The sequence below is a fragment of the Rattus rattus genome, chromosome 15 (genome assembly GCF_011064425.1).
Source record: "Rattus rattus isolate New Zealand chromosome 15, Rrattus_CSIRO_v1, whole genome shotgun sequence".
NCBI classification, from domain to species: Eukaryota; Metazoa; Chordata; class Mammalia; order Rodentia; family Muridae; genus Rattus; species Rattus rattus.
The window spans coordinates 36,680,021-36,919,049 of NC_046168.1; the positions used below are offsets into that span (position 1 = coordinate 36,680,021).

At 37.6% G+C, this 239,029-nt stretch overlaps 1 protein-coding gene, 1 non-coding gene and 1 pseudogene across 6 annotated transcripts; 2 read left to right on the forward strand and 1 right to left on the reverse strand.

Annotated features, from left to right (window-relative positions):
• Positions 1–5,138: 5,138 nt before the first annotated feature.
• Dmxl1 (Dmx like 1) lies at positions 5,139–158,146 on the reverse strand. 5 transcript variants are annotated; one of them, XM_032885660.1, is made up of 45 exons: positions 157,615–158,146; positions 148,852–148,977; positions 145,544–145,615; positions 143,163–143,241; positions 141,108–141,240; positions 137,891–137,957; positions 134,394–134,572; positions 123,976–124,165; positions 122,148–122,316; positions 117,435–117,647; positions 116,343–116,596; positions 115,549–116,233; positions 115,339–115,460; positions 113,169–113,258; positions 112,988–113,090; positions 108,909–109,028; positions 108,137–108,358; positions 100,939–102,621; positions 99,610–99,717; positions 86,664–86,833; positions 85,989–86,086; positions 84,811–84,976; positions 83,951–84,212; positions 81,193–82,274; positions 80,309–80,500; positions 75,534–75,610; positions 70,182–70,309; positions 69,385–69,633; positions 68,883–68,996; positions 58,599–58,756; positions 51,003–51,181; positions 48,944–49,029; positions 47,704–47,905; positions 46,308–46,425; positions 42,765–42,827; positions 34,774–34,860; positions 32,203–32,324; positions 31,342–31,483; positions 22,975–23,035; positions 17,781–17,908; positions 13,974–14,066; positions 12,663–12,754; positions 11,729–11,781; positions 9,332–9,549; positions 5,139–7,222 (listed from the first exon to the last, which is right to left on the reverse strand). In XM_032885660.1, the coding sequence occupies exons 1-45, from the start codon at positions 157,699–157,701 to the stop codon at positions 6,998–7,000; spliced, it is 9,267 nt and encodes a 3,088-aa protein (XP_032741551.1). In that variant the 5' UTR covers positions 157,702–158,146; the 3' UTR covers positions 5,139–6,997. The 5 variants fall into 5 exon arrangements, with proteins under 5 accessions (XP_032741551.1, XP_032741553.1, XP_032741552.1 ...); XM_032885662.1 differs by lacking the exon at positions 68,883–68,996; XM_032885661.1 differs by lacking the exon at positions 42,765–42,827.
• Positions 158,147–194,886: 36,740 nt separating this feature from the next.
• LOC116884352 lies at positions 194,887–197,166 on the forward strand (annotated as a pseudogene).
• A 21,740-nt stretch (positions 197,167–218,906) lies between these two features.
• LOC116885034 lies at positions 218,907–219,051 on the forward strand. Its single transcript, XR_004385921.1, has one exon. It is a non-coding gene; the product is annotated as a small nucleolar RNA SNORA48 (small nucleolar RNA).
• Positions 219,052–239,029: the final 19,978 nt, after the last annotated feature.

Genomic DNA, 239,029 nt, shown 5'->3' on the forward strand with positions numbered 1-239,029 from the left:
GCAACCTGTAAATAATTTCAATTGTTATCATTCGAGAACTTGAGACTTGTAGTGATAAGATAAACTACAAGAAGACACAATTACACAGCTCATTCATTACACCTTTCAAAGGGATGTGTGGGCCAAAACCTTACTCTTGGCTTGCGAAGCTGTCTTGTGGCACTGCATCATCAGAAGAGGTGACTACCTGGTTTAACTCTGTTCATGAAATATCACCAATGTGACAACTACATGGGACTTTTCTCCCTATTAACATTATCACAGGACCCTATGATGTCTAAAATACTTCAGAAGAATTACAATTTGCTGACTTATTTTCTATTCTGAATGGCCATGGTAATTTGTTGTTCTAAAAAAAAAAAAAAGAAGCAAAAAACAAAACCACACACATTAGATGCTATTTTAAGAATTATCTTCCCAGGGTTGGGGATTTAGCTCAGTGGTAGAGCGCTTGCCTAGGAAGCGCAAGGCCCTGGGTTCAGTCCCCAGCTCCGAAAAAAAGAACAACAACAACAAAAAAGAATTATCTTCCCTTATGTACAGAATGAACTAAAAACAGATGTATGTGTTTCAGCATAAATATGCTACACTTCTAGGATGACAGCAAGCCGATTTCCAGGAGTCTAAAGATGCACTGCCAATGCAATGTATCTGCTGAGTTCCACTAAGCAAGCTACAGCTGTATACGGAGACCAATGCAAAGTACTTTTCTGCTTTTTATAAAAATGTGCTGTTTTATCGATGGCTACTTCAGGAAAATTTTTAAGATTCCAGTGAAACAACGTGGTGCTCAACTCAGCACTGGCTCCCTGTGCATGGGAGAAAACCCAGCAGAAGAGCAAAGACAAGTTCAGAAAAAGATTACACACTGGAAATAATGGTCATAAAGTCTACAGACATCTTCAAGTGACTATCACACACTTATACAATCTATGTTCAGCTTTTTATATTTACTCACAAGAGCACTATTTCATCCTGCCAGCTTTAAGTCAAGCAGCAACAATGTCATCAACTCAGAAGTGTTCCTGACCCAAGACCTCCATTCAACGCATCTCACTAGCTCATTACACCTTCTCTGGAATACAAAAACAGCTTTTGTTTCACTAACACACTCCCAAAACATCTTTGATATTACTTTGTGTGAGAAGGACTCAAAGGAATTAGAAATGTGAATTTCTTTATTCCTCCATGTTATATGTTTTCTATTCCTCCAACAGTTATCTGTCCACACACACATACAGCATTAACCATCCAATATGGCATCCTGTACTATTCACACTCTGCTGCCCTCTGTTTCTTTCACCTGCTTTTCAGGTCAACTGAGACAAGTCAAGCATTCTTTTTATTCTTAGACCATATTCCAGAACAGGAATAGAATACAACTTATTCAAATGAAGTTTCAACATACATTTGCATATATTTCATGCGTGAGTATTTTTATTTTTGTAGTGTAATTTCCCAAAAGATTATTCACTTAAAGCTCTGGGTATTCTATTTTAATCAACACAGAGTAGTTTTGACAGAAACGTTTGAGTGCACCCACTTTCGTGCATTGTCTTTAAACTATTAGTATACTAATACTATTGGCAATGGTCTATAATGTTGGTGGCATCTATAGGACCCTTTGGCTAACAACTCAACAAGATATGTCCTCTTCCTGGCACTGGAGGCTTCACCTGAAAGCATGATGCCTGGTTAAGGCACTATCTTCCTAATTATATAGTGACTTATATCAATTCCTTTCATACATCTTCATATTTTAGAAAACTTCTACAATAATTTCTATAAGATTCTTCAAAGACCTAAAGTATTAGTTATCCCCTAGTCAAAAAACTATTTGTATATCTGCTGAGAGAAAAATTAGTTTTAGCCAAAGGAGTGACACTTGGTCTATCAACCACAAACTAGGCCAGGCCACATGCTCAGTAGCTACCAACACAAAATAGACTCCATGTTTTTTGTTATTGTTATGGTTGGTCCTTTTTGTCTTGTTTTGTTTTTTTTTCATTTTTGTTTGGCTTTTGTTTTTTGGTGAGAGAAATGTGAATTCAGTGGGTAAGATTTGGTAGGCCAAAGGGGTCAGGAGAACATATGATCAAACTTTATGAAAAACTAAAAATATAGTAAAACAGTAACCTCCTCAAAGGAGGAAACCATGAAATTAACCCCATTCAACCAAACACCTACCCTACTCTTTAAAATGTTATGTTTAAAAATGCTAGGGTCTGGGGTTGGAGATTTAGCTCAGTGGGAGAGCACTTGACAAGCAAGCGCAAGGCCCTGGGTTCGGTCCCCAGCTCTGAAGAAAAAAAAAAATAATAATACTAGGGTCTTGCTGATGCTGGTGGCTAAAGGTGGGACAGCTGTGGGAAAGTCAGACAGGAACATATGACATATAAGTTAATTCTTCCTCTCACAAAACATTTATATGAAGTATGAATTGTGTTTGACAGGATCTTATCCTTGATAGTCTATTTTCTGAAATCTTGCTGCTGCTTTATCAACTAGTTTATGTAATAATCTAAATTCTTGTCATTTCAACAATACTCAGTGTCTTCACTAGATTCTGTCTCTAGAAGTCACTGCTCACCTATTCAAGCAACTCCAGTGTTAAGTGACACACACTAGCCACTTTAATTTTAGGGGACAGTCTCAATCTGTAGACCAGACTGGCCTTGAATTTGTGAAATTTTCTTTCCTTGACCTCCCATGTGCTTGGATTACAAAAGCATGTCACAATGACTGATGTTTAGGCTCCAATTCTAATTTTAGTCCTTTAGCTATTTCACTAAATATACAGTCACCTCATCCACTCAAGTCCTGAACCACCTGAAATCAGTTACCATAGGACTGGGAATCAACTTCTCCCAAACTTTATTTTGACTTCCTCATATAAAACGGAAATATTTTTCATGGCATCTAGAAAGTCAAATCCTTTCCTTTTAGCTAACTTTTCCCAATTCCACCAGAAGATTCACCACTGATGGCATAGAATGTGTTAGAAAATGTATCCCTTAAGGTAAAGTCAAAATTGCTCCCTGAGATTCTCATTACAGTCATAATCCCAGTGTAAACTCTGTCAGAATTCCAAGGTAACAAAGGATATTGCCAGTGAGCAATGTTTGGAAAGAAATCTATCTCATTATGGCCATAAAATTTCAACAGAGGACCTAAAATATTCAAAAAACTATGTTGTAAATAGATATAAAGTTGCCAGATTTTGTTGTTTCATTTATACAGCAACATAGAAGTCAGTATAATTTGAAGAGCCCAAGTACTTCCACCCTTTCAGCCTGGCATTCACCGACTTATCCTTTTTGGTTCTAGCAGTTCCCAGATTTTATCTTTTTCTCCAAGACAAAGTTGCTTCATCTACAGAGTCTTCATGCACCTTCACAGCACCTTTCTGAAGACTTGCTGCAGCTTCTGTGACAGCACTATCTGTCACCTTGTACTTTCATGTTGTAGAGATGGGCGCTCTCCTTAAGCCTCATAAATCAATCTCTGCTAGCTTCAAACCCTACTGTAGCTGCCACTCCTCTCTGAGCCTTGATAAATCAAGTGTTTAATCTGGATTAATCACTTTGGATTAAGGGAATGTTCTATCTGCTTTGATCTTCTAACTAGACCACTAAAACTGTCCCGTATCAGCAATAAGGCTGTTTAGCAAGTTGTTTCTGTTTGGCTTAGTTCTTTTCTCTACCCCCTTAAAAAGACACAAAATGTGTGTGTGTGTGCGTGCATCTGTGTATTCACAGGTCAGAAGACAACTTGAGGAAGTTGGTTCATTTTTATTTATGGATTCTGGGGATCAAATTCAGGTAGGTTATCAGTTTTGGGTATTTTGTTCTTTTGATGTAATTTCTTGCTTTTGATTTAAAGGGTGAGCCAAAAGACTCTTTGTTTCACTTTAGCACTTAAGAACCACTGTATGGTTATTATCTGGTCTAATTTCAATATTGCATCTCAGTGGATAGAAAGGTCTAAAGAGAGGAAGAGAGACTGGGGAAAAGACAGTCAATGTGATTTAAGTTTGCAGTGTTCTATGTGTATAGATTAGGATATTCCGAAACAATAATAATGTGATCAAAATGATACAGTGATAATTATAGTTTGAAATATAGTTAAATATTACTATACTGTGACAGCTACTAAGTAAACATGCACCATTTGAAAATGGTGTTGATAGTCATGCCGAACCACAGGTGAGACAAACTTTAAAATGTAAAACACCAACAATTATTTTCAGAGCACAATAAAATGTCTATTCACAATTTTTTTCTTGTGAGACTACACTATTTTATTTAGACATTTTATATTTTGTTCACTTTTAATGTGCTGCTCTATTATTCAGTTTGACATTTCTCTAATAACTTAAAAGTTATACCATATACAGGAACACTAACACACCAGTTCACAAATATTTCTTGCAGTCTACTTGGTTTTTAACTGGCCATGGTTCTGTCTCTTAAGATATTTGAATTCTTGTTTAGTAACATAGTCTGCCTAGGTTTCTAGCCTGGTAATAATAACATTTCCACTTTCAAACTGTACAAAGCATTTCCAGAAATGTATAATTATATTGTTTTTAGTCAAGGAGATCCATTTGAACATTTTTGCTGCTTTAAAAAACAAACAAACCTTATTTTTAACAAAAGAATATAGGTAAGGGTTAAATGCCTAATTAGTTTACACCCAGTCCCTTTAAAGTTCTCGTGAGCACAACAGCAAATGTTTTATCTCATCTAAAAGCAAACAGTGGGACCAAAGGTTAAGAGAAGTGTTTCATAATGGTAAAAGAAATCCTGTATTTTAGAACATGAGACCTGCCATTTCACAAATTTCTGTAACAGAGCCACTCTATAAAAACTGAGCATTTAAGTATATTTTGATGTAATCATTTCATTTGTGTGAATAATGAAATTTAAGTGTATGTGTATTATCTTATATACACACTCCAATTATTTAATGCTTACCCATTAAGTAAAAAATATTGCAGAAAAGAACAAGAAGGTATTTGAGGAAATTAAATTATCTCTTCAATGATCACATATAGAAATTCTGAATTTAAAAGTCCCATACTTAAAATCAACTAAACTGGCAGAAGTATTTCTTAAAACAAAAGCATGCGAAAAAAAATCACTGCATGATTGTTTATTTAAAATATGACTCTGGATGTAAATACATACGGGCTTACATAATATGTGGTTATTCATATAAACTCTCAATTAAAATGCTCAATAGTTCATCCCCAAAGCTTTTTGATTTTAATAAACACAATAGTAAATTTCCTTTCTTATTGAAAGTGTTTAAAGCCTTCTGAATCTTGATTTGTGAAGAGATTACTAAAAAATAACTTAGCTACATCAAAGAAAAATATTGTTTGCAATGTTGTCACAGATTTCTCCATGGCAAAATCGTCATATATTGCTATTGCACAATTTACAGGTACAGGTTACTCTGTGCATATAAACTCTCTATAATGACAGTGTTTTCACTGTAACTTGCTCACTATATTTAAAATATGAAATACAATTACAAAACCTTTGACAATACACTTTTATAATAAAAGTATCCTGAGGACATTACAAAATTCATTTACCAGCCCTTCATTTCTTTGCTTTGACTTTTCAATTCCTAATAGTTTTCCATATTTCATTACATAAAATTGGTAATTTCTGGTTCTAACTAAAAATAAATTTGAGCTGAATAGTATGTAACTGTCCCTTAAACACTTATTCTACTGCCAGTCTCATTGGCTAAAAAAATCAAGTATTTTTTCAAGTTTTTTTTTGTAATTATGAATCAGAAAAGTTATACCACGAAACAGACAGAAATAGGTTTAGCATATTTAAGATAGAAGCATTGTAAATTTTAAATATTTTGGTCAAATTTTATAATAAAATAATATTTTGGCAAAAATAATAAAATATAACATTTATTTCCTATCAATGTAGATCTGTAGGGCACTGTACATTTGTAAATACTATACTTAATTTGACTGTTTTCACATTTGTTTCTAAAAACACTGCTATAACATTTTTAGGATTTTTAGACTAAATGCATCTTAAAAGAAATAAAATTAAAAAAAAATTTAACTAAACTGTCTGATCATCAAAACTGGTGACAAATTTATAATATAAATGCCTTGTGTGCCACACATCTTTATTGCCTACTGAGACTTATTTGATTCAATATCTTTAAAATAATAATAATCTTAAAACTCTTCTTAAAAGTGACTTTAAGATTAAAATAATTTAAAAAAACTTAAAAAAACTGAGTTGTAAGAGAAGTTTTATACTTGTGGCAGTAGATGTTATGGCACAAAATATAGGAAAGGAGTGTAGTTTTTGTATATACAAGTAAGATGTGTAAGATATACATATATATACATATGCACACATATATACATACACATAAATACATTTACATACAGACATCTGGGTTATAGAAGGGAAAGAGGAAAACTTAATAAACTCTTGGATTCTCTTATCGCTGAAGTTCCAACAGCAGTTTTAGTGGCGATGTCTTAACCTTATTTGTATCTATATAAAGTTTTCATTATTAACTGGAAAAGAATTAGAGCTGTCTGTGTGACAGAAGTGAGAGGGTGGTGAATTAAGTGGTGAGTGTTATCGCGGCACCTGTCTTAAGGGTTTTCACTGTCTGTGGACTTCATGCAGTGGTATTTGCACAGAGTTTATAACAATGAGAAAACAAAGTTCCTTTAATACGATGACGTATTTACTAAAATATACTATAAATAAGTATGAATACAGCATTACTTATACATTATAACATTCTATGTTAGGCAACAGGATCTAACGCTGAACGACTTGCTATCTTTTAAGGCATCAGTGCATCAAGGGCAAAGCTCCATAAAATAAGTATGACAACAAGAAAGCATTAGTTTATCCATGGTGCAGGTGAGTATTGTGCATTGCATCTGCTCGCCACTTCTACAGAACAGGTACCATCATAAACCTTTGTGAAAATGTTACAGCATAAATTTCACATCATTTTTCAACACCTCGTTTAAAGGGCTAAACTGATCCGGCAGTATCCTCATTTTCATTGTTCCATCTGCTCCACAAGAGAAAATGTGATTTGCTGGTCCTGTCTCAATCTGCATGACTCCAGTTCCAATATTTCTAAAAATAGACTGTCGAGCATGTTCATTGATAAAAGTATGGAGAAGACTAAAGGTAGAAAGACTCCAAATCTGAAAGATATAAGTACAAAATGAAAATTGAGGTTGGTGATTGAAAATCAAAATCAAATATAACTGCCTTCTTGTGCAGGTAGGACATTTCTAAAACAAAGATGGTCAGAATCTGTTTGAGCTGTGGTCAATCTCCTGATTCTCTGCAGGCTACAACCATTCATCAACTGCTTTTTATTTGTTACTTAAAGTCCATCCACTGAGAGTAGGAATTATTGTTAATAATGCACTGAAGATGAGATAACCTAGGTACACAAATCCAATGACCACAGTGAAGGTTTTGCTGTGTAGCTACGGTGGGGCAATCATTTCTTATGACACTTATGATACTTGGAGATCAGAAGAGAGACAAGGATGAAAGTTAACTGACATCTAGAGGCTCTCTATCCTGGTAAAGTTTAGTCAAAGCCAACTACTAAACTTCCAGGATAGTTAATTTCTTTTCTTTTTTCTTTTTTTTTGATAGTTAATTTCTAAAAGTACCTATTGTAAGCCTTTATTAAAATGTCTATTTTAAATCAAATCTTGAATGTCTTCTCTAATGAAAGACCTGTGTGAAAAGGACTTCAGGACATGTTTTCTTGTTTGTAGAAATCAACTTATTTTCTGATTTTTGAGATCACATAGGTGAAACATCTTTCTCTCTCTCACACACACAAAATCAATTCACACTACTTTTACATGAATTTGTTAAATTAAGACTTAAATACATTATACTTTTTTTTTTTTTAAAGTCATATGTGGCAAATGTCTCCACATTCTTCTTTTTTTTTTTTTTTTTTTAAAGATTTATTTTATATATAAGTACACTTTATCTGTCTTCAAACACACCAGAAAAGGGCATCGGATCTCCTTACAGATGGTTGTGAGTCACCATGTGGTTACTGGGAATTGAACTCATGACCTCTGGAAGAGCAGTCGGGTGCTCTTAGCCGCTGAGCCATCTCTCCAGCCCATATTATACCTTTTAAATTTTATTTTTATGTGCATGGATGGCTTACTGTACATATGTCTGTGAATCACATGTGTGCCTAATGCCTGAGGAGGACAGAAGTTATAAATGTTTGAGAGTTGTATGTGGATGCTGAGAGTCAAACCTGGATCCTGAGAGCAGCTGGTGCTTTTAACCATAGAGCAAGCTCTCTAACACTAGACTGTATTTTCAAACATTTCAAAATCTAAACTTCAGAACCAGTGTAGAAACTAAAAATAGCTGATCTAAATCAAAGTTTGTTCTATTTTAAACTGAAGTCAGTTTGAGGTAAATTACAAAGGCACAGGGAAAAAAGAAGATAGCGTGATCACACAATTGTGTTACAGCAAAACCACTACATCAGGGAGCACCAATACGGCCAACGCAGAGATAGGTAACTGTCCTCTGCTTTGCTACAGTGAGATTTCCAGATTAACAGTGGGCAAAATGGCCTGCTTCCATTATGTGTCTGATGCTATGACACATGCAAAAAACCTCATTAAGTACAGAAAAAGGGGAGAAAACCCTATTCTGGGAAAATCCCAAACCTATTCCTGGATTTTACTGTAGCAGTTCATCTTGTGAATAATTCTCTCCTCTATTTAGGTTTGCTCATAAAGTGAATTATCCAGAATTCTAGCCATGTGATGCTTAAGTGTGTAATTCTACTTTGTTATGAAGTTTCCTCTCAGTTCTCTGCTTGGTCTTGTTTCTTTCTCTGAGAGTGGTGAGAATGGGAACCTGGCAGCCTTTACCAGCAGCAAGAAGTTGAAATAAAAAAGTGGTTTCAAATCAAAGAAAAATATTCTGCTAGAACATATTCAGCTAACCTAGAAATTTAGTAAACATATAACCAAGAATAGAGTCAAGATTGATTATAATATCTGAAATATATTTAGATCCATAGAAAATTTAATTCTTAAGCATTAAGCATCTTTTAAAACTTAGTAAAAAACTGAAATTTAAAGTTAAAAGTGATTCCATTCACTAAAGGATTCATTAAATAGCAATTATTATTGTTAGCCATAAGAGAACTAATTCAACTATTTAGAGTATGCTGGTATCATAAATATAAATAAAGGCCTAAGTTTCTAATTTTTTTCACATTATAGATACCATGAATCAACTGTGCTTACCTTTATATTGCCTTCTGCAGATCCTGTAACAAAGTACTCTTCAGTTGGATCAATAGCAATGGCTTTAACAGGGGAATCATGACTCTGAAAAAGCTGCCTCTGTTGTCGTTGTCGAAGGTCAAATACACATGTGAAACCTTTTCTGCCCCCTGATATTAGTAGTTGATGTTTGGGAGCATACGCTAAAACTGTGGCTCCACTGTCATGGCAGGTAAAAGCTGAAGGTCAAAAAGAACAAACAAAAAGGTTAAAACCACTTAGTAATAAAAGAAACAGACTTCTATCAGGTGGTTCAGATGGAGTAAACAGACTTGTTTTCCTGCCTAGACAGTTTAAAGATCAATGAGTATAAGAAATGATTTGATATATCAAGCAAGAGATGTGGAGAGAAGAAAACAGGGTCAGACATGGGGTTGTTCCCACAGACTACCTGTAGTTTTATGTGATAACATAAAAAAAGGAAACTGAAGCCAAACTGGACTCAATAGCAGCCAATGGTTGAATAGTATCTATTATATAAGATAATTATATAAGTGTGATAATTTATAAATATATATTTATACATATTATAAAGCTGCTAAGAACATTCCTATATGAGCCTTTTTGTAGCTTTCATATACAAAACAGTACATACAGGTGGATCATGCTAGGCACATGCTTAACTTTATTATAAAGGTTTTCAAAGTGGTTGTCAGCTTGAAGCACACTGAATGTGCTTTTCCATTACTTTATCTTGACCATCTTTTTGCATGGTCAAAGAACTTGCCATTCAAAGAACGAGAAAAAGACTTTAAAAATCCTTGGATACATCACCACTTTGTTCATAAAACTATTTAAGTGTTAAACGTAAAAGTTCATCTCCAAACCAAAGCTACCTAGTTTTTTCTGTTTTTTTTTTCCCCCTAGAAGTTTGACCTTTACATGTAGCTATAAACCCATTTGTAGTTTATTTTGTGAAAAGTGAGGTCTGTGTTAAAGATATTTTTGGTTGTTTTATGTCACCATTAAATTCTTTTAACACTATATTGAAAACCGGTTTTTTTCTTTTTTTTCTTTCTCTACCGAATCCTTTTGTGCTTCTGTTAAAGTTTAGGATACATAAGAGAGCCTATGAGATTCTTTCCAATGTACTGTTTACCTTTTTACAAAACCACTGTCACAATGCCTGGTTTACCACAGCTTTACACTAACTTTGGCTTAGGCAGTAGGAGTCCTCTGAATTTGTTTTTCTTCAGTATTTTGTTGGTTATTTGCTATTTTCATACAAACTTCAGAATCCGATTATTGTTATATACAAAACAGTTTCCTTGTATTTCATTAGAACTCTGTTGAATCTATAAAGTTGGGACGAAGTGCCATTTTAATCAAAATTAAAATTTCAAAGCTCTACACTTGGGTCATCTTCTGTATTAATTTAGATCTTCTTTGACTTTTTTATTTTTGTCCCTTTCTATGTACACATCCTGTATGTATTTTGTTTGACCAATGCCTCAGTAATTATTTTGGGCATTAATATGATAAGACCTTTTAAATTTCAAATTACATATATTCATTGTTGGCACAGAGGAAAGAAACTGGTTTAGTATATTGCCCTGAGACCTTGATGATACTGGCTCTAGGAATTCTCTTTTAGAGTCTTTATACAATTATATAATCTAAAAGATGGCTTTATTTTTTTTCCTTTTATTTTGCATAGCTTTTCTTTTTCACATATTGCTGCTAGAACATCCAATACAATACTATATAGGTGTGGCCATAGGGGACATAGTATGAAGTTCTTGCTCTTCAGGTCTCTGCACTTGCTCAATGAGCTAGCACATACATGGCTGCAAATATGCATGTGCACATATATGGAGGTACTTTTATTTTCTTAAGATTTGCTTTACCTGAATGTATGTATATATACCATGTGCATGCATCAGAAGAGGACATCAGATTCTTGGACCTAGTTACCTATGGTTGTGAACCAATATGTGGATACTAGGAACAGAACACAGGTCCTCTGCAAGAGCAACAAGTGCTCTAAACCACTTGTTCAGTTAGTGTCCCAGCCCCCACATATAGCTTTAATATTATCTTTGTCCCAGTGTCTCCAGCTAATCATGAGTATCTGTTTGTCTTCAAACCCTGATATCATGGGTGGAATTAACCTTGCAATCTGATATGTGATATTAAATACAAATCTCTTTTGAAAATATTTTGAACTCACAGTCCAGGATGGACTATGTTGCAGAGGATGGCCTTGAACTTATGAGTGCCAAGATTGCACGTATGTACTAACATGTTGTGTGGCGCTCAGGTTCACACCTAGGACTGTGTGTGTGTTAGGCAAGCACTCTCCAAATGAGCTACTTTCCCAGTTGTAGCTTCAGTTTATAAACTGCCTTCAAAACTTACCATGGACTAAACTATTGGCAGGTGCTACAAGTGTGTCCCATAGACATATGTTTCTGGAAAAAAAAAAAGGATTTCTTTTAGTTGACTGAAAAATAGAATAAAAAAATAAGCCTAGTATTAAACACTTTAACTTTGTTCAAAGGAATGAATGTTTTTCTTGTTAAATATATAAAAACTGTGTATATAACATTCTCACATAGAAAACTGCTAACTTACAAAACTGAGTTACGTTTTGATAAAGGCTGACCACAGAGATTACTTCATGCATTTACTGATTTCCCAATGTCTCAGCTGAGTAACACACAAGTCATAGAAAATACAAACACACACATGGAATCTCTAGTGAACATGGACGGCCAGAGTCACAGTCTTGAAAGCTAGTTTCTAGTACAAACTGAGGCTTACAGATGAGTGCTCGAAGCTTGGCAATCTCAGGGTCCTGACCACAGAGCTTAGGTGCTCTGAATGAGTGGATGGAGTAAAGAAGGCAGAGATGGTCCTGCAAACTAGCCGGCTATGTGCGTTCCCTATGTTCGTGTGAAAATGACCTACCTAGTAATACGGCATGGTGAAGACTAAACAAGTTAGCCAAATAATACAGCCAATAAATAAATAATACCCTTCCGGCTTCAAATTTTCTGAATATACAGAAAATAAAATACAAAGAAATGTTCATTTCACCAGAAACCACATCCTTTCTTCTAAAGTCTCCATATGAGAACATTAAAGAATAAATAAATAAATTAATGGAGAAAAAAAAGAATAGTTTTTGTTTTAAATGGTACTAGAATTTTCCAAGTTTTATGCCACTAAAAATGCTTTATGAAAAATCTTTATGATAAAAATTCCTAAGGCATAATTACTGAGACAAAGAAATACACAACAATAAATAAATTTAGCTATCCATATACACTTCATTCCAGCTATCTCTTACCTATTGTCAGTTGAAAGACCAGCTGTAGCTATCAGAGAGGAGGAACTAACGAAGACGAAATCATTGGCTGTCTTGTTATGGCACTGCCAAGCCTGCAATGTTATAAACAATAAATGTCACTGTTGCTAGTCGAATTTCCAAGACAAAGTGGCTATATAACTAAAATGTGATCATATTCTTTATATCTCTTAAAAATAATTTCTATCTTTCTATCTTCTGAACTTTTAGAAAAGTTGGAGAATACAAGGAACTTTCATGTTGAGTCTCCCTCTTTCTGTAAAAATATGATAGTTCCTGAACCATATTTTTCACTTTTGTTCAACCAATATCTTAAGAAACAAACATACAGAGTTTAAACTTCAAATACTCCCCTAGATCTAGTTAAGTGGGAAAAAGCAACAACAAAGCTGGTTTATAAAGACAGAAACCAGAATTAACATTATTTTAGATGTAAATGTCTTTGTCAAATTGGCATTATGTATTTTTCAGATCATTTAAACTTTTACATAATTGTTCAATAATAAATCGTTACTATAAACAAAATTAGAAAGCTAACAATACTTCTGAATATTCAGTCAAACTTACTATGATACATTTTATCGATTAAAAAAGAAAAGCACTTGTCTCAAGCAGTCTTTTCTCTGGAATATAAACTCACACATTTCACACTGTAGCCTAATAAATCTCTGAGGAAAAAAACTGACAAAATCCTTTTTAAGTTACCCTAAACAATTCTATCTTGTGTTTACTTATCAATACTGAACTCTAACCTTAGAATCATAATGTATAATCTTAATCTTTTTTAAATATACACTGTTATGTTTAGTTCTGTAAGGGTTTTACTGAAGAACAGACTAAGTACATTTTTATTCTCTGTAGGCAAATTTTTATGAAGGATGCACACTCTTAAACAGAGATGAAAACAACAGGGTCAGTAGCAAGAAGCCTTTTCTACTTTGTAAGTAAGAGCTAAGTAAAGAAAACAGTCTGATGCACCTGCTAATCTTCTTAATTAGGTAGAAGACTGATTTATAGCTTAGTGGGGTTAGAAAAATTTCTAGTATTTTCTGTGGATCTCTGAAGATATAGGGCTGTTCTAAAGCTTACTCAGTAATTTTCACATATTACAACAGGAGCCTGTAGTAGTGACAACAGATAAGACTATTTTATTTATTAATTTTAATATATTACTTGTTTCAAACATAGCCTTGGTTTTTAAACATAAGCGTTCATACACATACATACATACATACATACATACATACATACATACATACATACATACATACATACATAGAATTTTTTACTTACCAGATACGGCTTAGGCATGCTCCCAGTAACTGGGCAACATTTCCAGTTTGTTTGGTACAAACTTAAATATCCATCAGCATCAACAATTCCAAACTTGAAAAAAAAATTCAAATTATTAATTCAAATTAAAACATACATTTATCTTTATCTTCAATGTGACACAATGTTTAGCATATGATTTATTTATTTATTTTTTTTATTTTTTATATACCACTTTAAGAAAACTTCTAGTGTAGAAAGAAACAAACAGATAGTTAAGTAATGTGCACCAATAGTATATATAGTTCTTATAACCTTTTTAAAAATAAATATTGAATTGACTATTAGGCCACAAAAATCCTTTTTGTAACTACAAATCTATGTGTTCACACATACACCAAAAAAATCCCAAAACAAAATAAGGTCTTTCAAAAGCATGCAATTTGAAAAAATATATAAATAAGATGACCTGGCATGATACTACACACCTGTGATTCAACCCTTTAGAAAGCTGAGGAAGGAGAATTGTTCTGAGTTCCAGTGTCAAAAGACCATTCAAAGGACAACAAAACAAAACACAAAACAAACAAAACACCCTCAAGCACAAAGCAAAAGTACACAAATAATAGAAAGTAAAATAAGAATTAATTATCGTAGTCAAACAATTCTTTTGCTGAATCTCAAGGTAATTTTAATTGGGAAGATAATGAATTAAGTATAGGAGAATGCGATACAGACCTCACAGGTTAAAATAGCTAACTTTTTAAAAGACATTATAAAAATAGTATATGCTAGTAAGGGGACTCACAGCTGTAAATCTCAAGCATTTAGGAGGCTAACGCAGAAGAAAGAATTGTAATGAATTTAAGGCCAATATGAGCCACAGAGAGAGTCCATGTTTACAAAAACAGAAAACAAAAAAGGCATGCTTACAAAGTATATGAAACTCATGTCTATCTTGGATCCTGGTCTTTTTCTAACTCTAGATCAATCACCTATTATAACAAGCTGATTATTTCCTGTATGAATATTCAAACACTCATATAGATTTTTTATAGTAAATTGGATAATATAGAGATTCAAATTTACATTTTAAGTTTATTTTAGCTATCCTCATCAAGACATACACATCTAGCTATTTTAGTACTGTGTGGCATTGTAGTGTATAATTGTCTTATAACTTTCTTTTTATAGACAATTTTCAACTTATTCTATTAAAAAAGGTGCTGCTTTGAAAATTCATATAAATATACACTGCTTTATAATTATATAGACTAGATATTTAGAGTTGGGAATTCTTTGCATCAATTAAAATTTAAAGATGAATGATCTCATTTAGTTCCCTGGGACCCACATAGTGGAAGGAAGGAAGGGAGGAAGAAAGGAAGGAAAACACCTGTAAGTTGTCCTTAGACCTCAACATATGAGCCACAGTATGTTCTTGCTTTCTTCTTACAAACTTCAAAAAATGTAAAAAGTTGAAAATTCAAGGTAAAATCAATTTTAAGTAAAATATTTTAAGCTTACTATTTATTTTTTACATATTAGTAACACTAGGAACTATCAGAATTTAAAATATTTACCAAGTTTTAATTTCCAGTGATGATTACTAAACATATTCAAATTTTTGTAAACTTCATATTGTTTACTTACTGCTTCAATGTTTTCTGAACATTCTGATAGCCTATTGTTTTTGGATTCGTTTTCCTTTCTCACTAGCCCTTTTTTCCTCATTTATTCTTTTCTGGAGTAGAGCTAGATTTATTCTTCAGCAGTGATAAACATGGACTATAAATTCAAATAGTGTTAATTTATAGTTGGCTGAACATCAACTTATTTCTCATTCCTTATCTAACGGGATTCTATAAATATAGATCTACTAATTATAATATTTTCCCTCTTAATTGGAAATTTTGAGCAGTCTAATTCCAATTATTTGAAAAGGAAGGTGAGTAAATAACATTTACAACCCCATTTCTTTTACATTTATAGGACTATTTCTTTATACTTGAATCAAAACAAAACTAAATAATTAGGTATGTGTACATATATATGTCAATACATCTTAGTACTAGGCAGTCCCTTTTTTGTGAATTATATATTCTTTGCTTTCAACAAATATTTATTAATCCTTCAAATACTTCTTTCCCCTACCATTCTGATTGTTCTAAAATCTTAATATCTTAGTTTTGTTGAAATGTTCAGTCTTTTGAGTGCCTAATTCTATCTGTAATTCACAACCAAACTGATGTAAATACCCGGGATGGACTGAGTCTTCTCTACCATTTACTCAGGACGCTTCCTTAATAAAGGACAGAGCAAGTTTAGGTGTTGTATGATTTGGTTCCATGACATGGTTAAAGTGAATGAAAGATTAACTGCTTAGCAAGATATCTGGCAGGCAATGAACTAAAGCTTGTTTTTGTTTTACTTTAAAACAGACTTTGTGATAGCAAGTGTTAATGCTGAAAAATAAGTCAGACTACAGAATCAAACTGTAGAAAGGTTTGAGTATCATAGTGAAGAATTCGGTAAAAGTTATCTTGAGGTTTCTCAAAAAAGGATATTACTTATTTTAATTATGTTGTTCATAATTATCGGGAAGATGGTTTATCAAAAGAACACACAGATTAGAAGTAATAGCACAAAGTCAACGAAGATGGAAAGCATAAAGACATAGTATTTCAGACTACACTTATCAAGCATTCATAATCTGAAAAATCTGAAATCCAAAATGGTCTGAAATCTGAGCTTTGTGAGCACCGTAATAGAGATTTAGGAAAAGGAAAATGCTGTTATCTAGGAACTGTGTAAACGTTTAGTGATGTGTGATCCTGAAGACAAATTCCAGGCTAATTTACACTTTAAGCCATTGATTTGAAATAAGCAGCAATGGGAGAAGTAATAGCAAAGGGATGGTCTAGAGGTGTTTCAGCAAACTTCTTTTACAGCATTCATTTCTTTATTATTGTTACACATCTTTGCATAAATATATAAATAACTTGCCCAATCTGTTGAGAGTGTGTGTGTGTGTATGTGTGTGTGTATGCATGCTTCCAGGGCTGACCATTTTGTATTGGATAACCAGTTACGAGGATTGTCCCTGGAAGAGATCAATTCTCTTGGTAGTCATTAGTTGCCTATACCTTTTTTTTTCTGTCTAGGGCCCTATGAAACGTCCCACTTCTTTATTACTATGTCCATTGGTGTTGTTATTGCTTAGGTAGCCATATCACTGAGCTGTCATGAGTATACTTTTCCTGTCATTTCTAAGAGAAAAATCTTATATTACACCTCCTAGTCACACGTTTCTTAAATGGCTCTGTAATTAAAGGTTTGCCCTCTATAAGGTCTTTGTTCTCCTTAATTCTGCTAGGAGAAACTACTAAAAGAAAACATAGTGAACAATGGAACTGTTATGTCAAAATGTTCTATAAAAGCTGCGTGGCTAGTCCAGTTTGCTCATGTGTCATTCTACAGCAATGCTTCTCAGTTTTGAAATGCATACAAAATCACAAATGCAGGCGAGTTAGACAGATCTAATACACCCTGAACTGTACTTGCTGCTGAATCATACACGGGAGTAGATTCTAGGAACCAAACAAAGGAATGTAAGATAGAGCACTGGTCCTTAGGGTACATTTAAATTTAGTAGTGATATATGTGTACCATATACTAAAGAAGAATCAAGTGCACTTAAATGTTCTTTCAGAAGAATTAGAAGAATTTTTATGAATTAGTACTTTGAATACTCTGTTCAAATCCTTAAACTAATGAATTTATACACCAACCTTTCTTTTAAAAAAATCATTCAATTTTCAATAGTACCTTATTTCCCTGATAGTTAAATCTCATTCTTGTAATTCTTGAATTGCCACCAGATCGAAAACAGGTTATTTGCTGAGAATGGCCCCATTCAAACATTCTGACACTTCCATCTTGAGCTCCTGTCAGATCTGCAGTACAAGATGACAAAAATTACATATTTATTAAAAAGTTTTGAGAAAATTTATTTAACCCAATCTAGAATTATTTATCAGCGACATACCTAGGAAATAAATCAGTCCATTTATATAAATTTCCCTTTTATTTTTCATTTCATACAAGAAAGATATTATGATGTACTTTCATTTGACTAAGAGCATATCTTCAAACAAAACAGGAGAAACATGTATATTAGAACATGTCTATAAATTAAGATTCTTCTCAAAATTATCTTAATGTCTTAATAGCCTAGATAATTTTTATATTTACTACAATAATTGAATAAACCTTTATCAATTATACTATTAATGTTTAAATTTGTTTTCTCAGAAAGTCACATTAAAGATAGTCTTGAATGACATATTGAAGAAAAAAATTTCATTTTTAAGTTATTTTGATTGACTGTTATTCAGAATTAGTGTGGTATAGGAATAATGAAAATCAATACATATAAAATTCCCAGCAAGTGTTAATTATATTATTAACTGAGCTTTACTGAGTCTTTATCAAATACTTAATATAAATGAATTCAGGCTGTTTTAGAATGTTTTACTGTGCATTGGGCAGGGGTGAGAGGGTAACAACATGTCTTTACACTAGCTAGAAGGAAGGGATGCCTATTCTTTTCCTCCACGGTCTTAATTATATTCTTTTATTCTTTTATATTTATGGCTGTTTTACCTGCATGTATAGTTGTGCAACATGTGCATTCAGTGCCTGTAGAGATCAGAAGAGGGTTTAGGATCGCCTAGATCTGGAGTTAGATATGGTTGTGAGTTTTATGTGAGTGCTAGGAATGTAACCTGGGTCCTCTGGAAGAGCAACAGTGTTCTTAACCTCTGAACCATCTCTCTGACCTCACAGTCTTACTTAATTATAACCAATGATGATAGCCATTTAAAACTCTTTTAAGTTTTCCAAGTATTATCTACAGTGCTAATAACTCTAGGCTACATGGCTCTGGTGTGTGGTGTATTAACAAACCAAAACAACTCACTATGAATGGTGAGACAAAAACTGAACCTTCAACTCTAATTAAGAACCTATCACTTAAATGAATCAAATTTCTTTTCATCGTACTTCCTCAAACCTTTTATTTTGCTTCTGCTACCCTAGTGTGATGGCTGGTATTTTACTGTCTGGGTCTCAATTCATGTAAATTGGTGAGACATACCTGTCTGTGTTTGTGAAAATGTTTCTAGAGGATTAACTGAAAGAGAAAAAAAGATGTAATACTAATGTAGGAAGTGACATCTCATAGGCTAGAGAAGCATATGGAACAGAAGAGGGCAAAGGAGAAAACTAGCTAAAAGTGACAGCACATCCTTTTTCTATGGTTCTCAGCTGGCTCCCACCACACTCATTTCTTCTCAAGTGACCAAAAGATTTGACCCTCTGAAACTTTAAGCCAAAACAAATTACTCCTCCCCTCTCAGCTGGTTCTGCCAACTATTTGGTGACAGCATTGAGAACTTAATTAATATCTTGGTAAAGCCATAAATCACCTGCTGTCTGATTTTATAAGCTTATGAAATGGTGAATGTTCAAAGAGTCTTCTGACGATTCTGTGTCAGAAGACAAACACAAAGGAGACTACTATCCTAAAAGCAACAACCAATCAGGTACAGGGTAGCCTTATGTTCATTGCTTCTTGCTGATATATATAAACTACCACAAAAAACATCATACTCAAGATTTCAGCTGATTTGAACACATTTTCCCACACTAACTCTGTAGTATAGGATGTATGCATTACTTTTATAGAGGGGCCTCAGCATTTGTTAAGACGGTTTCTACAGAGGATCCTAAGGTGTGCATCAACTGCCTGTGAAGTAGATGTAGTCCCACAGAATCCAGGGCACAAAACTTGTTTCCAATTGCTCAGTTATTCCAGATTTCCCACTGACATACTTAGGCAAGATCATCATTGTTATTTATTTGTTCTATTCAAGGGGTTTTCTTTTTCTTTTCTTTTCTTTTTTTTTTTTTTTTTTTTTTTTTTGTTTTGGTTTTTTTTTTCTTTTAATGCTAAAGCTGTTAAACCAAGTATACAATCTTCAAAGACACTGACTGGGAAAGCACCTAGGGATATGAGATCAAGTGTGGGATGGCTACATCTTGGAATGGCAATGTCTCTTTGAGTTTAAATGCCTTAAAAGAAAATGAAATGGAAACTTGAGTTTCTCAGTAAAGTAAGTCACTTTGGTAGGAGGGCTCTGTGTGATACAAGTGAAGACCCTGTCCAATATCATTGAGAGTCCTGAACTTAGATCATCATGACATCCCTTTTTATGAGCTAGGATTACATGTGTGGCCACAAAGGCCAGTGAGGATGGCACCAGTCACTGAGCCCTGGGCTTCCTAAACTCTACGCAGTCACTCTGTCAACTGAACTATGTCTCTACATCTATTATCCTAAAGTCCTCAACCTCCTGACTTTTTTTCTTCACATAGAATCTTTTTGTGTAAAAAGGAAAAGGCTGTAACAAATCCTGCTCTGGTTGTCTCTTTTTAATAGAACATAATTAGAAAGATTGGTTATATTACCAAGTTTTTGACTGGAATGTCATACTTGGAATTCATACAATTAAATATGACTATAAAGTATTAAGGTAATTTTATGTGGCCAATAAAGCAACTGGAAATAAAACTGGCCTACCACTATTGACATAGTTTACACAGCTGAGTAAGGGCTGTGTATCACTTCTGTAGCTCTAGAGATCTAGGGAAGAAAGGAACTAATGGCAAGTCTATGGGTTGGTTCTGCAAAGTCTATATAAGATTCTTCTTAACTGTCCAGCAAAGTTCTTTTTAAAACCCTGTATTATCACTATTCTTCTTGTATTTATATAAATATTCAAGCCAAGGTCAAAGAAACTAAACCTACTTTAAAGAGTCTATCTTTGGTAAAAATTGGGGCCATGGATAAGCTGTATACATTTTATGAGATTAAGTTCTATAAAAACTCATGAACAAGAAGATTAGTGAGTTTCTTCTTCATTGTCAGTAAATATATGTATGCTAATAAGTACAATCCAATCCTAGGGAGACAAGAATTCCTCAGGGCTCTTCAGACCTCACCCTATTTATCTCTTTATCTGTGCTACTTTATAAAAACCTTTATAATAAAGTATCAAATGTAATTAAAGTGTTTCATTGAGGTTTGTGAATTACTCTAGCCGATTAGTCAAACCAAAGGAGGGGGTTGGGAAAATCCCCTTCGAGCCAGACCTATAATGGACGTGAACAACAAGTACTATTAGCCTCTGAGGCAGAAGACAAGCTTGGGAACTGAGTTCTTGGTTTGTGGCTTCCAATTCTAACTGCAGGTAGAGAGTGTCAGACTTGAACTGAATTAATAACATTAAGTTTATCTTCAGAGTGGGATAGATAAGGGAAAAAAATAATCACACAATTGACATAAAAAGTGTTGCTGAGAATGTATAGAAACAGAATGTGTTTTCCCATTTAGGAAATTATTTTTGTTGCATTTGTTTAAATAATAAGCACTTATTATTTAACTAAAATACCTCCTGGAGAATATGTTCATGACAAAGAAGACATATTGAGGAACAATTTAATGATTAGTTTAATTAACTTTACTTTCCCAAGTCTCTTACATGTGAGTTATGGAAATTCTTTCCATAGAGAAAATATCCCATAAAACAATGGTGATTTTTTTCTTAATATTTACAAAATAAGTCCACTAATAGCCTCCTAATAATAGTTGAAAATATCTTTATTAATATTTATTAGTTTTGGCCTAATAAACATTCACTGCAAATACTCATTGTACAATATTAAGCTACCAGAATATATGCAATAGAGTTGATAGCTTTTCAAGTCCCTTCAATATTTTAGGACGTTATAAAACTTATTAATAGAGGGTAAGAACATTTTTAAGCAATGCCAAAATTTTGTTTACCAATATTATTTAAACCTTGTACATAAAATACACATTTTTTTTTTTTGAGAAAGGGCCTCATTTTGTAGCCTTGGATTGTCTTAAACTCACTTAATATAAACTTAATATCCTTCCTCAGCCTCCTAAGCACTGAGATCTCCGATATGTGCTACCCATATGCTGTGCTAAAATACATATGGGCATCTTATTATATATGCTTTGATGACTGTCTTCAGTTCTTTCTTCAAATTTTTATGTGCATGTCTATGTGTCAGGTCCATGCTATATATATTTGGGTACACAAAGAGGCCAGAAAGGGATGTCAGGTCTTTTTAAATAGGAGTCACAGGAGGTTGTGAGCCCAGTAAAATGGGTGCTAGAAACCAATCTTGACAAGTTAAGCAGTAAGAGCAGCATGCACTCTTAACTGCTTAGCAATTTCTCTAAATGCGGATTATCTGTAAAGCTGTATAAACTCAATATAAGGGATCCAATCGAATATTTTATATCAATTTAAATTTTTAGTATGAGAAGTCATTCTCTAAAATTTTTTGAACCATTTTATTTGATAAAGAACTCAATTTAGACAACATATGCTTATATCGAACCCCATAATACAGCAGAAAAGAACACAGGACTTTGTTAATTTTATTTTATTATATAATTGTCTATGAGAAAAAGTGATGAAAATTTCACCCATTAATAATTTGGATAGACACGAATATCTCTCAATACACTCCTTTAACTGTGAAGGGAATGACATACAAATATTTTTAAATATAGAATAATCATATAGAATGAGTACATTTTAAACTCCAATTAATCAACGTCCAATAAATTAATTATTTTTTCAAAAACAAGAGAAACTTCTGATTTCTAGGAAGAAGAAATAAAAAAAATATTTCCTACGTAAAACAACAAATATTTTGGAATAACCCCTTTTATGAATTCTACTAATGTACCCAAAGAAAAAATAAGCTGAAAAAACTAGTGTAACACAAATTTATCTATAAAAAATAAGGTAGGATAAAGACTATCTTTCAATTGAAACTAAAAGTTTCCCATGAATTCGCTATGCAATTTATCAAAAAAGAGTAAAAATGAGAGAATCATCGTTCATCATTGTCAACTTACAGTAAGGAAGAGTTGGATGTGATGTCATTCTTCTAACATTATTAATGGCTTTCTTAAGCATCTGGTAAAAGAAGAAATATTTTATAGTAACAATAAAACAAAGGACTAGAAATTTAAGTTGTAGGACTTGGTATAGCTCACTGGTAAAGCACTTCTTACTTAGGAGTTAGGTGCTAATTTAAATCTTGAGCAATACACGGAAACAGGACACATACAGACATAAGACGCACACAAAATTTCAACCTATTAGTTAATCAATACTTCGAATACCCACTGTACCTCTCTTTTTGGCAAACAAACAAACAAAACTTCAAGAATTTAGTCTTCTCTCCTTTTTTTGCCAACTGATTCACGTTAAATATTTTTTGGAATTACTTAACTAGCCTGTCAAAAAAGAGTAAAATAACTGTGTAAAATTAAAGGGAGCTGCATGCTAGTTTACACTTGCATATTATTTTATATCTGTCTGTCAATTTTGAGGTAAACATTTTAGTTGGGCTGGAGAGATGGCTCAGCTGTTAAGAGCACCCGACTAGGGGGCTGGAGAGATGGCTCAGTGGTTAAGAGCACTGACTGCTCTTCCAGAGGTCCTGAGTTCAATTCCCAGCAACCACATGGTGGCTCACAACCATCTGTAATGGGATCCAATGCCTTCTTCTGGTGCGTCTGAGGACAACTACAGTGTTTCATATACCTAAAATAAATAAATATTTAAAAAAAAAAAAGAGCACCCGACTACTCTTCCAGAGGTCCTGAGTTCAATTCCAGCAACCACATGGTGGCTCACAACCATCTGTAAAGAGATCCGATGCCCTCTTCTGGTGTATCTGAAGACAGCTACAGTGTACTTATATATAATAAATGAATAAATCTTTAAAAAAAAAAACATTTTAGTTGTTTTCTTTGGATTTTAAATTGTTTAACTAGCCTAAAGTTGTTGAGTAGACTGGGCAGCAAGAAAGTAGGCCATCAGAACTGGTACATGACAGGAAACAGGAAGATCCATGGGGATGAGTTTTATTCCAAACCAGAAGTTGCTTTTAACAAGTACTAGTACTAATCCCTTAGTAACAAGGTAGGATTAAGAAAATGTTTTATAATTTTTCAGAAAACAAAAACTTGATGAATATATGACGATTTCTGTAAATTTTACTTTGTTTGGGGGTGGGAAGGGGAAAGAGGTCAAATTTTGTTACATTGCCCAGGCTCACCTATAACCTGCAACTCTCCCGCCTCAGCCTCCTGAATACTGAGATTATGTATGTAAGCTCATCATGTCTACCAAAATCCTATGCTCTTAGTTAAAGAATTGTCTAAAAGTTATTTTTTCTTTTAACGCGCGTGACCAAAATATCACAGGAAAGTAACAAAACACAGATTAAAAGTTTTTCTGAGCCCTCCCGTTTCCACTTGCACCTGGAGCTGACTCTGTGTCACATCACTCTGTACTCAGATCCTGCTGAAAGAAAGCCGGTCTCAGAAGTGCTGACACACAGGCTTACAGGAAGGTCAAGCCACTGTTAGAGACTGCAAGACCAGCTAATACCAGAGATTAGCAGATGGTGAGAGGCAAGGGCAAGAACCCACCAAACAGAAACCAAGGTGACTTATATCATTAGAACCCAGTTATCCCACCACAGCGAGCCCTAAATACCCAAAAACATCAGAAAAGCAAGATTCTGACTTAAAAATCACAACTCATGATGATGTTAGAGGACGTTAAGAAGGACATAAATAACCCCCCTAAAGAAACACAGGTAAATAAGTAGAACCTCATAAATAGGAAATACAAACCAAACAAACAGGTTAAGGAATTGAACAAAACCATCCAGGATCTAAAAATGGAAATCGAAACAATAAAAAAGAAATCACAAAGGGAGACAACCTGGAATAGAAAACCTAGGAAGAGATCAGGAGTCATGATGCAAGCATCACCAACAGAATACAAAGAGATAGAAGAAAGAATCTCAGAGGAGAAGATAACACAGAAAACATTGACACAAACATTAAAAAAAAAAAAAAAAAAAAAGGCAAAACACAAAAAGCTCCTAACCCAAAAAATCCAGGAAATTCAGGACACGATGAGATCAAACCTAAGGATAATAGATATAGAAGAGAGCAAAGATTCCCAACTTAAAGGGACAGTAAATATCTTCAACAAAATTATAGAAGAAAACTTCCCTAACCTAAAGAAAGAGATGCCCATAAACATACAAGAAGCTTACAGAACTCCAAATAGATTGGACCAGAAAAGAAATTCCTCTCATCCCATAATAGTCAAATCATCAAATGCACAAAACAAAGAAAGAATATTAAAAGCAGTAAGGGAAACAGGTCAAGTAACATACAAAGGCAGATCTATCAGATTCACACCAGACTTCTCAAAAAAGACTATAAAAGCTAGAAGATCCTGGGCAGATGTCATACAAACCCTAAGAGAACATAAATACCAGCCCAGGCTACTATATCCAGCAAAACTCTCAATTAATATAGATGGAGAAACCAAGATATTCCATGACAAAGCTAAATGTACACAATATCTTTCCACAAATCAAGGCCTACAAAGAATAAGAGATGGAAAACGCCAACACAAGGAGGAAAAGTATACCTTAGAAAAGCAAAGAAGTAATCTTCTTTCAACAAACCCAAAAGAAGACAGCCACACAAACATAATTCCACAGCTAACAACAAAAACAACAGGAAACAACGATAATTGGTCCCTAATATCTCTCAACATCAATGGATTCAATACCTCAATAAAAAGACATAGACTAGCAGACTGGATACGTAAAGAGGACTTTGGTGCATACATGCAACACATCTCAGTGACAAAGACAGATAATACCTCAGAGTAAAAGGCTCGAAAACAATTTTCCAAGCAAATGGTCTGAAGAAACAAGCTGGAGTAGCCATTCTAATATCAAATAAAACAGACTTACAACCAAAAGTCATCAAGAAAGATAAGGAAGGACACTTTGATACTCATCAAAGGAAAAATCCTGCAAGATGAACTCTGAATCCTGAATATCTATGTTCCAAATGCAAGGGCACCTACATTCATAAAAGAAACCTTGCTAAAGCTCTAAGCACATGTTGTACCTCTTACAATAATAGCGGGAGACATCAACACCCCATCTCACCAATGGATAGATCATGGAAACAGAAACTAAATAGAGACAGAGAAATTAACAGGAGTTATAAACCAAATGGATTTAACAGATATGTATAGAACATTTCATCCTAAAACAAAACAATATACCTTTGTCTTAGCACCGTATGGTACCTTCTCCAGAATTGACCATATAATTGGTCACAAAACAAGCCTGAAGAGATACAAGAAGATTGAAATAATCCCATGCATAATATCAGATTACCATAAACTAAGACTGGTCTTCAATAACAACAATAACAACAAAAAGCCCAAATACACATGGAAGTTGAACAATGCACTACTCAATGATAACTTGGTCAGGGAAGAAATAAAGAAATTAAAGAATTCTTAGAATTTAATGAAAATGAAGGCACAACATACCCAAACTTATGTGACACAATGAAATCAGTGCTAAAAGGAAAACTCCTAGCTCTGGGTGCCTCCAAAAAGAAAGTGAAGAAAGAATACACTAGCAGCTTGACAGCACACCTAAAAACTCTAGAAAAAAAGAAGAAAATACACCCAAAGAGGAGAAGGCAGGAAATAATGAAACTCAAGGCTGAAATCAACCAAGTAGAAACAAAACGAACTATACAAAGAATCAACAAAACCAGGAACTGTTTCTTTGAGAAAATCAAGATAGATGAACCCTTATCTAGACTAACAAGAGGGCACACAGAGAGTATCCAAATTAACAAAATCAGAAATGAAAAGGGAGATCTAACAACAGAAACTGAGGAAATCCAAAACATCATCAGATCCTACTACAAAAGCCTATATTCAACAAAACTGGAAAATCTGGATGAAATGGACAATGTTATAGACAGATACCAGGTACGAAAATTAAATCAGGATCAGGTAAACTATCTAAACAACCCCATAACTCCTGAAGAAAAAGACGCAGTCATTAAAAGTCTCCTAACCAAAGAAAGCCCAGGACCAGCTAGGTTTAGTGCAGAATTCTATCAGACATTCATAGAAGACCTCATACCAATATTATCCAAACTATTCCACAAAATTGAAACAGAAGGATCACTATGCCATTCCGTCTATGAAGCCACAATTATGCTTATACATAAATCACACAAAGACCCAACAAAGAAAGAGAACTTCAGACCAAATTCCTTTTTAAATATTGATGCAAAAATACTCAATAAAATTCATGCAAACTAATTCTAAGAACACACCAAAATGATCATCAATCATGATCAAGTAGGCTTCATCTCAGGGATGCAGGGATGGTTCAATATTCAGGAATCCATCAATGTAATCCTCTATATAAACAAACTCAAAGAAAAAAAACCACATGATCATCTCGTTGGATGCTAAGAAAGCATTTGACAAAATTCAACAACCCTTCAAGTCAAAAGTCTTGGAAAGATCAGGAATTCAAGGCCCATACCTAAATATAGTAAAAGCAATACACAGCAAATCTATAGGCAACATCAAACTAAATGGAGAGAAACTTGAAGCAATCCCACTAAAATCAGGGACTAGACAAGACTGCCCACTCTCTCCCCATCTATTCAATACAGTATTCGAAATCTTAGCCAGAGCAATCAAACAACAAAAGGAGGTCAGAGGAGTACAATTTAAAAGGAAGAAGTCAAAATATCACTATTTGCAGATGATATGATATTATACTTAAGTGACCCCAAAATTTCCACAAGAGAACTACTAAACCTGATAAACATCTTCAGTAAAGGGGCTTGATATAAAATTAACTCAATCAGTAGCCTTCCTCTGCTCAAAAAATAAACAGGCTGAGAAAGAAATTAGGGATATGACACCCTTCAAAAATAATATAAAATACCTTGGTGTACTCTAACCAAGCAAGTGAAATATTTGTATGACAAGAACTTCAAGTCTTTGATGAAAAAAACCAGAAGAAAATCTCAGAAGAGGGAAAAAATCTTCCATGTTCATCGATTGGCAGGATTAATATTATAAAAATGACCATATTGCCAAAAGCAATCTACAGATTCAATGCAATCCCCATTAAATTTCAACTCAATTCTTCATAGAGTTAGAAAGAGCAATTTGCAAACTCATTTGGAATAACAAAAAAATCCAGGATAGCGAAAAGTATCCTCAACAATAAAATCACCATCCCTGACCTCAAGCTGTATTACAGAGCAATAGTGATAAAAACTGTATGGTATTAGGACAGTATCTATTGGCAGGTAGATCAGTGGAATAGAATTGAAGACCCAGAAATGAACCCACACACTTATGGTCACTTGATCTTTGACTAAAACTATCCAGTGGAAAAAAGAAAGCATTTTTAACAAATGATGCTGGTTCAACTGGTGGTCAGCATGTAGAAGAATGCAAATTGACCCATTCTTATTGCCTAGTACAAAGCTGAAGTCCAATGGATCAAGGACCTCCATTTAAAACTAGATACACTCAAACTAATAGAAGAAAGTGGAGAAGAGCCTAAAACACATGGGCACTGGGGAAACTTTCCTAAACAGAACACCAATGGCTTATGCTCTAAGATCAAGAATCAACAAATGGGACTTCATAAAATTGAAAAGATTCTGTAAAGCAAAGGACATTGTCATTAGGACAAAAGGGCAACCAATAGTTTGGGAAAATATCTTTACCAATTCTACATCTGATAGAGGGCTAATATTTAATATATACAAAGAACTCAAGATGTTAAGACTCTAGAGAAACAAATATCCCTATTAAAAATGGGGTACAGCACTAAACAAAGAATTCTCAACTGAGGAATATTGAATGGCTAAGAAGCACCTAAAGAAATGTTCAACATCCTTAGTCATCAGGGAAATGCAAATCAAAACAAACCTGAGATTCTACCTCACACTAGTCAGAATGGTTAAGATCAAAAAACTCAGGTGACAACAGATGCTGGTGAGGATGTGGAGAAAGTGGAACACTCCTTCATTGTCTGGAAATCAGCCTGGAGGTTTATCAGAAAACTGGACATACTACTACCTGAGGACCCAGCTATAACACTCTATATACCCAAAAGATGCTCTAACATATAACAAGGACATATTCTCCACTATGTTCATAGCAGAGTTATTTATAATAGCCAAAAGCTGGAAACAACCCAGATGTTCCTCAACAGAGGAATGGATACAAAAAATGTGGTACATCTACACAATGGAGTACTACTCAGCTATCAAAAACAATGACTTCATAAAATTCATAGGCAAATGGATTGAATGGATATTCAGAAAATATCATCCTGAGTGAGGTAATCCAATCACAGAAAAACACACATAGTATGCACTCACTGTTAAGTGATATTAGCCCAAAAGCTTGAATTACCCAAGATGCAATCCACAGATCACATGAAGCTCAAGAAGGATGACCAAAATGCGGATGGGTTCACTCCTTCTTAAAAGGGGGAACAAAAATATCCATAGGAGGGGATATAGAGGCAAAGTTTAGAGCAGAGACTGAAGGAACAGCCATTCAGAGCCTGCCCCACATGTGTCCCAGAGCCTGCCCCACATGTGGCCCATACATATACAGCCACCAAAACTAGATAAGATGGATGAAGCTAAGAAGTACATACTGACAGGAACCAGATATAGATCTCTCCTGAGAGACACAGCCAGAGCATGTCAAATACAGAGGTGAATGCTAGCAGCAAATCACTGAACTGAGAATGGGACCCCCGTTGGAGGAATTAGAGAAAGGATTAAAGAGCTGAAGGGGCTTGCAACCCCTTCAGAACAACAATGCCAACCAACCAGAGCTCCAAGGAACTAAACCACTACCCAAAGACTAGACATCCAACTGTATATGTAGCAGAGGATGGCCTTGTTGGGCACCAAATGGAAGGAGAAGCCCTTGGTCCTGTCAAGGTTGGACCCCCCAGTGTAGGGGAATGTCAGGGTGGAAAGGCGGGGAGGTTGGGGGGGGGGAACACCATCATAGAAAAAGGGGGATAGGGGCTTATGGATCAGAAACTGGGAAAGGGAATAGCATTTGAAGTGTAAATAAAAAAATATCTAATTAAAAAAATGAAAAAAAAAAAGTTGGATGGGTTCCCAGGGGATATACCACTACATGTTTCTGTGGTTGGTAGTAGTTATTTATCTTCTTATTGCCATAATTCATTTATCTGGATAGAGATCATGACAGAATGTCTTATGGGAACTATGCCAGGATTACAGAAATCTATTCACACATGAAGTTCCACTATAAATTAAAATCTGACTACATCATACAGATTGCATCAATGACTTTATACACTGATAAATTATTTACAGAAATTGAATAACACCCTGGATAGAGAAAATACAAAGTAAATGAAAGCTGAAGTTACTCACCACTGGACAAGTTAACACAAGATTAAAAACACTACATGTTCATCACGCACTCCTGTCAGAATGGCTATCATCAAAAAGGGAAAAAATAGCAACCATTGGCATCAAGGTGGACAGAAAAAGAACCCTTGAACACTGTTGGGGTGACTGTAGATTAATGAAAGAATTTTGATAACATTATAGAAATGTCTTGACATTTAAAAAAAAAAAAAAAAAAAAAAAAGGGTTGAGGTTTAGCTCAGCGGTAGGCGCGCTTGCCTAGGAAGCGCAAGGCCCTGGGTTCGATCCCCAGCTCAAAAAAAAAAAAAAAAAAAAAAAAAAAAGAACCAAAAAAAAAAAAAAAAAAAAAAAAAAAGCTCTTGACTAACATACCCGAAGACCTAGGTTTAACTTCAACGTTGGAAAAAGAAAAACAATACAAAACAAAACAAAACAACTTAAACCTCACTCTTATTATAGGAGCTTCATAGTACACAGTTTATGTATGGCCCATAACTTGATCTGGACCAGTAAGCTTCAAATAATCATTAACTAAAATGTAGTTCTTTCATTTTTAAACAAAGTATATTTTATCTATTTTTGAGATAGGATCTTTCTCTCTAGCTGTGGCTGTCCAAAAACTCACTATGTATGCTAGGCTGTCTTCACAGAGATCTGTCTGCCTCTGTCTCCCAAGTACTGAAATTAGAAAGTGTATGCGGGGACAAAATATGTTTTATAACGTTTTTGTAGTCCTTTCAAATAAGAATACAATTCTTATTTATAACAAAAGTACAATTCTAGCATTTAAGACCTAAATAAAGCCTTTAAAATCACCCTTTATGCATTAACCTAAAGGAGAAAGGATAAAAGTTAACTAAACAGAAAAGAATAAACGCAAACCTAAGTATCTTGAAGCTTACATACCACAGATGCTCCTCTGCCCGTCTGTGTACTTCCAAGCCATGGCATGTTGATTGGAGTGCCAGGGTTGCTGTGCGTATATGGAGTTGAACCCTGGACAGCTGATAAATCATCACGAGCATGTATAACCAAGAAGTCTTCTGATCTACAAAGCAATATCAACTAGAATGAAAAAAAGACCATCAGTTCTTTTTTTTAATATATGAAAATTTAAACACTTTATATTTCCTTTTAAAGTTAGTTTTCTTCGGCTTCAACTAACATCTTTGTATCTGAAAATTTTCCATTTTATTACTCTTTCTCAACTTTAATTTCCCCTTTAAGAACCTACTCTCATCCCTTACCCCCTCCTTAGCAAAGCAGTGCCTACTCAGTCTATAATTAAGAGTGCTACTTTTGAGAACTTATGTGCTTCATTAAGAGGGCACTTATACCTGTCTCTTAAGGAAACTCTTTTTTTTTAAGATCCAATTGATAAGATATAATTGCCCACTTAAACATACAAAGCCTGGTACCATTCATCCCTTAAGAACATTGATAACAACCTGTAAATACACAGAGCGAGATCTTTACGTCAGCCTCCATTGTCCTGCCACGGCTTCTCTCCCTCCTGTCTCTCTTCCTTTTCGTTCCAGTCTCCTCCTCTTCTGTCAAACTTCTCTCCCACCCATCCTTCCTTCTCCTCTAGTGACAGGTCTCCTATCTTGTACCTGCCCCTCACCTGCATTTTACAAATTCAATGGGGAGGTTTTGGTGAAGTCACCTGATTCCTGAGAAAGTGACTAGGCAGCTGATTAAGGAACCTTTTCAAAGTTACAGTTATAGGATATAGTCACTTATATTAAAATACAAGCATTAGAATACCCCTTGGTTTCTGTTTCTGTATCATCATCCACCCAAGTATAGATCTGTGTGGCCAGAATTCCAGAAACATCCAGTTCTTGTACATCATGGCTGGAGGCAATTGCTATGCAATTTCTATTTGCCTGAAAAATAAATCATGTTAACTTTTACATTAAAAAGGTATATGGGCTATGTCTGAAGAAGGTCTCTAAAAACATGAACAAAAGCATTCTTACCAATTAATATTTTAAATTAGCTCTAATAATTACATTTTTATTAAAATAATCCTAAACTTGAACTGAATATATGTGTTTATGTTCTAGGAATTCTAGTACATCTAACACAAAGCTAAATAGAAATGGAAATGGTTGTATCACCTCAATTCCTCTCTCTTCGCTGCTCTTCTCTTACCTTCTAGATGAATTTGTTCTTAACATCTGTACAACTAACAATGCATTCAAGTCCACTGCAGTAGCTCACCCCTGTGGCAGCTCCATGGGAAAACAGATGGGGTCTCTGAACGCAGTGACCATCTCCAGTAATACAACCCACTGAAAGTCCAGTTACTATCTGCCAGCTTCTGTCACTCTGCAGGAGCTGGCAGGAAACAAGTCACTGGTAGACCAAGGAATTAGTGTGAAAAGATTCATCTTGTAGTGGCTGCTTGTGCTTCTAGATACAAACCATCTGACCCTAGTCAGAGAAACTGGATTCTTGTGCTATCAAACAGCTATCAAACTTGTTAGCTTCAATATAAGAAAAAGATCTTGGGACTGGAGAGATGACTCAGTGGTTAAGAGCACTGACTGCTCTTCTAGAGGTCCTGAGTTCAATTCCCAGCAACGACATGGTGGCTCACAGCCATCTGTAATGAGATCTGATGCCCTCTTCTGGTGTGTCTGTAGACGGCTACAGTGTACTCACATATATAAAATAAATTTAAAAAAAAAAAAAGAAAAAAATCTCAGACCATTCACAGTTCTTGATATAGAGAACAATGAAACAAATCTTTCAATCTTTTTTTTTTTTTTTTTTTTTTTTCCCGGAGCTGGGGACCGAACCCAGGGCCTTGCACGTCCTAGGCAAGCGCTCTACCACTGAGCTAAATCCCCAACCCCCAAATCTTTCAATCTTAATGCCATTTAAAAAACATGAAATGTGGGGGAGCTAGAGAGATGGCTCAGAGTTTAAGAGCAGTAGCTGCTCTTCCACAGGTCCTGAGTTCAGTGTTCAGCAACTACAAGGTGGCTTACAACCATCTGTAATAAGATCTGGTGCCCTCTTCTGATGTAGGCAGAATGCTGTATACATAATAAAATCTTAAAACAAAATATGAAAGGTAAAACAGAAAAAGATTATTTGTCAGGTACAAGACATGGAAGAATGTAAAACTATACTATCAAAATGTAGAGAAGAAAGAACATAATCATACGTATACAAATGAGCAACAGATTTTATATCTGTGGATGACTATTTATTCCTAGTTATTCATTTTTTTTTTTTTTTTGAGACAAGGTTTCTCAGTAGCCTTGGCTGTCCTTAAACTCACTCTGTAGAACATACTGATTCTTTAAGGGGAAAGAAGACATTATAGGGTGAGGACAGTAACACACACACAGATATTACAACTTGAGAATTACCTAAGGGACTAACTGCACTTCTGCCTGATCTGAAAGTCCACAATGAAGGATGTTTATGAAGGAGGTAAGACAAAGGATATTGGGAACTATACGAACAGAATGGTTAAAAAACTGGTTAGAGAAAATCGTAAGACAGGTGTAGAATATACAGATGAACAATCTATTGGTAAAAGGATTTCTGAGTTACTGTTGCAAGATATATAACTATATAATACTTTTTGATAGCATGTTTATAATCCAGATACTCAGAATCTGAAGCAACAGTCTTACTTGAAGCAAGGAGTTCCAAGATGGCCTGGCTGGATACTATTGTAAAATTAAAAATAATTATGTGCATACACACAATCTTAAGTATCCTTAAGGCCATGAAAAACCATAATCCTACCCTTTTAAATTAAAAGAGAGAGAGAAAAAAAAAACAAAAACAAAACAAAACAAACAAACAAAAAAAAACCAACAACAGTGAGACCTGATTCAGATAAACTTCACTTTGGACTGTTAAAATTAAGACGACCTCTTCTCTAGGAGCTTACAAATATCTCTAAGGAGGATGTTGCAGATGACTAAAAACTACTGAGAAAACAAACAATTTTTACAGAAATATGCCAAAGAAGGAAGTCTAATATATGAGTTATGTTGTAGAATTATATATAAAAAACTCATACATGGCCCTAGAAAGCCTTTTTGGATTAACTAATATATTATCTTGTATATATTTTGATACTCAAATACCTCTGTGTAGCAATAAACTTGTTTATTATATTTCCCAATAACAAAACTACATTAGTAAACTATATAATAGGTTTACTAAAGACAAGTCTTACTGAGATAGTAATTTAAGGAATGGGAAGTAGATTTGGAAGTAGAGTACTATCATTGAGTGAACTGGTAAGATGTTCTCCAATAAGGAACAGTTACAAGTCACAGAAAAGACACCTATCTATGTACTTACCTTATTAACAGCAAAGGCAGTAATGATATCAGATTCCTTATGAATAATTCTTGCTTTGCCTCCAGGATATCCCAGATCTGACTCTATCTAAATAGAAGAAAGTATAATATTACAATTGCTATTTAATTAACAAGACAAATGAATATAAGCAAATTATTTAGCTCTTTCATAAATTATTTTAAGAAAGTTTTCAAATACATCAACCCCAAAGGTACTACCGTACATGTTAATTATCCCAGAAAAGAATTTAATGAGGGGAACTTTTAAAGGATCAATATATTTTAATAATTGAAGTAAAGATTTTCCAAGTTTTTAAGTAGTATAATTATTTAATAACACATATAAACATTGCAAGGAAGGTCAATAGGTAATTAGTCCAGCTTTACAGATCACAAAGTTTCGTTATTGATATTTTTTAGTATTTTGTTTCTCCTTTTAAACCACTTACTACAAAGGCCTAGTTCTTAAACTAACAACAGTTATGATCTTACCAACTAGTTGTAGGCTATTGACTTCTGATCTAAAATAACTATCCATTTAATAAGGAGAAACTGGAGTCCAGGAAGGGATGGTGACTCACTCAAGGCAGTAATTCATTTGAGCAGTTGGATAAATTCAAGTGAGTTTACATGAGAGCTAAATACTGACATTCTGCGTACCCATGTATGTATGTATAATCCTTTTGAATTAAGAAGCAAATATTGTAACATCAGTATTACCAAAATAGGTAGTTGGAAAGTTCAGGCAATTAAAAGAAACAGTGCTTGATATATTACTTCCTTTTATCTTAACATCCTTACCTTTAATCTTCTAAAATAGATTACTAAAAAATGTTTCAAATCTCATTACGAAATGCAGAAATAATTATTTGGAAATTAGCATACAACAAATTTATTTTACAGAAAATTTAGATGCCTCTTCATTGACTTAAAAAATACTTTAAAAATAGCCCCCAGAACGACTGTTTAGTTGAAAGATACAGAGATTTGTGCAACAACAAAGCCTACATATTCTGATCAAAACAAAATTTATAGTTCCTGGATGTATAAATGTCAAAAACAGTCTATCTAAAATATACCTTGCTTACAAACAAAATAATTTCAGTGTTTGATAAACATTCTGGGTTGAGGGTCTACTTGTAAGGCAATTAAGCATAAGTTCTGGCCCAATTCTGTATTTTTTAAAATAAAAACGGGAATTATTCATTTATCTGTCCGGTATCTAAAGTATACTGGAGGCTGCTCCAGTGGTTTGGGGTTAACAACAAAGTACACACCAAGAGACCACTGCTGGGTCTAAAGAACTGAAGGTATTAGACGAGACATGACAGAGTGTCTGCTGCTAACAGAGAGAAGGAACACACTAGTTCAAATGGAGAGCTTTCTCCAACTTTACCATGGAAAGAAAGCAGGCACAAATGAATTCCAAAACAGCTTTCTCAATATGGGAATACATTCTTATCCGAAACAATGTTTCTCAACAGTATGCTGTTAAGATGGACTGCTTGAGAATCAACCGGAGTAACATTTTAAATATAAACGATCTGAACACCATGTCAAATACATTATTAAATCCCATAAAGGTAAGCAAAGAAATGGAGCCTAGAATCTCATGAGTTTCAGGTACATTTTATGTAAAAATGACTATACAAGTAGGATTTAAGATCTAGAAAACAAGCAGGTTCAGTTTATGGAAAGGCTGTAAACACTAAAATAAGAATCCAGTTGTCACAAGAATGTTTAGAGGCCATTGAATTACTTTGGAAAATCTGTTAGGACCTGAAACAAAGAATATGAGAATGGCTATCAGAAAACAGGTAAGAAGCTATTATGGTTAAAGACTGGATCAGGAGAACAAGTGGTAAGTGGACAGTAGATAATTGTGCTAATGGGTTGTATTCTTTTAGCATGACTAAAGAAAGGCTGATTCTAGTTGTCAAGCCTATAAATGAATAAATGAAGGAACCATTTACACAAAAAGAAAAAGTGAAAGTGTGGCCGTGGTGGGGAGGGATGTATAGCCATTAGTAATGATTTGGAGTTAGTGTGATTTGAATGGTACCAATGCAAAGATAATACTTACTGTAAGATTAATCAAAAATAAAAATAAAAACAGAACTATATTCTCAAGGAAAGATACAGGTTAGAAGTTGTAAGTAAACTGGCTAACACAAGCAAATTTGATGTTATAGAAATTAAGTGAAGCAACAATGTTAGGAAACTGTCAGGGATTGATAGTATCAAAGGATACTGAAAAGAATAAAACTGGAAATGAATTTAGAATACTTCAAAGCCAAATCACAACAAGGGCAACTTCAACTGGGTTAGTGATAATACCTAACCAGACTAGGTCTTGGCATCTAGTGAAGAGAGGGAATCAGAGGAACACTAAAGGAACTGACATGTTGTTTCTTAAAACTGACAGTTTTTGCAAAGCTTCTGTAAGGCAAAGGACTCTGTTGTTAGGACAAAACGACAACCAACAGATTGGGAAAAGATCTTTACCAATCCTACAACAGATAGAGGCCTTATATCCAAAATATACAAAGAACTCAAGAAGTTAGACCGCAGGGAGACAAATAACCCTATTAAAAAATGGGGTTCACAGCTAAACAAAGAATTCACAGCTGAGGAATGCCGAATGGCTGAGAAACACCTAAAGAAATGTTCAACATCTTTAGTCATAAGGGAAATGCAAATCAAAACAACCCTGAGATTCTACCTCACACCAGTCAGAATGGCTAAGATCAAAAACTCAGGTGACAGCAAATGCTGGCGAGGATGCGGAGAAAGAGGAACACTCCTCCATTGTTGGTGGGATTGCAGACTGGTACAACCATTCTGGAAATCAGTCTGGAGGTTCCTCAGAAAATTGGACATTGAACTGCCTGAGGACCCAGCTATACCTCTCTTGGGCATATACCCAAAAGATGCCCCAACATATAACAAAGACAGATGCTCCACTATGTTCATAGCAGCCTTATTTACAATAGCCAGAAGCTGGAAAGAACCCAGATGCCCTTCAACAGAGGAATGGTTACAGAAAATGTGGTACATCTACACAATGGAATATTACTCAGCTATCAAAAACAATGACTTTATGAAATTCATAGGCAAATGGATGGAATTGGAAAATATCATCCTGAGTGAGGTAACCCAATCACAGAAAAACACACATGGTATGCACTCATTGATAAGTGGATATTAGCCCAAATGCTCGAATTACCCTAGATGCACAGAACACATGAAACTCAAGAAGGGTGACCAAAATTCGAATGCTTCACTCCTTCTTTAAAAGAGGAACAAGAATACCCTTGGCAGGGAATAGGGAGGCAAAGTTTAGAACAGAGGCAGAAGGAACACCCATTCAGAGCCTGCCCCACATGTGGCCCATACATATACAGCCACCAAACTAGATAAGATGGATGAAGCAAAGAAGTGCAGGCCAACAGGAACCGGATGTAGATCTCTCCTGAGAGACACACCCAGAATACAGCAAATACATGACAGTGAATGCCATCATTAAACCACTGAACTGAGAATAGGACCCCTGTTAGAAAGGGACTGAAAGAGCTTGAAGGGGCTTGAGACCCATATGAACAGCAATGCCAACCAACCAGAGCTTCCAGGGACTAAGCCACATGGACTGACCCTGGGCTCCAACCTCATAGGTAGCAATGAGTAGCCTACTAAGAGCACCAGTGGAAGGGTAAGCCCTTGGTCCTGCCAAGACTGAACCCCCAGTGAATGTGATTGTTGTGGGGAGGGCGGTAATGGGGGGAGGATGGGGAAGGGAACACATATAGAGAAAGGGAGGGGGAGGGGTTAGGGGGATGTTGGCCTGGAAACCGGGAAGGGGAATAACAATCGAAATGTAAATAAGAAATACTCAAGTTAGCTTAAGAAGGAAGACCAAAGTGTGGATGCTTCAGACCTTAGAAGTGGAACTAAATATTCACAGGAGGAAATATAGAGACAACATGTGGAGCAGAGACTGAAGGAAAGGTCATCCAGAAACTATCCCACGTGGCAGTGCATCCCATATTCCTAACCTAGACAATACTGTGGATGCCAAGAAGTGCATGCTGACTGGACCTCGATATAGCTGTCTGCTGAGAGGCTCTGCAAGAGCCTTACAAATACAGAGGCAGATGCTCGCAGCCAACCACTGAACAGGGTCCCCAATGGAGGAGTTAGAGAAAGGATTGAAGTAGTTGAAGGGATTTGCAACCCCATATGAAGAACACAACATCAACCAACCAGACTCCCTCTTCTGAGCTCCCAGGGACTAAACCACCATCCCAAGAGAACATGGGGACAGATCTATGGCTCCACCCACATATGTAGCAGAGGATATCCTTGTCCAGCATTAATGTGAGGATAGCACTTGGTACTGTCAAGGCTCAATGCCCCAGTTTAGGGGAAGGTCAGGTCAGGGAGATGTGAGGGAGTTGGTGGGTGGCTGAGGAAGCACCCTCATAGAAGCAGAGTGTGGGGCGTGGGATAGCAGGTTTCTGGAGGGGAAACTGGGAAATGGGATAATACTTAAAATGTAAATAAAAATGCAGTTTTATATATATATATATAAAAAGAAATACTCAAGTTAATAAAGATTAAAAAAAGAAATGTAAGTAAAGAAATATATCTAATAAAAAATTAAAAAAAAACCCAACAGTTTTCTCATGTTTCTCAGTTTACAATATAAAACTGGAGAAATAGCAATTTCATGGAAAAACAAGTGCTTAATAGAAATTAAATTCACAATAAACTATAACGATTGGTAAAATTTAACAGCCGACTATTTCATTGGTTAGAATGAAAGGTAAGTGAGATCTTAAACACTGCTAGTAAAAATATACAACGGTATAATCACCCAGCGAAATATTTGGACAATTTCCTAAAGAGTTAAAAGATATACCAAGGTTATAGGTACAGTTCAATGATAGAATACTTGGCTAGTACATGAGAGACCCTTGCATCATTATCTAGTACTACAAAAGTCTATATCTGTCATGTAAATCAGCTATCTACTCCTAGGCATTTATACAGGAGAAATAAAAGCCTATATATAATATAGTCCCTTATGCATGAAATTTAAAGCAGCCTTATTTGAAATGGCTCCAAAATACAATCAAATCATTACGTACAAAGATGAATAAATTATGATCCAATCACACACTATAATAAGTATCAACAATTAGAAGTAATCAACTATTGAAACATATGACATGGAGGAATCTCAAAATGATTATGCTAAATAAAAGACACAGATCTGAGAAGTTGAGGCAGACAGACTGTCCTGAGTGTGAGGCCACCATAATGAGCTCCTGCCCAGCCGAGGTTTTCAGAATGAGATTCTAAATTAAATAGGACAGCAAAAATATATAGGCTTCACCTACATAGATTTCCTGAAAATAAAAATTAAGTTGCGGGCTGGAGAGATGGCTCAGTGTTAAGAGCACTGACTGCTCTTCCAGTCCTGAGTTCAAGAGGTGGCACAACCATCTGAATAGAATCTGATGCCCTCTTCTTGAAGACAGCTACAGTCCTTATATATGGTAAAAAATCTTTAAAAAATTAAGACATTTTGGGGCTACTTGAAAGAAAAATGACAGAGATGAGAGAAGGGAAGAAGAAGATTACAATATGAGGGTTGATGATTATACCAATCATCTTGATGGTGGTGATGGTTAAACTAAGCAAGCTACATAATTTAAATATGTGCAGTTAAGTTCATAAAATGATTTTTTTTTAATTTTTAAAGGCAGCATTTGAAGTTCCCTTATAACATTTTCATGTGTGTGTTACTCTTCTTTGTTCTAATTCATCTCCCTCTCATACTACCCTCTCCACTCCTGATCCTCTTCTGCTGGTGTCTTTCCTCTACATGTCACAGATATTCCCACTATCCTTTCTTATCTAACTACTTCTTTACATTGAAGCATTTCAGCCTAGACAAAAGCAGAGAAACGCTTGAGATTTTCAAGAAACTAACGAAACTTAGAAGACTTAGGAAGCTCATGAAATATTCAAGGCCTAAGAAACTTAAGAGTTACAAGAAAGTTCACAAGGTCCTCTTCCAAGTTTTAATAGTAGTAAAGAATTCCTAGGCCAAAGAAGGCCATCAGTGAGGATAGTAAATTGGGCAGGGAGCCGCAGAGATGCATGTTTTGTGAGTATCACTCATTTGAGAAGCACTTTTTTCAGCTATGTAGTTGCTTTTGAATCACATATGCTCATTCAAATAACCTTAATAAACTCATAGTTTTGCCAATGCAGACCTGGGTGGACCTATTTCTCTGGTCTGTTACGGTATCCTTTCTGGGGTGAAAGAGGTTTATTCAATCACATAAACATCATCTTTGCCCCCTTTTCTCATTTAAGATATTTGTCTGCCCTCTCATAGTCCCCCTCTTTTGTGACCTAACAAACACACACACATACACACACACACACACACACACACACAGGCTCACATAAAAAAAACATGATATTTGTCTAAGTCTGGCTTGATTTCTAGTTCCTTCCATTTTGTACATGTATCACAGAAACCTAGGCTGGCTCCATTTCATATGTATTGTGAAGAGTGTGGAAATAAACAAGGATGAGCTCGTATTTCTGTGGGGTGTTGACTTAAGAGTCCTTAGGGAAGCACCCAGAAGTGGAATATCTGGGTAGGTGAAGTCTATTTTTAGTTTTTCTGGGGGAAACTCCATATTATTTCCATAGTGGACGTGCCAGTTTATACCCCCATCAGCCATATGTAGGTCTCCTCTCTGCCCACACTGTTGCCAGCATTTGTTATATAAAGAATATAAATAAATATAAACAATAGCTTTATATTCTTGATGGTTATGCTGACTGTGGTCAGATAGAATCACAAAGTACCTTTAATTTGCAATCTCATGTCAGATAAAATATAAGACACTTTCTGAAATTTTTGTGTCATTTTCATATTTTCCTAAAGATGTTTTCTAAAATGTATAGCAGAATTTGCTTGAAAATATTGGCTGAAACAGCTATGAGGCCAATCATGCAATAACCGTATTTTGGCAGCACAGATAAGTCTTTAGAAATATGTCAAGAAAACAAGTATTTTATCTAAAGTATCAAAATAAAAATATTTGAAAAAAATTCCCAATGCTAGAGACATTATTTAGTATCATTATCTAAGCAAGAAAAGTGTTACCTAAATAAATTTTGAATCATATTCTTTCAAAATACAAATCATTAGAAAATTTAAAGTATGCAAATACTTACTTTACCAGTTTTAGATATACTAAACACTTGATATCAAATCAATCTTTTATTAGTTGCATTGAATTAGTCTATTTCATAAATTCCTTTGGAAAACCATAAGAATTAGTGTCCTTAAAAAAATTCTTTTGAGAAAAATTTCCCCCTGAAATTACTGATGCATGGTTGTCCTACAATTTCTGAGTCTGAGTAGGATGGATGAGTTAAAAATCAACATAAGAGTCATACCTGAATGTTGTAGGAGTTATTTATGATTGCACAAATTCTTATCTTCTCTGCTTTAATTTTAAGAACTTAGGTACTTAAAATGCACAAGGCATTTGTGTTATATACTATTCTTCAGAGTAAAATAAATACTATACAATAGTAATTGCTTTATTTTTCAAATAAGAGAGAAGTGTGACTTTCAAGTACTCACAAACACAGGACAATGCTACTGGACTTTATATACCTCTGATGTAATTACATTTCCAAAACTTCAGAGGTATTTATTCAGGAAAATCTGTAGCCAACACAGGGAACATTCAACTCTGTTGAAAACTGCATTCTTTTAGTTAACAAAAGAGAGCTAATCTTTATGATTGCAACATTTAAGTTGATAAGATAAAACAGTAAGTTGAGGGGATGAATCTCATTCCATTGGAAACCAAGTCCAGTTGAAAATCAAAATGCAAATCTCTTCTTGTTCTGATTAAGAATGCAATTTTTAATTTCAGTTGAATGACATTAATGTACCTTATTGATGTTTGGCTCCTCCATCATAGAATTTTTGATAGTTTCACTGCTGTCCTCTAATGACTTCATTAAGAAAGAATAATCACATGTCAAAGAGTAAAGATGAGATGTAACAGGCAAAACACTGAGGTATTTTTTAAACTTATATTTGTAACCAAATTACTAAAATAGAATATGGAAATAATATCTTCTAAAATTTCATATGTTAAAAAAGAAATATATGCTGGAGAATGTATGGTTAGAGAGTAAGAAATCGTGAAGGCTCAAAATTCCTTATCTAACACTATACATTTTATTTCACTGAACATTTTTCTTACTCATTTGTTTTATAATGTTGACATTAAAACATTTTATCTAAGGTACTTTATACATGTAAATTCAGAGTTTATGGGGTCAACTAAAAATCGAAGTCAATCTATTGTCTTAAACGCTACTGTATTACTTCCACGACATGTAATTCCTCCAGAAAATATCCTTAATAGAAAATTCCAATTTCTACCTTTCAGATTCTCCTATTCATGTTGCCAGGCACAGTTGATAACTTGCTTAGAGGCATACAGCCTCACTTAAAGGCGACATTAGTACTGGTTAAAAAAAAGTTCAGTCAGGAATTTTTAAGTTCTCAGAAAATAAATATAACTGATAAAGAGCAAAGATGTTAATTGTTAAATCCAACTTTTGTTGGGAATAGCTTCAATAGCTTACCTCAAATCATGTGTAATTAATATCTAAAAATAAACACAACCACTTTGGAAGAAATTTTAGTTAAGAACTAAAAGAATGTTCAATAAACTACATTACACTGGAAAAGAAAAGCTCTAAGATACATAAGAATTTTAAGATATGATAAAGAAATGAAGTCAGATAAAATGGTAAAATTTCATTTTCAATCACATAAAGGAATAAAAAAAATAGCGGCACCAAAATACAGAACATGCTATTTATCAGTCTTCTGAGTACTAAATTCACAATGACTTTAATGATCATTTTAATATAAATAATATACAACAGGCAATTTTATGAATACCGAAAACAGGCAACTTAACTGCTAGCAAGGATTAATTCATTTTCTATCAACTGTATAAATTTAAGACTTATTTAGCTCTATCCAACCTATGTTTTTTTATTGTTTTCCATATTTCATTAAAACCTCTTTAGGAATATCATGGTCAGCAATAAAACTACAAGGGAAAAACAAATTCTTACTGCCAAGCCCAGAATGGGAAGTGAGTACAAATCTACTACATCCCATAAAACCAAGGTCTTTTTCCTTTTGTTTTTTCATAAAAGGGGGATCTTTCAAGACCTCATTTTCTCCTTAGCCCAGACTTGACAAAGAATTCATGTGTGTAGCAGAGAATGAGAGAATGGGAGACAGTGGAGACAACCTGGGTCAGGGTCCTTGACCTGCTTATCTCTCCTTCCATCCTTTCACTCCTTCTCCACCCTAGAAAAGGTCTAGCTAGCCTGCTTCACAGGTAAATTTGTTAGTTTTTGTACCAGGCTTCCTATAAATTACAAAATAGTGAAAGGTGGCATGGAAAGAACACTAGCCACCCCTGCTTCCAGTTAGCCAACTGTAAATAAATTCATTTTCCTTCACGAAACAAACACCACGACAAATTTCTCAAAACTTTGAATGACTGGGCTAGTGTTTAAGTTATTTATTCTAAAAACATTGCAAAGAACTTAAACAGTTGCCTTGTAGATTAACAAACTTCAGAAAAATGCTTAGCTTACTGCTATTACAAAAGCTGTTATTTAAAACTTGCGTTCATGCTTTTGATTAAAAAAACTGCAATAAAAGCAGTTTTTAATTTTTCAGAAGGTATCATGAAGCTTCAAACAAAGCTATGATTAAAACTCTGTTCCATAATCCTCCCTCTGACACAGAATACAGAATGACTACTTAGTTGTGGGCTCAATACAACATGAAAATGCATAACATTTGTTACAAATTTTAAAATGTCAATATTGTATTAAACATTAAACCAAATGTTAACTCTACACCCATAACAAAAAATAGATTAAAATGTGCAAGTCTACTTATTAACTGCTATTCTTCTATAATATGGCAGAGTTGTACCACTCTGTTTCACTATGCTAAGTCACCAAGACAATCCAGTGGGCATATGCATGTTAAAAGGCACACTACCGAAAAAGCAACAAGCTGAGTGAATATGTAAGACCTAGGACAATGTAGCAGTATCCTTATAGACTATATAAGAAAGCCATAAATTATAATTCATTTTAGAAAAATATATTTTAAAAAAAATACCCCTCTACCAAACAGTTTAATCAGTCATACAGTCTTGTCTAAGCGTATTCACTGTTAACTGTATTGTTCCATTTTCTTGAACTGTTTTAGTGACAATTCACATACTAAATATATAGCAACATTTCCACAGGTATATTAATAAGTAAACAGCATTCATGCCTGCCTAGACTTTAATATGCCATCAAAGTATTCACTTTTAAATTCCAAATTAGCAAAAGTGCTATGTATTCTTTTCTGTGGCATGGTCACAGCAAATAGTAACAACGTATCCATCCAGTTGTTTATCACAATTTGTTACTATGGGAGAGGAACATGATGTAATTACATTTATAATTTCAAAAAAATATTCAAATAAACAACTCAGTACTTAAAATGCTATTACATATGAAAGTTTCCTTTTTGCAATGTTTGATGATATATTATATATATATTTTTTGCTTGTCTATTTTATCTTTCCAGAAAAATGGCTTTGGTCTTTCTTCCCACGTCAAAACCAGTACAAAGTTTATTTTCAGACTAATTACTTATTACTCAGAACATGGCCCAGAGACCATCTGTCATTTATTAATTAACTTTGTTAATTACTCCAAAGGAATAACTAGCTGAATATAACTATGTCTACTATTTAGGTTCACCTAGTAATTATGAGCTGCAAAACATTTTGTATGAAGAAAGGAAAAATGATGTTCATTTCAACACAGATGGTAAGATCTTGTTATCAATATAGTTTTAGTAGCACTGAACTAAATAACCCCCTCAAAAAAAAAAAGAAAAAAGAAAACCCAACCGATTGTAATGATATTTTCAAGATATAATCACATTATTCCAGTTTAATTATAAGCTACTTTAGTTTTGCAAAATTTCTTTTATTGATATATAATTCACAAAAAGAAAAAATATTCATATTCAAAATGTTTCCAGTAGGTAAATCAGTTTCAACTAACTCTAAGATAGACTTCTCTTAACTATTATCATATGAAAACCATAGGAAATATCTCTTAAGATTCTGGTCATAAAATGTAAAACATGACACACAAGAATCAGACTCTGATTTCAATATCTACTTCAGAGAAAAAAAAGCTCCAAGACCATGATGCAAAAATATTGTTCCTTCCCTTTTTAACATACTTTTCTAAACATTAATTAAAGTTTATGATATCACATGGATTTTCAAAAAAGATCTGCAAAGTTCAATTTTTTTTTTTTTTGGTTAAGAATACTATGAAGCTTTAGTATAAAATAGTAAAGTTTTAACATATACAAACCTCATTTAGACATCGTTTCTTTGTGAATATATTTCTGATAAAAGTTTCTTGAATTTCTTCCTGCTTTACCAAGTACTGCCAAAGCCTCTTCACAGACAGTGCGAGATGATTTTTGGATCTATATATAGGTACAGTACATTAATTATTTACCTCAAAAATTTCTGATTAACTTCACAATTCCTTACAACTATTTGAGTGTTTATTAGAATAAATTGGCTAGGATCACACCCCATGACCTAGGAAAGTAGCCAAAAAGCTTTTTCATAAAGGATCGTATAACTGATACTTTAGGATTAGTGGACAGTATGGTTCCTATTAATTTTTCATTATGGTGGGAAAGCAGTGTCTCAAATATGGTAGGACTGGAACTCACTATGTAGACCAGGATGACCTCCAACTCACAAAGACTCACTTATTTTATGTCTGCCTCATTAGTGTATGCACTACCATGCTTGACTAAAAGTTAGTATTTTTTAAGTGATGATATGACATCCAAAATGTTTTAAGTTTTAGAACATTCTAGATTCTGCACTAGAGATACTTATTCAAGCATTTACTGACACTATAAAGATTACTCTATGTTTTATCCTAATACGAAAATGTTATTTATAGCTATGAGCTAATAAAATTTTACTGACAAAAACAGGAAGAGGGCTGAATTTGGTTAGAGGGGTAGGTCATAATTTGTTGAGCCTTGAACTAAGGACAAAGAATTTAAAAAAAAAAGTTGTGCTTCATAGAAGACACCTAGAATCAGAGCGATTGAGTGCTTGCTTGCTTGTTTGTTTTTAAAAAAATGGGTCTTTTATGGATGCAGTAAATCTATAACTTTCATGTTCCTGGCCAAAAGTGCGTCTGCAAGAACGAAAATGATGACACTAAATACACTGTTAAGTAAACATTTATTAGGGAAACATTTTCTAGATAAAACAAGTATTATATAAACTTACCTATAGGTCAATTGTTTTCTTTTCGTGGATAGTAAAACAGCTGCTGAATAGCTATTATTCTGTTGCAGAATAGGAGTTAAAAACAGTACACTCCTCAAGCTGTATCTACTAGTCTGTCCCATATTTTCAAAAACTCAAATTTACCAGCTCATAGCCAAGCCTCTTTTGTTACATATTCTGTGTGGTTGCTTTCACTCTGCAATGCCAAAAAGCCTAGAATACTTACTATCAGGACCTTTAACAGATATGGTTGACAACCTTTGAGAATCACAAGTATATACCAAAGACACTAACATATTCCTAGAACAAAATGTTAAGCATGGGCTATAAATATTTTTTTTCTCTAAATACTACCCAAGGACAGCCTGATTCTCCAAAACTATGATTTTTTCTTTTTGCCAAAACAGTAACAGCAACGACAAAACAATATCCATGGTGAAACCTACTTGAAAGGAGTGTTTGTAGGTTCTAGTAAAGCTTTGTGACGGAGTATTGCAGGGCCTGCAGACACATTCTCTTCAGAAGTGTGACTTGAAATATAGTTTTGAGGTGGTCCACCATGAATTTCAAGTCGCCGGAGAAGAACTTGTTCCCAGCACTGAAGAGTTTTTAGAACCGCATGACAAAGAGGTGAACTAACTGGTAGTTCTAAAAAACAAAAACATAATTGATAAATGGTTACAATCTACAGTAAAATGCCTCTGAGAAAGCAAGGGATATTAATAAAATTTTAACAGATTATGTGGACACAGAAACTGGTATTTTGGATATAAAATGTCATAAAACTATGACTATTTCAACATTATTACTTAGGAATTTAATTTCATATGAAAATGTTTTTGAAGATTATGAAAATGTTTATGGAAGAAAAATCAAGTGCTTTAATCTTTGAAACAAGACATTATCATTTGGCAATTTTGCTTAAAATGAAAATAATGAGCAAAGTTATATAATCCTTACCATGAAATGAAGCACTAATTTAACTATTTTTGTTTATCTACCAACATCTACTAATGGTCTTGATTTATAATTCTGAAAATTACCTGATTTATTACAATAGGGTAAGTCCTTCCTCTATTATTCCAATGCAGTCACAACATTTTTATCATTAAACTGATATTTTAGTTATGAAAAACCTCAGTTCATGGCTGAAGCATCTTGCATCAGAGCACATTCCTTTATTTTCTGTACAACCATCTCCTACTGTGGAACTCATCACTGTTTTTGAAGGTTTGTAGGTTTAGTATTAAGTCCCAGGTAGAGATATAGTCTCAAGATAATAATATCAGGTTTAGAACCTCTGATTTCGCAAACATTTCCCTCCTCAGCAGGTATGCGAAGAACATTTAAAAATATTTTATACCAGAAAGAAGTGAATTCTTTACTACAGGAACTCATTTATGCTTTTTATTTATTTATAATACACATAAAGAATAACAGTTGGGGGCTAGAGAGATGGCTCAGAGGTTAAGAGCACTGTCTGCTCTTCCAGAGGTCCTGAGTTCAATTCCCAGCAACCACATGGTGGCTCACAACCACCTATAATCAGGTCTGGTGCCCTCTTCTGGCCTGTAGTTGCATACATGCAGGCAGAAAGCTGTATGATGTATACATAATAAATAAATAAATGTTTAAAAAAAAAAAAGAATAACAGTTGGCATTGAGTCATGCTAAGATGTTTATTACCTGCAAGATCATGACCTGCAAAGGGATAGAAAGTCTTCAAATTGTTGAGCACCAACTGGACCATAGCCAATCTCATCAATGACCAACTAAAAATAAAAAATTTCCCCATTAAAGATTTACATGAGATCTAGAAATGATACCATCCTTTAACACAACAATTTTCTAACAGGAATTAGTTCAATGATATACATCTGTAAAACTTAAATAATACATACATATAACTAATAATTCATGTCAGCATTATCCAAAACAGTGAAAATAACCTAAACACCAGTCAGAATAACGACAGTTTTGAAGGATGGAATTTTAAGGTAACTATAAAAATGAAGAACTAATACTGGTAACACTACAGTGTGTAATAGTAATTGAACAGCAAGCTTCAGGGCATCATATATGATTGTGCTGTCGTCTATGTAAGAAATAAGTACCTTATTTCTGTAATCAGAAGGACATAGGGACTAGTAAAAAATGGCCATCTTTACAGTGCCAGAGAAAACTGAGCAGAAACAAGAAATATGAGGCGCAGTTCAACTAAACATTATTTCTCCATCTTTAATTTGGAGTAGATCATGTTTATGACTTATGGTACTAGCTTTAAATTTTCAAATGTGCAAAATGCACACACTGTAAAGTTTAGCAGTTTAGCATGTTCAACAACGGCATGCTCACACTGTTTTGGAACCATCGCCCCCATCATTCTCCACAAGTTTTCATGGGGGAACAAAACTGTTAAAACAACACAAAACAAACAAACAAACAAAAAACCCAACTATACACTTTTCACTTCTCTCTCAATTTCTATGAATTTGACTATTTTAATGCATTTTATAAAGTAGAATCATACACTATTTTACTTTTCTTTGTATAATGTCCTCAAAATTCATCTGTGTTGTAGCATAAATCAGAATTCTCTTGCTTTGTAAAATAATTTTCTAATTATGTACATAACACATTTTGCTTATTCAGTCACCCTCTCAGACACTTGAATTGCTTTGATCCACTGGCCTCTAAGCTGCTGTCAATTAAATGTACAATCACATGTTCGAGCTTTTATTTTCAATTCTTTTGGTATATATACAAAAGTAGAACTACCATTTTATACAGTAGTATAAAAGTTTTAAAGAAGCCACATTACCGTTTTCCAAAGTGGCTGCACCATTTTACAGTCTGACCAAAAGAACACAAAGGCTCTAATTTCTTTCCATATTGGTCAATACTGTCATTTAGTTATTTTTGTAGTACCTACCTAAATGGGTGTAAGACATCATCCTTCCCACTGCGGTTTTCATTAACCTTTCCCTAATAAGCAGAGTATTTTCCCAGTGTTTATCAGTCATGTGTATGTCTTCCTTAAAGAAATCCCTATCTATTCAAGTCTTTTGGCCACCTTCCCCGGCCCTTCCATTTTTCCAATCATGAGGATTAAGCCCAGGGCTTTACCATCTAAGACAAGTGCTGTGCAGCAGAGCTCCAGCTCCAGTCCAGTCCAGCTTTTACATACGTTCCTTTTTAAACTTGGCTTCTGAGTCATACATATGTTTATAATTCAAGAGGAAAAAAAGGCACTAGTAAGCAAAACTCTCTTAATTTTGTTCAATAAAGATTTACTGGTCCAGAACTCTGCTTATTTCTTTTCAAACCACTGTTAACTCATCATTAATATGCCACGTCTTAAGCCAGTGAACCATTCAAAATGCTTTTGAGTATAGTGAATACTTAAAAGATTTTTATAATCACAGAAGTTTTTTAAAGATATCTTCTAGAACTAGAAATCTACTAAACAGGCATTTGATGTTTACAGTTAAAGTCTTAAGATTTATCTTATGGGTCCAAATCAGAACATAACAGGAAAGGATTTGTACAACTTGCTACAAATTATAATGATTTACCAAGAGATAATCAAAAGTTAATTGAAAATATATTGCTGAAGAAAAGAATTTGACAATCTCAATTAAAAAGTGTGTAATAAATCAGTGAGCTATTCCATATGCTACTTTAAAAATATTTATATAAACCAAAGTGATTTTCTAAAAGAAGCTTAAAACACAATATTCAGTACCTGAATGAATTTGAATTTGAATGCTCATGGAGTTGGAGATCAGAAGGCAAAGTATAATCATCGTTGTTGTCGTCATCATCATCATCATCATCATCATCATCATCATCATCATCATCATCACTTTCTAGACTCTCCTCAGAATCATACTCTGCTCTACTTTGGGAAGGCGGTAGAAAAGGCTGAAGGAAAAATTATATACACTATCATCCACATATCTGATGTGATGCATTCAAACATATAATTCATCATCCCATTTGTGGACATTTCACTGTAAGAAAAGTACCTATTATTTACCACAGTATATCTTTGATATAATTTTATTTATTCACTCAATAAACAAAAAAAATTCTTCAGAATGTGCCCCAAAAGTCTACTTAGATAGATCTAATCCACCCTGCATTCCTCTGTCAAGATCTTCCTAAGCAGCTCAGGTTAGTCTTTGACTTGTGATCTACCTACTTCAACCTCTCAAGTGCTGGGAAACACAGGCGTCTACCAGAATAAATTGGCTTGATAAACCAGTGTTTAGAAGACTTACAGCCAATGGTATCATAAGAGCTTTACATTTTTAAGGGTAAAGACAGGCAAGTAACTAAAAAAATTAAGTAAAATTTATATCTTGTGTTACAAAGAAAAAAGTAAAGATGGAGAAAAGTAAAAGCTGACAGACCATAGAAGGCCTCTTCGGCAAATTGGCATTTAAATGAAACCTAAAGGAGAAAAAGCTACCAGCCAAAAAATAATATAATGGGGTTAATAAAGTCTGACTCAACAATAATCCCATAATATAGAGAAAACAATTCTCCAAAACTGAATATCAAATAAAGACAGAGAGGAAGAGAGAAAATTTCCTAAATTATCTGAAGCATGAAGCTTAACAGGCCAGTTGGAGTGGGAGCATCAGAGATTAGGTCAAAGTCAATTACTATAAGGTAGTTTAGAAAATATCCAAAAGTTGAAAATGTGAGGGATTTAACAACATAAAAAAGCAGAAGACATAGCCCCTATTCAGTAGAGTAGTACAGGACTGATCATTGAACAGAAATTCTAAAAACAATGTTAATAACTAGGAAGAAAATAAAAACGTTACGTGACCTTTAAAAGTATTTGTCAAAACAAATGGTTAAAGCAGCTGAGAATGCACTATGCTACATTAACACACTGTAAGCATTAACCAATCACAGAAGTAAAATATGTAACCTTATCCATTCACTGAGATCCATAACTGAAATATTAACTGTGAAATTAAAGGCTTCTTATGAAATGTGTTCTTTTGGCTTAAAAACATTTTGCTTGTGTGTCTGTGTGGGTATGCATGTGTGGAGGCAAGGTCACTGCTGGGTGCCTTAATCATTGTCTTCCACCTTAATTTTTTTTTCTTTTTCTTTTTTCTTTTTTTCAGAGCTGGGGACCGAACTCAGGGCCTTGTGCTTGCTAGGCAAGCGCTCTACCACTGAGCTAAATCCCCAACCCCCCACCTTAATTTTTGAGACAGATTCCCTCACTGAATCTAGAGCTCATGATTTCAGCTATACTGGCTCACTAATAAGACCCCGGGAGCTGCTATCCCAGGTTATCGAGTTATATATGTGCATTGCTTATATGCCTGGCTTTTAGGTAGGGTAGATTAAGGAATCCACATTATTGTCATTGCATAGCTCTGAAGAACAAGAGGATTCTTCCATCACATGTTTTGTTTCCTTTTCTAACTCTTTTAAAAGAAAGATTTTTATTTTATATGTATGGTGGTTAGGCTCCTTTAGGCTCATAAATTTGAATGTTTAGACAGGATTAGGAGGTGTGGCCTTGTAGTAAATGTGTCCCTGGGTATGGGCTTTGAGGTTTCAAATGCCCAATTCTGGCCCAGTGGCTCTGTCTTCTGTTGCCAAAGATGTGAATACAGAACTCTCTGTTCCTTGCACCATGCTGCCTTGCTCCCTGCCATGGACAGTAGACTAAACCTCTGAACTGTAAGCAAGACACCAATTAAGTGTTTTCTTTTATAAGAGTTGGTGTCATGGTGATTCTTCACAGGAATAGAACACTGACTAAGATAATGTGTACATGTATATAAATATATGTGGATGTGCTACATATATGCACGTGCCTCCAGAGGCCAGAAGAAAGTGCTGGATTCCCAGGAGTTAACAGGTGGTAAACTCTCTGACATGAATGCTGGGAATTAAACTTAGGTTTAGTTTTGAGTTTCTACTGCTGTGAAGAAACACCATGACCATGGTAACTCTTATGACGGAAAACATTTAAGGCTTATTGTTATCAAGGCAGGAAGCATGTTTGCAGGCAGGTATGGTGCTGCGGCCAAGAGTGGTAGATGAGAGTTTTACATCTGGATCCACAGGAAGCAGGAAGAGTCACTGGACCTGGCTTGAGCTTAAACCTAAAAGTCCACCCAGTGATACACTTACTCCAACAATGCCATACCTACTCTAACAAGGCCGCATGTTCTAATACTTTCAAATAATGCTACTCCCTATGAGCCTACCACCACAAGCAGTAAGCATTAGCATCCACTGAGCCATCTCTATAGTCCTCACATGTTTTAATGGGGCCACTGCAAATCTGTTCAAATGTTTCTTACATATTCTACTATAATTGACTGTATAAGCTAGTGTTTCCCTAAAGATTGAGACACAAGATGATTTTTATACATTATATGGAGACATTTTAAAAAAGTAATTCGACAGAGCTATATTTATCTTAACACGTTAAAAAAGAAATATTGCCAACCATTCACACCAACTCAAGCAGCCGGGAAGGATGTAAAGTACTTTTCCAGCCCCAAGGTGGTAGAGTGGCCAGGATCTGCTCTACAGGGAAAAAAAATCCCACCAATCCTTGAGCTTGCCCTAAAATCAGGCCACATAATCCCTCTACTCTCCAGCCACGCTGAAAGCATCCCTGCCCTCCAAGAAACCCTATATAAACCATGTGTTCAGCCCAGTTCTCTGTGGCTTCTCTCCTGAGCAGAAGCAGCCATCCTCCTGGGTTTTTCCCTCCCAATAAATGTCTTGTGTGAGGTTTGTTGTGCAATGTGACTTTGTTGTATTGCTTTGTTCCCGAATGCCAGAATACCTTTCCCATTCAGGCTGTAACACTTAAACATATAGCTTCGAAAAATGTGTACAGTTGGAGTCTAGGGGCAATAACTCGGTTTTATTAAGTTGCTTCCTATATAAGTACAAGGAGCCAAATTCAGAACCAATGTAAAAACAGGTCAGGTATTGTGGTACGTATCTTAGCACTAGAGAAGCAGAGACAGGTAGATCCCCAGACTTAAAGTCCAGCAAGCCTAGCCTACTTTACCATGTCCAGGATTGGGAGAGATTCCTTGTCTCAGAAATAAGGTTTATAACACCCGAAGAATGACACCCAATGTTATTCTCTGTATCCCCATACACATGCATGCATACCTGCACAGATGCACACACACATACATATACAAAAAAATGTACTACTGGGGTTGGGGATTTGGCTCAGTGGTAGAGTGCTTGCCTAGGAAGCGCAAGGCCCTGGGTTCGGTCCCCAGCTCCGAAAAAAAAGAATTTAAAAAAAAAAAAAAAAGTACTACTAAAAGGTGTAACTTACAAGTTCATTAATATTATTTAACATGAAGGTATCTTTTAAAACAATGAAATCTCAACTTTAAATTATTAAAGATATATTAAAGGAAATAACATAAAAAAATAAATAGAAATGAGAAACCTTACTTTTGGCTATCTATGTATTAGGAAATACAGAAACTAGTAAAACCAAAACTGACTTAGTATACTTAAAATATTAGTTACATTGTGATCACAGACTTTTGTTCATTTAAATTTACTAGTTGTAGTTCAAAAAGTACTTGCATTATTTTTAGGTAAATCATGGCATGAAACGAATTTTTTTCTGTATACTGGAAAACTGATAAACTTGTTGTTTCACTCTTTTATATATTTTTTAAAATATTTGTTTATTATTATGAGTACACTATAGTTGTCTTCACACACACCATAACAGGGTATTAGATCACAAATGGTTGTGAACTCAGGACCTCTGGAAGAGCAGTCAGTAAATCCCTGAGCAATTGCTCTAGTATACTCTTTTACATTTTAAATATTATATCTTTAATGTAAAATTTTTAACATCGGAAATATTTTCATCCTTTCTTCAAAACTACCTTCTATACTCATGCTATGCTTAAGCTTTACTAAATTTCTATTTGCATGTGCATAACTTTGAAATAGCACCAATGTTACTATTAACAATTAGCTTTTCTATCACTTCACTTATATTTAGTTTGAGATGACTTCTTAGTACTATTACTTTTCAGGATTGTGTTTTTATGTCTTTCATTTTTGTTGCCTATTCCCTCTTTAGATTGTAAAATATCTTATGGGAGACAAGAAATCAAAATAACTACATGCTATGTTATCTGTGTGTGAGATGAATCACAGGCACTAAATGATCAATCACTGACGGACTTGGAAAGGAGTGAGGTGACTGTTCACTTATCACAGCATGCATCTGACATCACACAGTGATGTGTGGAATGAAGAGCCATAGGGAAGAGTTTGCATTTTATGCAATTACAAATGTATAATTTAGTGTAGAAAATTAAACTTGAGATAATAATTTTATTTAACTAAATACTAGTAAACACAGGATGGTATCACTATTAAAATAAATGACATACCATGGATTTAGTGGTACAAGGCTTACATGAGGTTCTATGTTTGATTGTCAAGACTGAAGGAAAAAAGATTGAAAAGAAAAACAGAAACTGAATAGGGATAACAGATGATCAGGACACCCTGACTCCTTGATTCTTGGCCACTATTAAGTATATAATATTAAGATGTCAACTACCTACTCTTTTAATCTTACTTTAGTTTGAAATGAAGAGTGCTAATGTGTATAATATATATATATATACTGCCTTAAAAGCTGGTTACATGTTTTTTGTTTTGGTGTTTAGCTTGTTGAGTTCTCTTTATATATTTTGGATGTTAGCGCTCTATCAGATGTGGGGACAGTGAAGTTTTTTTTTCCCCAATCTGTATGTTGCTGATTTGTCTTATTGACTATGTCCTTTGCCTTACAGAAGCTTTCCAGTTTCATGAGGTCCCATTTATCAATTCTTGATCTTAGAGCGTGAGCCATTGGAGTTCTATTTAGGAAATTTCCCTCTGTGCCAATGAGTTCAAGGCTCTTTCCTACTTTCTTGTCTATTAGATTCAGTGTATCTGGTTTGATGTGAAGGTCCTTGATCCACTTGGACTTGAGCTTTGTGCATGGTGTCAAATATGGGTCTATTTTCATTTTTCTAGATACAGACAGCCAGTTAGACCAGCACCATTTACTGAAGATGCTTTCTTTTTTCCACTGTACATTTTTGGCTTCTTTGACAAAGATCAAGTGTGCGTTAAGTATGTGGTTTTATTTCTGGGTCTTCAATTCTATTCCACTGATCGAATTGCCTGTCTGTACAAATACCATTCAGTTTTTATCACTATTGCTAACCACCAAGATACCAGACAACCCAATCAAAAATTGAGGTATAGAACTAAACTAAGAATTCACAACAGAGGAATCTCAAATGGCTGAGAAATGTTCCAAGTCCTTAGTGATCAGAGAAATCAAAAAGATCCTGAGATTCCACCTTACACCTGTCAGAATGACTAAGATCAAAACCTCAGGTGACAGCAGATGTTGGCAAGGATGTGGAGAAAGAGGAACACTCCTCCAGTGCTGGTGGGATTGCAAACTGGTATAACCACTCTGGAAATCAGTCTGGAGGTTCCTCAGAAAATTGGAAATAGACCTATCTAAAGACCAGAAATACCACTCTTGGGAATATACCCAAAAGATGCCCCACCATGCCACAGGGGCACGCATTCCACTATATTCATAGTGGCCTTATTTGTGATAGCCAAAAGCTGGAAACAAACCAGATGTCCCACAACAGAAGAATGGATACAGAAAATGTGGTTCATTTTCTACTACTATTACTATTCAGCTCTTAAGAACGAGGGTATTCTGAGGTTTGCAGGTAAATGGATGGAACTAGAAAATATCATCCTGAGTGAGGTAACTCACACCCAAAAGACATGCATGGTATATACTCACTTATAACTGGATATTAGCCAAAAAAAGAAAACAAAGTACAGAAAGGTCAAGAAGCTGAAGGGTCTAAGTGAGGACACCTCAGTTCCAATTGGGAGGGAGAAGAAAGCAACCACAAGGGAAAAGGGAGGGAAGGACAGAGGAGGGAAAGGGGATGAAGGTCAGGGGAGAGGGGAACATGGTCTTGTATTGGGTGGGAGAAAAAGACTGAAGCCCTGAGAACTAACAGAAAGAATGGAAACAAGTGACCTTAAGAGGAAGGAGGTTGGGAAGACCCTCTAGAATGTTCCAGAGACCTGGGACGTGAGACTCTCAGGACTCAAAGTGGGGGACCCTAGATTAAATGCCTTACAGTGAGGAGAGGGAACTTGCTGAGCCCACCTCCAGCAGAAAGACAGGGTTATCAAGTGAGGGATGCGGTTGCTATCCCACAGTCAAAGCTCTGACCCATAATTCTTCCTGTCTGAAAGAAATACAGGGATGGGAATGGAGAAGAGCCTGAGGAAGAGGAAGTACAGTGAAAGGCCCAAAGTGGGATCTAGCTCAAGGGGAGGCTCCAAGATCTGACACCATTACTGGGGCTATGGTGTGCTCACAAAAAGGGACCTATCATGACTGTCCTCCAAAGACCCAACAAGCAGCTGAAAGAATCAGATGCAGATACGTGCACCAAACCAATGAACAGAAGCTGCTGATCACTCTGGTTGAATTAGGGAAAAGTTGAGGAGGAGGGCAACCCTGTAGGAGGACCAGCAGTCTTTTTTCTTTTTAATTAATTATTTTATTTACACTCTAGCCATTGCCTCCTCCCAGTCACTTCCATCATTCCTCACCCCATTTCCCTTCCCTATTGCCTCCAAGAAGGTACAACCCTCCCCCCTCCCCCCCCCAGCCATTGTGGTCCTCAGGAGTAGAGATAATTACCACATCTTCATTGTCACTCAGGAATAAGGAGATGGAGGACCAGCAGTCTTAATTAACCTGGACCCCTGAGATCTTTCAGACATTGGCTCACCAACCAGGTAGCATACATCAGCTGATGTAAGGCCTCCAACATATATACAAGAGAGGGCTCCTGGGTTTGGGTTCAGTCAGAGAAGGTATACCTAACCCTCAAGATACTGGAGGCCCCAAGAAGTTTAGAGCTCTGGTGGGGTGAGTGGGGTGGGGGACATCCTTATGTAGACATGGGGGGTCCTGGGAGGAGGTATGTGATGTGGAACTGGGAGGTTGGGGGTGGACTGGGAGGGGAATAAAATCTGAAGTATAAAAATAAAAAAATAAAGCTGATTAGATATATGATCAAAATAGTTCAGTGTTGACTCCATTTTATATTGTGGAATATCTTCAAACAATTTAAAAAACTTAAAACTAGCATAGGAAAATACTTAGAAGTACCAAGAACTAATCATTTAGTTTAAACCCATTTGCTCCCATTTGACTACATTTTTCTATGTAGTAATGTTTTATTACCTTGGCTATGAAGTAATCCCAGATACTTAGTTCAGGTGGAATGAACTTCTCCTTGACTGCAAGTGGCTCCTGATTTACAGAGGAAGAGGATACAGGAGAAGATTCTCTGCCAGACACTTTTGATGGACTAATATGTTTGTTTTGTTTTTCTCCTTCAACTAGTAAAGAAATGAAAAAATTATTATTAGAAGTACTATCTCCAATTACAATCTTTACATAAAAGCTAAATATAACTACAAATAGCATATAAAAACTAAAATATGATTATGAAAGTACAGAGCAGTTTAAAAGCAGATAGAAGGGAAAACATCTTTGTACAGCAACCTGTGCTTTTACCATATCTCGTCCCTTAACTATCTGAATGGCTATTTATCTGTTGTATGTAGTGAATAAGAGATGTAGTATCTGCCTATCAAAAAAAAAAAAATTCCCTCTACAATTTAGTTACAATTGTGACAAAAGCTTCCCAAACCCTTTTACTTTGTGCCTTTAGGGGGAAGGAGATTGCTGAACCCAAGGTTAAACATGCAAGCACATATTCTTCCAGTGAACTACCCCATAACCACTAAAAAACAAAATAAAAATAATAAGATAAGATAGGGCTCGAAAGATGGCTCAGCAGTTAAGAGCACTGAGATACTGATCTTCTAGAGATACTGATTTCCCAGCAACCACATGGTGGTTCACAACCATCTATAGTGAGATCTGATGCATTTTTCTGGTATGTCTGAAGACAGCTACCATGTACTCATAAAAATAAATCTAAAAAAAAAAAGTGACAAAATGTAAATACAAATTAAAAATAGTGCCATAGTTCAGACTATTCATGAAGAAACTGGTCTCATTATACATTTAAAGTATCTTTATTGGAAGATATTTTAGTATTTTGACTCCCATAATTAAATTATACTTACTATAACTTGAAAAATGGGTGAGAGATAGAATTACACAGAAGAGAAAATACCATCTTTGTTTTACTTTTTCAAACCTCTAAAGTTAGAAAGCATTCTCTCAGTATTTGCAATAGAAAGCAAAAATTCTATGAGTTTCTAAGCAGATCTGGATGGTTCCAGTGATCAAAGCCAAGGCCCGCACATGCCATGCAATTACTGCATCTCTGAGTTACATATTCACAGGCTACAGAAATGTTTAATCAATACTAACTCATAGACAAACAAGGATCTCAACCATAAGCATTACCTAATAGGAAAACAATTCACATGAAGGCACAACAATATTCTTCTCCAACGGCTAAAAGATTCACTTACCTCCCAAAATGATCTAAGTATGTGTGCCATAATTACAATTTTAATTTATTATTTGTAACTTTAAAATACATCATGCACATGCAATATATCAAGAAACCATAACCTGAGTTTAATGTAGTGATTATGTGACTTTGGAAGAGAGGAAAGGATGACATATTAATACTCTAAGATATTATATATTAGTGGTTCCACTGGTAGTTCAGGTATTTAAATGATTAAGTTTAGACATTTAAATTTGTATAAACTTTTGCCTTTATTTATATCTATCCAATAATCTACAATCAAGTTTCCAATACACAGTTGTATATATTAGCACATATTCTAAAACTAAAGTGGAATAGGAACAGGATGTAGGCTTTATGATTTATCTAAGAGAAATGGAGAGAATAAGTTTGGCTAATAAAACAATAAAGGAATGCATGGGGGAAAGCCAGAGAGAATCAAGAAGTAACATGAATTTTAAAAACATAATTCTCATTTGTGCTCACTGGTTTCCATGTCACAACAGATTTCACAGATATTCCTTCCTTTCCTTGAGAATCCTGATCTGACCCTCCATACATTCTGTACTATGGATTTAGAAATAGAAGTCATTCCCAAAAGAACCAAACAGAAATGAAGAAAGTGTAAGAGGTTATATTATAGCGTGGGAATGGGAAACTAGAGGAATAAGAAAACATTGTTTTCTATAATAATTTTTCTGTATTCCTAGATTTGCTACAATAAAGCTATTATTGTGATAAAAACAAACAAATTATGAGGAAGAAGTGAGAAGGGGAAGGATAGTATATATGAGCAGTGCTGAATATATTCCAAGTTCATTATACATGCACAGAAATGGTCTCAGGTAATGGATGATGATGATGATAAAGTACAGAATATATGTTGATATATATATATATACACACACAGATTATATGTTGATATAATCAATAATACATCAAAAGTTTGCTTAACATTTATGTTACTGTTTTCCTTTTTGTGTGTGAATATATGTACTTATGTGGTGGCTCTGTACGCCTGGGTATGTATCAGATATGTGTATATACATAATGGAAGTCAGGGTAAGCCTCAAGTGTCATTTTTCAATAATGTCATCTACCTTGTTATTTGAATCAGTGTCTGCCACTGGCCTAGAATCACAGTTAAACAGGCTGGCCTGTAAGCCACAAGAATCCATGTTTGTCTTCAGATACCCATCTCCAGTGCAGTGGTTACAATATACCTGGCTTTTTATGTACATTCTAGAGACTGAACTCAGTTTTCATGCAGGCACAGCAAGCACTTTATAAAGACTGAACTATCTCTCCAGCCTCAGCTTATCATTTTAAAGCAGATATAACAAAACTAGTATTTTATAACCAGATTTAAACATTATTTCTTTAATATCTTAACACAATAAGCAAAACTATTTCATTTCTTCATTTCAACTGAAAGCTCACTTAGCTTTGGGGCTTCTACAGACAATGCCCGAGTACACAAAATTCATAATGAAGACTTGAAACCTTAACCTTGAAATGCAGAGAAGAAAGGGCAAATTGCTTAACTGGTGACTTAAAGTTACATTGAATACAGACTTGGAAAAGATAAAAGTCATTTACGTTTAATAAAATACTAATCCCAAATCTATTTCTTGTTTTAGGAAAATAATTCATGCTAAGGGCTTTTAGAAGCATATATATCATGAAGGGTACTTTAGATATGAGCCTATGTGAACTCTAGAAATAAACTTCAAAGAGTCCAAAAGGAAAATATTAAAGCAGCAGCAAACTAAGTAAAGGTTTTTCTTAAATGAGTAAGATTAATAATTTTTGAAACCTGACATGATACTGTACATATAAGAATGTTTGACTCTCAGGGTCCTCCTAGAATTGTTACCTTATGTAATATATTGTACCTGTTCTATAAATATTCATAGTAATAAATTCACAAGCTGGATATGATGACACATAGTTGTAATTCCTAAACTTTGAAGGCAGAGCCAGTTAGATCCCTTAGTTTAAGGTCAGCATGATCTGCAAAGTGAGTTCTAGGCCAGGTAGGACTCTATTGTGAGAACCTGTCTTAAAAATAAACTTCTAAGTATTTGAATAGAAAGTAGTAGAGTTTAAGATAGCCAATGAGCAAAATGATTCACTGGAAGTTACCAAGAAAATACTAAAGCAGTTACTTCGACTTTTTTATTAAACAGGAGAGAGAAGGAAAGGGGAAAAGCTGGGAAAAGTAAGGCAAAGGGGTGGGAAGGAATGGAGGTGGGGTGGGAGTGGGGAGAGAGAAAGGTAGAGAGGAAAAGAAAGAGGAGAGCAAGGAGTCAAAGTAGTTGGAGAAGGAAGGAAACAAGCTTTAGTGCTGTATGCACAGGAGCACACAGATCTAATGCTGGTGAATCAACTATGTTCTGTAGTGTTATATAAGCAAAAGAGCTGTGATCACTGTGCTGGAACAGTAACTCTAAATTATTACAAGTATCAGTTTGGAAGTAATATTCAATCCATTTGTTGCCAAACTTGAAACAGCCACAAACATCAGAAAAAAAATGTCTACAGAAAGACAATATACTTAGTTTTAATGACATTATTAAATATTAAATCCACTGAATGAGGCTATCTAGCTCAGACAGATGATATACTGCTTTTCCTTATAACTTCTAGTTTCATATATCAAAAAGAACAGCCTTAATAGTGGAATAAAATAATAATTTTAGAAATATATATTTATATTTCTTTCAATCCTTCTGGGAAGGCTTCTTTTATCACCCATTCTCACAAAAAAAGTGTTAATTAAACAGAAAGGGAAGCTTAATATGACACGGCCCTCATTAACACCTAAGACTAACAAACATGAATTCATTTCCCTCTGAAGGTAGTTGTTTTCATGTTTGGTCATCTTTTAAAACCTCTCGACAATGAGATACCAGTGATGAGTGTTTGCTGTGCTCAGCTGTGTTTTATCACTGACATTTATCTTAAACGTGTCTGTCTCTTCTATAAGAAACCTTATTTTGTGACCAATAAAACACTTAGCTTTCATTTAAGTTCCATATACACAAAGGATTTGGATTTTCTGATCTATATTTAGCATAAATAATAAAAAAGATAATTTTAAATGTCTTCAAAATATGTGACTTTTTTCATTTCACAGTGAGAAGACATGACATGCTTACCACAAATAAAAATAATTTTATATATTTTTAATAGGGTATTTTTTTATTTACATTTCAAATGTTATTCCCTTTCCCCGTTTCTGGGACATAAGCCCCATCCCATCCCCTTATATTTTATTCTACAATTAGGAGTTACAATTTCCTTAAACTTATTAGGAGAAGACAACCCCTAAGAAGAAAATGAAATTTTCTGAGGAGCCTGAGGCTGCAGCTAGCTGCACAAAGAGCAACACAAAGAAAAAGAAAAAGTCCCAGAAAGCACAAGGGGAGGATTAGAATGGACCTGCTTGGTGGGAGGGGCATACCTTATGGTAGCAGCTGCTCCTACCCATGATAAACCCCAATAAAAACATAAAACCAGAAAAAAAAAGAGAGAGAAGACAAAATTCACAGGTTTTATGGCAATTTTTTCTCACCAAATGTATTGTCCTGCTAACTCTTTGTAGAAAAAAAAAATTTAAATTTACTCAAATTTTCAACTTAATGATTAGCTATCACAAAGTAACTAAAAATACCACAAGCATATACAATTACCATAATTTAATTATAAAAATTAAAATCTTCATTAATATGTGGTATAGAATTCACAAAGAAAAATTTTATTAATATTTAAGTTAGTAAGTTTTAATTGATGAAGATTGACACTCTTACACACTGCTTACAGGGGACTGTACAGGTAGACAGTTGTCTCTTCAACTTGTCTCAGTTCAGGAAGCCATGTTAGGCTTCCTATATTTTCAAATGGTATTGTTCATTCTCAGATTTCTGACGGGTTTGAAGACTAATTATAGTCTCATAGCCCAACCAGGCTATTTAACATTGAAAATACATATTTAATTGGATAGTTTTCAAATAGTATACAAGCTAGCCAAGATATAACACATAGATTTTTAAGCCTTTCTTAAGCTAGGATAGATAACAGAATGTACTATTTAATTGTTAGGTGTATTTTACACGTTATAATTTCAGGGTGGCAATAACTATGCTCAGTCTACATTAGAGAGAGAAAAGTTCTTTTTTTTAATTAGACAGAAAGGGTGAATTGTAGTTGCTGTCTGTATGCAGGTGAGGGCAGACACAAGATAAGACAAGGCCTGCGACTGGGTAGTGAAAAAGGAAGGCAGGCACAGAGTTTTGGAGAGAGGATAAAGGAGAGAGAGGAACCATGATGGAGGGGGATGACCCAGATCTGTGTGGCCTTAAAGGGCCACAGGTAGTTATGAATATTTCATAAGGGATAGATTTTTATAGGACAACTTGTCTTATCTAGGTGGGCAGTTTACATTAATATTAATTGGATTAGAGTTATTAAGTGGATGTTTTGTGGGGTGAGGATTTACTGACATAAATCTGATTGCTAAATTACGAATTTACTGAGTTTTGATTTTAAGGGGTTACTGAGAGTTGTGACTATAACCACAGGGGGCAGATGCAGGGGATGTGAGCAGAGTCCACAGCAAGAGAGTTGCAAGAGGGTGACTAGAGCTGGGCTCAGAGAGTAGCTAGCAGGCAGCAGCATGGGATGGAGATTGGGAGCTTAGAGGTTGAGATGCTTTGTTGATTGAAATGAAAATTTCCTGCAGATGCCATGTGGCCCTACGGTGCTGGAGATAGCATGAGTTGTTTATTCTTTTTAAATATGAACCGCAACAGTAAATTATGCATGTATATTATTAACTTGTTGCTTAAGAATCCTAGGCTGTCATTCCTGGTCAAGTGGCCACGAGGACTACATAAGAAAGCTACCTGAGCATGAGTTAGGGAGCAATCAGGAAGCACAGTTCCTTCATGGCTCCTAGCTGCTGTTTTCTGCCTTGAACCTCTCTGAATGACTGACCTAAAGGGAAACCAAATAAACCCTTTCTGCCACAAGTTATTTTGGTCAGAGTGTTTTTATCTCAACAAAAATCAAAAAGTAACAGTCAGTAAAAGAACTAGAACAAAAGAAATGTAGAAAATCCTACAATTTAGTTCATGAGATCACTACTTCAAAACACTTAAGAAGAGAATTTATACCAGAGTAAGAAACACAAATACCAAACTTCAAATGCCTTTCCTAGCACTAAATTTGAAAACACTTCTTAGAAAATATACATTTAGGGATTCCAAACAAGTATTTCATTTTTAATACATAGTATTTGGATACTGATTAATTAGGAAAACAAAGTACTTTTCTTTTCCTTGTGATAGTTGATGTCAACCTGACAGCATCAAGAATCACCTAGGAGATGGCCCTCTGGGCATGCCTAGGGGGATTATCTTGTGTTCACTAAGATGTTATTATTAGGGGTAGTGCCATTTCTGGCTGGGGTCCTAGCTTATGTAAATAGAAAAAGAAAGCAGACACTCTACTCTTTACTTCCTAAGTGCATAAATGATATAGCCAACTGTTTCGAGTTCCTCCTGCCTTTACTTTATGCCATGATGACTTTTATCTTAAACTGTGAGCTAAAATAAACACTTTCTTAAGTTGCTTCTGCCGGGGGATTTTATCATAGCAACAGGAAAAGAAATGAAGACAAACTCCTTGCTCAACAATGTACACTGAATATTATTTAATACAATTAAGATCTTGAAACATTGTGATTGTATTTTGCAGCAATCCAAACCCAAAGCATTTATCTACACCTAAAATTCCTTAAGATTGCTGTGCTGCATTTTGTGTGCTTTAAGCAAAACAACATGTTTAAAACCAAGATTTCAGAGTTTTTTTTTTTTTTTTTTTTTTTTTTTTTTTTCTGAGCTGGGGACCGAACCCAGGGCCTTCTACCACTGAGCTAAATCCCCAACCCCCAGAGTTTTCTTTCACAGGACCAGCCATCATTCTGTTGTTTTCTCCTGGATGCTACTGGTCATCAGCTTTTTCTCCTGGCTTGTCAGAGTATTTGCTTTCCAAGACTGGCTGTTTCTGACTGCCATTACTCCATAATACACTGCTTCCCTTCCCTTCATTTCCCCCTTAGTCTCTCGATCCTTTCCCTTTACTTCTTTTCCTCCCTATTCCCTTCTAAAGTAGATTAGTTTTGGAAACAAATGCCTGTCTTAAACAACTGATCAATCATATAAGTGCATTTAGTATGACTTCCATGACTACATCCAGTTTCTGCATTCTCAAAGATGGATGAGTATAACTTAAGTTGGATATATTTACATCTAATTCTATAACAAGGTAACTGTGTTTTTAATATTTGGTTATCACATCCCCAATCCAAAAGGGTAAACATACAAATAATTTTTGGTTAAGTTGATTATTTTTGATTATTTGAGAATGTTTAGTATTAACATTTACAAAGATTCTAACATACAACTATACAATGTTACTTTTGCCTTGAAGCAACAAATCTTAGTATGTAAAAAAGAATCAGACTGAGCTTTGTGTAAGGCTCTTCATATTTACCTATGCTCAGCATAAATTCGTGAACTGGACTACTGATATGTCTCCGTGGTAGAAGCTTGCCTAACATGCACATGGTTCTGGGCTCGGTTTTCAGTTTCAAAGAGAAAGGACGAGCTGGGGCTAAGATCAAACTAACAATATACTTTTCATCTTAAAGCATATAGTAACATTGCTTAGCAGAACTTATTCCTTTCAGTATTTCATAGTAATAAAACTGGAGTCTTAAATAATTTTTCTAAAACATTAAAATAGAGCCAAAATTAATTTACTGGTTATTTACTTAATCATTAACTTAATGATCTATGAGTTTAACTCTTGTTAGTTTTGAAAATTTTTCCTTGAACTCAGATATATGAAAAAGACAGTCAAGGTGAATTTCACAGATGTTAATTTTAATTTATGAAAAATATATCATGGGAAGTAACAAAATTGTCAAAACTAACATGTTTAATATTTAAATAAACAGGTAACTATTTGATAAGTAACTTCGCACTTAAAATTTATAATTTTAAGGGGAAAAGGTAGAAGAACAAAAGGATTACTGAGACAAATGTAGTGGGTATATCAGTACCAGGTGACGGAGAGTGAAGTCTGTGAAGCAGTTATATAAGCACTGGGCCTTTCAATAGAAGAACAAACTTTCTACTTCAGGACTGACAAAATAGGACTTTAGGGGTTGGGGTAGAGGTTTCACTACATGTAGCCCTGGAACTCACTACATAATAGAGCAGGCTAGCTGTGAACACATAGAGATCTCCCTGTCTCTGCTTCCAAAGTGCTGGGACTGAAAGACCTGGCTTAAAACCTATTTTTATATCTGAATTTTACTGAAATACAGCCATACTTGCTTAATTTTTGCTACTTCTACTTTCGTACTACCAAAGAAGAGTGAGCAGTTGTGAGATACCAAATGGGCTCTGTACCAATAAATCTGGCTGAAGTCTGCTCAAAATTATGAACTGAATTTGCTTGACTCCCAGCATTCAAAACAAAGAACTTAATCCAGGTCTATTTTGAGGTTGTATTCTCCTTTTCCTGAGTTTCTGAAGTGGGGAAAAGTACATGGATTAAAAAGTAACAGAGCGGCAGATAAATGAGCAAATAGTTTCAATGTGAGGAAAAAGTAGAAGCTCAGTTACCAGGACTTTTGTTCTACAGTCATGGGATTATAGCTCTGTGAAAAATAGATGCCATTGCTTCTTATAAGACTACTGAGAATAACCACTTTTCTTTCTTCTATCATAAAACAATACTTAAAAATCTAAAAATATTCCCTTGTCAGGGTATGAACTCTAACAGCAATGTTTTTGAAAACCTTCAAATTTATTCTATGTATATGACTGTCTCACTTGCATGTACGTCCTTTTGTTTAAATATGTCTGTGAATCATGGGGTGCTCATGCCTGTAAAGACCAGAAGAGAGGATTAGTTCCTCTAGAATGTGAGTAACACAGTTGTGACCTGCCACATGAGTGCTGGTCCTCACACCTGGATTTTCTGAAGAAAAAGTGCTTGTAATTGTTAAGTCATCTCTCTAGTCCCACAATGATTTTTGAATGTAACAAATCCCAGCAAAATTTTATTTTTCTGTAAGTCTTTCATCACCCACCTGCACTTCGAAATCATAAATATCCAAACCTACATAAGGTCCAGGTGATGGTACTTAAAGGTGCTGAGGAGGATTAAAATCCAGAGAGAATCTTGCTGGGCTTCACTTACAAATGTATGCACAAGGGTTTCTTCTAAAAAGCATTTAAAATTGTTTTCAAACTTATACTTGAAGATTTAAATTTACAGGTTTTAATAATTTTTTAAAATTTAATGTCAGTACAGTAACAAGAGTTCCTGTATTATAAGTCGTAAAGCTACTTTAGATATTCTTCAAAACTGAAAAAACTAATACTATCACATATGGTAATAAATCACAAAATGAGAAGATTTGGAAAATATCATGAAAATTATTTTCAAGTTGAATAAGGGGGCTGTTACAATTTTATTTAAATATATATATAGCAAAAGGACACACTTATTTAAAATATTTACTTTTCATGGTATTAAAAAGACTTAGAAATCCAAAAACTCTAATAGCCAGTCATAATAATATGCAGACCATAAAGCAGCCTCATGGGAAATGCTTTCCCAGTCATTTCAAGCCATACTGTGATTTCCAATGATCAGCACCAGCATTTGTTTCTTTTGGTTTTGTACGCTTAGAAATATTACAATTTAAAGGACAGAAAATATCCAAAACCAAGTATTTGAAACTAGAAGAGCAGAAACAGTTTTCTAAAATGCTAATCATTGTTTTAAATCAAAAATATGGCTTGATTAAAGGAAATATGTCAATTTTCCTTAAATGCCAAACAAAACAAGCTATCCCCACTGTATGCAACCCTTGAAAAACAACATAAAGCAAGCTAAACTGTAAGAGCCTATTTCTAAAGCTAATATCTTGCCTGCAAGAGTGGGAGGGCTATGAGAACTGATGGCTGACAGAGCTTTGGAAAAGCCCACACATTCCATGGAGAATACCACTACCTGGTGGGGGCTAGGCATAGCAAAGTGCCTTCCTGCCAAAGAAAGAAGAGAAAAATCTGTATTTGGTATGGAACAAAAGCAAAGTTTATTTCAAAAGTAATGAAGATCTTAATACTAAGAGACATTATAATTACATTGTGCAGTCTAACTATCAGTGCAGGAGTATCTTAAACATTGAAAACTGCACAAGAAGCTTTAAAACTTCAGTTTTTATGACAATACTATTTGTTGGTGGTCTTGTATAACAAGAACTTTCCTACACAAAATTAAGATATAATTACATTTAACAAAGTTATCATCCAGATAAATAAAGCTTCAACTTATAAAAACAAAACTGAGAGGAAGATTAGAGAGGAAGTCAAAGAGGGGAGGCAGACAGGGATTTGGGGGGGGGGCGGGCACGGAACAATAAAAACTTACCAGATAAAGCTTTTGAGGTTGTCTGTACTTTGCTGGGAACATGTGCTCCTCCACCGAATACTGCAGACCACATTTTTTCATTTAGAGGGTGGGCTACAATCCGAAATAGCTCATTACTAGAGTGTGTTGCCAGCCCATGAATGAACAGACTAAGATACACTGCTGTGAGAATTTCACAAAGCAACACTGTAAGTCCTGACTGAGCTTCTTCACCAGAAGAATTCAAAAGTTGAATTAGACAATTGATTCCTAGGACAAAAATGAAAAACAGCTGACATTAATGAAAACAAAACAAGAGAAAAAACAAAAATAAACTTTTAAAGTAAAAAATTAAAAACATTTTTCAACTTTTTGAGTTTTTGCAAAAATTTACTTAATCGACATTAAATATTATTCTGCTGGACTCATAACCACTGGGTTATGATGGTTTAGGAGCAACTGCTGAAACATTTGTTCAATTCAGATAAACTTATGTTAAATCTCGTAGATAAAAATTTAATGGCATATTTTATGATAAAATATTTTAAATTATTTAAAAAACAATTTAACAAAATGAACTCTTTTAATATAGAGATCAAGGAAATACTTAGTTTATTTGTTAATAGTCTTGTTTAACAAGAACTTTGTGTAACTAAATTAAAATATAACTGAAGACTGTGCATTGAATTTGCAATGGTGTCAATGCTACCAATATTTAACAATGATCATCAACTGGTAAAACTAAGGCACGTCTGCTTTTGTCATTTAACATTTCCAAAAAACTAAAAAGAATTTCTTATCTATGTAATTACTTATACCTGGCCATTGAGCTGGTGATGTGTTGGGAGTTACTGATTCATCTAAACTTCCTGTTCTCAAGGAATGTCGATGGGCAAGAAGTACTGTCTGATACACCATTCCAGTAAACTGATTTGTTTGAAATGAACTAAAAAAGGAAACAATATTTAAACTTAAGATGAATTTCATATGCACTATTTCCATTCTTACATATAATTTCTATAATACTTTAACTGAAAATTTTATTTCTGAATTATATTATGTCTAAGTTACATGGTCTACAGTGCTTGTATTCTATTAGTACAGTATACTTTAAAGTAAAAATATATGTTTTCTAAACTAAAATAAATTTGACAAGTATCTAGTATATTTGTTTTGTGAAAGATAAAGAATATTTTAAGAAGAAGAAAAACCCGCATCATTTTAGGCCAGTAGAAGCCAACTTGTATTATGACTTTAAAATACTTTTTGATAAAAAGTGAAGTGAGTCTAGGCTCAATTTCATATTTAATGGCTAGCTCATCTTCTATCTGGCTCTGAACAAGGCACTTAGCATATAATGGAGAAAACAGCTTCTGCCTCCATAAAAGCTATGATATTGAATCGAATCTAAATAATTTTTATCATATTGTTGTTGATGAAATTATACACATCACACTATTAAGGCAAAAAGGTAATCATCATATATTTAAGAACTTATGATAATTTAATAAAGACAAACAAATAACAGCTTAGCATAAAGGACTTTAACATTCTGACACCCAGCAGCAAAACGATCTTATAAAAGTGCTAGAAAATAGGAATTCAGAAATTCCTATAATATATATTCAATAAATGAATATAATGCTTACACTTAGAAAGATAGTGCCTTAAAGCTATTATACTTGGTAACTCTCACTAACATTTTGGAGATATTTATAAATATTATTGGCTTTTATTTTCCAGATTTAAGATGGTAATCTTAACAAAAATTCCCTCAACCTGTAGGAAGATTTATGACAAGAAGATAGAAACATTTTGATGAAATCAAACCAATACTCAATTACATAAATGAACTCAGTTCAAAGAAATAAAACTGAAGCTACCTTGGAAACATACATATAACCCCAGTGATAAGTGGGGTTGCTCATGGACAGATTATACAGATGAACTGACCACCAAAAGCCAATATAAATGAGAGCTGACACATGTAAGAGATAACAAACTCATCAAACTTGCCAGAACACTTACAATGAATGTTACACTTTTAAAAGTTTTCTAAAGTCAAAACACAAAGATAACGTATAAAGATGGAAGAAATGATAAAAAGATATAGAGAGGGACATTACACAGTGGAATAGGAGTCTCCTGATTTTCCCTCCACCCATGGATGTACCATAAATATCTACCAATGGATTGATTCCCTCTGAAAGAAAGTCAGAAACAAGTTGAGAATTTCCTAGTCACTAGACAACTGAGGAAATGTCTGTATCAAATGGGTAAGACAAGCTAAAGCACACTGAGGTATAGACTCACTTCACTACAAAATTGGGTGAGTATCTATTTTCTGGTGAAGATAAAAATATGGGTAGACCTCAGATACTAGGCAGATACTAGTCTCTAACCCTAAGGCTCTCCACAATTACACTCTTTTTGATTTTTTCAAATACTGTTTTTTAAGAACTTTGTAAGTACTGTTTACATCATATCTTTCTCTCTTCACTCCAACTTTTTTTTTTTTCATCTTTATTAACTTGGGTATTTCTTATTTATTTTGTTTGTTATTCCCTTTCCCGGTTTCCGGGCCAACATCCCCCAAGCCCCTCCCTCTGCCCTTCTCTACAGTGCTACCCTCCCCATCCTCCCCCCAATTACCACCCTCCCCACAACAATCACATTCACTGGGGGTTCAGTCTTGGCAGGACCAAGGGCTTACCCTTCCACTGGTGCTCTTAGTAGGCTACTCATTGCTACCTATGAGGTTGGAGCCCAGGGTCAGTCCATGTGGCTTAGTCCCTGGAAGCTCTGGTTGGTTGGCATTGCTGTTCATATGGGGTCTCAAGCCCCTTCAAGCTCTTTCAGTCCTTTCAACAGGGGTCCTATTCTCAGTTCAGTGGTTTAATGATGGCATTCGCCATGTATTTGCTGTATTCTGGTGTGTCTCTCAGGAGATCTACATCCGGTTCCTGTTAGCCTGCACTTCTTTGCTTCATCCATCTTATCTAGTTTGGTGGCTGTATATGTATGGGCCACATGGGGCAGGCTCTGAATGGGTGTTCTTCTGCCTCTGTTCTAAACTTTGCCTCCCTATTCCCTCCCAAGGGTATTTGTGTTCCCCTTTTAAAGAAGGAGTAAAGCATCGAATTTTGGTCACCCTTCTTGAGTTTCATGTGTTCTGTGCATCTAGGGTAATTCGAGCATTTGGGCTAATATCCACTTATCAATGAGTGCATACCATGTGTGTTTTTCTGTGATTGGGTTACCTCACTCAGGATGATATTTTCCAATTCCATCCATTTGCCTATGAATTTCATAAAGTCATTGTTTTTGATAGCTGAGTAATATTCCATTGTGTAGATGTACCACATTTTCTGTAACCATTCCTCTGTTGAATGGCATCTGGGTTCTTTCCAGCTTCTGGCTATTATAAGTAAGGCTGCTATGAACATAGTGGAGCACGTGTCTTTTTTATATGTTGGGGCATCTTTTGGATATATGCCCAAGATAGGTATAGCTGAGTCCTCAGGTAGTTCAATGTCAAATTTTCTGAGGAACCTCCAGACTGATTTCCAGAAAGGTTGTACCAGTCTGCAATTCCACCAACAATGGAGGAGTGTTCCTCTTTCTCCACATCCTTGCCAGCATCTGTTGTCCCCTGAGTTTTGTACCTAAGCTATTCTGACTGGTGTGAGGTGGAATCTCAGGGTTGTTTTGATTTGCATTTCCCTTATGACTAAAGATGTTGAACATTTCTTTAGGTGTTTCTCAGCCATTCGGCATTCCTCAGCTGTGAATTCTTTGTTTAGCTCTGAACCCCATTTTTTAATAGGGTTATTTGTCTCCCTGCAGTCTAACTTTGTATATTTTGTTCTTTGTATATTTTGGATATAAGCCCCCTATCAGTTGTAGGATTGGTAAAGATCTTTTCCCAATCTGTTGGTTGCCGTTTTGTCCTAACAACAGTGTCCTTTGCCTTACAGAAGCTTTGCAGTTTTATAAGGTCCCATTTGTTGACTCTTGATCTTAGAGCATAAGCCATTGGTGTTTTGTTCAGGAAATTTTCCCCAGTGCCCATGTGTTCGAGATTCTTCCCCACCTTTTCTTCTATTAGTTTGAGTGTATCTGGTTTAATGTGGAGGTCCTTGATCCACTTGGACTTAAGCTATGTACAGGGTAATAAGCATGGATCAATCTGCATTCTTCTACATGATGACCTCCAGTTGAACTCCAACTCTTCCTTTGTCCCTCCTAGTTTCTCAAGTTCATTACTTATTATTGCTATATGTTATCTGTATCTCCCCCCACCCCATGTGTGTGTATATCTGTGTTTATTACACAAACAATCTACTGAGTCCTAGTAGTGGTTAGGGCTGATCAGTTTGGACTAGAAGTTTGTACCTGGAGAAAACTGATTCTATCTAGAAGCCACTGATTTTTTTTCAGTTCTTCATCTATGGACGTGGGGCAATGATGCATTTCCCCTCTCTATGCTGGTTAGGCAGCATACTGCTGAGATTTCATGGCTTTAGCTTCCTTGCCATGTCTAGAAGTCCTATCTTGCAGCAGGAATCTGGGTTCTCTCGCACTTAACAACCTCTGTGCCTCTACTTGCATGACTTTCCCTGAGCCTTGCATGTAAGGTTTGTGTTAGATATATGATTGGGGTTCGGTACCCCATCCTCAATTGTTATAATCTTGATTTATTAACTAAGGGAACAGAAAGGATTAGAAATAAAAGTCCCCTCCAGCCTTAAAAGGTACAAAAGTACTACCAGGAAGTACAATGAACTAGAAGTAGGGACAAGACTTAAGACAGAATTCCCTATCCTAACATGATCTGATGCCCTCTCCTGGCATGAAGGCATATATATGTACTCAAACTGTACTCAAACACTAAGACAAAGGAACAAATAAAATTAAAATAAATACATACAAAATCAAACAAAATATATATAAATAAATATGAAAAGGAAAGGAGAAGAAAGAGCAACTTCGGCAACAAAGTTGGTGCCTATGTCCTTCTTTAAAAAACAAAAACAGGGTTGGGGATTTAGCTCAGTGGTAGAGCGCTTGCCTAGAAAGCGCAAGGCCCTGGGTTCAGTCCCCAGCTCTGAAAAAAAAAAAGAAAAAAACAAAAACAAAACAAAAACATACTGTACTGCATAAAAATGTACAATCAATATGCATAAATTTAAAACCCAATTCTGCAGTCTTAAAAAGAAAGAATTCCTTGTATTTTATTTTTGTTATGTTTTGTTGTTACCTTTTAGAAGCCTGCTCTTTTCTAATGAGAAATTAAAAGGCAGTTGATTTGGATGAGAGGGTGTGGGGCAGAACTGAAAGGAGGGTGGGAAACTAACCAGGATATATTGGAAGAGAAGGAATCCATTTTCATTAAAAAGAAAAAAAGACACATTTCTAAAATATAAACTCTGCCTACTAAGAAACTATTGCAGAAGAACACACAGTATCTAGAAAATGAAACTAGGATTTGCCCTGAAATAAAACCAATAGATAAAAGAATGCATGGAGTTTGGGGGAAATAAAAGACGGACATACAAGTTCTATTACCTGTCTCAAAGAGTAGGAAATAGAAGTCAGATAATATTTAACCAAATAATGCCACAAGTATTTCAAAGAACTAAAGCTAGAGTATATACCAGCAGGTCAATTTGAAGGATTTTAACAAATTATGCTGGAACTAGAATATGAGGAGAAATTTCTAAGTAGAAATTATGTGAAAATATTCTTAATCCCAAGTCAGTCGCTCCTCTGCCTTATGCTTTTTGTTATATACCAAGTCATAGAACTCATCACTCAAGTATGATATTGCATTATTTACCTTCATTTACCTGTTTCTAATAATGATCTTAAAAAACAAGTATTTTATTCATCTTCAAATTCTCAGAATTTATCACAGTACCGAGCAGGATGGCAGTGATCAATTATAGGCAACTAACTAAGTCACAAAAACAAGAGCTGGCTTCCGATTCCTTTATCATAAAGGTATTAGCTGAATTTTCAAAGATGAAAAAAAAAGTACTCAACATCTCAGTCATGTGCTTTTTGAATTTACTGAAAGCAGTGTTATGTATAGTTTTGAATTAATAATGTATATAGATAACCCCACTGTTTACTGAAGGTGATCTTAAATTTCAGAAGAAGATATTTACCTGTAGTTATGACTACCACAAAGGCACTGATAAATACAAGCAGAAAGTGAGGCTGCTAAAGTATGCATTACATATACCTGAAAAAATAAAAACACATACAGAATAATTACTTTAAGTGAAAAAAATTTAGGTATAATTTTGTCAAAAATGAAATGAAAATTAAAAGTTTTTTGCCTTGGTAAGCAATTTTTTCTCCCTCTTTCCCCTTAGAAAACAGTTTCTACCTATTGAAGTTGTTCTTTAAAAATGTTAAAGAAAAAGACTCAGTTCTTTGGCAGAAATTACAAAATATATAACTACTGCCAGTTCTCTCTTCCCAAATCAAAAGAGAGAAGTATGAGCCCAGAACAGTATGAACCATGCAGTAAAAGCATACCCTTTAAAACTCAACCTGCTCCTTCTTGAACAAAATATGAATAATCAGTACTAATAAATGACAGTTCACTTTATGTACAGATCAAAGAAAATGCTCAATCTGTTATAGTCATCCAAAAGGGAAACTTTAGAAAAAGAAAAAGGAAGAAAGGGAGTAAAATCAAATATTTATTTTACAGAAGAAAGGATTCTAACCTAAAATGACAGCAGCTATAATAAAGCAAGGGCAAATAAGATTAAGGCATAAGAAAGCTTACTGGACTATAAATGATTCTCTGATTATGAAGTACAAATCTTCCATGTATATAAAAATGGGTAGTCATAAAGAGAAGTCTAATTGCTTTTTTTGGCTTCTACTGTTAATAATACCTGTGGTTAAAAATAGCATATATTGAAGATGGCAAAATGCGGATAACAGTGACTTGTAGTCTCTCTCCACTACAGAGTTAGCATCTATTTCTCTACTCCCTGGCCTTGGGACTTCTTTGACGAATGAACAGAAGTAATATGTGAGACCTGAGCTTACAACTCAAAAGGCCTGGCAAAATCTAGTCTTGGTACTCTTAAACCCAAGAGATTTTTATACAAAAAAACAGAAACGAAATGTTACTGGGCTATGAGGTATACAAACACTCGGATAAACATTACTTTGAGTGAGTCTCTTGAGGATATTTCCAGAAAAAAAATGATCTAAAATCAGTAGTGTGATTAAGACAGACTGACTTCTCACTCGCCAGTGAATTGGAAGACCTAACAGAAGGAGACAAGGAAACAACACTTTTTATTTTTTGTCATTACCTTCCTTCCCATCTTCAGAATGTAACTGAAACATGAACTCTTCTTAGATGTCAAACTGTTTACCTTTAAAACAAAACTTACTCCCTAAGCTTTGAACCTGGACTGGAACTAGATTGTCAGTTCTTCTATTCACCAATTTACCATGTGCAAATCTTTAGCAACTCAGAGAATGGCTCAGGTAGACTAATATATTTGCTAAGTTTGGGTCCCAGCTGGCAGACTGTTTAAGAAGTAGGAAGTAGAGCTTTGTTGGAGAAAGTTTGTAATTGTGGTGGGCTCTGAGGTTTGAAAGGCTCATGTCAAGCAAATTATTTCCCTCCAGATCAGGATATAAGCTCTCAGCTATTGCTCCAGCACCATGCCTGCCTGCCTACTACCATACTTCCTGCCATAGTGATCATGGACTAACCACCCTTTGAAGCTGTAAGCAAGCACCCGATATGACACCTTTCTCTTATAGGCTGCCTTGGTGAGGGTGTCTCCTCACCGCAACAGAATAATGATTAAGAGTGCCACACATGCAAATTACTTATAAACAAATTTCTTCCCTCTTCTTCCTTTCCTATTCCACCACATTCTTCATACATCCTATCACTTCTACTTCTCTGGAAAGACCAGTTTAGCACACTTGGCTTGCTTGCTGGAGGATGAGAGATGAAACACATATAGTCAAATCTGTCAACTACAAGAAAATAAATAAGGTTGTCCTACAATCATCTAGTTGCCCCCCAGGAGATCTAGAGTGAATGAATGAGTTCCGAGACTAGTCAAGTTAGCTCAAACCAAAACAAATGACGAGCCAATGATGAAATCAAATTAAAGCCAGCTACATTTCAGACTAGTTCTTAAACAGTTCTTAAGTAAGAAGGAAAAAGAAAAGTGATAGAGCATGGACTCCTGTAATTAATATTGGCAGGCCAGCAGGTGGTGCAGCAGGTAAAGGTATTTGCCAGCAAGCCTGAGTTTAATTCATGGACCGACGTAAGAGGAGAAGTCATTTCCAAGAGTTTTCCGTTAATTTTCACATGTGAGTTGTAGCATTCACGTGTGTATACACACATATACACAAATATACAAAATATATGAATGTATAAGTATAATCAAGTAATAGAATTAAATAAGGAATGCAGTTTGTTGAAAATAATTATAGTTTTCAGGAAATTAATTTTCAGTCTATAAAGTACATACTGTAGGGATTTGTACTATAGAGTAATACAGGAAAAGAAGTGACAGAGACTCCCAGTGAATTATAAGAGGTAAGCATATAAAAGACGGTAAAACTGGAAGGAGAATCTATTATCAAGAGAGAATAAAATCATGTCATAACCTAGGAGGCAGCAGGAATCTTTAAACTATGACAGAAAAAAATTCCAAGTAGTATACCAAAACTGTCAATCAAACTCAGTCACTAAAGGGATCTCAAGAAAGGAAAAATAAAGTATTAATAGGAGATAAAGTACAATGAGATGGTTAAGAAGATGGTGAGTGAGATCAACTAAATTATAATACGATAGTTCCAAACTTCTTATAAACAAACTTAATCCAGAGCCTTTTTCACAGATGATTCAATAAATTTGGAATTAATTTAGGAATTTAAACAGATAATTCTGCCGGCCTTGAAAGAACACAAGAAACAAGATACTTATATTTAAAATATGTAATTTAACATTAAGAAGAGAACACTTTACTTATCTATTAGTTCACAAAAGGGTTACACTTGGATCCTTTAAAAAATATAGTATTCCATCCACTGAAAGCAATCTACCAGAAAAGGACAAATTATGCAGAATAGTTGACTGATAAACTCTGCCAAGACAGGGTGATCAGCCCTTCAAAATCTGCATTTCAAGATCTGTCACTTGATTTTGGGCCAGAAGGCTGAGGACTTGCACTCACATGTTGCTAACAGGGGACTGTGCTAGTGGAGATTTGTCTCTACAACCTCTCAGTTCTAGAAGTCATGTTAGGCTTCCTATGTGTATATATATTTGGTCATTCTCAGATTTCTGATGGGGTTGAAGACTGATTATAGTCTCATAGCCTATCAGGCTGTTTAACTCTGAATATACATATTTTATTAGACAGTTTTCAGATAGTATATAAGCTAGCCAAGATATAATATAGATTTTAATTCTTTCTTAAGCTAGAATGGATAACTAAATGTTCTCTTTAACTGATATAGTATTGGACTGGGTGTTAGATGTATTTTATGCTTTTAATTACAAAATAATAATAGTTGTACTCAGATTATATTTGAGAGGAAAGGTTTTTTTTAATTAGACAAAAAGGATGAAATGTGGGATCATGTCACAGGTCAGGCAGGTATAAGATAGAAGGAGGCCTGTCATTGGAGGAGAAGGAAGGATGGGCGGGAGAAAAGTCTGAAGGAAGAGGAGGAGACTAGAACAAAGAGAGAGGAAGAGAGGAGGAGGTGAGGCTGAGAAGCCTTGAATGGAGGCTGACGTAAAGATCTTGCTCTGTGTATTTACAGGTTATCAATGTTTTAAGGGATGGATGGTACGGGCTTTGTATGTTGAGGTGGGCAATTATATCTTATCAATTGAATCTAAAAAACAAAACAAAACAAAACAAACCCAAAACTTAAGAATGGCCAGCAAGATGGATCTGTGGGTCCTGCACCTGATAGATGACATGAATTAGATCTCTAGAACTCACAAGGCCGACTGGAGAGAACTGATTGACTCCTGTGAATGTCTTCTGACCTCTATGTGTGTAGTGGCATGTGAACCCAGACCCATACAAACATTTTTACTGCAATTAAAAAGCTTAAGGAATCAATTGTATATCTACACATATGCTTGCTTTAATCTCTCTCTTTCTGTTTCTCTGTCCGTCTGTCTGTCTGTCTGTCTCTCTCTAACACACACACACACACACACACACACACACACACACACACACCATTCTTAATTACATTTATGTTTATTTAATGTGTCTTAATTTATGTTTATTTAATGTGTAGATAGAGAGGACTGTGGACAAACTGTAGTAATCTGTTCTCTTCTCCAACTATATGGATACAAAGTAGCCAATGAAGACTTTCAAGTTTGATGATAAATGCCTTTATTCACTAAGCCCACCTCTGCTGCACAGGTGCTTATGTAGAATAAACAATTGACATGCTAAACTGAAGAGAAAAAAAAAAAAACCTCAAGCATCTGACCTATATAGCCAGATAGCCTTAAATCACAATCATTAATACAATAAATATTATGTTTAGTCTGGTGTTTTAATTTATTTTGCTAGAAAGGCTTAACCTTTGTATCTTCATTTTATCATTCTGTATAGGTAAATTAAAGTTTAAACCCAAAGAAGCAAATAAAACTAAATCAAGAAGCAAAATAGACTAGAATCAGAAAATAAGTACTTGAAGGTAGAAGGGGGCTACCTTTCTTGAAGGAGAAAGGAGCAATCAGAGAAAGAAATTAAATATACAAGGAGAGGAGGGATCTAACAGAGGGCATATGTGGGAAATAGAATTGAATATTTTATAAATATGTAAAAATTCTAAAATAAAAGTCTATCATTTTATCTAAACAATATATATTGATTACAAAAAACTTGAAATGAAGCATACTTACTTTATTGGTTTGGCTATCAGGATGTGGTGGTGAATCAAAATTTATTATGGCATGTAGAATATCATGTGTTAAATTGCTAAGGTGCAATAATGGATTGGCAACTACTGTTTTGGCACTGGCTGTACAAGCAAAGAGAAGAGGCACTGAAGTTTGTTCTGACAGAGGGTTAGAAAATATTGGTTCTGCTGTTTCCTTAAAAATGAAGAGAAAAAAAATTAACAATTATTTTTATTTCTAATCTACTCCCGATGTAATTCAGACTTTCAAAATTCTTTGAAATTAAAAATTAAAAGCACTCAAAGTACATACTTTAAGTTGTTATGATCTCAGGAAGAAAATGTTTCTAAAACTGTATCTAGAACAACACTACCCATAACACTCCTCAATAAAATATAGTTCATTACTTCAGATGGCACTCATAAGACTGTTCACACAAATTAAGTCAAAACACCTGACAACGTCTGTTCTGCAAGTGTCACACACATAGCTCCACCAATTCCTAATGACTACACACAAAGATTCATTCCTTCAAGTACTATAACAAAGAAAAGCAAGTTTTAATATTTAAATTAAAAAACATAATTCCAAAAGCTATTTCAAAAATGTATTATTCTTTTATTTAAATAAAGCTTTTACATTTTTATTTAAAATAATTACATTATTCCTCTCCTTTCATCCACATATTCTATGTCCAACTGTTAAAAGTTATTTAACTGCCAGTGTGATGGCACATGTTTTTAGTTTCAAGCACTTGGGAGGCAGAGGCAGAGGCAGAGGCAAGAGGATCTTTGTGAGGTTAAGGTCAGTTTGGTCTACATAGAGAGTTCCATACTAAAGATACACGATGACACCTCACCTCAAAGAAAAACAAAAATGTTACATACCTGCTGAGATTCTTGCAAAAGTAAAATTAATTCCATTCTCACTGATGCAAGACCCCCACCATGAGAGCCATGAAGCACACAGTAACTAAGAAACATTCTTAAGAGTGATTGATATTTCAAGAGCCACTGCCTTTTTTCCTGGAAACTTTCTCTCAGTTGTTGTTTCACTTTTGTTTGGTGATGCAAATCATCAGCATCTTCAATTGATCCAGTTTCATCTGCACTTTGGCTAAATGTCGACTGCAGTTGTTCTGCATCTGAACAAAAGTCACAAGTCCTCTGAAGAGCTACTACCTCTTTTTCAAGCCAGTGGTAGAGTTGGTAACGCAATTTCCCACCATCTATTTCATAGCCAGTAGATAAAGTACGAAGTTCTACTGTGAGAATCTTTAAACATGCTCTAAACTTTAGTTGAACAGCAATTATATCTTCTGATGGATTTAAAATGTCATTTTCATCTAGTGTGCTTAAGGAGTCTGTGTAACTGCTAAACTCGTCTAATTCTTTAACTGTGTTTCTCTGCAAAGGTCTTATTTCTTTCATTGAAATAGGCGGATCTTCATTTTCCTCATCATTATCACTATCCCATTTCAACTCCAAAGAGTCATCTTGAAATACCATACTCGGTTGGCTCCAATCAAAAGAAAAGGTAGAGTTTGAGTGCCTCTCTGAGGAACCCTCTGAAGAAGATTCAAAACCATTGATCAGCGACTGTGACCAGTCAACAGCAGAAGACTTGTCTTCTCTTGTTTCCGATTTTAGTGGAGAAGATTCTTTACTAGTTAAAAAACTAGATCCTCTACAAAAGGGTTTTGCTTTCTTATTGACTTTGGGCATCTTTGACAATACTTCCAAAGCCAACATTGGGCAGCCAGCTTTTAGGTGAGCGCTAGCAGTCGTAAAAAATAATCTTCTTTCACTTAGATTAATTGTTCCTGCCAGTCCACTTTTTCCTGTTAAAGCCATGTGTGTTGAAAATGTATCAGATGATCCAAGATGACGTCTTAGCAAAAGAGGATGTGTTCTTAGGTAATTGTAGAAATTAAAAACTACAGGATTACAAGCTGACATCATGCCTTGATCTGAAAGTAAATTAATTTTATGAATCAAGATAACTTCATGATATGAACTGAGAATATGTAATTATAAGAGTCCCCTTTCTCTCAGAGGAAACGATATTTCATATGACAGGTAACCAAAGGCCATACCACTTTCCAAATAAAACAAAGTTTTAGATAGAATCCTTACCTCTTTGACCACAGAAGCTATATTCTATCCACATGCTCTGAGTTAAACTCCTAAGAATCCCATGACTTTAAACACCATCTCTATACTGTTTATTTGAATATCACTAGTTCCACTTCCAAATTCCATAGTTCATTTCTACTTAAATAGAAAAACTTTTGCCCTGCTGGCTTCTTATTTGGTGTCTCAAGGGCACCTTCATCTACCTACCTCTTTTGACTGACTTGTATTATTTCAACCAGTCCTTTGACCAAGTATCATCTACCTAGAGAAGGGTTCCTGATCTAAACAACACTCCATCATATCATTTACTATTAGTTAAACTAAAAATACAGGCGTTATCCTTAATTTCTAATTCTTTGGCACTCCATATAAAATTTAGTCCTGGGTAGTCCCACTATTATCCTATAAAATTATCCTATAGCCATATACTTCTCTCTGCCTGTAGTCCTATCATACTGACACTGTGACCTAAACGACTATTATCACTTTTCTCAGATTTAAATGGTTCTAGGAATATGTGATCTTATATTAAGATTCACATTTTTTTTTTAAAAAAAAAACAGGAAAATATATAAGTTTAATATAGTGATGTTTCCCCTCCATTATGAAGAAGCCAGTATGAAACACTTTACCTTAAATAGCTAAGACACTTGAATACTTGCGTCTCATGGCTTTCTTCTTCTTTTTTTTTTTTTTTTCTTTTTTTGGAGCTGGGGACCCAACCCAGGGCCTTCCTATTCCTAGGTAAGCGCTCTACCACTGAAACTAAATCCCCAGCCCCACTTTCTTCTTAATTTAAAGATACATACATCCTAATTAGCATACACTAAATATGTAGTGGCACATTAAACAACTAGAAGCTACTTTACTTACTGTTCAAAATAATATACAACTAAATCAGCTATCACATATAGCTCAATTCTGCATATGAAAAACCCTGGAATAGTAAACTCCACCATTTTTATGCTAATTCACAGAAAAATGTTTCACAAAAAAAAAGAAAAGAAAAAAGAAAAAGAAAGAAAAGAAAACCAGAAGCAGAGTTCTAAAGGGTACATTTAAAATTATCTCTATTCTACTGACTGAATCAACATAAAAGTCAAGGATTTGGCTAGTTTAAGGTTCTCTACTCACACCTCTTAAGTCAGCTTTCTTTATATTCAATGAGTTTTCCTTGTAAAAATTATAAAATCAATTAACAAGTGTAATAACCCAATCTAATATTAAAAATTGGCTTTATATTCATTTTTCTTTTCCCATTTTCGATTTACCATTTCTCCAAAGTATTTAAAACCAACTTTTAGTAATACTGGTGTTCAATATATTTCATAAGAACAGAAAAATCTAAAGTTCTTTGTTTTAAATGAGTTATCTTTCTGAAAGAACAAAATCTCATTTAGTCACAAAGATCAAATATTTAATGTTTTGTATTACATTAGCGTAAGCAGTGGACTACCCACTGAGAAAACACTAGTAATGTTCTCATTAAAATCTTGAAAGAACAGCTTACCTTCTTCCTCTGTAACGGGTTGCTTTATTAATGTTTCCAGAGCAGCACTATAATCTTCTAAAATCCAATGTGCCATACTCCGAAGAAAGGGGTCATGATGTACATTTATGTTTGATGAATTGAGCTCACTGGCTGGAGAACCAATTCCCAAAACTTTTTTGCGTAAAATTGACTTGTATGTTGTTGATTTATCAAATTCAGACTCAAACAGTCTTGCTATTACTAGAGCCAACTGAATGTCATTCAATTTCTCAAGGCATACCTTTAAAACATTTATAAATAAAAAATATTTACAAAGTAAGCTTTTGAGAGAAACTCAAATTTATTTACTATAAATGTTTAAAGATTTGTTACCTCTAAATTTAGCAAGCAATAAATGTAATGATGGCATGCAGATACCTACATTAGTAAATTAACACTGATAAGATCTCCAAGTCTGTTTGTTATTACCAAACATGTATTTAAAAACTAACTTGACCTGAGGTAATGGATAATTCTATCTAGTGTCAATTAAACCTCTAGTTTTATTTTACACCTCTTAAACTTATACTCTTCTCAATTCATCTAATCAGACTAGAATTTGCAAATTAAAAAGCTATTTTTCAGTCTACCCAGTAAAAGAGTCAAATATACTTCAAATGTGTGGTCATATGAGTGATTCACTCTATAAAACCTGCTTTATCACAATTCATAAAAATATAAGCTAAATGGTAAAAAATGAATATGTACTGTGAAATCATATCAGTTACTTTAGGTTCTTAGCCTTGTATTATTTCTAGTATAATTAAAAATAAAAATTTAAGATTTAGATTGTTTAAAGAAATGATAACACTGATAGAAAAGGAAGTTCAACTAATTACCTCAATTGCATCTTTGAGACAACCACCTAGAAGAAAAAATGCTGCAGAATGTTCAAACCTTTGCTTGCCTAATAAAGAAAAGGCATTTTTCAAAGCTGCTTTACGCCACCTCTCTTCCTCAAAATTATGCCCAAAAAACTGTGTCATTTTGGTGTCTTTTTGAGATCTATAAATGAATGAAAATTATGAAAATTTTAAAATACAATTTTGGAGTCAGACTTTTCCAGTTAGAACTTCAAAGTTAGGAGTCTCAAGGAGAAAGATAGCAAATGTGAAGACAGTCTGCACACACCAAGATTCAGTTACAATAAAAGTTCTAACAATGAAAACAAAACATTTGACAGTTCAGAAATAAGATTAGGTAAACATTTACTTTAATAGGTAAACCTCAGAGGTTATTTAAAAATTTTCTTTCAAACTGCAAAGTGAACTGCATTAGCATAACTCAGGGGAAAAAAAATCACCTTTAAATTCATACAAAATTTTACCAATACATACTTATACAACATAATTTATATATTAACATTTATGCTAGTTTAAAATTAAAATCGCATCAATAATTTTGTTCTAGACATGTAGAAATGACTTACATGTCAAAAATTCAAAATATGGAATCTGCTCTGATAGAAAACAATACTGAAAAACCTAGATCCTTAGAAAACAACATTAAATATCAAAAATTTCCCCAGAGATTGTCATTCTTAAACAGAACATCGAACAAATAATGGAAATCATGGAGTCCAGACTGTCAACAAGTGAGATGAAAGAGATAACAGCACCAAGAAGAGTAGCAGTTTACGGAACATCCTGGCCCACATCCTTCAGTAACAGAGGACAGATGCTTATCTGACAGATGCCAGACTTTACTATCATGTTCCTCAAAGCTGAAGCAAATTCATCAATAATTTTTTTTTTCTATTTTACTTCTTTCCTCCCTGCTTCTTGGTGGGGAGAGAAAGGTGATAAGGGGGAAAATGTGTTTTTAGACTGATGACTGCTAAAACAAACTGAAGTGGCACCAACTGGCTTCTTCACTGAGGTACACATGTAATAATCTTTTTCCCAATGAAGTATGAAACACGAAAAACTATGAACATATTCAATGAGAACATATTTTACTTTATGCATTCACTCTAAATAAAAAGTGACTTTTAGCTTTGAAGCAGTCATTTACTTACCTATATAATCCCCAAATCACAGCTTTTTTTTTCATTGCAAGGTAAAAAATTGCAGCATCTAACGGATCATTATTTCTGTGAAAGGCTGCTTTGGCTACCTACAATTGGGAAATAGTCAATTATTTACAGAAGTAGACTGTGAGTGAATCTATAAAATCTCTTATATACGAGATCAGTATGTACTATTTCTGTGTTAAAATTTAAAGAAGTGTATAAACACATTTGTACATAATACTAGTAATAGAAGCATTTACAGAAGCAGAATATATTTGGCTAAGCTTATTTTTTTCTCAAGAAACACTTCAGAAATTCAGAAATACACCAGTAAATAAATATGATAACTAGAGGTTGAAGATAGCTAGGCCTAGCAGCAGAGGTCTAGAATCACAACAGTTTAGGAATTTTAGACAAAAGGATTATACACTGAAAACCACCATGTGAGCAACATAGTAAGACCATTAAATATAAAAAGTCAAAAGTAGGCTGGGCTGGGGAGTCTGCCCACTGAAATAATGCTTGAATAGCACTCAGGGCACCAGGTTCAAAACCCAATACAATACACATACAAATTACGATGCTGTTTCTAAAACAAAATGGAATAAACTAGTCTCAGAGAAGACAGAATGAAATAAATATTCAAAATACACTATTTTTTATAACCAAATAAATACTTACTTTTTCTATGCATCTGCGCAAGATGCGAGCATTGCGAACCCACCACCCCACTCCCATTGCTCTCAGTTCAGACCAAGTTGGATCATCTTTCTGCATGGCTGGCAACATATTCAGTAGTTCTTCCTCTGCTACTGAGTGAAATGCCCAAGCAAAATGACCAGTAGAAAGGCCTGAAGACATGCCAAAAATGACATTTATAAGCAATGCAAGAATTTAATATGATTATCATAAATGTGTATGGTGTTTGTGCAATAAACATATAAACTGTTTGAAGTTTTAAATATTGGCATAAATCACTCCAAATAATCTCATTTAATATGTCAAGGTATTATGTTTATCAACAAACTGGGTGCTTAAAATACAGAGTAAAATGACATATTCTTCAACTTTGCAGACTCCTTTTACCATAACCTATGTAAGAATAAAATCTTGGACATAGCATAAGAAATGTAAGTATAAAGGACAGAATTTTAAGGAACTATCCATCACTAAGTACACATCCTTTGTTTATGATTTAAGAAAACATTTCTAGCTTTATTCTATCTGTGGCTACTTAAAACTGTGATGGTAACAAGTCTGAACTGGAAATCAGATGCTCTGGTGCAATCTTGGGTCTCTTAGGACAAACCTCTGCACTTGGAAACGATCTGTCTTACTAACTGCGGATTATTACACGGGTCAGTAAGAAGTACTCTTTTAAACTTTATCCAGACTCACAGTTACATATAACTTTTATTGTTCATAAAACAATTCTTGATTTTCTAAACAAATGATACCACTCCAATGCACATAATTAAAATCTATTTCTTTGAAAACATACAAAATACTTCTGAGAAATGTCACTGGGCTGCAGTATTTTATTCTCTGGCTATTTCCCAGTTTTCCTGAAACTATCAGCAGCATTGAAACACAGCTACATAGAGATGTGCTTTCCTCTTCGGGACTACTTCTCTTTTCTCTCTGAACAACTTTTTAGATGTTTTACCCCCACAATTAAAGAATTCCATGAAATCATATAAAATGTAAAATTCAGTAGAATAAGAATAACAATTTAATACTCCAAAATTAGAACATAGAGATTATATCTGAGCTCTATTACAAAATAAAATATATGACCTTGGAAAAGTTACTTTATTTTTTAATGACTCAAGATTTCATTTAAAAAAAAAATGTATATAAAGGATTGGTTAAGAGCACTGGCTGCGGGTTGGGGATTTAGCTCAGTGGTAGGCTTGCCTAGGAAGCGCAAGGCCCTGGGTTCGGTCTCCAGCTCGAAAAAAAACCAAAAAAAAAAAAAAAAAAAAAAAAAAAAAAAAGAAAAGCACTGGCTGCTCTTTTAGAGGACCTAGGTTCAAGTCTCACCACTTACATGCAAACTCACAATTGCCTGTAATTCCAGCTCCAGAGTATCATACATTCACCCATACATGCAGGTTGAACATTAATACACATAAAATAGAAATGAATATCATTTAAAAAAAAAATAAAGAACCAGATGGTGGTGGTACATGCCTTTAATCCCAACACTGGGGAGGCAGAAACAGGCAATCTCTGAGTTCAAGGCCAACCTGCTCTAGAAAGTTAAGCTCCAGGACAGCCAGGGCTACCACAGAGAAATCCTGTCTTAAAAAACAAAAAAACAAAACAACAAAAACTGTATATAGTGAGAACACTATGATATCACACAGCGTTAAGTGTTGAATGAAATAATCCAATTAAGTAATATAGAATACAATCTAACCCTTAACAATTGTTTTTATGCTGTTTTATCATACTGATATTTAAATACTGATGTGTAACATCTCTGTCAGCAATCTAATGATCAGTACATGCAATAATGCTCAGCTCTGACTCCTTCTTTCCTTCCTTCCTTCCTTCCCTCTTTCTTTCATTCATTTAAGTCTTCAGATACACCAGATGGTGGGATCTGATCCCATTACAGATGGTTGTGAGCCACCATGTGGTTGCTGAACTCAGGATCTCTGGAAGAGCAGTCAGTGCTCTTAAACTCCTGAGCCATCTCTCCAGCCCTGATTCTGTCTTTTCATACTACATTTTTTCATTATTATTGAGCAAAATAAATAATGTCGTAAGGTATGACTTTAACATATATGGGTTCATATTTTTAATCTATACTACAGAATAATTTCTTCTTGTTGAAGAGATATTCCTACTGCTAGAACGTTCTCAATAGTCAGGATGTGGAAATAACTTTGATGTGTATCTATAGAAGAATGAATTTTAAACTATGATTTACATGCACAATAGAATATGAAATTCTGCACTGTGCAACACAAATAAGATTTGCAGACATTATACTAACAATTTAATAATAATTACATTAATGATAAAATGTATTATTCTACTCACATGAGATATTTCAAAGAAACAAATTCATAGAATTAAAAGGTAGAGTGATGGCTGTAGGGACTGAGAGGAGGGAAATCATTAAGCAGCAAATTTTGCCAAATAAGATGAATAAACTCTATAAATACCTACTATACAAAATTGTACCAATAGTCAATAATATTGTACTGTTTACTTAGAAGCTTATTGTAAGGATGACTGCATGGCATGTAGTATAAAGAATATCTTTGTTTAAAAAAAAGCACTAAAAATAAGATTAAGTATATAAGCAGATGAAAAAGTTAATAAGTATCTAAATGAGACAGTAGAAATCAAAATGTGTATTAAGAATGCCAAGGGGGTTGGAGAGATGACTCAACAGTTAAGAGTACTGGCTGACCTTAAGAAGTCAAGCAGAAAGGCCCAAGTGAGGATGCTTCAATCCCACTTAGAAGGGGGAAGAGAATAATCATGGGAACCAAAGGGAGGGAGGGGCCTCAGTGGGAGAGGTGAGAGGAAAGGGAAAAGGATCAGATTTGTGGGGTGGGGGGGGGTGGGGGGTGGGGGGCAACAGGAGCACCCACAGGGCCAGGACAATGAATGAAAATAAGCTGCCTCAGTGGAGGGGTAGGAGATGGGGGGACCCTCTAGAAAGTACCAGAGAACCAGGACGTGAGAGACTCTTAGGACTCAATGGGGATCACCGTAGCCAAAATGCCCAACATTGGGGAAAAGGAAATCAAGAGTCCACCTCCAGTAGATAGGGCCGCAAGTGGAGAAACTGAGTTACTAAATCACAGTCAAAATTTCTGACCCAGAACTGTTCCTATTTAAAAGAACTGCAGGGACAAAAATGGAGAAGAGACTACTGAGGGAAGACCCAACTTGGGATCCATCTCAGAGGCCGGGGAGGGGCATCAAGGGTTGACACTATTGTTATGATGTGCTTATAGAGGGGAGTCTTGAAAGGCTGTCCTGTGAGAGAGCCTACCAGCAGCTGACTGAGACAGATGCAGATAATTACACCCAACCACTGGGCTGAAGTCAGGGACCTCTAAGGCTGAATTAAGGGAAGCACACCATAGAAAGCCCAGCAGCCTCAACTAACCTGGATCCCAGGGTGCTCCTAGACACTGAGCCACCAACCAGCATACCCGGGCCATTCTGAGGCCCCTGGCACATATGAGGAATGCCTGGTCTGGTCTCAGTGGGAGAAGATGTGCTTAATCCTCAAGAGACTTGAGGCCCCAGGGAATGGGGAGGACGGGTGGTGTTGGGGAGCACCCTCTCGGAGGGAAGGGGGAGGAGGAATGGGATAAGGAACTGTGGGAGGGGGAACAGGGAAAAGAGGCAACTACTGGAATGTAAATAAATAAAATAATTTAAAAAAAATAAAAAAGAGCACTGGCTGCTCTTCCAGAGGTCCTGAGTTCAAGTTCCAGCAACCACATGGCTCACAATCATCTGTAATGGCATCTGATGCTCTCTTCTGACACATGGGTGTACATACAAATAGAGCACTCATATACATAAAATAAACAAAGCTTAAAAAAAGAATGTCATCAATGAAGTCATCAGTAGGATCAAAATAGTCAACTTCTAAAACTGTAAGAATATAAAAACTGTGGGTTTGTTATTAAATATAGTCGAGCTACCAGTAGGAGGAAAAGGAGAACAAATTTCTCAGGCAATAGAGTCTGGGACCATTCTGAAATTAATGAAAACCAAGGACACTTGCAGAGCACAAAGCAGGCCAAACACTACCTGTAATTCTGCATGTTAACTACTACCAACACCAAGACAGACAGTCTCTTCTCTTCTCTTCTCTTCTCTTCTCTTCTCTCTCTCTCTCTCTCTCTCTCTCTCTCTCTCTCTCTCTCTCTCTCTCTAGAAAGAGAGAGTTAAGGATTTATTTCTCCTTGAAAATGACACTATCAAAAGAACAGGATGAAATATTTAGTGCTGAGGGGAAAATCTACTACCAACCTAGAAAAACATATTCAGCTAGTTATCTTTAAGGTTTAAAGAAATACTTCCTCAGGAAAAGGAGAGGAAATCAGTTCCACTAAATAAATAAATAAATAAATAAATAAATAAATAAATAAATAAATAAATAAATAAATGAGATATTATTCAGAAGGAAAATAAAATAAAACAGGGAAGAAACAGATTTACATAAAGAACAATCATATAAACTAAATTTTTAAATTCTTTTGTTTGGTTTTTGTGACAGGGTCTAACTGTACAGTCCTGGCTGGCCTAGAGCATACTATGTAGACCAGGCTATCCTCAAACTCAGAGCTCTGCCAGCCTCTGTTCCCCAGTGCTGGGATTAAAGGTATGTGCTACTATACTTAGTAAACCCCTCCTGGTCTGCCCTCCCACAGTTCCTCATCCCATTCCTCCTCCCCCGACTCCAAGAGTCCCTTCCCCCGACCAGACCTTCCCACTCTCTGGGACCTCAAGTATCTCAAAGGTTAAGCACATCTTCTCCCACTGAGGTTAGACCAGGCAGTCCTCTGCTGTATATGTGTCACGGGCCTTGGACCAGCTAGTGTATGTTGCCTGGTTGGTGGCTCAGTGTCTGAAAGATCTCAGGGGTCCGGGTTAGTTGAGACTGGTGGTCTTCCTATGAGATCACCTTCTTCCTCAGCTTCTTCAGCCTTTCCCTAATTCAACTACAGGGATCCCTGATTTCAGTCCATTGGTTGGGTGTGAGATTTTATATTCTTAATTGGCCTAGCATGTCAAAGTTTAAATTAGTATCATTTTCAGAGAATTTTTATGATAGCTCAGATAAGAATATTTTGGATTACACACACTTATGCATGTTTTTGTTTTTTATTTTGAGAAAAAGCCTCTTTAGCCCAGGCTGGCCTTAAGCTCCTTCAGTATCCAAAGGTGATCTTGAGTTTCAATCCTCATGCTTGTACAAACAGAGCTATGAAACATGCTCTACTATGCCAACCAACTTTTACACAGTGCTGGGGTGGAACGCAGAGCTCTGTGCATGTTGGGCAAAGAGTCTGGGCCAACAACTGAGGTAGACCCTCAGCTCCCTTTATGTGTTTTTTAATGTATACACTTATGCACCGGTGAAATTAATAGCAACAACAATACAATGGCTAGCAAAAGGAATTAAGATTATCAGGTATTCAAATACTTATTCTAACAAGTAAAGAAAAATAGTACTTTGTGAAACTAGAACTGGAGTAGTTGTAAGCTTATAATACACATTATAAGACAACACTAAAAGAGAAAATAAAAAGGATAGCTGATATAATGTGGTGGTTAATACTGACAACTTGAGAGAATACAAACTTGCCAGATATATAAACCTTGGCTTATGTTCATGAACTATGTGGATTATCCTCATTAGGTTGACTGAGGTAGAAAGGCCCATCCTAAAGCTGCGGTCCTAGACTATAGAAAAAAGAGAAAGCCTTGAACAACTGCCTTGAGCTCCTGCCACCATGATTTCTGTCATAATAGACAGTACCCTCAAATTTGAGTCAAAATAAACCCTTCCTGTCTCAAGTTGGTTCTGTCAGGGTATTTTATAAAAACAGTAAGACAAATAACTGATACATAAAAAGGGAAAGAAAAATGGAATCATACAAAATGCTAATTAAACTGCGAGAAGGTTGGAGAGCTGGCTTAATCAGTAATAAGCCTAAGCTTTATTCAGACATCTAGCATGACTGCAAAGGCTAGGCTCAGCAGCCTGTGTTGATAACCCCAGTGCTAGGGACAGGGGATCCTGAAGAACTCTGGAACCCAGCTGAACTGACAAGTGAGACAGACCTTGTCTCAAGAAATAAGATGGAGTGCAACTAAGGAAGATACCTAATGCTCAATTCTGACCTCCATACAAACACACACATACATACAAACACACACATGTATATTAACACAGATGATTGCATAAAAGCACACACAAAGGCAAAAATAAAAGGATAAGAGGGTTGAGGGTTGATGATAATTAAACTAATACTAAACACGAGAACACGAGAGATGATTCTAGATGTTCAAAGCACAAAAAGTTATAGAGGTCTGCAACTGTAGATATGCCTATTACTCAACTCTGATCATTATTAACAAGTGTTGAAGTGTCACACTGAACAAAATAAAAACATATAATTACTTTGTATGGTTTAAAAATTGGAAAAAAAAAAACGGGGTGGGGAGAGGGAGCAATGAGTAATGAATAGAATAGTTATTTATCAACTATAACAGTATACTTTTGAGTAGCCAAAGGTCTAAATACAGATAATTTGAAACAGTTTCTTACAGTGAACAAAAAAGAAGGCCCTTGCTGGGGATGTAGTTCAGTGATAGTGCTTTATGTGTGGGAAGCCATGAGTTAGATACCTAGTAGTAGAGAACAAAAGAATAGTTCATTGATAACAACAACAACAAAAAAAAAAAAAAAAATCAAAGAAATAATAAGGCCCAATTATATGTTGTTTCCAAGAAACTCACTTTAAATTTAAAGATACATATAGACTAGAAGTAAATGAGAACATACAGAAGTAGAACTAGAAGCAGAGAAACATAGAACATTCTAACAGTAATAAAAATAAATGAGGAGTTGAGCATGGCAGAGTATCTTAGGTTTACTACTGCTGTGATGAAACAGCATAACCCAAAATCAAATTGGGGAGGAAAGGGTTTATTTGGCTTACACTTCTGCATCAGTCTGCCTTTGAAGGAATCCAGAACAGGAATTCAAATAGGACAGAACTTAGAGGCAGGAGCTGAAGCAGAGCCATGGTGGAGTGCTGCTTACTGGCTTGCTCCCCCTGGCTTGTTCACACTGATTTTGGAACCCAGGACCACCAGCCCAAATGTGACACCATACACAATGGGTTGGGCCATCTCTATCAATCACAAACTTTAAAAAAAAAAAAAAAAAAAAAAGCCCTAGAGCATTAGTTCTCAACCTGTGGATTGTGACCTCTTTGGAGATCACATATCACATCCTGCGTATTAGATATTTATATTACAACTCATAACAGTATCAAAATTACAGTTATGAAGTAGCAATGAAAATAATTTTATGGGGGTTGGGGATTTAGCTCAGTGGTAGAGCGCTTGCCTAGGAAGCCCAAGGCCCTGGGTTCGGTCCCCAGCTCCGGAAAAAAAAGAACCAAAAAAAAAGAAAAAGAAAAAGAAAAAAGAAAAAAGAAAAAAAAGAAAAAGAAAATAATTTTATGGCTAGGTATCTAGAGGCTGCTCTAGAGGCTAGCCCACAGCCCAACCTTATGAAAGCATTTGCTCAATTAAGGTTTTCTCTCTAATGACTATAGTTGATATCAAGCTAACATAAATCTAGCCAGCACAGTAGAGTTTATAATTCTAGCACTTAAAAGGGTAAAGGCAAGAAGATCAAGTATTTAAGGATGGACTTGGCTAGAGATGGACAGGGAGGGAAAGGAGAGAAAAGAAAAGGAAAATGAAGAGGAGGAAGGAAGTGATGCCAGAAGGAAAACAGAAAGAAAAAAAAAGAAAGAAAGAAAGAAATGGTGATGGAAGGAAGAAGAGAATTAAGGGGAGAAAGAGAAACAAGCACAAGAATCAAGACTACTTGTTTCTGGAAGTTAGGACCAGAAATTAACATAAAGCTTTTCTATTCGCTATTCACCTTAGCAAAGTGTTTTAAAGACAAATGTGGGACCCAAAACTGTAAAACTTAAAATATGATGAGAAAGCACCATGACTTCGACAAAGGATGATTCCGTACAGACAACAAAAACAGACATAAAAAAAAAAGGGACATAAAACTAAGGAGGGAAGAGAGACACCAGGAATAGAAACAGCCTACAGACCAAGAAAATTCGTACAATGTATACATCTGAAAAAAATCTTACCAAGGCAGGGCATGATGGTACACAACTTTTAAAGAAAAGTGCATCTCTGGGAGTTCAAAGTCATCCTGATCTATATAATGTGTCTCGGGCTAGCTAGAGCTATAGAGACTGTGTCAAAAACAAAACAAAGAAAAAAGTCTAAAATATAAAAGCAACCCAACAACAAGGAGAAAAAGGAATGATTTTTAAAAATCAGTAAATGAACACTCTAGCCAGGGAAAACAGGTAGGTTAACTGCAGATCTCCACTGCTCCCTATTTTCCTTGAAAAACAATACCCAAGTCTTATCTCAAAACTGTAGCAGACCACCTGCTGTGCTCTCTTCTCCTGCTCTGCCCCCATCTCCAGTGGAATACACATCTCCTCCAATCTATTTCCTCACACTAACCATTTTACTCCAGTCCCCAAACCCAGCAGGCATTCTCTGAAGACCCATCTTCACTTTGGCCTCCTCTACTCCAAATCCAATCCTTAAGTCTTATCCCCATCTCTAAAGCAGACCACCTGCTTCATTCCCCCCAACCCCCACCCTCTGTCAACATCTCCAGCAGATCACACAGATCTCCAATTTTCCTCACTGATTCTGTTATGCCAGTCCCCTAACTCTAGCAGACATTCCATGAAACTCTCCAACCAACTCTAGAGAAGCTAGAAGGCCAGGGAAGCAGGTAGGCAATGGTGTTCACTCTCCATTCTTTCCTCCAAAGCCAATCCCCGCATCTCATGACAGCTCTGAAACTGACAAGCTGTTGTGGCCTGTCCTTCACTCTGCCCCATTCCAAGCAGACTAAGCAGATCTGGGTGGAACACCATGCTTTTCTCCCTCCTGTGAACTCCTCAGCCTCCTCCCAACCCATTCCCATTTCTAAGTGCCAGCTTGCAACACTGAGAATCATATTATATCTGGAACCTCCAAGGACTACACCTAGCAGAACCCCAGAATTCCTACCAGGAAACACAGGGTCAATGCACTCCCAAGAACCAGAGTGCAGCAGAAATCTAGGAACAAAACATACACTCATCAAAGACAAGAACACATATCAACATCTGGAATTTCAATTATCCAAAACTCTAATGCCTAGACTCTAGCACAAAAACAGTAACAGCCAGAAAAAAATCTATCTCCAAACGAGTATAGCCTACCACAGTATGCACTGGGAAGTGCAGCACAGATAAAACACAGGACAAGACACAGACCCAAAACTAGCTTTGTTTAATATGATAAAGGTTCTTACAGAGGAAATGAACAAAAATCCTTGAAGAAATCTATAAAAACACAAATAAACGCTGGGAGGAAATAAAACACTTCAAGACCTGCAAGTGGAAACTGAATCAATAAAGAAAACCCAAACTGAGGGAAATCTGGAAAAAAACATTTAGGAATTCAACAGGACCCCAAAGGCAAACTTACCACAAAATACAAGAGGTGGAACAGAAAATGTCAGGCATTGACGACACAATAGAAGAAATAGCTATATAAATCAAAAAAAAAAAAATCTAAAAAAATTTTTTTAAATTAAAATTCTAGCACAAAACATCTGGAAAATATGGCACACTGAAAAGACCAAATCTAAAAATAAAAGCAATAGAGGAGAGAGAAGAAATCCAGGTCAAAGACACAGAAAATATTATCAACAAAATCATAGAAGAAAATTTCCCCAATCTAGTTGAGATGCCTGTCAAGATTCAAGAGGCGTACAGAACATCAAATAGACTGGATCTGAAAAGAAATTCCTTCAGAGTATAAATACTAAGCATACAGAACAAAGAAAACTAAAAGCTGCAAGGGAAAAAAAGAAACCCAGTAACATACAAAGGTAGACCTACTAGAATTGAACCTGACTTCACAATACTCTAAAGGACAGAAGAAACTGGATAGATGTGCTGCAGATTCTAAGGGACCACAGATGCCAGCCTAAGCCATTATGCCTGGAAAACTGTCAATCACAATAGACAGTGAAAATAAGACATTCCATGATAAAAACTAATATTTAAGCAGTATCTCTCTAGAAATCCATTCTTACAGAAGGCATTCTTACTAGAAGGAAAATTCCAAGCTAAACAGTAACCAGACCCAAGAAAACATAATAGCAAATCAAAAACAGGGGAAATAAACACACCACCACCACTACCATCATCATAATGGGAATCAACAAACACTGGTCATTGGTTTCTCTTAACATCAGTGGTCTCAATTCTCCAATAAAAACATACATAGTAACAGAATGGATACAATAATAGTATCTACCCTTCTACTAAATCCAAGAAATGCACCTTAAGGACAAACATCACCACAGGATAAAAGGATATAAAAAGATATTTCAAGCAAAGGGACATAAGAAGCAAGCTGGTGTAGCCATTTTAATACCTGACAAAATAGACTTCAAATCAAAACTAATCAGAAGAAATATGAAAAGGCACTACAATAGTCAAAGGAAAAACCTACCAGGAGGATACTGTAATTCTTAACATAAATGCACCAAACACAAGGGTAGCCAAATTTATAAAAGACACACAGTTTAAATCACACACTGATTCTCACATACTGAAAGGAGGCTTCAATCTCACTCTTGCCAATAGACAGGTCATCCAGACAAAAATGCTGAGGCTAACTGATGTTATACACCAAATAGACCAAACAGATATTTACATGACATTTCACCCAAACACAATATACCTTCCAATCAGCATCATGGAACTTTCTCCAAAATTCACAACAAACTTGAACACAAAGCAAATGTCAACAGATAACAAGAAAACTAAAATACTCTGCACCCTATCTTACCACCACTGATTAAAGGTGGTTATCAAAACAACAAAGAACTTACAAACTCATGAAAAATGAACAACTCACTACTGAATGAAAAATGCTCAAGACAGAACTTAAGAAAAAGAATCAAAGACTTTCTAGAATTGAACAAAAATGAGCATACAACATACCTAATTTTATAGGACACGAATGTGTTTCTAAGAAGCAAGTTCACAGCACTGGGTTCCAACCTAGAATATGTGGAGCTATTTCATACTAATAACTTAGCAGCATATCTGAAAGCCCTTCAAGAAAAATAGGTAATTACATTCAAAAGGAGTATGTGGCATTAAGTAGTATGATCTGAATGAAATCAAATAATGGAGGAGACAGAGTATCAACTGGACATCTTTTGTCATGAAATTAAGCTTCCAGTATTGGGATTAGGCTATATCTAATTGGATTGTTAGCCAAAAGGGAATCCCCAAACCCATACTGATGCCAGGACTATAAGCTGCTCTCAACAAACATGGCACGCAGAAGATAACACCTACATAACCACTGACCATGTAAAAGTTAAACTAGCACTTAACTAGAGCATACCTCCCTATAGATGAGTATCTTTGGTATAGAAAAGTACTCTGCATGCTACCAAAGAAGAAACACAACCATCAACCCAACTATAAAGCCTTTGCTTTTACATGTTGCCTGGCCCCCAAGATATGCTAGTGTAATGATGGCACAAAGCTTGCAGGAGTAACCAACCAATGCCTGATTTGACTTAAGATCCTCCTTACTCCATGAGATGAAATTCATACCTAACACCGATTAAGTGTCCACGAACCTGAGACTAGATAGCACGGAAACCTAGGGTGAAACCAAATATTAATATTTTACTGAAGAAATGTAGCAATAAAATGACTTCTAATGACATTCTGCTATAGACGAGTGCCTTGCTCAGTTATCAGAGAAGCTTCCTCTAGCAGCAGATACAGACACAGATACCCACAGGTAGACATTATGCTGAATATGAGACCTTCAAACAACTCAGCTCTAAAGTAGGTGTCTCTATGAAACCTTCAGGTCCCAGGGTACCCTGCTGAAGAAAAGGAGGAAGAAAAGGGGGATAAGGCAGAGGGCTGGAGGATAGAAAACAAAGCCCTCTAAATTAATTTGATCAACACACATACGAACTCACAGAAACTGAGGCAGCATGCACAAGGCTTGGCATGGGTTTGGACTAGACATTGGTCCTAGAGCTAAAAGGAGAAGAGGACACATGGCCCCATCCCTAGCCCAGAAGCAATCTCCAATGATAAGCACTTGCAAATGAAAGTGTAGTGTCCTCCAAAGGCGTCTCACTAGGAAAGCAAACTATTGCTGAGGACAGGCTGCATGCCTGGCAGTAGACGTTCAACAGAAAATGAACTCAATTACATCTGTGGAGGCTCTGTGTCTCATAATGTCATGTTGGGGCCTTATTAGTTTTTTGTTTTTCTTTTTTACAAATTTTTATCTTTTTTCACTTTTAAGTTCTTTGGTTGTGTATTATGGCTTCTAGTTTAATGTTTTTATGAGATTCTGAGCATGTAAATAGGTGGGTCTCTACAGCTATATCTCCTTCTTGTGTGATTGCCTACTCTATCCTTCACTGTTTTCTTATTTGAATATATTAAATTTTGTCTTATATTTTATATTGTATTGTACTGTATCGTCCCTTAGAGGTCTGTTTCTGTTTACTGAGAGACGACAGAAAAGGGGTAGATCCAAATGGGAGGGCAGTGGGGGGGATTTGGAAATAATAGGAGGAGAAAATGTAATCAGGATATATTGTGTGAGGAAAAAATAGTAGATTAAAAAAGTCAGTTAACGATCCAAAGACATTAATCATAAGAAATATGAATTACCAGTAAATATGCAGAAAACACATTTAATACTTCAAAATCTGTACGAAAGTGTAAATTTAGATTATCAAAATTACCTTGGTGAAGGAGTTGAGCTCGGTAAGCTGGAAGGGAAGTTGTAAGAAAGGTATGGAGTCGAACAGCCAAAAGAAACTTTAATCCGCACTCATCTAAAGTTTCTCCACCTATGACCAGAAAAAAAGTGTTTATTTTTAATTATGCTTTAAAAAAACAAAAACCAAAAATTTGTTAGTAAAAATACTACTAAAAAACATATTATAAGAATAAAATACTAAAAATGTGTAAATTCAGCATGTCACAAATACAACATTTAAAAACAAAACATCCTTAAACTGGCAAAAGTTTGCTACTCAAAAATATTTTCTAAAATTTCTTTTCACTAAACAATTTTTTATATTATAGGGAAAATAGCATGGCTAAATAGTTAAAGATTAGAATGAATTGATTTAAAGTCTATTAACATTCTTTATAATCCAACCTCCTTTGATCTGAATCTTATATTTTTAAGGAGTTTATGTTTTCTGTGCTATATTATACTATTATTTACTGTATGGATCCTATCTACATCCCAGGATTCAGTTAGAACTCTGGAGGAAATAGTTTTATGCTAACTATGAAAATTGAGTCCTGATTTTTATTTTAAATGATAAAAGTAATAATATAGCCATATAAAACATATTAAACTACCCATAACATACTCACGTAAAATTAGTAACTATTACTAATGTACTCAAAAGTATAAACTAATTTTTCTTAAAAACTTTTAAGCTTTTGTATCAAATTGAATTCTTATTTTTTTGCCAAGCTAAGTTTAATGGAAAATCCTACTAACCAATACCTGGTTTAAAATAATAGACTTATTAATTTTAAACTTTGAGATATAACGAAAATTGTTCATTTAAATTTGTTTATATCTTAGATTTAAAAAGCATTCTCTAGGTGATGAAAATATCTAATTTTGCTGTTTTTAAATGTTATTCTAGGTATGAGTACATAACAATGGTAATTTTTGAAAAGTCCTGAATCACACTGTGAATTTTTATAGTGGATTATTCCCACAGAAGAAAAAAAGAAACAGAAATACTTAAATTCTGCTATTTAAAAATCTATACTTTTGCTAAACTCATAATTGAGCTAAATATTTTGTAGCAAGCAGGTCATTATTGATGATGACTGTTATGAATCTGTGTACTTCCTCATAGTATAATTTACAGACTAAATAGTATTTATCAGAGTTAAAACTGTTGTAAAAAATAAATTTTATATTAGCTTTATAAAAAGGCATCATCATATCACTTTTATCAAAAATTATGTAAGATCATGCCCTACAAAAATAAGTAAAATTATCTTTTTTCCTCCCATCTTGTACCGAATTTTACTTTTACCTTGACTTCTGTCTCTACTTTCTCCAATATCAGTGCTTGTAGTTGCAATTGTATCTGCTAAGGCCATCAAAGACATCTGTTCCATCCTGGTGAGCCCTGGTAAACTAGAATGAAGCAAATGGCCAGAAAGAACCTGAGCATGCTCAGGACCAAAGTAAGTTGGACTATATTGTGAAAGGTCAATAACTCTGGGCTGTATATTCTCTTCATCTGTCTCTAATATGTGATTATCAGACATTAGAACTGAAGTCTGAAAAAGCTCATCATAACTTTCTTTTGATAACTGTTCTGATTTCCTTAAGGAACTTTCATTCCTAGTCTTTTCCAAAGATGAGTAATAGCTGTCGTCGTCTGCTGCAAGTAAGGCATATAAAGGAAGTGGAGGAACAGAGTCTATCTCTGTGTAGTCTCTGTTTTCAGCTTTGTTGAATGCCTGAGGGTCTCTGGTGGTGCTTCCACTAGCACTGATGGTGAGAGATCTAAGACGGCGCTCATGACTGGATTCAGTTTCATTCAGAGCCACAACTTCCCCAGCAATGCATTTGACAAGATGTGACAAGATGGCCTTGGCTCTCCGGACTTTGCCAAGATCCATGAGTTCCAAAAGCTGCAAGGGATGGTACTGAGGTAAAGTTGGAGAAAGTACATGAGCTGCTTCAAAAAGACCAGAATCTTCCATATCCACAGAAGGGTCAAATGTACTTTTTTTTCCACAGATTTTTTGTGCAAGACTGGTCATGGATCGAGTCAGAGTTTTCTTTGGAGGATGTAGCCCAGAACTTGATGAGTTACTTTGTTTTATTAAACTTAGTATAGATGGAGTACTTCCATTGTATGAATCTGCTATAACAGGTTCTTGTTTATAAGATGGCTGCCATTGGGAATATACATGCATTTCACAATCCATTCCTACCACAAGGATGCCATCCCGGACCCATGATAAAGAAACAGGAAAAGGTGGGGCACCTTCTACAGAAGAAACCAAATCTACACTTCGTAATAGTACAAATTTAGAAAGAGGTACGACTTTAGTACTGTCCCAGAGAGGAAACACCTGGTTCTCCTTCACAGTCTGTTCTTGTACCTTGCCAGCCATGGGTCCATACATAAAAAGTTTTGAGCCAATTCCTACGGTTAAGATATGAGAACCATCTTCTCTAGACATCCAATCTAAGTGAACCAAATGTTTTGTGTTTGATGTAATACTTTCTTTACTGACTAAATATGTCTCCTGTTTATTATAAGCCACTAAATTGCTATCAATACTAATGCCAGAATCCAACACTGTACTTAACTCATCTAAGTGAATTGTCTGCTCAAGGATCCAACATGAACCTCCTGTAGACTCACACTCGAAGATACTCACATGCATAACAAATTCCTGAGATCTACTATTACACGTGGGCTGTTTATAAGCTACTGCTAAACGATTTGTATGTGCACAGCTCACTTCTACAGGCCTACCAGGTACAGTTATACTACTATTGCTCTGAAGTCCATCTTCAATGAGTAATGGCCATTCTTCCCAAATATACACAAGATCTATTTTTCCATTCTTTGATGTAGTTGATTCTCCATTTGTTACTCTGCATCGCCAAAATCTTACTTTATCATCTGAGCATGAAGTTGCCAATAAATAAGGAGCACTGCAAACAGGATATATGGAAGATGAACTCAGGTGTCCTAGAAAGAAAATGAGCCATTAAAAATTCTGGTAATTACTTTTTTTTGTCTGTTTTTTGTTTTTGTTTTTTGGTTTTTTTTGTTTGCTAAGATAGGGTTTCTGTGTAGAACCTTGATTATCCTGGAACTCACTGTGTAGACCAGTTTGTCCCCAAACTCAGAGACCCAGCTACTTCTGCCTCCCAAGTGCTGGGTTACATTCATGGGCCACTACTGTCTGGCTTACTTATGTTTTCTATGTATTAAAAATTTGAGCTGTTTTACTGAAAACTTGTTAAAAACATGAGATGCTATCAATCAGCCTTTTAATGATACCAATAAGCTATATACTACAGGGATGGCAAAATGACAACCTGAGTTTAATTCTCAGAACAAACATGATGGAAGAAAAAAAAACAACTTCCTTAAGTTGTCCTGACATATATAAACACACACACACACACACACACACACACACACACACACACACACACACACACACACACAGAGAGAGAGAGAGAGAGAGACAGACAGACAGACAGACAGACAGACAGACAGAAATAGAGGTATACTAGGAAAAAAAAAGTCACAAAAACCTAGAAGAGAATTTAGAAAATTTATTTAAATTCTTGTATTTTGCAGGTTAAAGACAATGACGATTCATATTAAATATTTTATAAGTAAACTCATTAAAACCTAGTTACTATCCTGATTCTGAATTTGTCATCTGCAAGTTTTATTAAGTAATATCAACATATTTTTAAAATCTGTCAAAATTGTCTAGATCTACTTTCTTCACATATTTCAATCAAGTATGTCTGCCAATGTTTATCTAAGTAGTAAATGGTCACTTTACAATTTTATTTTTACTTTTCTTTTTATTAATTTATATTTGACAAATTGTATGCCTGTACTATAATACATTCTGATTCTCTCCTTCTCACTCCTTACCTTCTCTTGTCTCCTTTCCATCTCTACCACCAACTCCCCACTCACCCTCATCAGTCTTTCTTAGGCTCATGACTTCCAATTTTGTTTTGTGACCCATCTAGCTTAAAGAAGGCCATCTATGTCACGAGTGGATTAGAGCTACCATTGGAGCCCTTGAAGGCAATGATATCCCCTCTTTCTGAATCGATCAGTAGCAAACAGTTCAGCAGTGAGGGGCTGGGCTCCCTGAATCCCTATTCCATCCCTGCTTGACTTCATGACAGACTCATTTATATATAGACCCTGTGCAGGCACCTACAACTGCCATAAATTTGTCTTGCCCAGAAGAATGACATTTCACAGCCTTTCTGTCTGCTGGTTTTATATTATCCCCCTTCTGCAATTTTCCCTGAGCTTTAGAGAGGAGAAGATCAATCTATTTCTTAGGTTTGAGCACTCATCTACCATTTACTATCAGTACTTAGTGCAGCCGTGGGTCTACATTGACCATTACTCACTAGAAACAGACTTCTCTACTAGTGAGAACAACATCACTCCCAGAATATACAGTCTATTAAATAAAAATGACAGTTTAAGGAATGGTATACCTCCCTACTAGTTACTGGTCTGAAAGGCTGTAGAAGTCTACAGAACAGTACATGATACTGCACTTGATTACCAAACACAACTAAACAGTGTCACTGTATTGCTAAAGACACTGTACACACTGGCTTCAGGATACAGAGGAATCAATCTAAAACTGACCAGGAAACTTCCTCTACGGTGGTGAGCTTGAACAGTATGAAGATGCTATGCCGGATACTGGTGAGAAAAGGCAACTCTGAACTGTGCTTGTCGGAATACTGACCAACCAGAGAAGATATGCCCATTTGTACAATAGCGACACAACTGTTGGAAGGTAACTAAATGTTTATTGATAGGATTTGAAGCCTGCTACAAAGGAGGAAATTTCATGTCTGGTACAATAATCCTAGTCAAAAGACCATATGGAGTATCTGCTATTATTATTTTAGTAGGTGGTCATGTGATTAAATCTTTGTTTCTATCTATAACCTAGGCTACTCTGAACCTTAGTCAGAGACATCTCTTTTTGCAGTGGGCAGCAGTCAATGGAAAGACACACAATTGGCCAGCCAATTGTGCTCAGCCCTAAATGAGATACTTATATCAAATCAGCTCTTGGAACATCACTGAAGAGAAGGCAGAAAGAATCTAAGAGTCAGCTGGAGGAGGGGGAGCTTCGTGCAATGCTATCTTCTGGATATGGCATGGCTATCACACTCATGAACAAAAGCACATGTGGTTACTAGCACAAAATCAAAACAGCTGAAATTCTGGCATAGGTGGGTAGATAGTATCTACTCCTTTTCGAGGAGCTATAGGTAATTGATTAAGTTTCTGAAGGACAAAGAATCATTCTTTTAAGGATGCGGCCCTTTACAGGATTCCAATGTTCATATGTATGCATATATGGGTAGCACTAACCGGACTAAATGAGTTATTTGAAAAAAAAAAAAAAAAAGACATGAACCAGGAGAAAGTGTTAGAGTGTATATAAATGGAATACAAGGAGGGAAATAAGAGTTGTATATGATCATATTTCATTGTACATGCACGAAATTATCAAGCATAAACAGGATACAAAAAGAAAAGCTGGGAATAGCTACTCCTCAGTCTTGTGGAGTAGAAGTGGGCAGAAAGATGTAGGTCTCTATAACTCTGGCTGATCGGCAGAGCCAAACTTTTGAGCTTCAGGTTCAGTGAGAAACCTTGCTTCAAAAAGTGAAGGTAGAAAGCTGGAGAGAGAGTTCAGCAGGTAAGAGGATATACTACTCTTCACATGGCCTAAGTTTGATTCTCAGCACCCACATCAAGGAGTTTGCAACCACCTGAAACTCAAGTTTCAGAAAATCAGACTGACTTTCACTGGTACCTGCATTCACATGCACATACCCACACATATATGCATAATTAAAAATACATCCTAAAAACGGTACAAAGTGACTAAGGAAAGATGCTGAATGTGGATTCTGGGATTAACAGTAGATTAACTCAGATTATCAGGCCTAACAGCAAACACCTTTATCCACTGAACCATACCATAAGCCTCTACCATATTTTAAAGCACATATCATCTTAACTAATGTTATTTTAAAGCCTTAACCAAATGTAACATTACAATGCCTTTAAGGTCACTGTCAATTCCTTTAAGCTGAATAAAAACATTTTTAATCCCTTCCAAGGGAATTTACTAAATCAATCAATCTATCTATCATCTATCTATCTATCTATCTATCTATCTATCTATCTATCTATCTATCTACCTACCTACCTATCTATCTCACACTAGAAAAGTTTTCCCTACATGCTCCCTAAACAACTTTTTATTTTTAATATAGCCTCATATAACACAAGAGGACCTGGAATTGGCTATGTAGACCAGGTCAGCACTGAACTTGCAGCAATTCTCCTTTCGCCTTCCAACTGTGGGAATTATAGGAATAAACAATATTTGACTGCATTTATGAAATAAACAAATACTGGTTTTCCACATAACTTCTAAACTGGGCCAAGAGCTGTCGATGGTCAGTGTCTCTGACCTCTCTATCTTGCTGGTTACTTTGACTAGTAGCTGAAGAGTGAAGACCTGCTGCTCTGGAGAGTAACAATTCTGTCAACAGAAAATTTATTCTTTTTCTAGTTTTACTTTTCCTTGCATTGATGCTTTAATATATAGAAGCATAATAAAAATTAGTTAGAATATCATCAACAATCCAACTCCTAAAAATTTCACCTTTCACAAAAGATCAAGAACCTGATAACATTTAGGAAACAGAAAAATGTTTGTATTTTAAGAATCAGTGAAAGGAATTTCTCAGCAAAAACAGGCAAATTAAAAAAAAAAACCCAAATAGATACTTTGAGTATGAAAATGAAAAATAAACGACTAAAACCATGAATGATATAGTAGTAGTCTCAGAACAGTAGTTCTCAATCTGTGGGTCACAACCCTTTGGAGAGTCGAATGACCCTTTCACAGGGATTGCCAAAAGATCATCAGAAAACACAGGTATTTACATTACAAACAAAATTACATTACAGTAACAAAATTATAGTGATGAAGTAGCAATGTAAATAACTTTATGGTTGGGGTCACCACACCACGAGGAACTGTATTAAAGGGTTGCAGCATTAGGAAGGTTGAGAACCACTGTGTTAGAGCCTTAGTACTCTATACCTGTCAGCACAAAAATCACTGGAGTACTTGTTACTTAGACTTGCCAGTCTCTAACCGAGTGTATGTGATGAAGTGTCACACTTTCATAAAAATATGATTATTTAATAAGCAGGAGTTTAAGAATAGAGTTTGGAGTGACTACAGTTCCTGCACTTGGAAGGCTGAATAAAAAGAATGAGTTGGAGAATTTAAGACCACTTTGAGATACTCCAGTTTTTAAACAGTCTAAAAACAGACTTAGTATTGTGTTTTGTATTATTGATACATGTAGGGCAAATACATGAAAGGCTTATTAGATAAGATTACTGGGCACTAAGCCATTACATGAATCAGTAACTTTCTAACAAGTTCACAGGATGCTGCTGCTCCAAGTTCGGAGACTGCATTTTCAAAATGCAATCGGAATAAAGGTGATGATTCAGGAACCTTGTACTGTCTATCTTAGCACATGGATCCAGAAAACTACTATAAATTCTAAAATGCTGGCAAATGAGGTAATTTACTTTGTTTAATGTGATAGTTTTGTTAACTTGCAAGAATTTGAGTCACCACGGAAACAAAAGTCTAGGCAAACTTCTGAAGGAGTTTTTAGGTTCCATTAACTTAGCAAAACAATTCCATGGGCTGGTTCTTGGACCTAACAAAAGAGTGTGGTGGTTTGAATGAGAATGGCTCATGGAAGCTCCAATATTTGAATTCTTGGTTCCCAGTTGGTAGAACTGTTTGGTAAGGACTAGGAGTGGCCATGCTGGAAGTGTCACAGAAAGTGAGGTGTGGTTTTCTACAACTTGGACCAGTCCCAGTATGCTCTTTCTGTTTCCTGCTTTTCAAGTTGTGAATTCTCAGTAGCTGCTCCAGGCAAGCTACTGCTTGCTGCCCTACTACTCTGTCACTTTGCCCTGATAAACTCTTAAAGTTCTCTAAAATTTTAAGCCTAATTAAATGGTTTCTATGATAAGCTGCCTTGGTCAATGGTGTTTTGTTTTTCTTATGGCAAAAGAAAAGTAAATAACACAAAGAGTAACCTGAGCTGAACACCAGCATTCATGTATGGCTCTCTGTTTCCTATGACCAGCCAGTTCAAGTTCCTGCCATGATAGTCTATACCTTAGAACCTCTTTTAGGTGGCTTTTTCAGGTAATTACTCAAAGCAGTAAGAAAAGTAAACAGAGTTGGCTGACAAATGTCACATAACCTAAAAACATAGTAAGTCTTCAATATATATTCAAAGTACATACTTCTGTGTATGTACTTCAGAGCGAGGTATAGTATTTACTTATAAAAAACAGTGGTAAGCATTCATAGCTTATGAAGTTGGATTAGTCTTTTTTGGTAAATTTTACAAACCTGCTGAAGGCTTAACACTTATTATTTCAACTCCTTCTGGCAAATCCAACTCTTTGCTGTATACCATTTCAGAAAAAAGAGACAACTTGCTGGTACTCTGGAGATTAGCTCTGCAAGCCTGGAATTTCTGTGAAAATGGAGATAGAATCTTCTCTGGAGAAGAGGAATAATGTTCTTCTGGTAGCCAACTAGCTTCTGATATTTTTGTATCTATTCTTTCATCTATAAAACAAAAAAACAAAACCAAAATCTGGGAGGGAATCCTTTATGAATAAGTATTGCAATTGCTACTTTTAAATAAATAGCTGAAATAAAAAAGATAACATTATAGATACACTGGTGATTATTTACAGAAAGGAAGAAAGCTGTTTTATTTTTGGTAGTCTAAATAAACTAGAATTATCAGCAGTATATAAAAATGGTTTCAAAACTCACTCTATAAACAATGGGGAGGAAGACGGGTTCAGGAAAAGATAATTGGAAGAGGAAGAAGAAGGGGGCAAAGGAAGGATATGGTCAAGTAATTATACACATACATGAAAAGGTAATAATACATCTCTTACTTTGTATAATTAATATATAATATTAATATTACTTATAAAAATGTATATGGTTTGTAAAACTGTGTTAAATATATGTAGGGCTATGTAATGAAGTAAAAGTGAATTTCTTTAAAAACAAAAAAACCCTATATTTTTCTATATTTTTTTACTTGTGTATGTATACTTGTTGAAATACAGGTCTATCTGAATATAAAAAATAGTCGACTTACCCAGTGAGACAGGAATCGACCTTAAGTGTAAATTCCACATACGTAAGAGTGAACGGTTGTCTTGAGTACACTCTATCACAACCAGGTAGAACTTTTCAGAAAATCCGTTACGTGAACTGCCTGTTGACATCAGGAATATTTTTCATTAAGACAGATGGATGAAATAGTATACTTCATATATGAAGCTAACATACTTTATTTTTTTATAGAAAGAAACTTTAAAATGCAAAGCAGTATTATGGAATGGGTCTTTAGCAAATGAATTTACATTAATTTGAAATTTTAACTATATACATGCTATGTGTAAATTTCATTTTAAGGTCTAAATTGAAAATTTTTACTTTGCGCATTTTTGTCTTAAAATTCCTATTATAGTCATTACTATGGAACTGTTACAGTGAGGTATCACACACACTCACTGAGAGAGACAGAGACAAACCTACCTCACGGGGTAGTCCTAGAACTTGTGCTTACCATACAAGCCTGATGATACAATGTGCTAGCATACATCTATAATCTCAGTTCTCCTTTACTGAGATAGGAGACTTGCCTGGAAGCTCAGATTCCCATTAGGCTAAAGTATGTAATGCATCAGCAGAACAAAACAAGTGAAACCCCATCTAAAAGAGGGAAGGCAAGAACTGAATAACCAAAGTTGTGTTTGACCTCCACATGTGCACAGCCTGCCATATCCACACCTTCATTTACACAAGCACGCACATACATGCACAGACAAAAAAAAAAAAAAAAAATCAAAAACAAAAGAGAAAAACTTCTTTCTCACTACTAAGTGTAAACAGCACAAAAGTTGCTAAAATGAGTAACTAAATGCATCATCTTGAAATTATCACAAAACCAATAGACCATTATTAGTTTCTCAACACTGCAAACACATTTACTAAAAGAAAAACCCAATTTAAAAGAACAGAAACGGCAGCAGATCTTATCCAATAATCTAATACTAGAAGGGGAGATCGCAGAACACAAGACAAGTAACACAAAGAACCAAGACAACTTTCCTTCTCCAAAAATTATGAATTCCATATTAATGGCCCCTGGTTAAAATGATTTACATGAAATTCCATTGCAGAATTCAAAAGAATGTTTATGAATAGGGTAAAACAAGTCAAGGACTTGAATACTTTCCAAGAGATCATAAACAGCTGCATGAAATAATGAAGTTAATAGGAGACACAAAATAAAGAGAAAAAATTGAGGAGAACTCACAATAAAAAGATGAAGGAAATGAAAAACGTAATGGGTCAAATAAGAAATCAATGGAAATGACCATTTCCATTACCAACAGAAATGACCATGTGAAGATACACTATTGGGGTAAAAAGACAAAATGGAAGAATTAGATCCTTCAGACAAATGTATGAACCCAACATGCAAAAGCTCCGGAGCTCCATGACAAGGCACACCTACATAAGACTGAGGCACAACAGAAAGTCCTATGTCATACTATAATGTACAAAACACTGAAAGTATTTATGTAGCTATGAAAAGGGTCAAACGACAAAGGCAGGTTCATCTGAACAACTGGTGACTTTTCAACCTCAACCAGAAAACTTTTAGACTGGTTTGTTTAAAAGCCTGAAATACCACAACTGTAAACCTGTCCACATATACAAAATACTCCACTCAAACACCAAAGAATACATATTCTTCTTAGCACCCCAGTGAGACAACCTTAAAATAGATCACACCTTAGGACACAAAGTAAGTCTCAATAAATGCAGGATAATTCAAGCAACATCTAGTATTTTGTCTGACCACGAGATAAAGTAAAAAATTCTAAGAGAAAAAATATGAAGATAAAGCAGCAAGGTACTAAATGACAAATGGGTCATTGCAAAAATGAAGAGGGAAATAACAACTTTCTAAGAATAAATGAAAATGAAAACATAACAAAGCCAATGAAATCAGCCCTAAGATGAGCATTTATAGCTCTCAAGGAAGACTCTAAAAGCCAAAAGTTGGGGAGAACTGGGACAAAATAGTATCTTCTGGACATTACAGAACCTCTGAATTCCTGAACTTACAGGAGCTATGGCTGCCTGTGTAAGATCTGTATAAGATTATGTCAGTCAACATTCTACCATGAAAGAGAGGAGGCTTAGAAGAACCCACCCTATTAAAGAGGGACTGAAAGTTGTCTACTTTTAGGTGAGGGAGAAAGGATCAGTATTCTTGAAGAGTATGGCTCCTGATAGGTTGACCATTTTCCAGCAGATGATCCCCTACCTTTGAGTATATAAGCTACACAAATTAGACTCGTGATAAGAAAAAAAAGGTAGATCTGGGAAGAGTTAAGGGAAATTGTAAACTCTCAAAGAATAAAAAATATTATCTTAAGAAAAAAGAAAGTTAATTCTAAGGATCTTATATCTTTCTATATCAGGGAACTAACTCAAAGCGTAAGTCTGAAAATAAATTCTAAGTTAACTACTTTTCACTCAATCTATAAGAATTAAAAGAAAAGTGAGGATAAGACCATTTTATTTTTGAGTATTACAACAAAAACAAAAATACTCTGATAATAATAGCCATTTGTGAACTATTTTTCTTGATAGAACAAAAGACAAAGTGTAACTCCATAGGTATTTTCTGGGAAAAGTAGTATTTTTTAAAAAGTATAATCGGGAAGAATTCCTTGAATATTTTAAGAAATACTAGATCATGTATTTGACTTTAAAGAGAAAAATTTAAAAAGAATCTTAGAAAACACTAGAGACATAAGCAGCATAGAAAAATTTACTATACATCAGAGTAAACTTAAAAAAGTTTAGTTTTAATATATTTATTAAAAATAGGAGGGGTTGGGGATTTAGCTCAGTGGTAGAGCACTTGCCTAGCAAGCGCAAGGCCCTGGGTTTGGTCCCCAGCTCCAAAAAAAAAAAGAAAAAAAAAAAAAAGGATGCAGACACCTCTAGCCACTTGCAGGGCCATCTATCATGCAGCACTGTGATACCTTTGCCATGTAGTCTGCTGGAATTTTCCTTTCGACTATTCTTTTATCTATTTTAGACAGGATCTCGCTCCATAGCCTTGACTGGCCTGGAGCTCACTATCTAAACCAGGCTGACCTCAAACTTCTAGCTGCCTCAGATTCACAAGAGCGAGATTAAAAGTATTCTCCATCTCACAAGGCTTTCTATTCCTTTCTTCAAATACCGGTCAAAGCCTGGGCATGCTTTGCTCAACACTCTGGACCTCTTTCTCACTTTTCCTCAAGCTGCTTCCCCCCCTTGCCATGTGGTCCTTGTCCTCCACTGCGGACACACTGGCTTTCTCAGATACTAACTTTCAAAGGCTTATATTTTTCTCTTCTTCAACCTTCTCCTGGCAGAAGACAAAATTTACAGCATGTCTGTTCTGCTTGTTTTTCTCTCAATCTCTAATAAAATTTTCCCAGGGAGGATGGATGCTTAAGTGTGTGCAAGTGTGTTGAGGCCAGAGGTCGATGCTAAACTCTTTGACAAGCACTCTTTGTATTTTGACTCAAATTCTCTCATTTCAAAATGTGTCTGTCTCTGCAATGTTGTCATTACAAATGTACTGCTATGTCCAGCTTTTTAAACATGAGTTCTAGAGATCAGCCTCAGACCCTTCATGCTATGTGACAAGCATTTTCTGTCTGAGCCAGCTTACCATCCCTTTATTTTCCTCATTTTTAGCATATGGCCAGGATGTCCAGAATTACAAAACAACATGAAAAATAAAGTGTACTTTTACAGATCATGAAAGCTCAGGGAATACTATGAAACATTAACTGAAACCACGGTAAGAAACTACCAATGGTTAATAGTAAAAAGATAAGCCAGGAGAAGGCCTGTATGTCTATATTCAAGCTATTCAGGAGGCAAGAGGATACCTTGAACATGTGGTTTAAGGCCAGGCTAGGCACTTAATTAGATAATATAAGTGAGTATATAAATTCATGCACAGAAGAAAAAGATAGCAGTATTATGATAAAAATATCAACCTGAAAAGCAACTTGAAGTATATTAATTCAACTTTATTAACTATCTGATATAAGCTGAGTTAATACTTCTCAAATCACAATTCTTCCTTACCTGAATCCAATAAAATGCTATCTATTCCCAGACGTTTCTTCTCAAGGTTATTCAAAATGAAGTCTTCTTGAAAAACATGAAGCAACTGGGTTTTTCTGCCATGCTGAGATAAATAAACACCAACATAAGTTGATACACAGGTCATTTACTTAATGATAAATAGCAGAAAAATAATACTTACAAGCTTGGTAATAGAATCTAATGCAATAATGCATCCTGGTCTGGCTGTTGACTGCTGACTGACGATGTTAAATACTTCACCAACATATTTCTATTAAAAAAGAAAAATATCTTCTTTAATTAAAAAAACACAAAATTTCAAACACAGTTATGATAAATCATGAACTCAAGTAATATAAATATAGTTTCTTTCAACTATAAACATTATAGGATTTTCCATGATTTCCATATCATTTTAGGCAAAAGTTCAAGGACTATAAGGCCTCCTCCGAAGGATCTGACCAGGCTAACTCTCTGCTTTTATCTCTGACTACTCTAATTTACTTTACTCCACAATGGCCTCCTTAGTGTTTTATTACATAACCAACATCTTTTGGCTGCAGAGTCCATGAACAGGTCAACCTTCTTTTTGAATCACTCTCCCTGTAGCCACATGTCTAGCTCATTCAATTCCTTCATGTGTTTTCTATAAAGCATTCCCTTAAACAGCCAGGGACACTCCCTATTTCTTTTGCAACACTGTTTCTCTCCACAGTACTTGTTTTTTGTTTTGTTTTTTTTGTTTTTTGTTTTGGTTTTTTTTTTTTCCGGAGCTGGGGACTGAACTCAGGGCCTTGCGCTTGCTCTACCACTGAGCTAAATCCCCAACCCCTCCACAGTACTTGTTAACCAATATATTTTTAGCTAGTTCCCTTCCACCAGCTTATCTTACTTCACTAGAATGAGCTTTCTGGTATTAGTTTCTGACTTTTTACAACCAAACTCCCAGCAGTTAAAACAATGCTCAACAAATAAAAGACCCTCAATAAATGTCTCTTATTACAAAAGCAATATATGTGTGTAACATACATACTCATATGCTTTGCAAAACATTGTTTTATAAAATTATCCTTTAAAAAAACTTCACAGGACATCATAAAGCAATGATTTACTACTTTTACACTCTGAGCATTAAAAACTGGTAACTATTGGTAAATTAGGTTAGAATCATCTAAGCAGGAAGCTTAAGCACAGTCTGCCTCAGGAGATATTTGAAAACACCAATAAGCCTGCAAATGCCTCCTGCAGAGCACACAGGAGACAGAAGCAAAAAGAGCTGTGTGTTTAAGGCTAGCCTATGTCTAAAAACGCGTTTCTCTTTTCCTAAAGTCAAGTAATCAACCAAAAACAGAAAAACAAAACAAAAACCCAGCTACACATTAGTACTAAAAGAATGCAGAAATATTCTCTTAGAGGAGGGCTTAGTAAATAGAGACAGTAGGTTTCCACTAGTTAGGCTTTGTAAGAGGTGTAAGAAGTGGGTCTCTAGCATGGTATAAGTGTTACACTTGAAAGACTTCCTTGGGGCTGGAGAGATGGTCAGCCGTTAAGAACACTGACTGCTCTTCCAGAGGTCCTGAGTTCAATTCCCAGCAACCACATGGTGGCTCACAAACATCTGTAATGGGATCTGATGCCCTCCTCTGGTGTGTCTGAAGACAGCTAAGGTGTAGTTATATAAAGTAAATAAATAAATCTTAAAGGAAGGAAGGAAGGAAGGGGGGAAGGAAGGAAGGAAGGAAGGAAGGAAGGAAGGAAGGAAGGAAGGAAGGAAGGAAGGAAGGAAGGAAGGAAGGCAGGCAGGCAGACTGACTTTTTTGAGCTACAACCAAGCCAAAGGCTTTTTCTTCTCATGTTTAAGATTAAAATTCCACTCTTATTATTCTCTAGAGTTGGTTCCTTTTAACTATAGAGGAACCAGCAAGTTTCTAAAGATGGTAGTCCCCATCTATCTTTGAGTAAAGAACATAGAACTAGACTCTGGGGGGAGGGGCTGAGACTTGAACTCATGGATCACAGGCTTGTTGACATACATGCTCAACCAGGCTAACTTTGTGCTTTTCTCTCTGAGTACTCTTACTTTACTGCACCATGACTTCCTTGGTGTTTTATTACATAACCAACATGTTTGTCTATAGGGTCCGTGAGTATAAAACAATAATAATGAGCTCAACCCCAGTCTAGAAATAATGAAAGGGCTTAACTTAAAATCACTATACAAGTACAAGATGAAGGTTTTTTAAAAAAGTAACAAAATGTGACTATCTGTCACAAATTATAGGCCACAATTCTAGAACAGGTCAAGCAAGTACAGGTTAAGTATCTAAAAACATCATAAAGTTTGTACTTACAGAAATTTCAGGGTTGGAAAGCTCATATAAAAGTTTCTTGGCATCAATAACTGCTTCATATAACCTCAGATATTGTCCATCACTAGCTACAAAGCATGCACTAGGAGAGTTGCAGTATGCACCTAGAAGGTATTTATAAACATTTAAAACGTAACCTTTCAGTAATTATATAAAAATCTAAATCACTGAAATGGAAATCAGTGTGCTTACCTAGACAGTAACTGGGTATGAGAGTAGGGAGCCATGCCACATTGGAAAAGGCAGAAACATGAAGAGAATTAATCCGGGCAAGCTCAGACACTCCTCCAGAAAAAGACAGTGGCCCAACTGGATCAACCCTCCAAAGAATAAGCTCACTATAAACTGCATTGGGATCTTGAAATGCCATATCAACGTTGCTTTTATTTTGCTGTGCCAAGGAACATTCTTCAATATTTATAGTGTCATGAGCTTGCTTTTGGTTACCAACATTTGGTGTCCTTAATGCATTATGGTGTGATGTTGTCAGTAATAAAGGTAATACTGAGTGGCAAGCTAAATCATTAAGATGAAAACGATGACCACAGTATCTGGATTTGTGAGAAATACTAAGCACTGTAGAAAAAGCAGATTCCTCAGCAAAACTAACCAGCCACTGATTCAAAGAACCATCAGCATGCTTTGAAATCATCATAACATTCGGGGTAAAAATACTTAATTTTAAGTTATTTGATGATTTACTGTGTCCAGAGGAGATAAGCATTGATGTAGAGCGAGTGAGGCCAGTAGGTTTCTGTTTTCCTTGTTGAATAGCCAAGTCAACATTCTTGGTACAGGCGTACATTACTATGCTTTTACAAAGAGAGTTTGCATCACCTGTGGGGAAAGCTACAGGGATTCTGGAAACAAAGGACACCTAGAATTAAGAAGGTGGGTATTAGAACATATAATTACATAAAAACATGTTACAAAAAGTTTTCATATTAACAAAAAAGAATGAACTCATCATAGATGATTAACAGTACCTGAACTTGACGAAACATACCAGGCTGGTATTCATCCAGCCAATCTACATGCCAAACTAGTAAAGACCCATCCATGGGATGAATACTGAAAAGCATGTCTGCGTTTTTACTCCATTCAGACAGAAGCACTTCAATCTGATGATCGATGGCAGCAGATGATAATGGTGTAAAACTTGAGCTTGGTAACATTTTGTCTTCACCCAATTCCTTCTTTTCATGATTTATTTTTAAATCATCAACACCACCATCCATTTCTATAAGCAAAAGTTCATGAACCAATAAAGTTATCATTACAAATTAAAAGAGCTTTCTAAAAGAATTCAAGGTGAAAAACATACTTTTTGTATTAACAAGAAATAAGATCAATGAAGTTAACTTAGCAATCAGACAGCTAGTGGGATATGCTCACATATAAACATGTATATCTTTATCTTTCAAAAAACCCAGACTCAATGCCCTCTCCTTAACTCCTGGATGAGGAATATTAAAGGCGGGCAATGACAAATTTTTTGACCAAATTTAAATGAAAAATAAGTAAAAGCTTAAAAATTGGTTAGAAAATGACTCTGTGATTCTGTCTTGCCAGTGTAATCAGAGTGGAAGTGGTATGTATCAATTCTGTGTCAAGGCAGAAACACATGTACCCTCTCCCTGCCCTCTCCTCCTCCACATCCAACGGCATGATGGATACAAAGTAGTCTAAGCCCCTATACACAATGCACTGTGCCATTAGTGGTACAGTGGTAACCATACTTGCCTTATTTCACACAGTGTTTCTCAACTCTAATGTACATATAGATCAAATATATTTAAATTGCAGATTCAGGAAAGTAGTTGTATAGTATTTGAGATAATGTATTTGATGCCATTAATCTATACATAATTCATAAAGCCACAAGAATTGATAAACCCAAAATATCAGAAGGCTCTGGGGGAAAAAAAGTATTTATACCCAGTTATTAAATGAGCTAGTCCATATTTACATTATGCCCTAATGACCTTGGGAAATTATCTCTTATAATAAGTAGTTTTATCCTCAAAAACTACTTATTTTGGACTCAAAATAAAATTTCATCCTTCTTAAATCTTTACCTTCATCAGATTTTACATCTGCCTGAATAGAGTCTTCTGCACTGGCCTCAGATGAGGGCTGTTCAAAACTCTTTCTAAGTTGCTGTAAGAAGACCTCCATGGACAAAGTAAAATGCAACTCTTTATTGTTTAACCAGTGTACCACAAAAGGTCCACACTGCTCTTCATTTTCACTTAAACTCAAAGACGTAATAGATGGAAGAAGAGGGATGTCTATAAAGAAAAACAAATGACAAAATTAAAATTGCGAACCACTATAACACAGAATACACAATTTCTATTTTCATTATTGACATTATACTTTTGTTTGTATAAAATTTATCTAGTTTTAAATTTAACTTAAAAGTTATTTTACAACTAGAAACTAGAAACAACCTAGATGTCTATCAACTGATAAATATAAAATGAAAATGTGGTACATTTATACAATGGAATATTATTCAGCTATTTAATAAAATAAATTTGCAGGTAAATGGATGAAGCTGAAAAAATATGCTGAGTGAGGTAATTCAGATCCCAAAGGGTAAACACTGCATGTTTCTCTCTAACATGTAGATGTTAGCTTTCAAATTTATGATGTGTGTTATAATTCAAATAACCACAGACATTAGAAACTAGCAAGGAACAAAGGGAAAGGAAAAGATCTCTCAAGGAAGAGGAAGCAGAATACAGTGTTAAGGAGAGATAAGGGAGAAAAGAGAATATGGGAATTAAATGTCAAGGGATGAAAAGACAGGGTAAAAGGAGAAATATGAAGAGGGACAAATAACGCTAAAGTGCATTTGAAAAACCATACGGATCTAAGTGGAGTCACCATGTAATGGGAGAAACAATGCTCCAACTAGACATCTTATACAGCCAAGAAAAACCTCCAGTGCTAGGAATGAGCTACATCTTATTGTTGGCCAAAGGGGTATCAGAATCACGGGCAACTGTCAAGGCTATTGGTTGCTTTCCACAACCTTTCTTGTATCATCAAATAGAGAAACTGAGCTGGTGTCCAACGAGAAGCTTTACGCCTATTGACTAGAGGTCATGGTGCTAGAAGGTACTCTGCATACTACCAATCTCACCCAGCTATGAACCCTGTGACCTACAACAGCAACCTGCCAAAGATATACTGCTTAATAGTGGCACAAGTGTTATGGGAATAACCAATCATTTTCTGATTCGATTTAAGCCCCATCGCATGAAATGGAACCCAATCTGACATTATTAAAGTGGTCAAGAACCTGAACTAGACAGATCATGGGCCTAAAAGAAAACCTACTACCATTATACAGCTAAAGGGACAGAGCAATAAAATGACTCCTAATAACATTGCTCTATCCATCGATCAGTCCCTGCTTCAATTGCTGATTAAAAATGCTTCTTCTTGTAGTAGATGGTACTTAGCAAAGAGATCTACCAATTAGACAAATGTGCAGAGAATGAGAGGCTTGGTAGCAGTCAGCCTTAAAATGAGTGTCTTCATCAAATCCTTCTATTGAAGGTTGAGGGCTCTAAGCATGAGAGGAGGCAGAAAGATTTTAAGAGCCAAAGATAATGGATAACACCAAAGAAACAGTATCTTCGAGACACACAGGATTGCTGCTCATATGAAACCAGAGACTGTGGCAGCATACACAAGATCTGCAACATTCAAGGCAGATGGGGTCCCAGTACTGAAAGGGGGGAAAATGGTCACGAAGTCCCAGCTCTAACAGTTACTTGAGATCTACCTCGGCCCACGAAGGGGAAATCAAGTTTTCTACAAGAAAATGTCACTGGATATACCAAGTACCAGAACAGGTCTGATACCCAGAAGTAACTGGCCAACACTAAACAGACTCCATGATCAGCTTTGTGTTTTGGTACTTTTGCCTTATTGTTTTTTTTTTTTTTTTCTATTTTGGAGGGGAGCTGGGGTGAATATAACACAAAAAAAGGGAGGCTCTTAGGGAGTTTGTGGGGAGGGAAAAAACAGGATCAAAATATATTCTATGAAAGAAAATTTAAATAAAAAGGAATAAAAATGTTTCTTAGCATTATTTTTATGTAAGTACTCAATGATATATACTGAAGTGCAAATCCATTCAGTTGCTACAAAGATAGTCCCTAATAGAGTTAAAGAAAATTCAAGTCTATCATGTTAATGAAAGCTGAATCATGTTGTTATCAATAGAAGGCTACATCGGTCTTAAAGAATACAAACAATATTCTCCAAATTAAGTTTTTTCCACGATAAAAGATTTTTAAAAGAAATCAATAGAATCATCTGTTTGGTTTATCTATAGTTAAGACAGAAGTAGAAATAATACTCGAATAAATGGTAAAGGAAAGAACCTTTCCCTTGATTCTCCTATCAGAAGCAAGCTCTAGTGCATCCAACCCAAGAGTTTCTGTTTATATACAGTAACAAGTATTTTGATTATTTATTTACCTAATCTACATCTGATTACAGACTTCAAGAGAGCAGGATGACAGTTATTAAAGTGTCGCTTTCTCTCCAATTCCTAACACTACCCCTAATTTCTACACTGGTATACAGTAAGCAACTAACTAAAAGCCCCAAACAGCTGAACTGCCAATTTCATTGTTCTTGGGTAGAGCTGGGGACTGAAATGGCACTTCTCCAAGAAGTTATGGAAAAGGCTTTCTCTTTTTTGGCTTGCACCAATTCAAATAAGATTAGAATGCCATTAACTGACAATAGGCGTTAAAACTGTTAAGTACATAAGAGAAGAAATACTGATTGCTTTTAGCAAGATATTCTAACTAAAGAAAACTCAGCTTTTTGTTCCACTCAAAGAACACAAAGGTTATTTTTGTAACAAACTTTCATGGTGAGGATATAAGAACTAGAAATGAGATTCCAACAATATTGTGTTTTGACATGCTGTAAGATTTTTGTCTTAATCACTGTTATACTGCTATTAAGAGACATCATGACAAAGCAACTTTTATAGAAGAAGCATTCAATTGGGGCTTGCTTACAGTTTCTGAGTTTAGTGCATTATTATTATGGTGGGGGAGCGTGGTGGCATGCAGGTGCTGGAGAAGTAGCTCAGAGTTCTACAATCTGTTCTGTTGGCAGAGTGCTACCCTAGCATTTCAAACCTCAAAGCCCATGCCCAGGGGAGCACTTCCTTCAACAGGGACATTCCTAACCCTTTTAATTCTTTCAAATAGTGCCACTCCCTGATGACTTGGCATTTAAATATGAGTATGGAAGCCATTCTTATTCAGACCACCACAGTTTTCCTAGGTGACCTATAATTTAAAGAAAGTTTTAGTTCTCCTTATTGGAACTTGTCAAGGAGATGCCACACTCAAATTCGGGTTCTTCTTTCAATAATTGCTTAGGCTTTTTCATTAAAGTGAGAGTTCAGGCTTGCTTTATTCTTTTAATATTGTTGCTTTTTACATTAATTTCATTTTTTTCTGAGGTGCTGCAAATCAAAGCAAGGGCCTCATTCATGCTAAAAAATCACTTTACCACTGAGCTACACTGTAGCCTAATACTGTCCTTTACTCAACAGGGGTCTTCGAAATTACACCATTGACTTTGTAGGTAACTGGTTTATAAGCACTGTCAGTTTTATGTATTTGATAAAGGTGATCTTTCCCAAATCTAAGTAACATTTTAATAAAGATGATTCAATATTCTGACATATTTTTCTTGGCTCATGGATACTTTTACAACTAAGATTACAGTCAACAAAATAAATCAAGAGTATCTCTACACTTTGACTTAGCAGAGCTCATTCTGGTAGACAGAATTCTATTCAAGTAGTTAACTGATAATTCCATTGCTATATTTCCTTGAAAATGCAATACTGCAATTTCAGCTCTATGAAACGGGTTATGCTTAATTGATGTTCAAGAATATTCTATAATATCGAGGCTAGCCTTGGCTATATAATGAGGCTCTGTCTAAAAAGAGGAGGTGGGGGGGTAGTAAAGAAAAAAAGATAGTGAAAGGTAGAAGTTTTAAGGTTGCCCTCCCTAGACCAAAGTTTAGAGCAGAAGAAAGAAACTGGTCGGGCCCTAAAACTGCAATTACACCAGCCGGTTCAGCAACTCTCTCCCAGGAACTAGCTGACCATAAAGTTAGATTAAAATCTTAAAGAACAATCTTGAGAAACAGGAAGCTTCTCCTTGTTATTTTCACTGGTATTCTCGACATTTTCCAATGACGCCATCCCTACCCCCTTAGGTTGTGGTTTCTTCCTTTAAATACCCCTTCTCCCAGTTACTCGGGGTCGAACTCCTCTACCCCAGCGTGGGATATGAGTCTCAACACCAGTGCACTGGTTCCTATCAATAAACCTCGTGTAATTACAGCAAGGATGGTCTCTCGTGAGTTCTTAGGGGGTCGAGTCATCCCAAGGCTTGAGTGAGGGTCTCCCCGCTCCGGGGGTCTTTCAATAGGAAAAGAGAAGGAGGCACTATATTCTACAAGATATATAAAAATAAAGTCTTTTGTTCTAGAGAAAGGGACTAAAGTGTAAAAGTCAAAAGAGTCATTAATTTTCCTCCTTCTGTAAAGGTGGTATTAATTATGTGCAACTACTACCTTTTTTTTTTAAAAAAGAAACATTTTGAGATAGTACTTTAAGTGCATCATCTGTGACCCCTGATTTTTTTATACTCACAGAAAATATCTACTAAAATGATAAGTACTTAATTCTCTAAATTCACAGGTATCCAGATGGTGTGATAGTTAATTACCTGTGGCTGGGTTGATGCTGGCTGCAATATGAAAGTGACAAAGTGCATTGGCATGCAGTGGCGTGTTCCTGTGGACACGGTGAGGATCCTGCTGATGAGGCAGATAGCCAGTATGTGCTACAAGAGCAAGTGATCTACTCCGACCTCTACGGAAAGGTCTCAGATTTACCTGTATAAATAAATACAAAATGAAATGACTGCTACATCACAATTGTCAGAATGAATAAAAAATGCTATTTTATGTAATTATATATGTAAAAAATATTTCTCCATTTTTTGTATATCAAATTTAAATTTTGAAGAGTAAGTATCTGGACTACTATTTTCACATTTGCTTTTCAACATCTAAAATCAATTTCCAGAACTTAGAAGTAAAACATATAAACAATCAAAAACCTGAAAAACCAGTAAGATGGGAATAGTGATGGACACTTGAATCTTAGCACCTGGGAGAAAGGTAGGAAGAGCTCTGATTGAGTTCTAAGCTAACCTGAACTATACAATGAGACAGCCAATACTAAATAATGAAGCCTTTTCTCCAAAAGTAAAACAAAGTACCAACCAAGATCTGTATACTTGTTGTTTTTGCCCACAACTTGCTCCCTGTAACTATGATATTACCATGATATACAAGTTATTCAATTGTTTGAAAAGCATCATTTTTCACAGAGATAATTTTATCTGACCTCATGTGGTATCCAATTTAAACATTTGCTATTTTGATATTTCATAGCATGAAATAATTCATATAGAACCTAAGGTTATTACAGAGCAGAACATAGATTCCTAGTCTAACACTTTTTGTTATGTGATTATTATAAAAAGCCATTGAATATGCCACACAGCTTAATTATATTCTGAGCCATCAGCTCTGTGCCTTGCAGTCCAGCCTGGTCTATATGAGTTCCAGGACAGCTAGAGCTACATAGTGAGATAGTGAGACCCTGTACAAACACCACAAGAGAAAAGAAAAAAAAAAACAAAAAAAACCTTGTTCTGTACAGGTTTAGAGACAAATCATTTTCAAGTCACTTCATGTTTTAATATTAAAAAAAAGAATAAGAAACAAGGTGTGGTGGTGCATGCCTTTAATCCCAGCACTCCAGAGGCAGAGGCAGAAGCAGGAGGATCTCCAAGTTTAAGGTAGCCTCGTCTACAAAGAGAATTCCAGGATAGCCTAGGCAACACAGAAAAACGCTGTCTACAAAACAAAACGTAAAACAGAAAGAAAAAGAATGGAAATACTGAGACAGTGTTTCTATTCTATTTTCAATCAGAAGTGGGTTTTCACACTTGTAATCCCAGAACACAAGAGACAGAGACAGGATTATTGGCATGAGACTGAGAGCAGCCTGGAGCTACAATGTAAGACTTTATTTCAAAGGAGCAAAATTTGTCCTATATTCAATTAGCCCAAACATCAAAAATTGAGTTTTACAATCAATGTTTATAAAATAAAGACATGTCCTGGTGGATCTAAAGATAACAAACAGTACAGCAAAATATAGGAAACAAATCTATCTTATGTTTTAAGAGAAGATATATTTTTATAATTACATCTTTGAATCCTCAGATTTTACATTTGCCAATTTACAATTGTTACCATCATTTTGTAACTGGTTAAGCTAAGATTAATCTCATAATTAAAGATAGGTTCTAAGTTACAAAAATATTACTTAAATGTATTTTCTTTACTTAGATAAAAGGAACATTTCTAAAATTGTTTTCCAAAGATATGCTACTTCTTATAATATTATTGTGTAACCAAAAAGAAAAAAAAATACAAAGGTTTTAAAATTTATAGGTAACACATAATAAAAACACTTACTTCTAGAGCACTTTGAACTCGGTCTTTACTGGAAGCATTTCTCTTTAAGTTATTTGTTAAACTAATTGGTTCACACCAGTGGTTGCAGTCACTTCCATACAGCAAACAATCATTTGGTAAAAATGTTTCTACCCAAAGACGACATACATTATCTTTACAGCAAGTCAATAGTACATTACATACAGAAGCCCTGTGGAATGAAAATATTTTAGAGACAATACTAGTTATATAACATATCATAAACATTCTGCAGTGTTTCTATACATATTTAAACTTATAACTAATATAAAAAAAGAGAGCCAAAGAGATGTTCAGCAGACAGATGGCCACTCCTCTTGAGGACCAAGGTTCAATTCCTAGTCCTTTTAGCTCCAATTGAGGGAACTCAACACCCTCTTATGGTTTCCAAGGGCACTGTAGAGACGTTTAAGAAAATAAAACAACCATACACATAAAAGCTTAAAAAAAAAATGAGAAGAGCACATGTATTTATTGATGTCACAACAGAAAATGTTTATCAACCTATTTTTCTGTCTAGAAGAAAATGGTTTTTATTACAATAATCTTAAGATTTTTATTACATCTAAAGAGCAATGACTTGGATCAAGCCATAATTACTCAATTGACATGCACAAAACAAAGTTCCTAAGAAAACTTCCCTATTCATTAAGTGAATGATCATTATTTTTAACTATTTCTTAATGTTCAAGTTCTACTTTCTACAAAGTCATTAAGAAACTGACATAAGCATATAGTATACTGAGCGTCTCCTGCCTACCTAGGCCCAAAGTGGTGATATGCAAGAGAATTCATGATAGACCTGAACAAATCACATCCATCCTTAGCAATTCTGGACTTTCAGTTATTTCCTTTTATGACATCCTCAAAAGAGCAAGTATATACAGCTAGTACCAACAAAGAAATCCTCTATCAGATAATTTAGCTAATGTAAGGAAGAAAGGAAAGGAGGCAGGAAGGAGGAGGGATGGGCTTCCAGTTGCCAGCTGCGCCCAGAGCTGACCCTATGCCACAACTCTCTGAATCCAGATCCTGCCAGGAGAGAGCTGGTCTACCAGGAGGGCTGAAACACCTGAGAGTACAGATGAGACCACTGCTTCTGTTCAGAGGGACCCCCTGGACCATCAAAACACAGGAAAGGAAGAGCAATCTGAGACAGGATCCTTCTAATTTGTGTCTGCACCTGGAGCTGACCCAGTGCCATTGTGCATTCCTGTACCCAAATCCCTCCAGGACAGAGCTGGCCCCCAAAAATGCTGACACACAGGCTTACAGGAGGGTCAAGCCACTGTCAGACACAGCAAGACCAGCTAACACCAGAGGTAAGCAGATCGCCATCACAAGTGCTTGAACATAAGTAACAGAAACCAAGGCCACTTAGAATCATCAGAGCCCAGTTCTCCCACGACAGCAAGTCCTAGACAACCCAACACACAGGAAGAGCAAGATTCCGATTTAAAATCACATCTCATGATGATGATAGAAAACTTTAGAAGGACATAAATAACTTCCTTACAAAAATACAGGACAACACAGGAAAACAAGTAGAAGCCCCTACACAAAAAACAAAAAATCCTTTAAAGAATTCAGGAAAACACAATGAAACAGGTGAAGGAATTGAACAAAACCACCCAGGATCTAAAAATGGAAATAGAAACAATGAAGAAATCACAAATGAGACAAACCTGGAGATAGAAAACCTAGGAAAGAGATCAGGAGTCAGACACAAGCATCACCAATAGAATACAAGAGATTGAAGAAAAGAATCTCAGGGCAGAAAATACCATAGAAAACACTGACACAACTGTCACAGATAATGTAAAACACCAAAAGCTCCTAGCCCAAAACATACAGGAAATCCAGGACACAATGAGAAAATCAAATCTAAGGATAATAGGTATAGAAGAGAGTGAAGACTCCCAACTTAAATTGCTAGTAATTATCTTCAACAAAATTATAGAAGAAAATTTCTCTAGCCTAAAGAAAGAAATGCCCATAAACATATAAGCCTACAAAACTCAAAATAGATTAGACCAGAAAAGAAATTCCTACCATCACATAATAGTCAAATCACCAAATGTACAAAACAAAGAAAATACTAAAAGCAGTAAGGAAAAAAGGTCAAGTAACATATAAAGGCAGACCTCCCAAAATCACACCAGGCTTCTCAAAAGAGACTAGGAAAGCCAGAAGATCCTGGGCAGGTGTCATACAGACCCTAAGAGAAAACAAATGTCCGCCCAGGCTACTATATCCAGCAAAACTCTCAATTAACATAGATGGAGAAACCAAGATATTCCATGATAAAACCAAATGTACACAATATCTTTCCACAAATCTAGTCCTACAAAGGATAATAGAAAATTTCAACACAAGGAAGGAAACTACACCCTAGAAAAAGCAAGAAGTAATCTTTTTTCAACTAACCTGAAAGAAGATAGCCACACAAACATAATACCACCTCAACAACAAAAATAATAGGAAACAACACTCATTGGTCCCTAATATTTCTCAACATCAATGGACCCAATTCCCCAGTAAGAAGACATAGACTAACAAACTGGATACCTAAACAGGACCCAGCATTTTATTGTATACAGGAAACACACCTCAGTGACAAAGACAAACACATCTTCAAATTAAAAGGAAGGGAAGAAATTTTCCAAGAAAATGGTCCCAAGAAACAAACTGGAATAGCCATTCTAATATCGAATAAAACAGACTTTTAAACAAAAGTTATCAAAATAGATATGGAGGACACTACATACTCGACAAAGAAAAGAATCCACCAAGATGAACTCTCAATTCTGAATATCTATGCCTCAAATGCAAGGAATCCTATTCATAAAAGAAACCTTACTAAAGTTCAAAGCACACATTGTACCTCATACATATTGGGAGACTTCAACCACCCACACTCATCAATGGACACATCATGGAAACAGAAACTAAACACAGACACAGAGAAACTAACAGAAGTTATGAATCAAATGAGTTTAACAGATATCCACAGAGTACTTCATCCTAAAACAAAAGAATATACATTCTCTGCACCTCGTGGTACCTTCTCCAAAATTGACCATATAATCGGTCACAAAACAGGCCTCAACAGATAAAAAAAGACTGAAATAATCCCGTGCATCCTATCAGATCACCATGGACTAAAGCTGATCTTCAATAACAACAAAAACAACAGAAAGTCAATATAAACATGGAAGTTGAACAATGCTCTACTCAATGATAACTTGGTCAAAAAAGAAATAAAAATTAAAGACTTTTTAGATTTTAATGAAAATGAAGGCACAACATACCCAAACTTATGGGACACAATGAAAGCAGTGCTAAGAGAAAAATTCAGTGCTAAGAGAGTGCCTCCAAATAGAAACTAGAGAGAACATATACTAGCAGCTTAACAACACCCTAAAAGCTCTAGAACAAAAAAGAAGCAAATACTTGCAAGAAGAGTAGATGGTAGGAAATAATCAAACTCAGGGCTGAAATCAACCAAGTAGAAACAAAAAGAACTATACAAAGAATCAACAAAACCAGGAGCTGGTTCTTTGAGAAAAATCAACTAATAGATAAACCCTTAGCCAGACTAACCAGAGGGCACAGAGAGAGTATCCAAATTAACAAAATCAGAAATGAAAATGGAGACACAACGGAATCTGAGGAAATACAAAACATCATCGGATCCTACTACAGAAGTCTATACTCAACAAAACTAGCATATCTGGGAGAAATGGATGATTTTCTAACAGATATCAGGTACCAAAGTTAAATCAGGATCAGATAAACCATCTAAACAGTTCCATAACCCACTGAGAAAAAGAAGCAGTCACTAAAAGCCCGCCCCCCACCCCAAAAGAAGCCAAGAACCAGATGGGTTTAGTGTCAAATTAAATTAGAACTTCATAGAAGACCTAAGATCAATACTGTCCAAACTATTCCACAAGATAGAAACAGAGAGAACACTACCCAACTCGTTCTATGAAGCCACAATTACGCTTATATATAAACCACACAAAGAAAGAGAACTTCAGACTAATTTCTCTTATGAATATCAATATAAAAATACTCAATAAAATTCTCACAAACCGAATCTAAGAACACATCAAAACGATCATCCATCATGATCAAGGAGGCTTCATCCCAGGGATGCAGGGAAGTTTCAATATACAGAAATGATCAGTGTAATCCACTATATAAACAAACTCAAAGAAAAAAGACTACATGATCATCTCATTAGACATGGAGAAAGCATTTGACAAAATTCAACATCCCTTTATGATAAAAGTCTTGGAAAGATCAGGAATTCAAGGCCCATACCTAAACATAGTAAAAGCAATACACAGCAAACAAGTAGCCAACATCAAACTAAATGGAGAGAAACTTGAAGCAATCCCACTGAAATTAGAGACTAGACAAGGCTGCACTCTCTCTCTCTACCTATTCAATATAGTACTCGAAGTCCTAGCCAAAGCAATCAAACAAAAAAAAAGAGGTTAAGAAATAGAAATTGGAAAGGAAAAACTCAAAATATCACTATTTGTAGATGATATGATAGTATACTTACATGACCTCAAAAGTTCCAGTAGAGAACTCTTAAACCTGCTTAACAACTTCAACAAAGTGGTGGATATAAAATTAACTCAAACAAATCAGTCAAGCTGTATTACAGACAACAGTTATAAAAACAGAGACAGGCAGGTAAATCAATGGAATAGAAATGAAGACCCAGAAATGAAGCCACACACTTATGGTCTCTTGAACTTTGCCAAAGGAGCTAAAACCATCCAATGGAAAAAAGACAGCATTTTCAACAAATGGTGCTAGTTCAACTGGCAGTCAGTATGTAGAAGGATGCAAATGGATCCATTCTTATCCCTTTGTACAAAGTTCAAGTCTAAGTGGATCAAGGACCTCCACATAAAATCAGAAACACTGAAACTAGTAGAAGAGAAAGTGGGGAAGAGCCTCGAACACATGGGCACAGGGTAAAGTTCCTAAACAGAACATCAATGGCTTATTCTCTAAGATCAAGAATTGACAAATGGGACTTCATAAAATTGCAAAGCTTCTGTAAGACAAAGAACACTGTCATTAGGACAAAACAGCAAGAAATAGGGAAAATTTCTTTACAATTCCTACATCCAATAAATGGCTAGTATCCAATATATACAAAGAATCAAGAGGTTAAACTCTAGAGAATCAAACAACCCTATTAAAAAATGGGGTACAGAGCTAAACAAAGAATTCTCAATTGAGTAATACTAAATGGCGAAGAAGCACCTAAAAACATGTTCAACATCCTTAGTCATCAGGGAAATGCAAATCAAAACAACTCTGAGATTCCATCTCATGCCAGTCAGAATGGCTAAGATCAAAAACTCAGATGACAACAGATGCTGGTGAGGATGTGGAGAAAGAGGAACACTCTTTCATTGTTGATGGGATTGCAAGCTGGTACAACCACTCTGGAAATCAGTCTGGAGGTTTCTCAGAAAATTGAACATAGCACTACCTAAAAATCCAGTTATACCATTCCTGGTCATATACCCAAAAGATGCTCCAAAATATAACAAGGACACATGCTCCACTATGTTCATAGCAGCCTTATTTATAATAACCAGAAGCTAGAAAGAACCCAGATGTCCTTCAACAGAGGAAAGGATACAAAAAATGTGGTATACTTACACAATGGAGTACTATTCAGCTATTAAAAACAATGACTTCATGAAATTCTTAGGCAAATGGATGAAACTAGAAAATATTCTCCTGAGTAAGGTAACCCAATCACAAAAGAACCCACATATAGTATGCACTCATTGATAAGTGGCTATTAGCACAAATGCTGGACATACCCAAGATACAATTCACAGACCACATGAAGCTCAAGAAGAAGGATAACCAAAGTATGAATGCTTCAGTCATTCTTAGAATGGGGAACAAAATACTCACAGGAGGAAATATAGAGACAAAGTATGAAGCAGAGACTGAAGGAAGGCCAGCCAGAACCTACACAATCTGGGGATCCAGTCCATATATACACAGCCACCAAATCCAGACAATATTGCTGATGCCATGAAGTGCATACTGACAGGAGCCTGATATACCCTGTCTCCTGAGAGGCTCTGCCAGAGCCTGACAAATACAGAGATGGATACTCACAGGCAACCACTGAACTGGGAATGGCGTCCCCCATGGAAGTTAGAGATAGGTTTGCAACCCCATTAAGAAGAACAACAGTATCAACCAACCAGAGCTCCCAGAGCTCCAGGGACTAAACCACCATCCCACGATTACATAGGGATGGACTTATGTCTCCAACCGCATATGTAGCAGAGGATGGCCTTGTTGAGCATCAGTGGGGGAAGAGGCCCTGTCGATGCCCCAGTGTAGGGGAATGTCAGGCCAGGGAGGTGCTGGGGAGTTGGTGTGTGGGTGGTGGGGGAGCACCCTCATAGAAGCAGGGGGAGAGAGCAGGTTTCTGGAGGCCAGTAAATGGCATAACATTTAAAATGTAAATAAAAAAAATCCAATGGAAAAAAAAAGAAAAAAAGGAGGAGGCATGGATAGAAGAAGGGAGGGAGGCGAAGAGGGAGGATAGTAAAGCCAAAACAGAAAGGAGAGAAGCTAAGAGGAATGAAAAAGGTTGGACCCCCAGTGCAGGGGAATGTGTGTGTGTGTGTGTGTGTGTGTGTGTGTGTGTGTGTGTGTGTGTGTGTGTGTGTGTGTGTGAATACCCCCGTGTGTGTGTGTGTGTGTGTGTGTGGTGTGTGTGTGGGTGTTGTTAAGAGAATATTTATCTTAGAATGAACATACTATAGGAATTTTCTAAGGTTTTTTTTTTTTCTATTAGTGATAGCTAAGGTCAGTAAGATTTTATTTTCCTTGCAGATTTCCCAGCATTTTGTCAATAAAACCTGCATGGTTATAATAAGTGCTTTGTACAATCAAATAACTCAGCATTCATATGCTTTATGTATAACATTGCATGTGGGAAAATCATTGCTAACCCCACTTTGCATTGTTCTTAAATTCATTCTTTGTTTATAACAAGACTTTCCCAGGTCTCGAGGTAGGAAACTAAAGATCTTCAGACTTTACATAAAGAAAAAAAATTATTCTACAGCAATTGCCTTATCATTCATCTCTATGTGATTTAAAACAAACCAGCAGGGCAAAAGAAAAATGAAGCAAGGGTGGATGGTGAGGGGAACACCCTTATAGAAGAAGCAGAGGGGGAAGGATTGGGGGCTTATGGACAGGAAACCAGGAAAGGAAATAACATTTGAAATTTAAATAAATATCCAATAAAAAAAAGCAAAAAAATCAATATTTTTCCTTGATTGTTCTGTCAACTTCAACTTGCCCAGTGCATTCTTTCCCTACTCCCATCTAGTTCTCTCACCCACCTTTCTGTCTATTCCTTTGCATTCCTCCTCTCTAGTTCTCCATGCTTCCCTTTCTCTGATCTCTGACAGCATCCTCTACGGTCAGCCTCTCTGGGCCATGTTTTATTTTCATCTCCCCTCCATCTGCCCCTCACTTCTTCTAAAATGCATTCCTCTGATTTCTTTCTCAACCTCTTGTTTCTCACTCCTCATCACTGTAACACTCATCCATCCCTCGCATTTATCCCTTGCCTATACTTATTTCTTCCCTCTAATATACTCACATATACACAGGCTGTAGCAATAAAATCAAAAGCAAGCAATTTAACAAGGAAATAAATTAAAAGACGATACTAAAAGTTCATATTGTCAATGAATATCTAGCAGAGTAGAAACACTTACAAAGGAAGAGGAGCAGGCAGTAACTAAAGGGTGGACTAGATGACAATCAGATGAAGCAAAAGAATTTAAGAGAAACAAAACAAGTCAAGAGAGATGCCAACTCAAAAGCAACAGAGTGCAATGATCTTAATACGTGTATACAGCTTCAAGTGACTCCTCAGGATATCTATAGTCAATATTAAAAAAAAATAGCAGGTAATATACAAAGGGTATAGAGGAACTGCATTTCTTTGTCAGTTGTCTTCCTTGCTCCATTCTTAGTTAAAATGTCCTCTAAGTACTTAATACTAATAGATTGGAGCTCCCCTTCTTCATTTCTTTTACAATGTTTATTATTCCCTCAACGGTCTATCACAGTGGTTCTCAACCTTCCTAATGCTGCAACCCTTTAATACAGTTCCTCATATTGTGGTGACTCCTAACCATAAAAATTATTGTCACTGCTACTTTGTAACTACAATTTTGCAACTGTTATGAGTCATAATATAAATATCTGTGTTTTCCAATGGTCTTAGGCAACCCCTGTAGAAGGGTCATTTGTTCCCCGTCCCACAGAAGAGTCATAACTAACCCACAGGCTGAGAATGACAAGTCTATCATATTAATACAGCGTCCATACAGAATACAAAAACAACAAACAATAGATTTAACCTCACAGAAAGCAACCCTGTGATAGGTTACATGTCTGCAGCATTTGTTCTATACTGATGAGACAAGTTAAGATGGTTTAGCAACTTGTTATCTCCAGCCAACTTTTGGAGGTCCCTACAGAATATCACCAAACCTTCCAACCTGATCTGTATTCAGCACTTTCTAAATAGTAAAGAATATGCTTACTACACAAATATTTCTACTGTTCTTTCTCAATTAAACAGACTCTGTGCATTCAAGGATTTTTAATTGGATATTTTCTTTATTTATATTTCAAATGTTATCTGTTATGCCCTTTCCCGGTTTCCTTTCCAAAACCCCCTATCCTATTTCCCCTCCCCCTCCTTCTATGAGGGTGCTCCCCCTCTCACCTCCCTGCCCTGGCATTCTTCTACACTCTCTGTATTCAAGTTTTGTTTTGTTTTGTTTTTTTTTTTAAAGATAAAGTTTCATGTATCTCAGACTGACCACAAATGTACTCCACAGCAAGAATGACTTTGAGCCTGTGGTCTTCCTCTACTTCTTAAGAGTATATATATATATCCTAAGTATATGATCTTCAAAGCATAATTAAAAATGGAGAGGAAGGGGGAGAGAGAGGGGGGAGGGGGAGGGGGCGGAGACAGACTATAACTTAATAAAATAGCCCAAAGGTAGGAGAATAACTATTGCTTCATTTTTATTTGCAGGAACCCCTAAATGTCCCAGTTTTAGGCATCTGCCATCTGCTTCAGTTCACTGTGATCAGCTCCATCAAAACTTAAGCTAAGTCAGTTCACAAAATTTCAGTAATTCATAAGCTTGTTTAGTATTTTGATGGCTATAGCACCAATAAATGAGTATATTCATTTATTATATATCAGAAGAAATTAGTTTTTATAAAGTAGTACTCTTCAGATAGGTTTTAAAGACAAATTTCTGATTATCAAGTGGAGTCATTTACAACTTTTAAAATAAAAATTAATACACACAGTGAGATCACTTTATTCAAAACACATTTTAAATTATGTAAGAGAACTAGAATGTAAGTGAATCTGAGATATGGTCCCTTCCACTGGCAATACTGATTACTCAGATCACTCTGTTAGCTTGAAGACTCTTCCACAAAATGAGAACAGAACCAGTACTTTTCCTAATTTCTCTTCTACACTAAACTTGGACTGTAGAGCTAGGATAAGGACAATAACTACTATAATAGGTATATATCCTGTTGGTCCAAGGGAGCAAAATAAAGTCGCCAAATGATCTCCATACATCACCACTGTTCTACTTGAACATCTCAAATGCTGAAACTCAACAGAACCAAAACTGTGAGATATACAACCAAATCTGCACTGCCATGTAGTACAAGACAGACCTGTAGATACACTTATTAAATCTGTATAACTTATCGAAAGAACACATAAAAATTCTATGTTATAGAAGTTTTTCAAGGACTACACAAATAAAAAAAAAATACTGACAGACATATTTTTGAGTTCATACGAGTTAAACTGAGCTTCTGTGAGTTAAACTAATACTCAATTCAAGGCAAGATAATTTAAAGAATTAACTCTATTTTCCTCAAAGATGTCCTTTCAATAAAGGGTATTTTGTTTACTGGTTTGTTTGTTTTTTAAAAAGGATACCATTTGCAAGTACAAATGAGGATGGAAACTGTCAAAAACAAAGTCTATACAAACAGTGATCCAAATAAGATATACAATGGAACATGAAACAAAGAAAAGAAAAGATGTACAACTGCATGGCAAAGACATATGATATGGAAATAAGTTATCTTGGTCTCAAATTCACTTTGAAGCTTTTATGCTAAGCATTAATCAAACGAGACCAGTATCCAGACATGTGCAACCTGGAACAATAAACTGTTATTCTAATCTTCAAAGGTTCAAAGTAAGAAAACCAGTTAAAGTTGGTGATAATTTTCTAACATACAGTGAAAACACTGACCTCGGCATATATTTGCTTGTTTTACGCCAGGAAAATCCATTTACAGCTCGTGGATGGGCCAGATACACAAAAGAAAAGTCAATTTCTCCTTGGGATTGTTTTTCTGAATTTTTATCTGGAGAGGTAACAGCTGGTCGCCAGTTTTCTACATTATACCATACCTTTAGAAGACAGTCATCCTGAGGAGAAGAACCAAAAAAGCATCCAGTGACCACAAACATTATTCAGGAGAAAATGAAATTAAGGATTTTTTTTCTCTCTTAAGCTAAAAATTCAAGTAAGAATGAGATACTAGCTATATTGATGGCACACCCCTCTGATCCTGGAAGAGGCAGAAAGAGAGTGAGCTACATAGTAACTTCAGTCCTGCAAGGTAACATAGTAATACCATGTCTTTAAGACAAAACCAAACAAACAAAATAAAACCAAAACAAGCAAGCATAGAGAAAGCAATACTACCACAAAATTATAGATAACTGAGAACTCTGAACAAATTCTGATAACTGAGATGGATGGCAAGACAGTTCATGAATTATCATTTTTTAAGAAAATATTGAAAATGAAAATAATTTAATATTGCAAAACTATTTTATTTAGGGCTTTCTTCAAAAACCTGACAGAACCCACATGGTAAGAGAACCAACTCTGGCAAACTGTCCTCTGCAAGCATGCATACATACAGACAAGATAGACACAACCACACACAACCAAAAACAGACACACAGACACACAAAATGTTAATAATCAAGTACTGTATGTATGCCGATCCTCATCTGAACCTAACTTGGGAAATAAAGGGGGAAAATACAAAGAAATTGGTATTAGGCTCCATTTTTGAACATCAATCAGAATAACCACCTCCACGTCACTCGTTAAAAAAAAAAAAAAAACAAGTACAATTTCAAGGCATGGTGGTGCATTCCTTTAATCTCAATACTAGGTGCAGGCAGAGGTATCTCTTTAAGTTTAAGGATATCCTGGTCTATACAGTATGTTGTAAGTGAGACCTTGTCTAAAAAAAACCAAAACCAAAACAAAAACAAAAACAAAAAAAAAAAAAAAAAAAAAAAAAAAAAAAAAAAAAAAAAAATTAGTAAATAACTAAAAGGAGACTGGGTCTTTAGAATATCTCAGACTGTTTTCAGAAAAAAAGGGAAAAACCCAAACCAGGCGGGGGAAAAAAAAAAAAAAAACCCCTTTCAAAAAAAAAAAAAAAAAAAAAAAAAAACAAAAAAAAAAAAAACAGAAGGCTTTGTGCCATGAGAAAAATAATTGAAACTAGTGGTTTAGGATCTACTTTGTAAAGCAGTAATTGAAAATAAAATAATTTCAAGAAAATATGAAATGAAACAATAGTATCAAAAGTATGTGCAACTCATTGATAAGTGGCTATTAGCCCAAATGCTTGAATTACCCTAGATGCACAGAACACATGAAACTCAAGAAGGATGACCAAAATGTGAATGCTTCACAAGTTTAAGGATATCCTGGTCTATACAGTATGTTGTATACAGTATGAAAGAACCCAGATGCCCTTCAACAGAGGAATGGATACAGAAAATGTGGTACATCTACACAATGGAATATTACTCAGCTATCAAAAATGAAATTCGCAGGCAAATGGTTGGAACTGGAAAATATCATCCTGAGTGAGGTAACCCAATCACAGAAAAACATACATGGTATGTACTCATTGATAAGTGGATATTAGCCCAAATGCTTGAATTACCCTAGATGCCTAGAACACATGAAACTCAAGACAGATGATCAAAATGTGAATGCTTCACTCCTTCTTTAAAAGGGGAACAAGAATACCCTTGGCAGGGAATAGAGAGGCAAAGTTTAGAACAGAGGCAGAAGGAACACCCATTCAGACCTGCCCCACATGTGGCCCATACATATACAGCCACCCAATTAGATAAGATGGATGAAGCAAAGAAGTGCAGGCCGACAGGAACCCGATGTAGATCTCTCCTGAGAGACACACCCAGAATACAGCAAATACATAGGCGAATGTCAGCAGCAAACCACTGAACTGAGAACAGAACCCCCAATTGAAGGAATCAGAGAAAGGACTGGAAGAGCTTGAAGGGGCCCAAGACCCCATATGAACAATAATGCCAACCAACCAGAGCTTCCAGGGACTAAGCCACTACCCAAAGACTATACATGGACTGACCCTGGGCTCCAACCTCATAGGTAGCAATGAATAGCCTAGTAAGAGCACCAGTGGAAGGGGAAGCCCTTGGTCCTGCTAAGACTGAACCTCCAGTGAACGTGATTGTTAGCGGAAGGGCGGTAAATGGGGGGAGGATGGGGAGGGGAACACCCATATAGAAGGGGAGAGGGAGGGGTTAGGGGGATGTTGGCCCGGAAACCGGGAAAGGGAATAACATTCGAAATGTAAATAAGAAATACTCAAGTTAATAAAGAAAAAAAAAAAAAAAAACCAAGTATGTGCAAAACAAAACAAACAAACAAAACTGCTCCCCAATTTCCCTCTAATGAGCCTTTTATTTTATTTTTTTTTTTTTTTTTATTAACTTGAGTATTTCTTATATACATTTTCTGAAAGTGTTCCATTCTTTCCAACCGGGTCCGCAAACATCCCCTCCCCCTCCCCTCCCAGGGTCCTCCCAACCCTCCCCCATTGCTGCCCTCTCCCAACAGTCTAGTTCACTAGGGTTCAGTCTTAGCAGACCCAGGGGCTTCCTTCCACTGGTGCTCTTAAGATATTCTTATAACCTTTTCAGAGTCCAAGTCAGACATATATTTGAGCCTTTATAAAGTCTTAATTTAATAAACTAATTTTTTGCTCAATTTTTTTTGACCCTACACACACAAGGCACTTAGCCTGTCATTTCGTATCTACTGCTTTAAATTAACCCTATGATTAAGGTCCTCTGAGGTGGGGTATTGTTATCCCCATCAACTGACTAGTCTGAGACAAAACTGGTAAATGTGTATTTATTTTTAGATCTGTCTCTAAATCTAGGTTTTTCCATCTATGCTTTTTTTACATTATAGTTAGACATTTTTATCTACTTTTTATAGAAATTAAGAGTTTTAAGATAAGTAAATAAAGGAATAAGTAAGTTAATGTTCATAGGTTCAAAAATAAATTATAGCAGGCTGGAGATAACTCAACAGTTAGAGTGCATGCTCAAAAAGCAAGAGGACCTGAGTTTGACTCTACAGGACCCATACAAAAAAGTCAGGTGCTACCATGCTTGGCTGTAACCCTGGTATTGAGAAGGCAGAGGACTCCAGAGGCTTTCTGGACAGCCAATCTAACCCATACTGACATCCACGCTCATTAAAAAGCTGTCTCAAAAAAAAAAAAAGGCTGAGATTGATCTTAATTTCTGGTCTTTATTCTGTGTATACAACCCTGCACATGCAGTACACATGTATACACACACACACACACACACACACACACACACACACACACACACACACGAGACACAGAATTTGACATTATTTTCAAAATTTACCTTTCCAGCAGTGGCAAAAAATTCTCCATCTGGTGAAAATTTCATGAGGTGGACCTGGGAAGCAGTTCTGTAAATTAAAAGGTAAGAGTTAATCACCAAGGAAACTCGGTTCAAAATAACCAGCACTTTACAAACTGAACTCCAGCAATTTCTCATGATTACAGAATTTTGGTTAACAGTTTCACACTCACTTTTCCCCCTTATGAGACGGGGGCTAGTCTGCAGCTCAGGTTGGTTAAACAGCAGGTTAAGTAGGCCTCTTGTTTCTACTACACAGCTGAACTACAGAGTACCACTAGTACTCTAAAGGTTCATACAAGGTTTTCATTGTTCCTGCTGAGAAATTTTGTTTTGTTTTCCTTTTTTTGGTGTTGGAGATAAACTCAAGAGCCTGTAAATGCTAAGTACATGCTTTACTAGAGAGTTTCCTCCTGACCCTTAACTTTTAGAATTTGGAATATTCCAAAAAAGTAGTTACTAAGAGAAACTTTAAATATAGATTTTTGAAGTCATGCAAATGCAGGAAATTCTAGCATTCAAATAGTAGAATTAAGAATACTGCAAGTCTGAAACCCATTTGGCCTACACTGTGACTACTACTTCAAGCAAGCCAGGGCTGTAAAGGTGAGGCCCCTTCTCCAAAACCAGTTTTAAACATTTTCCTAAGAATCACGAGTAATAATTGTTTTAAAAAAAAAAAAAAGAAAGAAAGAAAGAAGGAAAGAAAGAAAGAACCTTGACAAGTCTAACACCCATGTAATAGCACATTCCCTCTAAATATGAGAGAATGGTTTCGGTTTTCAATCAAGACACCTAATTTCCAGATCCATGTATCTCTAATACTCCAATATACATTTTTTAGACAACAATGATTTTAAGGGAATTTTGCCTTTATCTGGGCTAATATTTCTTAGATGAAAGACTTCATGTGTGATAACAGGAATCTAAATAATCATGAATTCAGCTACTCAGCCTCACCTACCTACTTGGTACATAGTTGCCTTTTCTCCTCCAAGTAATTTAGGTTCACTATTCCATATAGCCTTCCATTTTTAAAACTCATATACACTGGAACACCTAGCACTATCATTGCTTTCCTTTCTTCATTCAAATTCATGCTTAGCTGTATCTGTGCCAAAATGATTAGCAATGCATGTCAAAACAGGCCTTTTCCTTCTTTCGGGTACAGTGATGGGATCACACCTGGAGCTTAATGTATGTGATAGCCAAGCATTAGACCACTGAACTCTATCTATTCCCCAGACCAGCAAAAGGAATTCTGTCATGATTCTTTTCCAATATAAGTAATCTCCCCTACCACTTACATATAATATAGATTTAAAAAAACTAATGAATGAAAAGAAAGTGATATTATCTATAGTCTCATTAATACTACAGCATTCTTCCTCAGATAAACACCAGTCAACATATCAGCACATAAGAGTTTCACTTTTTTTTTCCCAATCCCCTGTCATCTACTTTGAACAGAAGAGAAGCAGAATGGGTTGGATAGGAGGCCATATTTATAGTTTATACTGTAACAGTATCGACTTACTTTAAAATGTAAACACTTCTGCAACTAGGTGCAAAGAAGTGTTTTTGTATTAAGTATACAGACTACATCATTACTTCATTGGCTTATGGTTTTCCATGGCACCCCATAATGATTTGAAATACTTACTGGTTCACTACTATATTCTCATTTTTGCTGCAACAACAGAATGATGCAATGAACATATAAATGAACGTATACTCTCAGGGAGAGAGAGGGAGAGGTATGTAAGCAAGCAAACATTCATGCTCTCACCAGGAGTTGACCCAGGGTATTGCTCTTCTAGTTTGTTTTCTAACATTATATTAAACATCCTGGCAAAAGGCAACTTAAGGAATGGGTTCATTTCATCTTACAGCTTACTGTCTGTCATGAAGGGAAGTCAGAGCAGAAATTCAAGGCAGGAACTTGGAGGTAGGAACTAAGCAGAAGCCACAAAGGAATACCACTTACTAGCTTGCTCCTCTGGCTTTCTTCGTTTGCTTTCTTATATACTTTAAAGGCTACCTGCCCAGAGACAGCACCGCCTGCAGTGGACAGGGTCCTCCCACATCAATTATCAATTAAGGAAATACCCCACAGCCTTGCCTAAAGGGGATTCTGATGGAAGCATTTATTCAATTGAAATTCCCTTTACTGGGATGACTAACTTGTGGCAAGTTGACAAAAACCCAGCCAACACAACTATTCTATTTGATCTCTTATCACCTTATTGTTTTTAGGTAGAACTGAACTTCGAGTTTGTCTTTCAGCTAGACTGGCTGACCAGTCAACAAGTCCTTGGGTCCACCTCCTTCTATACCCCATCTCCACCCCAATTACGTAAGTGTGCTATTATGTCTGTCTTTTATATGTATGTAGGGACTCCAAATTCAGTTCCTCATACATGCATAACAAATATTTACCCAATTTAGCCATCTCCTCAGCTTGCTCACTCATTTTTACTCATCTGATTAATCTTTGGGATATTCCTAAACTAAATTATAAAACTGTGCCATAAGCAGTTATGCATGCCTGTAATCCCAGCACGATTAGCTTATAGGCGATTAGCTCCTCCTGGGAACCTAAAAGTCTCTTCCCATCTTCCTAGCTCACTGCTGTTAACTAGTGATCTATTCTTTCTAACTAATCTTACTTTTAAAAGAAGGTGTTTAACTCCAGAACTGAATCTATTTCTCAAGTTTTTATTTATTAGAGAAATGTTTTACTTGGATAGACAAACCTATTAATTTTACCTCTCTTTCACTTTATAGCTTTGGTATCATATTTAGAAAATCTATTTCCCTACTTTCTGGACAACTTGGAAGACTCAGTCCTCTCCTTCTACCACATGGGTTCGAGGACTGAGCTTCAGTTGTCAGTCTTTGTAGCAAGTATCTATGGAGAAGCCATTTCACTGACAACCTATGTATTTACTGTAGCCTTTGGCCCTAATGTCTGTTCACAGTGAATAGACTAAACAACCCATATATACAACCAACTTATAAAATTAAAAAAAAAAAAAAAAGAGGACAGGTTTAACAGTTAAACTTTCGGGGTTGGGGATTTAGCTCAGTGGTAGAGCGCTTGCCCTGGGTTCAGTCCCCAGCTCCGAAAAAAAGAAAAAGAAAAAAACAAAACAAAACAAAACAAAAAAACAGTTAAACTTTCTAGTCAATTACTTACTTGCAATGCCAAATGCATACCCAATCTCCAAAGTTCAGATCTGTTTTATCTGCATTTTCATCTTCAGTTTGCTTTCTTGAGTTAATATTACACCAAAGCTGCAGACAGCTGGAACCAGTTAAAAGACGATTACCTAAAGAAATACACATATATGAATAGCATTTATTATGTAGGTTGTTAACACTGAGTTAAGATATATACTCATAATTTCTTATAATACTATAAAGTACAATATAGTACCTAAAAAGAAACTACAAAAAAATAATTTGGGGTTGGCAAGGTGGCTCACTGGTTAAATGCACTTGATTCCAAGTCTAAAGTCTTGAGTTCTATTCCCAGAATCTTCATGATGGAAATATAGACAAACTCCGCCAAGCTGTCCTCTGATCCCCATATATGAACCACAGCATGTATATACCCATACAAACACACACATAAATAAGAAATGTAATCTTAATAAACATATGTATTAAAAGCAAAAGAATAATTTAAGAGCTTGGATCTGTCAATATCCTACTATAGGAGAAAATGATCCCATGAATCTGTCCCCTTCTCTTGAGGATTATAAACAGACAATGGTGGCTGGCGTAGGGGCCAATGAGAGAAACCACCCCTCCCTGACTATCTACAAGTTTTCATTGCTGAGAGAGAAAAGACACTTCATTTTGTGTTACAGTCACTGGGAGAGAGCCATAGTCTTGGAAATAATCTCTCACTCAGTAGGCTATATGAAACCCTAATAAAAATGCAATGAAGAAGGAAGGAAGGAAGGAAGGGAGGGAGGGAGGGAGGGAGGGAGGGAGGGAGAACAGAGGAAGGAGGAGGAAAGGAATAAAGTAGGGGAGCAGAGTGGCAGGAAGAAGAGAAAGGGGGAGTGTAATGAAAAGAAAAGAAACAAAAAAAGAGAAAAAGGTGTTAATCTAGAAAAAGCACAAACTTTATGGCTGGAAATTTAGAAATCCATGTATCTAACTCATTTACTTAGCCATACAAATTGGATCTAGTTGAACAATCTTTGAACTTCAGTTTTCTTATAAATTCAGAGCTTTTTAGAATGGTAAGGATTAACTGTAACTTGTACAAGACCCTCTGCAAAATAATTTTTACACACCTTAGAAGAACAGAATGTGGTGGTCTTGAATACCTGGACTCCTACCTTCTTTTGAACAGAGGATGAAACAAACAAAAAAACAAAACAAAACAAAAGGAAACAAAAATCCTCTGGATAGGGAAAGGCCAGGCTTTAGGAGTATTTGTAGCTTAAACTTGCACTTCCAAATTTTAACAGCCATATAATTACATACTCTGCTGTAGAAACCACATGAGAGACAGACCACATGAAGAACAAAGATAATACACTGTAAGATTAGCCAAAGCTCCATGTATGCAAAGTCTTTCTTAGACATGATACTTAAAGTAATAATACACAGATAAGAGACACGCATTCCCACAAAACCCTATAGCAATTCTGACCCACAGAACATAAACGGGAAAATTAATGTTGTTTTATGCTATAAAATATTTATTTTTATTTTGTATGTGCATTTCTGTCTGCATGAATGTCTGTGCACATCCTTTAGAGTAAAGTTACAGAGGGCTGTGAGCCACCCCTGGGGCCTGGGAATAGAACTGGGATCATCTGGAAGAAAAGCCAGTTCTCTTAACTGGTAGCCATCTCTCCAGCCTCTCCAGCCCCAAGTCATGCATGTCCTTTTTAATGCAAATACATAGCATAATACAGAATTTTGTCTCAGAATTAATTTCATCTATTCTGCACTAATTGTTAAAAATCTATCAAAAAGTTGGGTCACTGAAATCTTGTTGATGAAATCTTTTTTCCAAAGAGAAATATCTTTTCCCAAAAGTTAATAGGTATTCTGTATATCATTTATCATGTCCTATCATGTGCTAGATCTTGTATTTCGATATAAATTATAAAAGGGAACAATGTTTTATTTTTGTATTCACCACTGTCTCACAGATAAAATACAGAAGAGTAATAAAATTAACTAGTTATATGACATTTGTTCTAGTTATTCTTATTAATTTCCTTACCTGCGGGATCCCAGGTTATATTATGTGCTATTGAGTCCAGAAAAAATTGGCCACTTTTCTGCCACTGACTATAAAATTCCTAAAATCAGGAAAAAAAAGTCACTTAAATAATTATGACTAGCATTTTTTTTAAAATCAAATGAACATGTTCATGTTTGCTGTGCTAATAATAATGCAGTTGTTTTTAGGAACAAAACAATTGAGTCAGGAGAAATGAGTTATATCAGCACCTCCCAACCTGTGGGTCACAACCATCAGAAAACACATATTTCAGTTTGTCTTAGCAAAACTACAGCTACAAAGTAGCAACAAAAATAATTTTATGGATCAGAGTCACTACAACATAAAGAACTGTATTAAATGTTCACAGCATTAGGAAGGTTAAGAACCACTGAATTAGATAACAAAGACTATTTTTTAAGAAGACTATTCAGACTACCTGCTGCTGGGGTTGAAGAGTCTATTCTTAGTATAAATAACCAATAAACATATTTTACATAACTTCACACCAAACACTGCTTATATTACTTGTATTTTATAAAAGTCTAAAGTTTAAGTATGTGTATAAGGATCAACTAATTTAAATATCCCTCTCAATCTTTCATCTCTAAGATACATTACTTCCTTAATGAGACTTTCCCACTCTTTCAACCATCTTTTATTTGAACCTACAAATCAGCAAAAAAAAAAAAAACAACCTGAGGGTAACATTACTACTTTTAAGAGAGAATTCCTGCAAATTATCCCCTGGTCACCACAGGTGGCCTCTTTCCAGTTAAATAAATATAATAAACACTTTAAAAGTACAGTATAGAACTGTCAATTATTTAATGCAGCAGTAAAGGCCTCTAATACTGGATAAACTAGATAACCCATAGATGCTAACAGAAATCAGAGAATTTTGGAAGCTCTTCATGAAACTGAATGCTGATGAGTGCCCAGCATAATGGCACTTGCTTGTAAACCCCGCCCTTGGGAGGCCGAGACAAGACAATTCAGAGTGCAGAGCTAATCTGGACTCACAGTAAATTCTGTGCTTGTCTTGTGCTACATGGCAAGATTTTATTTCAAAAAGAGCAAAAAGTGTAAGAGGGATGGGATAGAGAAAAGGTAATTTATAAGATAGTACTGACTCAAATAAAAGCAATTCCAAAATGATCAGAAGATATATAAGGGTATTTCTACCATTAAAACACAACTTAATTCTCTACATTTCTGATCTTTAATATATCATTCTCATAACAACTCTATTAAGAATGAACAAATGGGGGTTGGGGATTTAGCTCAGTGGTAGAGCGCTTGCCTAGCAAGCGCAAGGCCCTGGGTTCGGTCCTCAGCTCTGGGGGGGAAAAAAAAGACAAAAAGAATGAACAAATCTCAGTTAACTTGAGAGTTGAGCAAAGAGGGTCCTAAAGTGGTCTCTGGTATCTATTAAAATCACACAGGAGCCCAGTGTGCTGACCCACGCCTTTAATCCCAGCACTCCTGAGACAGAGCAGACAGATCTCTGAGTTCAAGCCTAGCCTAGTCTACATAGTAAGTTCCAGGACAGCCAGGGCTCCTATCTTGGGAAAAAAAAAACAACAAAAAAACCAAACAAAACAAAACAAAAAAACAAAACAAAAAACAAAAAACCAAAAATCAGAGCAGATAAGTAAAAGCAACAGAAATAGACACTAATCCTACAATTTCTAATCCTATCCTTCCACTTCCCTATGCTGATGCTTTCATGTGGCTTAGGAATCACTAGTTTAATCTTTACAGTGACTACAGATATGGAAAAGAATGTGACTTGTCTGTTATATTCCAGAGCATTAAAACACATGAAATATAAGTACATATTTCCACTATTTATAAACTATTAGTTAATGAACTTTCTAATTTCATATATATTTTCCTTATAAAGAACAGCAATTATTCATCTAACAGCAACTATATTATATAATATAATAAAAGCAAAAAAGAAAGGCCTAGAAATGTTTAATACTGAAAGCCAATCATTAGCTGTAAGGACAATGCACATATGAAAAGGCGGGAAATTAAGAGTGCTGTATAGATCAAATAGTAAGGTGCCCTCAGGCTAAACAGTGGTGTTTGACAGTATCAATAAAGTAAATTCCAAACTTGAAGTTACTGACACTTTATCTATTATCAAATAAAACTGCTAGAAGGAAAACAAAACTTTTTATGATATTTGGTTGCCAAAATGTAGTCTAATTCAATTCTAATAAAAAATGTAATTATATTTTAATATGAAAATTGAACTTAAAATGTATCTTCAATTATAGTCCATAATTTATACTAGTTAAAAGTGTGGTCATTTTGATTCTTTTATACAAGACCTATTTCAATTCCTAAAAGAAAAATAATAAATTACTGACCAAATTTTTCCTTTTTTTCGGCACACTGACTGGTTCAAAAACAGAGATAACGTTTCCATAAGATGCTGCAATCTTTTAAAAAGAAAAACAAATATAAATAGATTAAAATACTTATAGATCAAAAGAACAAAGAAAATAAGGACTCTGGTTTTAACATATGCAAATATGACTTCGAGGTACTTAGCACGTCAATTCAGAAGCCATCGCATGGTGTCAGAACCCCAGCACTGCTTATCCATATCCAGAGACTTCTCTGTCTGCATTCATAACACACATAACACTACCTTTCCAATAGTCCTATGGTCAAGAAATGAACAGTCATAAAACATTTAGCATGTAATAAATAATGTGCCCTATAATGTCAACTATTTCCTTCATAGAGGAAGCAGGCAAATATAACCTTTGCCAAGTACAAAATCTGACAAGATTTTAAAATGAATTTTAAGGTTTCTATCTTTGGAGTTCATTTCTCCCAACAAATAATTTAACTTCATAAAAATAAAACAAGACCTATTCTTTATAAATACAATGTGTATAATTCTTAACATTTTATGTTTTTTAAATTCCTTTTTCATTTTTTATTTTGTGGAGGGCAGGGATATATAATTTGAACCCAGGTCTCTGTGCAAGTATCCTGCAAATGAGCTACATATTAAATTCCTTCTTAAATTTACTCTTTAAGTCAACAACAATAGTTCGAAAGAACCTATTAAAATACCGGAAATCAACTAGACCCGAAGGCATAAACCTGTCATCCCAGAATTATGGGATGAGGGACAAGAATCATAGATCAGCCTCAGATATATAGTTAAGACCCAATCTTAAAAACAACATATACAGCCAGCTAGATTAAAAATAAAAAGTAGAGATAAATAAAAGAACAATATGTTCTAATGAAGAGAAAGTAAGAGATGAGGATATTATATATACAAAAACTTAAAACAAATATGTTAAATGAATGAGTTTATAGGATACACAAATCAGCTGGACTGTGTTGAGCTAGGAAATACTGGGCTCTAAATATGAGTTGGTTTTGAAAATATAATTAAGTATTCATTAAATTTTAAAATGAAGGTATATTATGAACACAGTTATAAAGATTAAAAGAAACAACACATATTTACAGGTGACTCATGACCAACTTAGCTAGAAGTGTTCTTTGTAACAGAATGATGAACACAAAACTAAAAGATAGGTCTGAGCCATATTAAACAATGATTCATGCCAGTGGAAACAATTTTAATTTTTCCACGAAAATAAGTTAAGAATGTTTTGAAGCTGAAAAACAACAAGAGATATACAGGTAATAATTTGGTGGTTATATAAAGAAAAAATGTTAATGATAAACGTTGCTGATGTCAAGTAGTGTTTTCTTTCTTAAAAACAGAAGTACCTTAGCACTAGACCCTAAAAATCTTCCTGATACTTTATAGACTTATTCACCTAACCTTAAGCAACCCTGTGGTTCCCTATTCCTAGAAGGCCACCAGATGAATGTCAAACTTAGTCCAGAGACAAGATGGGTTCCGCATATTACAGCACAGAACTCCTGAACTCAAGAAAGCCTCCTGCTTAGGCCTCCAGATAGCTGTACTACAGATAGGTGCCATCCTGCCTGGCTTCCTGATACTTTAAGAGATAATGGCTTTGGCCATAGCACTACCTGTCAATAAGAAAACATCTTTTATTAGGTTGACCATAAAACCAAATTACTTCCTCCTAACCTAGGTAATTGTATAATTTAGTGAATCTTCATGAAAAGCTTTCTCTGGAAGCTATCACATTTCCAATATTACTTAGCTCTAAGAATCTGAATTATATTTAAGTAAGTTTTTAATAATAACAAAAGATTACAGGGCTAGGAGAGCAAACACTAAAAACATGGGGAAAACACCTTCACAGTTTTAGAATCCTAAAAAGAAGAACACGTTAAGGGTCTAAACAAGAGGCAGATATATGAGACATATTTGCAACTATATTGAAAAGAGCTTTAAGGTGACAAAAGACAATGGAAGTACAACAAATGATAAAGACTGAAATAAAAACACCTTTTATCAAAAGTATCATAAAGTACTTAACATGGTGATGTGTGCCTTTAATCACAGCACTGAGACAAAGGCAAACAGATCTGTGAGCTCAAGGCCTCCTGGTCTACATAGCAAGCTCCAAGTTAGACAGATCCTGTCTCAAAAACAAATATGCCTAATCAGCTATTCTTTCTTGGTGCTATTTTAAGTTATGTATGTTGCATAGTATGGATACTCCACACAGATATAATTAAACTGATCAACAAGAACTACGCTGTTTTGTATTTGCTGTTATTTTTTCTATTTATTTATTGAATTATGATTATTTATTCAATTTACTATTTTTATATTTCATATAGAATCCTGACAGTTTTTAATTCCATATTTTAGTTTATGTACCTTTTCTATGTTTTCCAGAAGTTACTAGAATAAATATCTACCTACAAATAATGACTACGAAATGACTTGTCTTTTGAAAATAATGCTATTTCTTTCCATTTTTTTTTTTCTTTTCTTTTTTTCGGAGCTGGGGACCGAACCCAGGGCTTGTGCTCGCTAGGCAAGCGCTCTACCGCTGAGCTAAATCCCCAACCCCTATTTCTTTCCATTTTAAGAAAGCTACATCTCAGGAGATTTTTGTTTTATATTAATTTTGCATTCTAATGCCAAAACAATAAGCTTTAGGTATGTTTATAGATAATAAGTATTATGCTTCTATCTCAATTAGTAAGGAAGATTATGTGACATCTTAAAATTATAGTTTACGCCTATAATCTCAATAGTCAAGAGGTAGACAGTAGGACTGCAGTAAGTTCAAGGTCAGCTTGGGCTGCCGTGTGATTTCTAGGTTACAGTGTAACCTTGTCTCAAAAATCAAAACCAGGTCAAGAGATGGCTCAGCAATTAAGAGTAGTTGCTACTTTTGTAAAGCACCTAGGTCTGCTTCCCAGAACCCAGGTTAGGCAGCTCACAACAACCTGGTAAGTCCAGGTCCAGGTGATACAAACCCTCGTCTGGCATCCATGGTTGCTGCCCACCCCACCCCAACCCCCACCCACAGAGTTCGCATAAATACACTCAGGCATACACATAAAATAAAAATAAAAATCTTAAAACAACGACAAATCACCACCTGAATTCCTGACATTCTCCAAAATTCATCTTAGAGAGCCAAAGAAATGTGTAGCTTTGTCCTTGGAAAGGAGGTCTTAATTGAATAGGAGATATATATTTCAGAGATTATTCTGACAAAATTCTACATGTTATCACAAGATTACAAACCTTGCCTTGTTGCATTGAACAGTCTACACATCCCACTTGAATATTTCCATGTTTAGCTCCTGGGATGATCTGTAATCTTTCAAAATTACTTCCCAGTATTACAATGTCACATCCAGATGCATAGGCCTAAAAAGGTAAAATAAAAATGATAGACATTTCAAAAGATATGTACAAAACTGGTATTACATATTGTTTAAAACACATACATTCTAACCGCTTCTGAGACAGCCTTCGTTAGAACTATTTGCTTTCCTTCCTCTATATAACTCAGCTACAAATCAACCCCATTTGAAAGCCATCATATGCATTTCTCTCACCCGTTTGTAACAAAATCATCTGTCTCTTGTCCTACTGTTAACAATCCAATTGCTTAAATCCATCTCTATTTCCAAACCAAAAAATGACTTCTAAAGATGTTTACTGAATCAAGTTATAATCGCTGCTTAAATTTTAGTTTGTTACTACACTTGCAATAAAACCCCCACTCCTTTCTTACCATGAGAGTGCCCTACGTGATTATTCTTTTATAAAATCTATCTCAGACATTTCTGCCTGTTTCCTTCCCTCACCTTTCATTGCTCTTCCTTCTGTTCTTTTTTTTCCCCATTTAAAATCAAACATTTCTAACACTATACAATCCAAAGATGCACTAATCTGAATGCTCTTCTGTCTCTTAGGACCACCTGACCATAATGCACTTAGTTTTTAGAGCAGTTGACTCCATCCCAGGCTCTCTTTTCCTTACTTGTTCTCATGTATTTACCACTCCCTACCTCTCTAGTTGCTTGGGAATGCAATGACAAAGGATATCAGAAATAAAGAACTAGGCTACAGGTTAAAAATAAAATCAGGGCCAGGTGGTGGTGGCACATGCATTTAATCCCAGCACTTGGGAGGCAGAGGCAGAATCTCTGTGAGTTTGAGGCCAGCCTAAGCAACACAGTGAGTTCCAGGTCAATAGGGACTATATAGAAAGACCTTGGCTCAAAAATTAACTAATTAATTACAGGGGGAACAGCTAATCTGATTAGAGACTTCCACTCTAAGGCTTTAGGAATGAGGAGTAGCTAAATATTAAGATATTTTCCACAAAAGCAGGAGTTGAAAAGTTGTTGGAATAAATGTGTTAAGAGTATTTGGATGTAAAAGAGAGATAGTACTTGGGATTCCTATTGTACAGTTTGCAAATAGCATAGATATACCTCAAGTTTAAGAAGGCAGTTCTACATGAAAACTCGCAAGAGACTAGAAACATTTATTAAAATACCTGAAGAGGTCACACTTATCTTAACTTGCCTTCTGCTCTGGCAGCGTTAATTAGTTAAACTGAAGATACACATGACTGCACTCAAGGACATAGGTTAAAAGGCTATTTCATTGAGGTAGTAGAGATAAAGACAAAAGAAGTCTAAAAACTATCTAGGTGGTAGACTCTACAGGACTTGTAAAAAAGTTGGAGGAGATATTGATGGTTCCACCAAGCCTCAAGCTCAGAAAAACAGCTAGGGGTGGCAGTGGCACATGCCTTTAGTTCCAGCATTTGGGGAAAAAGCAGGATCTCTGAGTCTGAGGCCAGCCTGGTCTACAGACTGAATTCCAGGACAGCCAGAAGCCCTATCCTAAGGAAGGGAGGAAGAGAGGGACGGATGGACAGACAGATAGACAGACAGAATGAACTTGCAACTATTCTCAAAGATAATAATATAGGAAAACAAACCAAACAAGGTGGAAAAGGTTGTAAGATGTGCCAATAGGGGAAACTGAGTCTAAATAATGAATTTGAGTATTTGTGAAACCTTTAAGTGAAAAATCCAAAGATCATTTAAATTTATCAGTTTGGAATTCTAAGACAGGTTTCTTACCACTGAAGGTAATATACTCAGGAAGTGAATACAGAATGAATGACCAAGGATGAATTATCAACCTAAAAGAACACTTACAAAGAACACTAAGAATGACAAGAAGGAAGAAGAAAAGAGGAGGAAAGGGAGAAAAAGAAGTGAGTTATAACTAAGCTAAGGAAAACAAGAGAATGGTGAACTGACAAATACAAAGAGAAAGTAATGTAGAGAAGACATTGTTAACTCTGGTGTGATTATGACAACTAAGGAGACATGGTCCACCAGAAAATATTGTTTTTTAAGATGAAAAGTTTTAAGCATGTCTTTGAAATTCTAAGAAAAAGAGGTAGATAATAAAGGACCAAAGTTCCAGACAGAACTTGAGAAGATAAATCAGGAGCACAGAGTAAGAGTTTAACCTGGGACATTTAGGACAGAGTACATCATTCATTGTATAGAGACAAAAATAAAAAAATAAATAAAATAAAAACTCCATGTGGATGTCTATGAGTAACAGAATGTTAGGGTGGAGATAAAACAAATGAACAGATGGGTGGGAGGATTCCTGGGAAGTTTTTCGGTCCCATATAAAATTGATAAATATGATTACATTTTCCAGTTTTATTTATATTATTTAGAAGTGCTCAAGTGCCAAGGACAGAGGAACAAACAGGAACAAGAAAAGATGAAGTGTATTGGATTTGGTTAGACTCAAGAAAACAAGAAGGTTCAAGAAAGTTAAAAAAAAAATGTTGACAACAAGGAGTATTCTTAAATTAACTCATGTCAAATTACCTAAATTATAAGATATAGATATCTAAAAATAACTATGCTAAGGACAAGGTTGAAGATCTGTTTTTCACATTCTTTAGCACAGAAATGGTATGGATTCCACAATCACAACTGCTAGGTAATACAAGAGCAGAGAGAGTAATCAGAGGTAGTGCATGTCCTTGCATGCAAGAAGCCCTGGTTTCACTCTCCAGCATTCCTCTCGATCACGCACATATATACTTACTTTAAGTTCTAGGCCCAAAATAAGTGGATGTCATTTCTCAAAGAAAAGGCCCATTAATTCTGTTGCTGCTATTTTTTCCAATATTTGTGGGAAGTGGAAACAATGCCATGTTTTAATTTGGAGATAGTTTCTTGTTTTGTACTTTTTTTTTTTTTTTTTTTTTTTTCCCCCCGGAGCTGGGGACCGAACCCAGGGCCTTGCGCTTCCTAGGCAAGTGCTCTACCACTGAGTTAAATCCCCAACCCTTGTTTTGTACTTTTAAAGACTTTTGTTTTATTTTGTTTTCTGAAACAGAGTTTCTTTATATAGCCCTGCAACTCACTCTGTAGACCAAGCTGGCCTTGAACTCATTAATCCACCTACCTCTATCTCCCAAATGCTTTGGTTAAAGTGTGCCAGCACCGCCCAACTTGTTTTGTTTTGTTTTGTTTTGTTTTTGAGTATATAAATTTATATAAAGTCTAAATTAAGTATCACATGAAAGTCACTTAAAGTGGTTATGAATATTTAAGATTCAACCTCTAGAACTTACATTGCCTGTTGGGGTGATAAAAATGAAAGTATACTATAAGAAAAGGGCCTTAAAATGGACTGTGAGCCAGGTCTGCCCATATATTCCCTTAGTAATTCCAGCAATAGTAAGGCTGAGGAGGAATCTAAATCCAAGGTCAGCCTTTGCTAACTAGTGAACTAGATGATAGCCTGGGCTACATAAGACCTTGTTTCAAAGATGATGATTAAAAACCAGCATGGTGGTGAGCATTTTTCTTAAGAGGCAGGAGGGTGGATCTCTGTGAGTTCAAGGCCAGCTTGGTCTACACAGTGAGTTCCAGAACAACTAAGGCTACAGAGAGAGACCCTGTCTCAATAAACAAAAATTTAAACACTAGTTTTAGTTTATAGACTTGTGTGAAATAAATTATTCACAAAAACTCACTTAATGGTGCGCTGATAGTAATATGGAGTTAACAAATGTAGCTCGGTGATAAAGTGGATATTCGACATTGCTTCTGGTCCTGGGTTCAATTCCCAGTACTACAAACAAACAATAGCAACAACACTGGGTTGGGTAATCAAATACAGTGTCACAAAATATCAGCATATTACAATCAGTATACCAACTATTTCTGTTAGATCTATAACCAACCCAGGAAAATGGTATACATAGTAATCCCAGCACTTGGGTAGCGGAGGTTAGAGATCAGCCTGTGCTATTATTATAGCAAAGTCCTGTCTCAAAAGGAAAACGAACAAACAAATCTCCAAATACTCTGTTCCTAACCAATGACGGTCCTCAGTAAAAACCTTCCTAATAGGCACAGGTAACATTAAGTTACTACCTCTGCGAGTACACAGGATGCAATGCACAGGAAGAACTAAGTCCTGTGCACTAGGAAGCTTCAATCACAAGAACATTAAAACCTTCAAAGTCTCACAAGTAATCTGGAATATTATAAATTTCAAAAATATATCCATTATATCCACTCTTCTAGTTTGGAAACTGGTTTCTCTAAGATGCTTGGAGTTCATTTTCATGAACCTTTTATTTTAATCAATCCACAACAGGTAAATACCCAAAAAAATTTCTTTCTTGGAATATGTTCGGGTTAAATGACTCAAGTTTGATTATGTTGTAATCAATATTTATTCTCTCTTTTTTAAACATAATATTGACAATTAGGATTATTTTAATGATTTTTATTAAGTGTACTTATTCCTAAAAAAACACAATAACTGATAAAAAATAAAACTTTAAAACAAAGCTTCACTGAAGTTATTTATAATGGCATTATAGATACCACAAACAGCTCTCTCTTCCTTCAGATAGGTACAAAGCAAACTTTCCCCTTCCATAAACCCCCCACCTACAAACATTAATATGACCTTACACAAACACACACACCATTCATAAAACGTTTCTATCTTCCCAATACAGCAATCATACTGCCACTGATAACGCATCTCTAAAATGAAACAAGGAATGAGTTACTATCACAGAAAGTTGGGGAAAGAAAACACTTATTTAGTCTCCCTATCAAAATCCCCTTAGAACCATAGTTGCAGTTATCAATTTATAATCTGGATCCCCTTTGCTATAAGCACAGTGTTTGTCTGTTATTAAAGAAAGCCTGAAGTTATAAAATATTTGCTTTCCCTCCACAGAGTAAGAAAATCCTAAATATTAGCACAACCTTTCTGTCTTTTAAAAATTAACCTCAGGGGTTGGGGATTTAGCTCAGTGGTAGAGCGCTTGCCTAGCAAGCGAAAGGCCCTGGGTTCGGTCCCCAGCTCCGAAAAAAAAGAAAAGAAGAAAAAAATTAACCTCATTGAATCAGTAAGATCGCTCATAAAGTAAAGGTATCTGCTACCAAACCTGATGACCTAAGTTCAAGCCCCAGAACTCTTAAGTTCAATCATCAGTGGACAAAGAGAACAATCTCCCACAAACTGTCCTTAGGCTACCATACATGTGCCACATATACAAACAAATAATATGAAACAAAATTTTAAAAACTTAAACTAAATTCCTTCCTAAAACACATTGTCAGCACTAAGTATGGATGAATCAGAAAAGGAAATGTATTATTTTTTTTGTCAGCATGCTACAGAAAATATTAGGACATCTAGATTCTAATTAATGGTGTCTCTTTTTAAATCACTGTGCTTGTAAACAGCATTTTCTCCCTCCAAAAAAACAAAAGCTATTAATAGATCAAGATTAGAACACTCACACAGTATCACAAGAAGAATGAGGGAAGCATGACTGTAACCAAGGAAAAGAATTCTGGCTCAATGTACCCAGTGTTTCCTTTAATTCCTCACTTTATGTTGATATTAAAATGTTTAACAAATGGATGATAAAAATTCAAAAATGTTTAGTAGAAATATTATATTGAGACTCAAATCTAAACTAATAAAGCAATTATTAACTGCACTGCAATAAGCTTCTGAACCCACTCATGAAATCAGGCACTATTTATAAAGTACTTCCTAATACAAAGTAACATGCATAATATACAATTAATTATAACCTTAATTGAATCATAAGAGTTGACATTTCATATAACAAACACCAAACAGAATTCCACTAAAAAATTATTAAAAAAATTTTAGAAGTTAGAGGAGAACTTGCTTAAAAACAAAACAAAACAAAACAAAAAAACTAATGACCTGTGGCCCAGCTAGTCAACAAATAGACGGTGGGTGGGTGGGTGAGTGAGGCTGTGTGTCAGGAGTCCTGGGCAGTATGGCAAGGCCTTGCCTCAAAAAAAAGTGAAAACAGTATTCAGTAATAGAAAGCTTCCATAGCATGTAAGCATGTGTAAGGCAAGGCCCACTGGCTTGACCCTTAGAACAAAAACAAAAGTAAAATTTAAAAAAGAAAGGAAAACAAAAGCAAGCAAACAAACAACAAAGCAACCTAGTGATAAAGAACCATGCTTGAAACCAAACCAGGTTGTGACTCAACTACTAAGCAGTATCACCACTGCCTCAGTAACCATCTAGGCACTCACAATGAAGCCACCAACGATACTCAAGCAAGGCCACACTGCTTAATAATGAACTAAACACACTCCGAAAGCAGAAGACACATGGTCATTGACCACTAGAAGCTTTCTAAAGGCAAATCCAAACTAGTGTGATGGAACTTGAGGTAATAAGAAAAAAAAAAGAATGTTTTGATATACTAACCTATATTAGTAATTGTTAAAACATGAAAATTGTCATTCAAATTCAATTTGAAGTCTGTCAAAACTTTAAGTGGGAACCAAAGTCCTGTTCTTTGAAATCCTCCAACACAAGTGTTGTACTATTTGCATCTGTGTAAAAGGAAGAACTGCAAACACAGGCTCATCTTCAGAGAAACCATGAAGCACCACAAAGGATGAAAGAATCCTTCAAGGCTGCAAAATCTCAAGTCCATACTTCAAGTATAGTTGCAACTGAAAGATTTTTATTTTTTATTCTTCATACATTATGTATCATTAATTTTGCTCTTCAAATAAAAATAAAATAAAAAGCTATGGGAGGGTGGAGCTTGGTGAAATGCTTGACTAAAATGCCAGAGATCTATGATTTGATCCTCAACGCCTTCATTGACACTCACACAAGGGAGATTAAAAACAGATTTCAAAGGAGAAACAATAGACTGTTCATAAACATGAAGGAGAAAATGGGTAATTTCAAGACAAAGAAATATAAGATGCACCCATTTATTCGGGGAAGTAGGGGCAAGAAACTTGCTGAAATGGAACTCCAGCTGGCTGCTAGAAGAAAAAACCTAACTATAATCTTTAAACTGCTGCAAAAATTAAAGGGATCTGGGATCTTTATACCAAACTAATATAGTTAGATGTGTCTAGGTATCTAATCTGTGGATAAATGTAACTTCTTTGATTATATGCTTATCTGGAAGCAATCTGCAATGGGCTTACAGGAAGGTCATCATTACTTGCTTTAGGAAAAACTGACTAAAAACAGAAATGGGCGAAAAGTTACATGCTAGTATATGGTTACTATTTAACCTTTAAAGGCTTCTGAAAACTAGCATGAAAGCAATTTGCCAAGGTTTTATAGATTAATGCATGTGGATGTATAAATGGGCCGTCAATTTATAACGCTTTGAAGTACCCACACTGCCCTATGTACATTCAGAATGCCCTTTTAAAAAGTTCATAGCATTTGTCTTGGAGAAAGCTCTCATTAAGCTTAGGGGATGGCAGAAAACATCATTTTCCTATAAGCTCTCACCAGGAAGACATCCAATGGAGACTTGCTGGCTGTATTTCCTTCCTTAAGGAGAGACAGCAATGTCCAGCTGTGGGGTGACAAATGCTAAGACCGATATCTCCTCCCCTCACTTCCCCTGAGAACTTTAGACTAAGCAAACATCAAGAATTAGAATCTTGACAACTGCTAGAGTCATGTGCCACTCCATTGGGAAGTCACAGGCTAGCATAACTCTACAAGTACAGTTTAAGCATTAAATGCCTAAAGCATGCTGGGTATTACTTATTCTAACGAAAGTCTGAGTCTGTCTCTCTTTTACACACACACACACACACACACACACACACACACACACACACCAGAGAAATTAAGATCTCTAAGCCTGGAGCATATTAAGCTGTTTGCGCTTTAGTTGTACAAAATTAAATTTTACGTTTAATAAAGAAATTGTAGCTAAAGTCATCAACACTAATAAATATGTTTAGACTAGAGGTCTGAAGTCCACTATTGACTTGTGACTTGAAATTATTAGAAATTATTAGAAAAGCTAAACTAAGATAAAAAATGTCATTAAACCCTTAAAGCCAGAAATGTGAGACTATCTTTGTTCTAACAGCTGGAAATAGAATAGAAAAGAAAAGCAAGTCACACTGGCTAAATCTTAACCTGCCCTTAGCAAACAGGAGATAACGCTGGAAGATACAACAGTGCAACCATCAGGAATTACCTCGAACACCCTCAAAACTTTTCAAGGATTTCAAGGCTGTTGCCTATGTAACTCACAGGAACTTAGGGATGAATGGAGAATATTTTCTTTGCAAAGTTATTCATAGGTGAACTTTAAGAAAAATAAATAGAACGGTGTTGTTTTCATTATATTGTCATTTAATCTAGCTTAATAATCAGTAACTGTTTTAAGACACCCACTCTTTTAACTACAAAGACTTGACCTTAGAACCTTGACCTGGGGTTGGGGGGAATGAAGCAAATCTAAATTAATTCCACATTACAGGCCCATGCAACGGGAAAATCAACACCCTCTCCCCGACCCCCCAATTCGTGATTCTTCTAACATTTTGGAGGAACTACTTTGGCCCGAAGGAGTCAGACGTTTTTTTAAACCCGAAAACACGCTAACTGGAGCGGAGGCCGTGCGGCCTCTCCCGTCCTCACCGTAAAGCGCTGCTCGCCGACGCTGCCCACCGAGAAGCAGTGGTCGCCGGGGTTCACCGCGCCGGTCAGCACCTGGTGCAGGTTCATGGCGGCGTCCTAGTCCCGCAGCACACGCCGCGGCCAGCTCATGCCCGTGCTCAGCCGTCTCCCTGCGCCTTCCCCTAGGGGCGGCGGCCGCTCCTCCGCGGCGGTGCCAGGCTCCCGAAGCCGCAGACGCTCGGTCGGGGCCCGCGGCGCATCCCGAGCCCGACGGCCGAGGCCTGAGGGGGGCGGGCCGGGTAGCGAGTGCGGCGCCGCGCTGCTCTGCACCTGTCACCACAGTTCAGGTGAAGCTCGGTGTCCGCTCACCTATCCGTTCCGGGCGCGGCCCTCGGGGACCGAGCTGTCCACACGCTATTCCCGATCCCGGTCGTCGGGACGCACAGCCTGAGAGGCGCGGCAGCTCGCGCTCCTCCTCACCAGACCGACCTCAGCCCAGCCGCGGTCCCGCCGCCCTCAGCAGCTGCCACCGCTCGCTACGCGGCTCTGGCCCTTGCGCCAAAATATCGCGAGACTTTCTTCAAGGCTCCAGAATGGCTGGCAGTACATAGGGCAGCAACGCCTTTTCTAATCGAGAGTTAGCCAATCCCGAGACCCGAACGTACCTAGAGCTCCGCCCCTTCCTGAAGAGAAGCCAATCTCTTTGAGGCGTGTGGAGGAGCCCAGGCTCAGTTTGAGTCTAGCATAAACAGAGTGAAGTAAGGTTACCTAAAAGTAACCAAGCTGTGCTTTTGGTAAGGGATCAACCTAACTCTTAGCACAGAAAGTTTGACAAGGAGGAGTTGCAGGTCCCTTATTCCTGGTATAACTACAAGTCCCAAGATGCACCACTCCCCCCCCCCCCGGCGCCCCGAGGGAATCTGCAAATGTGATCGTGGAAAACACTTTTAGCCTTGTCGCGGTTATTTCTGCGCATTTCCAACTCACTAAACAAGATAATTTAGAAAGGTTTAGACTCCTCAGTAATATAAATGCTCTATTTTAATAAGGACAAAGTAGATTTTAAAATAATGCCGATAATGATGACCCGCCAATCCTACTTTGTTTTGGAAAAAGAACCCAAGAATTTCAAAATGAATTGTCAGGCACCAGTAGTGAGATCCAGTTCTCATTATATTTTGACACTAATTTCGTATTGTTACTAACAAAAGTCTGTTCGAATGGCTTCCCCTTTTAGGGACAGGCGGTTCTATTCCTCTCTGTCTCAAATGTGTGGCACAAGTGTAGTGCAAAGTGTTCAAGAAAGTTTCAACTAGATGAATATTACCATGAACTTTGTTGCAGTAGTACTGTCAGAGGCGAGAGGCATCAGAGACAGCTTGGTGCTGATACCTCAGCCTCCTAAGGAGCTTGCGTAGATTAGAAACTTCAATTCAGGCCAAACCGGAATTTGGAGCTTGGGTGCAGAAAAGAATTTCAGGACTATCCAGTTTATGAAGCGCAGGTGGGGTTTAATAAAATAATAATAATAATAATAATAATAATAATAATAATAATAATAATAATAATAATATAGGCTTAACTGTGAGTGTTAATAGAACAGCATGAGCTACAGAGAGAGTTCCTGTCTCAAAATTAAATAAATCAAGAATCTTAAAACTAATATTTTGGTGACAAATACTAGTAACCATTTATGTTCTTTTCCTAAGAAATTTGCAATATACATTTAGTTTTTTGCAATTAAAAAATACCTGAGGCCAGGCAATAGTGGCACATGTCTTTAATCCCAGCGCTCTGGAGGCAGAGAGGCAGGTGGATCTCTGAGTTCTAGGCTATCCTGGTCTAGAGGATGAGTTCCAGGATAGTCAGGACTATACAGAGAAACCCTATTTCAAAAAACAAAATCAAACAAAATAATAATATTCTATGAGCCATGTTCCCTTTTAAAATAGAAAGATGAAAATGGGTTCAAAATTCCAGTCTTTTCATAAATGGACAACACTAGGTCAGGCATGGAGTGACATATGCCTAGTTCCAGAACTTGGAAGGTGGAGGAGGCAGGAGACTCAGGAATGACTTGACTACATAGAAAGGTTGAGACTGGGCAGCCTTGTCTACATGAGACCCCTTTTCAAAAGAAGACAAAAGACAAAATGTTATATTTTGTTGAGATTTGTGAAATCTAAGTTGGCTTTATCTTGAGTTGCAAACTGACTGTGGTCTCATACTTGCTAAGCAAGCACTTAGCTACTGATCTACAGTGCAGTCCTAGGAATCACCTGGGAGACATATCTCTGGGTATGTCAGTGAGGGCATTTCTGGATACATTTCACTGAGAAGGAAAACCCATGAGAGATGTAGACAGAATCACACCATGGGCCCAGACTAAAAATGGAGAAGGGGAGAGGAACGACCACATTTATCTCTGTCTCTTGACACCAGCCATCTGATGCTCCTCCCATTCTGCCTTCCCACCTGATGTATCCCCTCTAGTAGTGACACAGAAAACCACCAAGCCTTTCCTCTCTACCAGACTTTTGTCAAGTGTTTTGTCCCGGTAATGAAAAAAGTAACAAATACAGCCACGAGCATGCTTGAATTTGTTTCTCATTTATCATTTCAACTTTATGTAAAGCAACTTTAAGTTAACTCTGGGAAAGAGATGTGTGCACGAAGATGGAAGCCAGGGCCTTGTGCAGGCTAGGGTGCTTTTACAGGCTGAAATTTGAAATGTTTTATGTCCTGGTGTGGGACATGCAAAAATCCTGTGGCTGGACCATGTTTGTCATACTTACTCTTTCTCTTGTGCCTAGTTTTTGTTTGGAAGCACATTCAAGGTGATACGATAAATAGAAACGAAATGAATTGGTGGTTATGAAACTGGACGCAAAGTCCTGGTTTGCATAGAGACTAGATATATGACTTTGGATATGTTTATTAACTCTGAAGTTCATTTCCTCATCTATAAAAATGGGAAGCTTAATTTCATTATCAGCAGCGTTTTGCTTTGTTTTGACATTTCTCCTGCTCTGTGCTTCTTTCAGTTTTGTTTAAGCTCTCTAAGCACGTGTGCAGTCCTTCCGGCAGACTGCCTGAGAGCTGCCGTGACTACTCTCTTAGACAGATCATGCAATCTCCTTTTGCTTTCTTTAACTATAGAATGGACAGTGATCTTTTTTTTTATGGAATGATCATGAGATTTAAAAGAGAACAATCTGCGGCATATAGAAAGCAGCCAATAAATGTTCTGTGTCATTGTTATTTTTAAATAAACCCAACCTGTTGATGTATTTGTTCTTAAGTTATCCAGACATTTTTTCGTTTTAATCAAATTTCTCAGTGATATTTGAGGTTCTCGGTTCTGAGATCCTCCCAATCAGTATTCAAATGTTTGCAAGGATTTAACCAGGTGAGGTGGCACTCACCTACAACCCTGTGGTCCTCAGGTTGAGGCAGAAGGATCAGGAGTTCAAGAACAGTCCAATTTACGTATTCAGAGCCAGTGTCCAAGAAGGATAAAATAAAGCCTAGAGGATTGAATGGCTAGAAAGCACAATGGCTTCCTGAAGGACAACCTCGTGCTCAGTTAAATTAATTTGACTCGAAGATGTCTTCATCACACAGTTCCCTACAGGTAACATACTTGACACACACATAAACTGAAAGTCTACCCACAGTCCTTTGCTAAGGACTACAAGAGTTTGAGACTTCACAAGCATGTGAGAGTTAGCCGATCACAGGCCATCAACTGATAATACCTTGTTCTGATAAGACAAATCCTGACCTGTAGTGAGCCAGGCCAAGTATAAGCAACTGATTTCTATTTCCTGCCCACACTGCAGCTAGAGGAGGGACCTTGAACCTGCTCTGGCTCTGAGGGCTGGCAACCTAAGAACCATTTCCCCCCAGTTAAACTCTTCCTTTTGATTTACATAAAGTATTTTCTTTAATATTAAATTGCCCACAAAACAAGCTGTATGAATGACAGAATTACTCAAGCCATTTAATGCTAGAGGTTTTTGTTTGTTTGTTTGTTTTTGTTTTTTGGTTTTTGTTTGTTTGTTTGGTTGGTTTGGTTTTATCTACTTCAATGAAAAAAATTCCTTTAGCTATGATCCCTCATTTATTGGGGGAAAGATTTTTAAAAAAAAGTTTACTATATAAATTACCTATGAAGGTTCATCTCATGTGATTTTTGTCAACTGAAGTTCTGACCAAACTATGCATAGTTTGTAAGCTGAAGGGCAAAGTGTATAAAGTGGCTGAAGAACAGTGAGGGGGCACATGTGTTCATTCTATCCCTGCCACTAGCCCAGGTTACCTTGGGAAAGATAGTTTAACTCTTTAGGCATTCGTATTCCCAATAGAGTGAGGCATTGGGGCGGGCCTGTGGCCCGAGGCCCCATGCAGTCTGCATCTATTTTGCAGAGTCCTTGACCTAAGAATGATTTTTATACTTTTAAATAGCTGAAAAAAATCAATAAAAGAATAACATTTCATAACACATGGATATTTATGAAATTTAGCCAGGACAGTGCAGGCCCATAACCGCAACTGCTCAGAGGGCTGAGGCAGGAGGATCATAAGTCTACTGTGGGTCTGGCCTACAGAGTGACTTTGAGTCCTGCTTAGATACTCAATAAGACTTCATTTCAAAAACAGATAGGATATAGCTTGATAGTAAAGTCCTTGACCAGCATCCACAATCAATCTCCAGGACACAGAAACACACCACACACACACACACACACACACACACACACACACACACACACACAGAGAGAGAGAGAGAGAGAGAGAGAGAGAGAGAGAGAGAGAGAGAGAGCGAGCCAGCCAGCATGGGATTGGGAGGAAGTGACTGGTAGAGAGGGAAGGAAAGAAGGAAAAAGAAAAATTTCTAAAAGTTACATAAATTAGCATTGCCAGAACATAGCTAGCTGTGTAAAATCATTTTTATGTTGTCTATGTACTTGCACACTGCATGCAAAAGTGGGCAGTTTCAACACAGAGCCTGCATGACTTGCAAGGCTATGATCAGAGTACCAGAGTTTATACTGCCTGACAAGAAAATGCTACTGAATAGAGATGGGGATTGAATTTCTAAACCGTATGTTTTTCAGAGAGCTAGTCATCTGAGAAAAGAGTGAATTAACATCGTAGACACCTGCCTTTCATCACACCTCCATCCCACAGGTTACACAGGATGGAAACAAAAGCAATCAGTCGCTCTAAAGCCGCGGTTCCCAACCTTTGGGTCAAGACCCCTTTGGGGGATCGCATAGCAGATGTCCTACATGTCAGATATTTACATTACAATTCATAACAGTAGCAACATAACAGTTATGAAGTAGCAACGGATATAACGTTATGGTTAGGGATCACCACAACATGAGGAACTGTACTGAAGGGTCACAGCACTAGAAAGATTGGGAACTTTGCTTACGGTCTCTCTAGTAAGTCAGCCTCGTCTCTGAGAATGGGATGCTGGTGCGTGTCTCATCTCCTGTGGCTTGTGAACATATCTCTTAGTGTGCCTGGGCTGCATCCTCCCAAGGCTGTTGAGCCTTGCACCTCTTGCTCAGAGTAATGCAGACTAGGAGTTGACTTACAATAGCAAACCAGTATGTTCACGTTGAGCTGTTTACAGTGTACATATACTGGTTCATTTCTACAACATGAAGTACAGACATATCCTTATGACACAGAGTATAAAAGTGTCCCTATCAATTCCTCCTGTCCCTTATCATTCTCCACTGTCAGCCATAACTCATAAAAGGCATGTTTTATAATAGACATGACATCCTGCCACCAATGAATTATTACTATGGCTTCTTACCAGCAAGGCATTTGCATATTTAAAGGTAACCTTAATGTAGAAAAATAATTACTGGGAGCTTAGAATAATGAAGGGAAGAAGAGACAAAGGAGGAGTGATAATGAGTGCCAAACATGAATAGGAAAATACTCCTGTGTTCTGTGGAACGATAGGAAGACTACAGTTTTAAGGGCATGTGGACTTTTGGCACAGTAACATGATGTCATCTACAGAGGTCAGTGACATGCTTGAGAACTGTGCAGTCAATACTCTCCTCTCTCTGTCTCTCTCTGTCTCTCTCTGTCTCTCTCTCTCTCCCTCTCTCTCTCTAAATAAACACTCATATGGTTTTAATAAGTTTACAGTTTTATGCTGGGTGGCATTCATTTCAGTGCTTGGGTGCCTGTAGCCCACTGACTACAGTCTAGATATGCCTGGCAGAGAAATCTAACATGTATTTATGAAGATCTACAACAGAGAATCTGGAAGGCTCTAAAGGTAAAGAAATGATTAAAAGTAGAAAATGATAGCTGTTATTGTTGAAATATGATACTGAATTTCATTAATATATATATATATAATTAGTACTTGTTAATAAGAAATATATATTCTGCCCAATGGTAGTGGTGCATGCCTTCAATCCCAGCACTTGGGAGGAAGAGGCAGCCAGACTCTGTGAGTCCAGGTTAAGCCTAGTGTACAGACTGAGTTCCAGGATATTCAGGGCTACACAGAGAAACCTGTCTTGAAAAAGAAAGAAAGAAAAAAAGAAAGAAAGGAAGGAAGAAAGAAAGAAAGGAAGAAAGAGAGAAGGAAAGAAGAGAAAGCCTGTTATGATACCAAAATAAGGACCTAGGGACTGAACTCATCTTCAGACTTGATTGCAAGCCCCTCCCTGCTAAGTCATCTTGCTCCCCCTCCCCTGTTGTTTTTCTTTAATGCGTGCAAGCTGCTAACTCTCAGAGTTCACGTCCTAACATACAACTTGGCTTAATGTGGCTCTGTTCGATCATGAGTCTATTCCTGGCTCCTGTAACTTCCCCATCTTCTGGGAAGAGCAGGAGAGTGAAGAAAGGGAGGGGGAAGGAGATTGCTCCCTTCCTCCTTGTCCTCCCTTCCCCCTCTTGCTATTGCAGACTTAGGGCACAGCTCTGCCTGCTGGCGTCTTGCTTTCTCACCGTCTCTACCTTCCGTTCATAGGTCAGAGATAAGTGTTAACCCGATTATCCTCTAGTGAGGAGGAATCGTGTGATTCTGTCCTTTTCTGGTGTGCTGTATGACGTTGCATTTTTTTCCTCTTTATTTTCCAAGAAATAAAACAGGAAGATAGTTCCTAAAAGGGAAGTCTGTGAAAAAATTTTTTTATTCTGTACATTTCTCATCGACACTGCCAGCAAAACTCTAAGAGTCAAACTGTTAGTGTGGGGAAAATGGCACAGTTAGTACAGTACCTACTGGGCAAGCATGGGGAAGTGATTTCCAATCCCCAACACTCACGCATACTGGCATAAGTCTGGAATCTCAGCACTGCATGGGGAAGGGAATGGACAGCTAGATCCCTCCAGCCTAGTAGAATCAATGAACTCCAGATTCAGAGAGAAACCTTGTCTCAAACAATGAGAGTGATCAAGGAAGATTCACCAAGTCAACCTCCAGCCCCCAGCATTAGCTTGGTAAAAGCATTAGCTGGGTAAGCCTGGCAAGTGAGTTTGATAACCCAACCCACATAAAAGCTGAATGTGGTGGTGCACATCCGCAGTCCCAGTTCTTCTGTGGTGAGCTGAGGAGCAGGCAGCAGAGACAGTTGAAGCTAACGGGCTAGCTATGCTACAGTTCATAGAACAGAATGAACAAGACCTTGTCTCAGTCAAGTGAGAAGAACTGACTCTGGAAAGTTGTTCCCTGCCCTCCACTTGTGTTGTGTGACACTCATGTACCTGCACTTACACGCAAATGCATACACACACACACACACACACACACACACACACACACACACACACACACACACAGAGAGAGAGAGAGAGAGAGAGAGAGAGAGAGAGAGAGAGAGACTCACAGACACACAAAAGCAAAGTTAGAATAGGTAGAATAGGCACAGAACAAATTTTATATGTAAAGGTGATATAATTAATAGAAAACTTCAGATAACTCAGAAGTCTGGTATGGTGATACATGGCTAAAATATAAACATTGCAGGCTTGGAGGCTTAGGCAGTGTGCCGGTTAGCTTTTGTCAACTTGCCAAACCTAGAATCACGTAGGAAGAAGGAATCTCAACTGAGAAAATGCCTCTCTGTGGAGAATTCTTTTTATTATTATTAATGATTGATGTGGGAAGAGCCAGCCCCCTGTGAATGGCGCCATCCTTGGGGTGGTGGACCTGAATTGGGTAAAGAAGACGCAGGACAGAGAAAGCCAGTCAGTCAGCAGCATTCCTCGGTGGTGTCTGCTTTAGTGACTGCCTCGAATCCAGCCTTGCCTTCCCTCTATGGTGGACTGACTACATAACCGGGAAGCCAAGTAAACCATATCTTCCCCAGATAGGTTTTGGTAAGTATTTTGTCACAGCAACAGAAAAGCCAACCAGAACAGGCAGAAATATCATAGCTTTGAGGCTTTGGACTACACAGAAAGACCCTGTCTCTAAAAAAATGTAAAAGAAGTGAAGAGTAATAAAATATAAGTTGAGAACGAGAATCTTAAAACAAGATTATTAAGGGTTTCACAAACAGAAGGTGAAAAAGTGGTTCTCAGAAAATAAGAGGGTTACTTGAAAAGAGCAAACATTTGTTTTGTTTTGTTTTTATTTTTGTGGTTGTTTTGACAGAATCTCATTATGAAACCTTAGAACTCACTATGAAGACCAGGTTGGCTTTACACCCCCAATTATTGACCTGACTCTTCTTCCCAAATTCTGGGATTAAATGGGGGGATGGTGCTGCCATAGCTAGTTATTCTTATGTTTTTAAAGATCTATGTACATTGTTAAAAATAAAACAATGAAGAAGTCCCGATTATAAACAATGCAAATCTTACCACTCAAAGGATAATATCAATATGCTCTTTCCTGGTATGCTATGCACTTTTTTTTTTAACCAAAGAGAGGATTATACAGAATATTTTATTTTTAATTAAAATTTCAGTATCCAATATGACAGATCTCACTACATGTTAGACATACATGAGTGTATGATTGCATATGTGTGTATACATGTATAACCAACTCTTTGTTTCATTCTTTACACTGTTGAGTCTTCATTTCACTGAATTCTGTCCTGGTCTTTAAGATTTCTGTCTACATATATTACTTTGGTGTTTTGCTCCTTTTCTTAGGGTTACTGTTGTTGATGTGAATCGCCATAATCAAAAGTGACTTGTGGAGGAAAGGGTTTATTTCACTTTTACTTTCCCTATCACAGTTCTTCATGAAAAACAGGGAAGAAACTCAAACAGGGCAGGAACCTGGAGGCAGGACACAGCAGCCATGGCCATGGAGAGATGGAGTCAAAACTAGCTTGTTCCTCGTGGCTTGCTAAACCTGCTTTCTTATAAAACCAGGGTCACCAGTGTCGTTTTTAAACAAAGTCTCAATTGTTTGATTTTACCAATGAAGACTCCCAGATGCCAGAGTGAAAACCTGCTAGCCTAGAGAGGCCGAGAAAACACCCTGCTGACTGTCCTTCTCAGCCAACATCCCACCAGAGATTTCCTTCTCTTATACCGTCTCAACCGACCTCCTTCAAACTCAATGTCCCTTTTTCTACTTCCTGTGTGTCACTCTGTCGCCTTGACTCCCTCTTACTCTTTATGGTTTTCCTTAATAATCCTATGTTCACTTCCTGTCAACTGATGGCTTGCTCTGCCTCTTGACCTGTGGTTGACTTGATTTAGTCCTGTATACAATGTTCAAGTAGAAAGCTCTTGGTGTGTACTAGAAACAAGGCAAAGCAAAAACATGTTTTTCCAGCAAATAACACAATCGTGGGGGTCACGATGTGATCAATTATCCCGTAACACACCAGCCCAAAGATGGCTTCAGCACAGTGTGCCTCCCCTACTGTTTCCTGTTATAGGAATACCCTACAGGTTTTCCTGCCTATAGCACAGTCTTATGGAGGAATTATCTTAGTTGAGCTTCTCTCATTGAGATGACTCCAGGTTGTGTCAAGTTTACATAAAAGTACCCAGCATACTTGTTTTGGGATCATTCTGTGTTCTCACATAGACTATAGTCTCCACAAAATAGCCTCCAGGTTACAGATAATGAAACTTCAACAGCAAATGTGAGTCATTTCCTAGGACCATGCAAGTTCACCAAGGATGTCTAACAACAGAGCACAGACTCTAATACGCTACCCTGCCTTGTTCCAGGTTCCCTCTTCATGGTAATTCGTTCAGAGCTGAAATCCCAGCTATGCCTATCAGAATTCATCTCCACCTGGCAGGGGATTTTTTTTTTCAGCTTTGAAAATTTCCTAGACACAGATGACAACTAGATAGTTCAGAAAACTGAACTAAATCCCAATTTTGAGAGGATAAGGAAGTACAAGTAAGTCATGACAACCTCATCTGACCCGTTGGTCCAAGCCTACTTCACGGCCAGCCTACCCCAGTGCATGCTGGTTTGAATTCAGTTCTTTTTACATAAGAGTTTCTGTTTTCTGCACCTTTGGAAAAATACTGGCATGTGAATCAGCACTGAGAAGGGTTTCAGAAATTCTAGGAAGGGAAGAATACCACTCTTACAGACACTTTACATATAACTAACTACAATAAACTCCAGCTACTGCTGGTCGTATTTTAAAAATAGAAGTGTGGAATTGAGAGAATTCCTCAGACAAACATCCTACAAGAGACTGAACAAACAGAAAAGAAAACGGTCCAATGGATGGACCATCCATCTATTTCATCTTTCATCTAGCTTTTTCCTTCTCTGTTTTTCAAGAAAACACAACCTTTATAAGACAGATTAAGTTGTTAAAAGTCATGGTAATTATTACTATTATTATTACTATACTACTTACTACTATTATTATTATTATTATTATTATTATTATTACACATTGCAGGCAATCAGACTTTTGCTTTGCTTTCCAGACAGGGTTTCTCTTTGTAGCCCTGACTATCCTGAAACTCACTCCATAGACCAGGTTGGCTTCGAACTCACAGATCTTCCCACCTCTGCCTCCCAAGTGCTGGAATTCAGTCAGATTTCCTATAGTAGGTGGTACACTTTCAGAATCCTTAAAATCTAGCAGTAGATAAATATTACCTATAATTCCTCTGAGAGAAAAATCTTGTCCTGTAACTTGTAATTTTCAAAAATAAAATGGTATGCTTACATATTTCTATTTTTCTGGTGTAGATAACACAATTTGATGCCTGCTATGGTATACACATTTGCTTAATATTTTTTGTAGAGAAGTTTTGCTTTGGATAAAATGAGGGAACATGTTTTTAAGGTTCCTCTTAGAAGAGTAGGACTTGAGATAAGCTACTGATTAGAGGGTTAGGTGTCTAAGGAAATGTTATTGTACTAATGTAATAAAAATAGGGAGAAAATAGCAGGATGAGCCACTTTGGTGAGGGAGGTATAATTTTAGTTTGTGAATTTGAAGTAATTACAGATAATGTTTGAAGAGATGGGACTGAAGCTCAGGAATTATATCAGTACTACCAACACACACCTGGCAGCTAGTCACTGTGTCAAGAGTTCAGCCACAGGAAGGGAAGTAGGTTTTACAGGGAAGAGGGTAGAGAAAGCAGATCAGGGAGAACCAAGAACTACATGTGTGACAACCCTGTAGTGTGAGGTAGTAAGGAGATATGACTACCTTGATGCCTTTGAGGACCAGGAGGAGGTTGTAAAAAACATGTTGCTTGTCCATTGATAAAAGAAACAGACTGTTACTCCAGGTAATACAAAGAATTAAATCCAAGAGGACGGCATTGGATTTAGGATTTTAGAAAGTCCTTAGTGAATGTGCTTTTTTTGTTAGAGGGTATGGATGTTGTTAGAAGATGTTGTAAGAAGGACACTGTGCTACTTTTCTTAATAATTAAAGGCTTTCAGGGTGACTGGAGTTAAAAGTTTGATAGCTGGGCTAGCTTCCTGTATAGCAGCAGAAGCAGGCGCATTCCTCACATCATGATGGAGCAGGTCAAGAATCTGTCAACTTGTCACAAACCCAGAGTTGTCTGGGAAGAGGAAATTCTGAATTAACAATTGATGTGCAAGAGTCCACTGTGAATAGTGTCACCCCTGGGTTAGTGGTCCTGGGTGCTATAACAAAGCAGGCTGACTAAACAATGGGAGTAAGTCAGTAAGCAGCAATCTTCCATAGCTCCATACTTCAGTTCCTGCCCCAAGTTCCTGCCTTCCTTGAGTTCTTGCCTAGACCTCTCTCAGTGATAGACTATGTTAGGGATGTATAAGCCAAATAAACCCTTTCCTCCCAGGGGGCTTTTGGTCATGGTATTGACCACAGCAATAGAAAGCAAACTAGGACAGCTCTGAAGAATTTGCCTGCCACGGGGATCTCAATTATCAGCTAAGCCTAGAATAAAACCTATACACCCAAAACAGGAATATATGGAGATAGAATTCCTTTCTTTTTTCTTTTCTTCTACCTTTCTTTAAACAACAAAAAACATTTTTGCTTGAGACTAGAGTAGTGTCACATGCTTATTTTCCTGAATGTTTAAGGCTGAGAAGAAGTATGGCTGTGAGTTTGAGCCTAGCCACAAAGTGAATTCCATGCCAGCTTGGACTACAGTGTTAGAGCCTTTCTCAACAAACAAACAAACAAACAAACAAACAAACAAACAAAAGCAAACAAGTCTTTTTTTTGTTTAGCTAGATTTGATGAATTATGAAGTTTTAAAAATTGCCTTTCTATCTTTAGATAGGGAATAGACTGAAGACTAGACTAGCACTAGATAAAAAAGGCTATAGCTTCCTTGTTATCAGTCAGAATAAGTTCTTTCTAGCAGTGTCTCTGGACCACTGTCCTTCGTGGCCTAATTTGTTTGCTTCCTTGACCTTGATTGCTACCTTTAAAGGAGGCTTTAAAGCTTCCTAAACTCAAAAAGTCTGCTGCCTGTCTGGTCAATAGTCTTGACTTGCCCAAACCTCCAGCTGTCTTACCACACTGCTTAACCAAGCCCATGTACGTCATACTTACTGTCTATGCCTTTTGGAAAAGCTCATTTAAGATTTAGCTCCTCCCTAGATTAGTTGTAAAGTGCTTGCCCAGAATGCATGAGTCCCTGGAATCTAGCCTAAGGACCAAACAAAATAATCATAGTACTCAGGAGGCAGAGTCAAAAGGAATAAGAGTTCAAGGCTAGCCTTGACTACTTACCAAGTTGGAGACCAACCCGAGATACATAAGATTGTGCCCCATACATGCACATGTATACACACACATAAATAAAAGTAAAGACTAAAAACCAAAACAATAAAAGAGATAAAGGTGGAGGGATTGGACTCAGTGGGTAACTACAGAGATTGGTCAGGTTCTCAACCTTCCTAATGCTTCCACCCTTTAACACAGTCCTCCATGTTGTGATGACCCCAACCATAAAGTTATTTTCAATGATAGTTTATAACTATAATTTTCTACTACCATGAATCATAATGTAAATTTTTTTTGGAAACAGGTTTGCCAAAGGGGTTACAACCCACAGGTCAAGAACCTCTGGTTCAGTTATGGAAGATACACTTGAGCTCAAACAGGTTAAATTTGGTGGTCTTCACCCTTTCTGTGAAGTAGCATGCAAATTCATTTCAGAGAGGCAGTATGAATTGTATACAATGAGAATTAGATATCAGTAAAAACATTTTTAGAGTAAGAAATAGAATCATAGAAGTGTTGAGTTTGTGACCAATGAGATGCCTCAGTAGGTAAGGGTTCTTGTTGCCAAGCCTGAATACCTGAGCTGGATCCCAGGATCCACATGGAGGGAGGAGGGAATAGACATCCACAGGTTGTCCTCACTGTATCATGTGCTCTCAAGTAAGCAAAAAAACAAACAAACAAACAAAAAACATATAAAATGTAATTTTAAAAAAAGTGAGGTATTGAGCTCATAGTGGATCTCAAATGTCTACTTAAGGGACGCTCATGTTTCCAGTCTCCTCTCTTCCTTTTCCACTAAAGTATTAGGGTATTCCAAAGGTTTCCTTTCCCCTAATGAAAAGTAAGGGAAAAAATGTTACCGAATAATGAGTATAATCAGGGATGTTAGTCATAGTCTTGCTTTTGGCTTCCAGCTCAGAGGAGGCAAAGGTACAGTTTTCTTTACTCATCTAAAATCTAGGTTATCTGACAGCAACTACTTCCCTCATTTTATCTGATTTTAATAAATATCAAAGTTATATATGTAAGTATGCAAGTTATGATGTTCACACCAAGACTACACCAAAGAACACCAACACTGTTCCAGTCTGTTTTCAAAAGATAAGTAATTACAACTGGTGACTTGAGGGGTCTTGAAGATTGCAGTGAAACTCCATTTAAATTAGACAGGACTAGGCTGAGGTGGAATCTTCTGCCTTTGCCCCTGGACAGCAAAACTTTCAAGAAACCACCCAAGGTGTAAGGAGTGAAAAACAGTAACACAGTGGAAACACCACTTTTGATGGGGCTGTCAGCATTGGCTAACAGATACAGAACTGATAGCCAAATAACTTCCTGAAACCTTTACAGAAATCTTGGGGGTTGCCCAATCTGTGGGGTGTGATGTCAGTGACATCACCCTCAGGACGTTATAGATAATGTCAACAGTGATGTAGTGGAGCTGGACATAGTGGTGCATACCTGCAGTTGCAACATCTGGAGGCTAAGGCTGGATGCCAAGAATTCAAAGCCAGACTAAGCTAGACAGAAATACCATATCTCAAAACAAACAAAAAAAAAAACAACCACAAAACTCTGTAATGGTTCATCTTGGACTGTCTACTTGACCAGATCTAGAATCACCCAGGTGGGAGACCTCAGAGTTTATCTGTCAGAGAGGTTTAGCTGAGTTAGGAAAACTTACTGAATGTGTCACCATGGCATGGCTGAGGATCCAGGGATTGTCCCATGTTTCCTGCCTGCTGATGTCATGTGATCGGCCACCTCATGCTCCTGCTCCACACGGTGGATTGTACCTTCGGAGTGTGAGTCAAATAAACTCTTCCTTCCCTAAAGTACTTTTTGTCCCAGCACTAGGGAAAACAACTAATATGTCCCACTCTAAACAGCGGTACAGTAGAACTCCCGGTTGGTTCAGGGAGGGATACTTCTAAAAAGGAATCATCTGAGCCCCAAAGCAACAAACCGTTTTTGTTTTCAAAATTTACACATACACACACACACACACACACACACACACACACACACAGACACACACACACACACACACACACACACACACACACACACACACACACACACACACACACACAGTTAAATTAAAAATCATATTCACTCAGAATTCCAGTGTTTGTAGAAAGATGATGTTAAACTAAAGACATTGAAATCCATCAGGTACAACTTTCAAGAATTCAAGGTCCATGCCAAGGTTGGACCCCCAGTGTAGGGGAATGTTGGGGTTGGACGGGGAGGGGAACACCCTTCTAGAAGGGGAAGGGGAGGGGTTAGGGACAGGAAACCAGGAAAGGGAATAACATTTGAAATGTAAATAAGAAATACCCAATTTTTAAAAAACGGAAAAAATAAATAAAAAAGAAAATACAATTATATTTTAAAGGAGAAAATCTATAACACCTAGTGAAGAAAAGCTTTCATTAAAAGTCTCTCAACAACAGAACCAGAGCATGTCAAATACAGAGGCGAATGCTAGCAGAAAAACCACTAAACTGAGAACAGGACCACCTTTGGGGAAATTAGAGGAAGGATTGAAAGAACTGAAGGGGCTTGCAACCCCATAAGAACAACAACGCCAACCAAACAGAGCTTCCAGGGACTAAACCACTACCCAAAGACTATGCATGGACTGACCCAGGGTTCCTACTGCACGTGTAGCAGAGAATAGCCTTTTTGGGGCACCAGGGGAAGGGGAAGCCCTTGGTCCTGCCAAGGTTGGACCCCCTAGTGGGGAGGGTTGGTAAGGGGAGGTGGATGGGGGAGGGTTGGTAAGGGGAGGTGGATGGGGGAACACCCTTATGGAGGAGGGAGAGGGGATAAGGGGCTTATGGACAGGAAACGGGGAAAGGGAATGACATTTGAAATGTAAATAAAGAAATATATCCAATTTTAAAAAAAGAAAAAAATTCAAGGTCCATAAATTTCTTCTTCAGAGTAGCTTTTGCTCCCAGGAAGGAAGCCAAGACGAACTCCATCAGAAATTTCATCTTTCAAGAGTTGTGTGGCCTAAAGAAGCTAGACGTCACTCTTCCCTAATAATATTGAAAGATATTCTGACAGAATGTTTTACCTCCCTTTCCTTCTCCTGAAGATCCTCTCTCTTAGGGAAGCCCCATGCTCGCCCATAGATGCTTTCTCCCTGACTAGATCACTTACATGCATAGCTAATGACTTAATGACCTACTTGCTTTTCTTCTTAGCTTCCTAATGCTCATGGGTTTCTGCTTTTGCTCGTCTTAATCTGTCTTTGTCCATTTTAGAAGACCCATCGCTATACCTAAATCAAAAAACATGGGTTTTGCTCCTTAGGAATTTTCAGTTTTCAGGAATTATCAATTTTCAGAAGTGGTACTATTTATATTTATGATATCTCCCCAGCCCCTTTTGAATGTGATTTTTAATTTAACTCTGTGAATGAGTGTGTTTTTCATTGCACGTTACTAAGCCACAATTTCAGGACATTAAGTGTCCTATCCCTTGTCAAAAGTACACATTCATTCTGTCCCCTCCAAGTCCCATTTCACCATGTGTCAACCTAAAAATGCCCACATGTGTTCTATTAGTAAGTAGGATTATAACCAGGGTGGTGGTGCATACCTTTAGTTCCAGCAATTGGGAAGTAGAGGCAGGTGACTGTCCTTGAGTTCGAGGCCAGCCTGGTCTACAGTGTGAGTTTCAGAACAGCCAGGGCTACACAGTGAAACGCTGTCTTGACAAAAACAAAACAAAACAACAAAGAAGTAGGATTCCTAGACAAATGCAGGCAGCCAAGTTAAATTTGCAAGCCCTAGCGTAGGGGGTTGTTAGAGTGGTGAGGTGGGAATTGGGAGGGGATGGGTGGGAGGGAGCACCCTCATAGAGATAAACGGGAGGGGGATGGGATGGGGGTTTGCAGAGGGGAAACCAGGAAGGGGGACAACATTTGAAGTGTAAATAAATAAAATAACCAATAAAAAAGATACTTTACAATATAAAACGAAATTAAAAAAATTTGTATAAATGTTTCAAATAATATGTGAGATATATTTCTTCTATTAAAATTCAAGTAAATCTAAATTCAGAGGACAACTCGTGGTAGCTGGTTATTTCTACAGTGTGAGTCCTAGGAACTGAGTTAGGTCATCAAATTTAGTAACAAGCACAATCACCCAACAAAACATCTAGCCTGCCTTTTCCATGTTTTAAATATATATATTTTTAAAAAGCAGTTTATTGTGACATAGATAAAATTTATTTTATTAAATATACCCCTTTCCCCCCACAGTCTAGCCTCCCATTATCTACGATCCCAACTGTAAATGTTATAGCTGATGCATTCACCTTTACCACCACCACCACCACCACCACCACCACCACCACCACCACCACCACCATCATCTTTATGCATATATCATTGTCACTCAAAGGCCACAGTTTACAGTTTATTCTTAATGGTGGACAATCCAAGTTTTGACAAGTATATAATGGTGTGGGTGTATCATTAGCATATCAGACAAATTTCCACAGTCCTAGAAAGATTTGTTACTATAGTTCTCTCTATGGCTGAATCTGGTAACTCGAATCAAAGGCTTTCCAGAGTGGAGCCACACATCATAAGAATCATTTTCTCTGAAAAATCTTCTTCCCAAAGTCCTGAGTAGTTTAGGGTTCAAATTATGGCAAACATCCATTTGATCAGCAAATACTGATATTGTATGCTCCACTACATGTTTTAAAATTAGAAACTTAGACACTGCCTATGATCTCCAGGGACAATTGATTCTGATCCCATTAGGTGGTCAGACAAAGCTGTTTGTTGTTATTGCAATGCTGTAGGTTTGATATGGTCTAAGTGTTTTCCCCACAGTTCTCAGATGATTCAAGCAGTGGCAGGTCTGTCTAAGAAGAGTCAGGGCCTAATAGAAAGTGGTTGGATTGATGGGGATGCTGCCTCTGGAAGGGGTTAATGTACTTCTGGGATCCTCGTTTAGACACTCAAAGAGTGAGTTGTTTGTAAGAGTGACTCTGACTTCTGAATCTCTCTGGTACTTGTGTTACCCCGTGATTTCTTCTTGTAATGTTTACACTGACCTTGAATTTAGGAAATGATTAACTAAGGAGCACTTCCTTCTCTCCTTTCCCCCTTTTTAAAAAGAAGCATTTATTTATTTTATGTATGTGAGTTCACTGTCACTGTCTTCACACACACCAGAAGAGGGCATCAGATGCCATCACAGATGGTTGTGAGCCACCATGTGGTTGCTGGGAATTGAACTCAGGACCTCTGGTAGAGCAGTCAGTGTTCTTAACCATGGAGCCATCTCTTCAGCCCCTCTCTCCTTCCCTTTTCCTCTCCCCTTCCTGTCCACCCTTCCTCTACTTTCTTTTCTCTCCTTCATTGGAGATCAGACCCAGGACCTTATACAGGACACTCTTTACTTTTTAAAAAAGCTCCAGTTTTCATGTATTTGGTTATAATGATGGACAATGGAGTAATGCAGTAGGAAAGATCATTTGTACAGATGATAGTTAATAGTGTCTTGGATAAAAAAGGAAAATGGGGAGATAGTTACTGACATTTGGAGCATAATTTAAGGCAGATTTTTATTTGAAATGGAATGTCATTTTATTGCCTAAGTATATCTCAGATTCCTAAAGACAAATGAAATTTGTCCTCAGCCTCCCAGGTATTATTAGCTAAGACTCTAGAAAGAGGATATTGGCTAGGATTGGCTATAGATCATCATACCGTTTATATGAGTGCTATAGTTTAGACCTGGCAGATATAAACATAAAAGTTTGTTTGATTGTTTTGAGACAAGGTCTCACTTTGTAACCCTGGCTGGCCTGGAACGCAAACATATCCCTCCCTTTGTCTCGAAAGTGCTAAGATTAAAGGTGTTCACCATAACACCCAGCCTGAAATGTGAAGTTTTGGGTTTAATCTTGGAATAAAAGTCCCATTGAATAATTTACGATTCTTTCAGGAAATTTTCACTATTTGACAGTCTTTTTTATTTTTATTTTTTTTTGATTCAACAATATAGCTTTCTTCTTCTTCTTCTTCTTCTTCTTCTTCTTCTTCTTCTTCTTCTTCTTCTTCTTCCTCCTCCTCCTCTCCTCCTCCTCCTCCTCCTCCTCTTCTTCTTCCTCCTCCTCTTCTTCTTCCTCCTCCTCCTCTCCTCTTCCTCCTCCTCTCCCTCCTCCTCCTCTTCTTCCCCTTCTTCTTCCTTCTCCTTCTCCTCTTCCTCCCCCTCCTCCTCCTCCTCCTCCTCCTCCTTTTTCTTCTTCTTCTTCTTCTTGGATAGTTTATGTACTTACATTTCAAATGTTATCCCCTTTTCCAGTTCCCTCTTCCATCCCCAACTATTTGACATTCTTAAATTAAGATAGTTAATAACAGCTTGTGTGCTTCTCCCTGGAAAACTCAGTGACATTCCAGGATAACGATGCCTAGAATTTTATTCAGGTTCAGGCGCACCCTTTCTGTTCAGGTTCTCAACTTAGGCTCCAAAGAACATAAATTTCTCAGTATCCCTGCTTGTATCATAAATGTGGAAGACCATTTGTTGTGACTGAGGCGATTTCTAATATTATTCCATACTTGTATGTTTTTAACCTCAAAGAGCTATAAGGTTTCCAAGGAAATGTTTAACTACCAAAGTAGGGTGTGTTAGGTTGCATGACTTTTATCCTGCTTGCTCAGACTGCTTTATCATAGATTGGTAGGTTAGAAACAACAGGAATTTATTTATAAGACTGAGAAGTCCATAGTCAGCACCTGATGAGGGCCTAGCTTCTGCTTCCCTTGTAGAAAATGCCTTATAGTAATGTGTCACGTGGTGGGGGGAGGCAAGAGGCTGCCCCTGTGTTACTGTGCTTATCTGACTGGGCTTTTCCCCCTTGTCATCTTCCCTAAAGTCCCATCTCCTAGGTGCTTAGGGTTGTCACATGCAGTGGTGGTGGTGCTGTAACAGCACTATCATTAAACTATGACGTGTCCCCAAGGAATAAATGGTTTAGTTAACAGATTACAGGCTTCCAGACCAGCGACTGATCTGGAACACCAGAGGCATTTTTTTCAATCTGTTGTAATAGGCCCCTAGACCATTGTAGGTCCCCAGACCTTAGCACCACTGACACCAGACAGAAGTACCACTGAGACCTTGGAACCCACCACGGCTGCAGCACTTGCCAAAACAAACACAACGACCTAATCTATTGAAGTTCATAGTTCTAAGAAAGTCTCCCCTACTTTTTGGCTTCTGAGTTCTTCTGACTAACTGTTCTTGCTAACTGAAATATGTCACCCAGGATGTGTGCTTAAAAGCCCACCCTGAGAAAGGCTTGGGGCTACAGTAAGGTCCAGAACATCAGGGTAGTTGCCAGCCTGTTAATAAGGACATTCTATTGGATTAAACCTGTGTCCAAGTAGTCTTCTCTGGTGGATATCACACAGCACTCCGTTTCCAGCTTTCCTGAAATGTCATTCTCTGGTGTCTGTTCAAGGCCGCTTCGGTGCTTTGAATACGAGTGGTCCAGCAGGGAGCAAGTACTACTTGAAAAAGATTAGGAAGCCTTGTTGGAGGGTGTCACTGGGGGGTGGGCTTTGAGGCTTCAAAAGCCAAAACCAGACCTCTCATTCTCTTCCTGCTTCCTGTGGAATCAGATGTAGGACTCCTAGGTACTTCTCCAGCACCACGCTAAGAATGGGCTAACCCTTTGAAAACTGTAATCAAACCCCAATCAAATGCTTTCTTCCGTAAGAGTTGCAGTAGTTATGATGTCTCTTCCCAGCAACAGAACACTACCTTAAACAGCTATAACTTAATCTGATCTCCGGTAACAAACCTTTGTTTTGGAACCTAAACATGAACGGGCCTTTAATGAATTAAAGAGCCCCCACTAGCCTTCCTTTAACTAAGGTCACAGCTAAAGTACTGGAGACTTTTGCAATTAGTTTGGGGGTTTTTCTTCAAATTTGATCATCCCTCTTGCTCAGTCTGTGGTTGTCACTGAATGTAGCACATTTTTAAGGAGATAAACTTAATTTATGGAACTCTATTATTGCCTTTGCTACATATTTCTACTCATTACAGTAATACTTTAAGTCCTGCATTTTTTTTTCTCACTATCCCAATAAGAAAACCATGACATCTATTACATCAACTATGTTCTGACTGGATTTAAAAAAACCTTCAGAAAATAGAAACTTAGCTCAGTTGCTTGATAAGTTATATTTGAAAATAAAAACAAAAGCATTAGGTCAAAAATGAACACCTGCCCATGGCCCTGTACACACACCCTAAAGTATAAACCTTAGCAGGCAGTAGAAACCTGCCTGAACGGGGGGACTGAACTTGTTAACTTGATATCAAGATTGCACTCACAGAGATAGTAGGCAGGTCAGGGGCAGTCAGTGAGGTCAAAGAGTTCTGAAACAAACAAGGTTTTTTCCCTTAGGAGGAGTCAATCAGGAACGGTCAGGAACCAGGCATATGGGTTTAGAAACCCAGCATTCAGGAACCTAAGGCAAGAGGATTTGGAGTTCAAGGTCAGCCTAAGCTACAGACCAAGATTTTAACTCCCAAAAAAAAAAAAAAAAAAAAAGTTTGGCTGGGGTATAGTGCCCTGTTAAAAAGAAGACAGGGTTTAATACTATGATTCATTTATTATCAATGCTGTATCTTTAGTGTGTTGGGTTTGATTTTTTAAAATACCAGTATATGAATTCTGAATATTCTGGTTTTCCCAAGGAGAGAGCTGTTATAAAAGCAGGAGTACAGGGACACACGCACACACACACACACACACACACACACACACACACACACACACACACACACACACACACACACACGTGTGCTCATACACGTGTGCATACATGTATACACATGCTTTTAAAGTAGAAATGCACACAAATAATATGTTTTTGTATCTAGCGAAAGTCCCAACAGCATTCATGATACCTCAAAAAATAAAAATAAAAAATATATAAGCTTATCAGTCTATCAGGCCAGATGTGGTTGGTGCTGCACACTTTTAATCCTAACACTGGGGAGGTAGAGGCTGGCAGCTTTCTGTGAGTTCTAGGTGAGCCAGGGCTACTCAGTGAGAATCTACCTCAATAGAAACAAACAAACCAACCAACCAACAAACAAACAAGCAAACAACAAGGCAGCCAGTCTATTGGGAGAATTTCAAAGGCATCTACTACTGTGCTCCAGATCTTAAAGTCCAGCTGGGTAGCAAAAACTTAAGCAAGAGAATGCAACTAGGGAAGCAACCCTTCTTTCTGACAGTAGGAAGCTGAGTGGTAATTGGAGGCCCTCTTTGGAGGCAATGGTCACTTCTGAAGTAGGACTGGACCGTTCCCAGATATGGAGTACTTTCAAAAGCAAGGGTGCCTGCCCTTCAAGTCAACCTTCAGAGGGTGAGGGTAAGACAGGAAAGGGGGGGGCTTGCCAAGGCCAGCAAGCAGCATAAGCAAAGGCAGGCCAAGCAAAGTTTATTAAACAACTAACTGTCCAGAGGCCTGCTAACATGGCCCGTGTCTGGGGCAGTCAGGGAGCAATCAGAGACAACGGGCTCACTGGGGAATGTGTGTGGACCTTGCTCCTTGTTTCAGGAAGGCATTTTCTGGAAGCGTCTTCCTTCCTTCCTTCCTTCCTTCCTTCCTTCCTTCCTTCCTTCCTTCCTTCTCCTTCCTTCCTTCTTCCCTCCCTCCCTTCCCCCTCCCTCCTTCCCCCCTTCCTGCCCTCTCCCTTCCTGCCTTCCCCCTTCCTTCCTTCATTTTTTCCTTCTCCTTCCTTCTTTGTTCTCTCTCTCTCTCTCTCTCTCTCTCTCTCTCTCTCTCTCCTTCCTTCCTTCCTTCATTTTCTTTCTTTTGCTTCTCATTTCTTTTCCTTTCTTTTTCTTTTTTTTTTTTTTTTTGACGGATTCTCTCCTGGGGATCTTGGAATTTGCTGTGTAGGCCAACCTGGTTTCAAACTCACCTGCCTCTGCCAAAAGCATAATTCTTGATGACTAAATAGAATGTTTTATCTGATAAATTTCTTGTACTATTATAAGTATGTCTGGATTCTGATAACCTTACCTTATACCCTAATACTTAGCTCTGAGAATAGAATTATGTCTATTACATTAAAATGCTTTCTTTCTCCTTTATAATTTTCTTGAAAAATTTAAAAGCTTGTTGTATAAGCATGAATTCACACCTATAAGTCTATTATTAACAATGTTATTCAAATAAAAGCAGGTATGCTCTGATATTTTAAATATGCAGAAATTGGCTGAAATCCTATGTTTGAATACTAGCATAATATTTGTGCATGTGTTTGTATGCACAAACATATCTGTTTTTTCCAGTACCGATGATCCAACCCACAGCCTTGTGCATACTAAGCGAGCAGTCTACTATTGAGCCTCACCCCAGTCACCCTTATCTATTTTTCTATTTTTATCTATTAACCAAGATAATATGCTGTCATCTATGGTTTTCTAATTATTGTATAGCATTAATGTTAACAAATATTTTAAATAAAAGGAAATATTGTAATAAACTAGCTGGACCACTAAGCTGGGTCATATTTTAATGCCTGCACACAGCAGCATATAATCATGTAGGTAATAATATAACATTAGTGTGAATATACATTTTCAGAATGTAAGCAAAAGAGAAGCTATTAACAAGGAGAAAAATATGTTCTACACCTGTTTTCTTTTTTTTTGGGACTTCAGCTCTGTGGGTAAAGTGAACTCATACCTCACTGCCATCACTTATGGTTAAGGTAAGGAAATCATTCCCTAAGTGTACTACCATTTCCTAGACTTTAGCTGGAAATGCAATCTTGGAAGTGTTTTTGAATGAGAAGAGGCAGGGGTTGAACCATAGTTCTAGATCACTTAATATACAGATCACTTTAATACAGTAAAAGATAACAATCATGCAATCTTGGCCAAATGAGATAACTTGTATGTATCCGTTTCTGCATCTTTTAAATGGGTATAATAACAAGCACTTCGAAGGTTGTTGTGATGGTTAGAGTTTACTCCTTGGGCGTGAGCACAGTCTAGTGCATGGTAAGTGCTCAAGGTACTTTTGCTGCTGTTTTTTAATGGTCAGTGTCACAGGGGCTTTGAATGTAGGACAGGAATCTCTACTGAAATGATATGTGACTTCAAGGAGATGTCTTTTGTGACACTGCAATTCTGTTTCTACATCTAGAAATTGAAAGTAATATGAAATGTTTATAAATATGTGTGCAAGACTTGAAAATGAAATAAATGCTAATTTATGTATCATATTGAAACCTCTGGTTATGTTTATGGTTCTGAAGATAAGAATAGTTAATGTTTTGTATTTACAGTGTTCCTTCCACTCAGGCATTAACAAGACATTTCCAAGGTGAGCAAGTGTACAGCCTTGAATGTTATCAGGTTATGAACATGGAAGACAGTAGTGACAACAGGAGGGACTGGTATTCGGAAATCCACAACAACCACACTTCTTACACAGTAAATAATGAGTCTTCAATGAACCGTGCGAGCTTTTACAGTAAAAAGTGAGCAGACCAGCCCTCCAGGGTGGGCTGATATGGCAGGCCTCTGGGCTGCTTGAAAGCCCATAGCCTTTCTTTTTTAATGCTCAGCTATGCCATGATTCAGTTCTCTGTAGCATTAGCAGAAAAACAAGAAAGTTATGCTTCAGAAGTGTGGTTGTGTTAAGGCCCCTTGCTTTGACTCTTACTTCTTAAGACACAGATTAGTCATTCTAACTAGCTCATTCAAATGTTAATTTAAGAGTTGGGTGAAGTCTAGGGTTTCCTCCCAATGTAAATAGAATACCCCAGGGCCTTAGTAAGGATGACCAAAATAGTATCCACCTCGTCAATTAGACTAACACCTTAGCATCACTCAAGGTTCAAGGTTCGTGTGGATCAGCTGGGTGGTAAAGTGTAGATGGAGGTCACTTTAACTGAAAAAAACAAAAAAAAAAACCAAAAAACCATAATGGTAACTCTTAAGATACCAGTACCTATTACGTCATAAACAACATCAGCTCTTTCCTTCTCATCGTTAAAATTCAGAAAGGTACAGCACACAGACTGGATACATGGGCTTGTCCGTCAGCCATGGCACCCCGCTACGTAGCCTTACTTTGGTTTCTCTATCTGTGAAATGGTTAAAAATAGCACCTTCTTCATGAAGTTGTTTAAGATAATACAAGATAATATCAGCCCATTTTCTGACAGAGTAGTTTTTTAGTGGTGTTAATGTTAGTGGAAGGATGTAAGTCCCTTCAGATCCTCCTGAGTTTAACTACCAATATCGCAAATTTAATGTGGTCAGAATTGAGACTTCTCACTGTAGAATTAGAGTAAAGAAATCTAAAGCAAAGCTATGTCTGGTGTACAGTAGTCACTCAAGTGCCTAAGGCATGCTGCTGTGGGAACACTGAATGCTTCCCTTTCCTTTTCGACCCTCTCAACTTTGTCTGAGAGGCTCCAGATTGCTTAGCTTTACTTCCATGCTTGAAGTCCATTAGGCAAAGGGAGGTTGTTTATGCCATCACAAGGTAGGCAGTATCTGAGTTTTGACTTGAATCTGTTAGAAGCAGCTGAAAGAAACCATAACCAGTTGGCACGAGAGCTAGACGTTGAGAAAGTACGGGGTTGGGGTTGGGTTTGCTTTTAGGAGTTATAAGAAAAGAATAGAAACAGTGTCTTGACTTTAAGTGCCTTGCATATGTGATGGAGTTTGATTTACAGTCTCTAAGGGTTAATTCTAGGAAAAAAGTTAGTAGCATTTTTTTATCCAATTTATTCTGCTTTAAAGCTCATTATTGTCCTAACAGATTAAAATTAATTTTGGTATTAGTTCAAGCAAAATGGACTGAGGAAGTCGGATGCTTTGCTTTTGTCTTCCTCAGTGGCTTTCTAAAGTAAACGAGTTCTACATTATGAATTGTTCTCAAAGATTCCAATCATTTCTACCCATCATTTAAAGCAATAAGTGCTTGTAAAATTGTATTCATAAAGTAGCAAAATGTTTTGGCAGAAAAATTTGTCATTAACACAAAGGGAATTAGAGTTGGTTGGTTTTATCCATTAATATACTTGCAATAGACTCTTTCTATTGAATTTCCTTTTGCCTCATTCTTAATCCAAACTTTATCTTCATGTTGCTGTGGAAACATTAGGACTCGTGGCTTTAAAATGTGGCCAGATCAGAATGTAGTCAGTCACACTTCTATGTGTGTCTGTAAAGTCTTGTCTATGGTACTTAGTGTTTAAGAGGCTGTGGGCTATGTGTTGTTGTTGTTATTGTTATTTTTTTAAGACAGGCCTTGTCTTGCTAGCCCTGGCTGTCTGGGAACTCTGTAGACCAAGTTAGCCTTTAACTTAGAGATCTGTCTGCCTCTGCCTCTAGAGAGCTGAGATTAAAGGCGTGTGCCATGACCACCACCACCCAGCTTAATGTAGTTATTTGTATATGCATCCCATCCCAGAAGAGGGTTTCCACAACTTCCTCTGTCTGAATTACCTTGGAAGAAAAGAAAGAAGGGAGGAAAGAAGGGAGGAAGGGAGGCAGGGGACACAGGGAGAGGGGGAAAGAGGGAGGGAGGGAGGCAGGGGACACAGGAAGGAGGGAGGGAGTGATTATAGCTTTAGAGGAGTGGCCTGTAAAAACACTATCCTGACTAGGCTTCTGATCTCTGTATTAGGCTTATACTGCTGAGATAAAGCATCATGACCGATTACGTGGGGAGGAAAGGGTTTATTTCAGCTTACAACTCCCATGTTACATTACATCATCGCTAAGGGGAGCCAGGGTAGGAATTCAAACCAGAAACTGAAGCAGAAGCCACAGAAGAATGCTGCTTATGGCTTACTCTTTATGGCTTGTTCAGCCCCATTTCTTATACCACCCAGGCCCACTTGCCCTGCGTTGGTATCTCCCACAGTGGGCTGTGCCTTCCTACATCAATCATCGATCAAGAAAGTGCTCCAAAGACTGTAGACCAATTTTATGACAGCATTTTCTTAACTGAGTCCTTCTCCCCCAAATGACTCGAACTTGTGTTAAGTTGACATAAAACTAACCAACACAGTTTCTTTTTAAAAACCATATACAGCAAACCAGTTGCTAACATTAAACTAAATGGAGAGAAACTTGAAGCAATCCCACTAAAATCAGGGACTAGACAAGGCTGCCCACTCTCTCCCTACTTATTCAATATAGTTCTTGAAGTTCTAGCCAGAGCAATCAGACAACAAAAAAAGGAGGTCAAGGGATACAGGTCAGGAAAGAAGAAGTCAAAATATCACTATTTGCAGATGATATGATAGTATATTTAAGTGATCCCAAAAAGTTCCACCAGAGAACTACTAAAGCTGATAAACAACTTCAGCAAAGTGGCTGGGTATAAAATTAACTCAAATAAATCAGTAGCCTTCCTCTACAAAAAGAGAAACAAGCCGAGAAAGAAATTAGGAAATGACACCCTTCATAATAGTCCCAAATAATATAAAATCCCTCGGTGTTTCTTTAACCAAGCAACTAAAAGATTTGTACAATAAGAACTTCAAGACTCTGAAGAAAGAAATTGAAGAAGTCCTCAGAAGATGGAAAGATCTCCCATGCTCATGGATTGGCAGGATTAATATAGTAAAAATGGCCATTTTACCAAAAGCGATCTACAGATTCAATGCAATCCCCATCAAAATACCAATCCAATTCTTCAAAGAGTTAGACAGAACAATTTGCAAATTCATCTGCAATAACAAAAACCCAGGATAGCTAAAACTATCCTCAACAATAAAAAGGACTTCAGGGGAATCACTATCCCTGAACTCAAGCAAGAGCAATATGCATGGTACAGAGCAATAGTGATAAAAACTGCATGGTCACTTGATTTTTTTGACAAAGGAGCCAAAACCATCCAATGGTACAAATGAGACAGACAGATAGACCAATGGAACAGAATTGAAGAAAAACTAGGGAAGCATCCCAGAAATGAACCCACACACCTATGGTCACTTGATTTTTTTTTAGACAAAGGAGCCAAAACCATCCAATGGAAAAAAATAGCATTTTTAGCAAATGGTGCTGGTTCAACTGGAGGTCAACATGTAGAAGAATGCAGATCGATCCATGCTTATCACCCTGTACAAAGCTTAAGTCCAAGTGGATCAAGGACCTCCATATCAAACCAGACACACTCAAACTAATAGAAGAAAAACTAGGGAAGCATCTGGAACACATGGGCACTGGAAAAAATTTCCTGAACAAAACACCAATGGCTTATGCTCTAAGATCAAGAATCGACAAATGGGATCTCATAAAACTGCAAAGCTTCTGTAAGGCAAAGGACACTGTGGTTAGGACAAAACAGCAGGAAAAGATCTTTACCAATCCTACAACAGATAGAGGCCTTATATCCAAAATATACAAAGAACTCAAGAAGTTAGACCGCACCAGGGAGACAAATAACCCCCCAGTATTAAAAATGGGGGTTCAGAGCTAAACAAAGAATTCACAGTTGAGGAATGCCGAATGGCTGAGAAACACCTAAAGAAATGTTCAACATCTTTAGTCATAAGGGAAATGCAAATCAAAACAACCCTGAGATTTCACCTCACACCAGTAAGAATGGCTAAGATCAAAAACTCAGGTGACAGCAGATGCTGGCGGAGAAAGAGGAACACTCCTCCATTGTTGGTGGGATTGCAGACTGGTACAACCATTCTGGAAATCAGTCTGGAGGTTCCTCAGAAAATTGGACATTGAACTGCCTGAGGATCCAGCTATACCTCTCTTGGGCATATACCCACAAGATGCCCCAACATATAAAAAAGACACATGCTCCACTATGTTCATTCCATAGAAATCATTGACTCAACCTTATTTATAATAGCCAGAAGCTGGAAAGAACCCCCAGATGCCCTTCAACAGAGGAATGGATACAGAAAATGTGGTACATGTACAAAATGGAATATTAAAAGTCAGCTATCAAAAAACAATGACTTTAAACAGAAACATAGATGGCCAGGAAATTCGTAAAAGGGCAAATGGTTGGAACTGGAAAATCTCATCCTGAGTGAGCTAACCCAATCACAGAAAAACACACATGGTATGCACTCATTGATAAGTGGCTATTAGCCCAAATGCTTGAATTACCCTAGATGCCTAGAACAAATGAAACTCAAGACGGATGATCAAAATGTGAATGCTTCACTCCTTCTTTAAAAGGGGAACAAGAATACCATTGGCAGGGAATAGAGAGGCAAAGATTAAAACAGAGACAGAAGGAACACCCATTCAGAGCCTGCCCCACATGTGGCCCATACATATACAGCCACCCAATTAGACAAGATGGATGAAGAAAATGAAGATGCAGGCCGACAGGAGCAGGAAAGAGCATATGTCAGCAGGATGTAGATCAAAAAGCTCCTGAGAGACACAGCCAGAATATAGTAAATACAGAGGCGAATGCCAGCAAAAGCAAAAAAAATCAACAAGATAGAACTGAGTATAGGACCCCAAATTAACAAAATTGAAGGAATCAGAGAAAGAAAAACCAGCTTGAAGGGGCTCAAACAGACCCCATATGTACAACAATGCCAAGCAACCAGAGCTTCATAGAGGGACTAAGCCACTACCTAAAAACAGATGGAGCACTGCGAATTCCTTCTGAAGACTATAAAAGAAAGAAAGAAACATGGACTGACCCTGGACTCTGACCTCATAGGTATCCCAGCAATGAATATCCTAGTAAGAGCACCAGTGGAAGGGGAAGCCCTGGGTCCTGCTAAGACTGAACCCCAGTGAACTAGACAGTTGGGGGGAGGGCGGCAATAGGGGGAGGGGGGGGGAAAAAGGGAAAATATCACTGTTTGCCATAAGGAAGGGAGGGGGAGGGAATGTTTGCCAAATAATATAAAAAGAAACCGGAAAGGAATAACACTTCAGAAGAAATGTATATAAGAAATACTCAAAAGTTAATAATAATAATTAAAAAATAGAAACTGTTGCTAAAAAAAAAATGTTTATGTGCATGGTTGTTTTGACCGCATGTATGTCTTTGCACACCTGTGTGCCTACTTTCAATTTCTTATATAACTTGCTGTGAGTTTTGGCTTTTGTTATTGCCATATTTCAACTTTTTAAAAAGTGATGCTAACCTTAAAGAGAAGTAATTTCAGCCTATCTTCTTTGTTATGAATGAGCAGATTCGGTCCTGTAAACGCTCATGAATGGTAGCAATACAGTCTTGATGTGGAATTTAAAATAGACTACACTAACTAGTTAATGCATCTCTTGTTCATGCTCTTGTGCTTAATCCAATCCTCTTTTTCAAAGTTTTATTTTGAACAGTCTGTCATCACTGAGATCAGCAAAAGCTTCTGAGACTGAGGAAGAGGAAGAGGAGGAGGAGGAAGAAGAGGAAGAAGAGGAGGAGGAAGAAGAAGAGGAGGAAGAAGAAGAAGACCATTATTTTCCTGATGTTCTACTCTAACTACTCCACAGCAGCTGAAAGATTTAATTTGGGGAGCACTGTTATTCCCCCCCCAAGGCATGTGCTAAATGATGTATGATGACTTACAATGAGGTTCGATTGTTCATGCGCCTTTCCTGGAGTAGGTTTCTTTGTCTTCAGAACCCCGTTGATTGAGTGCATTCTTCTCTTTGTAGAATAGTATAACCCTGGGGTAAGAGTGACATTTGCAGTTTTTATGACAGGGTTTTCTCAACTTCAAAGTAGAAGCACAGGTAAGAGCATTTCTGAGTAGGATCCAGGTCCTAAGGAAACGAGGCTAACAGTCAACAAAGGCAACCAAAGAGTCAGTGTAACAAAACAGCTAATCAAGTGAAAGACATCCGACAGCATGCGAGAAAAGCTTTACCAGCTGTGCATATAGCGGAAGATGAGTATTTAAAATCTAAAAACAAAAAAAAAATGCCTTATGAAAAGAAGAAATACAAATGGCTAATAAACATTTTTAAAGTGTATATCATCTTAGCCATCAGGGAAATTCAATGTTAAATTGTTGAGATGTCTCAGCCATAATAGAATGGCTGTCATAAGAAAACACATGACAGCCAATGCTGCCAAAAGTATGGGGACAGAGCAACCCTTATCTATTGTTTAACTTCGTGTGTGTGTGTGTGTGTGTGTGTGTGTGTACACGTATGTATGTATTTATAATTTATATGTGTGCAATATGTGTGTGTGTGAGAGAGAGAGAGATATTAATCAGCCATAAAGAAAAGTGAAATCATTAATGTTTTAGGAAAAATGAATGAAGCTGGAAAATATACTGGGTGAACCAACCTCTTAGAAAGACAGACTGCATATTTTCCCTCACATGTGGCTTACCGGCTTCTAATTTTCATATGTGCACACACATGAGAGTTTATACAGAGCCCAAGGAGCTACATGGGGCCATGAGAGGTTATTGAGGTTTGAAAGATGGTCGTGCAAGGTTAATAGAATGTGTGTGATATAAAAATGTAGCAGGATAAACAGGAGGTAGAAAGATTTAAGCAGAGGCCAGGGAGACAGAGCTGGGAGAGAGAGAGAGAAGTAGGGTAAATCAATCAAAACTAAGTATGCATGACAAAGCCAGAAGGAGCACTGATAGTGAGCTAATTAAAGATAAAATAAAAACTCGGAGGGAGGTACCCTGTGAGGGCAGATAAAGCTTCACTTAGAAGTCATAGGTTATTAAACGAAAATGCCAGAACCAGACATCAGTTGCCTTTCTATGTTATCTTGGTCAGAGAGGATCAGGAGTCCCCAAAATAGCACAGGCAATTGCCACTCCTATTGGTTGTCCACAGAACTAGATGGTAAAAACCTGTTGATGAGGATATCATGTGCTCTGGGAAAAGGTCATAGAGAAATCAAGCTCCGGTTGAACTTCTCCCTACAGGATAGTCATTATAACGCTAGAATGTGCGTGCAGGATTCTGGGAAATTGTTATCAATGGTCTTAGTATAGCCAGTACTCTTGACCTATCAGGTAAGATGAGAGCACTGATGCAATAGTGTTAAATCAACCATGTTGAGAATGGATTTGGGGCCTTCTCCACAGGACAGAATTCGTTCTGGTGATGTAAACCTAGTCAGAAGCTTCAGTTGGGGAGGTCACACAGCCTAGTCAAGAATCTACTGCTGTGGCATTGCTAAAATGGACATACTGTACCTGTCAGCGTGTCCTGGAAATAAGTGCATTAGGCCCATAGATTAATGGACTTTTGTCAGCTTTGGTTGGGGAAGCTTCTTTTGGTAGTGACAGAGGTTACTGCAGAGACTGATAACAGGTCAAGGTATTAAGAATAAACTGACTGTTAAATGCTCATCTCTAAATGGAACATATATAAAACCATCAAGGACCATGAGAAGGGTGGGACGAATGCAGCTGCCAGGGGAAGAGGTTGAGTGTTGGGACTACTGAGGGATTCTGTCTGTTGAGACCCCATGGCCGTTGCATTCTTGAAGTCACAGCAGCTGTGACTACAGAAGCTACACAAAGTCGAGTCTGCCAAGTCCTTCCATGGAGGGACAGAGGCTATAACCTCCCACCCTTTAATAAGCTCTACGGGCAGTTAATGGTGCTGAGTGGGGTGGTTTGAATAGGAACAGCGCCCATAGCCTCATGTGTTTAGATGCGTGGCCCACAGGGAGTGACACTTTTATGAAATGTGGCCTTGTTGGAGGAAGTGGGTCATTGTGGCAGCAGGCTTTGAGGTCTCCTCTGCTCAAGCTAGGCCTAGTGCCACTTCTATGTCTGCTGCCGCAGACCAAGATGTAGAACTCTCAGCACCTTCTCCAGCACCGTGTCTGCCTGGATGCTCTCATGCTTGCCACCACGACAATACCAGCTTGAACCTCTGAAACTGCAGGCCAGCCCCAATTAAATGTTCCCCTTTCTAAGAGTTGCCATGGTCATGGTGTTTCTTCATAGCAATGAAACCCTAAATAAGACACTGAGGGAGGGAGAAACATTTTCTGCAGTGGGATAGCTGCTGGTAAAGTGCCTATGCCCCTGTAAATAAACCTCATCTATGTTCCTGTGAGGAACCCTAATGAGGTTCATTGGGTCTAGAAGCAAACAAAAGGAGACATAGAAGCAGCAGAGGTGGGGGTAGGAATTGGCAGGTGTGGGAGGGTGACAAGAGTAAGTCATGGGGTGTAAATATGATCTAAATGCATTAAATACATGTGTGGACATGTTACAGTGAAACCCGCTATTGTGTATAAACTTATAAAAGAGTAGGATTTTTTTTTCAGTAGGTTATATTGTTGAGCTTCAATATATTTAAGAGAGAAATGTGGGGCTGGAGAGATGGCTCAGCGGTTAAGAGCACCCGACTACTCTTCCAGAGGTCCTGAGTTCAATTCCCAGCAACCACATGGTGGCTCACAACCATCTGTAAGGAGATCCGATGCCCTCTTCTGGTGTGTCTGAAGACAGCTACAGTGTACTTATGTATAATAAATGAATAAATCTTTTTAAAAAAAGAGAGAAATGTGTTAGTTTCTTCTTAAAAAATTATGTTTATTATCTGATGATATAACAATAATATGTGCTTAAAGGGCCAAACCCTGGGTTCCATCTTTAATAATCCCTGCAAATTTTATTTCTGACCTTAAGTAGATAACGTGATATTTATGATATAAATATGGAAGAAAGGAGTATAAATTTTCAGTCCTTGAATCTTTAGAGACGGGGGCAGAAGGATTATTTGAGTACATAATTTTGAGACTAGTTAAGGAAACTTGTGAGATCCTTCCAACAAGAACAACAAAACAGGGGCTGAGGAATTAGCTCAGTGGATAAAGTGGCTGGCAGGCAAGCACGAGGACCTGAGTTCAATCCCCAGAGCTGGATCTGGAGGTCCCAGCACAGAGGAGGCAGATCCCCAGGGCTTCCTCCCAGTCAGCCTAGCCTACCTACTTGGCGAGCCTACCAATCAGTACAGGACCCTGTATCAGAACACAAAGTAGATGATGTCCAAGGAATGACACCCCAATGTGACCTCTGCCATCTGTGTACATGTTCATACCTGTACAAACATGTTCCTATATACACACAAAGGAGAAATAAGTAAATAAAATGCAAGAGATAAAAAACGATACAGTGTGAGATGTGTTTCTCTTTGTTACCAGATCACTTTTGTCCAGAAAGAAATCAGTGTGTGTGTGTGTGTGTGTGTGTGTGTGTGTGTGCGAGAGAGAGAGAGAGAGAGAGAGAGAGAGAGAAAGAGCGCTCCTTTCTCCTCTCTCCCTCTGTGTGTGCTTGTGTGGTAGATGCATGACTGTGCTACGTATGTAATATGTAAGTATGTGTGTGAATGCACATAGGTGGAGGTCAGTGCAGGCCATTGTATCTCTTCCTCTATTGATCTCCACCTTATTTCCTTGAGACAGGCTCTCTCACTGAACTGGAAGCTTGCCGTTTTGTCTAGGCGGGCTGGCTGGTGACCTCTTGAGACCTGCTTGTCTCTGTTCTCCAGTGTTAGGGGTACAGGTGTTTGCAGCTATGCCTAGCTTTATACACAGGTGTGAGGAAGTCCTCACCAACAAGCCATTTCCCCAGGCCCTTGAATTGTATTTGTTTTATTTATGTAGTTTTTGGAGGTATCCTGGGGAGTAGGGTTTCTTTTGCAGCTCATGCTGGCTTAGATCTCAAGATTCTCCTGATTCTGCCTGCCAAGTTGTAGTCATCATTTTGTTTTTTGACTCATCTCATTTAGATCAATCAGACATTTAACTTCTTCTCTACCTGTCAGATTCAGTTGTCACCTAGAAGAGCTATTTCTTCCCACTGGACTCTTTCAATACAGAGCTTCCAAAAGGGAAAACTTCAGCATAACGAAACCCTCATTTGAACAAAACATCATTTTGGTTTTGTCAGTGAAGAGGATGATTTGTGTATGAAAGGCTTCCATTTTTTTAATCTTGTCATGCGAGAGAATGTCAAACTCTGCTTCAATCCAATTGTAATAGAGACTTCTCCCTATCTCGAATCTTCTTGCTGTTTTTTTTTTGGGGGGTTGTTTTTTGTTTTGTTTTTGTTTTGTTATTTTGTTTGTTTGTTTGTTTTTTTGTTTGTTTTTGAGGCAGTGGATGGGGTCTCATTATGCAACCTAGAATGGAACTTCAACTTCTGGTCCTGCTGCCTCAGACACCTCAGTGCTGTGACTGTTGGTACGCCACTCCCACCCCCAGTCACCCCCTTTTCTTTAGCATGGTTCTCTATCCTTAAACCTATGGATTTACACTTTGGGAAGTTGCTCAGTGTCTCTGTGTCTATGTTTGTCTTCTCAGAGCTTTTTTCTGAGCTCATTAAGGCTGCAATACGTAGACACAGTCACGGCATGAAATCCGTGGGAGGGAGAGAGGAGAAAGGAGATCTCTCTCTCTCTCTCTCTCTCTCTCTCTCTCTCTCTCTCTCTCTCTCGCACACACACACACACACACACACACACACACACACACACACACACACACACACACACACACACACACACACACACACACACACACACACACACTGGGATTTTATGTAATCCCAGCTACTTGGGAAGATCACCCCTTTAAGGCAAGCCTGAGCAACTTTGTGAGACACAGCCAAACCCAAAGATTTAAAAAGAAACTCTGTATCTCCAGCTCGGTGCAGCGACCCTCGGTTCAGTGTTCCATACAGAGAGACAACAAGCCATGCTGGATATAATGGTGTTAGGGAACATTGGTGTGTGGTGGTTTCCAGTCCATGTAACTTGCTGAGGTGCATAGCTTGCCTTAGGACTGGGGACACCGGAAGTGATCCTTCAAACAGAATTACAAATGGCTAACAGTGAAATAGGCTATCTGTGCTTGTGAAGGTCGTTCTTACACAATCCTAGAGGAAAATGTTTTTGACAATCTTGAAGGTCTGCAGTCCTCCCTGCAATGAGTGCTGTACTGAGACTGTAAGAAGAGTGTGGCGGCGAAGGTATGAGCTAAAGTATTCTCCACACATTTTAGTAGTTCACAGTATGACCCTTTTCCAGTGAGGGCCGTCAGTATTTCTTAGAGTTAATCCTACTTGCTGGATTCACTGAGGTTTTAGTTTATATTAAACTATATGGCATTTTATACCAAGGCCTCAGGGTTTTACTAGTTGTATCACTATATATTTTTAATAATAAGACATGTGCTAACTAATGGGAACAGTGTTTTCATTTCTCATTATTAGATACTGTGACCAGGCAACCAGGATCTGATTAAGATCAGCTGTTTGCTTGATACACAATTCTTACTGTTCTCAGGAGTTCCACCAACAAGGATTGATATCAAGCATTTCTAGAACTATTAGATCCCTTATGTTTAATCTTCCTGCCCCTATCCAGCTTCAGATAAAGGATTTTCCTATTTATTAGTTATTTAAAAAAACAAAACAAAATAAAACAAAAAAAACATAAAACCAGGCTAGGGATGGTGATGCTTACCTTTAATCCAAGTATGGGGGTTGGGGGTGTGGGGGGGGCAGGCCGATCTCTGAGTTCAAGACCAGCCTGGTCTACATAGTGAGTTCCAGAACAGGAAGGACTACACAGAGGCAGAAACAAAAACGAAACAAAACAAACAAATCAAAACCTTGATACTCTTCAAATGGTTACAAATGTAGCCTTTTCCCAACATGATGTTGTACTTCATATGTACCGGATTGTCTAGAACCAAGAGACATACAAAAGAAATAATGTTCTTCTAAAAATCTGAATTGTCTATGGAACATTGATGTTTTATTTCAGTATCTGTTCTCGTAATAAATTTTATCACAACAGAAAGCCCCAAAGGCTCAGTGGTTAGACATTCTCAGTTTAGGTCATGTGATAGGTTCATTATTTTGTTTTCTACCCCAACGGCACTCATTAGGTTGGTTATAAAGCAAGACCTTGAGACAGTGATGGCAGCCGAGGGGAAGCTTTCCTCTTGCTCCCTACCTAGAGACAAAAGCAGGAAGAAGAGCTGAGATCCTAACCGGGAACGTGCTTCCATGCAAGCACGAGGTCCTCCGTTTCATCCCCAGCATCCACGAAAAACTTCAGCATGATGGTAATCCCAACGATGGGGGTAGAGAATGGCAGATCATTAGAGCTTGTGAGCCAGCCACCCTAGTCTAATTAGACCCTGACTTAAAAGAGAAGGTGGATGGTTGCTGGGTTACAGTAGTCAAGGTTGCCACATGTACAGCACATGCACATACACATGCATCAACATACAAATGTGCACACCCACACGTGCTTACTCATAACACACACACACACACACACACACACACATACACACACACACTCATGCACAGGCACACACACACACACTCATGCACAGGCATACACACACACATGCACAGGCACACACACACACACACACACACACACACACACACACACACACACACACACACACACACACACACACACACACACATACACACTCATGCACAGGCACACATAAGTCAAACAAAACAAAAGCTAGAAAGAAAAGAGTGTGGTGCAGAAGTCAGCTGTAGCTGGCTTGTTACTCTCTGTCCCTACTCTCTGTCCCTACGATGATATAACAAATGTGTCTTCGAATCTTATAATTGTCTTTAGGTATCTGTAATTCTTAACAAATTTGCTTTTAAGCAACTTACTCTGTTGAAAACTAGTAGAAATATGACCCATTTTATTTCTTCACCCTGGCTTTAGAAGTATATGCTTAATCTGACAGTCACTTTCAGATGGACAAGTAATGAATCAAGAGAATAGTTCCACTTTTCACTCATGGGGAATCAGGTACAGTCATTTGACTCATCAATTTCTTTCAATTAGGAAATGTCACTGTACATGTACCATAAGGTGCTTATGAGATGCTGGGATCCGCAGAGAAAAGGTGACAACTGCAAGATTAAAATCTCATTTAACATACAGTTTTATAAAACTTCCAACATTTTTATTTCATTTCAGACCATAGAAACTATACCTCCCTTCCAATTCACACATCTCTCTTAGGTCTTTCTATCCATTTTTCTTTTGTGCTGCTGGGGACAGAACCTAGTAGGGCACTTCAGCAGGGGGAGTACATGCCTGACTGCTGAGAAAAGCACCAGCTGGTTTTTTTTAATTTGTTTGTTTGTTTTGTTTTTAATAAAATACTTTACTAAAAAGTTTGGTAGTATCTGTTTGTTTCTGGTCACAATGCTAAATAAAATAAGTAAAAAGAAACATCCAATATTGGACTTAACTTAGCAGACTTTTTCCCGGTTAAATTTAAAAATATCATACCTGGAAACTACAATAAATTAAATTAATTAGAAAGTTGATTACTCTACTTTGGTTAAGCATAATAAACCTGTCTACACCATTGATTTTCTAAGATTGATTAATGTTATCATTCTAAACTATTCTGAATAAATGGAAAGTCTAACATGAGGTGTGAATAACAGGTTTTGTTTGAATAGCTAAAAACATACAGAAAGTTTTTATAAAAAAAAGTTTTAGATTGAGAGAAAAATTGAGTTGACTGTTTATAGTTCCCATATACTTCATGTGATCTACTTGTTGAATTATTGAAACATACTGATACATTATTAAATAAGTATATCGCTTATTAAGATATCCTAGTTTTACCCAATGTCCTAACTTTTGCCCCGGTATTCTGCTAAAAAAACTTACCACAATTGGTTATTGTAACTTTGTGGGTGCTGGTTAGCTATGACTTTTGTTTTTCATAAATTTCTTTGGTTTTGAGGAATACTGGTCAAGCAGTTTATAAACTGTCCCTCTGCTGAAATTTGTCTGAGCTCCAATCCTAGCCACCACCCCCACATGGCCAAATTGAAATACAAGTGAGGGTTTTGGAGAAGGGGTTCCAGTCCCACCGGCCTGATAAAGCAGGAAGGCTGGGATACAAGGCTAAGCAAGTTTATGTCATTTACAGGATTCGTGTGCAACGTGGTGGTCACAAACGCCCGATTCCTAAGGGTGCAACTTATGGCAAGCCTGTCCACCATGGTGCTAACCGGCTGAAATTTGCCCGAAGCCTTCAGTCTGCTGCTGAGGAGAGAGCTGGGCGCCATTGTGAGACTTTGAAGGTCCTGAATTCCTACTGGGTTGGTGAAGATTCCACATATAAATATTTTGAGGTTATCCTCATTAAGCCAGTCCATAAAGCTATCAGAAGAAATCCTGACACTCAGTGGATCACCAAACCAGTCCACATGCACAGAGAGATTCGTGGGCTGACATCTGCTGGCTGCAGGAGCCGTGGCCTTGGAAAGGGCCACAAGGCCACCACACTATTGGTGGATCTCACCATGTAGCATGGAGAGGGCGCGATACTCTCTAGCTCCACCGTTACCACTGATACATGTAATATTTGTAAAATTCATATCCATAAACAATGTAGGATGGTCAAAAAATACTCAGGTTCATGATCATCATAGGCATTTGGAATTCACTTGATAGACCAATTATTTATGGGAATACTTGTAAATCTGAACTGTGGACTTGGTGTTGTTATGGGAATGATGATGAAACTCCAGAAGGTACAGAGGCTACAAAAGCCCTCTCCCGGTGAACTATAATGCTAGCCTGAGTACGAATGCTTCCTTATGACATAATGATTTGATAACTTACAATCAGATAACAGTGGCATTCTTGTAAGTAGTAAAATGAGAGTATGCATGCCAATATCAGCAAAGTATAAAATTAAATAGCATAATACCTAACATATGTGTTTGATCCTTAATGCTCAATATAAAGATGGTCACAGATAACCAGCGTGGCACACAGTAAGTCTGGCAATGTTCCCCGGTATACGTCACAATACTCAGAAATCTCAGTGTGTACAGGAAAGGTGACTTTGATGTTGGGTATGTATGATCCCAAGAGATGGCTGAGTCTCTGGGTAGCTCTATATTAGGCTTTAGAGCCACCCCGCTGCTCTCTCCTATAAGATCACACTGGGGCCCACTGTTTAAGTTTTACTGGTTAAGAAAAAAATATTCAAGCTTTGAATGTTTCTGTCATTACCCTGCAGTCAGTTTGCCTGGGTCTTTTGCATCGTGCTCAGCTTTCCTCTGGGACCTCTTATGTGGGACCTCTGCTCCCACATAGGTCTGTAGCCTTTAAAGAAGCAGAGGTTAGAAGAGAAGAAGTGAATAGAATCTCTCTAGTTCCAAGAAGACAAGGACTGTTCCTCATAGTTTCTTATCAACGAGACAAAGTGCATCACTATACGAGAGTTTTGCTTTCATAAAAAGACAGAATCTTGCAGCTTAAATGGCATTTAAGTATGGTAAACATAAAATGAGTTGATTTCTCTAATGCTGTTTTTATATTTTAATATCGAATTGTCCATTGCAACATGCTTCTCCCCCATTTTGCATGGTTCATGGGATAATAGTATTAAGTATTGTGCAATTTCAGTTTCACAATAGCTCAAGAGAAGAACATGGTCCAGGTAGCAAACAGTCATTCACAGAGAACAGAAAGACTAGATTTTGAAGCTCTGCATTTTGTGATCTCTCTATAATACTAGTGTTTTCCAAAATGAAACTGATGTAAAGATGTTTAATAGCAACATAGACATAATTAGCACATCCACACAATAATTTCATAGCTGTCAGTTTAAAATTAGAGCAGGTGGGTTGGGGAAATGGCTCACTGGTTAAGAGCACTGACTGCTCTTCCAGAAGTCCTGAGTTCAATTCCCAGCAATCACAGGGTGGCTCACAACCATCTGTAGTGGGATCTGATGCCCTTTTCTGGTGTGTCTGTATGTGTACGTATACACACACAATCTTTTTAAAAATGTTTTTTTAAAAAAACAGGATAAATCTTTAAAATTAGAGCAGGATAGATAGTGATCCTGTATGAAACTGAGTCAATTCATAAAAATACAAATGTTGATCAAATACTGGAATTGATGGTATGGAAGAAATCCTATTGTGCCAGGAAGCCTTCAGAAACCCTAAAAGACCATGAAGGAGCTGACTCCGGTCTAAGCACATTAGGGTCTCTTTATTACAAATTCAGGCTTGGGCCTACTCACCCCAGACCCACAGGATGGTTTGGCAGCCCCTAATGCTCATCAGGACAAGGTTTTATAGGAAATGGCAACCAAGGGAGGGAGTTTCCATTCTGGCAAGCATCTAGTTGAATGCCTATTGTAACTGACAGATGGGTGCTGTGAAGCAAGACGGAAAACAATTGCAAACGGTATGGAAGTACATCTGGAACAGTCGGACTAATCTTTGATAACTGTTGCTAGGAAGCAGCCAGGGAGTGACTCTGCTGAGGACAAGACGACGGGTCCTTCCTGGAACTTGAGTTTAGCTATAGGTCAAGTTCTCAGGCTTTTTTTTTTCTTTTAAGATGGAGGCCAGCTCCAAGATGGAGTAGGTTTGGCCTCTTAATAAGTGTTTAGGAAGTACTGAAGCAAAAGTCATGCCTAGATAATAAATGAAATAAGGGCATTTTGAAAGGAGATCAGGCAGGAAGGCAAAATGGAAACAAAACAGCAGCTAGCATAACAATAAAAAAGTAAAAACAATGGAATAAATAAAAAGTTGATGTTTTTGAAAATTTATATAACTACTCAAGTTCTATAAACTACATAATTATAAACACTTTAATGACAAATATGTTATGTTAGATGTTGAAGATTTAAAAATGTAAGATCCAGGTTGGAGAGATTACTCAGGAGGGAGAGGTGCTTACCTTAACCCTGAAGGTCTGAGCTCAACCCCTGGAGACCCAGGTGGTAGAAGGCAAGAACGGATGCTCACAGGTTTATTCTCCACTCTCCCCAAGTGTGCTTTCCCCTGACTCAGACTGTTACACTGTTACAGAACTACAGTCGGTGCTGGAAAGCACAGTGACTGAGCTAGCCCTGACTCCTCATCACCCCTATGGAAGAAGGCAGTACATGGCGGGAAATCACACACACACACACACACACACACACACACACACACACACACACCTTGATTGTGATTTACTATGAAGCAAGATTCAATAAAAGTACCCATTACAGCACCTATAAATAATTTATGGGTGGTTCATGAAATCAATCTAGTGGTTTAACATCAGATTTTTTTTTAACAAAAGTAACGATAGAAAATAGAATCAATCATAGACAGTAAGAACCGTCAAGCATTAGTGAACCTCCACTTAGTCCATGTTTTCAGTAGGTAAACAGATACACATCTAAATACCTAGGACACATCATCCCAAGAAGTTAAATAATTTATATAACAAGAGGCAATGTGGAATGCATAAAAGACTAGAATGTTTAACTTTAGCCAAGGAAGACCTCCATGTCCATGTCTTTTTTGTTCAAGACCTCTTGGAATTCTGGGATCCATATTATTTGTTGGATAAACATTCTAGACTGAAGTAATATTCAGTACAAAAACCTTGGTATAGCCTGCTTGTTTGAAACAAGAGCAACATGAATGAAAGAAAGAGGGGGGGAAGATTGGTAGGTGATGGGGAAAGAGAGTCTTTTGGAGAGACCAATCTGCATAGGGCCTGATACATCACAATAGACAATCTACACAGGGCCTGTAATATCACAATAGACAATCTACCTAGGGCCTGATACATCACAATACACAATCTATGTAGGGCCGGATACAACACAAGGCCTTTTGTTTTGATCCTAAGTGAAATGGGAAGTCCTTAGATCATATTGTACAGACAAGGCTGAACTGCATTTACAGAGGACCACATGGTTTTTCTATATAATTGTTGTGTGAGCGATATCATTTGCCCGAGAGACTGGTAATGTTTCTCTCCTAAGTCTTTGTCCAGTGTTCATAACACCATTTTTATTGTCTACTAAGTCAAGATCTGCTACCTTATGAGCCATTTCATACTGGGTACACACGCAAACATACATCTTACAGTCTCAGTAAAAGAATTTTAAGAATTTTAAGGATTTTGTAAGCTAAGCACATTTGGTATATTTTTATTTTTAATCCTAGTTCAGTGTCAATGATGTTTTAATAGTTGCTGATTTGTGAAATAAAATACTTAGGCATGTTAAAACAATTATGTTACTAAAATAGAATCAAATTCTAAGTTTACTGATTAAGATATATAATTTGACTTATAAATCCAAACAAACTGAAAAATATTTAACTTGTTTTAAAGAACTTTCACAGTTGTTTTAAGTAAATATTTTAAGAGGCAGGCTCTCATATTGTAGTCCAGACTAGGCTAAAACTCATTATGTATTCAAGACTGGTCAAGATGGCAATCCTCCTGCTTCAACTCCTAGGTGCTTTGATTATAGGCATGAGTCACCAACCAAACTCTTTTGTTCCTATTATAAAGATAAAGGTTACAGAAAATACACAAAAGTACAAGGATGGTAAGCACAATTGCCTGTAGTCATATTGCTCAGATATGATATCAGTCTTTACCTGTTGCCCCTACCTATACTTAATGCACATTTTAATCATTAGAATATTATTACATTAATAATGGGTAGCAATTATTGACCATTTACTAAGAGTCAAGTACTTTGAATCTGTCCTCTCAATCACCTCCAGGGTGCTATGAGAACAGTTACTCTCACTGTACCCATTTTTTAATTAAGAAACTGAAGCTCAGAAAGATGTAAAGCTCGTTCAAGCTCATATGTTTAGAAATAGTGTGAGGTGACTTGGGAACTTCGTCTGCTGTCACTCTAAAGATAAAGTCAGTGTCCTCTATTATTGTCCTGACCCAAGCTTTTCATCTGCCAGGAGGCTGTGTGAATTTCCTCACATTGTTCTGTGCTCTCATAAAAATGACTTTCGGTTCTGTAAAGGCTCTATTTTCTATCCATCTCACAACTACTGTAACCATGTCTTTACTGTTCGAGTGTTAGGTAATTTCCAGCTTTGGCGTTGAGAGCAGAGCGTGAGAGCATGAATCACCTTCCTACCCCAGGATCTAGCAAAATATTTTTTTTATTTTTTATTCAGGCTCAAAATGTCAACCTAATGACTGGGGCGAAGATAGAAGCTTCATCTGGAGGAAAGAACAGAGAAATTGGAAGAGGGAGAAAGAAACTAGCATGGGGGGAAATGAAGAGACAGAAACGGGAACATAGAGAATGCGTACTAGGGACTCTGTGCCGCTAGGACCTCTGAGTTGTCCAAATCACCATAATCACAGTACTTTTCAGAAAAAGCAAAAATGCATATGTGTCATTGCTATTAAGAAGATAATCAACAGTAGGAAAACCACGTAGTTCTAGATGGAAGCCATACTCTGGAGATGTCGCAGGCTTCTTCATGCGCTTGCTAGTTTCTTCAAGCTGAGAACTGTCCACTTGCTTTCTCCCTAATTTCCAACTGATCCAGTATTCTTTCTTTTTATGTTTCTATTTTTTCTTGTCCCATACTTTCCCCTTACTTTTGACTCATTGTTGGGCCTCTGTCCTCTTCCTATCCTGTAACATTCTAATTTCGTTTCTTAGACTAAACTGTCTAGTGCAGGCTTGGAAAGCAGGAGTCTACCATAACCAGGCAGTAGAGCCGGGAAATGGTGCTGGAAGGAAGGAGGCATGAGAATAAACCAACCTTAGATCTTCACTCTAGCACAAAGGGTATTGCACAACTTCCTGTCTACTTGAAAAATGCTGTTCCTTTGTCTTGGAGAACAATTTTTAAATGTTTGTCTTCTGTTTGCCCAGAGTATCTGGAATATACTTCTAAAGTTATTTCTTTTGTAATTATGTGTTTAATTTCTCATGACTGTATAATTAGGTTTTCAATAGCAAGAATAAATAACTGAATGTTAAGATTTACTTATTCAGCACCAATGTATTTATTGATGCATAATACTTTGAATATATTCTAATTTATTAAGAAAACATGGTTAAACGGCTGGTGAAGATGTAGAAGTCCTACTTCATCCATGGGTAGATCCTGAAGCATTGTAGCAAAATCAAAAACTCTTACAATGTATCAAATTAATATACTTCAAGGAAAATAACCTTTTATGTCTTCAAGAAAAGAAGGGAAAAGGGCAAAGTAAAAGTACTAACTCCATTAGTGCTGAAGAGTCAGCCGTAGCCCAGTGTCTGGTCTTAACTCTCAGGCGCCATGTTGGTAGAACTCAGGGGAAATTCAGAAGCTCGGTGAACATTCAAGCCAATTGCTTAACTAAAGCAATTATTGGCAAGGGGAGTGAAATGTTCCCAAGGGAGAGGTTCTGCCTCCCTTAAAGCACAGAGCTACTCAGGACCTGAGCAACAGGTTCTACTAGCAAGGTGCAAGGCTGGGATGGGGCTATAGGGAGAGTCCTATTGTCTAGGAGGGGGAATGGTTCTGACTTCAGCAGGCAAACTGCTCTGGGCCATTTAACAGAGAGCAAAATAGAACTACATATATTTATTTATTCTAAAAGATTAATTTGAAGCTGCCTAGGTTGCTAGGAGATGGGACTGAGACAGGCCTGGTTTTAGGAGTGACTTTACCTTAGAGAGATTAAATGCTCTTTAATTCTGCTTGTTAGATGGGGAACAACAGTATATATCTGTGATCAAATCTTAATTCTGTGATCACAGTGATTTCCCAGAATGCTATAGGCCTTTTATGAAAATATATTTCTGGTCTCCTTTATTGAGATTATAATAATAAATAATGATAATTCTAAGTCATTGATAAAATTACAATTAGAAAAATTGTGTTTGGAAGCAGACACTTAATATACTTTGGATGTTTTTTTTTTTCTTTTCTTTTTTTCCGGAGCTGGGGACCGGACCCAGGGCCTTGTGCTTGCTAGGCAAGCACTCTACCACTGAGCTAAATCCCCAACCCCGTTTTTTGTTATTTTTATAAGGTATTAAAATATTAAAAAAAACCCATACTAAAGATGCCTAAAATGATATGTCAATAATAATGACATCAACCCACTTCCTGTCTTGTACTGTGTGTAGTTTTGCCTCTCATGATATTTTATATAAATGGAACCAAACAATATCTGACCTTTTTTAACTTCCTTCTTTTATTTAGCATAGTATTTTTAAGGTTCATTCTTGTTGTAACTTGTGTCAGTGCAGTTTTTCCTCGTATTGATGAATAGTGTCTTATGCTTTGACTATATGCTCTTGGGAAATCTGTTGGATAAATATGAATGAATTTGTTGAGTCACGTCAACTCTGTGTTTAACTTTTTGAGGAATTGCCAATGTTTTCCAAAGGCATTTAAATACTTTACTTCCTCAACAGTTACGAATGAGATTTTTGATATTGGCACACACCCATCAATCAGCATTTGTTATCTTTTGTGTGTGTGTGTGTGTGTGTGTGTGTGTGTGTGTGTATGCACGCGCGTGCGCGTGTGTATGTAACAGGGTTTCTTTGGGTTACAGCTTTGGCTGTCCTAGAACTCACACATAGACCAGGGTGACCTTGAATTTAGAGAGACCCACCTGCCTCTGCCTCCTGAGTGCTATGAATAAAGGTGTGCGCCACTACACCCAGCCTATTTTATATATATATATATATTTTTTTTTCATCTTTATTAACTTGAGTATTTCTTATTTACATTTTGATTGTTATTCCCCTTCCCGGTTTCACCACCAACATCCCCCTAACCTCTTCCCCTCCCCTTCTATATGGGTGTTCCCCTCCTACCCCCCCATTACCACCCTCCCCCCAACAATCCCGTTCATTGGGGGTTCAGTCTTGGCAGGACCAAGGGCTTCCCCTTTCACTGGTGCTCTTTCTAGGCTATTCATTGCTACCTATGAGGTTGGAGCCCAGGGTCAGTCCATGTATAGTCTTTGGGTAGTGGCTTAGTCCCTGGAAGCTCTGGTTGCTTGGCATTGTTGTTCATATAAGGTCTCAAGCCCCTTCAAGCTCTTCCAGTCCTTTCTCTGATTCCTTCAATGGGGGTCCCGTTCTTAGTTCAGTGGTTTGCTGCTGACATTCGCCTATGTGTTTGCTGTATTCTGGCTGTGTCTCTCAGGAGAGATCTACATCCGGCTCCTGTTGGCCTGCACTTCTTTGCTTCATCTATCTTGTCTAGTTTGGTGGCTGTATATATATAGGCCACATGTGGGGCAGGCTCTGAATGGGTGTTCCTTCTGCCTGTGTTCTAAACTTTGCCTCCCTATTCCCTCCCAAGGGTATTATTATTATTTTTTTTTTAACAGTAGTCGTTTTTAAGGGTATGAGCTGGTATTTCACTGTGGTTCAGATTAACATTTTCTTAGTGACTAATGCCCTTAAGAATTTTTTCATGTGCTTGTCACTTATCTTATTCAGTGGCACATCTATTAATGCCTACCTAACAATTTTGCTGTTTTACATAAATATAATAATTCTTTATATGGTCCAGATTCAAATCCTTTATTAGGTATGAGACTTACAACTTTTGTTTCCCATTCTGCCTCTTGTTTTTTAAACTTTATTTCTTGTCTTTTTAACTTTTTAAATGGTGTGTTTTTAAATCACAGTAGCTTAAAAACAAACTTAAATTTTCAAATTTAAAAATTTTTTACTTAGTATTTTTAGGGGAAGCATCCAAGTGCTGTGTTACATGCATGTGGGGATCACAGGAAAACTTGGTGGAACTGGTTCTTACCTTCCAGCACGATATGGATCCTGAGGATGGAGATCAAGTTATCAGACTTGTTCAATAATAGCCTTCAGCCCACAGGCCATGCTGCCAGCTCTCCTCAAAGTTTTGACTGGAATTTTATGGTAAAGTGTTATTGCTTTTAGTTTTAAAATGAGAATATAGCTGAGAGCTGTGGCACTTGCCTTTTAATTCAGCACTCAGAAAGCAGAGGTAGGCAGGTCTCTGCAAGTTCAAGGCCAACCAGATAGACATAATGAGTTCCAGGACAGCCAGACTATATAGTGAGACACTATCTCAAAAAAACCAAACCAAACCAAACCAAACCAAACCAAACCAAACCAAACCAACCAACCAACCAACCAACCAACCAACCAACACAACAAAAGCTTTAGAGGTTGGAAACTTCAAGATTAAATCTGACTCTATAAGTCATAAATATTCATCTTTAATACATGATCTGAATAGGGTGAGAGAATGTAATCAAAATTATTGTATAAAAACCCTCATTATCTGTTTGCATTAACAACAAAAAATAAGGAATTTGGGGGATAAACTTAGGAAATGAGGAGTGTCTTAAAAGATCTGAAGAGCTGTACTATGCTCTTGGACAGCAGGTACACTTACTGTACTTCTTGAAAGCATTCAGCACATCTACAATAGAAACAACAAAGGGGCCGGATGAAACTTTACAGACATTAAGTATGGAGAAGTGCTTAACAAGTAGCACAAGAATGTGTTAAACTAAAAGAACGGATTGGGATGACCAAGAGATAACTACTCTTCCCATGACACTAAACGGATCTAAAATTTCTTTATGTTAAAGATACAATACATGACTAATATTCCAATGTAGTAAGTCCACAGCATGTACATTTATAAGATCTAATTCAATCATCTCTCTTGATTCCTATTTTCCCTTTTTATGAGGTTAAGACATCACTGGACTGCAAGCTTTCTTTTGAGTTAGTATACAAAACAATGGGCTCACTTACAAGATGTTTTCATACATGAATATCTCTTGAGTCATCTCTTATGCACCTCCTTATTCTAGCCTGTGCTAATTTCCCATTCTGATTTCACATGTCCTCCTCACGGTGAGCACAGATTAAGTCTTACATGTTCAACCGGTTAAGTGAACAGTTATCACTGTGGCCAGGTCCTCTTGTTCCTGAATCTCTCCACTAGAGAAGGTATGTGCATGATCGGTGCTGAGGACCTTAAATTGAGCCTCCTTGCAGACTCGAATTTTAACTTTTGTTTTTTGTTTATCTGTTTTTAGATTTCAGGCTATTTTAATTCTATCTTTTGCTACCGTGCTGGAATTATTGTTGTCAAAAATAAGTACATTTTATTCTATTAATGCATGTTCTTTAGAATTTTAATTGTATAATGCAAATTCATAATGTAATAAAGCAACCTGAAGCACTCTGTAACTTTTCATCTACATGCCGACTATGCCAAAATGATAAATCTAGACCATTTTCTTTTATATTTTCTGGAGCATTTGTGAATTGAAAAGTCTTTTTGCTAGATCACAATTTCATGACAAATTAAGAGTTGTGTCCATGCTTGGAGGGAGTAAACTATGATAAATTCGGGAGGTTGAATGGAGCAGCCGCACAGTAATGACAATCTGGTTTACTTCACCACCTATGAGTCCTACTTCAATTATCTTATCACGGAAATTGTCATCTGCATTTTGCAAAGATGCCCGATACAACAATGATGGGTTTTGTTAACAGTATAATGGAAATATCTCTACTTGCACATATGATCTGAGCAGTCAAACTAACTAACAATAATTGTCAGAAGGGAAGGAATAAAAGGTAAACATTTATGTTAGAGCCGTGTCACTGCCCGTCTCAGGAGTTTACCCAGAAGCTGAATTACAGTTACACCTGGATCTTTTGCTGCGCTTGCAACTTTAACCTTCGTAACTGTGCTAGCAATGGGGAAGGCTGATGATGCGATTTATAAAAAATGGGAGACAGTTTAGATTCAATCCCAAGGGCCTCAATGTGCCCCTTCCCCCACACTTCTCATTGGATGCTTTAAAAGGATGTATTAACCATGTAATTTAAGCATTTTAATTTTATTGTGAGCCTTCTTATCCTGTGATCTGAGACAGTGAAGATCCACTTGCTGAAAAAGGCAAATAGATTCAATGGTGAGTTTTGCTTTCCTCTGTGGTGCTGATAATCAAATGCAGTACCTTAAGCATGCTACATAATCAGTCCTACCAAGTAGGTTATGTCCGGTCTACACTCACTTTTACTATTATTGCAGCACTGAGGAATACATTCAGGGCCTTTCACGTGTTAGGTGTCTACCACTGAGCTATATCCCCAGGTCCAATTCAATGTCATTTTCATCAGACAGACTCTCAATACAGTAATTTCTCATAATTGATAAGTTAACTCATATATTAAAATGTGTGTGTGTGTCTGTGCGTGTGTGAATTTCATGAAGTCATTATTTTTAATAGTTGAGTAGTACTCTGTACTACATTTTCTGTATCCATTCCTCTGTTGAGGGGCATCTGGGTTCTTTCCAGCTTCTGGCTATAATAAATAAGGCTGCTATGAACATAGTGGAGCATGTGTCCTTGTTGTATGCTGGAGCATCTTTTGGGTATATGCCTAGGAGTGGTACAGCTTGGTCTTCAGGTAGAACTAATTCGAATTTTCTGAGGAACCACAATACTGATCTCCAGAGAGGTTGTACTGGTTTGTAATCCCACCAACAATGGAGGAATCTTCCTCTTTTTCCACATTCTCGCCAGCAGCTGCTGTCAGCTGAGTGTTTGATCTTAGCCATTCTGACTGTTGTGAGGTGGAATCTCAGGGTCATTTTGATTTACATTACCCTGATGACTAAAGATGTTGAACATTTCTTTAGGTGCTTCTGGGCCATTCGATATTCTTCAGTTGAGAATTCTTTGTTTAGCTCTGTGCCCCATTTTTTAATAGGGTTATTTGGTTCTCTGAAGTCTAACTTATTGAGTTCATGAAATTCGCAGGCAAATGGATGGAACTAGAAAATATCATTCTAAGTGAAGTAACCCAGACACAAAAGAACACATATAGTATGCACTCACTGATAAGTGGATATTACCCCACAATGCCTGTGATACAACACACAGACCATACGGAGCTTAAGAGGAAGGAAGACCAGGGTGTGGATGCTTCAGTCCTGCATTGACATGGGTGTGTGTGTGAGAAGATGACTGAGGGAGGTGGAGGGAGGGGGGAACTGGGAGGAAGAGATGAGGGGAGGAAGTAGGAGGGGTAGTATCAGATACTGGAGGGGACAGGAGAGAGGTACAAAGGGTGTAGGGGGGCGATGGGGATAGCCACTGGAGGGTCCCAGACGCCAGAGAAAGGAGAAGATCCCAGGACCCAGTGGAGATAATTTTAGCAGAGAAGGGGAGGAAGAACCTGCAGAGAGCAACTCCAGCAGACAGGCACGGCCCTGGGTCGAGGGATGAGGTCACATACCCATCTCAAAGTTTTTAACGCAGAAATGTTCCTGTCCAAAGGAAAAACAGGGACAAAAAAATGGAGCAGCGACTGGAGGAAGGGCCATCCCGGGACTGCCCCACCTGGGGATCCATCCTGTCTGCAGACACCAAACCTGACACTGTTGCCATTACCAAGAGGCGCTTGCCGACAGGAACCTGGTATGGCTGTTCCTTGGGAGGTTCAGCCAACAACTGACTAATGAAGATGTGGATGCTTGGAGCCAACCATCAGACTGAGCTCTGGGACCCTCGTGGGGAAGCTAGCAGAAGGACTAGAGGAGCTGAAGGGGGTTGCAACCTCATAGGAAGAACAACATCCCATGGCTGGACTACCCAGTGCTCCCAGGGATTAGATCACCAACCAAGGAGTGTACAGGGAGGGATCCATGGCTCCAGATACATAGGTAGCAGAGAATGGCCTTGTCTGATAGCAATAGGAGGGGAGGCCCTTGGTCCTGTAGAAGTTTGATGCCCCAGCATAGGGAGATGCTCGAGGGGTGGTATGGAAGAGGGTGGGTGGGTGGGGAACACCCTCATAGAGGCAAAGGGGAGGGAGAAGAGGGAGGTTGTGGGATGGAGGACTTGTGGAGGGGTAACCAGGAAGTTGGATATCATTTGAGATGTAAACAAATGGAATGATTAATAAAAAAAGTGTGTGTGTGTTCATTTTCCCCCCTTAATGTTGGCATTGAACACAGGCCTTGTGCATGACAGGCAAGCACTTTTCCTTTGAGCTATATTCTTGGCCTTCGTAAATTAATTACATTATCATGCTATTATGGATTGAATCGTGCCCACCTAATATCTATTACTTGAATAAGATTTTTTTGTGGAAATAAGACATTTTCAAATATTCAAATTTGATGAGGCATTTTGGACTATCCTTATCCAATAAGAATTTATTTATCTTAGGTACACAAAAATACATTCTGCACAGTGCTTCCAACAAATACCATGTAAATGTGAAGTATTGTTACTTTCCCCCTTGCTTTATTTTTTCCAGACCGGATATTTTCAGTGACCATAAAGTGAGATGCTTGCAATGATTCTGTGCAGGGAATTTTTATTATTATTAAAAACAAAACTGAAATTAAAATATAATTGCATGATTTCTCCTTTTCTCTTCCTCCCTCCAACTCTTCCCATGTACCCTGTTCACCTCTTAAATTCAGAGTCTCTTTTTCTTCATTATTATTGTTAGACTCTCTCTTTCTCTCTCTCTTATGTAAATATGTAAATATGACTTTTCAGGTCATATAGGCATTACTTGTACGTATATGATTTCAGGACTGAGCAGTTGGTGTGGGACAACCAGTTAGGGGTTTCAGCTCTAGGAATGACTACGACTCTCAGCCTTCCTTAGTTGCCTATAACTCTTTTTTCAGGGTCACAGTGAAATTCTGAGGAAGAACTTTTTGAAAACCCACCAACTATGAAAAAAAAAAAAAGCAAAACTCACTCCTTCTACTGTTGCTTCAAAATTTAAACCCTAGCCCTGTTGGTAAATAACTACAGTGTCTCATCTGATGAACAGAAGGATTTCACTATACCTCACATACCTAACAGCTAAGAAGCAGAGGAATGCTAATTTTATCATTTTTTTTCTTAAAGATTATGTTTATTTTTCTGTCACTAGGCAAGACTTCCAATGGAGGGATAGGGACACCAACCAAGCCACAAAACCTTCCACCCACAGTTTTTTCTGCCTACGAGATGTGCAGGGATAAAGAGGAAGCGGAAATTGAGAGTATGGCCAATCAATGATTGGTCCAACTTGACACCAATGCCATGAGAGAGGGAACCATGACACTGTTAATGATATTCTGCTATACTTGTAGACTATACTGTGAGCTATTCTTAGAGCCTAGCATAAGTATTATCTGAGAGGCTTTATCCAGAAGCTGATAAAAAAAGACACGTAGACCCATGTGCAAACATTAGGCAGAGCTTCTCGAAACCTGTGGAACAGATGGAAGAAAAACTGGAAGAGCCAGGGGTCAAGGACACCACAGTAAAACCTGCAGAATCAACCTGGGCTCATAGGGCTCACAGAAACCGAACCATCAATCAGAGTATGCGTGAGACAGACCTAGGGCCTCCACACGTGTGTGAGAGACGTGCAGCCTGGTCTTTATGTAAGACCCCTAATAACAGAAGCAGAGACAGTCTCTGAGACTGTCGCCTGCCTTTGGACACTTTCCCCTGCCTAGGCTGCCTTGTCTCGCCTCAATAGAAGATGCACCTAGTCCTACTGCAGCTAGATATACCAAGGTGGGTTAATGTATTTGGGAGGTATGGTGGTTCGAATATACTATGCCCACAGGGAGTGGCAGTTAGGAGGTGTGGCCTTGTTGGAGGAAGTCTGTCACTGTGGAGGTGGGCTTTGGAGGTCTCCTTCTATGCTCAGGCTCTACCTATTGTGAAAGAGAGCTACTCCTACTGCTTGAGGATGGCAGTCTCTCCTGGTTGCCTTCGAATCAAGGTGCGGAACTCTCAGCTCCTCCTCTAACACCATGTCTGCCTGCCTGGATGCTGCCATGCTCCATGCCACGGTAATGGACTGAATCTCTGAAACTGTAGGCCAGACCCAATTAAATGCTTGCCTTTATAAAAGTTGCCTTAGTCATAGCAATGGAAACCCTAACCAAGACAGGAGCCTCTCCTTCTCTGTGGAGAAAGAGGAGGTGGGGGGAGGGGAGATGAGAGGAAGAGACTGGGAGGAGAGGAGGGAGGTGAAGCTTTGAAGCTGTGAATAGGATGTAAAGTAAATTAATTAATTAACCTATTAATGAAAAAAAAGGTGTGTGTGTGTGTGTGTGTGTGTGTGTGTGTGTGTGTGTGTGTGTGAAAGAGGGGGAAGAAAGGGAGATAGAGGAGAGAGGGTGTGGGCTTGTAAATACATGTACAATGTACATGTGGAGGTCAGAGGTTAACTTTGGGGACTTGGCTCTCTCCTACCATATGAGTCCGGGGATCCAATTCAGGGCACTGGACTCAGCACTTTACCTGCTGAGCCACTCTGGCCTAAATGTTGGCTTTTAAAAACAGTCAGAGGGCAGGGAGGCAGGAGCCCTTCAGGATTCTGCTAGTCCTAGAGAAACTCTTTAGAATTCAGATTCACATGGTCTCACAGTACTACTATGTGTTCTGTGTTCTGTATCTGGCCCTAGTTCCTTTGTTGGTAATGATCCCACTTTTGGCTCTCTCTCTCTCTCCACAACCATTGATTTTGATGGAATCTCTCAATTCATGATGAATTTGTTAAATCTGATAACTAGTAGTACTCTTGTCAAATCATTAGTAAGTATTATAAGTCATTAATCATGGGTCCATCAAGATCATACATTTTCTTATGTAGGAATAGTCACATCTGAAACCATTTTGTGGTTCATAAGTCACCTGCTTTGCTCATGGCCTCTTTGTGTCTGTTGCAGAGTTTCAGGCTGATCATCATGTACACCAGTCACGTCATCATGGTGACCTCCACGTCTTCCTCTTCAGCGCAGGTCATATGATCTCTGTATGGTGGTGGTAATGAGGAAAGAGCTAATACACGTTCTCCGACCTGACCACCTTGACCTGGAGAAGGAGGTGCTGGTCTTTGATGTGGGCACAATCCCTGCTAGAGGGAAGCATGGCATTGCCTACTTCAATAGATGACCTCCTGCCAAAGACCTCTCTTCCCTACCTGGAAAACTCCACAGGACAGCCATGGTAGCCATCAAGCATCCTTGCAAACATGCCATAATAGTTTAATCCTGCGAACTTGGTTCACAAAGCTGTGATTGACCTTTGATAGACAGCTCAGGTAGAAGATAAGTTTATACTCTCCATCACTATCTGTGTTCTACCAATCAGAGCAACTCTGTCAGTGAAATGTGCTCACTATTCCCAGAAAAGCTTGATTGCTGTCCGAGTCCTCTTTTGAAGTTGTTAGCTGTTTTGATCCCAGCAATTCCTCCCCTGACTCCAGGTTGGCTAAGTCACAGCTAACTATTAGAGTCACTTCATTTGTGGTGCTGCTGATCTAGGCATTCCACAGCAGCATGTGAGCTGACTGTTGCTATGGGTGATGGTGGCTTCAGTCCCTGCTCTCCCTGTCAGTATCAACACTGATCCTTGTCTGGAATAGAAATGCTGACACTGTAGTCACATGGACAGCCTTCATGTTTGTGACTCACTTCACAGTCACGGCTCCAGTGCTGTTGTTCTGAGCTAGAATATGCAACTCAACTATCTTGCTGGTATTTCTAGGTTATTTTAAACGTCTATTCCTCTTCTAAATCTGTGATGCTCACCACAATCATATTTGGTTTTAGTGTGGGAGGAAGGTTTCCTGCACCTGTTCTGCTTCCACTTTCTTGTGTTAAACGGAATCGCCAGTAGGTTATTTTATATTATTGCAGAAATACAGTCCTCTCAGCAGACCCAACAAAGCAACACCCTAGTACTTTAGTAGGCAAACGAGTAACCACACATTTCTTCACTGCTTGCCTAAATAGATTCTTTTGCCTCTCCCCATTAAAGGAGATTTGTTAACAAATATATGTATATATTCATATACATATGTATATGTGTATAGAGGTTCATTTTGATACATGCATGTAATATATTCTCATTTAACATCAGATTCATTCCCTCATTGCTCTCTTGTCCCACCTCTACTCTTCTCTTTCCTCTTCCCAGAAAGCTCTCCTACTGTCACACCTCTCTCTCCCCTCTCTCTCTCTCTCTCTCTCTCTGTGTGTGTGTGTGTGTGTGTGTGTGTGTGTGTGTGTGTGTGTGTGTGTGTGTGTGTGAACCACTGAGTTTAATTACCACTGCTTTCAGGAGCACAGGCAGTTATCGGTAACTATACTACTGAACAACGTTTCTCTCTCTCCCGTAGAAACCATTAACTGTAGATTAAGCTACTCTGATTTTTAGCAATGTCTTATTGCTGCTGCTTGTAGAGGTCACTCTACTCTCATGTGACAAGAAGGCAAACAGACAAAGGCCTATGCTAGTTTCTTCTAGTCCTTTAATAAGATACTAACTCATTTAAAAACATACCCATCTTTTAAGATCAACACAGTTGGGTTTAAATTCCAACATCAACTTTGAAAATGTGCTAGTTTGCTTTTATGTTGTGGTGAGAAAACACTCTACCCAAAAAATGATTTGGGGAGTGTGATGGTTTATATATGCTTGGCCCCAAGTAGTAGCACTGTTGGGAGGTGTGGCCTTGTTGGAGTAGGAGTGGCGTTGTGGGTGTGGGCTTTAATACCCTTGTCCTAGCTGCCTGGGAGCCAGTATTCTGCTAGCAGCCTTCAGATGAAGATGTTGAACTCTCAGCTCCTCTTATGTCATGTCTGCCTGGATGCTGCCATGCTCCCACCTTGTGACACTGGACTAATCTGAACCTTTAAGCCAGCCCCAATTGAATGCTGTCCTTTATGGTGCCTGTTCAAAGCAGTAAAACCCTAACTAAGACAGGGAGGAAATGGTTTGTTTCACTTCATACTTTTAAGTGACAGTCTCATCATTGAGGAAAACCAAAGCAAGAACCTGGACAGGGAAAGCAAAGCAGAGACCATGGGAAAACTCTGCTTACTGGTTTGCCCCGTGGTTTGTATTCAGCTATCTTTCTTCTACAAGTCAGGCCCACCTACCCAGGGAGAGAACTTTACTCAGTGGCCTGGGCTCTTCTACATCAGAGATTAAGAAAATGTATCACAGACATGGCGGCAGGCTAGTTGGATTTAGGAAGTTCTGCACTTGAGGTTTCTTCCTAGGTGACTCTGTGTTAAGGCTGAAACAAGTTATGACAACAGGGATACACTGAAAAAGGAATGGTTCACTGATTTTAATTTCGGTAATGTTCCTTTTCTTTCTTTCTTTTCATTACTTCCTTAGGTTACTCTGGAGATTGCCGTACTCCTCTTTCTTTGTTGGTATTGGATTCAGATTTACATTAACTTAATGTCAGTAAGAGAAATGACAGAAATGTGACTCTTAGGTAGATTTCTCCTTCCTTTTGGGGGCATTATTATTTATCATATTGTACCTATAACACATACAAAGGATGTTTTGTTTGTTTGTTCTTTGAGACAGTATTACTCTGTGTAACCCTGACTGTCCTGGAACTCACTCTGTAGACCAGGCTGACCTCAAACTCATAGAACTGCCTGCCTCTGCCTCCCAAGTGCTTGGATTAAAGGTGTGTTCCACCACCAGACAGCTAACGCATATGACGTTATGGCTCAGATTGCACTGCTTTAATTAATTACTATATACAGCTTTCTGTAGGTGCTGGCTGTACCCATCCTCATTCTTGCTACGGATCTCTAAAGAGTTGTTTGGGGGCAAACGTGTCCTACAAGCTCCGAGGTGGTGCAGATATGCCATCTTGAATCCGAGTTTTCTAGAAAAGGCTTCCATGAAAGCAAAGGTGGAGAACATGGGTGAGGCATATTATTCTTTAAATTAAAAAACAGATTAACTGTTTTATCATCCACCTGTAGATGAGGAAACAGAACAACTTTTACCTTTAGAGACCTAAGAGGAAATTGCAGAAATCATTATAAAACTTACACTTCAGAAGTGAGCCATGGGCTTGATTCACTGGCCTCTGTTTTGTTTGTTTGTTTGTTTGTTTTGTTTGGTGTGTGTGTGTGTGTGTGTGTGTGTGTGTGTGTGTGTGTGTGTTAGCATGCACAGTAGTAGATTTCCTTATGATATTATAGTACCTACTACCAGATATTGGTTGACCCTCCTGTACCTCCTCTTCCTCATCTCCCTTAGTCTCATAGCCCTAAACCCTCAATAGCCTGCTTGCTCTCTCTTTCTCTCTTCTCTCTCTCTCTCTCTCTCTCTCTCTCTCTCTCTCTCTCTCTCTCTCTCCCATCTTTATTAAATTGGGTATTTCTTATTTATATTTAAAATGTTATTCCCTTTCCTGGTTTCCATGCCAATATCCCCCTAACCCCTCCCCCTCCCATTCTATATGGGTGTTCCCCTCCCAATTCTGCCCCACATTACCGCCCTCCCCCCAAGAATACCATTCACTGGTGGTCCAGCCTTGGCAGGACCAAGGGCTTCCCCTTACACTGGTGATCTTACTAGGATATTCATTGCTACCTATGAGGTTGGAGCCCAGGGTCAGTCCATGTATAGTCTTTGGGTAGTGGCTTAGTCCCTGGAAGCTCTGGTTGGTTGGCATTGTTGTTCATATGGGGTCTCAAGCCCCTTCAGCTCTTTCAGTCCTTCCTCTGATTCCTTCAATGGGAGTCCCTGAACTGAGAATTCGCCTATGTATTTGCTGTATTCTGGCTATGTCTCTCAGGAGAGATCCACATCCAGTTCCTGTCAGCCTGCACTTTGCTTCATCCATGGTGGCTGTATATGTATGGGCCACATGTGGGGCAGGCTCTGAATGGATGTTCCTTCAGCCTCTGTTCTAAACTTTGCTTCCCTATCCCCTGCCAAGGGTATTTTTGTTCCCCTTTTAAAGAAGGAGTGAAGCATCTGCATTTTGGTCATTCTTGAGTTTCATGTGTTCTGTGCATCTAGGGTACTTCAAGCATTTGGACTATTATCCACTTATCAGTGAGTGCATACCATGTGTGTTTTTCTGTGATTGAGTTACCTCACTCAGGATGACATTTTCCAGTTCCATCCATTTGCCTATGAATTTCATAAAGGCATTGTTTTTGATAGCTGAGTAATATTCCATTGTGTAGATGTTCCACATTTTCTGTATCCATTCCTCTGTTGAAGGGCATCTGGGTTCTTTCCAGCTTCTGGCTACTATAAATAAGGCTGCTATGAACATAGTGGAGCATGAGTCTTTGTTATATGTTGGGGCATCTTTTGGGTATATGCCCAAGAGAGGTATAGCTGGGTCCTCAGGTAGTGCCCCCTTTCATTCTTATAACACGTGTTCTATTACTCTCCCTGACCTCCCCTCCTCCCAACGATTCTTCCCGTGCCTGTCATGGGGCCCTTTCTAGTTTCCAGGGCACTTCACAAACTCACTCCTACTAGATAAGCACACATAAAAATCAGATGCAAAGATCCACAAATGAGAGACAACTTGAGTTTGTCTGAGCCTGGCTTACTTCACCTAATTTAATATTTTCCAGTTCCATCAATTTCCCTGAAAATTACATAATTTCATTCTCCCTGCTAAATAAAATTTCATTGTGGATTTATAAATTTTTATTATCTACTTATCTGTGGATGGGTATCTAGGCTGATTCCCTTTCCTTTTTATTGTGAATAGAACCGCTTCAAACAGGAATGTGCGGGTATTTCTTTAGTAAATTATACAGTCCTTTGGATTTTTCCCCAGGAGTGGTATAGCTGGATCATACGGTGGTTCTAGATTTTAGGGACTCTCCACACCAATTTCCCAAGTGGCTGCATTTAGACTCTCTCCACATACCCTCTCCAGTGTTGCCCTTTGTCTTCTTGTTGATGGCTTCTTTGACAGGAATGAAACGGGACCCCATCATTCGAATTGTGTTCCTCTGATACTCATTTATATTTCTTCATTTGAAAACTCTGCTCAGTTCCTTATTCCATTTTTGATAGACTGTTTTCCTGTTTAGTCTTCTAGTTCTTTGCATATTCTACTAATTCTGTCAGAGGTGAGCTTTAGGTCTTGCATTAAGGTTTTCGGTCCATTTGGAGTTGACGTTTGTGCAAGGTGAGAGATACTGAGTAGTTTCATTCCTTTCCATGTGAGTATCAGGTTTCCCCAGCATCATTTGTTAAAGAAGCGTCATTTCTACAGTGAGTACATGTGGCATTTTTGTCAAAATTCATGTGATTCTAGCTGCACAGATTTATGACTAGGTTTCTGTTTCATTCCATTGATCTACATGTGAGATTTTGGTGCCAGGTTCATGCTGTTTTTATTCTATGGCTCTATAATGAAACTTGAACCCAGGTGCCCTGTCATTATGTTATAATAACCTCTTTACACTTATCTTATTGTGATGGTTTATGTATGCTCGGCCCAGGGAGTGGCACTACTAGAAGGTGTGGCTCTGTTGGAGTGGGTGTGGCCTTGCTGTGGTGAGTATGTAACTGTGGGTGTGGGCTTTGAGACCCCCATCCTAGCTTCCTGGAATCTGGTATTCTGCTAGCAGCCCTCAGATGAAGATGTAGAACTCTCAGCTCCTCCTGCACCATGCCTGCCTGGATGCTGCCATGCTCCTGCCTTAGTGATAATGAACTGAACCTCTGAACCTTTAAACCAGCCCTAATTCAATGATGTCCTTTTAAGAGTTGCCTTGGCCAAGATGTCTGTTCACAGCAGTAAAACCCTACCTAAGATACCTATATGACTGCAACTTCATACCCTTCGCCCCATCTATGGTGGTTTAAGTAAAAATGCCCCCCATAGGCTCATGAGGAGGGCACTTTTTGAGGATTAGAAATGTGACTGGAGGAAGTGTGTCACTGGGAATGGGGCTTTGAGGTTTCAAATGTTGAAGGCGGGCCCAGTGCCTTTCTCTGTTCCTTCTGCCTGCAGTTGTAGAACTCTCAGCTCCCTTTTCAGCACCCTGTCTGCCTGCACACCACCATGCTTTCTACCATGATGATAATGGACTGAGTAAACCTCTGAACCTGTAAGCCAGCCCCAGTGAAATGCCTTTCCTTATAAGAGTTGCTGTGGTCATGGTGTCTCTTCACAGCAACAGAAACCCCAAGACACCATCTTTTCCGCTCTCCTCTCTGCTATGTCCTCGGTACACACCATTCATTTGTTGCTATACATTTTCATTTTTTTGGATCCCACATGTAGATGAGATTGTGTGGTTTTTTTTCTTTTTCTGTCTGGTTTATTTCACTTGGCACAGCGTCACCCTCGTTCACCTATAATGTCATCCTTGTGGTTACAAGTGTCAGGACTTACTTCTGTTTTCAGGAGAATTGTTATTCTATTTTACATGTTCAATTTTTTATGCACAATTTATATTGATCTTCCCATTTGTTCAGAGAAGAGTAATAATATCCTGGCAGTGGGCGAAGAGACACCTTGTGAATGGTGTTGTTCTTATTATCAGTCAGGAGCAGAACAGATGGCAGGCCTTTGTTCATCCTAGCTCGACGTCTGGCTTGGTGGCCAAAGCTATTTTATGCCTAGGACACATAAAAATCAAATCAAACCAAACCAGGCAGCACACAGCCCAGGAGGAGGAAGACAGAGAGACCTGCGTTCTGCTGTGCCACCCACAGACCTGCCCTCCAATGCACAGCACAGTCAGGCCTTAGACACTGCTTGCTGCCATCGTGGACTGAGGTCTCCCAGGGGCCCTGCCAGCCATATGGCCATCTTGCAGCTGGAGCCACTACGATGTGCATGTGTGTGGTGCTTGGATGGGAGAGAAAGCGAAGTGGAACAACTTGGGCATTATGAAGAGAGAGATGGAACTGGAGACTCAGTGGACAGGAATAGCCTCTTGTGAGGTCATGGTAAGGTCCCAGCCCGAGCTTCTGCTAAGGACCATGTCTGAGTCCATGGCTACACAGTAGCAGGCAGTGTCGGTGTCGATATCCATTATCACTAGAGAACATGGTGACATCCCTGGGGTGTGCAGCCTCTGGGGACCACATGGATATCCCGGTACTGTGCAGAACTGACCCTGTCACTGGTTGTGGCGCTCTGGAGAGCTGCCTCCATCTCTCAGCTTTAGCAACACTTGGGAAATCTGGCCCTGCACCTTGGCCAGGCTGCACAGTGGAGCTGACCCTAGTGACTGGGGTATGGGTGAGCTGGCCCTGAGGGGTGAGTATGGGAGAGCTGAACACACTGCTCATCTGTGGTGGGGTGGTATGGATGCAGAGTTGATTCCCCCTTGCCCCTTGCCACCTGAGACAGTCGGGAACACAGCCCGCAGGTCATGAGCACAGGAGAACAATCCCTGCCCTTCTCCAGCTGCAGCCCTGGAGAGCAGGCCTTGCACCTCACCTGGACAGAACAACAGAGTTGACCCTGGTGTCAGGGCATGTGTGAGCCAGCTGTGAGATTGAGGGAGAGCTAGCCCTGCCACTCCTATGTCATGAGGTGGCTTGGGGAGGGGGTGATGCTTCCCTTGCCACCTACAGTAGTCAAGAGAGATGGCTCTGAGGACAAGAGAGCAGGAGAGCTAATTAACTCTGCTCTCAGTGATGGCAATGCTAGCCAGAATAGTGCTGGAGAGCTCACCCTGGTGGTACAGATAAGGGAGAGCCAGTATGCTGACCAGTTCAGTTACTACTCAGACCCAGGACTCTGAAGTGGCCCACCCCAAAGACTCTATCTTCTATGAACGGTTGGGACAGGGGAAAGGGGCAGTCCTGCTAATCCAAAGCTACAGAATCTTTCTGATACAGGGTAACAACAAGATAACTGGGAGGAGTCCCGGTGAGGATCCAACATTGATGGTGTCACAGAAGTCAAGAGATCTTGAACCAGACCAATGATCCATTGTAATGAACATTTGCAAGTTAAGATGTGTGGATAGGATATACACATTGATATACTCCAGCTGCCATAATAAGATGTCCCTTATGATTTTGTGTGTGTGTGTGTGTGTGTGTGTGTGTGTGTGTGTGTGTGTGTGTGTTTGGAGTATGGAGGTTGCAAGGGTGAAGGGAAGATATGAGGGGATGGGGAGATGAGCAGGACTGAGAGTACATAATGTGAAACTCACAAAGAATCAATAAAAAGTTTTTTTAAAAGAAAAGGATAATGCATATATATTATACTGTTATTTAGAATTGTAGATCATAAACATAACCCTCAATCTTCCAGTAGGTACGCTCCCACTAGATAGATCTGCATGTTGGTGTGAATATTTCAGTACATTACAAACACTTAAAAAACTGAGTTCATACGAATACTAATAATTCTAATCAAAAGCAAAGGGCCTTGTTTTCTCCTCCTCCATGACATATTTCTGTCTCTCTCATCCCCCAAGGACAGTGAGAATTACTCAGTGACAAATCCTAGCCACCTTCCAGAATTATCCAGCAGGGTAGAGTGCTAACTCCAACGACTTCAATCTGCACCTGTACTAAGATGCGTGTCTGAGGATACGAACCTTGGGAAACCCAGGGTACAGCACACTGCCACTCACCTCCCCCTCAGACTCCCAACTACTAACAATGCTCTTCTCACAGCCACCGGTGTGCAAGTGCAAAGCACAGTGGTGCAGTAACAGAATCATAAGCTATATATGGAAAGCGGAACGCGGTGCATGTCCAGTAAGAAAAGTGACTTCCTCATACTTCTTGCTATTTTCACAGTCGTTGTCTTTGTGCTTTTATAGAAATAGATCTACGTTATTGACAGTAGCTTTGTTTGTGAGCTAGGTTGTAGGTGCACAGTTAGATGAGGGAAGAGAAGAAAGGAAGGAAAGGGGTGAGGGAAAGATAAATACCAGTGTCGGTAGGGTGAGTGCTTTGTCCTTACGTGGCTTTTATGAATCATGCACGTTAGCAAAGTGTCACTTGATCCACCACAGGATCAAATGTAGGAACAAAGGAACATGAAGCCTGGTCAGATCTTAGGCAAAAAGGATGAATGTTTCCTTTCATTTAGCTATATAGGTTAAAAAAGAAAAATAGTATTTTCAGATTGATAAATTTAATATGAGTTGAAAAATAAAACCAAACATTTCTTAGCAGTTTTAAGGGATGAGGAAAAATATAAGTCTTTGCCCTAAGCCTACTATAGACATAAAAGGGAAATATAATACTGAAAAAGTTTCTACATTGGATATAAGGAAGTCTTTTAAAAACATGAACTACACTCAGGAGACACAGGCAGTGGGATCACTTGAGCCATGAGCTTAGAGAGTGTGATGAGATCTTCATTTCAACACGTCCACAATGAGGCAAGAATAAAGTGTGAATTATATTTTAAATTTTAATTTATTTTTTAAAATTTATAATGCATGGGGAAGTTACTCCCCAAGCACCAACAGTGTGACTTTCTACACACAACTTTATTTTATGAACAAAAAGAACATCACAAATTGTTCAAAGATGTAACTCTTGGAATGGGAATGTTGTTGGCTCTCTTCTATTTGTCTATACAGGGATTTTCGTTGAGTGCCCCTTTTGGGTGAAGCGTAGCAAGCACTGTTTATTATATACGAAGCTGCCTATGCACTTGAGTTCACGCAATGAATGTAACCAAATAGATTTGCGGTAGTTCCTTCCTTGGTCTCTGAGGTACTCTGGCCCCACCAGTTGGAGACATCGCCGTCGAATTGCTGCTGTGACTGAGATTTGTGTGAGACTCCTGAAGGCATCCTGGGAGAGTTTACCTGTTCGACTTTAGCATCTGAACAACTGAACTTCCAGGTGGCCGCAGGAGACACCCTGCATCTCTGCTCGCACGAGCTGCTTCGCTCATCCAAGGGCAGCTCTCTAATTGCTGCCTGAGTTGTGAGATTTACACAGATTAAAGTGCAGACTTTGCTGCTAGTGTTGGTGAATGATTAAAGAGCAGACATTACTGGCAGTGGGTAGTAGCAGGGGGAGGGAAGATCATTTTTAATTAGTGATATGACAACTGCTAGGGTTCTCGTAGTCAAGGGGATGGCTGCACACCCGTGCACGTAAGGACAATGTTAACTGGACAAAGCGGATTATAATAAAAAATACACGATGTTGGGAGAAACACATGATGTGTGGGAGGAATTGGATGGGTAAAGAGCGTTCATATGACCATATTTTGTTGTATACATGTGTGAGATTGTCAACGTGAAGAAAACTGAAAAGGAAACAGCGAGTTAAAATGTAAAGGAAGCAACCTAGATTGTCTAATAGATGACTCTAGTTCTATCTGGGTTCTATGAATGAACTTAGTGCGGTTTGGAACTCTGCTTTCTCACCTGTGGAGGCCAGCCTCTGAAATAACTGTGGTCACTAATGCATCCATGGTTGAACTTTCTCTAGGGGAAGGACTAAGCCAAAAACCAATTTTGCACAGATGACAAGAAACAGTGTTGTTGTTTGTGACCGGCTTCCAGCTCCAGCCATTTACCCTTCCAGCTCTAGGTCTACCCACTTGGCCATGTAGAGCAGTGAAGAGCAGAGAGTGGATAGCCCACGTAAGGCCCAGCTCTGTGTGGTCGGGTTGCACCCTCAGAAGACTTGAGCAGGAATGGGGCTAGAGAGAGGTAGAGTTCACAAGTTATTTAGAGGAGGGTATCAGACTACTGAGATTATCTTACTTTTCAGGTGGAAATGTAGCATGGGAACCAAAACATAATTAGATCTTTTCTAGTTAGAAGGTTAGCATTCATAATACACTAAATATTATTCTTTAATCTTATAGACTTTAACAAGCCAAATAGACACATGTAACTAAAGTGGATTTTTTAGTTTGGGGGCAGAGAGTTATGGATTATTCTGGATTGTATATACCAATCATCTTCTGTGCCATGTATTATTGTCCTGGAATACTTTTGGTTTGGCTAATTACATGTACTGAAGTATATGAGTCTCTTTAGCCTTTGACTATTGCCTTGCTTTATGTATTAGGTGCTGGCCACTGCATGTGTTTTGAGAATAGAAATGGTTTTTCAAGGGCTAGGGATACAGTTCTGTAATTTTAATTTTTCCAAACTGTAATGGTTGTCAACTTGACTATATCTGGAATGAACTACAATCCAGAATTGGAAGGCTCACCTGGGGTCCAGGTCTTAAGGCTGGGAGATACAAGATTTTGACCTGGATCTTGGCGTGGAGATCTTGAGGCAAAGTGACTATTAATCCCAAGAGACTAAGGCAAGGGGATCTTCGAGTTCAAGGTCAACCTGGGACAAAACAAGTCCCAGATCCAGGCTTGGTGGCACACACCTTTAATCTGGGCCACACCTTCTGCTGGAGCTCTACATAAGGACATTGGGAGGAGGAAGATTCGCTCTTCTTCACCGCTCGCATCTACTTGCCAGCACAACTGTTAGAATCTACTAGCCTTGTGGGACTGAGCAACTACTAGGTCCTTGGACTTCCCACTCACAACTGACCATTGTTGTGGAGTTGGCCTACAGACTGTAAGTCACCGTAACAACTTCTCACACTATATAGAGACTATCCACAAGTTCTGTGACTCTAGAGAACCCTGACTAATACACAAACCTTTTTTGAAAAATGATGGTTCTTAAATGCTTTAACCTCCCTTGTAGCCCATCACCCACCAGAGGTAGTGGAAAAGAAAGGATATGGGGGAAGTGGACCTGTTTAAAAAGGTTTTTTTTGGAGCAACTCCCATCTGTGGTGTCTGGAAATCAGCAGTGTAGTTCACAGGTTAGCCAGCAGCAGCAGCTGGATCCACTCGCCAACACTTCACGGATACACTTTTCATAGGTTCACCAGCAGTCCAGTTCAGTAGAGTCGAGATAGCAACAGCAGTGGCAGAACCTAGCAGAGACAGCTAGGCCTTAGCCTGGGCTGGAGTCAGCAGGAGGGACCCAGACGGACACCAGGAGAAGTTCTTGGCTATGCCTCTCTCAGATAAGTGAAGATCAGTGAAGATGAGAGACACACAAGTGTTGCACAGCTAGCTGTACCAGCAAGCCAAGCTCTGTCTCCATCACTCCATCCTATTTTTATACTCTCCAAACATCACGGTCCTCCATGTGCCTTGCCTCTGCATGGGTCTTGCCTCAGCATGTGCATCCAATCAGCCTGAGTCCTTGGAATCCAAACAAATGTGACTCAACTATGAAAAGTAAGGTGGGTGAATACATGGATATTGTTAGCAAAGAATCCTTCATCATGTGACCTTTCATGCATTTGCTTTAGCAGAACATCCTCTCTCCTGTGTCTGCTTCAGTGAAATGTTCTTTCTTGAATCTGCCTTAGTCTTTCATCTGTGTCCATTTTAACAGAACGTACCTTTATGTGTTTGCCCCAGCAAAACATCATCCAACTGACTTTCCAAAGAACCTGTAAGTTTCCATTTCACAGTTCAATGCTACATCTTGCTTAGTATGCAGAAGAACCCAATTTGGTCCTTAGAGCCACATCAAATGCACATGTACGTGTGTGCACACAGACACACATGCACACACCCACACACACACACACACACACACACACACACACACACACACACACACACACACACAAACCTAAAACAATAAAATGAAAGCTCTTTAGACATGGTCATTCATACCTGTAATTACATCACTTAAGGGTTAAAAGGATCATTGCCTTCTGATCAGAGCCAGTCTGAACTATCCAGTGTGTTTAGACTATACTGGTCTAAATAGACTATTTCTTAAAACCAATCGAGAAAAAAAATGTAAGAAATATTAGGCTGATTTCAATGGCTATGTAACTTCTCAACTGAGACCACACCATTGTACTTAAGGCAGAATTAATTTCTCTCTGCTGCTCTGTCGCTATGTTTATCTCCAGTTCTGGAACTTTTATTTAAAAGTTACTTGAATATAAGAAAAAGTAATTTTTTAAAGCCAAGATATTTTAGAAAAGAGAGGAAATATTTTCAGCCTCCTATTTGCTGGCCTTTCCTTAACTGGCACTTATATCACATCTCAAGTAAATAAAATAGAAATCGGGAAAGGGAATAACAATTGAAATGTAAATAAGAAATACTCAAGTTAATAAAGATAAAAAAAAAAATAAATCATCCAATATACGTTCAGGAACGGGGGACTTTGTCTGTACTGAAAATCTAAAATCTCCCATGCGTGACTGTTACAATGTGTGCACTCATACATTCCAACACCTGACAGTCTACTGTGATTTGAATACTTTGTTTTCTTTTAAACTTCCTCTTTCTTTTTAATAGCCACATCTGCTTTAGCAATTTTGTGACTTTTAAACTTCCTTCTGTGAAGGAGCTTTTAGCTTGTACAGTATTACAATTATCTTTTTTGGAAACTTGAAAAATAAAGTAAACGTGGTAATAAATTGAATTATAATTGCTTCTAAGAGAATATTTTCATTGTTGCTTTTTGGGAAAAGGGTCTCAAATATCCCAGTCTGGCACTATCCTTGCTATGTAGTGGAGGACAGCCATGAACTTCTAATGCTATTGCATTCATATCCCAAGTGCTGGGAAGTTGATGTGTACCACCAAACCCAGTTTATGTGATATCGGGGTGTCTTGGTTATTTATTCATTTACTTATTTTTATCATGTTATCTGGAAAGAGGAAACCAATTTTAAAAAAAGCCTCAATAAGTTTGCCTATAGGGAGGACATTTTCTTTTTCTTTTCTTCTCTTTTTCTGGGGGAGGTGCATGTTCTTGATTAATAGGTGATATAAGAAAGCCCAGCTCATTTTAGGCAGTGCCACTCCTGGGTAGGTGGTCCTGGGTTGTATCAGAAAGCAGGCTGAGCAAGCCAGGGGGAGTAAGCCAATAAGCAGCACCCCACCACAGCTCTGCTTCAGTTTTTGCCTCCAGCATCGTGGTCCTGTCTTGGCTTCCCTAAATGATGGGCCTTTATAGAGATCTGTAAGGCAAATAAACCTTTCCCTCCTCAGGTTGCTTTTGGTCATCACATTTTATCACGGCAATAGAATTCTAACTAGGACGTGGGCTTTGTTCATGCTTGGTGAGCACTTTACCAACCAAACTACATCCCAGCCCCTCGTTAAGAGATTTATGCCAAGCATATTTTCTGTATGAATTTTGGTTTGAGCATTTATGTAGTTACTACTAGAACAATGGTCAAAATATCTCCAGCTGAATCATCGGTGAATGTTTAATGGATTAGTGAAGAAATAGCAACTCAGGAAGCAGAAATTCTAATCTTGGCTCCCTCTGACATCATTTGATGATGTCAAACCTTTCATTTTACTCTAAGCTATTTTTACCTTAGACCTTACAAATATGGGAAAACTATTAATAAATAACCCCTCCCCAGTTGTGGGAAGAATAAAAGAGGCTTCACAGTAGAAGAGACAAACAGCACCAGGGGATAGGCTTTCTGAGAAGAGCCTTGCTAGGCAACGTGGCTGTCATTCCGCCTCATGTGTCGCACACAGGTGAACACATACATCTTCTTTAGCGTGTATGGCTGCGGGGAAGCACACAATGCAAAGACGCTGGTAAGAGGCTTTATAAATCACCACGCGCCCTCGAAATGTGGTCTAACTCCAGCAGTCACAGCAGGGCTCTGCTGCAGCCCCGTCTGCGGCAGCGTGAAACTCACTGTGATGCTGCCCTGTGTCAGAATGTTCGAAGCTGTGTGAGCGGCAAGGCGACATCCTGTTCAGCTTTGTGTGAATTTCTAGGCTGGCATTGTTACGAAATTCAAAGAGGGCTCATTTGAGAAGTCGGATTCTATTTCTGTCGAGCCACATGTACACTACCTCAATGGTTTGCCTTTTTCTCAAGACTTACCCCATCTTTCTTTCCACTGTTTGCTTGTTCCTTGCTCCTTTTACGATGGGTGCTCTTCCTCTTGAAAGGCATGTTTACCAAGGATTGCCAAGGTCCTCTCTGCTCTTCAGAGTCCCTGGACCTCTACTGTACAGTCAAAGGCATCTGAAAATCTCAAAGGGACTGATCTACCGCTCACCAGCGCTACACAGGAAACAGCTGTGACTCTACCCCCTGCTCCTTCCAAAACCACACAAACACCCGGCATTTGGAGGGTATAGTTGAACTGGTTTTTAATTTTTCTTTAATCTCTCACAGTTTTTCTCTCCCTCATACAAATATATGTATGTATAAACACAGCGCATTGTGATACACACACACACACACACACACACACACACACACACAGTGCACTGTGGTTGATTCATGTCTATTACCCTCTGGTATCTTGTTCCTTTTTCTCTGAACTCTTTCTTCCCAAGAATCCCTCAGTGGGTACATCACTGAGGAAAACTATAATCCCTCCTCCAGGAAACAACTAACAGTCGGAAAGGGATGGGGACTCATATGTACCTCCTTTATTCATGATGGACAGGTGAGAGGCCCAATCCTGTGTAGGCATCTACAGCTGCTGTGTTCATGACTACAGGGACTGTATCATGGCTGAGTAGAGTGTTGTAGAGCACCACCCCCACTTCCACCTCTTAAATCTTTTCATCTCTCTTCTACAATGTTTCCTAACTGTACTAAGCGTATTAGTTTTCTGTTGCTGTGATAAAATACAATGACCAGAAGTATAGGAGAAAGAGTTTATGGAGACTTTCAGTTTCAGAGGGAAAAACGGGGTCAATGGTAGACAAGCACGGCGTGGTTGGAGTTGACAGCAATCTGAGAACTCAGATTGGAAAGCACAAAGCAGAGAGGGGGAGGGAGGGAGGGAGGAGGGAGGGGAGGGAGAGAGAGAGAGAGAGAGAGAGAGAGAGAGAGAGAGAGAGAGAGAGAGAGAGAAAACTAGAAATGTTTCGTGTGGAGCCCACCTTCAGTGATACACTTACTGCAGCCAGCCCGTGTAGGAGAAATGCAAGCATTACCAGCGTATGTGGCACACTGTGCTTCTAAATAAGAAGCACCGCTCGCCATGCTGCTGAAGGCACAACACTGGTCTGAGGTAGAGCAGCTGGTAGCTGGCCTGCAGACAAGTCTGCACTCTCCACGTCTGCTTTAATGTGCTTCTTAGGCATAGAGACCCTGGAGTAAGAATGCTCTGTGTCCAGTCTGAGGTAATGCACTAATCAATCAGTGTGTAAGTGCTTGTTCATATATAATAAAGCAGATGCTGTTCCCTGAAACCATTTCTAGAGTGGTTTCTCTCCACACCCTTTACCGACACAGAGGCATCGTGGTCTCACAGGGACACACACACACACACACACACACACACACACACACACACACACACACACACACCACATACTGGTAATGATGGCCATACCTTCTACACCCCTCCCCAGATATCCCCCACTGGAGGGCATTCACACTCAGACCATACTAACTCTCGGACTAGTGGTGGTGACAGACATAGCCTATTTAGCAGAACTTGTATTTTTAGTTTTAGATTTTGCTTTATTTTATGTGTATGAGTTTTGTTGTAGTTGTGTTTATGGTTGTGGCACGTCTATATGTGCACCACAGAGTTTAGAAGATGGTGTGAGATTCTTGGGAATTGGAATTATTGGTGGTTATGTATCACCATGAGGGTGTCATCTGCAAGGACAAGTGATCTTAACCATTGAGTTATCTCTCCAGCTCTGAACTCACGTGATTAGAAATCAAAAGGGTGTTTATTAACAGAAACTAATAGAGTTGCAAACTTGGCTTTTTATATCAATGAGCCGAAGTCGACACTGCCCTTCCTCCTCTTGCCCCTGCTTGCTGTGTGCTGGAATTACAGGTTGGTACCACCATGCTTGACCCAACCATGCTGCTCCACATAGTATGGACACATTAGAATTCTTGTTGATTACTACATCTTCCCTTCCTCAAATATCAGTCTCTATGTCCAGAGAGGATACCATTACTCAGTTATTCCAAGAACAGAAAGAAAGACTATTTTCCTCCTTTAGTCTACAGTTTTAACCACAAATCTGTGGGGGTTGGTCTGTTGCTGCTGTGTATTCAAATGCTAAACACTGGCCCCCAAGATCTGGTTGTATAAGTGATGCTACGTAAGCCTTGTTCCCCCAAGGAGCTGTGGGTTAAAGTGGATACAACCAATTACTGGGGAGAATAGAAGATGAGGAATTTCAGTTACTGAGCTGCGGACAGCACAGGTAGGGACCATGAGAAGGAGAGTGAAGGAGGAAGAAGAGAAAGAGGATAGGTCTCCACTACATGACGGACCAGAGCACATGCCCGAGATAAATATTCCCCAAGACAGACTGCTGAGGCAGAAGTAAGCTATGTGAGATTCAAACAGCAGGTACTTGGGGAGAACAGCTGGGAAGTATGCAGTGTAGCCAACAGAAGTACAGACTAGGGCTAATCCCCCAGTAATTGTGTAAGAGCTGATTAAATAAGCCATAGGACTCTGCCTTGATTATTGGGGGCTGACTGGGCCATATTAATAACTAATAGAGTTTATTACTGTGTTAGGGTTTTACTGCTGTGAACAGACACAAGACCAAGGCAACTCTTATAAGGACAACATTTAATTGGGGCTGGCTTACAGGTTCAGTGATTGTCTTAGTTAGGGTTTTATTGCTGTGAACAGGCACCATGACCAATGCAAGTTTTATAAAGGACAACATTTAATTGGGGCTGGCTTATAGGTTCAGAGGTTCAGTCCATTATCATCAAGGCAGGAGCATGGCAGCATCCAGGCAGGCATGGCACAGGAGGAGCTGAATTCTACATCTTCACCCCAAGGAAGCTAGGAACAGACTGAGCATCTTCAGTCAGCTAGGAGGAGGGTCTCCAAGCCCACCCTGACAGTGACACACTTCCCCCAACAGGGCCACACCTTCTAATAGTGTCACTTCCTGGGCCAAGCACATGCAAACCATCACAGAGGCTCAGTCCATTATCATCAAGGCAGGAGCATGGCAGCGTCCGAGCAGGCCTGATGCGGGAGGAGCTGAGAGTTCTGCATCTTCATCTGAAAATCCCTAGGAGAAGACCTCCTTCCAGGCAACTAGAACAAGGGTATTAAATCCCACACCTACAGTGACACCTAATCCAACAAGGCCACACCTCCCAAGAATGCCATGGCCAAGGATATACAAACCATCACAATTACACCCCATTTAAACATGCCAGTCTTTTGATTCATTTTGTTATCGTTTTCTTTTCCCTTCCTTCTTACCTTCCTTTCTCCCTTCTTTCCTTCTGTGCTTTATAGACAAAACAATCTCACCCAACGCCCACCCCGGTTCAAAAAGTCATTTAACAGTAAGTTGTACATAATACTTTACTTCAGTGTTTAGTTGTGAAATGCAAGCAAATTCTCTAATGGTCACAATTATAAAAATAGAAACATTAACTGACACGATAATGTACATAATCTATAGCCCTATTCAAGTCTCCTCAATTTTCTAAATAAAAGATATTCACTTTCAGTTTCCCTAAACTTACAACATAAACCCTAATTACAATTGTCGTTCAGAGAGGGCCAGTATAGTTTCATATTAATTCCTTATTTTTATGTCTCTTTTTAAATGGTAGCCTGGAACCTGTCTCAGCAGGGATCTAGGAGCGATGTCTCTACAATTTACATGGTGCCTTTGTGTAGATACAGCTAATGAAGAAGGGACTTGGTTCCAAATGTCTGTTGTCAGATACTTCATTGGGAACCTCAAATGTCTAGATCTTGGTTTCCTTAGCTACTTGACAGTAGATGGTTATCTCAGAAAAACCCTGAGGTTCTAGATTCTTGAGGATTCCTCAGGATATTCTTTTTTTCTTCCATTTTTATTAAATTGGTATTTCTTATTTACATTTCTTTTTTAATTTTTTTTTTTATTATTAACTTGAGTCTTATATACATTTGGTTATTCCTTTGAGGTTTCGGCAAACATCCTCCCCCCTTCCTTATGTTCCCCCACCCCTCCCCATTGCTGAACAATCACGTTCACTGGGGTTCATCTTAGTAGGACCCAGGGCTTCCCTTCCAGGCTATATTCATTGAACCTTATCAGCCAGGGTCATCCATGTATAGTCTTTAATTCTTAGGATAAGCCTCATTGCCCTTGATAACAGCCAGTGACTGTTCTTGACCTGACAGGGCTCTTTGCTTTGGAGGAAACGATGAATAGAGTCAGGCTTCTATCTGTTCTACTAGTAGGATACTTTTGAGTAAAGTACAGCTCCCACCCTTGAGGATCCTCCTCAGCCATATTCCAAGCTCTCCGCCCAGTCAGATACTGCACATTCTTCACTAGGAATGAGCCCTGTGAATCCTTCCTTCCATACGTCTTCCTTAATCCTGCAGACCTAAACTAAGTACCACACCTCGCATCCCAGCCTAGTTTAGGCAACACTGTTTTTTGCAGGCTTAATGTTCAGACTCCAGTCAGGACACATTTTGTTTGCTCTCACCTACAGACTCCTCTTATATCATATTTAACCTCTGCCCAGTTATATCCTGCACATTAAGGATCTAACCAGGTGAGTCTGGCTGATTATTGCCTCCATTCACCCCAGAACCCCAGAACTACCCAAACTCCAGAATTGGACCAGGATATCCATCCTGCACATTAGCTCAGTTTCCTTCCAGTTGACTTCATTCCACTTAAGCTATAGCCAACCTTCAGGCCCAACCCAGCACATATATCCTGTGTTCCTCCCCAATCTTCTCTGTCCATATCAGACACAGAACTAACAAAAGAATTTCACATGTTGTCATGGCCTAGGGACTGGCACTGTTTGGAGGTGTAGCCTTGTTGGAATAGGTGTGTCAGTGTGGGTGTGAACTTTAACACCTTCATCTTAGCTGACTAGGAGCCAGTCTTCTACTGGCAGCCTTCAGCAGAAGATGTAGAACTCTCAGTTCTTTCTGTACCATGCCTGCCTGGATGCTTCCATATTCCTGCCTTGATGATACTGGATTGAACCTCTGAACCTATAAGCCAGCCCCAATTAAATGTTGTCCTTTATAAAACTTGCCTTGGTCATGGTGACTGTTCACAGCAGTAACTGATTAATATACATGTCCAGATGTCATTGTAAAAACAAAAATATTACGAGAGGTGAAGGCAGGACCTCTGCACCACACACTCACAGATCCACACGTCCTGTAGAAATGTTTGCCCTTAAGAACCACCCAGATAAACCCCAAGAAGCAAAAACATAAAAACATCATACACTTGATCAAATAACTTAAGGAGTTTAGGGAAGACACTTAGAAACAGCTCACTGAACTCAAAGATAGGGAACCTAAGGAGAACCAAGGGCTGAGTGATGCCCAAGGAAACAGAAGCAAGGCTGATAGAAATGGCACGGCCAATCCGTGATTCGAAAACAGAATTCAATACGAAGATAGAAACGCTGACGAGAAGAGCTCAAGCTGAAGTGAAGAAAGAATTGAAAATTCCAATAGCTCAACTAGAAAAGGCAAGGGAAAGCCTTGCAAGGAGAACGAATCCAGCAGACGAGACTCGAGACTCAAAGACAGAGGATCTAGACGAAATAAGCAAAGAATATGAGAACCGTGAAGCAAAAACATAAAGAAGGGACTTCAGGAAATGTTGGACGCCATTAAAAGCCGGGACCTTTGAATTTTAGGCATAAGTGAGAGAAAAGAAGCCCAGGTCAATGGCATAGACCAGATCATAAACAAGATTATAGGAAAAAAACTTCCCTAAACTAAGACATAGCCATACAGATACAAGATGCAAACAGAACAACTAAACAAGGTCAGGGTCAGGAAATAAATTTCCCCAGCATATCATTATATATATATATATTCAAATAAAGCATATATATATATATATATATATATATATATATATATATAGTTTTCAAATAAAGCATATTGAAAGCCACCTCTTAGGGAGGTAGGTCGTAGCCACTCTTCCCCTCTCGGCACCGGGACCCAGTCTGGTTTGAATCTGTGACCGTGTCGTGCCTTCCGTCACAGTCTGTGAGTTCGCATGTGCATCAGCCCTGCTGTGTCCAGAAGCAGCTCTTTCCTTGGAGTTTTCCATCTTCTCTGACTCTTACAGTCTTTCCCCCTTCTCCTTTGCACGGCTCCCAGAGCGCTGAGGGGTGGGGTTTGATGAAGACATCTCATTTAGGACTGAGTGTTCCAAAGTCTCTCACTCTCTCCAGATCGTCCTGCTGTGGGTCAGCTTTGTACAAGGTGATAAAAACGATTCAGCTTGCGTTCTTCCCCATGCAGACCTCCAGTTAGAGCAGAAACAGGCATTTGTGCACTAGCCCTTAAGCAACAGCTATTGCCTTCATAATTTAAGAGATCCAAGACTAGTAAACTCAAACAAAATGGAAACGAAATCTCAGTTCTATTTTTCTGGCAAGAAAAGCCTGACTAAGTAAATGGCAACAGACCATAGCTTCCATGTTCACCTGGGTCATGTGAAGAATGACAGATTCTGATTGATCAGGTAGGACTTAAGACTGGTGTGGTGAAAACCTTGTAGGTCTGAAGCTGAGCAGTGCAAACTTCCTGCTTGGTGCTGACCTCTCTGGGCCTTTGCTTTTCTGAACATAAATGCAGGATCTCGGCTCAGATCTGTGGTTCTCACTTCAAGCTGGAGGACAAAATTCTGATAAGTGCCAATGTCTACATTTACAGTCTCTGAGGATTCTCAGGTGACCCAAGGGGAACTAGACTGGAAAAGTCCTGTGTGAGACAGTATTTCAGTTTCCACTGTGATCCAAGGCCAGATGTTTGCAGAAACACTATCACATTTTATATCATTATAAATTAATAAATTTATAATTTATATCATTTTATATACTTGTTAATTACCTAACTATTAAATTATTTACTCAGGTATATTTACTTCAAGATAGAAAAATACTGTTATGATTGATTAAGCAATCAATCAAGCAAACAAAAAACTTTTTGAGCAAAGAAAGACTCCTCCCACATAAATCCAAGCATATGAGATACACAAAATCTTGTAGGCAAATGTTGAAAATTACATCTATGAGTAAAAGACAATAAATTTCCAAATGAATGCAGCCTAGAATTTCAAGCAAACTTTAAAGCAAAATCGCACAGGTAGGAAATTGGAGCACAGCCAACAGGAAAAACCAAGCAGGAAAATGGGGCTTTCCTGTATGGAGCTTGAACTGGTTACTTTTCACTTCTCTGTGACAAAATCTCTAAGAAAATCAACTCTAGCAGAGTTTGTGGCTCACAGTGTCAAGGCAGAGCCCATCATGGAGAAGGCGGGCAACTGGCTGCATTGAGAGCACAGGTCATAGAGAGACAAACGGTTATGCTCTGTTCTCTTTCTTCTTAATTTCAGTTTGAGATCTCACCCCACCTCAGTTAAGCCAATATAGAATACCCAGTCACAGATGCCCATACATTTGTCTCTTAGGTGATTGTAGATCTTGTTGACAATGTCTGCCACACAGAGGTAGTATCAGAAATGGGAGGGAAAGAGAATCTTGATAGCAGTTGTTGTCTGACTCAGGAGGAGATGGACAATTGTATCTTGGTGACAAGTTAGGCAAGAAGCATAAAGCTGTGAAGGAAGGCCTTACCCTGAGAAAACAAGATCAACCATCAACTACAGGAAAGAGCACATTGCCAAGGAACCTGGGGTTAAGGAAGAGGAGACCACCTCTCTATCATCTCCCAGGTTACTTAAAAACAGTGTCAATGTGGTCATATTAGACTTAAGGACGTTTCACTAAATGTGTTATAGTACTTATTACCAATTCACAATGATCAGAGTTATCTTCTTATGAAAAGAGAATCCGGGTATCAAGGAATGTAGAATCAACAGGAAAGGGCACCATGGTATCAAGAATGGAATAGACAGAGACCATCTTCCACATATATAATATGGGGAGGGCATCAGGGTTTCAGGATGGAATCCACAGGACCTGTCTCTTCCATGTGTGTGTGTGTGTGTGTGTGTGTGTGTGTGTGTGTGTGTGTGTGTGTGTGTGCGGAACTACTCAGGGGATTATTAGGTTTTGCTGTATTAATTCACGTTCCATGTTCTTCGGAAATACTGATTACATAGTTCTTGTGTATAATGCTTGTGAGCTCTGGGAAAACATGGAATCTTGGCATTGGGTGACTATATTTCATTTTTGTTTTTAAATAAAAAATGATTCATTTACTTTTGTTTTATGTTAACTGATATCTTGTCTGCACATATTTCTAGGGGGTTGGATCTTCTAGAACTGGGGTTGCAGTCATCTGTGAGTTGTCATGTTCATGCTGGAAATTGAACCTGGGTCCTCTGGAAGAGCAGCCAGTGCTCTTGAACCACTGAGGCATCTCTCCATTTTTCAGATGCAGTTTGTGTGAAAATGAAACAACTAAGTTTGGTGAGCATAAATAAGGTGAACAAAATTTCATTGCTATGATCTTTACCCGCTGCCCTAATTTCGATACATATAAGACTACATAGCTGAATGGAATAAAAGTTACTAATAGCACTGGCTGTTGACTTTAATACAGAAAGATCTTTCTGAGATATCTGAGTGGAAGCAGAAGTGGCAGGGAGAGAGAGAGAGAGAGAGAGAGAGAGAGAGAGAGAGAGATCTCAGAAGAGGCAGGCAAAGTTAGAATGATAAGCAAAAAACAGACCAGTTCAGTTACTGGCTTTGAAGGTGGAGGAAGGGGCCTCTCTCTGCGCTGAGTAACTCCTAGAAGTTGGGCACAGTAGATAACACCACCAGAAAATAACCACAAGGAACTGAATCCTGCCAACAATCCACAGTAAGAAACATTCTGTCTTTGATCTCCCAAAGGAATGCAGTCTGACGTGAAAGCCACATCAAAGTTGTGACAGGAAGACATTTAAAGAGACTAAACATGGATTTTTATTAAACCACTACATTTGTGGCAATTTGTTGAAGTAGCTATGGAAAAAAATAAATTGGCAAAAATGTCCTATCTTTATTTTTTTAATATTATTCTTTTTTTTTTTTTTTTTTTTTTCTGGAGCTGGGGACCCGAACCCAGGGCCTTGTGCATGCTAGGCAAGCGCTCTACCACTGAGCTAAATCCCCAACCCCTCTATCTTTATTTTTATTTGAATCGGTTTATTCATTGCTGGGTGTTCCTCCTGCTGGATCTGCATGCACTTCTTGTCATTACTGAGGCTCTTTTTTTCCACATGGTTTCCTCTTCTTCTCATAACAATGCTACTATAGAAACTGGAGGGGGAAAATGTGAAGGTCTGGTTATCTACATAAAGTAACATCTAACTGCATTTTCCTGCTACTAGTACATTGTTTCCTTTTTAAAAGATATTTTGCTCCCTGTCTCCGTTATTGTTCTAAGGCTATGAAGTGACACTATGACTAGTGCTGACATTTGCTCTGTTGCTACCTACTGCAATGCTAAATACTGGCCCCCAAGGTCTGGTTGTCTCCAGGGACAGAGAGTTCCTCACATATACCAAGTGATACTATATAACTTTGCTCCTTAATTTAAAACTATTGGTTGAATAAAGATACCTACAGCCTATAGCTGGGCAGAAGAGAAGTAGAATGAGTTTCGGTTCCTGAGCTTGGGATCTGAGGCAGGACCATGTAAGAAGAGAGAGAAAAACACCATGGGGTAGATGAATCATGAAAATATGGCCACAGGGCCTGGAGTAAAAGCAGCCCAGATAGAACACAGCAAGTTATAACTCAGTTATTGGTAGGGAAATAGAGACTAATAGCTTAGGGGCTAGATATCCACCCAGCTGTAGCACTTTAAAGGCTGTCATAATTATGGGAACTTAATGATCCATGGTTGGACAGAAACCCCCAATTAATATTAACTATTTATCACAACAGACTAAGGCAATCCACCCACCAAGACCTCTTAAACAGGAAAGCATTTAACTGCAGGCTGGCTTACAGTTTCAGAGGTCCAGTCCATTGTCATCATGGCACAAGAGCAGTAGCTGAGAGCTACATCCCAATTTGCAGGCCTCAAGAAGAGAGAGAACTGGGCCTGGCATGGGCTTTTAAAACCTCAAAACAACCATCAGTGACATACTTCCAGCTAGGTCACATCTACTCTAACAAGGCCACACCTCCTAATTCTTCTCAAATAGTGCCACTCCCTGATAACTAAGCTTTTAAATCCATGAGCCTTTGGGGGCCATTCTTATTCAAGCCACAACTTCCCTTCCTTCTGTTCTATTGCTTGTCTTGTCTCACCTTTGTGTGCTCCAAGGTAACTGCCCATATGGGTTTCCTCAGGCTGCTCCAGGTCAGAGCTTGAAAACATGGGGTGGTTTGAACAGGCTTGGCCCCCATAAACTTCTGTGTTTAAAGGCTTGGCCCACAGGAACTGGCACTCTTAGGAGGTGAGGCCTTGTTGGAGTAGGTGTGGCCTTGTTGAGGAAGCATGTCACTGTGGGGGTGGCTTTGAGGTTTTCTATGCCCAGGCTCCACCCAGTGTGGAGTGAGTGCCTCCTCCTGGCTGCATGTGGAAGTCTTTCTGGCTGCTTTCAGACTAAGATATACAATTCTCAGCTCCTCCAGCACTGTCTGCCTGCATGCTGCCCTCCTTTCCACCATGATGATAATGGACTGAACCTCTGAAACTGTAAGCCAGGCCCAATTAAATGTTTTCCTTTCTAAGAGTTGCCTTGGATACAGAAAATGTGGTACATCTACACAATGGAATATTACTCAGTTATCAAAAACAATGACTTTATGAAATTCGTAGGCAAATAGTTGGAACTGGAAAATATCATCCTGAGTGAGGTAACCCAATCACAGAAAGACATACATGGTATGCACTCATTGATAAGTGGCTATTAGCCCAAATGCTTGAATTACCCTAGATGCCTAGAACAAATGAAACTCAAGACGGATGATCAAAATGTGAATGCTTCGCTCCTTCTTTAAAAGGGGAACAAGAATACCCTTGGCAGGGAATAGAGAGGCAAAGATTAAAACAGACACAGAAGGAACACCCATTCAGAGCCTGCCCCACATGTGGCCCATGCAAATACAGCCATCCAATTAGACAAGATGGATGAAGCAAAGAAGTACAGGCAGACAGGAGCTGGATGTAGATCGCTCCTGAGAGACACAGCCAGAATACAGCAAATACAGAGGCGAATGACAGCAGCAAACCACTGAACTGAGAACGGGACCCCCGTTGAAGGAATCAGAGAAGGAACTCGAAGAGCTTGAAGGAGCTCGAGACCCCACATGAACAACAATGCCAAGCAACCAGAGCTTCCAGGGACTAAGCCACTACCTAAAGACTATACATGGACTGACCCTGGACTCTGACCTCATAGGTAGCAATGAATATCCTAGTAAGATCACCAGTGGAAGGGGAAGCCCTTGGTCCTGCTAAGACTGACCCCCAGTGAACATGATTGTTGGGGGGAGGGTGGCAATGGGGGGAGGATGGGGAGGGGAACACCCATAAAAAAAAAAAAAGTTGCCTCGGTCTTGGTGTCTCTTCACAGAAATAAAACCCTAAGATAGGATGCACTTCCTACTTTCTGGAGGGAAATAGGTGTCTGTCTACTTTTGATTACTTGCTTCCTAAACCAAAAAGATTTATTAGTTCGCTTGTTTTGTTTCAAAGTATTGCTTAGCCCATGCAAAGGA

What these genes read in the sequence shown, in the direction of transcription:
- Dmxl1 (XM_032885660.1), bottom strand. Translation starts at nt 157,701, where the DNA reads ATGAACCTGCACCAGGTGCTGACCGGCGCGGTGAACCCCGGCGACCAC. An exon ending in ACCCGTTACAGAGGAAGAAG is followed by an intron (nt 82,275 to 83,950) that starts GTAAGCTGTTCT and finishes ATTTACTTTCAG; the next exon opens with ATCAAGGCATGATGTCAGCT. An exon ending in GCATGCCTAAGCCGTATCTG is followed by an intron (nt 12,755 to 13,973) that starts GTAAGTAAAAAA and finishes ATAACATTGCAG; the next exon opens with GCTTGGCAGTGCCATAACAA.